We start from the raw sequence: 288358 nt of genomic DNA on the forward strand, positions 1-288358 counted from the left end.
GCTGATGGAATGAGCAAGGTCATCAAGGTTGACCATTGCCCCCATGTTGCTATTAGGTTGTACAGTGTTTTTCTGGTTCTGTTCATCTTACTCAGCATCAGTTCATGAAAATCCCTCCAGGCTTCCCTGAATTTCCATCCCTCCTGGTTTCTATTGCTTTGTTTTGGGTTTTTTTTTAGCTTTTTGCAAGACAAATGGGGTTAAGTGGCTTGCCCAAGGCCACACAGATAGGTAATTATTAAGTGTCTGAGACCCGATTTGAACCCAGGTCCTCCTGACTCCAGGGCCTGTGCTTTATCCACTGCACCACCTAGCCACCCCTACTTCCTGGTTTCTAATAGAACAATAGTGTTCCATGACATACATATACACCATAGTTTGCTAAGCCATTTCCCAATTGAAGGACATTTACTTGATTTCCAATTCTTTGCCACCACAAACAGGGCTGCTGTGAATATTTTTATACAAGTGATGTTTTTACCCTTTTTCATCATACTGATAACTCATATGAACCTTCAGTTAGAAGGAGCATATATAGACAAGGCACAGAAGGGAATTGAATATGAAGGTATAATATATTATAAAGATGGAGTCAGTGAACAAGAAAGGGATGTACTGGGAGAAAGGGATGAGAGAGATAGAACGGGTTAAGATATTTCATGTAAAAGAGGGAAGAAAATGCTTTATCAACAAAGTAGAAGGGGGGAAATGAGGGGGAAATGAGTGACCCTTCTTTCTCATCAGAAGTGGCTCAGAAAGGAAATAACACACACACACTCAATAAGGTATAGAAATCTATCTTACCATAGAGGAAAAAAGGAGAGGAAAGGAATGGGAGAAAGAAGATGGGGAAGGGGGGTAGGTGTAGGTGATGGAACAGAGGGAAGACCATGGGTGAGAGGAGTCAGACACAATATTTTCTTTAAATTTTTTTATTTATTTAAGGCAATGGGGTTAAGAGACTTGCCCAAGGTCACATAGCTGAGCAATTATTAAGTGTCTGAGGCCAGATTTGAACTCAAGTTCTCCTGACTCCAGGGCCAGTGTTCTATCCATTGTGCCACCTAACTGCCCCTGCAATACACTTTTGAAGAAGGACAGGGCGAAAGGAGAGAGCAAATAGCATAAATGGGAGTGGGATAGAATAGGATGGAGGAAAATACAGCAATCAAAAGCAACTGTGGGAAAAACATACTGAGGAAACTTTGATAGACTTATGATAAAGAATGCAATCCATCCCAGACACAGAATTGATGGTATCTGAAAATTGACTGAAGTATACTTTTTTTCTCATATTTTATTTTTCTTGAAGTTTCTCTACCTTTATTGGGGAGGGGAGATTATGTTTACTTTTACAAGACTATTGTAATAATGTGAAAATAAATACATTTTTTTATTTTTAAGGCAATGAGGTTAAGTGACTTACCCAAGGTCATACAGCTAGGTAATTATTAAATATCTGAGGCTGGGTTTGAATTCAGGTCTTCTGACTCCAGGGCCAGAGTGCTATCCATTGTGCCATCTAGCTGCCTCTAAATAAATAATTTTTTTAAAAAAGAAAAAATTTACTGTGCAATCACAGTTAGGATTACATAAGATTTAAGAACTACCCTATTAAAGGAACATTCCAGAAAAAGAAAGAGTTAGGATTACATCCTAGAATAGCCTACCCAACAATATTTAGGTGAAAAAAATGGATATTTAATGAATTAGAAGACTTTTCAGGCATGCCTGATGAAAAGACCAGATCTGAATAAAAAATAATTTTTTTTCAAATATGTCTGAAGAGAAGCATAGAAAGATATCAAATTATTTACCTTACTATATAGAAAATGATTCATAGATCTCTTTAGAATTTTGTCATTACTGTGGAGGTTATAAGGATTTTACAAAGAAACAGGATACAGTAGTGAGTCGATTATGTTGGAATAATGTTTTTAAAAAAAGATAGGTGAAAAAGAACCATGTTTGGAGAAAAGGAATGGGAAAATTTTTGTCACATAAAAGGCATACAAGGAAGAACTTTTACAATTGAGGGGAAAATGGTGGAGTGGCAGTGCTTGAACCTCATTCACATCCAAATTAGTTCAAGAAGGGAAACTATATACATACTCAATTGATAATGGAAATCTATCTTATTTTTTTATTTTTATCTTTTGATTATTTTTTTTTTGCAAGGCAATGGGGTTAAGTGGCTTTCCCAAGGCCACACAGCTAGGTAATTATTAAGTGTCTGAGGCCGGACTTGAACCCAGGTACTCCTGACTCCAGGGCCAGTGCTCTATCCACCCCTAATGGAAATCTATCTTACAGGAAAGTAGGTGGGGAAAGAGATAAGAGAGAGGAGGAGGAGTGATTTTTTAAAAGTGGATAAAGAAAAGAATGCAGTGGTCATAAGGAAAATAGATTTTAAAAGAGAGACTGAAGAAAAAGATAAACAGGACAAAATAGATGAAAGGAAATTCACAGTTAGTAATCATTGCTGTATATGTGAATGGGATAAACTTTCCCATAAAATGGAAGCAGATAGCAGGATGGATTAAAAATCAGAATCCCTCAAGAAACTTTACAAGAAACACATGTAATTGTTATTTTGAGTCTTGCTCTGGTGTTATATTTAAAGACAAAATTATTTCTTGTGCCTCAAAATAGGTGTGGGGGGAGTTATTTATATGAAAAGGGGAGGTTCTGCATAATCAGATCATTGGCAATTGAATGGATGAATTTGGCTTTAGTATCTGCCCAAATTCCATTGGATAAGGCCCACCCTCATGCTTTGTGAAGATCTTTTAGCATAACATAACTGTGATAAATGAGACTCTGAGACTTTGAACATTCTTTTGGAAATTTCATTTTTAGGTCTATGGTGTGAGATTTTAAAATGTGAATAGTATATTGTAATGCCTTTGTGACAAGTCTAATTTTCCTTGTGGAAATGCATTTAAATACCTCATAATAATGGATTTGTTTCAAGTTTAAAGTAATCTTTTTTTATTATTTCACACAAATTGGTAAAGTTTTGCACAAGTTTTGTCAAACTGTTTTACAACTTGTATATTATTAGAGTATGAGTGGAAAGAAAATTGGAGAAAAAGTTATTTAAAAATCACTTGTGCTATTTTGTATCTGTCTTTAGAGAAATGGAGTTTTTCACTTTACCTAAAGTTAAGAGGAAATTAATATCCACAACTATTTGGTTATCATTTATGAAAATGTAAGTTATTTGAACTTATTGCCATAACCTTAAAACCTAAAACTGGTAATTGGTTAATGATTTGGTCTTTAACTTAAACTTGAAATGGAAGACAAGAAAAAAAATTAGTGTAATTTCTTACTGTTTGAATTTTGTTTTGTGCTTCTAGTGATTTCATGAGAAGAAAAATAACTATCTAGTCCTAAGTTGTGATTGGTGAAATTTTGTCATTTGGGGTAAAAGCCTTTGAAATCATAGCTAATTTCTATTTTGAGGGTTGAATTCAGGTCTAGTTGTCTGATGGATCATTAAGTCAGTAATCCATCATTCAAGAGAAATTCCACAAACCATAGAATGTGGTTCTAAACTATTGGGGGGGGGGGGGGCTGTGTCCGGGAAAAGCCAAAAGGGGAGCTTTGGCTTCAACCCAAGTTCTAGTTGTTTCCCTATTCTGAAAAGAAGTGTTTCCCAACTGCTTATTTCTAAGTCTAAGCATGAGTTGGAATTGTCATTACATGATTGGTTGTCATCCGTGACTCTTACCTGAAGTCAAACATAGTGAAAGACTAGTTTGATGTTGCAATAATCAAGCCCTAATATTTTCTCTTTTTAACAAATTCCCACTATCAGCGCAGGTAGTCAATAGAAGAAAAGGGTACAAACATAATATACCATATTGCCACACAGAGTTCCCCTACATACTGCAAAGACTTGAAAAGAAACACACTTGAAACAGAGACAGAGTTAAAATAAGGGATTATAGCAGAATCTATTATGCTTTAACTGAAGTTAAAAAGATAGGAGTAGTAATCACAATCTCAGCAAATCAAAAGCAAAAATAGTTATATAAAAGGTTTCCTGCTGGGGCAGCTAGGTGGTGCTGTAGATAGAGCACGGACCCAGTAATCAGGAGGACCCGAGTTCAAATATGGCCTCAGGCACTTAATAATTACCTAGCTGTGTGACCTTGGGCAAGCCATTTAACCCCATTGCCTTGCAAAAACTTTAAAAAAAAAACCAGTTCCTCCTCCCCTTCAGCCTGCGCGGTGCTGTCTCACCCGGGAGCTGATGGTGAGGAGGAACCGCGGGCATCCCCGGCCGGAGCCGCGACTAGTCCTGTTCCGGTGCCCACTATGGAGTATCTTATGGGCATCCAGGGCCCCGACTACATCCTGGTGGCCTCGGACCGCGTGGCCGCCAGCAACATCGTCCAGATGAAGGACGATCATGACAAGATGTTTAAAATGAGTGAGAAGATCTTACTTCTCTGTGTTGGAGAGGCTGGCAACACTGTGCAGTTTGCTGAATACATTCAGAAAAATGTACAACTTTACAAGATGCGCAATGGGTATGAGTTATCTCCCACAGCAGCAGCTAACTTCACACGTCGAAATCCGGCTGACTACCTCTGGAGTCGGACCCCATACCATGTCAATCTCCTGTTGTCTGGCTCCCATGAGCATGAAGGACCAGCGCTATACTATATGGAGTACCTGGCAGCCCTGGCCAAAGCTCCATTTGCAGCCCACGGATATGGTGCCTTCTTAACCCTTAGCATCCTAGATCGTTATTACAAACCAAGTATCACACGTGAGGAGGCAGTAGAGCTCCTGAAGAAATGTCTGGAAGAGCTCCAGAAGCTCTTCATCCTGAACCTGCCATCCTCAGTGTCCGCGTCATTGACAAAGATGGCATCCATGAGCTGGACACCATCCTCCCTTCCAAGAAGAGCTCCTAACCCACCTCTCCTACAGCCTCAAACTGACTCCACTGACCAGGCTACCTTTTTGTGACTGGCTCCTTTACTATTATTTTCTACACTTCTGAAATTCACTATTCATAGAGAACTAGATGCCAATAAAACTGGATATTGACGCACAAAAAAAGTTCCTGCTAAAAATTATCAGGGAAACTACACTTTGCTAAGAGGTACTATGTTCAATGAAATAATATCAATACTAAACTTAGATACTCTATATGTCATAGAATTCAAATTCTCAAAGGAAAAGTTATATGAATTTTGGGAAGAAATTATAAAACTATATTAGTGGAAGACCTCAACTTTCACCTTTCATAGCTACATAAATCTAACCCCAAAACAAATAAGAAAAAAGTTAAGGAATTGAATAGAATTTTAGAAAAAATTAAATATGATGGACCTCAGAAGAAAACTGAATCAGAATAGAAAGAAATATCCTTTTTTGTATTAACTGTAATATGGCACCTTCTCCAAAAAAAATGATCATGTAGTAGGACATTAAAAACTTCACAAGCAAATGCAGAAAAGCAGAAATATTGAATATATCCTTTTCATACCACAATGCAATAAAGAGCCTTTTAATAAAGAGCCAAGAAATCATAGATTAAGTGCTAATTAGAAACAATCAAATCCTAAAGAATGAGATGGTCAAAGAAGAAAGTCATAGAAACATTCAATAATTTCATTAAAGAGAATGACAAGAATGAGACGTTTCAAAATTTGTGGGATGCAACCAAAGCAGTACTCAGAGGAAATTTCATCTTTAAATGTCTACATCAATTAAAGAGAGAAAAATCAGATCAATGAATTGGGCATAAAATTAAAAAAAAAAAACTAGAAAAAGAACAAATTAAAAATATTCAATTAAACACCAAAATGGAAATTTTGAAAATGAAAGGAGACATTAATAAAATTGAAAGAAAAAAACCAATATACTTATAAATAAAACTAGGAGCTGGTTTTATATACAAAAGATAAATCATTGATTAATTTGATTAAAAGAAAGAAGGGAGCAACCAGGTGGCACAGTGGATGGAGCATAGGCCCTGGAGTCAGGAGGACCTGAGTTCAAATCCAGCCTTAGACACTTAGTAATTATCTAGCTGTGTGACCTTGGGCAAGTCACTTAATCCCATTGCCTTGCAAAAAACCCCCAAGAAAACCAAATTATTAGTATCAAAAATGAAAATAATGACTACACCAATGAAGATGAAATCAAAATAATTCTTAGAATTTATCAAAAGTTTTCTGTCAAGGGATGGGGGAAAGGAAAAGCGGGAAGGAGAAAAATATGAAGTTTAAAACTTTGCCAAAATAAAGATTGTTGAAACTACCACATCATTTAATTGGGGAAATAAATAAAATATTTTTTAATTAACCAATTAAATTGATAAAGTGAAATGGATGAATATTTTCTTTTTTATTATATAAATATTTTGTTTTCTAATTATATGCAATAGTAGTTTCTACATATCATTTTTTGGTAAGGTTTTGAATTTTAAACATTTTCCTCCATCCTCCTTTCCCTACCCCTTCTCTTCCACAGAAGGCAATCTGATAATCTTTACATTGTTTCCATACTAGACATTGATTAAAATTGAATTGTGTTCAGAGAAAACTCATATCTTTGAGGAAAAAAAAATATTAGAGACAGCAAAATTATGTAGTCATAAGACATTTAAAAAAAATGAAGGTTATAGTCTTTGGTCTTTGTTTAAACTACACAGTTCTTTTTCTGGATGCAGATGGTATTCTCTATTGCAGATACCCTAAAATTGTCCCAGATTATTGCACTGATGAAATGAGCAAGTCCATTATGGTTGATCAATGGATGAATATTTTCAAAAAAATATAAACACATATTAACAGAAAAGGAAATAGAATACTTAAATAACCATATCTTAGAGAAAGAAATTGAACCAGCCTAAGAATGCCATGTCCAGAACCAAAAGGATCCATAGGTGAATTCTATCAAACATTTAAGGAACAATTTACCTATTACCATATAAAGTATTTGAAAAAAATAGGTAAAGAAGGAGTACTATCAAATTCCTTGCATGACACAAATATGGTTTTGACACCTAAACTAGGGAGAGCAAAACAGAGCAAGAAATTTATAGACCAGGGCAGCTAGGTGGTGCAGTAGATAGAGCACCGGCCCTGGAATCAGGAGTACCTGAGTTCAAATCTGGCCTCAGACACTTAATAATAACCTAGCTGTATGGCCTTGGACAAGCCACTTAACCCCATTGCCTTGCAAAAAAAAAACTTAAAAAAAAAGAAATTTATAGACCAATTTCCTTTGAATACTTATGCAAAATCTTAAAATAAACTACTCACAAGAAGACTACAGTATTATATCACAAAGATCATATACTATGACTAGGTGGGATTTATACTAAGAATGCAGAATTTGTTCAATATTAGGAAGAATATCAGCAAAATTGATACTGCAATAAAAATAAAGACACAAATGCCTTTGACAAAATACAATACCCATTCCAATTAAAAATACTAGAAGTTATAGGAATTAATGGAGTCTTTTTTTCGAATGATAAGTAAGTAGCATCAATCTAAAACCAAGAGGAATATGATGAGGATAAACTTGAAGCCTTCCCAAAAGATCAGGAACAAAGCATGGATGTCCCATGTCACCACTATTAAATATTGTTGTGGAAATGGTAAAATGGTAACTATAGAAAGAGGATGAGAAAAAGAAATTAAAAAGAATAAAAACAGGCAACATGGAAACAAAACTATCACTCTATGAAAATGATATACTTAGAAAACCCTAGAGAATAAACTAAAAATCTAGTTGAAACAATAAACAACTTCAACAAAGTGGCAGGATATAAAATAATCTCACATAAATCATCAGTGTTTATATATATACTTTGAACAAAACCCAGAAGAAAAAGATAGAAAGAAAAATTCCATTTTAAAAAACTGCAAATCATAAAAAAAATTTGAGATTCGACCTGCCAAAACAAACCCAGAGATTATATGAACACAATTACAAAACACTTTTTGCACAAGCACAATTTCAACAATTGGAGAAATATTAATTGCTAAAGGGTAGATCAAGTCGATATAATAAAAATCATCATTCTATCTAGGTTTATTTTCTTATTTAGAGTCATCCCAATCAAATTATCAAAGAATTGTAGAGCTAGAAAAAAATAGTAACAAGTTCATTTGGAAAAACAAAAAGTCAAGAATATCAAAGGAATCAATGAAAAAGGAAGGTGACTTTGTAGTCCCAGATTTCAAACCACATTTCAAAGTGGTAATCATCAAAACAGTTTGGTACTAGCTAAGAAATAGTGATGGATTAGTGATGGAATAGATTAGATATATAAAATACAATAGTAAATGACTTTAGTAATCAAATGTTTGATAAATTCAAAGGTCCAAGTTTTGAGGGAAAGAACTTTTTTATTGTAACCAATACAAAAATTCCTGGGAAAAGTAGATAGCATTTTGGCAGAACCTAGACTTAGACCAACATCCTACAATAGATACTAAAAATAAGGCCAAAATGGATAAATGATTTAGACATCAAGGGTGATATACATATGATAACATGAAAATATGATGGTATGAAAAAAGTACTTGCCAAATTATGGATAAGAGAAGTTTATTTCCAAATTAGATAGAAGGGATTGCAGGTAGTAAAATAGTTAAGTTGATCACATGAAATTTTTTTTAAAGACTGTAAAACCAATGCAGCCAAAATTAGAAGGAAAACAGAAAACTGAGGAAAATCTTTATAGCAAACTTCCCTAACAAAATCTCATTTCTTAAATATATTGGGGAACTGAGTCAAATTTTTAAAAATAAAAGACATTCCCAGTTGATAAATGGTCAGTTTTTTGATGAAGAAATCAAAACTATTCATAGTTCCATGAAAAATGGTATAAATCACTACTGATTAGAGAAATACAAATGAAAACAACTCTAACTACCACCTCACATGTATTAGACTGGCTAACATGACAGAAAAGGAAAATGACAAATGCTTGAAGGAATGTGGAAAAATTGGGATACTAAAAGTACATAGTTGATTATAATTGTAAACTAGTCCAACCCTTCTGGAGCTCAGTTTGTAACTGCACTCAAAGGATTATCAAAATATACTTTGTCAGAGGTAGTTAGGTGGTGCAGTGGATAGAGTGTTGGCCCTGGAGTGAGGAGGACCTGAGTTCAAATCTGATCTCAGACACTTAATAATTTTGTGTGACCCTGGGCAAATCACTTAACCCCATTGCATTGAAAAAAAAACCCCCAAAAAATGCTTTGACCTAACAATATCCCTACTAGGTGTATCTTCCAAAGAGGTCAAAGAAAAGGGGAAAGGACCAAATTGTGCAAAATTAATTATAGCAGCTTTTTTGTGGTCACAAAGATTAGAATTGAGGGAATGCCTGTCAACTGAGGAATGACTAACCAAATTTTGGTATGTGAAAGTGATGGATTTCAGAAAAACCTGGAAAGATTGAGATAAACTGATGTAAAGTAAAGTGAGATGAAACAGAAGAATATTGTACACAGCAACAACAATACAGTAAGGATGATCAGCTATGAGGAACTTGATTACTCAGATCAAAACACTAATCAAAGACAATTCCAAATGACCCATAATGAAAAAATGTTTTCTACCTCCAGAAAGAGAACTGATGATCTCTGAATACATATTGAGGCATACTCTTTTTTACTTTATTTTTATTGATTTTTTTGTTTTCTTTTGTAACATGACAAATATGGAAATACATTTTGCATCACCTCACATGTATAATAAAAATCAAATTGTCTTCTTAAGAAAGGGGAAGGGCAAAAGGGAGAGAAAAAATTGAGAACCCAAAATATTTTAAATTGTTAAAAAATTTTTGCATGTAATTGGAAAATATGTGATGAAATAAAAATAATATATTTGTTAAAATAAAACTATACTTAACAGAATCCCACCATTTCTTATAAAATCTTTCCTATTATTTTTTTTTCTTGAATTATCTGTGGACTGGATCATAGCTCTAGAGCTGAAAAGGACCTTAGAGGCTAATTGTTTCCTCTGCCTCCAATTTTATAAATGAAAATACTGAAGCTCTCGGAGATAAGAGACATGCTGAGGTTCACACAAGTCACAAGTGTCATAGGCAGGATTTGACTCCTGATCCTCTAACTCCAGATAGAAATTCTTTCCATTCTGTCATAATACTTATATTTATTGATGAGTGTTACATTTCAATAGAGAAACATTTTTAAAGGGGGAAAAAAAAGAAAAAAATCCTATAATTCTACCACTAACTCTGAGCTTCTGGCTAGTTATATAAGGGTGAGTTACTACATGTGCTATGATGACTCTTTGATGAGACACCATGTTTGTTTAAAGTGTTAAAGTGTTATAGAACTGAACAACAATATTGCTCCACCAAGAAGAAGAAAACTTGCTGCCCTTCAAAAGTTTTGAGATCTTACCTCTTTATTCTGTGGATCCTGTGGTTTCTTCTCAAAGGAGAAAATGAGATGCAACAATATGCAATAGCAGTCTGATACTTTTATTTATTCAATCCTTCTAAAGCTATTATTTATAAATTTGTTAATCAATGGTGTAGGTTATAGAATTGAATGACTTAAGGCCTTTAACTTCATGGTATCTACTCAAAATCTGAATGAGAATATAAGAATAGGGAAAAGCAATATATATATATATATATATATATATATATATATATATATATATTTAATCAAATGCAACACAGTGTATCAAATAGTATTCCATCCCTATCTGCCCCCCCCCCCCAAAAGGTGCTAAGGGAGTTCAGAGGATCTGTGAGTTGGATTAAAGGTTGGAAAGTTGAAGGATTATATGATTTTGAATGTGGAGAGGACCTTAGAGAGCATCTAATCCACCTCCCTCATTTTAAATATGAGAAAACCAAAATCCAAAGAAGTGATGATTTGCCTTTATCTACAGTCAGTATTTGAACTCAGGTCTGCCTACTAAAATTTAGAGCTTCTTCCATTACATCATGCTAGTGGGTACAATTTGCATAGTCAGAGAAGAAAGGAAAGATGATCTGAGTGAGATTAGGAGAATGACAGCTGGAGAGAAGTCTGTTTTTTTCAAAACAGTTAATCATTGAATTCCAGATTTACCTTGCTCAATTTATGTAAACTGATCCAGGGTAGACTATAGGTCTCTTAATACTATTGATTAGAAACCTGCTGTCAAATCTTGTGCTTCTGTTCACATTGAGTTGTAGACAGGGTCCCAGAGGCTGTACAGGAAGGGACTTAAAGTGAACTTTGAGTCTTTAGAGTTTTACTTTCACATTCAGAGTTTGTAAGAGCCTTGACTTCCAGTAAATCGAATGATCTGATTTCCAGAAGACAACTTCAAAGCAGTACCCAGCTAGCCAGTTCAGTTATGAAACAGTTTCTTTTTCATTCTTTTCTTTCACGTGTTTGTCCTTTAATAGTGATGCAAATTATAGACAGCTTCATGCCCTATGCCCTTTCCCCCCTCCTTCTAGAAATAAATATAGGAAAGGCTCCTGATTCTTCTCTACAGACATCAGGTAGTTTCAATGTGTATGTCCCACACTTAGTACCCTCCAGTCAGTAGAGAAATCTTGAGATATCAGATAACCCTTGGGAAGGGCAGAGATCCAGATCTTGCCCCTTCTGGCAGTGGAGGAATTAGCCACTAGGTATTTCTCTGGCCTCACCTCCTCACCCCCACGCTTAAAGTCCCTCCCTAACTAGCATGCAAAGCCCCCTGACATTCTCTCTTTGAAGATTTGGTCTAATAGAAAGAAATCTAGGAGAAGAATCTGGACATAGGAGCTCTAGTGCTGATTCTGTCACTCAGTAGCAGTGTGGCAAGTCATCTAACCTCTTTGGATCTCCCTTTCCTTATGAAGGTAAGGTATTATAAAGCTCTCTGGGTGAGGGAGAAGATTATCAAAACTGTTATTCTAAAAGATGAGGAGGAAGGTAAAGCCATTTGGGTCCAGGTCCGGAAAATTAAAAACAAATACTAACACTGATACTGAGCAAAGGAAGCAGAACTAAGAGAACATTGTACACATTAACAACAACATTATGAGTTGACCTACCTTGATGGATGTAACTCTTCTCAGCAGTTCAGAGACCTAGGACATCCCTGGGAGATCTGCTATGGACAGTGCTATCCACATTCAGAGGAAGAAAAGCAAAACAAAACAAAGAAAAACCTACAGAATCGGAATGAACACTACATTCACTTTTTTAAAATTTCTCATATATTTTTCTTTCCTATCTCATGGTTTTCTTTCTTTTCCCTTAGTTCTAATTCCTCATACAGAAAATGACTTATCTGTAACATGTTTAATACAAATGAAAATGTACATTGTTCACTAGACTGTTTACCATTGGGGAGAAGTGGGTGGGAAGGGAGGATTGAAGGAAATTATGTGACTTAAAAATATGCATATACATGTGGATGAATGTGGAAAAACTTTCATAACATGTAATTGGAAAAATAAAATAAAATATCCATTATGAGAGGAAAAAAACCCAAAACTTTGAAAGGCACAAAAGTATTTGTATCTCCTAGACTAAGATCCAGATATCTTTAAAGAGGACTGAGAACAATATAATACATGCAATCACTTCCCATCTTCATTCTAACCCCTTACTTTCTTCTCTCCCAAGCCCAAATGTGAATGGACTTATGAAGACATATTTAGAAGGGAACAAAAGTCAAGTATTAAGATGTCTTTATTCTTTGTATACCAAAAGGACCAGGCATGACCTTACAACTTGAAGTGGCCACTGATTGTATATATTTCGAAGGGAATATCCTCTCCTCCCCTCCCTAAAGAACCTCCCCAACTAGCCTGCAATAGTCCTTGACAATCCATCTTTGGAGATTTGGTCTCATACAAAGAAACCAAGGATGAGCATAAGGACACTAAGGACCTAGTGTTAACTCTGCCCCTGAATAGCTGTGTAGCCATGGATAAGCCACCTAATCTCTGGATCTCCCACTTAGTCATGAAGAGTTATAAAAAAGACTATGGATTGACCAGATGGATAGTATCAAAGACTGGGGAAACTGTGAGACCTAGTACCTTTTTGGTACTCCTTGGAGAAAAAGGGAGTAGAATTGTGGTCCTTATAACATCTTCAACCTTTCAGAGTATTTCCTTATGTAGGAGGAATTGTACATTTAGTATGCTTTAACTGCAGAAATATAGAAAATCCAAATAATAATGTTTGGTATACATATGGATTCCTGGATCCTATGCAGTAATTCTGAAGACACAGTGGAAACATTTTGGTACTATGGCTTAGAAAACTCTATTATACAGATTTTCTTGAGGTGTATTTATAAAGACAATAACAGCATAAAAATAATAGTAAAAATACTCCTCACAGAGCCTAACGAGGAGTTATGAGCTCTTTTGTCTGAATTATTTTCAGATTTTCATTTAAGAGAGGCTGATAAAATTCTTATCAAGACAGAATTGAGTCTCTTGATCAGGAGAAAATGGAGAATAATGTTAATGCAGGATTAGAGGTTGGAGGTGACGAGGTGGCATTTGGACATAGATATAGATGGGGTTCTTATGCTGAAATTTCCCAGCTTGGAGTTGAATGCTTAGTAGCCAGCCACTGTTCCCTTGACCAAATTCAGAGTGATTCCAGGTTCCAGGAATATGCCTGTAAAGAAGCAACAATCTAGAGATTGCTAGTTGCAAACAAGGCAGAAACCTTTCACTAATAAGTTTTGCTGGATCTCTAAAATATCAGCTCTAAGATACTATATCTATTTCATTTTATAGGTGAGGAAGTTGAGATTGAAAGAGGGGAAATGACTTCTTTATCTTTTAATTCCATCTTTTCCTTTTGTTTGCTTTGATGAAAAATAGGTAGTTTTTTATTTCATGACTTTTTTTTAAACTAAAGAGAAACCCTCACTTCATACTTATGGGTCTCAGTGTCCCCTTTATAAAGGGTGAGGGTTGGACTAGATGGCATTCTTGGTCCTTTCTAGTTCTACATCTATGATCCCAAAGTTACACTGTTAATGAGAGCTAGAACTAGAACCCAGGTCTTTTCACTATTGGGGGAAGGAGAAAAAGGAGGGGAGGAATAATAACTATGTGCTACATGCTGTACACTATATCTTATTTGGTCTTCACAATAACCCTCACAAGATAACTTATCCTTATTTTATAGTTTAGGAAAGTGAGGCAAAAAAAAGGTTGACTCTCCCATGTTCACACAGCTAGTATCTTAAGCCAGATTTGAATTCAGATCTTCCTGACAGCATTCTGAACACTGTGCAGAGCTTTGCCTGTAGAGCTTTGTCTATCACATCCCAGGATAGCATTCCAGGGATATCATGAAGTCTTCTTCCCCAACATCCTATCCCCCCAAACCTTTTCCTAACTCTTCTAATTCTTACTAAAATTCTTGAAACAAAGGACAATCTCTTCATTCTAGAGTGAGAGATGGAACTTAAGAGTGCAAATGCCCTTGAGAGAAGAAATAAATTTCATTCATATTGAAGTCTAAATAACTCATTTTTTTATCTCCAGATGAAATATAAATATATTTTATTTTTTTCTATCAGCAAATTCTATCTTCTCTCCCTCCGCCTGCCCCCAAAGGAGAACAAAAGCAAAATACCTGTTACAAATATTTATAGTTAAGCAAAACAAATTTCTACATTGACCATGTCCAAAAGATGTCTTTCTGAGACCTTCATGTCTCTATTATGAAGTATTTTTCTCTTAGGAAAATAATAACTTGTTCAAATAATATTAATTAATATCATTAATAACTTGTTCAAATTTTTTTCTAATAGTTATTTAAATATTCTATTTCTTGCTCTGTTAATTGAGGCAACTTATAGTTTTGTAAATGTCCATATATTTTACTTAGACTGTGAGTTTTGTTGGCATATGGTTGGACAAAATAGTACTAGTAATCTTTTTGTTAATTTTACATTAATTGTGAAATCATATTTTTTCATTTTTGATAATGGTAATTCTAATCAGATTAGCTATTCTCCCTACCACCACCACCAAAAACAAGCTGTTCTAGTTCATTTATTATTAGTTCAATGATTTTTTAATTTTCAATTTTGTTAATATTTTATTTTATTTTCAAAATTTTTAGTTTTCTGTTTAACTAGGAATTTCTAATTTGTTAGTTTTCCAGGGCTTTTTTGTTGAATGCCCAATTTGCTGTTCTGAATTTTCTCTTTTTGACTGATTTTAGAGAAGTAATTTTCCCCCTAAGGGCTACTTTGGTTGCATTACACAAATTTTTGTATGTTATCTCACTGTTTTAACTGTCTTTAATGAAATTATTGGTAATTTCTATGATTTATTCTTAGGCTCACTCATTCTTTAGAGCTAACTTATTTCATTTTGAAATAATTTTATTCTTTGTTTCAAAGGCTCTTTATTGAATGTAATTTCTTGTGCATTATAATCAGTAAAGGATACATTTAATATTTCTGTTTTTCAAGATTTGTGAGATTTTTATGCTCAAATATATGGTTGGTTTTTGTGAAGGTGACATGCACATATATATATACTCCTCTCTATTCCCATTTAATATTCTTCTTAAGTCTATCATTATATAACTTGTCTAAAGTTTTATTCAGATCCTTAAATTCTTTTTTGTTTTCTTTTGTTAGATTTGTCTAAGTCTGAGAGGCATAATTTGAAGTCTCCCATTATTGTAGTTTTCATACCTATTTCTTCTGAGATTCATTTATCTTTTAAAAATTTAAATGCTATGCTGTTTTATTCATATATAAAATGATACCTACTAATGTTAATTCATTGCCTATCATTCCTTCTAGCAAAATGTCATTTCCCTGTTTAATTATTTTAATTAGTTCTATTTTTTCTTTTGCTTTGTCTGAGATCATGATTGCTATCACTGCCTTTACTCCATTCATGAATTCTTCCCTGTTTTGCTCCAGCCCCTTATTTTAAGTCTATGTGTATCTTTTTGTTTCAATTGAGTTTATTGTAAACAACATAATATTGAAGTCTGTTTTTTAATCTATTCTATTTTCTTCCATGTTATGGATGAATTCATCCCTTTCACATTCATTGTTATGTTTGCTAACTATTCATTTTCCTCATTTCTTATTTTTATATACTTCTTTTTTCTTTATTTCACTGACTTTTCTTTAGGAGTCTGTTTTGCTTCTGATCACTGCCTCCTTTAAAATACCCTTTTCTTATTTCCTCCCCTTTCTGTTGGCCCATTTTTCTCCCATTTTCCAATTGGGTAAGATATTTCTCTAACAACTGTGTATGTGTTTACTATTTTCCCCCTTTAACCAGTTCAGATGAAAGTGAGCTTCAAGAGTTGTCTACTCTTCTATCTTTTCACTCCCCTTTTTTATTTATCCCATTTGTGTTAAGATAATTCTCCCCATTATTTTTCTCTCTTATTGCCTCTCTCAGTGTATTCTTCTCCATCCTTTCCATTTTTCTTTAGAGATCATCCAACAACAGAATCATGCCCAGGCTCTTTGCCTAATTAAATTTCCTCTATGAGTATTGAGAAAAATAATGTTCCCTACAAAAATGTAAATAGTTTAATTTGTTTGTTAATACCTTGTGATTTCTCAGTCTTATTTACCTTTTTATGCTTTTCTTGATTCCTGTTTGCATGTCAAAGTTTCTACTCAGTTCTGGTCTTTCCATCAGTAATGCTTAATTTCATTAAAGGTCTATTTCCCCAACCCCCCAAATCTCCAAGGATTATACTCCTTTTTACCAAAATGGTTATCTTTGGTTGTAGGATTATATCCTTTGCTTTCCAGAATATAATATTCCAAGGTCTCTGAATTTCTATAATAATGGCTGCTAAATCACATGTAATCATTATTGTAACTCCTTGATAATTGAATTCTTTTTTTCTTACTATTTGCAACATTTTTGCTTAAATGTACTTAAGTCTTTTAATTTTTTTTTTCTTTTTGGAGGTGACAATGTGAATTTTTCCTATTTCCATTTTACTTCTAGTTCAAAGAGATCTGAACAGTTTTCTTTTAAGATTTCTTGAAATATATCTAAGCTCTTTTGTTGTCATGACATTTAGATAGTATAATGATTCTCCCCATCTGTTTTCCAGATTGTTTTTCTGTGAGATATTTTATATTATCTTCTACATTTTCCTATTTTTGTCTTTTTTATTTCTTGATGTCTCATGAAATTATTAGGTTCCATTTGGCCAATTTTAATTTTTGATCACAAAACTGGGAGTTTTCCTAATCCCATTACAGAAATGGCAAACCACAAATCGGGTTCTCAACCCATCAAGAGTGACCTATAGATCTTGACCTAATGCAACTGAGTTTGCACAATTAGGTAATTGAATATTAATCCACACCCCCCCTGTGTGTTGGTTATCATGTGTCATATGATGTGGGGGATATCATATTACAGTCATGTCATGGAATGGGTGAACCTCTTAGATTGAAACTCAAACTCTGAGAGCCTATGAAAATCCAAGAGGGAGGGGAAAGAGTTTCTGAAGACTATAAATTACCTGATGTCCCAAGGCCACCTCCTGCCTCACGCCAGGTGAGGTACCTGTATCTTGCAAGGTTCGTGAATAAAATCTACAGTTTTCTCTCACTCTAGCATGTTGTTCTTTCACTTATTTATAACAGTAGATGTTTTCAAATCATTCATTTCTTTTGGTTTTTGTCTTGAGCTTCCGTATCCAAAATAACCCTTTATGGTGGAATTCCTTTTTTTTGTTATTGTTTGCTTTTTCTTCCAGTTTATTTTTTGCCTTTGGACTTTATGTTAGTGCTAGGCTTTATCACTTTAGGAAACTCTGGTCTAAGCTTCAATCTTCTTATGAACTTTTGCTGCTTTCATAGTCAGGCTTAGTGCCTGCAAACTTGCAGTACTCCCAAAGGGATATTATCTAGGGCAATGTTTGTTCACTGCCTTCCTGATCTGACCTTTACAATTTCCTGATCGAGATTTGGTTCTGTTGATTTATCCTTAGTTAAGAATTCTAGTAAACTGATGCTGGACTAGGTGGCAGTTAGCCCTCTGGGAGACCGCAGGTTCAGAGTGACTGAACTGTCACTTGTCCTTAGGCCTGGAACTGCTACCCTGATTATTTCATTTTAGGCTTACAAGCTGGACTAAAGGCTAGTAGTACTCAATCATGGCTTCTGGGAACAGAGCCACAAAATTTGTTCCTTGCTCAGTACCAGATATAACCCATGCTCATGACTGCTCCTCACTCTACAATCTATTGTCACTGCGAACAATAGAACTGCCAATTGGCATTCAGTCTTATACCTATTTCCTCTGGGAAATATATTATTTGATTGCTAGAATATAAATTTTGATTTTGAATATAAATTTTGATTGTTGAACAACCTCCCAAGATGATGCAGGGAATTATGAGCATATGTAATTGAAAACAAATTTTGAACTCTATTTGCAGTGTTAAAATCCTGTAATCTTATAAATTGGGTACGGATCCATGCAATCTTCTCTGCATTTGTTAAAACATTTCCTTTTGACTCTCACTTTGACCTTGGCCATACTTCCACTGGTAGGTCAAGCTAGATGCTAGATTTCATTCATCTTAAGTTGCCTCCTACAAAGATCTTGACCACCTTTATCAGAAACAATCTCTCCAATACAAGACCCCACCACCATTCCCCAAAGGCAAACTCTCCAATACAGGACCTGGACCACTCCCAAAACACTGCCTTTCCCTTGGACCCTGAGGGGGCATTTAAGGAGGAGCCTGGTGGGTGGGGGAGAGTATGCTGAACTCTCATTCTTTTGATCTCCAACAGAAAAGTCAATCAGTAGCACCTAAAAGCCAAGTGACCTTTAAAGATCTCTAAACTTTATCTCTTTCTTTGAGTTATAATGACTGTTTTTGTTTTTTGTTTTTGCAAAGCAATGAAGTTAAGTGAATTGTCCAAGGTCACACAGCTAGGTAAATTATTAAGTGTCTGAGGTTGAATTTGAATTCAGGTCTTCCTGACTCCAGGGCCAGTGCTCTATCCACTGCACCACCCAGCCAACCCCATAATGAGGTATTAATAAATCTTTTTTCTTTTTATACCAGCATTCCCATATCCATTAGTGAGTTCATCATGGGAACAACCTAACTCTCCTACATCAAAGATATCTTGATATTGATTTCTTTTTTAAGGGCCTTGCCTTAAATCTAAATCACCCTTACTAATTGATCAACAATAAGTCCTATTTAGGCCATTGTTTGGATTCTGAGGGTTCAGAGTGAGTGTAAGTCTCCCAGATTGATTTTTTTATTTTGACTAGGTAAAGGAGGCCATTCTTTTCCACATTTCTTACCTAGCTTAAGCACTGAATAAGTGTTGCCACTAAGTAAGATCTGGGGAAGAAGCCAAGGTCTCCCACTGCAAGAAGCCATCTTCAGTTATTCTGATCTATATCTTGCCACTGGACTCAGTCAGCAGGAGAGAGTGAAACTGGTAACTTTATACAGCCTTGCCTCACTTAAATCCACTTCATTTGCAAGTCTTGGCATCATTTTCCCCATGTCAAAGTCCTTCACGAATGAAGGACAAAAAAGTTCCAGGAATCCTCTGGAATCTCTTTCTGCCTGGGTATGTCCTACCCTGGTGTCCTGTCTTAGGCCTCTGGGCACTGGCATGCTTCCTGCCTAACACTCCTGGCCAGGCTTTGCCTGCAGATCTCAAATGCTTGTCTCCCTATGTCATCCCTTGATGGAAAAATGATTTACTATGACTTTTCTTGAATTTTCTGATAAGAATTCAGTCTTGTATATTTGTGGAAAAGGTTTTATAGAGACTTAGGTTGTTCTGCTTCCTCTTACTCCTCCATCTTGACTGACTGTCCCTAATTCTTTCAAAATTATTTGACTTTAGCACAGTTATCATTGCATAAATTGTTCTCCAGTTCTATTAATTTCACTCAGCATCAATTCATCAGATCTCTTTGAAACCATCCCCTTCTTCATGAAGAAAAATAAAGTAAAAAAAATTCAGTCACCAGCAGTTCTTTCTCTGGGAGTGGATATCATTTTTCACCATAAGTCCTTCAGGCATGTTTTGTACCTTTCACTGTATTGGTGATAATAGCTAAGTCATTCACAGTTGATCATCTTACAATTTTGTTGTTACTTTGTACACAGTACATCCTGCAACAGCTCATGTTAAATCTCCCAAGGTTTTCCTAAAAGCATCCTGTTCATTATTTCCCATAGCAATATAGTATTCCAACATAATCACATTCTACATGTGTTTAGCCATTTCCCATAAGATGGGGTAGTCTCTCAATTTCTAATTCTTTGACACCATTAAAAGAGGTTCCATAAATATTTTAGCACATATGTGGTTTTTTTTTTTTTAATTTCTTTTGGGATACAGACTTACATGGTTTTATAGTCCCTTGGGTAAAGTTGTAAACTGATCTACAGAATGATTAAATCAGTTCACAATGCTGCCAACAATGTATTAATGACTAATTTTTCCCACATCTCCTTCCACATTTGTTATTTTTACTTTCTATCCTCTTAGCCAGTGTGTTCAAAGAAGACTAGTAGCTTGGTGTGAGGGCTGCTTTCCACCTTTGACATCTGCCTGAACCACCTGTCACCTGTGGCTCCAATACCTCCAATACCTCCACACATACCTGCCACATCCTGACAACCATTTCATCAGGCAGGCTAAATCAGGTTGAGGGTAACCGAGGGAATCTAAAGCTTATCAATGAGTAGTGGGGGGGTGTTGACCCCTAGCATGTGAGGTCTTCTACTGGTGGAATGGTAGGAAGAGAACAATTCATTCCAACAGCCATGGAAACAGTTGAAGCTGGTGCTGTGGAGTGCTTAGAGCTTGGTTAGACTTTGAAGACACTAAGGTCATGGACTGCATCTAGAGCCATTACCAGTGTCTTAACTTTGTCTTGCTATGCTGGATCATGATGACTTTGAAAGAGAGCAAGGCACACAACTTCATGTAGCTTTATCTCATTTTTTTATATAGCAAAAGCTTTGATTACTTTATCTAAATACACTTCATCTCATTTAATGGGAAATGGCTCTTATTTTTATAAATTTTATTCTATTCTCTATATGTTTGAGAAATAAGGCCTTTTTCAGAATAACTTGCTTCAAAAATTTTTTCATGGTTGTTATTGCCAGCTGTATTTCCTTCCATCCTATTCCCACCCCCTGTTAATTGTTTTCTTTCTCCTTTTATTTTCTTCTTTTACTCCTTTACCTCCCTTAAAGATGCTTTGCTTCTGACCTCCCTCATTCTGCCCTCGCATCTATGCCCCACTCTTTCTTCTCTTATCTTCTTTTCCTCCTACTTCTCCTGTAGACAAAGATTTCTATACCCAATTGAGTGTGTATGTTATTACCTCTTCAAGTCAATTCCAATGAGATTAAGATTTACTCATTCCCCTCTCCTCCTCTTCACCTCTACTGTTAAAGCTTTCTCTTGACTCTTTCATGTCGTTGGTGACAAATATCTAACAACCAGCTTATGTTATTTTCAAATAACAGTAATGTTTTCTCCATCACTTTCTTAAAGTCTAGACAATCAGCAAAACAAGAAATCAAGTCCCCAATTTTCAGCATTTGCTGAGATGAAAATGCTCACACTGAAAATTTGTCTAATGACTCTCAAACATGAGCAACCTTCAAAGTAGACACCTCCAGGTATCCCATTCAAAAAGATCAGATTAGGAAGAGGGGGAAATTTAATAGTTTACATCACATTTGATCTTAAAAGGGTAAATTTTCTGCTATTCTATTATAAGAAATGATAAACAGGATACTCTCAGAAAAACCTGGAAAGACTTAGATACAAATTGAAATGGACTGTGTACAAAGTAACAGTCATATTGTAAGATGATCTTCTATGATCCAAGACAACTCTGAAGAACGTATGATAAAGAATGCTATCCATCCCTAGAGAATGAACTGATGGTGGCTGAATATAGATTGAAGCATATGTTTTTTACTTTATTTTTCTCGAGGGTTTTTTTCTGGGGGGGAGGAGTCTATGTACTTTTTCATAACATGACTATTTTGGAATTGTTTTGCATGACTACATATTTATAACATATCAAATGAGGGAGACTGAGGAGGGAAGAAACCTTTGGAACTCAGGGTTTTTTTTTTAAGAGAATAGAATATATTTGGAAAGGAAGGTGGTACCTCTTTAATGGAAATGAATATTTTCCTTGTTAGAGGCTATTCATTTATGGGAACTCATAGTTTTAAAAACAAATGTTAAAAATTACTTTTACATGTAACCTGGGAAAAATAAAATTCTAAGTAAATAATTTTTTAAAGGTAAATTCTCAAGAAATACATGAAGCTCTAGAGGTGAGAAGAATGTCATAGTTTATTATTAGTTTTTTTAGTTTTTTTTTGCAGTTAAGTGACTTGCCCAAGGCCACACAGCTAGGTAATTATGGAGTGTTTGAGGCCAGATTTGAACTCAGGTACTCCTGACTCCAGGGCCAGTGCTCTATCCACTGTGCCACCTAACCACCCCTATAGTTTATTATTAAGTGAAGATTATTAACAAGAGAAATAGAAGCTATATTGTCATTGGAGTATACTATAGACTACCTGAGCAGAAAGAGGAAACAGATGAGGATTTAAGGGAAAAACTTGCCATGGAAGTATGATCTAGCAGTTATGGGGGACTTGTCTAGACATTTGCTGGTGTCCTTTCTGCCAAAAAGCAAAGCAGCCAATATTTCTTGGCTTGTCTTAATAATAATTTCATTCTTCAAAGGTAGGAGGAATAAATGAAGGAACTGCTATTCTGATTCTCCCTGATTCTCACCAAGGAGGAAGAATTGATGGTTGGGGTCGGGGCGGCTAGATGACACAGTGGATAGAGCACTGGTCCTGGAGTCAGGAAGACTTGAGTTCAAATCCGCCCTCAGACACTCAATAATTACCTAGCTGTTTGGTCTTGGGCAAGCCACTTAACCCCATTGCCTTGCAAAAAAATAGAAATATCTCCACAATAGTTGGGATGAAAATAATGGGACTTTGTAGAGAAGAATTCCATCTAAGAGGCTGAGGAATGCTTGGTTCTGTTTCCTTTGTTGTGAGTGACCACATATTGACTTAGAAAACCACAAATTAGCATTATACTGTACTATATTTTTATTTTTGTTAAAACTTTCCCAATTCAATTTAAATCTGATTTTCCTGCAAAATTCCTAAGTGCAGACCTTGAGTTTAATAGCTCCATTAAGAGACCAGTGAGAATTCACCGAGAACTTTTCAGTCTACTTAGATTAAAACTACCCATGTGTAACCCCAGTCCCAAAAACCTTGAGACTGGGGTCACACATGCACAGAAAAGATTGAAATTAAGCCACCAGATTGTATTGCTTGCCACCAACTTGATCTTTTTTTCAATAGGTAGGATCAGAAATTGGTCAAGCTCTACGGTTGCTGTGACGGCTTCAAGTCGTTCTACAGTTGTTCTGACAGCTTCAAGTCATTCTACAGTTGCTCTGACAGTTGTATTGCTCCAATGAGCTGAATGGATTTTCTGGGAAACTGACAAGTTCTCTTATATGACAACTGTACTAGTTTTCTAGTTTAGGGTGGATAATTGTAGAATTGTAGAATTACCCAATAATAATTGGCTTTCAAACTCTAATCCTATTTGCAAAATCCTCACTCTTCCTTGAACTTACTATGTTTCACTGATCCTAGTCATATGATCTCAACAGAAATGGAATCATCCTCCACTGGAACAGACAGAACATTATTAACTATAAAAAGGTTTACTCTTTGCATAGAAACAATAAATTACTCACCAGTTAGTAAAGAAACATTTATAAACACTACTGTTTAAGATCATGAACTGTTCTAAGCCCTTGAGATCCAAAAGTAAAAGACAGTTCTGTTCTCAAGGAATTCACAATCTAACAACTATTTATAAACAAGCTATATATAGGATAGATCAGAAATAAGCAGCAGAGGAAGGTAAGGGACTAGCATTAAGAGGGACTGGGGAAAATATCCTGTAGGGATTTTAGATAACACTTGAAGGAATCCAGAGAAACCTGGAGGCAGAGATAAGGGAGAACATTCCAGGCATAGGATGAAAATGTTCAGTCAGGAGATAGAGTTATCTAGTTTGATGAACTGCAAGGAAGCCAGTATCACTGGGTCAAAGAGTATATGGAGAGAAAGGGGTGGTCAAGGTTATAAAGAGCTTTGAACTCTAAACAGAGGGTTTTATGCTTGATTTTGGAGGTGATAGAGAGCCATTTAAGTTTAAGGGGGTTTGTGTGTGTGTGTGTGTGTGTGTGTGTGTATATGTTAAGGAACACAATCAGAACTGAGCTTTAGAAAGCTCACAACTATGTGGTAGCACACCCATAATTTCTCCTAGGCCCAGGTACCCCCCAGGTAGAACAAAAGTTACTCTAAAGTCCATGGTTATAGAGAAAACATGTTTGGTTTATTCAGTTTTTCATGACCAATCCTCTTACAAACTGGCACCTGGAGGCTGATAATTGGAACAGACCAATCTCTCATACCATACATCATAAATAATGTGCTAACAATGTAAAAATATTAAAGCATAAAACAAATGTAAGAAAGAAAATTATCCACAAATGTGTAAATAAGGTATAAATTCCTAACATGGTTTAACAGAAGAAATAATATAAAAAAGATATTAATTCAATTATATAAGAAACTTAAGTCTCCCATATTAAATACAGATAGACAGATAGATATTATCCTAAAGCTGTTATATATTTATTTCCTTGCATGCAGAGTAAAAACTGTTAGTACCCCTTAATTCTGTCATTTTATTTTGAATACAATAAATAAATAAAATGGTTTGCATATACAAAGTAGGATAGAAAAAAAACTTGCACTTGAAGCTGGAACTCTCTATTATATTAAACACTTTCCTTTTAAGAATATAATAAATTCAACATATAGTTTTCAAAGTTCTTCTGTTTCTGCCCTTCTGCCTCTTCTATGCAGTTTAAGAAAAGTTTGTTAGTCTTTTCTTTCTTTCCTTTTCTTCTAGCAACCCTATTACACTACCCTCATTGAAATTATTAAAAAAAAACAACACTTAAGACATATATATATATATATATATATATATATATATATATATATATATAATCAAGCAAACAAACCCCTGGCTAACTGTGTTCAAAGATGTGAGTCTCTCTGCACATTTTGAGTCCATGACTTCATATAATGGGTACCATATCTCATTATTGGTCATCTGAAATCAGCATTGGTCACTAAACCAATTAATGTACTGCTCACTTGATTCTTTTTTTTTGGTGTTGTTCATTAACATTTTATTTGTTTTCCAATTATATACAATAGTAATATGTACCTATCATTTTTTGTAAGGTTTTGAATTTTACAATTTTTCCTCCCCCCTTCCCTACCCCCAGAAGGCTGTCTGATAGTCTCTACATTGTTTCCATGCTATACATTGATGTAAATTGAATGTATTATAAAAGTAAACATAAGAGTAAATATACCCCCTCCCCCCAAGAAGATGAGAAACCTCAAGAATAGAGAGAGAGAAAAAATGTACTTCAGTCTGTGTTCAGATTCCAATGACTCTGTCTCTAGGGTGAGCTGCTTTCTTTATCATAAGTCCACCAGAGAAGTTGCCTCAATATTTTTCCCCTCAGTTGCTATTACTAGCTGTACCTACACTCTATTTCTCCCCACTCTCATTTATTCTACTCTCTCTCTCTCCTTTCATCCTGGCCCTGTCCAAAAGTGTGTTGAGTACCCTCTCCCTAGATCTTCCCTCTCTTCTATCACCTATTCCCTGCCCCTTCCCCCCCCCCCCATTCCCCCTTATCCCATCTCTTTCTTCTCATTTTTCTCTAGGGTAAGATAGATTTCCTCACCCTATTAAGTATGTGTGTGTGTGTATTTCCTCTCTGAGTCTCTGATGAAAATGAAGGCTCACTCATTCCCCCTTGCCCTCCCCCTTTCCACTCCATTGAAAAAGCTTTTTCTTGACTCTTATGTGAAATTTCTTAACTTCTTCATCTCCTTTCCCTTCCTCCCGGTGTTTTCCTTTATCACCCATTGACTCCATCCCTTTGCCGCATCATACCATTATATTCCGTTCCTTCCTATGTCTTATCTATATATCTATATCTATACCTATACCTACATCTATATCATCTATATCATCTATATCTATATCTATATCTATATCTATATCTATATCTACTCCTTCTAACAGCTCTTTAAATGAGAAAGTTCAAGTGAGTTATCAATATCTTCTTCCCATGCAGGAATACAAACAGTTAAATATCATTAAGTTCCTCATAGTTAGTCCCTCTCTTTCATCCCCTCTATGGTTCACCACAGTCCTGTACTTGGAGATCAAATTTTCTGTTCAGCTCTGGTTGTTTCAACAGGAAAGTTTGAAAGTGCCCTGTTTCATTGAAAGTCCATCTTTTCCCCTGCAAGAGGATGCTCAGTTTTGCTGGATAGTTGATTCTCAGTTGTAAACCAAGATCTTTTGCCTTCTGGAATATCATATTCCAATCCCTATGAGCCCTTAATGTAAATGCTGCCAGATCCTGTGTAATCCTGACTATGGAGCCTCAGTAGTTGAATTGTCTGTTTCTGGCAGCTTTTAGAATTTTCTCTTTGATTTGGGAGTTTTGGAATTTGGCTATAATATTTCTGGAAGTTTTTCTTTTGGGATCTCTTTCAGGTGACCGGTGAATTCTCTTGATTTCTATTTTACCCTTTGCTTCTAGGATCTCAGGGAAATTTTGCTATATCATTTCTTGAAAAATGAAGTCTAGGCCCTTCTGCTGATCATGGCTTTCAGATAGTTCAATAATTTTTAAATTATTTCTTCCTGGATCTGTCTTTGAGGTCAATTGTTTTTCCAATGAGATATTTTGCATTTTCCTCTAATTTTTGGCTTTTTGGGAAGAGTTTTATTTCTTCCTGATTTCTTGCAAAGTCATCAGCTTCCTTTAGCTCCATTCTGCATTTGGAGAAGTTATTTTCTTCAGAGAGCTTTTTTATCTCCTTTTCCAGCTGACCAATTCTGCTTTTTTAAGGGATTCCCCTCATTTGCCTTTTGTTTTTCTTTTTCCATCAGGCCTAAACTGGCTTTTAACATATAATTTTCTTCAGTAATTTTTTTTTTGTATATCTTTCACCAAGCTGTTGATTTGGTTTTCATGATTTTTCTGCACTGCTCTCATTTCTCCTCCCAATTTTTCCTCCACCTCTCTTAATTGCTTTTTCAAAGTCTTTTCTGAGCTCATCCACAGTCTGAGCCCATTTTCTATTTCTCTTGGAGGTTTTGGATGTGGAAGCTTCGATTTTTGTCACCATCTGAGTATGTGTTTTGATCTTCCATGGGACTAAAGTAATTCTCTATGGTTAGATTCTTCTTTTTTTATTGTTTACTCATTTCCTCAGCCCGAGACAGCACTTCCAAGGCTTTGGATTTTTTTTTGGGGGGGGGGACCACTGGGCCCTTTATTCTTCCAAGGTCTTATGCTCTCTAGCCTGTGCTTTGATATGTAGATGGCCACCATACTTCTCTCTGCCCTGGAGTTATAAGGAGGAATCCAGCTTGGCTACTTAGTAGGGAAGCCCAAACTGCAACCTGGATCTGAGTGTAGGCTAGCAGCCAAGTCCTACCCCAAGAGAGAGCAGAGAAATCTCTGCAGACTTCCCTTACCATCTCTGGGATGCAGGCTGCTTTCTCTTGATTCTTGCTGCAGATTCTGCAGTCTGTGCTCTTCACTCCACAATCATTCTGGTGTAACAGAGTTCTCGCACAGCCCCTTCAAGCTGTTGCCAGTGATCCCAGGGCTGGGCTGTGCTGCAGCTGCGGTTTTTTCCAACCCCCGATCCTGGTGAAACACACCTTTCCCGTGGAACTTCTAAGTTATCTTGGACTGGGAAAATGTATCACTCAATCTTTCTGTGGGTTCTGCCCCTCTAAATTTTGGCTAGAGTCATAATTTGTTGGCTTTTGGAGTTTGGGAGGGAAGAAGTTCCTGGGAAATGCTGATTTCACGCAGCTATCTTGGCTCCACCCCTGCTCACTTGATTCTGTAATAGTTCATCCAAGTCTTCCCAAATTTCTCTAAACCTATTCCCTTCACCATCTCTTTGGTGCAATAATGTTCCTGTAATTTTTTTACTATTCCCCATTTCCAGTCCTTTGCTATTACGAAATAAGACCTGCTATAAATGTTTTTGAGCCTGTTTATTGTAGTGATCCCACAGCCCTAGTAATAATATCAGTGAGTCAAAGAGTAGATACATGGTTTAAGGAATTTTTGTGAGTAGTTCTGTTAACTGAATTTTTACTGAACTGGTCTCTAACCTGAATGTGACAGAATAGGCCAGAGACAGAGTGCCAATAATCAAATAGTGGTTTATTAATTACTTACTTTGCAAGGAACCAATTTGCAAATCATTCTATTGTTCCTTTCTTGGAGATAAACCTCGTTTAAATTCAGGCAGAGAATATATATATACATGATCATAACTAAGGAAGGAAAAGGTGGGTCATAGAACAATCAATATTTGGGGCTTGAATTATATTCCCATGACAAATTCACTGTGCGGGACAATACAACAATTGCAGTAACTTGTGACCATCCAAGTAAGACAATATAGGTGTTCTTGAGTCCTGTGGGAATGGCTAAGTTGATTGTACAGTTTAGATTGGGGATATATTATTATTGTACACTATAGTTAAATACTGATTCACTTCACTTATCAAAGAGAAAAAAAGTTCAGGGAAAGAATGAAAGACCTGTCATGGTTAAAACAAATTACACTAGCTACTTTATTTTCACAGTTTTCCCAGACTCAGTCTGCTTGTGAAAAAATCTCTAGAAACTAAATTAATATTAAATTCATTACATTATATCACATTAATCAATACAAATTTAAATTAATAAAATTAAATCAATAATATATAGGATATAATCATAACTTGATAATTCCAAGCTGATATTCTAGAATGTCTAGAACAATTCACAGGTCCAACAACAGTGAGCCCTTTTTTCTTCAGTTTTCACCAAAGACAAGTTTCATTTTTGTCAACTTTATTAATCTGATTGAGTTACCATGAAATCTCAGCATTGACTAAATCTGTATTCCTCTAATTATTAGTAATTTAGAGCATTTTTTTCACATAACTGTTAGTATCTTGAATAGTTTTCTTTGTAATCTGGCTTCCAAACTTGTTACCCAGCTGAAAATGCTCTCTCCGAAGTTGCCAATGATCTTTTTTTAATTAAATGCTTTATTTTTCCTCCCTTCCTTCTCCCCACTTCTGCCACTGAAAGACAGGAAAAACAAAAACAAAATCCTTCTGGCAAATAAGCATAGTCAAGCAAAATGAATTCCCATAATGGCCATGTCCAAAAATGTGTATCTTTTTCAGGAAATGAATAGCATTCTTCTTGATCAATCTCCTAGAATTATGATTGAGCAGTCCTTAGAATTTTCAAATTTTTTACAATATTGATGTTATGGTATAAATTGTTCTGGTTCTAATCACTTCACTCTGCTTCAGTAAATATCCATGCACATATCCATATCTATATCTATATCTATCTATCTATCTTCCCAGGAGTCCTTAAAAAAAAACATTTCCTTCATCATTTCATAGAACATGAAAGTATTCTTTTGTATGTATATATTATAATTTGTTTAACCATTTCCCAATTAACCCCTCAGTTTCTAGTTCTTTTTTTCACATGTGGCTCCTTGTCCTCTTTCTTTGATGTCTTTAAAATACAGTCTTGTCAAGAGCCCAGCAGACATCTTGTTTTTCAGAGCTAGGCTCAGCAAGCAACCTTAGGATAACAACAATCCTTTACACTTACTTTCTGGAACTAATGGTCCCTGAGTTGAGGTAAGTACCAACAGACACTGCTATAAAGACTTTTGGTCACTAGACAACCTTGCCTTACTATTGCTGTTTTGCCTCACTACTGTTGCTATACTATATTGTTTGAGTCTTTGTCTAGATATAAGTATATAAATCAAGGTTCAATCACACCAAAATGGATCCCCCCTCCCCACATGGGTCTTCGGCACATCTGACCTTTCTCACAAGCCATTTCTGTCAAACTTCTCTTTGGCTCCAGTCATCCACAGGTTAGAGGGTAGTTCTACCCAGTTAACAGGCTGAATACTGGGATTGTTGGACCAGATATGTAGAATTTAATAACTTTATGGACATAATTCCCAATTGCTATCTAGTATGTCTATAATGTTCTTAATGATCATATATAATAATCTTTTCTCAATCTTCATCAGCATTTGATACTATTGACCAATAGTCTCATCTCTCTGAACTGACACCAATTTCTCTTGATTCTATTCCTGTTTGATCACTCATTCTGTTTTTGCTCTCTGATCATCCATATGCCAAACTATAAATGGACCCTAAAGCTTTATCCTGGACCATCTTCTATTGTCTTTCTATACTTTCTTATTTAGTAACCAGATCAGTTCCCATGGGTTTAATTATCATCTCTATAAAAAATGACCCAAATCTATACTTATGGTTAATAATATATTTGTGCATACATAATACATATATATATATATATATATATATATGTTATATCTGGCTAAATATTTAGCCCTAACCATATCTCTAGCTGCCAATTGGAAATCTTTTAGGCATCTTGAATTCGGTTATGACAAAAAAATGGAATTAACTCCATTTCTTCTCCAGCACTCCTAAAACCCTGTGGTGAATTATAGCCATTCATTCTTTAAAAACTTGGCCCATAGGGTGGCTAGGCAGTGCAGTGAATAGAGCACCTGGCTTGGAGTCAGGAGTACCTGAGTTCAAATTCGGTATCAGACACTTAATAATTACCTAGCTGTGTGGCCTTGGGCAAGCTACTTAACTCCATTGCCTTGCAAAAAAACCTAAAAAAACAAACAAAAAAAAAACTTGGCCCATCAGTGTGTGATCCTAGAGGAAGTATTGGTTACTCAATGTTAAGAAAAATGAGCTCTTTCCTCCCACTCCACTCCTCTTCCCAATCTTCATTTATTATATTAAGAGGTATGAAGTATGAACTATCAGACAGAGATGAGCAACAAGAGAAATTTAGCTGGGGGCTGCTTGGTGGTGGAGTGGATAGAGCACCTGCCCTGGAGTCAGGAGGACTTAAGCTGAAATCCACCTGACACTTAATAATTACCTAATTGTGTGACCTTGGGCAAATCACTTAATATATTGCCTTGGAGAACCCCTCCCCCCAAAAGAAATTTAATTTAGATCAAAACCAGAAGGTAATTGTGATGAAAACTAAAGAGGGATCTCTACCCTGTGGATTTTAAATAGGTGTGAACCCCTGGGTAAACAGTGGGCCTGACCAACTTATTGTGGACCTGTCAAAACATAGGATTTGAGGATTCTCCATTTATGGTGGGAAATTAACTATGTTTGGGGATCACAGAGATCCTAAATAGTTAGAAACACAGGATTTGGAAGGAAACCTTAAAGATCATTTAATCTAGTCTTTTCACCTCACTTTATATGAAAAAACTGAGCCAGAGAAGGGAAGCTTGAATTCTATAAATGAGCTTTGCAATTTCACAATGTTAAAGCATGGTGCAAACCTTGAAGTGCTATATAAATGTTAGCAGGTATTGCTTCTCAATAAAATAATATTATTGGGAAATAATAATAGCTTAACTTTAATGTTTCACTCCTCACCCTGCTGCTTAAGAGGAAATAAAATATGTAAAGCATTTTACAAACTTTCCCAGGTTTGTTCTGTTTTTAAGTACTACATAAATATTAGCCATTTTTAAATTTCCTATTTACATATTTCTTAATATTATGCAAATCTTAAAGTGATATGACAATATAACACAGTATTGCATTTTTATAATATTTTATATAGTATATATTATTTTCCAATAATATATTGGATCTAACACAATACTTCGCCTATTGCTGAGAAATAGTAAGTTAATAGGTAAATAAGGCTTTCAGGTCTTTATTATAACTTCCTTGGGGATGGGTCTGTCTTTACCTGCTTAGGGCAGTGCCTGGCTACACAGTAAGCGCTTAAGAAATGTTTATTGCATAAAATGGAAATCTCCTTTGAGGTTGGGAAGCAGCTCAATTCTCGGAGGAATCCCGCGATTTTAGCGCTAAATCGGGGGGTCACGGAGGCGACACAGTGATTAGGCGCTTTGGAATTTTCCTCTTTTTTTTAGTTTGGGGGGAGAGGCCGAGGGTTAAGGGGAGGAGAAGCGAGAGGAGCGGAGGGAGGGGGCAGGTGACCTCTGACCCAGGACCCACCACACCTGCCCGCCCTCGGGCCGGCTCTTCCAGTCACTCAAAGATCCCGACGCCCCGCCTTCTCCGCCTAAGACCGCCTCCCGGCCCTTCCCATTGGTGGGCTCCTCCCGCGCGCTCCTGATTGGTGGTCGCCCTCCGCCGGCACCGTCCTTCAAAGCTGGCGGGAGAATGAGTCTTGCGCCATGGCTTCCGAAACTCCCTGTAGCGGCTCGAGCCGCAGCCGAGGTCCCGGCCCGTCGGTGCGGCTCCCCGCGGCTCCCCCGTTCAAGTTGCTGGCGGGGCAGCTGCGGCGCCGCGCCCTAGGAGGCCCCGGGGCCTGGCAGCTGGCCCGGGAGCCGGCGGGCCGGGCTCCGCTGGAGCTAGCGGCCGTGTGGATGCAGGGCCGAGTGCTGGAGGCGGCGGAGCAAGGCGACTGGGCGCGGCTGCGGGACTCGAGCGGCTCCTTCACGGTGCGGGGTCTGGACCGCGTGCCCAAAGGCAAGCCCTGCCTGGCCCCAGGTAACCCGCCCTGGCCCCGCCCCCTAACATCGGCCCCCTCCTGCCATTGGTCGAGACTCTGCCCCGCCCCTGTTAACATTGGTCACGCCTCCTCCCTTTGCGCACGCCCCTCCTCAGTGTCGGTTACACCTCTCTCCCCTGGCCCCGGCCCAGCTTCACCTTCCTCTGGGTCTAGGAAACCTGGCTTCTAGTCGGGCTAGGACCCTTCTTGGGGGGGGAGGGGGCGGGCCCAAGGCAGGTCATTGAACCTTTCCGAACCTCAGGCTCCTCGTTTGCAAAATTAAGGGACTGGGCCCCAAGATCTCTAAGAGAGCCCCAAGTTGATAAACCTTCAAAGGGATCTGTGAGTCCAATCTTGGCCCGACACTTTGTGTGCTCTCGGGTTCTTAGGCTGGTCACCTCGGCCCCTTTGTGTCTTAGTTTCCATGTTGGGAAAACGAGGGTGAAGGGACTCAAAGACCTCTAAGACCCTTTCCTGGGCCAAGTTTATGACCTCTGCATCCAGATGCATGCTTGGGGGAGAGTGCAGCCGCTGGATCGGGGAAGCCTGGACTTTAATGAAGCCCTTGGATAGCTGTGGACGAGATCATCCATGCAAAAACACTTGTCCAACCTGTGAGGTTTTTGTTTTTTAGTTTTTGCAAGACTTGCAATCCTTTGCAAGGGTTTAGTGACTTGCCCAAGATCACACAGCTAAGTAAATGTGAGTTGTTATTACTCTCATCCTGTGGAAGGGACCTTCAGAGTGATGTAGTGGGAAGAATGTTCCACCGAAATCCAAGAGGAACTCAGTTTAGATCCCGGAACTGTCGGTGGGTAACCACTCTAGGCTCCGGTTTTCTCTAAGGTCTTTTTTTCAAATTTTCATCTATGATCCTGTGATTTGTCTGGGCCTCAGTTTTCTTCCAGCTCTAAATCAATGAATCCCTTTATTTTACTGAAAAGAAAGCAGATTCAGAAGGGAAGTAATTTAAAGACTACAGAGATGGAACTAGAACCCTCTTTCTTGAACCTCCCTTCCCTGCCCCAGGCCATTCATAGGATAAAACATTTAAAACCAAAAAAAGATTTTCTTTTTTTCTTTCATGAACAGAGCTACATAAATATGAAACATTTTACTTTCAAAAAGCTAAGGCTACAATGGGTACAAATTATTTTATACAAATTCTATCAGGACATATTGACAATAAACAGATTGTGCATCATTCATTCATTGGACAAGTTCAGTAATAGAATCTAGACCCAACTTTTCAGTCAAGTGATTGGTTTTTAATAGTTAATGCATTGATGATTGTTCTTTATTCTACAGAATAAAAGAAATTTTCTAAGATTTATTTTTGTTTTCTAACTACTTGATTTTTCTCTAATACACTCTTTTTTTCCTTGTTTTTTTTTGCAAGGCATTGGAATTAAGTTACTTGCCCAAAATCACACAGCTGGGTAATTATTAAGTGTCTGAGGCCAGAGTTAACTCAGGTCCTATTAGCTGCCCCTTCTTATATAGCCTTAAAATAATCATGAGAATCAGGATTTCAACAACAAATAGATAAAGTGAAAAACAAACCAAAAATAATCAAAGAAACAATAAAATCATAAAATAACACCTTGCATAAGGCATAGCAAAAAGGGCTTCATTAAAAAAATACAGATATTGACTATCTTCTATTTCCTCAGAAACTTGAACGTTTTTTGCGTTTGCATGTAATCTATTTTAAGAGTTATTGTTCTTGACTGCTTGTAAATAACTAACTCCCCCAGAGACAATCATATTCAGTCCCCAGCAATTCTCCAGGGAACTCCATTTGGACTCTTTCTTATCTAGAAACTTGCTGCTAGCTAATTTTTCAGGTCTCCATCTATTTTTGAGGCAACTAGCTAGATGTCAAAGTGGATAAAGTGCCAGCCATTGAGTCAGGAAGACTCATCTGGCCTCAGACATTTACTTATCTCTGTGACCCTGAGTAAATAACTTAACCCCCTTTGCCTCAGTTTCTTCATCTGTAAAATGAAATGGAGAAGGGATGGCAAATCACTCTAGTATCTTGCAAGAAAACCCCAATAGGGATCACAAATAGGATCACAAAGATTCAGACAAGCCTGAAAAAAAAATGATTGACAACATCCATCCATTTGTATCCCTTTTTCCCTGGAACTACCTGAGTGAGTACATTAGCCTGCTATCAAAACCTCTGCATGATATTGTCAGTTGTCAGTTCTCTTTCTGTCTTCCTGTTTGACTTCTCTCTTCTCTGGGTCATCAGTCATTCTACCTTGCAACTCCAGACCATGCAAAGGATATATAGCAAATGTAGATTTAGAATTCTTGAAGGTCCCTTGGGAGACTAGGGCATTACAATTTAAGTAAGGATCCTACCACCTGTGGTGGGGTCAAGAAAAGAGAACCTAAGACTAAATCTAAGAGCTCCTTTTGCTCATAGTTTTGGGGACAAGACTATAAATCAGTCTTGGAGGATGGAAATAATATGTTTTTTAAAAAAGAACAAAACAGAAGCTCTATGGCATGTATCAAGGCCTGGCAGCTTGCTTGTTCTTCATGCTGTGGGTTTTTTACACAATTGAGTTTTGTGTGGTTTAGACCAGCCAAGTTTTGCTTTCAAGGAGGACCACTTCTCTGAGGAATTGAGAAGAGGGTAGTGGTTAATATGTCATTAGATCATTAATATGGCAGACTGCCCTCTTGTTGATTTATTTTAGTTTGCCCAGTGAGTGGTCTGGGATTAAGTGGAAGGTGGCAGGATATCAGTTTTGTGCAATCTGGACCAGAATGGTGCTGTCTGCCAAGCTTTTTTTGGCTCTGTCAAAGGAAAATTGGATTTGCTCTCTGTGGACCTGTCAGAAAAGTTTACCCTACACCCTGCAAAGATGAAGATTGTCCCATCTGCAGAGACCATGGCTTGTTTCTTCTCTTCTAGGGCTAGTCCATGTCTGTTCATTAAGGGAACTACTTTCATAAGATCCCATCTAATTCTAACATACACCTTAACAGAAGTGTTTTTTTTTAATCACAGCATGTCATTGATTGCATGAAGATTGACTTGTTATGATTTTGTTTTTAGCTTGGAACTAAAGATGCTGACATTGTCCAGCTGTATTTTCTTCTTAGACTCCTTTCCACCCACCTCCTTCCTAATACTTATAATAATAGCCAAGATTTGTATAGTGGTTGTTTACAAAGTACTTTAAACTTCTTATATTATTTCATTCCTTTGATTACACACTGCTTTGGAATTTTGATCTCTAATTTCTTCCTCTCTTTTTTTTTTACATTTGGTGCTAAATATTCCTTTGTTGCCTTAGGGTAGTTATACTATTTGAAGAATCAGAACTTTGCTTCAAAACTTAATTGATTCCAGAAAATTGGGGGGGGGGGATGACTTTCATAGACAATCTCACAGAAAGGATGTGATTGAGTTGAACTATTTTAAAAATATTTTTATTATTTATTTTTCCAATTATTTGTTAATTTTTGGCATTCATTTTTGTAAAGTTTTCTCCCTCCCCTTCCCTCTCTCCACTGTAGGATAGCAGGCAATCTGATATTGGTTATACAAGTACATTCGTGTTATACATTTTTCCATGTTAATCACACTGTGAAGAAGAATCAAAACAAAAAAGGGAAAGGCAAGGAGAAGGAAAAAGCAAAAAAAAAATTCACACATTTAAAAGGGTGAAAATAGTATGCTTCGATCTGTGTTCAGATTCTATAGTTCTTTCTCTGGATTTGGATGGCATTTTCTTTTATAGTTCTTTTGGAAGAATTTTCAGTGATTGCTGTATTGCCAAGAAGAGTTAAGTCTATCACAGCTGGTCATTGCATAATGTTACTATTAAGGTGTACAATGTTGTCTTGATTCTGCTCACTTCATTTAGCATCATGTATGTCTTTCCAGGTTTTTCTGAAATCTGCCTACCTTTCATTTCTTATAGAGCAATGGTATTCCTTTACATTCTTATACTGTAACTTGTTCAGTGATTCTGATGGACTCCCCTCAATTTCCAATTCTTTGCTGCCATAAAAAGAGCTTCTATGAATATTCTTGTATGTTTGGATCTTTCCCTCTTTTTTATGATTTCTTTGGGATACAGACCTGGTAGTGGTATTATTGGATCAAAAGGTATGTAATTTTATTACCCTTTGGACAGAATTCCAAATTGCTATCCAGAGAATGGTTGATCAGTTCACAACTCCACCTATGAGTGCCCCAGTTTTCCCACATCCCCTCTAACATTTATCATTTCCCTTTTCTGTCATATTAGCCAGTCTGATAGATATGAGGTGGTATTTGAAAGCTGTTTTTTTAATCTAGATTTCTCTGATTAATAGAGATTTAGAACATTTTTTTCATATGACTGTAGGTCATTTAAATTTGATTTCTTCATCTGAAAACTGCCTATTCATATTGAAAATTTATCATTTTGGGGATGATTTTTATTATAAATTTGACTCAGTTCTTTATGTATTTTAGAAATGAGGTCTTTATCAGAAACACTGGCTATTTAAAACAACTTTCTGCTTTTCTTTTTAAAAAATATTTATTTTTTTCCAACTACATGCAATGGTAGTTTTCAACAATCATTTTTTGGCAAGGTTTTGAATTTCACATTTTTCTCCCTTCCCATCCCCTCCCCCGACAGAAAGCAGTCTAATATAGATTACACATGTATAACCATGATAAATATAGATCCATATTATTGTTGTGAAAGAAGAATCAAATCAAAACAGGGGGGGAAGCATTAGAGAGAAAAAAAGCATAAAATAAAGACAACTTTTAAAAACTGAAGATAGCAAGCTTTGGTCTGCATTTAAACGCTAATTGCTTCTCTGAATATGGATGGTATTTTCCATCACAAGTTTTTTAGAATTGTCTTTGATTATCATACTATTGAAATGAACAAGGCCATCATTGTTGATCATCACCCAATGTTGCTGTTAGTGTATAATGTTCTTGTTCACTTCACTCAGCATCAATTCGTGAAAGTCTTTCCAGGCTATTCTGAAGTCCCATTTCTCTTGGTTTCTTATAGAACAACAGTATTCCCTTACATCCATATACCACAGTTTGTTCAGCCATTCCTCAATTGTTGGGCATTCCCTTAATTTCCAATTCTTTACCACTACAAAAAAATACTATAAATGTTTTTGTACATGTGGGTTTTTTTACCCTTTTTTTGTGATTTCTTTGGGATACAGTGGTATTCCTGGATCAAAGGATAAGCAATTTTATTGCCCTTTGGACATAATTCCAAATTGCTCTTGAAAAAGGTTGGACTATTTCACAACTTCATTAGTTTCCCAGTTTTCTCAAACCCCCTCCAATATTGATCATTTTCCTTTTTAGTCATATTGGCCAATCTGATAAGTGTGAGGGTCTACTTTTCCTTCTAATCTTGGTTGTAGTGGTTTTGTTTGTGAAAAACTTTTCATTTTAATATATTTAATAAAATTATCCATTTTGCATTTTATAATGTTCTCTAACTCTTCTTTGGTCATAAATTCTTCTCTCCATAGATCTGACAGGTGAATAATGTCTTGCTCTTCTCATTGGTTTATGGTATCATTCTTTATGTGTGTAGATTGAGTTGGAATATTGCTGTGGTATAGGAAATCGTGAGCTTGGTTGATTCAGAAAAACATGGAAAGATTTGGACATGTGAAAGCAGGTGCTATCTACCTTCAGAGAAACAGATGCTAGGAAGAAATAAGCATAGAACAGTCTTATATATGTGCATATTTATTGGTATCTACATATATGTATATGTGTATATGTATATATATATATATATGTATATATGATTATACATTTCCATGCTAAATTATAGTCTTTTTGGGTGAGGAAAAGATAGGAGAAAAAAAAAGTAAAAATGCATAATAGAGAAAAAACAGCAAAGAAAAACTTTAAAAACATTATGTGGTATTTATTATATAGGTTTTTTTGAAATGTTTTCCTAAAAACAATGGATAGTTTTTATTATAATGGTTTTCTCAAAATGGAAATTTGTCTTATATTGAATCATCTCTTATGGTCTGCTGTGTATATGGCAATGTGTTTTTTTTCTTTTCTCATTTTGTATTTAAGTTTTTAAAAATTACCAAAAAAAAGGAATTTGTAGACAATGCTTTTTATAGTCTAAAAAATAAAATAAAATTCAATTAATTTATTCAATAACTATATTTACTATTTTTTTTGTCCTAGGAAATTATGTGATGGTGATGGGAGTCATTCAGACCTGCAACCCTGAACCTTGTCTTCAAGCTGTGAAGATGACAGATCTTTCAGAAAACCCTATACATGAAAGCATGTGGGAACTGGAAGTAGAAGATTTGCACAGGAATATTCCCTAAGTGCATTTTAATATATAATTTAAGGGAAGTGGAATTCCGAGTGTATTTTAGTTGTTTCACCTTTTGGATCTCATGAGCCAATTGTATCTTCTAGTTTGTGTTTCTCGAAAGTTCCCTAGAGCACTTAGGGTGAATTGGCCAGATAATTGGTTTACAGACACAGTGAGAATTTAGGACATTTTCATGCTGTGACTGTTTTAGCATATTCAACTCCAAGAGAAGCATCCATTCCCCCTGCTGAGAATGCTGTGGTTGATGGAAAACAGATGTTTGCTGTGCTTTTTTGTTTTTGTTTTATTTTAAAAAATACACGAAAACCTCACTCTGCATTTCCCAAATATTACAAGTGATGGTATTTTTCCATTACTGCAGCTACCCTGTTTTCGAATGAGGAATTTGAATCCCAGTCATTGGCTATGGTGATTAAAGTGTGGTTATGGTCAGGAAAACAGACTGTGTAAAAGGAATGACATCATGGCTCCGTTTATTCTCCATCAACGACTTCCAGATCCAGTTTGCAAGTCAAATGACATTTTTATAACTGCAGAGCACAAACTGCTGTCTACAAAATACAGCTGTCTTTCCTCTTCAAACACCATTTGACCACTTTCCCTTAGATAGGAACAATTTCTTTCTTCACTGAGAACAATATTGAAATACTTGATGAAAGATGCTATAAAGAAAAGCTAACGTCAAGAGAGATAAGTGTATATATTCAGGACTTAACTATAGTTTCTTTTTCATAACTCTGGACAAAAATTCTTGAGGGAGCAAGCTACTTCCTCTGATTCCTTATTCCATAAAATAAGAACAGTGTGGTTTTATCTTTTAAATGTATTCATTCTCCTACCTCATTTTTTTCTTTCCTTTTTAAAATAAGTTTTTACCAGGTCCTTTTTTTTCACCCGTCTTCCCAGAGAGCCATCCGTATATTTAAATTTTTCTTTAGATTGTAAGCTCCAAGGGGATAGGAAGTGTATTTTATATATAATGTAAAGGAATGAATGACTGAAAAGGCATTTATTAAACTCTTGGATATGTATCAAGTACTGTGATAAATGCTGAAGATATCAATAAAAATGCTGATATAGTCCTTACTCTTAAGGAGCTCATATTCTGATTATAGGAGTAAAATGTAAAAAAAAAGTCTGAAAGTAAAGCATGTGGAAAAATTCAGAAGTCCTAAAAATTAAATGGTAGTTTGAATACATGTTTTAACTTAAAATGAATGGATGAATGAGGATGCAGGTAACAATAATAATGTGAAATATCAGAGTATAGAGGCAGAGCAGCTGGAAGGAAGGTTTGATGGTCCAGGGTCTCATTGAAAAGAATGGAGTTGTTGACTCTCATCCCATCCAAGCCGTAAATAAGAGAAAAGGCAAGGAGGGAAAGTGGCTCTTTGAGAAAGGTTCTGCATGGAGTTAGCCCAGAGAGGGAGGAAGAAGAGAAAACATGGAGGGGAAGGGTACAGTTTTAATGTTTTTTAGTTATAATTGTTGAGACTTATATTTTAAAGCTTTAAGGGTTTTATTTTGTGGGTGAGAAGACTTAAGAGCATCTACATTATACTTTATGGGGGTTTTTTGTTTCAGATTTAAAGACCTTTTAAAATAAAATATTTGTTTACATTTGTCATTTGTCCTTAATCCCATCAGAATCTCTTAATGATGCTGTCTTTGGCATTTGTTCTACGGAACTGTGTTATAAGTGAGACAGTATTATTACAAAATCTTTCTGGTATTTCCAGTAGTAAGCCTCTTGGATAAAGTTCATGTTGGGATCTGCCTTATAGACCGGTCCCTTTCTACAGAGAGTAGTCCTTGGATCCAGCCTATCAATCTAGAAACTGACTTTGGTTCCAGGGAGCAATGCTGCCTGTCCTATTTTGTCACTCAGATGTAGTTCATTTGGGCTAATCTGTTCTTATTTAATTCATGTAAATAATTTATTTGCTTATGCAAAAAGCATTTACCTTAAAAGAATGTTCATTGATCTAATGGGTATTGTCTGGTGGGACAAGTGAGACTGGAATAAATAGAACCTTGTATGTGTGTCTGTTCAGATTTCATTCTGTGCTTGAAGAATGAAGCCTCAGCATAAATTGAACTATTGTGGTTTTCTGTGTATTAATAACTCTCACTGTTTTTGACTGGTGCTTCCTCCTGTTGCAATAGTCAAATGAAAATGCAGTTCCGGTATTTTGGTTTCATAGTGCCAAATCAGAGTCAAGTTAGCATTCACTGCCAGGCAATGGTGGGCTTAGGTGCTAAGAGAAGAGTTTTCCTTTTAAAATTAGCTCTCCTCTAAGAACTGAGAATATGGAACTTAAGCCTTGACTTCACTTTCCTTGGAACTATTTTGCATAAGAAAAATAAATAAAACCCTAATATAGGTTTCTGAAAGGCTGATTTTGGACCACTGAGTTCCTGATGTCTTTCTGCAGCAGTTTTATAAGCTGAGGTTTGACCACAAAAATGCTTATGTATCTGTTGAAGTAGGAGGGGGGGAGAAATGACTACATATATTAGTATTTTTAGGGTGAATATACTGTATTTGTAATGCAGATGTCTTTTCCACCTTCCTCTCTTTTTGACTCCTTAAGTCATATATGAGCAATCCAGGAAAGGCAAACACAGAATGAAGTGTTTCAGATATTGGCTACATGGCTCTGAGATTTATCAGGCCACCAAATGTGTGAGGGCAAGTTATTGCTAAACCTCTAGGCAGTGGTCCAAACATAGGGAACAGATGTTTATTTGTAGGAATATGGAAAAATAGACCACACTTGGAGACATAGATTGCTAGGCTACATTTTATAGCCAGATTGTAGAGTCCTTTGCTTAGACTAGGACACACTAGTTGAAATGCAGTTTAGTTGGAAATATTTAGCCCTAGGACTGTCTTTTTTCATGGTTCTTAAAGTAACTTTTAAGGGACAATACCTCAATCTGTGATTTTATCAGACTCATTTCAGATGACTCCTCAATATCGCAGCTGAGGATTTTGGGGGGTTGGAATAGCTCAGTAAAATCATTGCCACAAGCTAACTTTCTGAGGATGAAACTCTGAACTTAGTTTAGGTGCCAGACATAACGTCTTTCATCGGGACCTATGAGAACCACATTTAACTAATAACAAACTTTTGCAGAGGGCATGCATTGAGCCTGCTAGTTCTGGGCTTGCTTTGTTTTAAGCACTTGGGTGTACAGTTACTGAAATGCTTTGGGCGAGAGAGATGTTAAAAGATGAAGAAGGGAAATAAAAGACAAAAACGACAAAGGATTTATGTGTTTTGGGAAGGATCTGGAATTACATGGCCTTTTGAGAAGACTCACATGTTTTGGATTTACCCTATGAGAACTATTCAAACATTCCTTTTTGAAAAGATGCTAATGTAAAGGAGGGGGATGTTTTGGAAATGAAGGCGATATTTAAAAAGCTATTCATAAAAATTTTTAATTTTAAAAATGTTGCTAATGCTTTTAAAGTTGCTGATTTTTTTTTATATGATAGTGCAATTAATTTGGTTTTGAAATGGAGTCTAGATGCTTTAGGGCTTTCCTGTGGATTAGTGGTTTGAGCATTTAATCTTCTATTGGCCTGGGCGGGAAAACTCGTGAGTTTATTAAGTTATATGTTCATGCCACCTGCTGGTCACTCTCTGGTATATAGCCTGAAGTTATGTGTAATACATAATGGAACGGCATAAAACTAAATTAAAAGAGGCAGAAGATTCTTTAATACAATATATGTGAAGGGTTATAGACTGCTTCTGCAGTTATCCTTGCTTGCAATTGTTTTGCATTTTATAGATAAGCAAGGGTGGGAAGAAGAATTAAGTGTAAGAAATCTCTCTTTCCTATTCATTTCTAGATTCTTTGATAAAATAGAAATAAGGTTTGTGAAATGTAAGAAAGTGAAGAGGAGAAAAGATGTAAGGAAGAAGAAACCATATACTGGTTGATCTTCCTGTCTGGCTTTCACTTACTAGGTTTTTAAACCATTGAGTTCCATAGCAAAATCAAGTAACTTATAGAGAAAACAATAAAAATTATTACAAGTGCTACCTGATTAATTAGTGAGATCAGGAATTGAGAAAAGTTCATCTTATCCTTAAATAACTATTAAATACTCTATTGTCGTTTAGTCATTTTCATTCATAACCTCTTTTTAATTTTTTTTTATTTAAGGCAATGGGGTTAAGTGACTTTCCTAAGGCCACACAGCTAGGTAATTATTAGTGTTTGAGGCCACATTTAAACTCGGGTCCTCCTGACTCCAGGGCCAGCTCTCTATCCACTGTGCCATCTAGCTGCCCTGTCATGACCCCTTTTGTGGGAGTTTTCTTCTCCAGTTCATTTTACAAATGAAGAAACTGAGGCCCAAAGAGTTAAGTGACTAGTCCAGGAGCATGCAACTAGTACATATCTGCAACTGGATTTGAACTCATGCGGATGAATCTTCTTGATTCCAAGACTCTTATTCTCTTATGACAAGACCTTTTCTATAGAGGGTAGAACTTGAGTCAAAATTAGCTATCAAAAAATTCTCTTTAGTTTGAGATAGCAATACAGCCTTAAATGTTTTGCTAAACAAGTAAAGCAAATCCAATAAGATTTTGAATCCAGTGTTTATCCCTTATATGGGAAGATGATGCCCCAGCAAAATTGGTGTATTTGGAATTTATCTCCATTGACTACAGAGATGACCCTCATCCCCATCCTCACAAGGTCAAATGCATCCCTAAAATAGCCCTTTGAATTCTCTGAGAAAATCAGAGTACTACTGGATTGATTCCTTTCCCAGGGATCCCTTAGTGAAAACTAGTTTATCAAATCTACTAATCCCTTATAATAGGAATAATGGGTCCATGGTTTATTACTCTGGGGTGATATTTGCATTTTTAACTTGTCCAATAGCTCCAAGAGAGTGACTAATGGTGGTAATTTTATGTGTGTTGGTTGGCCTGAGGTAAGGAAAATTGGGTACGTATTATTTCTCCAGTGTTTGGAATGGATTTGTATTGCTTTAAACCTAGTCCACCTTAGCATTTGGCTGGTAGACTCTGACTGTGAAACAGAATAGAGGAAGGTGGCCCCTAAATTTTGGCTTCCTCCCCATAACTTAATTAGTCTTGTTGGACTTTTGAATGCAAAGGTAAGTGTCAATGGGCAAATAAAATCTTGGGAAAACATTTTCAGCATCTAACTAAAATTTAATTTAATTTGTTACATATGTATGTGCCTGAAAAGTAGAGTGACTACTTGCTTTGTGTTTGGTAAGTAGAACTTAATTCCTAATTTCAAGTGTCTTATCTTTCTCATTCTGTGTCTATCAGAATAGTCTTAGAAAATATGTTTTGGTATTGACTCTTTCTCCTTAGAGTCATTGGCATCTTAATTATACTATGGTTAAGGGCTTTCAGTACCAAATTTGCTTGAAAATCTTGTGAAATTATTTATGGGGAAAGGGAGGAATGAGGAAAGTTGGGTAATGTGAAGCAACTGGCCAGTTTTGCAAAAGTCCCAATATGGGGTTATAGCTAACTGAAAGAAAAAGAAAAAAAAACCTATCTTGCTTCCCAGCTGGATATAAAATCCCTTTTGTAAATGTATGGCTTTATTGCATTTCCAAAAGATTCATTAGGACAAGATAAGCTTTTCAGGGTGGTCACTGAAGAAGAGCAAAAGAACCCTGTCTGTTTTTGTGTTATATTATTATATGTAGGTTTGTCAATGTTTTCCTAGTCATAGATTTGAGTCAGAGATAAGTCAGAGTTCCTTTTGATTCACTGGATATTTTAACCTTATCAAAGTGGCATTAGTTCTCCTAAAGTCTATTTGTGGACTTTAAGATGCTGAAATACGCAAATACAGTTAATAGCCTGTGTGTGATATTGCTCATTCTGAATATATTGTCTTTAACAGACAAGGCAGAATAGTTGTGGCCTCAGAAAACTAATTTTTTGAGATGAGTTGTGGAAGGCAGGGTGTGGTATTGGAAGAATCAAAACCATGCTGAATATTTCAATTTACTAATGGTAACCAAACAAGTACGTTACCTTTCAAATCATATTAACTCTTTTATATTGTAAGCATAGTACATGTATGGAATCCACCCCTTTCCATATTAACTAAGCTGATCTTGGGAACATAGACTGTTTATTTCTAGGACATAAAGCCTTTTCAAGATGGTAAAGTTTGTGAGATCTTAGGTTCCACTACACAAAACTTTTGAGAACCTAGGGTTATCCCATGTTGAGGCATCAGAATAGGACTTTACAGTCCTAGGCTCTAAGGTATTCCTTTGCTAGCCTTGAGATACCAGGATAAAATCTCTGGCATATTAAATGGACTTACCTCATGGGAGGACATGGACATGAGATGGGGCAGATGTTGAATGGTTTATAAGGACTTGCTAAGTATCAGGCATAATAAAAAAATAATTAAAATAGTTCCTGTCCTCAAGGAGTTTACATTCTTTTTATTTTTAAACTTATACACACACGAAGAACATTTTTTACTACATTTTATGTACATATATAAAAATACTTATGTATTAATTTTTTATTTACATAAAATAATATTTTATATAAAATCATGAATTTCCTATTGTTACTTTGGGGGGGGGGGGTGAGGCACTGGTGTTAAGTGACTTACCTAAGGTCCAACAGCTAGTATCAAGTGTCTGAGGCTGGATTTGTATTCAGGTCATTCTGACTCTACATACATATACATGTGTGTATATATATCTCAATACTTACACATACCAAATAGATGAAATGTAACCTTAGTGGGGAAGACACAGAATCTGAGTTGGGCTTGGAAGATCTTCTGCCAGAGATGTGTTTGAGTCAGGGATTCTAAGAGGGAGAGCATACCAGAGATGAAGGATAAGCCAGTAAGGAGTCATGGAGAAGGAAGAGACAGCATCATGTGTGAGGAATGGCAAGTAGGCAAGGTGTGGCTGAATTGTAGAGTGTGTGGCAAAGAATAACATGCCAGACAGTTGAAATGATTGGAAGAGATCAGGTTATGAAAAAGGTATAAATGCTAGAGAACTTTTCATTTGATCCTAGAAGTAAAGAGTGAATCACTGAAGTTTACTGACTTAGCTTTAGGAAAATCCCTTTGGCAGCTATGTGAAGGAGGGATTGGAATGGGAAGAGACATATTAGGCAAGGAGTCCAAGTATAAGGCAATTAGTATAGTCTAGGTGAGAGGTAATGATGAATTGAACTAGGGTATGAGTATTTTAGAGTGGACAGAAGGTCATGTATGCTGTGGAGATAGAAATGACAAGATCCATTTGACTTCATTCCATCCCCTGCTTAAAAAAAGTAATTCTAGAAAATGATTTAGTAAATTTAGTCACTTTATTTTGTTTCACTGAATTTCCAAGCAAAGTAAAGATATATAAGAGAGAGGTAGGTAGCTTGGTAAGAGATCTGGATGGGCATTGTCCATATCATTTTTCCTGAGAAGGAACTCAGAATCAGGATAGAAGATTATTGCTCTGAAATCTCTGCAGATGTTAGTCTCTTTGCATTTGTTCCTAATCCATTAAAAACAGTATCACCAACGGGGAAATGAGGATACAATGGCCTTGCAGGGTTGTGAAATAGCATCCTGAGGTGATAAAACAATTAGAATATCATGGGTTTGGGGTTTCCTCTTACTGTCTCCACTTCCTTTCTGTGTAGCCCAAAATGAGTTTCACAGGAAAAGATCTTTCAGATCCCCAAATGGTGAATGGAATGGTATAAACGCACTGCCAACATGCTTATTAAGTTAGCAAAATTTGTTGGGTCCCCATTTTTAAGGAGGCTAAAGAGGTAAGCTTGAATTGTGAACAGGCCACAGATGGGGGGGAAAAACTCCATTTTTTAAATTCCTGACCTCAGCCAATGATGCTACAGAAATTTGTTATTGGTCACATCTGAGAGCTCAGGGACAATTGTGACTGATCGTAAAATTCATCACCACTGGAACTAATCAAAGTCTTTGTCCTCTCTTTGCTAACTCTGTCTTGTCCTCTTCATGCACAAAGGACTACTCTGTTACTGCCAAACAATAAAAGAACTCTTTAGTTCCCTGCATTGATCTGAGGATTAACCACAATATAAGGTTAATGACGGAAGGGATGGTAACTATATGGCATTCTTTGTAGTCAAGTAAAATAGAACATGTTTGTAATATGCTATAAATCATTAACTTGAAGGTTAAGCTGTTGCTATCAGAGAAGGGAGAGGGCATGGGGGGGCAGGATACTCAGTTACAAAAATTGAGTTCCAAAAGTTTTTAAAAGGTGAATTTAAGCCTATTATTTTTATCTCTTCTGTCCCCCAGTGCTCAGTATGCTCCAATAACTCACTACAGAACCTGGTTTGATTGCCGCTGTTTGTTCACATTGCCAAAGCCCTAGGGACAGCTCCAAAGGAATTTATCCCAATGTGATGGTAATCTTTTCTAGAGGTCTTATTAGTCTATGGTCCATGTATTTTTGAAAAGACAGAACTTGCATTGGCCCTCTGTTAATTCTTAGCTTCCAGTGTAGTTGGAAGGATGTAGCTGAGCTTTGAGGGAAAAGAGAGAATCAGGATAACTGTTTATCTTCACCCAGGTCTACCTTTATTTAAGCTTCTGTTCCTACCCCAATTTCTTTTAGAGAGAAATGAACTGAACTTAAAATCATTGTAGGAATTAGGAAGAACCTTGTTTAGGAGGAAGGTAAACTGTGCTATGAAGGAAATTAGGAAATGGAGTGTGCTCTGGAGTCTTAGATTCCACACCTAGATATCTAGAACTGATCCTGATCATCAAAGTGTTGGGCAGCTGGGTGGCTTAGTGGACAAGAGCACTGGTCCTGGAGTCAGGAGTACCTGAATTCAAATTCCGCATCAGACACTTAATAATTACCTAGCTGTGTGGCCTTGAGCAAGCCACTTAACCCTGTTTGCCTTGCAAAAACCTAAAAAAAAGGGGGGGGGAAGAGTGTCGAGGAAAGAGAAGAGAGTTCAAACAAAGAACCTTGGGACAAAACCACACTTTTATGAATAGGAGAAGCAAAGAAGCCTAAGTAGGAAAGGTCAAACTGCAGCCCAAGTAGACAGGAAGTTTGGAATAGCCACTAAATATGGACTGGGTTTGAACCATGAATGATCGACCATAAAGGGAGGAAAGGAATGACCCTCTATTTCCTGTTCATAACTTACACCAGCCATCTGGTAAAATAATGCAATCCCCCAAAAATTAAAAAATAAAAATGTAAAAATAAAAATAGGGTATTGGTGGATAGAGTACCAGCCCTGGAATCAGATACTTACTGTGTGTCCCTGGGCAAGTCACTTATCCTCTATTGATTGCCTCCCTAAAAATGCAGTAATATCATAGGAACCAAGGAAGAAAAGAAAATCCAGTTCAGATTGTTGACATAAAAAATTACAGAGGGATTAATAAGGACACTAGAATTAGCATTTGATATTGTCAGAAATCTTAGAAATCTTAGTTTCAATCAAGTGATAAAGATGGGAAATAGACTGCAAAATTCTGAGAAATGATTGGGAGGTAAGGAAGTTTGCTTGTGAAAGGAAAAGGAGATTTAGAATAATGGTTTGAGGTAATGGCAGGAAAAAATGAAAAAGTTTTGTTTATTTTTTTAATGATAGGGGAGAATTAGACATGTTTAGAGATGGTGGGAAAGCAACCAATGGAAAAGAAACTGAGAGGACAGAAAACAATTGGATCAAGAGCAATTAGGCTTGGCAGGGAGAAAGTGCACCTCTTTATCAGACTAGAGCAATGGTGGAGCTAATAGAATGATTAAGGCAAGTTTTGAGGCTCAGAGCAGAGAAGGAGCTAACTAACATAGGTTTTAATTTCTCTGTAAAGCAAGTGCTGCCTAGATCTGTGATGAATCCATTTGGCATGGTTTTGTTTGATTCTCTAAGAGCATTCCACAATTCATGAGATGGAATAGGCAAGGCAGATGGTGGGGATGGTCCACATTTGATTGGGACTTGGCTTTGTATGACTGGTATTTGGACATGGGGCTAAGGGATCTGAGAGAACCCCTTGGGGATGGAAATATAAACAAAAACAATATAGTCACTGATTATATTTCACTGTGATGGTCATAAATCAATGATCCTTAGTCCTAAAATATATCATTTTCATATGGTACAATGAAACCACTTTCTGATTATTAGGAACAGACTTCAAAAAGATACTCTCATTATAGAAGAAAATGATCACTGATTTAAAAAAAAAGTGGATGGGATGGGGGTAGGGTAGAGAAACCACACCCAGAAGTCTTAAACCCATTGTATTTGTCCTGGGAATAGATTTTCACTTTTTAGAAGAAATAAAGGAGCATTGTTAAAGGAATTCTAATCAAGTCTGTATTAAAGATCAGGGATTAAAATAACTTTTTAACATTTAGAAATACCATAGAAAGTACCATAGTTCCTCTGAACCTGTTCTCTCATCTAAAAGGTCTATAAGCAGCAGCAGCAGCTTTAATAGCAGCAACAATAATATAGCAACTCCTTATTTATCTGATTAAAGAGATTCCTCCACATGAGCAATTTTTTCTCAGATAACTTAAGTTTATCTAATATTACTATCATTTGAAAAATGCTTATAAATTTGGTCTTTCTCAGAGGATCTTTTACTGTGTAGACAATGTTAAAAAAATCTATATATAGATTATCCAATGCAACTTGGTGGTACAATAGATAGAATACTGAGCCTGGAAATTGGGAAAACTACTTACTAAGTTCAAATCTGGCCTCAGACACTTTCTTGTCGTATGACCCTGGGCAAGTCACAACCCTCTTTACCTTAATTTCCTCATCTCATTTTAGAGCTGGAGAAGGAAATGGCAAGCCACTCCATTAGCTTTGCCAAGAAATTTCCAAATATGAAAAGGCATACAAAACCGAGCAGCTGAGAACTGCGATTTGCTGTCAAATAGTATAATAGCACCTACCTTTCAGAATAGTGGTAAAAATCAAATGAAATATTTGAAAACTGCTTAACACAGTGCCTAGAATATGGTAGGTGCTATATAAATATTAGCTGTTTTTGTCATCATACCTTTCAGTATCCCAGGCACTGGGACTCTGATATTTTAACTTGTAGGATACCTGCACATTTACATTAATAGTAGCAATTTCCTCATTCATAGAGGGAATTTGACAGAATTGGACTAGAGGCCTCTGAGGTCCTTTTCAGATCCCATGATTCTGCTATGCCAGGGAAATAATGAACAATAATAGGTCATTACCAAATATTTCTTTTTTCCACCTATCTACTTATAGGGAGTTATTGATCTATAGATTTAGTCTATGAAGGAATAGCATGCCAAAATTTCTTAAGAAGGCATCACCTTACTTCCATTTCAATATTCAAATATAAAAATATTTGCGTGAGAGCAGTATAAACATTTCTCAGTGAAGTAATGTAATGCATATTAAATCATAAATTCATCCCTCTTTTCATTTTTCTCTTATGTCCTATATCTAATCTGTTGCCAAGACTGGTCAATTTTACCTTCTCCTCCTCTCTCCTCATACTACCACCATCTTGGTACAAGCCAACATCATCATTTTTAAATGGCAGAACTTTTGCAATAGTCTTCTGGTTAGCCTCCTGGCCTCAAGTCTTTTCTCATTCCAGTCCAGTCTCTTCTCCATTGGGCTATCAAATTGATCTTCCCTGGACACAGATATGATCTATTCAATAAACTCTCCAATGGTTCCCTAATACCTTGAGGATCATATATAAAAACCTTTTATAAAACTGGCAGCCTCCTACCTTTCCAATCTTCTTTTATCTCATGACCCATCGCTCAGGCTTGGAATTTTTTCCTTTCCCACTTCTGCCTCCTGGCTTCTCTGGCTTTTTTCAAGTCTTTCCCAATGCCCCTTAATGCTAGTGCCTTCTCTCTGTAGCTCATTTCCTATTTATCCTATTGATATGTAGTTTGTGTGAAGTTGTTTACATGTTGAATCTCCCAGTAGAATGTACTCTTTGAGAGCAAAGGCTAATCCCCCCCCCCTTTCTTTGTATCCTCAGTTCTTAAGACAATGAGTGGTAGGTGATGTGGGTTTGATAAATGACTTAACTAGTGGAACCTCACATGTTTTTGGAGAGGGACACAGAGCAAATGGCTTTTTACTTTGTGAATTTACTTGGTTCTATTTTGTTAAATGCCAAGGATTTTTTTTTTTAGGTTTTTGCAAGGCAAATAGGGTTATGTGGCTTGCCCAAGGCCACACAGCTAGGTAATTATTAAGTGTCTGAGACCAGATTTGAACCCAGGTACTCCTGGGCTGGTGCTTTATCCACTAGGCCACCTAGCTGCCCCAATGCCAAGGATTTTAATGTAAGATTTTCTTTCTTATTCTACATATTTACTTACTTGAATTGACATTGGTGAGGATAATTAAATTTATTTTTTAAATTTTATTTAAGGAAATGGGGTTAAGAGTGACTTGCCCAAGGTCACATAGCTAGGCAATTATTAAGTTTCTGAGGCTGAATTTGAACCTGACTTCAGGGCAGGTGCTTTATCCACTGCACCACCTAGCTGCCCCTTAAATTTATAATTTCTTCAAAATATTTGAATTAATAGTTTTCTCCTTTCCCTGGTAGCATATATATTCAAATACTCAAGCATCTACTAAATGACATTTTCATTTAATCCAGACCTTAGTAGGTGTGCTTTCTTTAATTCTTAGAGAAAACTATCAAAGAATCATAGGATATAGGTCTAGAAGGAACCATCTAATCCATCCTTCAGATTTAACAGATGAGGAAACATATATAGCACTTTTAAAGTTTGTAAAGCCCTTTAAATCTATTATCTCACCAGAGTCTTAAAATGGTTAACATGATCTTTATCATATAGATGAGGTAACTGACCCAGAGACTTTAACTTGTTCATCACCATAAAGTTAACTAGCAAGCATTATAAGCAAGTATTCTTAACCTCAAGTTCTGATTTCTACCCATTAGGTTTTCTGACCACAAATTTTGTGCTTTTTCCACTAGACTATCTAAACTGAGGTGCCCCTCTTGTGTGAATTATCTTTTTCTTTATTAAGGGATGGAGATGCTGTTAAATTGCATGGTTGAATTAGATTTTGAAATCTCTCTAATTCTGTTATTTTAACTTCCCTATGTGTGCTCTGAATATCATCCCTTCCTGGAGCCCAGTTCCTACCCCTCTTCATTTTAGGAACCTATCTCTCTCCCTATGGACTTGATCTCTTGTGCTTTATAAACATGTGTTTCCTCATATTTTGGGAAGGAGGGAGCAAGGGAAGGAGCACCTTTATTTAATCCCTTCTTAACTACTCCCTCTGTAATTTCAATCACTTTGAAAGGTTTTGACTTTCATTTCTCCCAAAAAGAGAACTCCAAATCCAATAACTCATCCATGTACTAGTCCTGCATCTTCAGCCTCCTCCCAGAAATGTCCTTGAACACTTGAACTTTAACATCTCACCACCACTTACGAGTCAACGTGTCTAAAATTAAACTCATCATCTCCCTACAAAAATTACATTTGTCTTTGAAATCCTAGAAACATTAGGATTTTTTCTCCTTTATCCCTCACATTATCAGTTGTCTTGATTTTCTTTTCAAAATGCATTTAAATCCATTTCTTTCTCCCACTGATAGAGGTCAAGTTTTTTTTTTTACATCGTGAATAATCTAAAATTTCCTAATCCTTGATCTTTCCCTCCTAAAGGGCAGCTAAGATACACAGCACACCAGACCTGGGATCAAGACTTGTCTTCCTGAGTTTAAATCTGACCTCAGACACTAACTATGTGACTCTGAGTAAATCACTTAACCCTATTTGCCTCATTTACCTCATCTATAAAAGCTGATGGAGGAAATGATTTACAAGTCCAAGAAAACCTCAAATGGGATCACAAAGAGTCAGACACAACTGAAACAAAACAATAACAATTAACATCTGAAGAACTTGACATTTTAAACTGTTTAGAAAAACATCCAAACAGTCAATCTGTAATTTTTTTTTATTCCACTCTAATTAAATATCCCCCATCCTCTATATTACTAAGTTATCTTTTCAGGTCATGTGAAAGATGGGAAAGAAATTAGAATCTCAATGGAATAGGGTTCTAATATGATGACTGATGAATTATTGTTGGCATATTCATACCCTTATACTAGGCAAAAGCCTGGTTTGAAGCATTAAAAAGATCTGTATGTATCTATAGACTGAAAAGAGAATTTCCAAATTTCCATTGATTCACTTCTGCTTGTGCCTATGGATCACTTGAGTTGGTAGTACACACCTTATTAGGAATGTCACATGGTGGCTTATACACTAATAAATGGGTAAGCTAATTCCAGCTAATCCTTTTAATGCCATTTTTAAGGCAAGTGCTCCTAAATGACAATTAACTAGTTAATAGCGAAAACAAAGACAATCCCAAGTAGTCCCTTGCCTTTTAGCATCAGAAATGCAACTTGAGAAAATCTTAAACCTATTATTCTCTGTTCTGAAAGCAGGACTTAAATGGGGCTCATTCATAATCAGTTTTACAAAAGTGAAATTTCTCTTCATAACAGTGGAAAGAATGCCAGACAGTCACAGCATCATAGATTTACAGCTGGGAAAACTTCAGAAACCATCGAATTTAATCCTCCCTCCTTCCACCCCTATTTTGCACAAGGAAACTGAAATTCAGAGAGTTTACCTAACTAACCTAAGATAACACAGCTACTAAGTATCTGAGAAGGGATTTGAAACCAGGTCATTTCTTCAAGCCTAGTATCCCAATTTATGCAAGGCTCATAAGTCCGAAATTGGGTTTGAGTCCTAAATCTAACATTTATTAGTCTATGTATTCTTTTAAAAATTTTTTTACTTATTTAAGACAATGGGGTTAAATGACTTGCCCAAGGTCACACAGCTAGGCAAATTAAGTGTCTGAGGCTGGATTTGAACTCAGGTCCTCTTGATTGCAGGCCTGGTGTTCCATCCACTGTGCCACCTAGCTGCCCCTAGCTAAGTATTTTTAAAATGTTTTCCCTCTCTGGGTCAATTTCATCAAATGTTAAAGGGAGATAACACTCTCTATTGTATAGACTGTGAACTTTGAAAATAATACTTTGATAAGCATATTTAGATGAAAATCGCTTCCTTTGTAATCTTATATATTTTAGTTTAGTCATTTAAAAACAAATGAGTAGGTGGCTAGGTGTCAAAGTGGATAGAGCGCTGGCCCTGGAGTCAGGAGTACCTGAGTTCAAATCCAGTCTCAGACACTTAATAATTACCTAGGTGTGTGGCCTTGGGAAAGCCACTTAACTCTATTTGCCTTGCAAAAACCTAAAACCAAACAAACAAACAAATAAAAATAAAGGAGTACATGAGCTTCACCAGACCAAAGGGGACCATGTCACAAAAATGGTTCAGAAATCTGGTTTAATAATATATGTAAAGTGTTCCATAAACCTAAACTAGTTTCACTAATGAATTCCCCAAAGCAAAGAAGTTCTTGGATTCAACCAAATTTATTAATAAGAAGCAAAATTAAGGAAATTACATTAACTCAAGTTCAAAAGTTTGATTACAGTATAAATCAGGACCCTGTTATTCTGAGTTGTGACTACAACAAGTTAGGAAAACCTGTGATTAAGACGCTCATGGAATGCTACTATTCACTTGGGAGCTTCCCCGGAATATTAATTCAGGAGGTTGTTCCCACCAAATCTCAAAATTTAAATTGTTTATTTACAGTATTTAAAAAAAAACAACTTGATAAGAAAATCTGAAGAGATCACCTCTACCTTTTAAAAATACTATGGTTGCCTGAGCCAACAGCAACTGTAGACCTTCCCCAATCCTGGTAGGAAATGGGGAGTTGGAATAACTGAGGTCAAGTGAGGTCAAGTGCCATATGCTGTATAACAGTATCATGTTTTTTTAAACCAGTCACAAAATGGAATTTGATGGTAAAATACAACTGGAAGAAGCCTTATTTGATGAAATTAATTAAGACAGCCCACTTGACACCTCCTCACCTTCCTAAAATTGATTCAGAACAACCACAATTCATAGAACAGGTGTTCAGAAAGTATATAATGAATGTCTTCTTTCTAACAAAACAGATTGTTCTTTTTCTTTCTTTCTCTAGAATAGAACCAACCCTCTGTAGTGCCAGAGAAGAGCTTTTTTGAACAGAGTAGAGCACATTATAATCCCAGTCTTGTAGGCTCTTGAAGTGAAGGAGGAAATCGTTCACTGAAACTTGTTGGGATTGTCTACCACATCCTTGACCATGTTGCTTAGAGTGACAATAAAGGCTCCCCTTCAGCAGGTCACAGGCATGCTCAGTTTTTTTTTTCATTCTCTGGTGGATGTGTTTTCTCTCCTCTCTAGTGATTATTTTCTACAAGGCTGACACTGCTTGTTGAATGTTAGAACTGGATGATGTCAGAAGGTGAGAGTTGCCATCTTTTGTCAACATAGGGCTTCTCTGAGCAGCATCTTAAACTGAAAAAGAAAATAGAAATGAGGTCTTTCTCCAAGGAAGAAGGAATAATGTTAGTCCAAGAGCCTAAGCATCTTGCACCGCTGCCAAAGCCATCACAAAATGATCTGTTGGTCTTCAGGAAATCTCTTTTTGTACTCCTGTGTAAACATTAAGCTATATAGTCTTTGCTCTTAAGAAATCACAGCTTTAGAGTTGGAAGGAGTCTTAGAGGTTACCTAGTCCATCTCATTCCTTTCAAAGCTAAGGAAATTGAGACTCCCTCCCCCCACAATAATAACCCACGAAGTCACTTCTATAAATATAAAGCTAAACAAGATCAGTTAAAATGACATATAATCACAAGAGTCCCAAATCTGGATTCAGAGCAATTGAGTTCAAGTCTCCCCTTCTATAACTTACTACTTGTGTGATCTTGAGTAACCACTTTAACCACTCTGGTCCTAATATTCTTAGAGTAGGATACCCTCTTTTCTATGCTTCTCAGTCCTATGAATCCAGATTGAGGGGGGGTATGCTTAAGGTATCAGGAGCTTAAACTCCTAGAATGAAACTAATAGAATATTAGAAATAAAAGACACCATTTCAACCCCTTCATTTTAAAAATGAGGAAATGTTGAGTGTTTTCTATGTTTAAAATGCTGTTTCATTCTCACTAGGCTGGGAGAGGAAATGAACTCTTAATGAATCTCTTTCTCTTAGGAGTGATCATTTCCCAGAAACACTAGGTAATTCTGTAATATCCTAAAGGAAGTAATGGTATTCATTTTTCACTTATTTTCCTACCCTTCATCATTCTGACAAAAATGATACAAAATTATCACTTTTCTCAGACCATTCTACAGATCATGTCCTAAAAGTAATTGAGGTTCTCTGTCTTTCTACTGTGTTCTTTATTTTGGGGTCAAAGTGATACATACATACAGGACAGTTGTAAATCTGTGTATAGGTTGTGGTTGTTTAGGGTTGGTGCTGGATGAATAAACTTTACCCCCAGTAGCCTTTCTTATATAGTAAAATTTCAAAGGTTCACACTCATAAAGCAACAAGTTTAAATTGTATTACTAATGAGTATTCATATATATGCCTATATGTGTGTGTGTGTGTGTATGTGTATTGTTGCTTGTCTTTTTTGAAGAAAACCAAGCTATCAGAGAGGTGATATAACATGAATATATGTGAACTGGATTTGAGTGAGGGTAAATTACCAGCCTCCCTTTCACACATATAGGCTGTAAATAATTAAGAAGTGTAATTTCCCAACCCCCTTAGCCTCCCCCTCCATCTTGTGATCTCCAAGGAGTTTAATATCATTTTAATTTTATTTTTAATTATCATTCTTTAAAAAAATCAGTCTTTGCCATTGAGTTTTATTGGAATGAGGAAGTGGTATCTTTCTAGTAGCCTTTGTTATACTGAAACTGGGTAGTATGAGGTTTGAAGGAAGGAATACTTCCTTAGTTCAAATCTGGCCTCAGTATCTAGCTGTGTGATTCTGGGAAAGTCACTTAACCTATTTGTCTCAGTTTCCTCATCTGTAAACTGACCTGGGGAAGGAAATGACAAACCACCTCAGTATCTTTGTCAAGAAAATCCTAAATGGGGTCATAAATGGGGTCACTTGACTTGACTGAATACTAAAGTTATTACCTCTTTCTAGAGGCTGATTCAGAAATAAAATTGTTAGGGGAACTGACAAAAGGGTGTCAAATAACAATATTGGTAAAAATGTCAGAACCAGAAATCATCCCAACTCTAGACAGAGAAACTTCCCAGGTAAAGCCTAAGGCTTTTTTTCTTTCTGATAATTTTTCTAGGTGTTAAATTTGCCTTTTGCATGCCCAGTTAAGTCTTAAATAGTTGTACCAATTTCTCCTTTTACCATCTTCTTGGATACAATCAGGAAATATATGCATGGTTTTTTTTTTCTTACAGTTAATTTTTTCCAGGTAAAAAAGTGAGATGACTATGACTTTTAAAATTTTGTTATGATTAACAATAAAAAAAATGAGAAGTAAGAAGAAGTCTGACAATATATACATTTCCTTGATGTATACAAGATGATGGCAAAAGATAGAACTCAAGACAACTGTAGACAACTGTGCATGCAACAGGTAAATTTAGCAATCTAAGTCCAAGTTCTTCATTTCTCAACTTCAGGACCCAGCTCATTGACCACAAATCTGGCAATCACTCAAAACCAATTGTTGTTTTTCTCTGAGAATAGCCAATGTTGATGAAGACCAGGTTGGACATTTCTCTCCTTTCCTTCATGTGAATGTATGTGGTTTGGCAAAGAGTGATTTTTTTAAACATAAATTTCTCCAGGGCAAGTACTAAATCTGTTTTTTTAACTAGGCACAGTGCCCAGAAAAGTGCCACACATGTGTGTGATCACTTAATAAGTGCTGGGTGGCCTAAAAAGGAGCAGCCCTATTTGATTTTTTGCTAAAAATACAGACGTTTCTAAAATATTGACTTTTATTAAACAACCAAGCTGTCCCTCAATGTGTTCAAACTGACTGGTTGGCTATACTTTCCTGTAATTTTCTGAACAGAAACCAATGTAAAACTGGTATTTTCTGTACTTTTTAGTCTTAAAAGACAAAAAACATGTTTGAGAAGTCCAGCCTCTGAAAGATAAAGTTCCAGCTTTGTTTGAAAGACCTAAACTAAACCCAACTCCTGATTTAGATTTCTTGGGCTAAAGATTATTATATATCAGCAAAGTTTCATAAGTCAAAGCCAACTCCCCTTTTTTTTTTTCAACCTGTAAGAAAAAACAAAAATTAAGGAGAGCTTTGACAATGAACAAGTTCCCTAAGATGTTTCTAAGAACTCTGGCCATTCTTAAAGATATTTCAGTCTATTGACCCTTTTTTCCTTCCCAGTCACCTTTACACTCCACCACAAAACCACACACTGCTACAGTAGTTTTGGTCTGCTGTTGGTGATATTATGGAGTATGGACCCCCTATGGGGGATTTTTGGAAAGAGATGTCAGTCAGGGGATAGACAAGCAAGGCTAAGTTGCAATTTATATCTGTGGATAGTGAGTTCTATCGATGTCATGACAGGAAAGAAGAACTACAGTTTGGAAGACTCAGAAGCTTGTATCTTCATATAGTTTCCCTCTTTCTTTTTAATATCTCCTTTTATAATTTATAAGAGAGTATATTATAGGAATATTTTGTTACTTCCTAATGCTTTTGTTTAAATGACTTTAGCTTTGAATAAATAATTCTGGTTGGTCTGATAAGAATAAACACACTAGCTTTTGATTTTAAAAGAATGGATCTTGATATAAAAGGTGTCTTAAACACAAGACCCTCTTCTTAGGGCCCATATGTGAGAGTACAGCATAGCTGCTACAAAAAGTATTATAGAAAATTTCTAATTAGTTCAAATAATACTGAAGTGGTTGTTTTCCAATTTAAACTTTTCAAAGTTATAATTATGTAAAATATTGCAATTGATTCTCACCCAATGAAAATATTTAGTGCTAAAGAATTTGTCCACTTTATTATTTTCACTTCTAGAGATAGATGATCTCTTTTGGTCTTTTCCAGCTTAGAAAATAAACAGTTACAACATAGATTTTCCTTTGGTCATCTTACTAACTTGGATAAAAATCATTCCCTATTGGGATGAAAAGGTGCTGAAAAATTAATCAAAATAAAGTGCAGAAAATATTTGCTAATTGGCTATGCAAAAAATACATATAAACACACTGAAAATTTAATAATTGGCAAGCCAGGTATAAACTGGTTCTAAGACTTTCCTTATATATTGTTTTACAGCTGTCTGTGGTAAATATAGGCTCAGAAAAGACCTTACTGCCATCAAAAAGTTTTCATTTTAAATGTCTATTTCTATCTAATTCCCTGTTATGAAATGAAATACCTCAATCTTGCAAATGATCTTGGATTTCATTAGTGTGCACTAATACTTCCCCATGCCTTTGTAGAAGGCTCAGTGAGTTGCTTTGGTCAAAAAGATTTATCATCTTTTGATCAACCTTGCATTGGAAGTAAGTCTCCCTGAGCTAAGCTAGTTTGGTCCTTTGGCCATCGATTGATGGCCCATTGGCCCCTACTCAAAGCCTTCCCAGTTTTGTAGGCCCTTCCATAGCTTGCATTTCATTGATATCCCTTTTAAGAATGCAGGGTCACCTTCACACTAAAGTGAGCCCTCAGATTGGGCCTTTAGTGGAAGTTAAATGAGGCAATATATGTAGAGTGCTTTGTAACCATAAAGCACTATATAAATGTGAGTTATTATTATTGGACACTATTTAAAGAACACTACATGGAGTCCCTGGCACTTAGATCTGATGAGACAAGTATGTAACCTATGACAATGTAAAACTAAGTGGAGAGGGGGAGCATTAACATCAAATATGTCAGGAGCATATAGTGTCTTTGTAGGAGTAATAAGGATAAGTGCAAACCATTAGCTATCCAATAAAGTACAAATTCTTAGCATTCAATGGCTCCCAAAGTTGGGTCCAGTCTGGGCTTATTTCAAATTACTTTCTGTTTTTGTATCATAACTATAGGAATTAGAACCCCCCACCTCTAGTTTCTATGCTCCCCACTCAGTTTTGCCTGTTTTATGTCTATCTATCTTTCAAGATCCAACTTGAAGATCTTTGCCTCTTTTATCAAATATTTATTGAATACTTACTATGTTTTGTATCTCACTAGAGATTTGAAGATGGCAAGAAATATCTCAAAGAATTCACATTCCCTAGGTAGTACAGTGGATCCAGTTTCAGTCATGAAGATCTGAGTTCAAATATGATCTCAGATACATGGGAGCTGTAGGACCCTGGGCAAGTCATTTAACTGCTGCCTGTCTTAGTTTCCTCAACTGAAAATTAGAGATCATAATAACCCTTATCTCTCACAGTTGTTGTGAGGATCAAATGAGATAACATACTAAAGCACCTGGTATATAGTAGGCACTTAATAAATGCTTGCCTCTGCCCTATACATTTCTAATTTGTATTAAATTCGTTTAAATTCATTCATTCAATAAGTATTATAGTGGGAGGTACTGGGGAATATGAAACCAAGAAATCTCTTAAGGAAGTTATATGCTGAGGGACAAGTGAAGCAGAGAATAATACATGTATATATGTGTGTTTATATGCATATATGAATATATACAGAAAGTTAAATAAAAATGTGTACAAAGTAATTTGTCAAGGAAAGGGACATCTACATTTAATTGTGCTTGTGTCTTATCTCTTTGCTCACTAAAATACTTTTCTGTTTCTGCCACAGACACAATATCTTACACATAGGACCTTGATTTGTTGAATAAATTAATAATTAGGAAAATTAGGAAGGAACATCTGTGGGAATTGCAGAAATAGGCAGGATGGGTCTGGTCAAACTTGAAACCTTCTAATCAATCTGTAGAACAGAAATTCTCAAGAGCTGTGTGAATAACTGGAGTGTGTATGAGGTGAGGCACTATAGCCTCCACCATCAGATAGTGTAAGGGAACAACCACACAAAGACAGATTCAGAGAGTTTTAAGAACTTACCACATGAAGGAGGAGTTGACAGAGGAACAAAGCCTCGACTGCATAGGTGGATGTAGGCAGAAACCATATTACAGGCAGCCTGGAGTTCATTTATCTCACAGGTGTCCTGGATGCACATGCTGTAGAACGGGGCAGGATCTATCTAGAATAGAATGTCCCAAAACCACTCCACCTTGCCCATAGATCAATCAATACATGGCTAATGGGTTGGGGAATAGGGACAAGCAACAGAAGGGAGGGATGTAGATTAGACCTCTTCCCAGTGTGTTAAGGGTTTTCTGGTACCTGGAGGCAATTCAAACAGTGTAGGAGTCCCCTGAAGGTGAGACAGAGGGGGTAAATCTCTCTTTAGTAAATTTGCTTTTCCAACAATGAGATCTGATTGCTACTCAAATTCTCTACTGAACAGATCTTAAAAGGGTTTTAGAACTAAAGAACTCTGATGTTTCATCTGCTTAATATCTCAGCAGAGGGTTAATTAAGAAACTATTTGGAGAATAGGGATATTAAGACCAAGTGGTGGGAGAACTGATGATCTAGTTGGAGACTGTTCCACCCCACTGGTGATCCTATATTCCCAAGTACTAACCTTGTTCATAAGGTTTTTCCTCCTTCTGATTTTTTTTCTTTTTAACCACCAGTCCACTTGTACTCACCACTTGGAAGCAGTTACGGAGCTCAGAGTGGGCATCCAGAAAGAATATTTTGCAGAGCCTGGAGGAAGCAGCACTAAGACAGACCTTTACTTTCCTTCTCTGAGCCTTGCACTCACCATCCACCTAGTGAGGTAAACACAAACATTTTCCAAAAAATAATAAAGGCTCATCTCATTTGGTCCTCATAATACTGTAAGATAAGCACTACTGTTATTATTCCCATTTTATAAATGAAGAAATTAGGGTTCCAAGATGTTAAGTGATTTTCTGCCACCAAGGATCACACAGTTTGTAAATATCAGAGCTTGGATTTGAACCCAAGATTTAGCTTTTGTTTTAGTCTTTTTATTTGTATTCCTAGCAGCATATAGTACTTGGCACATCATTTACTTAATACTTTACTTAATAATTGTTAATTTTTTTTTCCTGGCCAAGATATTTCAGTTTCTGGTCAAAACCAGAATTTAAGAGCCCAGAAAAACTTACAAGATGCCATCTTCTAACACCTCAAGATCTGCTACTTATTCCATGTAACCCTGAACAAATCACCCAAACTTTGGTTTTCTCCACGGTAAATGAAGGTAACCATCAATACTGTTGTAAGAATGAGTATTGAGAAGCCTCAGTAATGAGAGGGCTCGTCTTTGACAGACCAGTCATTAGAACATTTGCAGGCTCTGCAGAGGCAATCCAAATGAAAGGTGCAGATTTATATGTCCAAAAACTGAACCCAGTCTAAAGTTTCATCTCAGGACCATGGATTATTCTTCAAAAACAAAAAATTCATGATTTCACAATTTTCATGAATTTCTTTTGTCTCCAGAATTCACCACCCAGTGATTAGCCTTCTGATTATGAGCCTTGCAGGTTAGTTAGTAGATCTATTCTTTGGATGACAGAACCAAGGTCTCTTACTAGGCTTGTACTTAATCTCACCCTGTCTTTAAAGGAATATGCTCACGGAGCACATATTTGATCTACTGCCATAGCCGTTCTACTGCCATAGTCTTTGAAACTCCAGGGTCACCTCCACCTCACAGTACAGCATTGGAATAAGATTTTAGTAGGAAACACACTCATGTTAATTTGTAAAATTTACTAAATGTATAGAAAAAAATAATACATCCCCCCTCCCAATACCCAGGTTATATAGAGATGAGACTTTATACATTAAACAATTTTTTAAAAAGTCCTCAGATTCCAGTGGGTTAGTTTACTGTTCTTGGTTTCTTGTAAGGAAACTGGGATCAAGAGTTTTCCCATGACTTTTGACAGAGCAGCAAAATCTCCAAGAGTAGAGAAGAAAGATTGATTTCCCCTCAGACAGAATCCACATTTTTCTTATTCCTAATATCACCCTGCCTCACTTTCCCCACTTTTAGTAGTATCAATTATTTAGAACTGGAAGGAACTAGAGACCAAGCAGTTCAAACCCTTTATTTTACAGAGGGAGAAACTGAGGCATTAGATCTTTAGTGAAGAGCTGGAAAGGACCTTAAAGTCTGTCTACTTTAACTCCCTCATCTTGTCAACATGGAAAATAAGAGGAAGAGCTAGGATTTGAGCTGAGGTTTTCCAGTGCCCTTTTCACTGTATATCTCTGCCTCTGATACTAGCTCTTTCTGGGAGTAGTCCTAAAGGTCTGAGCACTGGGCCTGGAGTCAGGAAGACTCAAGTTCAAATTCAGTCTCATATACTAACTGTATTACTCTGAGCAAATCACTTAATCTCTACCTCAGTTTCCTTAATTGTAAAATGAGAGTAATAGCATCGACCTCACAAGATTGCACTACTAGATCAAACAGATAGTATTTGAAAATCACTGAGCAAGAGGCCTCCTACATGGTAAGGGTTTGATACATGCTTGATTCCTTTCTGCATTAAACAACATTAAAGACACGACTGTTGTTCTTGAGCCAAAGTTGACTCTTCATGACACCATTTGGGGTATTCGTGGCAAATCTACTGCAGTGTTTTGCCATTTCCTTCTCCAGTTTTACAGATGAGGAAACTAAGGCAAATAGGGTTAAGTGACTTGCCCAAGGTAACACTAGTAAGTAAATGTCTGAGTCTACTTTGACTCCAGGCTTACCTGGCATTCTATTCACTGTACTACCTACATGCTCCATTAAAGATCAGTCCTGTATCATCAGAGGACAAATCTTATCTAATAGAGACCTGGAGATACCTTCTATTGGGTCAGAAAACTTTCCTGGAGGTCCTGCTCCCTGCATACCTGTCATGAGGAGTATGAGACTGACCTGCCAGGCCTCCATGAACTCATCCAGATTGCCTGCCAGGGATCCATTTGGAAGCAACAGATCATTGCCCACCTCATTGTCATTGGTGCCCAAGATGCCTGCAGATATACCTGTGGAGAGAGGCCAGAGAGTAAGACTGGGTGAGGAAGAGGTGCTGACATGAGACAGGGCAAGAGTAACCCTTGGGACTTTTGTCGAATGGTAGAGAATCTTGGTGCTGAAATGAAATGGTAAAAGCTAGGGAGTCTTGAAACTGAGTCAAATTCTGCCTTAGATGCTTACAATCTGGCCCTGAACAATGATATCAACACCAGGTCTAGAGTCAGGAACACCTGAGTTCAAATCCAACTTCAAACACTCACTAGCTGAATGACCCTGGGTAAGTCACTTAATCTCTGTTTGCTTTAATCCACTGGAGAAAGAAATGGCAAACCACTTCCACTATCTTTGCCATGACCCTAATGGGATCATTCATCAAACACAACTGATGAACTCACTAACAGCAACATTTATATAAGCACCTGCAAGTTTAGGAAACTCTTTACCTATTATGTATTTGTTCCTCACAATAAACTCTGTAAGGTAAATAATATTATTTCATTTTACAGATGAAGCATCATTAAGTTTCTTACCCAGAGACTATAGCTAATAAAATGACTAAAGTAGGATTTGAACTCCTGCTTTCTTGACTCCATATTCTAGTACTCTCCCCACCATGCCACTTCAACCTCAGTTTTGTCATTAATAAAAAGATGGCACTAGACTTGAAGGTCTCAATGACCTCTTCTGACATTTCAATGACTTTTGGTAAAGTGGAAGGAATATGGGCTGTTGACATTCATATACTACTTTTACCTCATTTGATCTTTATGATAATACTGTACTATATTATGACAAGCATCCTTCACTTTTATTTTACAGATGAAGAAACTGAGGTTTAGAAAGGTTGAGTGATTTGTTCAATATCATACAAAGGATTCAAACCCAGGTCTTTTTTTTTTAAATCCAAACCAAGTGTTCTTCCCATTCTATTATGTAGTCATGAAATCAAATTAACTTGACTCTGGACTATATAACTGAGGAGGTAGGGTGTGGGTGGTAGGTCTAACACCTGGATGACATACTGATGGCCCACACCCACCTCTAGAGACTTCTTAAGGAAATAACTCCCACCCGTTGGCCTGTCCCCCTTACCTGGAATGCCTTTTCACCTATGCCCAGTTTCCTTCAGAGCTCTGACCTGTTGGTGGCCTACCTCTATGGGTCACCTGTCCCGGTGGTTCCCCTCTCCTCTGCCAACTACCAAAAACTTCTTTTCTCAGCTTACCTTCCATCTACTCTGTCTGTAATCAGTAGAGGCCTGTCTATATGTTAGAATTTAAATTCTTTAAGGCCTGGGACTAATTTTCCTTTTTTCTTGCCCCCAAGTCCTTACACAACCTGGAACAGAATAGTAAGCACTTAATAAATGCTTGTTGGTTAAATGAACCAGAAAATATCCTTTAGGATAAGACTCCAACCTACCTTTTTAATCTTCACTCTTTACTCACAACCAAAAACATTGTCTTTCCCCATTCTGACTTTTTTGATTTCTTCCTCATAGGAATACAACCCCTTGATTCTATATCTTGCACAGTTCTCTCTCTTGCCCCACATTCCTGAAAAACACTTTTTCCTAAGCATCTCTAGTTTCCTTCAAGGTTCAGTTCAAGTTTTACTTTCTACATAAGGCTTTTCCTGATCCTTCCAACTGCTAGGGCCTTCTCCCTAAATTATTTTTTGATATGTGTACATTATCTTCCTCAGCTAGAATGTGAAGTCCGACAGGGCCCCCTTAGATTGTGAGCCTCACCCTTGTACTTGTTGAAGACCCAGATTGCCCTCTGAAGTTATAGAAGAGAGCAGAGTCATAGAGGAATCCCTAAAAGGAAAGGAGCTAGAGGAAAAACTCATTCTTCATTTGCCAGAACTACATATTTATATCTATTCTTAAGTCAGCTTAAATATATTCTCCCTCCACCCAAAATGCAATTTCTTCTAATGTGCTCATATGATAGAGACACCTGACTCACTTATTCTTTTTTTTTTACATGCTTTTTGCAAGACTCTGGGGTTAAGTGATTTGCCTAAGGTTACACAGCTAGGTAATTATTAAATCGTCTGAGGCTGGATTTGAACCCAGATCCTCCTGACTCTAGGACCAGTGTTCTATCTGCTGTACCACCTAGCTACCCATCACTTTCTTTTAGGGGTTTAATGGGTCAGAGAATATTTTTTTTTTTTTAAAGAAAAGACAACTTGGGACATGATCATTGTCTTCAGATATCTGAAGGGCTGCTATAGAGGAATATTAGACTCATTCTGCAAAGCTGCAGAAGGCAGAACTAGGACACAGTGGAAACAATAAAATCTAGCTATAGGATCATGAGATCATAAGCTAGAGCAGGACTATGCCTTATAAATTATCTTATCTAGATCCCTTATTGTACAAATGAAAAACTGAGGCCCTTGGGATGCAAATAACTTGGCCAGACACATAAATATTATGTCAATGACCACGTCCAAGGCTACAATAGAATCCTAACCCCTCTTTTCCTTTTCATGAACCATAGTTCAGGTCCTTATCTACTGTTTGGATTATTCCAATAGATTCCAAATTGATCTCCCTTCTCCAAGTTATTATCCTTACAGCTCACAAAATGATATTCCTCATGTCTTTATATATACATATATATTATATTTATATATAGTATCTGTTATTTCTCCCATGTAATATGAGTGTGTTGAGAATAGGGACTACTTTGTTTTGTCTTTGTATGACATTGCTTAGTAGATAGTAAATTATTACTAAATACTAGTGGATGAATAAACTGTTGTGAGTTCCTGTCATTAGAATTGCCTACCTGCTGGGGATGTTGTAGAGATTACTGCATTAACAGAAAGGTTGAACTAGAAATCAGAGGCATCAGATGCATAACCCACAGCCCCAAGAACTTCCAAGTATGGCCAAGGAACCAGATTAAAATGGAATTGGAGACAGCCAGGTGGCACAGTGGATAGAGCACCGGCCCTGGAGTCAGAGCACCGGCCCTGGAGTCAGGAGGACCTGAGTTCAAATCTGACCTCAGACACAGCTAGATGCTGTGTCACTTTGGGCAAGTCACTTAATCCTATTGCCTTAAATAAATAAAATAAAAAATAGAATTGGGGAATATTTAACAAAATAAATCAAAATACAATTCAACATAATGTTATTTTGTGGTTATCTAGGTCATTATGCACCTCATTTGATACCATAGAACTGAATGACTTCTAAGATCTCCTCCAGATCCGAGGTTATATGATTTTGTTCAATTATCAATATTTTCCTTGTAGTTTTTTGGTGTTTAGTTATAACAGTTGTATCTGATTCTTTGTGACTCCATTTAGGGATTTCTTAGTAAAGATACTGGAATGGCTTGTCATTTCTTCTCTAGCTTATTTTAAAGTTGAGGAAACTGAGACAAACAGGGTTAAGTGACTTGCCCAGGGCCAAACAGCTAGTACATAATTAAAGTCAGATTTGAACTCAGGAAGATGAATTGACTCTAGTACTATCTACTGTACCATCTAGCTGCTCACTTTATTTATTTATTTAGGTTTTTGCAAGGCCATAGGCTAAGTGACTTGCCCAGGTCACATAGCTAGGTAATTATTCAGTGTCTGATTTGAACTCAGGTCCTCCTGACTCCAGCACCGTTGTTCTATTCACTCAGCTGCCTATCTAATTATTATTAGATAATAATTATAAATTATGTTTTAGATTATAAACTCACAAAGGTAGCTTCCTTTACCTGTAGTATTCTTTCCATATAATTCCCAATGCAATAGATATTTATGATTTTGTGATAATAGTAATGATGGCCACAGTCTATGTTTGCCACAAAATCGTGGAAGGCAGGAACCAGAACTTTGTTTACCCTTAGGAGTCCCGGGGCCCAATTTAAGAAGTCTTAAATCCCTTTTAATAGTAACAACTAGGCTAGAGACAATGATATCTTGGCCCCAGTGATGCTTAAATAAAGACTTACCATGATTCCAGCCATCCAGTGTCATACTACAGAGATCAGAATGAATGTTGCAGGAAATCATAACACCATTCTCATTGGATAATTCTATTTTATGAACTTCTTTCCTCCCATTGGCTCTGACCCTGGCGGGCAATGGATCCAAGTCTAGACAATTTTCTCCCAACAAAGAAGAATCATATATCTTATAAACCTGGGTTTTGGACAAAGGAGCAAAAAAGAATAGCTTTAGAATTTGAATGTCTAATGGAGGATGAAATGGGGAAGGGAACCTACAGCCAAGGGAGGTAGCATTTTAGCCTTATTAGCGAAAGGGAGCTTTCAAATAGTGGCCACACACATTAATGCTATCTTGGCAGATCTGTGAATTGGTTCAGCCCTTCTGGGAAGCAAGTGGGAGAGACTTCCAAAAATTCACTAAACTGTGCATAGCTTCTAACTCTGATATCACATTGTAACCTCAAAGAGTCAGAGAATGAGGGAAAAGACTTATAGCTATAAAAATACTTATAGTTGAATTTTTTTTTGTAATGACAAGTAGCTAGAAACTAAGTGGGGGCATAAATTGGGAAATGTCAGAACAAATTATATTAATGTAATGGAGTACTAAAGGGATTGTTAAACAGATTAAAATAAAGCACAACACAATGTAGATAATCTTGTTTTGTATTTTCTAAGTCAATGTCTTGAACTAAGTGCTTGACATCACTGAATTAAGTGACTTCTAAACTGTCTTCCAACTTTGAGGTAAAATGATCAAAGAAACCTGAGGAAAGTTATATGAACAGAAGCTGAATTAAGTGGACAGAGCCAGGTGAAAAACATAATATAACATTGTGAAGACAATTTTAAAAGACTTAAGATATGTGATCAGTTGCAATGACTATTCATAATTCCAGAGGACCACTACGATGAAACATAATACTTTCTCTCCTGATAAAGTTGATGGGTTCAAGACACAGAATGAAAGATACAGTTTGGCAGATGGATGATGAGGGGATTTGTTTTGCTTGACCATGCATATTTATTATGAGGTTTGTTTTTTTTTTTAAATTGGGGTGGGGAACTTGGAAAGGAAAGAAAATGCTATAAATATTTGTTAATCAAAAATAAGATAAAATAAAAAACAGCAGTCACAATTTCTATCCAGGGAACAGCATATGTCTCTGGGGGTAGGCTGTTGGTATTGTTTGGGGTTCTGCAATTGTGTGGGCAATTATGCTTTTTAGCATCTCCTTTTGAGATGAGAACCAAAGAGATTCACATGGATACATTACAGGAAATGGTCAAGAATAGTTCAGCATTAGCTTGGTTAATGTTCAAAGTTCAATCCATAACAGAAAATCAGAGGTGCAATCACACCTTTGTAAATTTTCTTCAGTGTATGATTACTACTGAATAACAAATATTACCCAGCCTCTGATTCAGACTTTCATTGTTAAATGTTAAGTCAGAACTCTAACTAGTGTGGAACAAACATGTCCTCGTTCCAAGACACTGACATGAAGACAATACTTTTCATCCCCAAAGCAACTATTGTCCCCATAATTAACAGTCCTCCATGATGCCCCCTTGGCCCATTTTGACTGTCTTTTTTGTGCTCAAGCCAGCCCCACCCCCAGACTTTTGTTCCCCAGGTGAAAGAATTCCTAATTATGGCTCTGCATTAGTGGTTACAGATGTATAATGAATAGTCATCCACAAAACATCCTTTGCCTACCCACACTCTGGCAGCTCTTGCCTTAGCCTTCCCACAATAGATTTTATGCTAAGTGATCCCAGCATCTGATGAATGCTTCCCAATAAGTCAAAGGTAAAAAATGATGCTCAGTCCCAGAATATCCCTCCTACATCTGCCACATTCCTTCATAGAACCCTGAGCTCTAGGTAGTGAGGGTGGATACCCATTAAAAGGTTTAGGATGGGAGGAGCTCTCATTCTTTAGGAGTTCTTTTCCAGTTCCCTCAGTTACTAAGGTTGTATGTACCTATTTGTAAACAGGTTCACTCTTGAAGATAGGGGATGGGGTTTGTTTGTTTGTTATCAATATCCCTAAGGTAGTTAGATGATGCTTTGTGACTCTGTGGATTGAGTGCTGGGTCTGAAGTCAGGAGGACCTGAGTTCAAATGTGACTTTAGACACTTACTTTGTGATCCTGGGTAAGTCATTTAACCCTGTTTGTCTCACTTTCCTCATCCATAAAATGAGCTGGAGAAGGAAATGGCAAACCACTCCAGAATCTTTGCCAAGAAAAACCCATATGGGAATGGTAGAGTCAAAACCTCCAGGGTTTAGCATAGTCCCTCCAACATACTAAGCAGTTAATAAATGCTAATTAATTGATTGATAATGGATTTAGAGCTAAAAGGTACCTAAGAGGCCATTTACTCCTACTCTCATAAGTGAGGAAATTGAGACCTAGGGAGATTACAAAGACAAAAGGTAGGTGAGACAGAATTAGGATCCATAATCTCAGCCTCCTATACTGATGTATTTTTCATTGTACTATGAGTCCATTATAAGTTATCCATATCTAATTAGCTGTAGCAATTTTTTTTCTCTTCCAACTGGCTTCCACCCTTACTGTCCAACACAGCCTTGGGCTGTTCTCTCCTCCTCTCCCCTCTCCCCCACAACAGTTGATGTGTGCCAGAGAATGTAAACTGATTTTTATGTTGGCCTCAGCCAAAGAGTAGACAATAAATACTTGTTATGAAGGCAAACTGGCAACATCCCAAAGTCAAATACTCTATAAATTACTTTTGGATTATCTGCTGTTTTGGGGTATGTTGGATCTTTGCCCTCTCTGGGAATGGGGCCCAAGAGGTGTGATCAGAGGCAAATTAACAGGTTCTAAGGGAAGAAACATGCCAGAGGGGGAAGAGGTATATTCAAAGCCATCATCCAAAAAGATAAACAGAACTCACTTTCACACAGGTCACTCAGCCCAACAGGACTGGCTGCTTTAAAAGGACAGGAAGGTCTTTTCAAGGGGGTTGGGAATGATGAGTAGTGTTTCACATTTCACTGAACAGCCTGGCTCCTCTTCACTCCACTGTGCCAACATCACAGTATGGTCAAAATCCATACTCCAGCCTCTACTCCTTGTGCCCCAAATTCCTCAATGGACCTTGAGATTGTAGCTTGGTGGGATTACATTGATGGAGAGTCTCTACCCTAAGGTTCATAGCATTAGAACTAGAAGGAACCTTCAGATTCCAACTCCTTTATTTTACTAATGAGGAAACTGAGACACAAAAAGTTAAATGACTTGCCTTTGTCATACAGCTAAGTGTCTAAGGAGGGAATTTAGCATAGGTCTTACTGATTCTAGGGTTGTAGTCCTATCCACTATACCAAACTGTTTAATTCTCATACATACATGTCTGGCACACCTTGGCTTCCATATCTCTTTGGGCTCAAATCAAAATGAAGGTGGCCCCAATACCTCTTTAAATTTAGAATTTTTCTCCTTCCTGCCCATGATTAGCAAGGAATATAGACCAATATAGGTCAAATATTGTTTGAATGTCAAGGTGGCCCCATCACAAAGGTTGGTAGAAAACAAAGTTGATGCACAGTGAAGGACATTAACCTTATCTCATGGCCATAATAGTTTTTTTTTTTAACCACCTGAGTAATGGGATGGGTTCCTGTCATGTACCAATTTTTCCAAAATCTATCACTACAATGGTTTTGGGGGGGACAGATAGATCCAATACCCTATACCCAAAATCTTGGAGGTAAGATGGTATATGGAAGAGGATGGTTTAGTGGCAATTGAAATAGAATTTGCATGATTGCTTATAGGATATACATCAACCACAGAAAGAGTCCTACAGTTTCAGGGGGTGAGTGCAGGGGAAAATTAGGGACAGAGACCATAATTCATGTAAAAAAGGCATGTCCTGGGTGGATACATAAAATGAATTCTTATATCAAAATTCCGTGGTGGAGTAAGAGTAAGTTTTCCCAGTGATCTTGAGGGAAGAAATCTAAAACTTGGAACTAGTGATGCAGTGCATAAAGCATCAATCCTAGAGTCAGGAGAATCCAAATTCAAATCTATCTTCAAACACTTACTATGTGACCCTGAGCAAATCACTTAATCCCACTTGCTTTGCCAAAAAAATAAAAGTCTAGTATTTGAGATTATGATTATAAGTCTAGTTCATGTGCTTTATCTGCCTACCAGGTTCTGAAAGTTATATTTTGGAAAGGTGAGTCTTTACTTGGAAAACAATGTAGATGGAATCCAGAAACAAAAATATATTGAGAATCCCAATCAACAATCATCTGGAAAGAGAAACTATGAAAATAGAACTTTTCTGGAGGAACTAGAGGATAATACAGTGGCAACAGGAGATCCAACAAATGACAGAAAGTGAGCTATGTTGGTCAAGATGCAGGGTTGTGTGAGAAGACTGAGTATTAAAATTTCAGGTTAAGTATTTACACTTCAAAAATTGCTAAACATTACAATTATAACAATATATTATTTTGCTCTTTGTCTGAACTTAACAAGTGATGGCAGATTACATAATACTGTCACAAAACAGGGGTTCTGAACCTGAGGAAACTTGGATGGGAAAAAATATAACACCTTTATCTCAATATAATTGACTTCCTTGGTAATCCTTGTTGTTGTTCAATCATATCCAACTCTATTTTTTTTGGCAAGGCAAATGGCATTAAGTGACTTGCCCAGGGTCACACAGCTAGGTAATTATTAAGTGTCTGAGGCCAAATTTAAACTCAGGTCCTTCTTACTCCAGGGACAGTGCTCTATCTACTGTGCCACCAAGCTGCAGCTCTGTTTGACTTTTTTTTTTAATTTTTTTTTGTTAAAGATATTGGGTTTTACAATCCCCCCCATCTTACTTCCCTCCCCCTCTGTCTGACTTTTAACGGGATTTTCTTGACAAAAAATACTGAGTTTGCCATTTCCTTCTTTAGATCATTTTATAGATGAGAAAACTGAGGTAAATAGGGTTAAGTAACTTGTGTCACTTATATAGTGTCTGAGGCCAGATTTGAACTCAGATTTTGAAGATAATTCTGATTCCAGGTCCAACATTATTCACCTGCCCCATGTATGCTAATGTAATATGTAGGGTATATTAATCCCATGTATGCTATTTTATGCATTTAAAAATATCAGCACCATAGTAGGTCATTATAGATTGATCATTCCAGGAGGGATCCATAAGCTTCACCAGACTAGCTTACTAGCTGTGGGCTCTAAATAATTTATTTAATTTCCCTCAGCTTTCACTTTCCTCATATATAAAATGAGAATATTGAAGTCAAAAAGTATTTAAATTTTTACCATGTATTAAGCACTGTATTAAATGTGGGGATTTGGTGGGGGGAGAGCAAAAAACGAACAGAATTTTATGATATCTGGAGTTGTTTCCAGCTTGGAATCTGAGATCCTAAGATATTATATTTCTGGGATGGGGACAGGTCTGGTGTTACCATTTAGGGGAGCCAGCAAGGGTTGCAACAAGCTTTTTTGCTTTCCCAGTGGGTCTTTGGCACAGACTGAAGAGAGACCCTAAGTATGGAAGGCTATAAACAGTTTTCATTGAGCCAGAAACACTGGGAGGTCCTCTACCCACCTGGAGAAGGAATCTGGGGGGCTCATTGTGCTTCAGGCAGGGCAGCTGACTCTACCTGTTTCTGGAGCTAATCACTGACTTCTGGCAAGGTTTCAAAAGTTCCAAGAATATAAACCAGTTTTTTTTTTGGGGGGGGGGGGGAGAGGGATGCTAGTCCAACTCTTAGAGCTCATAAGCCACTGACTGGAGGCCTTTTAAGATCCAAAGACTCACACAGAGATGGGGTAGGAAGGGATTTGTTGGAAATGTAATAGGAGGAAAAAACTGTATCTCCTTTCACCCATCTTCAGTAGGAAAATTCATGGGGAAACAGGGTAGGGGTGGGGTCTTAGCCACAATCCAAAAACATTATCAGGATGTTGTTCTGAGGTGGAAAAGAATTCACAGAGGTAAACCAGTTCAGAAAATTAGACTGGAAGCCATGGAAGAAAGGAGTCTTAACTATGAACTTACTTCTAAAAAATATTATGAAAACTGTATTTCAACATAATTGGTTTCTTTTGTAATTCTATATATTTTACCATATGCATTTAAAAGGAGTGGGAAGCATTCAGAATTCGAACATGTATATGTTGGCAGCCCAAAAGACCACGATTCAAGACTAGTAATTCATTAGAGAAGGTGCTATGTTCTCTGAGCAAGGTAGAATTGAAGCAGTTCAAAGGAAATGTGAGATGCCCAAGTTTAGAGAATCCACCCCAGGTGTCCCTATGGCCTATTTATGCCCAGTCTGAGGTAGAGTATTATGAGCTTGTATTGGAGCTGATCAACCATAGTCAGACATACTGTAACTTGTCTTTAACATAGTGTTGTTGTATTGGTCTTCTTCCATAACAAAGGACAATAACCAACCAACTTTGCATTTAAAAATATCATTCTTAGAAGGAGTCCCTAGGTTTCACAGGATTGCCATAGGGGTCTATGACCCCCCAAAAAGTTGAAATCCCCTTTTTTTAAGGGAATGAAAATCAATAGGATCATAGATTCAGAGCCGGAAAAATGCTCGGATACCAACTTACATCATTTTGAGGATAAGGAAAGTGAGGCTAAAGACATGATGTACCTTAGAAGCTAAGGCAGTAAGGGGGAGCTGAGATTTGAACCCAGATCTTCTGGTGCTATATCCCATGCCCTTTCTCTTGTACTACAGAGAAAGAAAAAGAAATGTTGCAAAGGGGAAAAAAAACACTAAATTTTTACTTCTAAAGCCCAATTCTGTCGCTTATTATCCAAGTTGGACCCCAGTTTCCTCATCAATTAAGTAAGGGGGGTGGCCCTGATGGCCCTCTGAAATTTGATCATACATGTTTATATGTTGTCTCTCCAATTAGACTGTGGCTCTTGAGGGGCAAGACTGTTTCTGCCTTACTTTGCATTTAACACAGAGTCTACTATAACATAGATGCTTAATAAATCCTTATTGACTTGATAATTTGACGTAAGTCCATTTCAGCTCTAGATCTATGAATCTATGAGAAGGGGCAGCAGGGCAGGGGAGAAATAGTCAGATAGGATCCTTGGATTCATAAAAAAAAATAACCCTATATTAGGCAACTACATAGCACAGTGTATAGAATGCCAGAGTCAGGAAGTCTCCTCTTCCTGAATTCAAATCTGGTCTCAGACACTTACTAACTGTGGGACCCTGGGCAAGTCACTTAACCCTATTTGCCTCAGTCTCGTGAGTAAAATGAGCTGGAGAAGGAATTTGTAAACCCACTTCAGTGTATTTGTCAAGGAAACTCCAAAACGTGATCAAAAGGGACCATGAAGAATAGGACACGATTGGAAAAAGACTGAGCAAGCTTACATTACACTTTGGTGTAAAATACCACTTTGCCTCTGTCACCTTTCTCCCCCAGCCTCTCTTACCTTTAGCCCTGGAGAGATGATGACAGCTGTGTGATTCAACTCCACATACAAGGATCTAGGTCCTGTGCTCGACTGGTTTAGTAAAAACATGAAGGAGTTATGAGCAAAGTCTTTGGCGAGCAACAGGCTGCATCTGGAGGTAAGATCATAGGCCTGCCCATCAAAGGTCACCACATGTCTGTCCCCAATCATCACTGCATGGTCTGGTGGAGAAGAGGTACAAAGCCAGTGTTACATTATGGGTTCGATCATCTGTTAACACTTGAAATTTTAGGGTGGGCTATCTAAGGAGTCATGCTTGGAATAAGGGGTTGCCCCAGTTATAGGCTCCTTTGGCTACCAACTGAGAGCTTGAGATTTTGTCACTGAATCCACAGCCTCACAGAATAGATGAAAGAAAGCACAGTACTTTAGAGATCAGAAATTTTCACCCAAACTTTTGTTTTTTAATAAAGAAGGAAATAGAGCTCTCTACCTCAGCAGCTGCAGTCTTACACTGGATACACAGGAATCCAACACCTGAGAAAGCATCAAGTCCAATTTGGCAGATGATACAGGTGTCTTCTGACTGCAAGGACACTCTGCCACATCCTGTTGGGTCCCATTCCCAAGTCTCTCACCCAGTCTTCAACCCATGAACCTAATCCTGGATTCTCAAAGTGGAAAACCCAGGAACATTTAGGGCCTGATGATTTGACTATATTTCAAGGATGTTCCCAAATTTGATTCTTGTCCTGGCTTCTCCTCTTCTTGCCTTCCCTGCTGCCTTCCTGGCTTTGGGAATTTTAGTCCCTGTTTTGGGTTTTCTTTTTTTTTTTTAGTTTTTTTTTGGGGGGGAGGTTGAAAGGCAATGGGGTTAAGTGACATGCCCAAGGTCACACAGCTAGGCATTATTAAGTGCCTGAGGTCAAATTTGAACTCAGGTCCTTCTGACTCCAGGGCTGGTGCTCTACCCACTGTGCCACCTAGCTGCCCCTATTCTAGTGCTTCTTGACAATAGTGTAGAGGACAAGGCAAGGAGGAGAAACTGTCTACCCATCAATTAAATTCCATGTCAACAGCTCTGGAGGTTCTGTGATGGAAGGTGGAAAGCTGAGATGATTTGGGGACAATTCAGGTTGCTTTCATTGAAGATCTTTCTCTTTTCCTACTACATTAGCAGACTGACCTGAGTTTGACTGGAGTAGAAAGACCTTGGAAGTCAGCTTTAAGACTATGAACTGTCTTTTCTTGGTCTTTAATCATTTCAAGGATATAATTCTTATCTCCCTAATTAGACCAAGCTTTTCCAGGGAGATGAATAGATACTATCAGAAGTCCTTCATTTAAATTTCACCTCTATGATTTATAATCTACATGATTTTGGGCAAGACTCTTACAAAAGATTGATTTAAAGCTAAAAGGAACTATAGTTGTCCTTCCTTTTATAGAGGAAAAGGTTAAGCAACTTGCCCAGAGTAACACAGCTAGTACCTGAGATTAGATGAAAACCCAGATCTCCCTGACTTCAATACCTTGCCTCTTTCAACCTCTTACTTTAATTTCTTTGGGCCTCAGTTTCCTCTCCTGTAAAATGAGGGAGGTGACTCAATGACCTCTAACATCCCTTCTGGGTAATGATCCTTCTATTTATTAGTTGTGTGACTTTGAACAAGTCAGTTAACTTTAGCAATGCTTCAGTTTTTCACATCTGTACACTAGAGATAATTATACCTAAAGCACCTTCATGTTATGAGTAGTAAAGGAGCTAATGTATGCAAAGTGGTTCCTAGGGGCTAAGTAGCATGGATATATGAGCTACTCTTCCTTCCCTATATCTCCCCCTGCACTGGGTGGTACAATTTTATAGCAAGTTACTTAACTTTTCTGTGCCTCAGTTTCCTCATCTGTATAATAAGCGTGTTAGACAGAAATTCAAATGGGGAGTGCCTCCAAAACTGGTCACACTGCATTGCCCCAACTTTGTGGCTGGCCAACCACAGCTGGGCTATGAAGAGAGAGGCCCTTTGAGGGAGGTGGTGCCCATTCTCATTTCAGAATCAATTGGGGCTCCCACATGATATGGTTACAGTGGTTGAAGTGGAGACAGAGACCATTCATTCTCAAGCTGGAGAATAGAAATCTCAACTCCTCCCTCAAACCAAATCTCCCTGGAGGCACCATTTTGTAAACCTCATTGGTCCTTTCCCAGGAAGGGGTCTGGCTCTGCTCTTGCTTCTCAATCTGCAGCCCCCTGGGCCTGGGGGGAGGTTGGGGGGGGGGTGTTAGTCTGGATTTAATTACCATTCGTTTTGCCTTTCTGACTTCCTGCTATTAAAAAAAGCTCTTCTTGGTTCTGTGTATTATATGAGCCCCACCTCCCACCTCTCCGCTTCCTTTGGAATCCAAGGGGTCCTTGGGGCTTTTGGAACCAGCTCACTCCAAGGCTTGGAAGGAGGTCTGGCTTCCGTTCTCTGCTGCCGCCCACTGCTGAGGACTCTCTTCTCTTTCCCCCTTTCCACTCCCCAACTCTGACCTTTGGGTCTGTGCAAGAGCCCTGTCTGGCATTTAAAGCATTGGTGTCTGTGAGTTTATTATTTAAAGAAATATTTTGGTAACTATATTTCAACATAATTGGTTTCTTTTATAATCCTATGGATTTTATTTTAGGCATTTAAAAACATTATTCTGAGAAAGGGTCCATAGGTTTCACAGAACTGCCAAAGGGACCTTGAAAAAGGTTAAAAACCCTTTAGGAGTTAGCCCAGTTATGAGCTTTTCAAAAAAACAATTGGTCCTATTGAAGACTTCTAATGCCATTTCCCTAGAAATTGGTTTTTCAAAAATGTACTTATCCAATCCCAAATTATACAAAAGTCTGCCTAAACAGGGCAAACCTCTCAAAACTAGAGAGGTTGTATGGCATAGGGAAGACTGTGTAATTATGGAGTAGTAACATTAAGCTTCCTGAGCTTCAGTCTCCTCAGCTGTAAAATAAAGGGGTTGAACTGAATGGTCATTAAGGACCCTTCTGATTCTAAATCCATGGTCACACGAACTTATGAGTTTTGACCTGGGAGTCAGGAGATCTGGGTTCTCTTCAAGAGCAAATTTAATCTCTCTGGGTTCTAAGATTGCCTCTTCTGTAAAATGAGGGGAATTCAGTTTCCTCTCTATAAAATAAAGGGATAGGGCTCTAAGTTCCATTCCTAAAATTCTCAGTTTTAAATCTATGAGTCTTTAAATTTCCTTCTTTGCTGTTGGCCATCAGATCCATTACTTAGCATCTTTTCCCCTCTTGAAGGAACTTGACTTTTCTTAAAGGGCCAGGATAAATGGGATAAAACCCTTGAGTTGTAAGGAAGAGAGGTCTTACGTTCAAAGGGATTTTCCAGCAGCCGATGCTTGATCCGGTAGTACTCTGCCAGGAGGTTGATGCCATATAGCTCATGAAGAGGCTGTAGCAACTTCTTCTCAATGAGGTAGTTAGTCACCTTGGCCAGGTCCACTGGCTGATCATCTCCTGGCAGCACTGGAAGCCTTATCACCACGGAGCAGTTCCTGGAGGGAACACAGATGCTCCTGAGTAGGACTAAGATCTACCTGGGCACTTTCAGATTAACCTATACCTGAATGGGAATTTCCCCCCGACAAAAATCTCTACCATGTAAATCTCCAGTTTCTGCTAGAAGAATTCTTCAGCTTTTTTTTTTTGGCAAGGCAATAGAGGTTAAATGACTTGCCCAAGGTCACATAGGTAATTATTATGTGTCTGAGGTCTCATTTGAACTCGGGTCTTCCCAACTCCAGGATCCATGCTCTATCCACAGTGCCACCTAACTGCCCCTAGAAGATTTCAAACGAAGAAAGAGAGACAGTTAAGTGGCTCAGTGGACAGAGCATTGGATCTGGAGGCAGGGAAACCGGATTCAAATCCAGCCACAGACACTAGCTAGGAAACCCTGGGCAAGTCACTAAACTTCACTTTGTTTCTATTTCTTCAGGATTGTTTTCAGTTTTCTCAGCTGTAAAATGTAAATATAAACAGGGCTTATATTGCAGGGTTGAAATAATATTTGTGCTTATTCCCCTCCCTTATGCTCTGATGGAGAGTGATTCTTCTTATCTCTCTCCAGTTCCCTCTATTCCATTCAATTCAGTAACAGTCAACAAACATTGACCAAGGACCACCAGCTATGTAAGAATGAGAGTGAAGGATCATAACCCAGAAATACTCTATCTTGGTTTTTTGTCTTTTCAATCTGAAAAAAAAAGAATGAAAACCTTGGAGCCTGAAAAAAAATTGATGAAGAAATGATGAGAGGCCAAACACCGCATCAAATTCTGAGGCTGTAAATAAATCCTTCCAGCTCTTAAGGAGCCCACATTCTAATAAGGAAATAATAGTTACAGAATGGATGAGGAAAGTTGAAGGAGATAGGGAAGGAAAGAGGAAAAAGGTCACCAACCTCTGTCCATTTTATTCAATCCAATCAGAATTTACTGAGTGCCTATTATATACCAGAAACTGTACAAAAGCAGTCCCTACCTTCAAAAAGTTTATATTTTATTGCCAGGTAACCAGTGAATCTTCTGCGCCTCCCCCAGAGGGTACTGGATGGACCCAGACATTAAAGTGAGAGCAATGGAAACCTTATTACTGTAGAGGGTACCACAATCTTCTCAGTCTCCCAGGTGTCATCCTCAACTCCTTATTCCTTCTTCCCCCTCTCTCATACCCAATCTGTTGCCAAAGTCTATTGAATTTATTTTTGTTGTATCTCTCCTGTACATTCCCTCCCTTCATCACTGCCACCATCCTGTTATAGGCCCTTATCATCTCACACCTGATCCATAACAAAAGTCTTTTTTTTGGCTGGTTTCCCTGCCTCAACTCTCTCCCCATTCTGGACCATTAACTGCCAAAGTGATCTTTCTAAAGTGCTTGTGTCTGACCTTGAAATCTCCATAATCAAACTCTAACGACTCCCTATTACCACTGGAATATAATATAAAATCCTTTCTGCCTTTAAAGTTCTTCATAAATAGGCGCCTAACAAACTTTCCAGTTTTCCTACATCCTACTCACACAAATTTTATGATCCAATTACATTGGTCTACTTGCTGTTTTTGATACACAACCCATCACCCTAATCTGGGTATTTGAATCTTCTTCCTCATCATGTCTACCTCCTGACTTCCTTCAAGACCCATCTAAAATTCAGCCTTCTACAAGAGTCCTTTCCTGATTCCCTTTCATGAGTGCCTTTCCTCAATTGATTATTTCCTATCTATCTTGTAGTTGTTTCTTCCATTAGACTGGACCTCCTTGAGGGCAGGGACTGTTCTTTGTACTTCTTGTTTCACCTTTTCTTGGATCCCCAATGTCTAGCTTGATATTAGTAAATGCTTGTCACACTGATTTGTGAACTCTTCCCTATCCAGACAACCATCCCTTATAATAGAGAGCAAAAAAGAGAGTAGTAAAATATCATTTAGCAAAACTGACAAACATGTAGCTGAGTCTAACAGTCTATGTACAGTTCCAATTCACAGTCCTCCATTTCTGCAGAAAAAGGGAGAGAATTTCGTGTCTCATCTCTTCTTCAGGATCGTGCTTGATCATTACCGTTACAAAGAGTTCAGCTTCATTTTGATTCTGGTAAGGACCACTTTGACCTGAGTGGTTAGGGAAAACTCTGTGGATAAGGTCGTGATGATCTGAGCCTTGAAAGGTGGAGGTGGGAAATTTATTCCTGTGTAGGCAAAGTCCTAGAGGTAAGGGAGGTCATGGCAAGAAAAGGGAATGAACAGAGGGTTGGCTGGAACATAGACTAAGGGAAGGGGAGTAGCATGAGAAAAAGTTGGAGGCTGATTGGAGAGAGCCTTGAATACTTAGATCAAGAATTCATTCCTTATTGAATAGAAAATAAATGATACATTAAGATGATCATTTGGGCAAAGGTGTGGAGGATGGGTTATTGGTGAGGGGTACCTCTCCAGTTTGTGACTTCGCAGGGCAAATGAGAAAAACCTTGCCTACTCTGCCTAGCAGACAAGAGCACTGTGGTTTTTAAATTAAATAACTGATGAGAGAGGTAGCAAGAGGTTAGTAAAAGATACAGAACTGACCTCAAGGAAGTCCTGGGTCCAGATCCCTCCTTTGACACATATTGGTTGTGTGACTTTGAGCAAATCTTAGGCAGCTGTCTACAACTATTAAGTAGCTAAATAATTATTCCTCTTCAGGGTAGAGGAAATTTCCTCTCCAAGAGCTACTGGTCTGGAACTAGAAAACCAACAAAAGCAAAATGCCTCCTTCATTCCCTGTTACCTTGCAGAAAAGCTGTAAATATTGGACAAAGGTTTCCGAATTCTTCTTATTGCTCTGGAGAATTTGGCTTCTGTCCACTTTAGGATCTGGTGGGCAGCCTGGTGAAGAAGGGGTCAAAGCCACAGTAAGAAATCCCTCTCCCACTCCCTCTAATTATGGTTCTTCTGATAGTCCCCCTCTCTCCCAGTGTGCTCAGCTATAGGCTTAAAAGGGCTACCTGACCACAACCCACTCTCTATCCCTGAAAGGAGGGGAAGGGTGGGAAGAGATATATTCTATCTGGGACTCACCAGATCTAGGGCACCTTTCACAGCTTGTAAAGACAGCAGGATTGGCCTCATGAGCCAGGTGTCCTTCATCTCTGAGGGTATATAGGCCTGCATCCTCCTTATAGCCTCCTCAGTCCTCTCCTGCCATACCTCATCCAAGGGTTTGAGTGTGACTTCGTAGTAGGCATCCTTCAGCGTGGCTAATGGCTCTGCAAGAGTTAGCCATCCCTAATCCTCCAGTTAGAGTCCTCAAGGAGCTCCCATGAGTGGGTGACAGTAAATAAAAGATCCAAACCTTTTCAAGCCTGGCCCTACAGAGGCCCTTCAGAGAACCTGAAGCAGGAGTCCCAAGACCTTAGGCAATGAACAATCACCACCCCGAATACCCAGATCCTTAGAATTAACCTGGGAAGTCAATCTAAAGACAGTTGCTTATATCGTCCCTCTCCTTTCTCTTCTCTGTTTAATTCTTAGGAGACTCTGTAGGGAATACCGGTGGGGGGGGGGGGAGAAATGGGAGATTAAAATGAGCTACAGAGGAGGAGGAGCCAAAGGAATAGTCACTTACTTTGCAGCTCACTCTGTGTCTGTTCCATAATGGTTTGGAGCCTCTCCAGGTGCAGGGGGAGGTGATGTCTCAGCACCTGCCTGGCTGAACTTTGCTTCCATAGTCCTACTGCGGCTCTCCCCGCTGCCTGTAGTGTTCTCACAGTAGCCTGAGATATCTGTAGGACCCAGCCAGCTGCACTGTCCAGAAAGTCAATCTGTTGCACCTGCCAGTCCAGAGAGGAAACCCCCTGCTAACTGTCAGAAGCCCTGAGCTTGAGAGTCTCCTCTAGACCCCTTTACCCTCCTAAGGACTTGTGTTGGGAAAGTTTTGACTCCTTTCCCAGGGTACCAGCTAACCTTAGATATGAAAAAAAATTCCCTTTCTCTTAACAAAAAGCAGAGTTAGTATGGGATAGGGATTTTCCATCCCCAGAGCCATTTCCTCTCAGAGATCTCTGCCCTGGATTATAGAGAAAGGGCATCAGCTTGTAGGAAATAGCAGTCCCCCATATCTTCCTATCACCCCAGAGTCCTGATTCCTTATATCTCACCTTCATTTCCCCCTAATCCCTAATATTTCTCCTTTCATACCTCAAATCCCACTCAAATTCATATGTGCATCAACCCACCCAATTCCCCCACTTATTTCCAAAGCTAGGCAGGGTAACAGGACTAATGTTTTCATGCCCTCCAAGACAATCTCATATTCAATGGAAGGCAGAAGAAAAGTCAGGTCAAGTCAAATGAAAAAGGAAGCATAGTTGAAACAAGTATGCCTTGTTACCAAATCTAGGATTCAACAGAAACCATAGTCTTCCTCAGTGAGTAAGCTCAGCCCCCAGAATCATACAACAATAGAAGCTTGGCCAGCCCAACGCACCAGGTCCTGGAACTTCTGGAGGTAGGTGTCAAACACCTGGAACTTCTCCACGAGTCTGGTTTGTAGGTGAGATCCAATCTCAGCCAGTTTGGACTATGGAAACATGAAAGCAGAACTGGGTGAAGTAGAGAGTTGAACTTGTTATGGGTTATTGATGGAGGAGCTAAGCCTGGGAAAGGCTGAGGAGAACCCAGTAGGTTTAAATGAACGGCCTTTCCTCTTCATCTATTTTATCTACTTCAGGAAATATAGATACAGCTATAATACATATATATTCACAAACACCTACCTATATCTACACATATATGTATATTACATATAGAACATAATAAATGCTGTTTTCTTAAATCTACCTCTTACTTGAGCTGCAGATTGTAAATAGCTCACCCCTCACCATGAGTGTGGCTCCACCAAAGATATCCCTTTGCAAGGAGAGGCTTGGTATACCTCCATTTATCTCCATTTCTATCTGTATTTGTGTGTTTACATAAATTTCCCTAAGAATATCTATATATCTATAATATATGAAAATATATTATTCAATTTATCATATTTTACATTGAATATTTATACATTCATATATATGCATGTGTGTAAACACAGACCCACCCACCTCATATATATATATATATAGATATAGATATATAGATATATGTATATGAATATATAACAAAAATAATGCAGTGTAGGTCACCACCCAGCCATGCCTATCCATGTTGTGTGATTCTTGTCTATGATGTTCCAAAAGTTTGTCCTAGGGGCTTATTCTCAAAGGGAAGTTCTAGATATGAGGGTTTGGAGAAATAGAGGGACACTAAAAATCTGGCTTTGTTTGCTTAAATTTTAATACTGGAAATTAATCTATTATATTAATATAATATTTACTATAATAATAATTAGTCAAATGATTCAATAATGGTACCTTTTATTTCCAGATTTACTTTTATTTCCAGATTTTTATGGCAATAATTACATCCTGTCCTCATACTCTACTTCAGTCTGAGTAGGTTTGAAGGTTGGGGACAATTGAGGAAAAGGGGACCCAAAGAGGTGCATTGATTCACCAATGTATTCTATGATTTAGGAGGTGACAGAGCAGAAAGTTGAGCCCCAATCTACTTCCTCCTAGCCCAGGTCTCTTTTAATTTAGACCATCTATTTCTCAGAAACCAAAAAGGCAGGGGTAAGGAGAAAGGGACTAGAAGGTGCTTGCCTACCCCTAACAAAAAGGGAAAATATGTAAAGACAAACCAAAGATTATGCCTTTGCCATTTCTGAGTCCTGACTCTCCAAACTTTACTTCATTCTCATCTGATGTATTTCCCCTTCCCCAAACCTCTGCCCTAGAGCCTTCCTCTCTTAATTGATGACTCCATCCTCAGGACCACCATTTTACTTCAGCCCGACTTCAACACCACTCTTGTCTCAACACTTCAAGTTTCTTCTTTTCACCTGAGGCATTATCCTCATTCATATACTCTACTCCCTACCCATTTATTAGTACCCTTAATATGGGCTGTTTTCCTACCTTATAATGGAAGTTTCTTGAAGGTAGAGACCATTTTGCTTGATTGTATTTGACCATCTAACACTTATCAGACTGCCTGGCCCATAATAAATCTATTTTCTGAAATCTACTCCTATAAACCACAAACTCAAAATGACCCACTCTCTCTTCTTCATTGGGTCCCACTCAAGGACCCACCTTGATATTAATGCCATATGAATGGACCTACTGAGGTTTACCTCCATGTTCCCAATGGGAGTGATGCAGCCTTGTGCAGCCAGGCTTAGACTTTGGTTGGCAGCCCTGAGGACCAGCTGGCCCAAGTGTTCATTCTGCCCACCACTGACATGATGTATAGCCTCAGCCTTGGCCACCTGCCTTCCATCAGAGCAGGCACTGATCTCCACACCTTCCTTCTCTGTCCCTAGGGCAATAAAAAGACAAATTTATTTTCTAGGATGCTTCTCTGACTCCAACCCCAAGGAAAGATGGGTCATACTTATAATAGGTTGGTGATAAACTATTGAACATGCTATATATGCTTATAGATAGATAGTACATATAGATATATAATATAGATATAGATATATACCAAGTAGATAGAAGATAATTTGGTGGTTATGGGGAAAATATGGGTCTGTGTATGGGTGGGTACAGGAAAGATTTCTTGTAGAATGAGGTCCTTGAACTGAGCCTTGAAGGAAGATTCCAAGAGATGGTGGTGAGGAAGGAAGAGTAAATTCCAAGCATGGAATGGCACACTGTTGGTTCAAAGGGCAGTGAGCACATTTTGGTTTTCTTCACAATTCTTAGCAGTAGAGGACACTTAATAGGAGTTTGGTAAATGTGCTGAATAAAACTGAAACTGAGTTACTGGACAGAGCTGCCAGGGGCTTAAGTCACATTTGTACCCCCAAAAGAGGGTTTTTCTAGGGGTAGAGAAGGGACATCAGCTCTATCTAATCCGGGTAAACACTTCAAAATAAGGGAAGCTTGTTCTTTAAGAAGAGATAGGAAAAGATACCTTTTCTCTCCCCTGGTTCCCCTGTAGATGTTGGGTCCACAAGTGGAGAACCCATTTAACATTAGATGCTTTGATATATTGATCATTTTCCTGAATTATTTTTCTCTTTTCTTCCTTTTTCTTTAAAAAATTCTTTGTTAAAAGAAATAACTCTCTAGGGAGGGGGAAAGGAGACAGGAGGAAATCCAGGCAATATAATAAACAAATGACATTTTAAAAGTCTTTCATAATTTTTAAAGTCAATTTATCCTTTCTAGTTTGAGTTTTCTATTAATTACAATCCCCTACCATTAGGACAGACTAGTAACAATGAACACAAGCAGATTTTGGTTGGATATAAAGAAAATTTCCCTAACAGCTACAACTATTCCTAAGCAGAATAGCTTCATTTGGGGCTTAATGAGTTTTCTGTCACTGGATTTTTAAAGGGTGGCTGGATAACCACTTGTCTGGTATATTTTAGAGGGAATACCTCTTCAGACATGGGTCAGACAACATGACCTTAGAAGGCCCTTTCAACTATGAGACTCTATGGTGCTTTTTTTTCTCTGTATAATATACACATTTCAGTTCAGGTATTTTCAGTCTGTCCAACTCTTTGTGATCCCATTTGGGGTATTTTTGGAATGACTGGCAATTTCCTTCTCCAGCTCATTTTACAGATGAAGAAACTGAGGCAAATAGATTGAGTGCCTTGCTCAGGTTATATAGTTAGTAGGTGCCTGAGGCCAGATTTGAACTCAAAAAAAGGAGCCTTCCTGATTCCTGGCCTGGTACTTTATCTACTGTGCCATCTACCTGCCCAAAAGACACACACAAATTTCTAAAGGTTGCCACTGCCTTCACCTACCTTTCCCATATGCCAGGTAAGCCCGGAGACAATCTGGGGCTCGGGAAGCTGTCAGCTCCAACTTTTCCTCTCCTTCCATGCTCCCCTGTAGCAGGACTACACTTTGAGAGGTCGATTCAGTGACTCTTCCCAGCAGGTTTACTTGCTGATCTCCAGGTGCCTGAAGCTATAATTAAGAGAAAAGCTCAAGTCTATTGCTTATAATCATAACCCTTCTCCTACCCTCCATCATCCAGAAGACCCCAAAAAGAGATATATCTGAGGATATGCTGAGAGAAGGGAAAAGGAGCAATAAGGCTTCTTCTCTGACTACATCTGATTACATCTTCTCTGACTCCCCAGTTTCTCTCCCTCCTGTAGCTCTGTTTGTTTGTTTTAACAAGACAAGGTTTAAGAGACTTGCCATGGTCACATAGCTAGGTAAATATTAAGTGTCTGAGGTTGAATTTGAACTCAAATCTTCCTGACTCCAGGGCTGGTGCTCTATTCTCTGTGCCACTAGCTGCCTCCCTCCTGTAGCTCTGAATCAAAATGATGTGCAAGAAACCTTTAGGTTCTGAAATAAAAATCTTGAAAAATAAAAAGCATCAAAATGGAAGCTCCCTTGCCACCAAAACATCTCTGGCACTGACCTGCCATCCTCTACTTACATAAAGTCATAGAATGGTTCCTCATCTTTAAAATGGGGTCAGTAAGAAGAGATAGTGTATAATGGGGTAAGAGCACTGAATTTGAAGTCCAAAGAGCTAAGTTCTAATCCTTCCTCTTTCAGTACAGAGGTAATCTATCCCTTGTGTAACCTTGAGTTTCCTCTTCTGGAAAATGAGTGGCTTGGACTAGATGACATCTCAGGACCCTTCTAACTTTTGTCCTATGATATGTTATATGGCATAATATATAATGTGATTCATACTCAGCTTATCTCACAGGGCTGTTGAACATTTAGGAGAAAATGTATGCCAAAGCATTTTGAAAACTGTATAGCACCACTATATGCATATAATCCAACTCTTTCTTTTTATCAATAAGGAACTGAGGGCCAAAGCATATTAAGTGATGTGTCCAAAGTCACAATGGTAGGATCAGAGCCAGAATTTGAACCCAGGTCTGTACTTTCCATGGTCCAATGCTGGGGATGCTATTTCTATCATGGGAAGAAGTAATTACGCTTTTCTGCATGAATGGAAGCCCTGGGGCCATGATGATGGAAAAGCAATTATCTGTTTAAGGATAATAGGACCTAAGGGACTGAATATGACCCATGATGCTTGTCCTAGGGAACAGGGACAGGTTTTCCTCCAGGACCTGCCGCTAGATGGTGGTGTGATGCAAGTAGAAGCAGCCTGCCTCTCCTCCCCCACTCATCCCATCCTCCAAAGAAGTGAGCTGGACCTTGACTCTGTAGCCCAAGGCTAGCCCACATTTTACAAGACAGTAGAAAAAGGTAACCTGAGGAATGAGAATTCTGGCCATTGTCCCAGAACCCTGAGGACCTGACCCTTCTACCTAGAGGACCAGAATGCAGTTTCATATCCAAGGTCAGAGTCCCACCAGTTTGATCCTTCTAATTTCATGGCCTTCTAAAACTGGAAGGGACTTCATACATTGTCTAGTTCACTCATTTTTACAGAGGAGGAAAACAGATCCATGAGGTTCTCTCTCCTTTGAAAACTGAAAGCTGGAAGCAAACTCAATTGTGCCTATGACCCAAAAAGACTTGTTTAAGGTCATACAGAAAGCAATCACCAGAAGTAGGATTTGAACTCAGGTCCTTTCCCTTTGGAGTCAGGATTCTTTCCACTGTATGACAAATTCTGACTTTTTGGAATGTCTTTTAGAGACTATGTGGTCTTCACCTCAGGACTCCCTGATAGAGCTCTATTTCTAGAGCTGTGAGGAGGAGTTGGGGGAGCTTGCAGATCTTCCTCAAATTCAGGGAAAAATAACAACTCTAGGTGGAAGCATTAGATGATCTATTCTCTCCACTCCTCCTTCCCACCTGGTTTCACTCCTTTAAGAATAGAAAAATAGAGCAGAGCTCAACTGTGCTCAGAACCCAGAGAGAAGTAATATTAGACAGAATTTGATCATACAGCTGTCATCCTGTTCATGTGGTGTTTTATGCTTGTGAAACCTGTACAATATACCAGTTCTAGGCCAGGAAACAGAATTATTTCCATTTGAATTGTCTTGGGAAGATTCTGAAGCTCACCTGGCAAGATAAGGTACTGGACAATGAGTCCTCCTCAAGGAGTTGAACTGACAAACCTTTCAACATGACTACAGAGAGTATAAACTCCAATATCCCTCAATACTCTTCCTTCCCCAGCAACACCTCCCCCAAAACAAAACAAAAAAAACCCCAACCATCAATTATTCCTCTTTCTGGCCATCCCTACAACGAAGAGAGGGATTTTTTCAATATTCCAGTCAATGGCATCGATAGTGTTCTCCCTTTCTAGACCTGCAGTTAGTTTTCCCCTCTCCAGACCAGATCCCTATTCTTTAGTCCCAATCATAACTTTTCTCTTTAGAGGGGAAGGAGGGACCCCTGCTTCTTTGCAAGAAAGAAGTGCCTAGCACTTCAAAGAATTCCTCTGTGATTAGGAGGCCTGAAATCAACTAATCTACTCCTTTTTGCTGGGTGGGTAAGTCTGTAAATTAAAAAGGCTCTGATGGCTTATCTCCACACTTTGTCCTATTCTGGTCAGACCTCTTTTCTTTGGACTCTTGCCTCTATCCTCTTCTCAGAGGACTGAACACTGCTGAGGCAAACCATTCCAATAATTCCTTATTATCCTCCTTTCTACCTTTTTTTTTAAGGTTTTGGCAAGGAAAATGGGGTTAAGTGGCTTGCCCAAGGCCACATAGGTAATTATTAAGTATCTGAGACCAGATTTGAACCTTCCTGACTCCAGGGCCAGTGCTTTATCCACTGCACCACCTAGCCACCCCTCCTTTCTACCTTCTTGTCCACCTGAGATGAATTTTGAGTTTAAAGGTCCTTCTCACTGGGAATTTCCTTCTCACCTCCATCTTTAAGGCCTCTCAAAACTTTTGGCATAACTGGGTGGCACAGTGGACAAATCACTGGCCCTGGAGTCAGGAAGACCTAAGTTCAAATCCAGCCTCAGACACCTAGCTGTGTGACCTTGGGCAAGTCACTCAACCCCATTGCCTTATAAAAATAAACTTCTGTGTCTCTCAAAGCAGGAAGGATACTGATCATTCCCCTTGAGGTCTCCCTCATGATTCTGATCCAGCATACAATGGTTCTATACAATTTTAAAAATGTTTTGGCATATATTTTATCTTAAAATATCTGCTTTAGAGTTGAGTTCCCATTTTTATTAGGATTAGTTATGAAAATTGCATTAAGACTCTTGGGACATCCTTAGTTCAATATCTAGTCTAACCCTCTCTTTTTTACAGATGAGGAAATTAAGGCCCAGAGAGGGGAAATGACTTGCCCAAAATTAAAGGCAACAAAGAGGAATCATGAGAAAACTCCAAGTGCTAATGTTGAGAAAGAACATTATTGTTCAGATCTTCCATGGATATAGATGTACTTAACATCTGTGAAACCTGGACATTATACCAGTTCCATGGCAAGAAATGGAATAATTTCCATTTGAAATGTCTTAGACATATAATATGTAGGTGGCATAGTAGATAATAAACTAGATCTGGAATCAGAGAGACCTGAGTTCAAATTCTGTCTCAGATACTTACTGTGTGACACTGGGCAAATCATTTAACCTCTGCTTACCTCAGTTTCCTCATCTGGAATATGAATAAATGAAAAAATAATTAAGATGAAATAATATTTATAAAGCTCTTTGCAAACCTTTAAATACCATACAAATGCTATGATGAGGATGATAATGATGGTGATAATGTAACTCAGTTCTCACATTGCAAACACAATGATGGGAGATCTAGTTTGGCTATACCCTAGGGAATCAAGGTTTCTTACTGACCTCTGGTGGCTGTTTCCCTGTTCCTTCCTGCTTGCCTTCCCCTTTCCCATCATGATTCCAAGGATCACTGACAAATAGAATGGATGATCCAGGATTCCGTCTCAAAAAACCAGGTCAAGTCATGCCAACCTACTTTGAGAAGCTTGTCAGGGTCAATCATTGGATCCTATGTTTCCCCTCCCCATAACTTGCCTTGAGTTCTAATCTATTTTGGACACATAAGAAATGCTGTTGGTTGAGTACTTATTCAGCCTGAAAATTGTGACTATTAGACCTTCAAGGGTTGTCTAGATTGGGGGTTCTTATCTTGTTTTGTAAATGCTCCCTTTTGGCATCTGGTGAAGTCTACAGACTCCTGCCAGAATGCTTTTAAATTCATATAACAAAATACATAGGATTACAAAAGAAATCAAAGGTTAATGAAAATAAAGATGCAATTTTTTCCCATCGAACCATAGACTTCTTTGAAATATTTTATCCATAGAGCAGTCCTCAGTTTATGAATCCCTAGTCTAGAATTAGGTAGACTACAAACTGCTCATCCGAGTCTTTCCTAAAATGTTATGCCAAGAAGATACTCTTCTCAGCCCAATTTTTTCCTTCTGTTATCAAAGGTACCATCCAATCAAGTTCAGTCTCCCTTAGTTTCCCAGTCATTAAGGTTATCTTTTTCTAACTGGTTGAATACATGTGTCTCCTAGGTAAAATGACCCTAGGAGAGTGGTTTCCTCTTCCTTCCCTTGAAAAATAGGCAAGGAGATAATTCATAACTCAGTAGGAAAGCATCCTCTCCTACCCCCCCCTTCAACCTCTTTTCCATGGAATGGGGAGAATAATGGACAATCACCAGTACCAGGTTATCTTATTGAGCCAAAATTTTAGCAAAGATCATTTACCCATCCAACAACCCATCCAAGGTGATATACAGTACAAAGGGAGCTGCCTCCATATTATTGTAGAAGTTACTGTTAGATTACTTGGTACCCACCAAACCTGCCTAGAAACCATGAGGCACTCTCCTTTTTAGGAATAGAAACCCAGAGGAAATTTGATCTGGGCTTATTAGCCTAGTAATTCAAATAAGCTGTATAGACTTTTGTGATCTACTATTTGCTTGGTATACACTTCGGCCTCCAAATCATGAGCCCTATACCTGTGTATATCAATTAATTAACTGTCATTTAAGAAATGCCTATTACATGTCAGACACTGTGTTAAGGCTTAAGATACAAATCTCTATCTTGTCTTATTGGGGGGAAATCAAAATATATTCATATATCTATACAAATATAAATAAGGCAATGGGGGTGGAGTTGATAGCATTAGCAATTGAGTGAGATTAAGAAAGTCTAGGGTTATAATAGACAGAACACCAGACTTGAAGCCAGGAAGTTTCATTTTCCTGAGTGCAAATTCAGCCTCAGATACTTACTATGTATGACCCGAGCAAGTCACTTAACCCCATTTGCCTCAGTTTCCCTATCTGTAAAATGAACTCCAGCACCTTTGCCTAGAAAATGGAGTCATGAAGAATCAGGCATGACTGAAAAAAACTGAACATGTAGAAGTGGTATTTGAACAATTTGAAAAAAATTAAAGACTGTCTCAAGAGGCAGAGGTGAGGAGAGAGTATGTGGAACAGCTGAGGCAAAGTTTCAAAGGTGGGAGATGGAATGTAATGGGAGAAGAATGGGAAGGTCAATTTGCTTGGACCAAAGTGTTCATAAAAAAGAGCAAAAGCGGGGGTGGAGCCAAGATGGCGACATGAAGGGATCGAGTCTTAGGAGCTCTCTGATAAAAACTCATAAACTAAGGATTCTAACTAAACTTTCCAGAGACAGAACCCACAAAGGGACCCAGTGAGGCAGTTCTCCTACTCAAGGTAACCTGGAAAAGAGCAGAAAGGCTCTGCTCCCCGGGGTCGGAGGGGCGGCCCGGAGGGGTGGCCCGCCAGAGGGGTTGCCCGCCAGAGCGAAAGAACTTCAGCCTCCCAGAGGCAGCCCCAGGGCGCTGGGAGCTAAGGCTCACAGCAGCGGGGGAGTCTCCTGAGCTGCACCCTGGGGAGCACCAGGCACAAAGTGGGGGAACAGAGGGGGACCTCTGCCAGAGGGAGCACGTGAAGCCCAGCCCTCAGGGCACACAGTGAGCAGCAGAGCCTGTAAGCAGGAGCCCCCAGGGCATGAGCCCATTGAGCTGAGGGAGGGGAGTGAAGAGAGACTGCAGAGCTCTGTCCTCTACCCCTGGAACAGGACTCTGGGGCTCTGACCACATTCAGATCCTGATCCCAGTCTAGGCCCCCCCATAGAACAACAGGGCCCCCCAACCTCGGCCCCATGGCAGAGGGGAGCTCTTATGGTCATTCACAGACCAGGAGGGAGGACAGAGCCTCACACACTGAGACCCTTGTGGGAGTGTCCCAAAAGCTCAGGAAGCACCCCCAAACCAGGCCCAGGCCAAGAAAATGAGCAAAGAAACAAAAGGAAGACTATTGAGAAATATTTTGCAAATGAGCCCAAGAAGGATCAAAATACTCAGTCTTAAGACGAGGAAGCACAAGCTCCTGCATCTAAAGACTCCAAGAAAAACAGAAATTGGGCTCAGGCTATGACAGAGCTCAAAAAAGACTTTGAAAATCAAATGAGGGAGTTGGAAGAAAAACTGGGAAAAGAAAGGAGAGAGATGCAGGAAAAACATGAAAATGAAGTCAGCAGCTTAGTCAAGGAAATCCAAAAAAATGCTGAAGAAAATAGCATGCTAAAAACTAGCTTAGGTCAAATGGATAAAACAGTTCAAAAAGTTATTGAGGAGAAGAATGCTTTAAAAATCAGAATTGGCCAGATGGAAAAAGAGATAAGAAAACTCTCTGAGGAGAACAAATCCTTCAGACAGAGAATAGAATTCAGGGAGATTGATGAATTTACCAGAAATCAGGACTCAATACTTCAAAACCAAAAAAATGAAAAATTAGAAGAAAATGTGAAATATCTCATTGAAAAAAACAACTGATATGAAAAACAGACCTAGAAAAGATAATTTAAAAATTATTGGAATCCCTGAAAGTCATAATCAGGAAAAGAGCCTTGACATCATTTTCAAAGAATTACTACAGGAAAATTGCCCTGATATTCTAGAAGCAGAGGGCAAAATAGAACTGGAGAGAATCCACCGATCCCCAAGAAAGAGATCCCAAAAACCAACCCCCAGGAATATTATAGCCAAGTTCCAGAACTCCCAAGTCAAAGAGAAAATATTACAAGCAACCAGAAGGACACAGTTCAAATATCGTGGAGCTGCAGTCAGGATCTCACAGGACTTAGCAGCAACTACATTGGAAGCTCGTAGGGCTTGGAATACAATATACTGGAAGGCAAAAGAGCTTAGAATGCAGCCAAGAATGAACTACCCAGCAAGGCTGAATGTCCTCTTCCAGGGAAAAAGATGGACTTTCAATGAACCAGGGGAATTTCAAATGTTCCTTTTGGAATGGCCAGAGCTGAACAGAAGGTTTGATCTTCAGATACAGGACTCAGGTGAAGCATGGAGATTGGAGGAGAGGGGGGAAATATGAGGGACTTAATGAGGATGAACTGCATGTATAGAAAAATGATACTGATAATATTCATATGAACCATCTCAGTTAATAGAGCAGGTAGAGGGAGCTTTTATAGTTGAAGCACAGGAGAAAGCTGAATTCGAAGATAAAATATGGTGTAAAAATGGAGTCAATAGAAAAAAAAGGGAAATGGAATGGGAGAAAGAAAAAGGAGAGGGGGAATATTCCAAGATATTTCACATAATAAGATTTTTTTTTTATTACAATGAGTTATTGCAATGATATGGAAGGGGGGAGGCAAGGAGGAATGAGGGAACCTTTGCTCTCATCAGAGATGGCTAGGAGAGGAAACAGCAAATATACTCAATGGGGTATAGACATCTGGAGTAAGAAGGAGGGGGGGAGCAGGGGGAAGGGGTGGGGATGTGAATAAAGGAGGAGAGGATGGATCATGGGGGTAGAGCGGTCAGATATAACATGTTTTCTTTTTTTACTTCTTGCAAGGGGCTGGGATTAGATGGCCTGCCCAGGACCATAGGGCCAGGTGGATTCTGGGCCTAAGGGGTGCTATGGGGGTTCAGGGCTTCTTTGCCCCAGGACCAGGGATCTGTCTGCTGCACCACTCAGCTACCCTACAGCAGAATCAGAGTGAAAGGAGAGAGAAAATATAGTACACGGTAGTGGAGAAATAAGAAAGGAGGGAGTTGCAATCAGCAATGGCAACGTTGGAAAAATATGGAAGTAACTTTTGTTATGGACTTATCATAAAGAATGTGATCCACCCATGACAGAGTTGTTGGTGTTGGAACAAGGACTGAAGCACATTTTTTTGTCATTATTATTTGGGGGAGGGTGCAGGGCAAGTGGGACTGGGCAGCCTGCCTGGGGCCACATAGCAGGGTGATCTTTGGGTGTCTGGGGCCGGATTCGGACCCAGATGCTCCTGGCTCAAGGGCCAATGCTCTGTCTGCCACCCAGCCACCCCTACTATTATTGCTATTTTATTTTATTTTGGGTCTTTTTTTTTCTTCTTTTTGGTTTTTGCAGGGCAGTGGGGATCGGGTGGCTTGCATGTCACATGGCTGGGTGATTATTGGGTTTACGAGGCTGGATATGGACTCGGGTGCTTGTGGCTCCAGGGCTGGTGCTTCATCCATTGTGCCACCTGGCCATACCTATATAATTATTACTATTATTTTTTTAATTTTAATTTTTTTTCTCTCCCCTTTACTTTTTTCGCCCAAGCAAATCTGTCTATATTCATGGGGGAGGGGTATTTTGTTTATTTGTAAACAAGAATATTTTATTAATATAAAAAAACATTTGTACAAAATGAGAATAAAAAATAAATTTAAAAAAAAAGAGCAAAAGCATCTGAAGAGATTGGAAAGGTAGGTGGGAGGATGGTTGTAAAGGCGATTAAATACCAAAGAATTTTTAAAGTAACAGAATCATACAAGAAGTTGATCAGTCAAATCATTGTGCTAAGTTCTGGGGAATACAAAGAAAAGTAAGACAGTCTCTGCTCTTAAGCAAGGAAGAAGCCAACTTGCAAAACAACTAAGTATGGGGAGAAAACTGGTGTTAATCTATTAAAAGAGGACACTAGCATATTCTGAGGACTATATTGGACCATACAGAGGAGAGATCCTAGGTAAATTTCCTGCCTAATCTAAAAATGGCCTTTCATTGTTACCTCTGCCCTTTTTATGCCCGTACTCTGGAACTCTCAACATAGAACTTGCTTCCAACTCCCCCACCCCCCAGCACATACCTCACTTGGCCTGCATCCAGATGTCCCAATGAACAAGACCCTCCTTGTCCCTCTCCCTACCCCAAAACAAGAATTGTAATCAATCACTCCCTCCTTTTAATCTGTCCTTACAAAGAGGCACCCCCTACATCTCTCCCACTCCCAGACTTGCAGCAGCCTAAATCTTTAGACAATAAAGCCCTGATTGAAGCAAATCCCTGTAACCGAGTTCACTTAAAGGGAAACACTATTGGAAAGAATGTGATTCAGTTGCAAATGAGCAAAAATGCCCTTGATGAGACAAGCAGGATTATTCAGGCATTATTCATTCTGGTTAAATTCCAGTTCCTTTTGACTATGTAATAATATCTCACATTTGTACATGATACTTTTAAAATTCTTCCTAATATATTAGCTCATATATATATGACAGGCAGCACAGAACTGACTCCCAGGATCACAAAGGAAGTTACTGACTTAATGTGGACTAGAATAATGTCACCATGAAATCACTGTTACTGGATCTTCCAAGGATAGAGTATGTCTATTCTTTTAAGGTTTAAAGGAACCAGGTCCATGAGATGCATCCCTCCAAAATGAATGACTATATTGGGTTCTCCCATCCTCAGGAAGGAGTTATGAACTCTACTTACCTCTAGCTCTCCAGAGAAGTCTTGGATCTTTGGAGTACTGAGATTCCTGAGAGTCAGGACCAACACCAAGCCATCCCCAGGGTCTGGGGCAAGGTGCAGCAGGCTCCTGGACTGTAGCATGAAGCTACCTTGGCTCAGCAGGTGTTCTCCAGAGATCACAATAGCCTGGAGACAGACATGGAGCAATCTCTCAACTGAAATCTGGACATGAACATGACCCCACCAGGCTGACTACCTCCCCAAAACAAAATCCAAGATCAATTCAAAACTCAAGATCATCAGCTCTGTGTTCAAGGTGTCAAAGGGCACTTCAGTGAGCCATATTTTGCAAGGTTGTCTCTGGAGGTCCATGTTGAATATCGAGGTAGATCAGTCAAAATGAAAATAATAAGATGAATGAGAAAATATCTTTTGAGCATAATTTGGGCTAGTGTATGGTGGAGAATAACTCATGACCTTTGTTTGGATTAAGGGGAAATTAGTCTCATCAACTATCAGATCAATAACCAATAGTATTCACACTACCCTTCACCCCTCAAATCCCCTTCTCCTGTGGAAGTAGATGTGACTTACACTGGAAAGATCACAGAATCCTAGTCTGAGAGAATGGCTGAGATGGCTGAGGTAGTTTGTTTCAATTTCTCCCAGGAAATTTTGCTTGGGACAGGAGGTCAAGAAGATATTCTCTAGAGTCACTTCTGCATGGAGTCTATCTGACTGAAGTGACTGGTGTCTCTGTAGGGAGAAGAATAATCCGGGGAGATTGGTGGCAGCCTTTGCAGTAAGGAAAAAAAGCCAACCTGTATCACAAAGTCAAGGGGATTGGCAGACCCTAGAGAGGCATATTATTGTCCTTAATCTGAGGAAAAGCATACCATCTAGATATGCTCATATGTAGAAATGCCCAGGTATTTTTGGTTTTACAGAGGGAGTAAGGAGAACACTCCAAAATGTTTCTCCTCAAAATCCATTCTGTTACTGATGTCAGAAATTCCACAGTTAGATTTCTTTTGTTTGGCTTAAAGGATTGAGCCTAATTAATAGGAAATTATGATTGAATGAGGACACAACTGTTATTTCCTTAAGGTAAAGATATCAAATCCAAAGCTAGTTTTATAGTGGAGGTAGATCCTGATGGGAGATATCAGCAGAAGCCAGACTGTCAGTCTTCTCCCCTCGCACTTATGTACCCCAACAAAATATTCAACTACATCCCTGTGTTCTGTCTTCATTTCTTCCCTCCCAATGCTACTAACATCCTAGCTACCCACAGTATTTCTCTGCTTGGGGTTTCTTAGAAGAAAAGGCTTGTAGTATGGCCTTTGAGTGGGACTTTCCCCTCTGACACTAGCCACTACATTATGGATCCTTTAAAAGTCAAAGATGTTCAGGGTCAGTAACCACTGCCTTCCCCAGAGAAGAACAAACCAGTTTATCTGTGGAAGGACTGAAAAAAATTCTTCTGCTCTAACCCCAGGGAAACTAGCACTATGAATGTACTGTAGTTGAAAAAAATGAACACTAAAACTAAGAATCAAATCAATTCTCTTGCCTGGGCTATCTCAGATGCCATTTTCTATGAAAGTAATGAGATGGAGTTAATGGTCTTCTTTCTAGGCTCATGAGAGTAAGTAATTCTGAGATGATAGAAAACAGCCCCCCTCTTCCAGACTGTCACAGCATTGCTTTGGCTTTTCTCATGTTACCTCATATTTCAGACTCTGTTTGACTTTCTGGTTGTCCCAGGACAGATCAAGATGCTCACTGAACACCACTGCAGTCTGAATTACAGACCCACAGGCCTTGAGATTGCCCAGGGTCAGGAATTTCTGGAGCTAATCAAGGGAAAAGCATCAGTATTAATGATTCTTGGAAAAGGGATATTATTTCTCTTTGGAATCAAAATTAAGTCATCTTACTTTAGTGCTATTTTCAGAGTTTAATAAAATACAGCCGTACTCAGAGAGAAAGGGATAGACCAGCTGGCTGTCTTCAATTTAACCTGTTTGTATATCTGTACATTGATGCTTGCATAAAACAACAATGACAAAAACAATAATAATAATCAATAGCCAACATTCTTGTGCTTGGCCACTGATCTAAGCACCTTACAATTTTATCTTCCTTGATTCTCAACCCAAGAAAGAGGGGTGGGGGACCTGTATAGACACCCAATTTCCAGATAAGAATATTGAGGCAAATAGAAATTAAATGATTTGACCAGGGTTAAACAGCTAGTAAATGTCAAGAAGACAGGTTCTCGTCTAGACTGTGAGCTCTTTGAGATCAAGTATTGGATTTGAGTTTGGTTTTGCCTTTTTTGATATCTCCAGAGCATGATTCATTTTAGGTGCTTAATAAATTTTTGCTGATTTTAATTTGGTATTTCTTCTTGTCCTAAGAGCCAAGTCTGGTCACAAAACATGAATTCTGATCCAGAAAGCTAGTAAGGTAGAGAAAACACTCATTCTGTTTAATATAAAACAGAATATAAGTATCATAACAACAGTTTAACATAAAAGAAGCATCTTTGTAGTTTGAACCTGACTCAAAATTCACTTCCTCTTTGCCTAGTCTTTAGATCAGGAAGGATTTATAGTTGTGCCAGAGCAACTGGGGAATAATTGCATTTGTTTAGCATCATGGCCAGAGCCTATTCAAGGTATCACATATTGGCCCATGAACCACCAATTCAAAGCATTGACCAAACACTTGTTTTATGTAAGGTCCTGTGCTAGATTTTTTTTTAATGACAAAGTCCACATCCTCAAAGAGCTTACATTTTCCTGGAGCACAGGGGGTTGTGGTAAAAATGAAGGTTTTAGAAGAAGCCACTATAGGGGCGCAAATGCTTATGGCTGTTCAGAACTCTTCCCCCTGACCTGGTAGGGGATTAATTCCTAAAGGGTTGTATATATTTTTCAAGTCTCCCTACTGCAATTGAATAGAAGCTCCTTGAGGGAAAGAGCTGTTTCCTTTTTTCTTTGTATCCTTAGCAGGTGGTAAAATTTATTGACCAATTGAGCATAGAGCCCTTGGAGCTGATGGCCAGTGGTAGTCCATGGTATTGTCCTCTCAATCTTCAGACCCCCTAAGAATGGCATTTTTCCCTCCCCATCATGTACCTGTCCTGAGGTTGCAGTCAGACAGCCTTCCCACCTGGTGATGGTAGCCTTTGACCTGTCTTCCCAGATGAGCAGTAGATTGACAGGCTTCCCCCTATTCCAGACAAGTTGTACCTGTAGCCAGAGGTGAAAATCAGATGTGCTTCAGAATAATAGGACTACATTGATAGCCTCATATTTGCTCTGTTGATGCTCTACACTAGGTCTCTAAACCTAGACATCCCATGGCTGAGATCTGGGTACCAAATGAAGAGACCAAAAGAAACTCATCCAGAAAAAAAAAAAAAACCTTATCTCTCTCTCTCTCTCTCTGTAGACAGAATTCTTCTAAGAATAGATGTCATCTTGAACAGTTTTGATACTGACCTCCCTGGAAACAGAGGGTTCTTACGATCACCTAGGCTAGAAGAGAACTCAGAAGAAATCTAACCTAACCCTTTTATTTTACAGATGAGGAAATTGAGGACCAGGAAGGTTCAGTGTTTTCTTCTAGGACATATAGGTAGTATGATGGGATCTGAACCCAGGTCCTCAGCTTCCAGAGACTCTTTCTACCTCTTAGAAATATTTGTGATTTTTTTTAAATAGTATTTTTTCCAATTATATGTAAAGACAATTTGTAACATGCATTTTTTACAAAATTTTGAACCAAGATTAGAAGGAAGGCTGAAAACTGGGAAACAATTTTCACAGTTACTGTTTCTTCTTTTTTTTTTTTGTAAGACAAATGGGGTTAAGTGGCCTGCCCAAGGCCACACAGCTAGGAAATCATTAAGTGTCTGAGACTGGACTTGAACCCAGGCACTCCCAACTCCAGGGCTAGTGCTGTATCCACTACGCCACTACGCCACCCCCACAGTTAATGTTTCTGATAAAGGACTAATTTCTAAAATTTATATAGAACTGAATCAAATTTGTAAACTTACAAGTCATTCCCCAATTGATAAATTGTCAAAGAATATGAACAGGTAGTTTTCAGATGAAGAAATTAAAGTTATTTATAGTCATATAAAAATGCTCTAAATAATAATTGATTAGAGAAATGCAAATTTAAACCACTCTTGCCTCACACCTATAAGATTGGTTAATATGCAAAAAAAAGAAAATGATCAGTGTTGAATGAGATATGGGAAAATTAATGCACTGTTTGAAGTTGTGAACTGATTTAACCATTTAAAAATTTTTTTTAATTTATTTAAGGCAATGGTGTTAAGAGTGACTTGCCTGAAGTCACACAGCTAGGCAATAATTAAGTGTGTCTGAGGCCAGGTTTGAACTCAGATCCAGCTGCTCTATCTACTGTGCTACCTAGCTGACCCCATGATTTAACCATTTTGGAGAGCAATTTGGAACAATACCCAAAGAGAAATAAAATTCATACCCTTTAATCCAGTAATACCACCAGTAGGTCTAAATTCCAAAAAAGATCATAAAAAATGGGAAAGTCCCACATGTATAAAAATATTTATAGCAATTCTTTTTGTAGAGCTTGGAAATTGTGTTTTTGTCCTTTTGTTCTCAAAGAGGACCCTGACATGAGGGGAAGTGATACCATAACAAACACTTGAATTGAATTTGAGTAAGGGGGTGCTATGCTAAGTTCCCAGTCTCACTTTCTCCTCCAGAGTCATCTGGTCAGATATAAATCAGGATGACTGGAGATGGCTCTGGATGAAGGAAATCAGGGTTAAGTGACTTGCCCAAGATCACACAACTCAGTGTCAAGTGTCTGATCAAGTGTCTTCCTGACTCCTAGGCCAGTGCTCTATCCACTGTACTCCCAGTTGTACTCCCAATCCCAAGGGATTGGCTTAACAAATTATAGTATATGAATGTTATGGAGTACTATTCTTTATAAGAAATCATGAGCAGTCAGACTTTAGAGATGCAGAAAAGACTTTCATGAACTGATGCTGAGTGAAGTGAGCAGAACCAAGAGAACATTGTACACATTAACAATATTGTTAGGGGTGGCTAGGTGGCGCAGTGGATAAAGCACTGGCCCTGGAGTCAGGAGTACCTGGGTCCAAGTCCGGTCTCAGAGACTTAATGATTACCTAGTTGTGTGGCCTTGGGCAAGCCACTTAACCCCATTTGCCTTGCAAAAACCTAAAAAAATAAAACAAAACAAAAAAAACCAATATTGTGAGATAATCAACTATGATGGATACAGCTCCTCTCTCAGAGATCAAGGACAACCCTGAGAAACCTGCCATGGGCAATGCTACCCAGAGAAAAAAATTACAGAGGAAAGCATATTATGTTTTTTTTAATTTCTTTTATATTTTTTTCTTTCTTTCTTATGACTTTTTCTTTCCCTTTAGTTCTAAGTCCTCTTTCACAACATGATTAATATGCAAAATCAGTTAAACACAAACAACCTATTAGATCAGCTATGGTCAATGCTATACCCATTCAGAGGAAGAAAAACAAAACAAAACAAAACAACATTTTTAAAAACCCTTCACAATCTGATGATCACTACATTCATTTAAAAAAATATCTCTTATGTATTTCTTTCCCTTAATCCTAATTCCCCATGTTAAACAGAAATGTGTATGTACAACATTCACCTGAGTATTTGCTGCTGAGGGGATGGGGTGGGAAGGGAGGGTGGAAGGAAATTTTGTAACTTAAAAATATACATATGTATATGAATGAATGTTGAAAAACTTTCATAACATATTTTTTTGAAAAATAAAATATCAATAAAAAAACACAAATGTCCATATAGAACTTTTAATAGACTGTTCACCACCATGAGGAGGGGTGAAAGAAGGGAGAAGGGAGGGTGGTAGAAAAATGTGGAATTCATAAATATGCAAATGATAAATGTTGAAAAACAACCATTGCATGTAATTGGAAAAATAAAATAAAATTGCAACAAAAACATTCATTTTATTTTTTTTATTTTTTATTTATTTATTTATTTTTAGGTTTTTGCAAGGCAAATGGGGTTAAGTGGCTTGCCCAAGGCCACACAACTAGGTAATCATTAAGTGTCTGAGACCGGACTTGGACCCAGGTACTCCTGACTCCAGGGCCAGTGCTTTATCCACTGCGCCACTTAGCCACCCCCAAAACATTCATTTTAAATAAGATTTTGAGTTCCAAATTTTTCTCTCTCTCTTTCCCCTCCCTCCTCCTACAGATAGTAAACAGTGTGATCTAAAACTTTTGTAGTTTTAAGGAATCAAACAACTGCGCAATCCCATTTTTCTCCTTTGAAATTTGACTATTCTCTTATCTCTCTTAAGAATTGCAGGTAGAAAAAGCCAATTGCAGTCCATTTCTTTACCCCTTACCACATCCCTATCTATCTTTTCACCAACTTGGGAATGTTTGCAACTCACCTGTTGGCTGTGCCTGCTCCCTTTCTTCTCAGCCAGGACCCTGGCTTCCATGTGGCTCCAGGACAGGTTGAAGGGATGAGTCAATGCCACCTGGCCATCTACTTGATCCTTTTCCAGTTTTAGAGAGGATGAGAATACCACCTGGTCAGAGTCAGAGGCAAGAAGAGAAATGTCATGAACATCAAAACTTTAATCAGTTCCCCAACATCCACCCCAAATAACCGCCATGGGCCTTAGTTCCCCCATCTGAGAAATAAGGGAATTGGACTAGATGATCCCCAACTCTAAATCAACCATCCCATGATCCTTCTCCAAGTCTGGGATGGCCATTCAGGGGAGAGAGATCTAGGGAGATGGGAGAAATAAGGTAACACAGTGAATATTCTTGGCCCCATTCATCGGTCATTAGCTTGCTAAGGATTAGAAAATTGACTCAGAAAGATGCTCCCAAGAAGTCAATGGGGGAGACAACATGTAAACAACTGTGTACAAACAAGATGTAAACAGCATAGAGAGACAGGGAAAAACCTTGCAGAAGGTGGAACTTTGGCTAAGACTTGAAGCCAGGGAAGCTCCCGAGTTCCAGGTTTCTTATCCATCAAATGAAAGTGTTGAACTAAATAGTCTCCAAGGTCTTTTTCAGTTCTCTGATGTATGAGAATTTTTCCCAGTCTCCTCTTCCTCTCCCTTCTATCCCCAGAGACCTGTGTAGCTGCCAATGAACTTGAACTCCTGGCCACCCCATAGTACCCCAGGTTGTTTTTACCTGCTCTTTGCTGTTCCATTCAATGACTAGATTATCTTGATGGCTGTGAACTGAGTGTAGCAGGGTCATGGTGATCTTGGAATGGTGAGGAAAAGGGATGGAGAGAGGATGGACAAGTTCCACTGTAAGAGAGGGGAGATAGGTAGGGTTGGTTATTAGAGGTTACATTTTTTCCATCACACAATCTTGGCAAGGAAGATAGAACACTGAAGTTGGAGTCAGAAGGACTTGAGTTCAAATCTTAGTAGATGTATAACTCCAGGGAAATCACTTACTGCCTGAGTCAGCTTTGATTTTCTCAGCAGCAAAATTAGGACAACAATAGAACCCACTTCCCAGAGTTGTTATAAGGATCAAATGAGATATTATTTATAAGGTTCTTAGGATAGAAACTGGTGCAGGTTAATACTTAATAAACGCTTTTCCCACTTCCTTCCTTCTCTTCTTCCATTCTGCTTTTTGTTTCTTCTTTCCTTCTCTTCTCTCCCTCTCTCCTTCCTTTCTTCCCCTTCACTTCTTCTCTTCTTCCATCCCTCCCTCCTTTGTTTCCTTCCTTACCTCCCTCTCTTTTCCCTCCCTCCTTCTTTCCTTCATTCCCTGGCCCCCCCTTTCTTCCTAAATTCTTTCCTTTCTCCCTTTCTTCTTGATCACCAAGAAACTTCAAGTGTTTTACTCTTCCAGTTTAATTTTTTTTGTTGGGGAGCCTCTTTTCTTCATTTCTCTATCACCTAATATCAGTGATTGAATGGGCCTTGCCTCAGTTAAACTGTGACTTAAGAAAGATCAAGCATTTAAAAGTCCAAGGCCATCTCCAGTGACCTTGATCCATATCTGATCACTGGGCCCAGATGGCTCTGGAGGAGAAAGTGAAGCTGGTAACTTAGCACAACAGCCCCTCACTCAGATCCCATTCACTTATATGTCATGGCATCACCTCCCTGATTTCATAGTCCTCTTTGAGAATGAAGGACAAACCAATTAAATTGATGATCCTATGATCATTTCCAAAGGTTGTAATCCCCATTGAGGGGCCATTGGAAGAAATAGGGTAATATCAAATATTCCCATCTCAAAAACCTGCCCCTACTCACTGGCTCTTAGCTTGTTAAAGGGGAAGAAAGGGAAAGAAGAAAGGGAGGAAGGAAAGAATTTAGGAAGAAAGGAGGGAGAGAGGGAATGACAGGTATGCAATGTCTGCATTTGAAGAAGTGTTTGTTGACTGATGGATTGGGGGGTTGGAGTCTGGGAAACCTAACAAAAGAAATTAACAGATGGGACTCCATAAGTTTATCCAGACCTTTTCTCTTTTTGCTCTCCAATCACTTACAGCACTCACAATTCAGGGTGGCATAAAAATGCCTTCATGGCACTGAAATCAATAACAGAGGAGCTGTGATTTAGAATTCTTTTCAGGAAAGCTTATTTCCTATAGGACTGTATCTAATTAACTTCAAGGGTTGCCATTTAGAAGTGAATATTTCCTAGGAATGAATTTGGGATTAGAATGCATGGATAGAACCAGGACCAGCTCCCATGAGAAAGTTGTTACAAGCTTTTTAATCTCTATATTTGCTCAGGGACCCCTGGAGTAAAACAGCTAATGCCTTCTCTGACCTCTGGCCCTCATCTTTCTACGAAGGTCTACTAGATGTTACCAGTTCACCAATTTGTTGCCACTGAAAAACTTACCCTGTATTTGCTGACTCCTGGAGAACTTGGGAAAGAGACCTGTGTAGCTGCCAATGAACTTGAACTCCTGGCCACCCCATAGTACCAACTGCTGAATGGTCCTTGTCTCATTGGCTTTCAGATACATAGTTAGAAGCACAATTTCCCAGGGGATCATTTTGAGCTACAAAGGAGAAACAAGAAGGCATCAACCCTGGAGTGGCAATTCAGATGGAAGCTTAAGCTTGGTAGGGATTGAAAAGAGAAGACTTCAGAAAGATGAGAGGTTTAATTAGGGTTTGGGCATCTTGGAACATAGTACTAGACTTAGAGTCAGCATACCTACCTGGGTTGGAGTTCAGTGTCTTGCATCATGTGGACTTTTAATAAATGCTTTAATAGAAGGCAGAGCCAAGATGATAACATGAAGGCAGGAATTCCTAGAAGCTTATTTCCCCCAAAACTTCCAAAGCCATCAAATTATGATGCTAGTCAAAACTTAGAGGGGAAGAATGCACAGAAAGATCAAGTAATACAATTTCCCAGCCCAAGACAACTTAGACGTTCCACAGGAAAGGTCTGTTTCACTGGGACTGATGGTTGGAAAGAGCCACAGCACAGCTGCAGTGCAGTGTAGCGGAGCCAGAGCAAACCAGCTCCTGCACTCCAGGAACAGCCTGTGGGGCGCCTGGGTCCCTGGGGATGCCTGGGTCTGTGGCAGGGGGAGGTTTCCACACCTCTTGGCCCAGGGATCACCCAGGACAGCTTGAAGGGGTGGTAAAAGAACTCTGCCATGCCAGAGTGAGTTTGGAGCAGAGTGCTGACCTCAGAGCAGCCCTGCAGTGAGAATCTGCCACCAGAATTGCTGAAGCCATCCAGCACTTCCAGAGTTCCTGGCCCACCAGGGGGGTCCAGGGTAAGGGGGTTGGGGTACACTGCAGTGATCTCTCTGCTCTCCCTGGGGCAGGACTCTGCTGTTTTCCCATACTCAGATCCAGGTTTCAGTCTGGGCCCCCATACTAGCATAGAGTAGGGACCCTCCTCACAGCTCCAGGGCAGAGGGGAAGGCCTGTGATCATCTACATACCAAAGCACAGGCAAGAGAGCAGTCAGAGCCTCTCATTAGACCTTGGAGGAATTAAGGTCCCTATGGGTTGTCCCAACCCGCCCCCCCGGCCCCGTCCAAAGCCTTGGAAGTGTGGTAAATCATAGGCTGAGGAAATGAGCAAAAAACAGAAAAAGAAGAAGCTAACCATAGAAAATTACTTTGATCCCATGGAGGATCAAAATACACACTCAGAAGATGACAAAATCAAAGCTTCTATATCCAAAACCTCCAAGAGAAATAGAAAATGGCTCAGGCAACAGAAGAGCTCAAAAAAAGACTTCAAAAAGCAATTAAGGGAGGTAGAGGAAAAGTTGGGAGGAAAATTGAGAATGATGCAGATAAATTATGAAAACCAAGTCAGCAGCTTGGTGAAAGAAATACAAAAAATACTGAAGAAAATAACATGTTAAAACTAGTTTAGGTCAAATGGAAAAAAGTATCCCTAAAGGCAAATGAGGAGAATAATGCCTTAAAAATCAGAATTTGCCAGCTGGAAAAGGAGATTTAAAAAGCTTGCTGAAGAAAATAACTCCTTCAAATGTTGAATGAAACTAAAAGAAGCTGACGACTTTGTGAGAAATCAGGAAGCAATAAAACAATACTGAAAGAAAGAAAGAAAAATTAGAAAAAAATGTGAAATACCTCATTGGAAAAACAACTGAGCTAGAAAACAGATCTAGAAGAGATAATTTTAAAATTACTGGGCTGCCTGAAAGTCATGACCAAGAAAAGAGCCTAGACTTCATTTTTTCAAGAAATAATACAGTAGAATTGCCCTGAGATCCTAGAAGCAGAGTATAAAATAGAAATTGAGGGAATTTATCAGTCACCTCCTAAAAGAGATGCCAAAAGAAAAACTTCCAAGAATATTATAGCCAAATTCCCAAACTCCCAAGTCAAAGAGAAAATACTAAAAGCTGCCAGAAACAAACAATTCAACCACCATGGCCCTATAGTCAGGATTATATAGGATTTGGCAGTGTCTACATTAAGGGCTCATAGGGCTTGGAATATGATATTCTAGAATGTAAAAGAACTTGGATTACAACTGAAAATCAACTATCCAGCAAAACTGAACATTCTCTTTCAGGGAAAAGATGGACATTCAATGAATCAGGGGACTTTCAAACTTTCTTATTAAAACAACCTGAACCGGGGCGGCTAGATGGCATAGTGGATAAAGCACCGGCCTTGGAGTCAGGAGTACCTGGATTCAAATCTGGTCTCAGACACTTAATAATTACCTAATTGTGTGGCCTTGGGCAGGCCACTTAACCCCATTTGCCTTGCAAAAAACCTAAAAAAAACAAAACAAAAAAAATCCAACCTGAACTGAACAGAAAGGTGAAAGAGAAAGACTAATTATGAAGAACTTAATGATGTTAAACTGTTGGTATTCCCGCATAGGGAGAAGATACTGACAACTCATATGAATTTCTCATTTATAAGAGCAGTTAGAAGGAGAATAAATAGACAAGCCACAGGAGGGAGTTGAATATAATGATATAATATGGTATAAAGATGGAGTCATTGGGTGATAAAGTACCAGGAAGAAGGGAAAGGAAAGGAAGAAGGGGCTAAGATATTTCATATAAAAGAGTCAATGGAGTGGAACAAGGGAAGGTGAGGGGGAATGAGTGAGCCTTCATTCTCATTAGAATGACTCAAAGAGGAAATTACTTACACATGTAATAGGGTATAGAAATCTATTTTACCCTAGAGAAAAATGAGAGGGAAATGATGGGATAAGGGGGAATGGAGGGGTGGGGCTGGGGAGCAGAAGAGAGGGAAGATTGTGGGAGAGGGTACTCAGATACAACACACTTCTGAGCAAGGACAGGGTAAAAGGAGAGAGAGAGAGAGAGAGAGAGAGAGAGAGAGAGAGAGAGAGAGAGAGAGAGAGAGAGAGAGAGAGAATATAATAAATTAGAGGGGGGAGGAATAGAGTGGAGGGAAATACAGTTAACAATAGCAACTATGGGAAAAGATATTGAAGCAACTTCTCTGGTGGACTTATGATAAAGAAGGCATCCCAGAGATAGAGCCATTGAAATCTGAACACAGACTGAAGTACACTTTTTTCACCTCTCTCACTATTCTTGAGGTTTCCTCTATCTTCTTGGGGAGAGGGGAGTTTGTTTATTTTCACAAGATTATTGTAATAATATAAAATAAACCAAATTGTCAAAAAATAAATGCTTTAATAGAGAAATACAGTTTGGATAATGACATTCTGTTATATGGGAAGAGGATCACATCAGCCAACATCACCATTCACTGTCACCAGTCTGAGAATGGTATCTCCTAAGATGAACTTGGATTCAGGAAGGGTACATTTTAACATTTGTAATCCTACATATTTTATTATATGCATTTAAAAACATGATTTTTGGCAGAGGATTCTGGAAAGATGGTAGGGCATGTCAGAAAACTTTAGACACTCTAAATTTCCTCCACACACACACACACACAAATAAAATGTGATTTTGAGAAATAGTTCATAAGCTTCAACAGACTGCCAAAAGGATCCATGAATCAAAAAAATTAAGAACCCTTCTTTTAATGGGAGCAAAAAGTCGAGTATGAGGTACTACTAATGGAAGTCTCTGGAGTAGTGTGTGCTTCAGATGAAACATGGCACCAAAAGAAGATATATCAGGAATGGTAGAGGGCAGGGAAGGCAAAGACCAATTTTACCCACTTGACAAGTAGCCCTCTGCCTAGGAAACTTAGACTCTGACATTTCTAGAACTTGGCTACAGCACTGGCTCCCACATGGGCACCTAAATGTTGTTTCTTACCTGGGGAATTGTATGCATTAGCTCAATCACTTGAGTAAGGTTGGATGCAGCAAACCCCAGCTTTGTGGCCACGTGGAAATGGTGCTTTTCCAGGTCAATGGCAATCATGCTTTCAGCTTCACTCCTGGAGTAACTTATCTAAGTGGGCAAGAGGACAAAATGAAGTTGCTTCATCAAAAACCCGAGGGAACATTTCACAAATGATCTGGACATAGTTTGTCAACCCCTAATATAATGGATAAGTTGCTCAATTAGAATCAAGAGGACCAGAGTTCAAAAGTTGTCTCTGTAAGTCTTTTTACTGCTTTCAGGACCAGTTGAACAATTTGTGAACAATAATAATAACAACAACAACAACAACAACAATAATAATAATAATTCAAAGGGTAGTTGTGATCTCAACTAAGCTATTTTACGTGCAGGGCTTTGCAAACTTTAAAAAGCAATATGTTCGTTACTTTTGTTTTGTTTCTCATATAGATCTATATCTATATCTATATCTATCTCTATATATATATATATATATATATAACACAGCACTTTCCTATCTCCTTTAAACCTCAGACAAGGTTTTTACCTTGTCTGGCAGGTCATAAGATCATAGATCTGGATATCAAAAAGAAATCAGAGACTATCTAGTATAGGTCCCTTCATTTTACAATTGAGGAAAGAGAAGCACAGGATAGGATGAGTGACTTGCCCAAAATCACAGAATATCAGGAGCAGGATTTGAACCTAAATCCTCTGGCTACAAAGCTAGTACTCTTTCCACTATATTGTTCTGAGTCCCAAAGGTGATACCGTTTACAGACTGGGAAAGTGAAGATCACCCTAAGTCACAAAATTTGGAAGTATCTGAGGTGGAATTCATATGCTTTTCTATTACCATAGGTGAACAGCTCATCATCACTCTCACTGGCTAAGGAATAAGCTTAAGGCTAGTGACAGTCCTAGGACTGGTAGGAAAGATAACTGCTTTTACTTGAATTGCAACTCTTCTAAAGAAGCAAGCTATATCAACAAAACCATTCTTCAGAGCTGCTCTGAGCTCTCTTCTGACGCAGACTCCCCAAGGAGAAGGGGGGAAGTTCCAGAAATCAACACATGTTAGACATGTCCAGTTTGGGACAGGCCCTTTGCTCTGCCAGCAGACGTAAGACATGGGGTGATAAAAGAAATGCTGGGAGATCTCAGCCCAACTATTTGCTTGGAAAAAGAAACCCTTTGAGCTTGGGAGATGAAGTCTGGAATGATGAGAAGCCAGAAAAGCAAACAGAGCATTTAGAGCCATGTCTGAATGAATGGGTTTGGAATGCTCTTTAATCCATCCCAGACTTGGAGCTTGGGCCTCACCAATGGGATGCACTGTAGGAGAATCTCCACTCAACTAGGGATCAGATACACTTGCCAGAGGGGCTTGGAAGGGAAGGTGCCAGGCAAGCCAGCTAAGGAATGTAAACACCAATGGGGTTTTAAAAAGCTTGAGCTCCATTTCTGAAGGGCAGCCTGGGGCAGCCCACCTGGGTTTTTCTTAAGCTCCCTTAAACAGATGGGAACACGTTAACAAATTCTTCTGTGGCACTAATGCTGCCCCCTCCAAATCTCTGTCCTCTCCCTTTCCTTTTCAAGCTGCCTCTCTCTCACTTTGAAGGGCAGCCATGAGAAGAGAAAAAGATGCATGTAGAATGAGTTAGGATCCAGGAGAGCCCAGGGACTGGCCAAGAGAGGAACATAGACCTTGGAGAGTAGTTACCTTAGTGGAAAGCTTGGTTCTTCTAGGGAAGTGGTTGAGGAGGAAGGAGAGATGCTGTTGGCCGGTTACATGTAGTTCTTTGCTGAAAAGGAGAATCAGTTCTCAAAGGAATCTTAAAGTTATTTACTCTAAATCACTCCTTTAAGAGAAGGGAGAAAAGGGAGAACCAGAGAGGTTGAAATCAAGGTCCCATCACACGGGAAATAAAAGGCAGAATTGGGATTAGAACTTGGAACCCTAAATCCAACATTTTTTCTTTTTGTTTTTTTGTAAGGCAAATGGGGTTAAGTGGCTTGCCCAAGGCCACACAGCTAGGTAATTATTAAGTGTCTGAAACCAGATTTGAACCCAGGTACTACTGACTCCAGGGCCTGTGCTTTATCCCACTACACCACCTAGCTGCCCCTAAGATTTTTTTGTAAGGCAGTGGGATTAAGTGATTTCTCCAAGGTGACACAGTTAAGTAATTATTATGTGTCTGAGGTCAGCTTTGAAGTCAGGACCTCCTGACTCTAGGGCTGATGCTCTTTTCACTGTGCCACTTAGCTGCCCCCCAAACACTCTTTTGATTGTATCACATTATCCTCTGAGTGGAAAGCATAGTTTGAAAAACAAAAACACAAGTATTTTCCCAACTAAGACTCCAAAGATGGGAATCAAATATTCAATCAATAATGGTCTCTGATAAGGATATAAGGAACAGTTTCAAAGATTTCCTCTTATTTTAGTAGGGCAGTCCAGACCTACTATAATATTAGTGCAGAGAACATATAATCTAGGAACTCCTTCAGTCATACAGATTGACATTTCATTTGTAATTTATAGACTAGTGAGTTGTCAGAGGAACTTTCAGATTAAGCAACTTGCCTAAGGTTTAATAGCTAATGCAGTAAATAGAGCACCAGCCCTGAAGTCAGGTGGATCTGAATTCAAATCTAGCTTTTGACACTTAATACGTATAAACTGTGTCACCTTGGGCAAGTCACTTAACCCTGATTGCCTCACATCCAAGGCAATCTCCAGTTGTTCTGATTCATATCTGGGCACTGGACCTAGATGTCTCCAGAGGAATAAGTGGGACTGGTGACTTAGCACAGCATCCCCTCACTCAAATTCAATTCACTTGCTTATCACAGCATCATCATCATCATCATCATAGCAATTATGTGGCCAAAGCAGGATTTGTACCTAGGTATTCCTGACTCTAAGGCTGTCCCTCCCCCCATCCACTATGAAGAATCTACTATCACAGTCAATTCAGATAGAAAAAGTCACAAAAATCACAGTTAGAGACTTTAAGTCAACCCTAGCACTTGACAGATGACAAAATTTTCCAAAAGACTGGAAATATCTTGTTGTAAACCTCATTGTAAACTAGAATATAGCTCTCATGATTCCCTGCTTAATATTCTTTTCATTGCACTGTCTTCTAAGAGCTAGGTCAGTACCACTTTTTCCTGAATGGAAATCCATCAAACCTGGAGTATGTGAGGGTAAGATACCTTGGGTCCTGTGCACATCTTAGCAAAGTGTGTTCCCAGTCCCTCCGTCATAGCATCATCAGTTCAGCGCTTAAAGGGACCATGGAAGCAACTCAATCCAACTCCCTCATTTAAACAATAAGGAAAACAAGGCTCAGATAGGTTAAGTGACTAGTGTGTGGTCATTTAGTTAATAAGTGTTTGATCCAGGTCCTCTTCCCTATCCCTCTGCCTTTCAAAATGCAATGAGTTCATGACCAAGGGGTTCTGTGAGTGTCTGGAAACCCAAATCTAAAGACCTTCTCTTCACCTGAATGGTTGATTCTTTCCCTTCACATGGATGAGAAGACATGTTTGAGATTCACAGGTCACTTCCAGGGATGTTTTCATTTCACTGGATGCCAGGATTTCCTGGAATAAAAGCTAGTAGGAGAGGGAGAATATTATTCTAAGATCCTTGAGGGCAGGGTGTGGTTTTTTGTCTTTATCTCTCCAGAATTTAGCACTGTGTCTGTCACATAAAACATATTTAATAAATTCTTGTTGACTTCAATTGAATTTACAAAAGGCAGCTGATAAGGTAAGATGGAAGCATATATTTATCAGGACTCACTAAATCTAAGTTTTCACCAACCTACTGATGTGATCTGTGATGATCATACATTGCAATATTGCAATAATCAGAATTACTAATTACAGGTAATTATATATTTGTATAGTATATATTTATTTATAGCACATATATATATATCCTTTTAAGCTCTCAACTCCCATAGGTCAAGAATTTTATCCCACTTTTTTCCCTACCTCCCAAGAGGTCAATGTTATTACTCTATGGGTTCCCAATATAGGCTTGGTGACTGACAGATTGCTAACTCAGCAAGAAATAAGCAAAATAGAAATTTTTTTCTATCAACCTATTTCCTTTGGAAATATATATATATATATATATATATATATACATATATATATATATATATATATATATATATGTATTTGTGAGGGGGGGGAAGAATTTAATGCCTTACATTAAGAGAAAATAATCCTTCTGGAAACCACTTTAACCAGGGTACAAATTGGCTTTTGAGGGCATTATCCAAGGACTCCAAGTAAAAGCAACTCTTTTTTCTTCTTACTAATAGCAGCCAACACTAATCCAAAATGATAGATAATTTTAAAACTATTTTTAAAATTTTTGGAATGCATGAGATGATTTCTCACAGCAGATTTAGCTAGGAAACCAAGTAAGGCTAATCATATTCCTTGAAAACACACCAACTTGACCTGAGAAAAATATTTCAGATAGTTGAGGTGAAACAACAGTCTGAAACAAAACTTTTTCAAGCCATGGCTCATTCAGAAAGTAGCTAAAGTATGCAGATAACAGTTGGAAGCTGAAGTGACTAACCCCTATGGACTTTCTAGCTGGGGTCCCTTTGGAGGGACAAGAATAATTATGTCCTTCATTACCTGAGTTGTGAAGGGCAGACCCAGCTGCCCGAGAATTGGCACTGTGTGTTGGATGTGTGCCACAAGCTTGAGGGTCCCATTTAATTCCAAGGCTGCCAGAGCTGCCACATCCACACTGACTTTTCTGTTACCTCCCTGGATGTTTAAACTGCCTTGGGTCTGGGTTTCTAGAAAGCAAGGACAAAAAACTGAGTTAATAGCAAGGTAGCAGAGATACATGGAAAGGATACTTACCCTGGGGTCACAAGACCTGGAATCAGGTCCTCCACCTGTTATTTAATACCTGTGTGACCTTGGGCAAGCCAGGAAGACCTGAGTTCAAAACCAGCAACAGACATATGCTAGTTGTGTGACTTTGGACAAGTCACTTACCCTCCATGCTTCAATTTACTCATATATAGAACGAACAAGATAACCTATGAGGTCCCTTTCAATTCTATTGCATGTCACATATATGAAAGAATGTCTCCTTATTGTCTTTAATAGTCATTCTGCTCCACTTTGTTCCCTTTCAAGAGGAGGAAGAAACCTATGACATGGACAAAAGGCCTTTCACCATCTAAGTTGGCTTTCTCCAGATTCTGTCTTATCAATGTCTTTTTTAAACTGTGGTAATCAGGACAGAGCAAATCCACACGGGGGGGGGGGGGGGGTCTGAGGAGGGTAGAGCACAGTGATGTCATGATCTTCCTCTGACTAGTAATGTGCTACTAGATTGCTCCACTCTATATGGGGATACCTGAAAGGGGATTACAATCTCAGACCCTAAACCACACTGATTTCTTCCTCCTTCAAGGATCAATTGTTCTGTCTGCTTGCTGTGAACAGTATTACATGCTAACCATGCCAAAGATATAAGCCATACTTCATTAGATCTAGAAGGGGCTTTAGAGATCATCTAATATGGTAATGATGATGATGATAGCTAATAATTCTACTTTAAGGTTTACAAATCACTTTACATAGATTATCAGAGTTGATTCTCACAACAAAACTGCTATGATTATTTCCATTTTGCAGATGGAGAAACTGAGGTAGGCAGAGGTGAAATGACTTGCCCACAATCACAAAGTAAACATCTGAGAAAGTACTTGAACTCAGACTTTCCTGTCTACTGTCACCTGACTGCCTCAAAATATATCTCATTTTACAGATGCTGGAAATGAAACCAAGAAACAGTTAGGGACTGATTCAAAGTCATATACCTGCTTAGTGGCAGTCCACCTCCACTAAAATATTCTGCTTTTCTGAAACTCAGAGGTTTGGGTTTTTTTTAAGTTTTTGTAGGACAGGAGACTCTGACATCCTTTTCAGCCATCCCTTCCAAAACTTAGGAGTCTTTACTGTCAGGAAATTATTCTCTCTCTTACTTTTAAATCCTTATGCTGTATTTCAAAATACTTTTGGAAAACTAAGACCCATCATGAGCAAATCTGGGATTCTTTATTCGGAAAGCCAAGTCCCTGAAAAACATTTAAGTCTTTGTAGATATGCTGAACCACGTTTCCTACTTCATGGGCCCAATGAGGAAAACTATTTCAAAAGTTCCTTTGATGCTGAAGCAAGGCAGCTCCATGGATTCCTGAGGGGTGTCCACAAAGTCACTTTCTGAGGGTCCATGGCAGATGGTGCTAAAGCCCCGCTTCCTTTCCAGTGAGCCTTCCTTTCTCCCACACAATGAAAATGTCAAGCTGTCATTTCTGTTCTTCCCCTGGCTAAGAAAGCCTGCTTCTCAGAACAGCAGTAAAAGCTCAGAAAATATCAGTTCTCTATGGCTTAGAAATGATTTTCTTGGGCGTCAGGGAATTGATGTTTGGAAGAAGAAAAACATGTTTCTAGATAACCCCAAAAAGGAAGCAGTCATTTCCCCCCTAGACTATAAACCCTTGAGAACAAAAATCTTGTTTTATTGATCTATTTTTTTCATTTTTAAACTCTAGCAAAGTGACTCACAAACAATAGATGTTTAATCTTTTTAGTTCATCATTCAGTCTTTACTCTATATAGACTGTGTAGGCTTTTTTCAAAACAAAGTACTGATTTAAGTTACCATACTTCAATCAGTAATATTTTTGTGATTCCTATGATTATTTGAATAACCCACAAACTCCTAATTATCTGTAGCAGCAAAAGGCACAGGGATCATGTCTTATATAAGATGGAAGGCTAAATTAAATCATATAATCATCTACCTAGAGTAAAAAGGAACCTTAAAATCCATCTAGTCCAATAGAAAGGGATGAGGAAACTAAGGTTGAGACTTGATGATTGTAGTTAGCAATTGTTCAGGGCAGAATTTGAACCCAGGTATTCCTGTCTCCAGATTCAACAGTCTAACCACAATATTATAACATCTCTCTGAGAAGTAATTTAAAACTTTATTTCAGCCATTTGCTTTCATCGGATCTTTTCCCCACATTGGTCACATCCATTCTGTAGAAAAGATTATCAATGAGATGCCCAAGAGAAGAAAGAAAAGGAAGAGGAGCCAGGAAACTGGATAATATACATACCAGAGAAATATCTTCCAAAGAATCAAGACTTGACTACTGTTCAGTCCCTTTTAGTAAAGGTGCTCTTTTATCTTCCACAAGTTTACCAGTCCTCTTAAGTTAGATAGGTGGTACAGTGGATTGAGCCCTGGGCCTGAAGTCAGGAAGACTTGAGTTCAAATCCTACCTCAGACACTTACTAGCTGTGTGACCCTAGGCAAGTCACTTTAGCTCTCTCACCTTCAATTTCCCCATCTCTAAAATGGCACTTACCTCACAAGGTTGTGAAGATCAAATAAAAAGACCAATGCAAAGTACATGCAAGTAGTGTAAGTTATTTAAAAGGAAAAGTGCCTAACATAGAATTAGAACATAGGGGAGGGCGGAGCCAAGATGGCCACAGGAGAGGTTTATCTCTTAGGTGCTCTCACTCAAAACTTATAAACTAAGGACTCTAACTAAGTTTTCAAGAGACAGAATCTACGGAGGGATACAGTGAGGCAGTTCTCCAGCCCAAGGCAACCTGGAAAAGAGAGGAAAGCCTCGGTTCCATGGTGTTGGAGGAATAGCCATCCAGAGCTAAGGAACCTCAGCCTCCTGGAGGCAGCCCCAGGGAGCCGAGAGCTGCAGCTCATGGCAGTGGGGGGGCAGTTTCCTGATCTATACCCCGGGGAGCAGCAGGCACAACTTGGGGGATCAGCAGGGGAACTCTGCCAGACAGAGCACATGAATCCCAGCCCTCAGGGCACACAGTGAGCAGCATGGCTGTGGGAGCCCAGATCCAGAAACTGGAAGCAGGCAGAGCTGGGAAGCAGGAGCCCCCAGGGTATAAGTGCTGAGCCTAGGGGGGGAGGAGAGAGACTGCCAAGCTCTGTTCTCTGTCCCTGGAACAGGACTCTGGGGTTCTGACCACATTCAGATCCTGATTGCAGTCTAGCCCCCCCCCCAATAGAACAGCAGGGTCTCCCCGCCACCTCAGTCCCATGGCAGAGGGGTGCGCTTATGGTCATTCACAGACCAGGAGGGAAGACAGAGCCTCATACACTCAAAAGCTCAGGAAGCACCCCAAAACCAGGCACAGACTAGAGAAATGAGTAAGCAGAGAAAAAAGATGAACACCATTGAGAAATACTTTGCCTGTGATCCCAAGAAGGAACAAAACACTCAATCTGAAGATGAGGAAGTCCAAGCTCCTGCATCTAAAGACTCTAAGAAAAACAGAAATTGGACTCAGGCCATGACAGAGCTCAAAAAAAGACTTTGAAAATCAAGTGAGGGAGATAGAAGAAAAATTGGGAAAAGAAATGAGAGAGATGCAGGAAAAACATGAAAATGAAGTCAGCAGCTTAGTCAAGAAGATCCAAAAAAATGCTGAAGAAAATAACATGCTAAAAACCAGCATAAGTCAAATGGATAAAACAGTTCAAAAAGTTATTGAGGAGAAGAGTGCTTTAAAAACAGAATTGGCCAGATGGAAAAAGAGACAAGAAAGTTCTCTGAGGAAACAAATTCTTCAGACAAAGAATGGAACTGAGGGAGGTTGCCGATTTTACCAGAAATCAGGACACAATACTTCAAAACCAAAAGAATGAAAAATTAGAAGAAAATGTGAAACATCTCATTGAAAAAACAACTGATATGGAAAACAGATTTAGGAAAGATAATTTAAAAATTATTGGAATACCTGAAAGTCATGACCAGGAAAAGAGCCTTGACATCATTTTCAAAGAATTACTACAGGAAAATTGCTCTGATATCCTAGAAGCAGAGGGCAAAATAGAAATTTAGAGAATCCACGGATCTCCCCAAGAAAGAGATCCAAAAAAAAAAACAACCCCCAGGAATATTATAGCCAAGTTCCAGAACTCCCAAGTCAAAGAGAAAATATTACAAGCAGCCAGAAGGACACAATTCAAATATCATGGAGCTGTAGTCAGGATCACACAGGACTTAGCAGAAACTACATTAAAAGCTTGTAGGGCTTGGAATATAATATTCCAGAAGGCAAAAAAGTTTAGAATGCAACCGAGAATCAACTACCCAGCAAAACTGAATGTCCTCTTCCAGGGAAAAAGATGGTCTTTGAATGAACCAGAGGAATTTCAAATGTTCCTGTTGGAATGGCCAGAGCTGAACAGAAGGTTTGATCTTCAAATACAGGACTCAGGTGAAGCATAGAGAGTGGAGGAGAAGGGGAATATATGAGAGACTCAATGATGATGAACTACATATGTTCCTCTATAGAAAAATGATACTGAGAATACTCATATGAACCTTCTCATTTAATAGAGCAAGTAGAAGGAGCTTTTATAGATGAAGCACAGGAGAAAGCTGAATTTAAAGATATATTGTGGTGTAAAAATGGAGTCAAAAGATAAAAGGGAAATGTAATGGGAAAAAGAAAAAGAATAGGAGGAATAGGATAAGATATTTCATATAGTCTATGTTCCATAAGTCAGAGAAAATTTCACTGTTGTCTTTCTTTTTCCAACTCAATTCAGAGTCTGGCAACTGACAGAAATCTAATAAATACTAATTGATTGGTTGGGGGGGGGGGGAAAGAGGAATAAAGGAATTTAACAACAAAAAAAAAAAGAACACACAACCTAGAAATTATTGACTGAGGGAAACTACTTTAAATACACTGTAATACTGACTCCAATAGAGACTTACTGATTGACTGTGTCACAGAGGCTCCAATAGACACTACTGATTGATTGAGCCACAGAAGCAATGGCCTTCACAGGGAGGAGGTAAAAGACCAGTACATTTTACTTACCCTGTGTCTGTAGCTCTACAGCGAGGCCAACTATCTCTGGGTAGCCAGTTCCCTGCCTCAGAGCACTGCTGTTATGTCTACTCCAGCAAGAGAAGACTATTTTCTCTCTGGTGTAAGAACAGTTCATGGCATAGCTGAGAAAGGTCTGCCCCACCAGAATGTTCATAGAGCTGTCAATGTTGGAACCAGTTCCTCGAAGGTCCATCACAACCTGAAATAATGCAAAGATAGGTAGGTATTGAGCCACAGTCTTAAACTCCTCACCTTTCATCCATCTTCTGAGGGACAACAACAAACAATTCAAACCCATCACTTTCTGCACTCCCACAGAATATGCTCACTTTTGCTCCCGGGATGTTTTGGGTTTTATGGACCCTCCATATATTATCTAGTTAGAAACATTTCATTTTTTTTCTATCAGGTTATTTTATGAAAGGAATTAATCTCATATGTAAAACACTCATTTTGTCAAACAAGAAAATAAAACCAAGTCAAACAATCTTGGAATCTATAGGGTTAACTATGCCTTCAGAGATTTTTCTCATCTATCCCTCTTTGGACAGTATGGTATCTAGTCCTTCATGGGAAGCAAACTGCCCAAATGGGGTCATGAAGAGGAGGATACAACTGAAACCGCTCAATAGTAACAAAAATCTGAAAGATCTGAAAAGATGTAGGGAAACAACTAACATTAACCATCTTGCTTCCACTTCTTCATAAGTTAGGGGACTTGACCTCATTGGTAATGGGACTAGGGCCAATAGCCTTGCCTATCCCTGTGATACCAGGATATTACAGAAATTCAAACCATCTTCACCTGGATAAGTAGGTGAAGAAGGCTTTCATGAATTAAGAGAAGCATTTCATGGGTCTATGTAAAAGGAATCTGAAGGTAGGCACCTGGAGTGATTCTGGGATTCCACACTGCAACAGCACAGGCCATTTATGCCACAAGGTAGCAGACCAGGAGTGTCTAGCTGTGGTACTCTGGATTTGACCTCCAAAAATAATGATGCCTGAGCCAAACTGGACCTTGCCACTCAGGTTCTTGGCTGCTTGGTGGTCCAGAAAAAGCTGGGGATACAGGATTTAAGTCAGCTAAAAGTTCTCTTTCTATTAGTATCATCATTGTCAACTCAGGGTAGTGAAAACCAAGTGGAATCTTTGTGGATCCCATGATTGGAGAGGGGCTAGAAAATGGGATTCCCAACCAGAGGTAAGTAATCTTGATTTTTTGCTTATTTCTTTGTTTTATGAGGCATCTGGAATTAAATGACCACTCCAGTTAGTAAGTGTCTGAATACAGATTTGAATTTAGGTCCTCCTGACCTATCTTTTTTTTAAGGTTTTTGCGAGGCAAATGGGGTTAAGTGGCTTGCCCAAGGCCATACAGCTAAGTAATTATTAAGTGTCTGAGACCAGATTTGAACCCAGGTACTCCTGACTCCAGGGCTGGTGCTTTATCCACTGTGCCACCTAGCCACCCTCTCCTGACCTATCTTAATCCAGGGTGTCACCTAGCTACCCCTTGTTTTTTAACATGTATTTTGATGACAAATATTTAAATTTAATTGGTTTCCTTTGTGATTGTGTGTATTTTTTTTATGCATTTAAAAACATTATTCTGAGAAGGGGTCCCTAGGCTTCCTCAGACCTGCAAAGAGGTCAATAGCACAAAAACAGTTTAAAACTCTTGGTTGAAATCAAAGAACACTGAATGTTAGAGTCAGAAAGAATATTTGAGGTCCTCCAGTCCAAATCTGTACCACACAGATATGGAAACTAAAACTAGAGATATCTAAATTACAGCTCTAACCTTAAAATCACCTTGTCCAACCCTACCTCCTCACTTTATAAAGTTCAGAGAGGATAGCTTTTACAAAGTCATAGAGGGACAGTAAAGCCAGGATTCAAACCCAGGCCCTCATATTTTAAAAACCAAGTTATTTTTGTTTTTCGCTTCTACAACCTGTTTCCTCCTCAAGAACCAACCCACCCAAGGTCATAGGACTATCAGTGGAAGCAATTACAAATTGGGTTTTCTGACATTAGTTGAATACACCTTCAATTCAACTAAATTGCTTTCCCAAAGGTATTTCAACCTAACATTGTCTTTGAGGAAGATTAGAGAGAGAGAGAGAGAGAGAGAGAGAGAGGTCTGAGGAATGGGAAGAAGGGTGACCTACCTGCAAATCAATCTTGTCTTCCACCCCCAATGCCCGTAATTTGGGAACATTGTGCCGGATTTTGTAGTCAAGAGAAATATGGTCTGATTGTTGAGTGAAACTGAGTTCTTCAGAAATCTGTTGGCCATTAACAAAGGATACAAGATCAACCAACATGGCAGCCTTCACAGGACTCCTCTCTCAATGCTGTGTTGGAATGTGCCAGGAGAGTCCCTTCCCAGGACTCTCCTTCTCACCTGATTGTTGTCCATGCCAAATCGGATGGTACGCCTGTAACTATGATTACTTCTCACTGTGGTCACATCAAGCAGTGTTTGGGCTGGGAAGCCAAAGTGGAAAGTGTCGGGGAGGTTGTGGGTGAATAGCATGTCTAGTTCTTGATGTGTCTAAGTCAAGTAAAATAGAAACAGGAGCCATATATGTCAAAATAATCATTGGGGCACTTTTTATGGCAGCAAAAAATGGAAATAAAGAAAGTATTCATGGACTGGTTAATAGATTAAACAAACTGTGATGAAGTAATACAGTGAATTTTTACTGTGATATGAGAAATGATGGGTATGAAGAATTCAGAGAAACATGAGAAGACATGAACTGATGCAGAGTAAAATAAACAGAACTAGGTAATCAATATATACAATACCTATAGCAATGTAAAGAGAAAGAACTACAACAAAAACTGTATTTCCTTCAGTATTGAAGAGGACCACACCAACCAACCAAGTGATCAGTGGTATGAGTTGAACAATAATGCTTATTATAGTGAGAGACATACTGTGCAAGGCATCCTTCTTATTTGCCTTTACCTGAATCATTCCACTCCTTAGTCTGATTTGTAGAAAACTCCCTTGGGGTTTCTCTCAATTGGGTGAAGAGCCATAGTATTTCCCAATTTTAAAATTTTAAGTTTTAATTCTCTTCCAGGTAACTTGAATGAGAATTCATGTATAGAGTTTAGCACATAAGGAAGTACTTAATTAATATTTACTGACTGATTTTTTTCTGTCAAAGATTCTTCCCAGGCTCTGGCTCTGCCAGAGAAGACTCAGCATCCTCAATCAGCCTACCATATTCAATATCCAATATTTGGTTGGGCTTCACTCACCTCAGTGGCCTTCAGGATAAGAAGGCCTCGCAGGGTACTGTCATCTACAGTGACTAACATCTGGGCATCCAGATCCATATTGTTCATCACCACATAACCTGAGCCATCAATCTGACCTGGGATACCAAGAGCCTGGAGAGATTAAAAAAAAACTGCTCCAGATCATAGGATCACACTGTTTAGAGTGAAGTTAATTGGTACTTTAGAGACCATCTAATCCAATACCATTATTATTATTATTATTATTACTATTACTATTATTATTATTATTATTATTATTATTATTATTATTAGTGCCAGATTCAGATATTTATATAGTGATTTGCAAATCCAACAGCCACTCATTGGTCCAATCTGATTACTGGACAGCATGAGAGTTTTTGACCTGCTTCATTTTTCTCCCTCGGGCTAGTTCACCCTTCCTCAAGCAATCTGGTGACTCTCTACTCTTAAGAGACTTACTGTATTGGTACTGTACAATTGATTTTAGCCCTACTACATCTCAGAACTCCAGGATTCAGACAATCTACCAGTCTCAGCCTCCCCACAAGTAGGAGCCATAGGCAGGAACCTTCTCAGCTTATTTTCATTATTACATGTGCCTAATGATTATCAACATTGTGATCATTATAAAATACTCATTCTGGCTATGTTATTCTGGCTATGTCTGGTACTGCCAATGATGATCCATTAGTCCTGAACTTGTTTCTTCTAGGCTCTGGTCATGTGGGTCAATGTTTATTTAAGCAGTTTATATCTCTCCCATCCATACACACACACACACACACACACACACACACACACACACACACACACACACACACAGAGCTGTATCTCTAACATCTTTTCTAGCTGCCATCCTTTACCTCTCCTCTCGTTGAAAATGCCTTCTACATTAGAGCCTCCACATCCTCTCTTCTCATCCATTTCTAAATTTTATAGTCGGCTTCCAATCCCACCACTCAATTGAAATTACTCTACCCAAAGCTACCAGGCATCTTATATTTGCTAAAACTGGAGGTATTTTCTCAATCCTCACTTTTCCTGACCTCTCTATGCTCTTCCCAAGTATTCTTCTGAATTTTGTGAAACCACTCTCTAAGTCCTCCCTCTGACCTGTCTGGTCATTTTTTTTCTAGGTCTCTTGCTAGATCTTTATGCTCAATAACTCTGGATATCCCAAAGCTCTCTTGTTTCCCCCTTCTTTTTTTTTTCTGCATACTACCCTGTCATACTGATCTCCCAAGGGTTCAATTATTATCTCCATGCAACTTACTCTCAGAGTTAGCTTCTGTTGAGCTCCAATCCCACATCACCAACTGCCTATATGACATTTCAAACTGGATGTCCCATAGGTATCTCAAACTTGACAGGTCCAAAAGAAAACTCATTATCTTTTTCCTTCTCCTGAGCTTACCTGTTACTGTCAAGGGTACCATCTTCCTAGTCCCCCAGGTTAGAAATTTCAGCATTATTCTCAGTTGCTCACTCTGGCTCATCCCACGCATCCAATCAATTGTTTTATCTTATTGTTTCTGCCTCTGTAATGTTTCTTGCATGTATCTCTTTCTCTATACTCACATAGCCAACAGTCCAAGTTTAGGCCTTCATCACCTTTTATTGGACTTCTGCAGAAAGACTCCTAACTAGACATCTCCCTATATCATGTCACTCTCTATTCCCACACATCCTTCACAAAACTCCCAAAATAATTTCCCTAAAGGGGAACTCACTAAAATCTAATAATGATAATGAATAATATTGTTTATCCTTCATTTTCAAAAAGGACCAAAACTCTGCCTCACTAAAACTGAATTCAAGAATGAGTCAATAATAATAGATCAATTTTATATAGTACCCTATTATTTACCAGACACTGCATGTACAAATATTATGTCATTTGATGCTGGGAGATAGGTGCTATTCTGATTCCGCACTCTACAGTTGAGGAAATTGAGGCAAACTGAGATTTAAGCAACTTGCCCAGGGTCACATTGTTAATATCTCAAGAAGATTTAAATTCAAGTCTTCCTGACTCCAGACCCAGTGCTCTACTCAGCATACCATCTACTTGCCTCTCTATTAGTATCTCCCTATGACTTCTGGGACCAAATATAAAGCTCTTTAATTGGCAAGTAAAGTTTCTCACAATCTAGACCCTTCCTATCTTTTTTCCCTTACAAATCACTTCTCTTCATGACTCTATCATTCATCCAAACTGGCATCCTTGCTATTTCTCACTAACAACTCCCCATCTCCTTTCCCCAAACTTGAACTATACTTTCTCACTTCTACCTCTTAAAATCCCTGACTTTCTTTTTTTTCTTAGATTTTTATTTATTTTGAGTTTTACAATTTTCCCCCCTAATCTTGCTTCCCTCCTCGCTACCCCCCACAGAAGGCAGTCTATTAGTCTTTACATTGTTTCCATGGTATACATTGATCTATGTTGAATTCAATGAGGCCTTGGCTTTCTTTAAGACTCAACAGAAATGTCAATTTTTGCTCCTTCTGGTCCTCCACCCCTGCTAGGTGCCAGCCCTGTCTCCCCTAAAGTTGCTTTATCTCTACTCCACTTTGGAGGCACCTTTTGAGTAAGCTGACATATGTGCATGTTGTCTCACTGTACTATTTCAGGAAGACTTCATTAGAATGTCCCCCCTTGAGAACAGGGACTATTTTCAGTTTTTCCTTGAATTCTCAGCATTTAGCAGACTGCCCAGTCACACAGAGGTTGGAGAGCACTATGTCCCACTGGCTTTGGCTACCTTTCCCCCTCCTGAAGTACCTGCATTGCTTTGCAGGAATTCTCCACCAGGCCTCTCCACTGGAACTTCTTCTCCAGCTGCAGATCCCCATTGGCTTGGAGTTCACAGGTTCCTGATCTTAGCTGCAGGCCCAGCTGGTATTTGGCCTGTTTTCCACTTTGGAAAGACAGTTTGGTTTCCTCTGGTATGGCCCAGAGCACCGGCAAGGTGTGTCTGAATGTGGCCCGCATGGTGAGCTGTGGTTGGCACACTCCCCTGAGTTCCAAGAAGGCTGCCTGGTCACCCATCAGCAAGGTGCTAAGCAGCTTAACCTGACAGTCATCAACCTGAGCCGATCCATTGAGGTGCATCCGGGCAGGGAATCCAAGTTTCTACCACAAATCAGATAAAATATCTTCCATCAACTCCACTTCAAGGATTTCCCACCTCCTGCCCCCACCCCCAGCCCCAGCATAGCTCCTCTTGGCTAATCCCATTTGTTCAACTAGTCCAAGTTTCTACCACAAATCAAATAAAATATCTTCCATCAGCTCCACTTCAAGGATTTCCCACCCCCCCCACCCCCACCCCACCCCCACCCCCACCCCACCCCCACCCCCAGCATAGCTCCTCTAGGCTAATCTCATTTGTTCAACTAGACTAAACACTTTTTGTTTTAGGTTTTTGCAAGGCAAATGGAGTTAAGTGGCTTGCCCAAGGCCACACAGCTAGGTAATTATTAAGTGTCTGAGGTCGGATTTGAACTCAGGTACTCCTGACTCCAGGGCCGGTGCTTTATCCACTGTGCCACCTAGCCGCCCCTAGTCTAAACACTTTAATCGCAGATGTCTTAATTTAGGAGAAAGCATGTTGAATTGGAAGGGAAAAATAATTAATGTACTCATAAAGTCAGGGTGTGGGAGTGTGAGAAGCAGGCAAGGAAATGAAACCATAGGATTGATGATGGTCAGAAGAAAGGCTGGCAAGGAAGTTAGACTAGGCTAGCTAGATGAAAGACAAATCAATCGGAGCCCAAGTGTCCAGATGTCTAGAAGGAGGATTAAGGAGTAAGAGGAGGAATGAGTCAGTGAATACTTAGAAAAGGAGAGATATAAATAATCCCCTCATTTTGCAGAAGTATTTGAGGTTAACAAAGTACTTTTTGAAAGCTATCCCTTCCAGGTTGGTAGTGTTAGAACCATTAGCCCCATTTTATAGATGAGGAAATTGAGACTTGGGGAAGTTAACTCCAATTTGCCAAATCAACTAAGTGTTACAATTGTGATCGAACTTCAAGTGATCCAACTTCAAATTCATCTTTTTTTGCCACCATACCATACTGCCTAAGGCAAAGAGCTCTATAAAAGAATTCCCTTTTATTCCTCTTTTTTCTTCATTTTCCTCTTCCCCTTCTTTCCCCTCTCAATTCCCCAGGTTTATTGGAAATAGAAGCAAAATCAGATTGTCTCAATATGATTTTTCTTTAATCCCAAAATTCCATTTGGAGAATCTAAATTTCCTTTCCCTTCTTTACTCACTGCCCTGAGGGATTTAAAGGTGGTATCCCTACCACTTCACAAACAAATCTCACATTCAATTGCATGGATTCCAAATGACCTTAAAATGATTTTAATCCCCATCTGCTATGTGTTCTAGTGAAAACCTTCTAAACTTCAAAATCAAGAGGGTTGGTTCAAATCCTTGCTCTGATATTAATTACTGAAGAATGCCGAAGTCTCATCCACATAGCTAAAGTCAGTCAGTCAGCCAGTATTTATGAAGAACTCACTATCAAAGGTATCTATAGCTTATTTTCTTTTTCTCATAGATACCAACGTTTTTTTGAGATGTGATTGCAAGCCAGATTTACAAGTACAGCTAATTTCTCAGAATCATCCAGAATATGGGTATATAAAACTCTTAAGCTTTCCTTGCTAGTTGCTATTCTTTGCAGGAAGGGTAATCCATGCTAATCAATAAGCATTTTAGCAATTGCCTCATTAATTAAGCAACCTGCACTTCTAATAGAGATCCCTTAATCTACCTTAGTTTTCTCATCCGTAGAGTGCTTCAAAGAGAGCACTCTGAACTTTCAATGTATTATAGCTGTTAAGTTATGACTATCTAGCATTTCCTACTATTAGTATTATAATAATCACAGTACACTGTTCACTTCTATTTTTCTTTCCCTTTCACCATGCCCAGACCTACCTGCAGTAACTCACAGTCTGTCTCCGTCTCCAGTATCCACTGGGTTTTGTTCCTGGGCTGGAGCTCCATTCTGCCCCTAAACCGACACTGCCCAACTTGGAGAGTCAAGGAACTTTGTGGGACAGGACCTAATCTGGCCTGCAGGTGAATGGCACTATTGGGGGGCAGACCCAGGTGACTCAGGGGTTCAAAGGAATGGTGCAGGTTTCCTTGCACCAAGGGTTTTTGTTGGCAGGAAGTTGCTAAGTGTATGTGAGCATCTCCTCTATCACTCTGTAGAACCATGGTCAGGTCACCATCACAGGGCCCAACCATGAGGAAGCCTCTGGTAGCCAGGTTCTGTGAAAAACCTGCTTTCTGTAATCATGGAGGGAAAAAAAAGGGAGGTTTTTAGAAGACTGGCTATATACTTGATGGAGCAGAGAGGCTGTTGAATACAAAAAGAACTCATATTCCTTAGGTAAATAGGGAAGGGGAGGGAAAATTAGGGGAATCTCAAGGCTGTCAAACATTGGCTCAGAGGCATTCCTTCAGAGATAATGACTCTGATCTAGCACACAATTTCATACCAATAATTATTTCCCTTACTTCTGGCCTCTGTCCATATAGTCACTGGCAGGGATATACTGGAACTAGCTAGCACAGGCTTAGGAGAACACATTGCTAAATTTTCAGTGTGAGCATTAACACCTCAAAAATTGGTAAATGCTATAAATCAGAGCTTGATTTATTATTTTGTTGGTTGTCTAGACTTAGGAAAATGATGGAAAAAATATTAATACTTCAGATTAAACTTAAAAGTATGTCATGATCAGAGATACTGTTATTTAACATTTACCAGCACACTCCGAACTTGAAGAACATGGCTTGGATCACATCACTCCTTTATGAAGAAATCTTCAATAATATACCCTCCTCTCCCTGCTCCCTCCCCCACCCCAGTATCTGTGAAATAAAGCCCAAATATCTTATTTTGGCATTCAAGGCTCTTCACAAAAAGGCCCCAATTGATTAACTTTATCTCAGTGCTTTCCCTCCTGCACTCCATGCTCTGGTTAAACTTCTAAACATGATCTGTATTTTCTCACCTGTGTTTTTGCCCATACTATTCTATCTATCTGGAATATATCATCTCATATCTTAGTCATCTTTCAACATTTAAAATGCTTCCTCCATGAAGCCTTTCTTAAACTTTCCTCTCTTCCCTGACTGCTACCACCACCACCACCATCTAAACTTTCAGAATAGTTTAATCTCCTCTTTCCTGGGCACTTACCAAATTCTTTTTATTTTCCACTTTATTTCCATACCTATCTTATTCCTTTTACTGGTCTGTAAGACCCATGAGGATAGGGACTCTGTCTTTCACATTTTTGAATCTCCCTCATGGAGGTATCAGATAAAATAGATACATAAATATTTGTGAGGAGGAAACTAATTCACTGAACAACTGAGTCAGCAATAATTCACATCCAGGTTAATTTTCAGAATACTTGGGGCATAATTCATCCATTTGTTCTTCTGAATGTCTTCTTGTTCCTGCTTCCAAATGACTTTGCTAACTTCCAGAAAGTAAAGGAAATAGTCTAAGCAATTTACTGCCTTGCCATCTCCTGCAGAGGCACCAAGATGGCAATCACCATGATGCGGCTCTGGGAATAGCTTCTTCTTAACCCTCCCGTTGGTAATGGGATCATTGAGATTGAGGCAAAAGAATAAAAATGACTGAGCAGTAAGCAGGGAAAGGACTGGCAGAACTAGTTATCAGCAGAGTTATGTTGCTATGTTATGACTTAAAGACCTAAAAATCCAATAGTAAGAAAAGGTTGAATAGCAGTCTTCCTTCTCTATCTCTGCCAATCTTATTCATCCATTGAGGTTCAGAAATATTACCGAGTTACTTCAAATCATTCCCTTAGCTGAAATTCATTATTCATTCATTCATTCATTCATTCATATTTCCATTGATTCATTTAACATATTCTACTAAGAAGCTTCTATATGTTACTCCATGCTAGATAGTATAGGGAACTGAAAGATATTCTCCTTAATGCCTAACTCAGGTCTGGATACATAGTAAATGGAATTAAAAACAAAAAAGAGGAAAAAGAAATGTCAAGGGGTCAAGTAATATAGAGCAGCCCTGAAAAATTGAGATTGGACCATACCTCTAATATGGGACAATGGTTTCCCAGAGAAAGGGTCCAGTTGGTTTGAGTTGTGTTGCTTTCCATCCTGAAATCACCATCTGCCATCACAGAACAAGGACCTGTGGTCAATTCAAGCAGTGCCCTTGAGGCATCCCCTCCCGTGGTGGACACCCTGATCCAGTTTTCTCGGGCAATTCCCAGTCCCTTGAGTAGAGGCCATGAATGCTGAAGCTGAGCTTCCAAGTGGTTGTGGAGACCACAGAAGGTGTTGAAGTGGACATGGGTAAAGGCTTCACCAGAAGATAGGTGTCCAATTAGGCTGGCCTTGCAGCCATGTGCCAGCAGGGAGCCATTCAGGTACATCATAGCTGGACTCTGCAACCAAGGAAGACTAAAGATGTTAGGGAAATGGTGATTCTAGGCATGACTCTACAACCAACCCATCCTCTCCTATGGGTGAATATATCATTTCTCCTTCAAGGATTTTTTTTTTAATAGAGTAGTATGCAAACTCTAAAGTAGAGAGTTTGACATCTATTCTTGGCAAAAATTCTAGAACATTTTGTTAGAAAGATTTTTTTTAAAAGGGGAAGCAATGTTCACTGAAAGTCTGTATAGAAAAAGTCATGCATATTTCTTTCTTGACAAGGCAACCAGACTGGTAAAAGACAAGAATGCTATAGCTTTATATACTTATATTTCAAGCAAAGCATTTAACAAAGCCCTCATGCTTTCTTTGTAGACAAAGTCAAGAACAGCAGACTAGATGTTAGTACAATTAAGTATATTCAGGACTACTTAAATGTCTGGATCAAAAGAGCAGTCATGAATGGTCCAGTGCCAAATGAAAGAGAGAAAAGAAATACAGAGAGATTTATGTTTTAAGGAGAGATCTCTGGGACATATTCCATAAATATATTATAAATAATACTATATATATGTATATATGTATAAACATATATAGTGAAATGGGCAGAACTAGAATAATTTAAATGACTACACTGTAAAGACAAACTATTTGTATGTGTGTGTGAATACATTTACATATGTAGTGTATCTGTGCATTTCCACACATATATTGTAGAGACAGAGACAGAATATGTAGACCAGAGATCTCTCTTTGGTTCTAGACTAGTCAAGAATTTCATCAATAATTTGGATGAAGACTTAAATGGACAGATAACAAGAAATTGGGAAGAATATAATATGATTTTACATATATGTATGTATGTATATACGTACAGACTGTATTAGAGTACTTTCTGTCAGGGGGAGGGAAAGGAAGGAGGAAGAAAAATGTGAAACTCAAAACTTGCAAAAAATTGTTGAAAACTATTACATGTACTAGGAAAAATAAGTAAAGAAAATATTTTTTAAAAAAGAAAGAAAGAAATCTTGAGATGGGACTTCAAAATAGCCTGAAAAGACATGAATGAATTGATACTGAGTGAGGTAAACAAAACCTGAATAACATTGCATAGACTAACAACAAAACTGGGTGATGATCAACTATGACAGACTTGTTCATTTCAGTACTCTGTAATGGAAAATACCATCCATACACAGAGTAGGAACTATAGAGTTTAAATGAAGACTAGTGCTTACTATCTTCAATTTTTAAAAGTTGTCTCATGTATTATATTTTTTCCCCATTTCAATTTGATTCTTCTTTCACAACATGATTAATATGGATTGTTTAAATATAGAAATTTAATTTGGATTTTAACAAGGACAAATATATAGAAATATAAAAAATACTTTTTAAAAAAATTCAACTGCATAAGTATAGGATGAGGAGGGATGAGGAGGTAAAATTTCCTTGGTTTAGAAAAAAAAAGATTTTAGGTTTTAGTGGACTGCAAGTTCAATAGGAGTTGACAATGTGTCACAGCAGCCACAAAAACAAAAACCAATCATAGGCCAAAGTCAGAGTAAAGTGATGAGAACCTTCATATTTGAAGGGTTAATTCAATACTGGGTGGCCTTATTTTAGGAACTAGCACTTATGCTTTAACATGTTGGTGAATCCAGAAGATGGTGATAAGGCAGGAGACCAAGTTGAAGAAATTGAGGATATTTTACCTAGAAAGAAGATATACTAACTTCTTACAAGTTTGTGATGAGATTGGGTCTGTTCTGCTCAGCTTCCAAGGCAGTCTCAGGAGCAATGGGTGAAGACACAGTAAGGGAAGATTTATATCTGGGGTAAGGAAAAACTTCCCAACCAAAACATATACAAAAATAGAGATGGATACCTTGGTGAGGTAGTGGGTCCTTGCCCCTCACTGGAGGTTTTCAAGAAGACCAGATAAACATTTGTTGATATCCTTGTAGAGAGGATTCTCAGACAGATATATAACTTCAGCAGGTATTCCTAACTCTGAAATTTAGTGATTCTGTAAATACTTCTATCTCTGGGTAAAAGCACACTCTTAGAGGGTTTTTTAAGACTTATTTCTAGATCATGGAGAGAGGGAAAAACAATCACACACAAGTGTTAAAAAGTCTGGGGAGAGAGATCCTATGAACACCTGTAACAGACTGAGGGATGACTGAATAAATTATGCTATATGATGAATATTATTGTCCTATAAGAAATGATGAAAGGGATGGTGTCAGAGAAATTTCAGAAGAATTGTATGAACTGATACAGAGTGAGATAAATAGAATCAGAACAATTTTTATGACATTGTAAAGACAAACACATTTGAAAGATCTAAAAATTCTAATCAATCTAATGACCAGTCATGATTCCAGAGGACCTATGATGAAGCATCCTGCTGTCCTCTAATAAGGATGATAGGCTCAAATCACAGAAAGAGTCACACAATTTTGGACATGACCAACATAAGAACTGATTTTCTTGACTATGTTGATTTATTCCAAGATTTTTCCTTTTCTCTTTATCAATTTTCTTTATTTATATATGAGGAAGATGGAAAGAATATATATTTGCTAATTGAAAAAACTATTAAAAAAGAAATAAAATTGAGACTGCTTAATGTAGAGAAAAGAAGATTGGTCAAAGGTTCAGAGAAAATAAGGAAATAGAAGAGACCTTTAAATCTATGGATAATAGACATGGCAAGAGTATTTAAGGCCTTAAATATAAATAAACAAACAAACAAACAAACAAATAAATAAAGGGGGTAGCTAGGTGGCTCAGTCCATAGAACACCAGCCCTGGAATCAGAAGGAGCCAAGTTCAAATCCAGTCTGAGACATTTAATAGTTACCTACCTGTGTGACCTTGGGCAAGCCACTTAATCCCATTGCCTTAAATTTAAAAAAAAAAGAGTATTTAAGGCTGCTGCACAACTCAGATTCCCAGATCAGAAGGTGGGAAAATGCTAAGATAAGAAGTGAAAAAGGCTAGGCAAGATGTGCTAATTTCTTTAAAATCTTCTGCCTGACTTCCTTTAAGGATAAACCCATTTTTTTTCTAGTTTTGCTGCAAATCTGCCTGAAGGGGATGAACTAGAAACATAAACTCAGTGTGTCAGTTTTAAAGGGGATTACAGTCACAATATATTTTTAGATAAGGAAGGGGCTTCAAAGGCCATTTAATGCAAATTTCTCATTTTACAGATAATGGAACTAAGGCTCAGAGAGGACAGATGACTCACCCAAGGTCATACAACTAACTAATGGCATAGCTGAAATTCCAATTCAGCTCTCTTTGACTCCCTAACCATAATTCTCTATCTTGGATATTCTTTTTCTCTTGCACAGCTAAGGGTCATGGTGGCTTCAGTGCTAGACTTGGCAACAGGAAACCATGTCTTGGACACTTTCTACCTGCGGAATAGAGAAATGTCAGCTTCATTTCCCTCTTTTTTAAAATGGTATAATAATAGCGCTTACTTTATATGACTGTTGTCAGAATTAAATGAGCTAATATAAATGAAACATTTTACAAATCTTAAAGTATTGTTTAAATGCTAGTTATCTATATTATTTATTATTACTACAAAATGTTATCTTTTCCCTCAGTGGAAAGAGCACTGGTTTTGGCATCAGAGGAGCTCAGTTCCTCTACCAGTTAATACCTGTGTGACCTAAGACAAGACATTAACTCTCTCTGAAATGTTCTCAACTATAAAATTAATGAAATAGGGGACCTCAGAGGTCCTTCTACCCTTAATTCTATGATTCTAAGATCAAAGTCTAAGGAACTATTTCAGAATTAGAAATTACCTGTACAGTTAAAAAGGGAAGAATTCTCCCCTTCCATCCTCAAGGAGAATGGAAATTTCTCAAGGGGAGGTACTATTTCAGAGGTTTGTACACACACACACACACACACACACACACACACACACACACAGCACATGTTCTGAATCATGGTAGGTATTCAATAAAGCCTTGTCAGACTGAAAGAGGATAGAGTCAATTCTAGCTCAAGGCCCTTGTGGCTTAGCCCCCCTTAGAAGTTCCTTGACTCAGTTTCTGTCCTCTCCTTCCTCAGATTGCTCCTTTGTTTGGTTAACTCCATCCCCAGCATCATCAGGGACCTGCCTCCCTGCTCTAAGGTTAGTTCGTCACAGGCATCATTGGACCATGGTCCAGCAGCATGCAAGAGCCAAAGCAGCTTGAAACATGTCCTTCCCTAGGACGAACATGTTCCTTTCTACCTGGAAGTAGGGACAGTGGCCTCGGAGAGCCAGCTCCCATTGCCTGGGCGGCTGCCTCCCTCTTCTCCCCACACCGGAAACCCTGCAGGCTCCGCTCAACACCTCGAGGCTCAGGTCTGCCTGACCCCCAAGCTGAGCTGTTCCATGAAGCCAGTTTCTCTCAGGAATGCCAGCCTGCAGCCATCTCAGGATGGTGTGGTGAAGCAGTACCTTCAGCTCTGTCTTCCTCCCCCAGAAAGTCAGTAGTTCCACCTTCAGGGGCTGGCCTTCCACAGTGACTTGGACCCTGCTGACTAGCAAGGTTGGGCCATAGGTCACCCACCCCATCAGCTGGAGTCTTGAAGGCACAGGGAGGATCCTCAACTGTCTCCACTGGTGCTCCCAAGTCCAGTTCATCCTGGCCCCATGGTTCAGCAGCCAAATAAACCCACTTATGTAGAAGGAATCTTGATTTCTTCGGATTTCCAAGCTTCCCTTAATCCTTTTATTTTTTGCTATTGAATGTAATGTCATTGACCACCTACTGCCTAAACTCTGTAGTTTCTTTTTCTGTGACAGATCCTGGAGGAACTTGACCTTGGCAATGCCCCAGCCCTGCCAGTAAGTCCTTGCTGAGAGTAACATACCTCTCCTGTCAAGGGAAGCATGAATATGCCCTTCAAAACCATGGCCACATGGCTTGGGGAACCTCCTATGGTTGATGAAGAATGTATCAGCTTCTCCCCTCACAGAGGAAACCACTCTGCATTTTTTGAACCCTGATATATTTTGAACATCTAAGTAGGCATGGATCCCCTGTCCCTCTGTGGTCAGGTTTAATCTGGCTTTCAGCCTACCAGGTTGACACTTGAGCAAGGCTCTGACCTTCACATCTTTTGGAATGTGAAGGAAATGTAGTTGGGAGAATGTGTGTACCAGCTCTCCTGTGACCTCATGCCCACGTCCTCTCCTATGGCAGCCACTTGCACTCAGGCTATTCTGGCAGTAGTTGAACCTCACTGCACCACATCTATGGAACCCCATGGTCGAGAAGGAAGTCTGTACCTCAAAGGGATGGCGGGAGACATTTCCACTACAGTGGCCAGACAGCTGGCTGGAGGAAGCTTCACCACTGCAGCTGACCTGTAGGACCCAGGAGTTATAATTAAACATTGGAAGGATAGAGGTACATCTGGGCAATAGCAGAGAATTCTCTCCTTTTATTTGTCCCAGATGGAAGACCCCACTGAAAAGTACCAGCAATTACCCATCCTCTTATTCTTGACAAGTGATCTACAAATACCAAAGAGAGGTCATCAAGCAGGAGTTTTTAACTAGGAACTCACTGAGGGATCATGGATAAATTTCAGGGGGTGGTTAGTTTTGGGCAGAAAAAAAATACATTATATTTTCACTAACCTGCAAGTGAAAACAAGTATGTCCTTTGACTGTTTAAAAAACATCATTCTAAGAATGTGCTATAAAGAGTAGGGCTTTACCTGCCCTTGGCCACTTACCTGGAGCTGGGAGGGCACCACACCAATGAGTCCAGGTACACTGTGCTGTAACCCCAGAACCACCTCCTCTGAACTGCCTCCTTTCTTCTTCCTCCTCTCCAGAGCCATGCTAATGTGCTTGTCATCCAAGCCAGCCTTCATGCCAGCCACCAGCCTGGAGCCTGAATTCTAGACAATGGGGATTAGATATTCTTGAGACCTTGACCTTGGGCCACAGGGGAGCTAAAGGTAAGAAGCTGGTAGGATAGAGAAAACACTGGTGATCTGACTTCCAATCCTGATTCAAACGTACTGACTAGTTGAGTGAGAAGAGTCACTTGCTTCTCCTCTCTGTGACTCAGTTTCCTTGTTTGGAAAATGAGAATAATAATAGTACCTATCTCATAGGATGTTATAAAGATAAATGAGATGGTAAAAATGTTTAGCAAACTTTCAAGTACTATATAAATACTAGCTTTTCTGGAATATATTTAAAACTAAAAGAATTCTTAAAGATTCAATCCCTGATTTTACAGATTAGAAAACTAAGGCACAGGTGAGTCAAATGACTTGCCTAGGATCACCTAGGCAATAAAGTAGGATTTGAACTGAGGTCTTTCTAAAGTCAAGTCCAGCACTATATCAACTTGCCCATTGCCAAAATAAGGAAAAGAATGGAGTAAATACTGCCCCATATAGAAAGGACAAAAGTACAGACCTACTCCTGGTTCCACCATGAACTCACTGGGTAACTTTGACCAAGTCATTTGGTTTCCTGGTATTCTGGTTTGATTTCATCTAAAATATGAGAATGAATATGCCTGCTCTGCCTAATTTATAGAATTGCAAGGGAAAAAAAATGAGATAATATTTGTAAAATTCCATAGTACCTAAAACCTAGTACCTCGCACACGGTAGGTATTATATAAGTGCTCATAACTAGCACACAGTAGGTATTATATACTTATATTTAGTATACAGTAGATACCATATAAATGCCAGTTATCTTCCTTCTCCTCCTCATTATTATTATTAGTGAATTTGTTTTAAAAAGCATAAATACTTCCTACAATGCAAGGGACCATCCAACGAAACCCAGAAAGTCATTCTCTATTTTACAGATGAAGATAATAAAGTCTAAGGAAATTAGGGGACTTGGATGAGTCTTATACTGTTGGTAAGTATCAGAGACAGGATCTGAACTCAGGACTATTTTCTCTAGAGTGGATATTCTTTCCACTGTACCACACTGCCTCAATTCATCTCAATACACATTTCTTAAGCACTTAACACATACCAGGTGCTAACTTCTAGAGACAGAAAAAGAGACAAGAGGCAATTCCTGCCATCAAGGAGTTCATAATCTAATGGGGCCTCTTCAATTTGATGATATCACTGTCGTGTTCCTCTTCTTCTTCATAACTGGCTTAGGTCTTATGGGGAGTAACATTTATCTATAAGCTGCCATTTTTATTGTTGTTTTGGTGATGGTTTGTCCTTTGTTTCTGAAGAGGACCAATGACATCAAAGGGTGATGTCTTGACTTGGGAGTAAATTTGATTTAAGTGAGGCAGAGTTGCACAAAGTCCTCAGCTCCCCTCTTTTCTGAGTCATGGAAGTCTAATGGCAAGACAAAAGTCAAGATGACTGGGAGTTGGGCTGGAAAGCAGGGATGACTTGGCATCTTCAAAGTCTGACCAATTTCAAGGTAAAGCATCCACAACACCTGCTTCAGTCACCTTCATGGTCATTGGAACAAATTATTTTCATCCATTCATTCTTCTAGGGAAGTCTTCACATGCTTGGATAGACATTCCCCTTCCTCACCAATGGATTTTAGACCTGTTTGTTATCCCCACGTTGTCATTTTTAGGGATTGTGGGGAAAAAAATCCCCAAAATGTATTGCTACCCACCAAAATTTCTTTAAAGAGATCTTTGTATCTAAAACAAGAAATCATATTTAACATTCAAATACTCCTATGTGACTTATATTCATACTGAGTTGTCAATAACAAGTACCAGAGTCTGCTGACAGAGTTTCAACAGAGTTGGGATACTGGATATTTGAAAGAATTAGAGGAAAGACAATGCAGAAAAATGAGAGGACACTGAAAGTGAAGATAGACTGTTAGAGCAAGAGACAAACTTTTTCATATTCTAGTGTAAGGTCCATCATTGTACTGGGGTAGAGAGGGAGAAGCCCCACAAGTGCAAGAAACTGGAGAGCCATCAAGACATAGTAGATAAGAGAGCTGAACTTGCAGTAAGGAAGATCTGGGCTTTTAAAATCCTGCCTCAGACACTTAGTTGTAGATCCCTGGACAAGTCACTTAAGCTTTCTGTGCCTCAGTTACCCTGTCTGTAAAGTGAGGAAGGTAGACTCTGTCCAGCTCTAAATCTGTGAGATGGAGATTCTCATTGAGAAGGAATTCTGCCTTCAAATCAATAAGTCATTTTCCAGGTTCTCCTCAGGGGAGGAATCAACCTTTTTCTACCCCCCCCCCCCCCCCCCCCCCCCGTTGCTGGCTGCCTCTTTAACTGAGTTGGATGTAGCATGGGCAGGGGCCACTTCATACACCACCTCTGCAGATAGACCAATCCAGGTTGAGGGTAAATTACATACGTCATTGACTATTTAGGGAGATGTCTACCCCAAGCATGTAAAGACTTTGCTAGTGGAATGGGTGGATGAGAATAATTTGTTTCAACAACCCAAAGGTGGCTGAAGCAGATGCTATGAAGCACTTAGAGCTTGGTAAGACATCTAAGACCAGTCATGGCCAATTGTCTTGACTTTTGTTTAACCACTGAACTATAACAACTGAGGAAGAGAGAGTGAGGTCGATAATATTGCACAACCATCTCACTAAAATCTAATATACACACAAATCAAGACACCACCATTGGTCCACTTCAAAAATGAAAGATGAACAGCAAGAATCAAGTGTACTTTTTCTCAGTAAAGATGCCCTGCCTCATCCCCCACATACACATATACTCTCCAGCCTTGTGTTTCCTTCACCTTGCCCGCTGCCTTCATTCTGAGGGTTAGAAGAAAGTCCTAAGAGAGGGAAAGAATCTTTTTCCCCAGGGGTTCATCCCCTCCCCTCTTCCTATCCAAAATCCATTTAAAGTCCCTTATCGTAACATGTAACTGATAGTCTCCTGTTTCCTTTGGTGCTATGCTCCAAATCTGACAGGAGAGGAAGAAGGTCTGTCCCTGCAGTTTTCAATTCAGGATTTAAAGACCAAATTACAATGATCCAGATTAGGCCTTTGCACAATCTGTCATTGAATTTTAAAAGATGAAGGATCAGGCCCCAGACCTTGGTGTGCCTCTCTCCTACTATCCAGCTGCTGGGTGGTCTCTTAGAAATGTACATACTTCCTCCTCAAAATTTTCCACCTTCTTGGAGGGAAAACAAAACAATAGCTCATATTTATAGATATTACATGGAAAAAGTCTTGAAAACCTTAAAGCTCTATAAAAATACCAACTATTATTGTTTTGAAAAGCCCCCTGCATACATTTGATACTCTCAACATCCCCTCAAAGTAGGGAGGAACTGTATTATTAGCCCCATTTTACAAATGAACAAACTGATATTCAGAGAGACAGCTAATATTTCTCAAACTTATTTTCTCTTCACTACACAGTATTCTTTGCCAAAGGAATCCCAGAGCTCTGAATGTTTAAACTGGCAACACCACAGGAGGGAGAGAGGGGACTTGAGCATTCTTGGTTTTTCTTTTCTAAGGGCAGCTGGTTTTTGTTGAATTTTGAGTTCAAAATCTGACAGAGCTCTAAGGTTTAATGCATGTGGATAATGGCAAGTTTTGTTTATTTTTTTGAATACCATATGAATCATACTACATGTGCTGGGTCAGTAAAATTTATATTAGAATTAATTATGTTTTGTTTTATCTGCAATAAGGCAACCTCCAAAATTCCATAGCAAAGTGTGTTAGTGAGTGACAGGACTGAAACTAAATTCAGATCTGATTTCAAGTCCACTGTTTTTTTCTATATAAGTTCTTGGGTTCATAGAGTTAGAGAGGGAAGGGGCCTTGAAGTCTAATTGGTCTCCTTCCTCTCCCCCTCTCCCTTTTCTCAAATGAGGAAATGGAGACCCAGAGAAGTAATGGGATCATAGAGGTAGAATGGTCCTTAGAGACCACCTCATCCAACATCCTTTGTTTTACAAATATCAAAACTGCAGGTCAAAGAGGTCAGAAAGATTGACAGGTAGTAACAGACAGGATTTGAGCATCCATTCCTTAAATCCAAAGACTAATCTTTCCCCTGTACCCCACAGCAACAAGTACAACCACCATTTTTAATATTGTGTGTTACATATTTTATCTCCTTTGATCCTCAATATAATGCTGTGAGAGTGTCACTCTTCTTATCCTTTTTCTACAGAAAAATAAGAATAAACATTTAAAAAGAGTTTACTATGGGTCAGTCACTTGACAATTATTTTCTCATTTGAATCTCACAACAATTTTTCCATTTTACAGATGAGGAAACTGGATCAAACCAGGGTTAAGGGACCCATCCAATGTCCCAAACTAGTGTCAGAGGCAGAATTTGAACTCAAAATCTTTCTTACTCCAATCCAAAACTCTACCCTTTAAGACATATCACTGCCATGCTGCTTCAAAAGAAAAAAATCAGAAAGAGATGATTCAGTCTAAATGCAGATTGAAGCACACTAATTTTTACTTTAGTTTTTCCTTGTTTTTCCTTTTTCTTTTTTCACAAATTAATATGTTATGGCATGAGTGTACAATTATAACCTATATCAAATTGCTTACCATCTTAGGGAGGGGGAGGATGAAAATTTGGAAACTCAAAATTTTTTTAGAATGAATGTTAAAAATTGTCTTTATCTGTAATTGGGGGAAAAACAAAATACTATTTATTTTTAAAAGTGACTCACCCTGAGGTAGAATTTAAGCTCAGATATTCCTTACTCTAAATCCAATACCTGATTCTCTGTGACACTTCACTGCCATGCTGCCTCACTCATAATCAGTAACAGTTAGAAATATGTCCAGAATACAAATGGGTAATTGGACAAGCTACCACAGTTTGGTGGAAATATCTCTTAAGAATATCTAGACCATAGGTAAGTGACATTTTAGAAATGAAAGGAATTTTAGCCCAATTCCCTAATTTTATAGATGAGCAAACTAACAGAGGAAAACACTTGTCTAAGGTCATTCAAGAAGTAGCCAAACTCCTGGGAAACAAATCAAGTGTTCTTTATGTACATAACTCAAGTCCCTATAATCTAATGTTCTACCTACTTGCCAAATAACTTTTAAATGATCATGCCACAAATCTCCCATGGTCAATTTTTTTGGACAAGACCTGCGATTTTATTTGGAGTGGTAACTTTCAGTGAACAAATTCCATCTACCAAATCAGATTGGTAACCGTTGTGCAGTGGAGGCATTTGGGGCACAGATTCTTTGATTCATTTGGGTAACCAAAGTCACAAAGCCAGTATATTTCAGATGCAAGACTAGAATCCAGGGTCTCCCTGATGCCAAGGTAGGTTCTCTATCTACTAGGTAACAACACTTCTCAGATTCCATGGGAAATTAATAAATTGACCTTCTGGTTTACCAGTTTGATCACTCCAGGGTGAACTGATAAAGCCAAGTTTCTAAATCCATAAGTCAAGGACCTAATCCTGGATCTATGGTTGTTGTCCTTAGAAGCTCACATCCCATGAGGTCTAGCAGGTCTCTTTTCTTTCCTACTCTCTCAAGTATAAGAGGTAGGAAAGACATTGAAAAACTCCACAGTCTGATCTGAGGGTTGCCATATTGTAGTTTACTGTTGGGAAAAATTTTAGGTTTTAAAAGAAATTTGAGATCATCCAAGCATCTTATAGCTGCCCTTATCATCCCTCCTCATCTTCATCTACTCTAAGACAACTCTCAAATAAGACCACATGTTAAGGAATTACTTACTTGGTAATAACAGTCTCCTTCAACTGAAAAAGGAATGCCAAGCTGCCTAAAATCCTCAATATTGTGGCTCAGGTTTGCAGTGATCCAGGTCTCTTGAATTTCCCCAGAAGGACCTTCTACCTTGAAGGCAGCATCAATATGGCTTCCATTGCTCTGCAGTCCCAGGGTCAGCCTGTGGTTAGGAGCCAGGTAGGTATGGGAGAACAGAATCTCTCCATCAGTGGGCAGTCCTGGATGGGAAGAGACACAGACAGGGAAATGGAGATAATGAAACTATTAGGAAAAATTCAACCCAGTCCATTTCCTCAAGAGCTATATCGGAGTTGAAGGGAGAAGAGATAAGAACTAAAATGAGGATTTTAATCTATCTGGAAAGTCTTGTTACCACTGTGACTTCCATAACCTTGGATAGTGAAGGGTTTTTTCTGGATTTTCAGGAGCTTGGGCAAGAGTAGCTGCCATTCTCCCCCACCTTAATCCCAATCCATTCCCAGTATAGGGTCAAGGCTTTGTTTGCCTTCCCTACCTGAATTTCTTAAAGTGCTACTGTTGTGGACCAGATTGGCAGAGAGCTGCCTATGCCCTGGAACCATGATGCAGGCTGTACTCAAGGACAAAATGGTCTCATCAGCATGAAAGGTAGCATGGGCATGATAGGCATCAGGTTGGGTCTGCAGCTGTCCCCTCAGTTTAAGCTCCTCAGGGATGACCTGACTGCCATTCTGAATCATCACACATGTTACACTGTGCATGCTGGTGTTCCCCCAAATGTGTTTATCCCTCAGACGGAGTCCAAACATGACATCATCAATCAGGAGACTGAGGTTTCCTGTGAGAAACAGAAAGAAGGGTTGCTCAATTCAACACAGAGGAATAGGGGAAGAATGTAATTTCCTATATCACTTGCCATGTTCTCTAGGTAAGGAGTTCCTTTTCTCATGGCCCCAAGTTCTAGGTTAGGAGGTGGCAAATTCATTGTCCCCTTATTGTCCCTTGGAGAACACTTCCCTCTTTGCCTATCACTCAGCCATTCACTTGCTTTGAAGTTCTTTTCATCTTCTATATCACCTAATTCAAATCCTTGCTATTGCACCATATCAAGCCTCCAGGTCAATCTTCTTCCTTTCTAAAAAATTTCAGTATTTGGATTACCATCATCCCCAGCCTTCATACTTGGGATCTTTGACATTCAAATGGCTGGTCTCTTGAAAACATTTACACACACACACTCACATACCATACAGCAACTTCTTCAGCTCCTATCACCTATATCTTCACTCTTATCCAGAGTCAGCCACTATCACATGTCAGTTTTCACCATTACTGATAACTGTCTTACCACATCACTCTTCTCTATTTCTCACTTAAAACTTATTTTCATGACAGATCCCCTCCTCTTTTCCTCTCCTAGTCCTCTACGCCTGCTCTCTCTTAACTTCCCTCTCTTTAAAATCTTCATTCTATTATTAGAATTGGAACTGAAACAACTTGAGTTTTGTCCTATGGCACCAAAATTGAAAGAATAAAAAAATTTTAAATAATAATTTTAAAAGATGGCTTATTCTTGCTATCTGCTTTCTTTTCTATTCTGTTAAGCACTGCTACAAGTCAGACAACTGAGCTGACAGAGTCCACCGTGGACATAATTCAGCTGGGCCCTCACCAATAAAGAGGATAACAATCATCTTATCTTTCTCTGAATGATCATCTATTGTACTTCTTGAAAAACCTATCCAATTCTTCCCTCCCTCCCCTCTCTCTCTCTCTCTCCCACCTACCCCCTTGCCTTCACATGACATTCTTCTCTTCTTCTCACAAGAAGACCTTAACACCTAATTTACTAAAATAAAAAAGCATTTTACTAAATTTCACCAAAATAAAATTTAAAAAATCAGTTCCATCTACCGTGAGCTCTCTCTTTTCATCTATGTTAAATCAGTTTCTGTTCATAGTCCTCTTTGCCAAGGCCAATACCTCTATTTGTGGTTTTGATTTTACCTCCTCTTGTCTTCCTCCCTGTTCTTCAGTTTTTCTTTATTTATTAGTTCCTTCCTCATTACCTATAAACATATCCAGGTTTGCTCCTACTTAAAAAAAAACACAACACTTGAACCTGATTTATCTGCAGCTCTTGCAAATATCCCTCCCCTTGCTAGTTCTTTGTCCTTGGTTTCTATGACACTGCTCTCTCCTGGTTTCCTTATCTAGCTGACCACTGCTTTGCAATTTGCTTTGCTGAATCATCATCTCTCTCCATTCCCTAAATAGAGTCTACTAATGCATGGTCCTAAGTCTTTTTCTCATTTCTCTTTGAACCCTATCTTTTCTAACTAGATTACTGATGATCCTATTTATCCAAACTTGTTCTCTCTATGGAATGCCAATCCTATATTGCCCAATATCTGCTAGCTATGTCTAACTAGAAATTCTATCAACACCTCAATTCTAACATGTCCAAAACAGAATTCATGATCATTCCCCCTAAACTTCCCCCTTCTCCAAAGACCCCTACATCTATTGATCATATCATAATCCTAGTAACCTAGATTCCTATCTTCAACTCTTCACTCTTAACCTCCATTCTTTCTAAACTTTCTCTTGTATCATTAGTTGCCAAGTTCTGTTGATTCCATGATGCTCCTATATTCATAAAGTTATTACCCTATTCAATTCAATATCAATTTAAATAATGCCTGCTATGTGCTAGGCATGGTGTTAGGCTCTGCTGTTACAGTGACAAAAAGCAAACAGTCCCTGCCTTCAAGGAATTTGTTTAAATTCTACTAAGGAGGAAAACAGCATGTAAAACAACAGATAAATAAACATTTCTTGTTCAGTTGTTTTTCAGTCATGTCTAACTCTTTGTGACCCCATTTGGGTTTTCTTGAAAAAGGATACTGGAGTGATTTACTATTCCCTTCTCCTGTTCATTTTATGGATGAGGAACTGAGGCCAGTAGGGTTGAGTGATTTGCCCAGGGTCACATCGCTAGTAAGGGTTTGAGGCCAGATTAAAACTCAGGAAGATGAGTCTTTCTGACTTCAAGACAGCTACTATTCAACTTAGCCTTTGGGTTCTCAATATTTGGGGGTCTCGGCTGATGTTTCTTCACTAATTGACTCTCTCAAAGTCCCCCAACCCTCAAATTCTCTCCTTAAATTTTCTATTTGGGATCATTTGTCAGACTTCTCTCCCAGGCTCTTAAGGAAGACACACCCTCGTTGCTGTGGTTCTTCTGTTTGAGGGATCCAGTGAGGTCGAGGAGCTTTGGGACAACTCCCCAATTGTCAATGTTGTGCTGGACTCTTCCCTGCAGGGACAGGATGGGTACCATCTTCTGCTCCTTGAGTCCTGTGAAAAACAACTGGGCACTGTTCTGATCGAGGATCATCTTAGTAAAGAACCAGAACCTAGGAGGGAAAAAGATAAACTAATAAGGTCAGAGTGACCATAGCCAATCCCAAAGGCTTAAGATTCCTGGGCATTTCATTTTAAGTCAGGGGCAGAATATGCTGGGTACAGAACAATGGAGGAGATAAAATTTGTCTCTCCCTTCTTCTTTGGGTTCCTTTTATTCCCTCCTGGCTTCTTCTTAAGCCAATGTACTAACATTACTTCCTGGCATAGGAATCTATTAGGGACTAGAACAGGAAGGGACTTCACTGCACATCTACCTCAATCTCTTAATTTTACAGATTTTTTTGATTTGCAGATTACAGAGAAAACAGAGGTTGTTTTTACTGTGGCTCATTCAGATAGCATTCAACAAAGATGGTATCTAAATCCAGGTCTTATCATTTGAGAGAGTCAGTTCTTCCTCCAGTTGAACCACACTATATACTTAATATAATGACCCAGTCAACTTATAGTGTTTGAATATCCAGCCACCTCTATACTACCAAATCTTTACTTTCTCTTTTTCCCATTAATATTCCTTTTCTCTTGGTAGCTTTTCTCAGATCCCTATCAGAGGCAAACAAAAGCTCCCCTCTCCAGTTCTACAGATCCAATCACTATCTATCCCTCATGATTCAGCCCAAGGACCATCTCCAGCATGAATGAAGTTCTTTCTGACCTCTCTTCTTCAAATAGAAATGACCTCTTTCTCTTCTGAACCTTCAATGCACTTTGCACTTCTCATACTTTCCCATTCTTCCTTGCTTTTTTCTGCATTTATGTCATTTCTTACTTTTCCCAGAAGACTATATGCTCTTTAAATATAGAGAATGAATTTTACTTGACTTTTTTATCTTCCAATATCCTTAATGAACTCTAACTCTGCACTGTGAATGACAGCTTCATTTACTCATGTCTGCATTCAACTGACACCTCTTCCCATGTGCAAAATGGTATATGTAAAGCAATGGGGGAGATAGAAAATTGAGCTAATTCAGTCTCTCCTTGAAACTTACAATTTAATAGGGAAATAAGATACAAATGCTGGTAAGATAGCATAATTTTATATGAAAAGTACATTAGAGGACTGCAAAATCAAGTAATCTGTGATATTCAAGTGGGAATCACTATCATGCCAGAGTTAGGGAAAATATGAGGGAGAAAGTAGAAAAAGAGATGGAGAAAATAGTATTTGAATAGCATTTTAAAGGAGGGATAAGGATTCAAAAGGCAAAGAGCTTAATGTGTTAGCCTTCTCATGGGTAGTTAACATTTTAAAATGGATACTCTAGCTCACTCCACACTAGAGGCAAATTTGTAACCCAGAGGAATGAATTTCAAATAATGGGATTCAGTCCATGGTACCACTTTAACTGTCCCAATCAGAAAGGATATCATTCCTCCACTCTCCAAACCATTTGCTGACTGAGTAATCTCCTGACCAAAAAGAGCTTTTGTAGGCTTTTACCTTGCTGGAGTGACTTTGCTAGATAGTTGAAGCCACATTGCCCTAGGATCGGTGAAGATGGTTTGTCGGAAGAGAGCACTCACATCCCATCCCCGGGAGCTCTTCCTGGTCTCTCTGTTTATGCTGGCTTCTAGTAGAGCCATCTCCTTTCCCGAGGCATGCACAGACAAGGAACCATTGACGCTTCGATCTTTGTACTGCTTACCAGCAACCTGGACCTACAGAGTAGATCAGATGAGGGCAAGAGCGTCACAACGGGAATTTTCCCTATAACAGAAGGGAGCCACAAAGCAGGCATGGTTTGGAGAAGGAGAGAAAGACAAGTCTATCCAAAATCAACTTATCTTTCAAAGTCCAATTCAAGTTTTATCCCCTCCATAAAGTCTTTCCAGCTCACTTAAATCCACAGGGATAACTCTACTCTTTGAACATGAAAATGCATGGTATCTTTGGGCTTTATATCACATTTAGTATATACATTTTGGCATTATTAGCTAGTTTTTCAAATAATTTTTCTACTCAAATAAATTTTATGCTAGGTGGCACAGTGGTGGCAGCTAGGTGGCACAGTGGGCACAGCTAGGTGGAGCAGTGGATAGAGCACCAGCCCTGGAGTTAGGAGAACCTGAGTTCAATCCAGGCTCAGACACTTAATATTAACTTAGCTGTCACTTAACTCTACTGCCTTGCAAGAACAAAAAAAAAAACCTAAAGAAACAAGGATTGGGTCAGTTAAAGTGGTACAGTGGATAGAATACCAGGAAGACTCAGTTTCCTGAGTTCAAATCTGACATCAGACACCTACTAACAGTATGACCCTGGGTAAGTCACTTAACCCTTTTTGATTCAGTTTTCCTCTTCTGGAAAATGAGCTAGAAGGAAAAAGCAAACCACTGTAGTATCTTTGCCAAGAAAACCTCAAATGGATCTAAAAAAAAAAAAAAAGAAAGAAAACCCCAAATGGGATCACAGAGAATCAGATATGACTGAATCAACTGAAAAACAAAGACTATATCAATATAAATGAAACAGTTCTAGTCCTTCTGCTCAGGTATAGTAGACCAAGTAAACCCTAAAACTAATTCTCCCTCCTATCTCAGGGACACCAAACATTTTGCCTGATCTGATCTACTTTATTTTCTTAAAATTAAATCTCTTCCCAGGAGGGAAATACATTTGGCAAAAAATTAGGGGAACTGATGCCTGCCTAGCACTTTAAAGGGTACCAAGTGTATTCCTTTCTCACATTATTTCATCTGGTCTATGAAACAAAGATAGCATAGAATTCACTATTCTGATTTTATTATAGTTGAGTGACTGACCCATGGTCACTCAAGTGACATTCAAGTGAGATTCAAACAGAGGTATTTCCATTTCTAGTACCAGTACTTTATTCACTAGATGGCATTGTGGATATTTAGCTTCTTAATAGCTATATGATCCTGGACATTAAAAGTCTGGCAGCCTCAGTTTCCTCATCTATAAAAATGGGAATAATAATAACACCTATTTTCCATGTTGATGTGAGAATCAAATGAGATAAATGGTTAGTACAGTTATTAGCAACAGTAGCATCCCATAACACCTTTCATTAAAGTATAAATCATTGTCCCTTGGGACATTCTCTTCCTGTATTTCAAAGGGAAAAGAGCTATGAAAAAGTTTGACTACTTCATCCCATAAAGAACCAAAAAACTCTGATTATTTTTGAGTAGCCTAAATAACAGAAAAAGCTTGGTAGGGTCTATTTTTGTTTCAGTTCTACCTTGGGTCCCTCCCAAACCAGCATTTTAAAAATAGAGCCTCCTTGAGTCCATTCTCATCCCCCAGTTCCCCAAATCACATGTGGGAGGCCATTTGGAATTCTACAAATGATACAATACCTGGAAATTTGGAGGAAGTGTTACCCTAGCAGGATGCCTAAGTTGGGAGAAAAATCCAAAGTGAGACTTGGATCCATTCAGCTGAAGCAAGAACTGCAGGGATGAGAAGAAAGAAGAAAAGAAAATCAAAGTCAGAGCTGGGTACTCTCAGGAGCCCAGGGGAGGCCCTTGTGTTGGAGGTTCAGGGTAGAAAATTCATCAAAAACTGAATTCAGGCCAATATCAAAGAATATTTATCAAGTCATATACTGTGTATCAGATACTGAGGATATAGAGATGGCCTCTGTCCTCTGGAACTCATATTTTAATAGGGGATACAACATATACACACAAATGTATATACAAATATAATCAAGGTAAATAGGAAAGCAGGGGTGTGTTAAAGCCAGCTTGTACCAGTTTCTATGAGCTGATTATTAAATTTACCAATATAAGTCTTTACAACTCAGAAACTGGCAAATACTACAGTGACCCACAGCTTGATTTATTGTTTTGTTAATTGTCTAAAGTTGAGAAAGTGGTAAATAAAATGTTAAAAATGCAGATTAAACTTAAAAGTGTGTCCTACTTTTTCAGAGCTGATTGTTAAACATTTACCAGCATACCGCTGTATCAGTTCATGTATGTATGCATGGGTATATACATACCCATGCATACATACATGTTTATTATAAATATACAAATATGTGTGTGTTTATATATACCATGTAGTGATAGAACATTCAACAATAAATGGAAAGTAATTGAGGCAGAGAAGATAATTGTAGCTAGGGGGACACAGTGGGGATCTGGAAAGGTTTTGTGCAAAGGACTTGTTTTGAATCTTGAAGGTAACTAGGGATTCTAAGAGGCAAAAGAGAGGAAAGAATGCATTCCAAGCAAAGAGAACAGTTGGGGCAAAGACAAAGAGACTGGAGATTGGAATAGAAAACAGACTAGTTTGAAAAAGAGGCTAATACAATAAAGCTAGAAAGTAAGTTGGTATAAGATTATGAAAGGCTTTAAATGCCAAATAAAGAGCCCTATATTGAACCCTAAAGGTAATAGGGAAATACTGGAGTTTAACAAACAGGAGAATGACATAGTCAGATTTGTGATTTAGGAAAATCACTTTGGCAGCTCAGTGGAGGAAGGTCTTTGGAAAGGGAGACCAGTTAGAAGCTGTTGTAATATAGTTCAAGCAAGAGGTGATTCAGGCCTGAAATGCAATTGGAGAGATTTCCAAGAGAAGACTCAACAAGATCTGGCAACTGATATATGAGGTGAAGGAAAGTGGGGAATCAAGAATGGTACCGATATTACAAAACTTGGTTAATGGAAGGATGGTGATACTCTTAACAAATAGTAAAATTAGGAGGAGAGCCAGAGAAATGAGTTCTATTTTTTAGATATGGTGAGTTTGAGATGTTTACAAGTAGAAATATCAAATATAAGACCCACAGTACTACTGATTAAAATGTAATTGAGACATATTTAACAAAATAAATAAAAATACAATAAAACATAGTAGTACATTTTAAAATTAAGACTAAATAATGTTCCATTGGGATCCTTTTATATGGATTAATGGCCTCTTTTTTTCAAACTTCTTTGCAAGAATTCGAAATGCCCCAAAGGGTGTTAGTGATTTATAAGTACAGAAGAGAAGAAATTCAAGTGACAACCTCCTTGGTCCTGAGTTATCTCATCAATAAAATGAATTGGTTGATTTTAAGGTCCCTTCCAGGTCTAAATTTATAGTCCAATAATATTAGAATGTAGGATGGAAGCACCAGGGAAAGACCAGAGCTAGATATAGAGATCTGGAAGTCATCCACATAGAGATGATGACTAAACTTACAGGTGTTGATAGGATCATTAAGTGAGAGAGTATAGAGAGAAGAGGGTCCAGGACAGACCTTTGGGAGACATCTACAGTTAGGGAATATAGTAGAAGAGACTGAAAAAAATAACAGTAAGACAGGTAGGAGAACCTGTAGAGTTGACAGTGTCACAAAAACCCAGAACAAAAGAAATTCCAAGCCTTTAAACCATACAACTGACCATTCCCCCAGAGCATACAGAAAAGGGTTCAAATGATGTTTGAAAGACTTGCAAAAGGCTGAAAGAACAAATCTGAGAGTGTCAAATTCTGTCCTTTTCCAATCTTGCCCCCTCCTGCCTATCACAAGCTCCTTTTTCCAATAAGCTTATACATTTCACTAAGACCTGCTTGGAGAGCAGAAAGTCTGATCTTTTAGAGACCTATTTATCAGTGAAAGTGAATTTTTCACCTAAGATCTCTCACTTCAGAAGGGAACTTGGAAACCCAAAATAAAGCAGACCCACCATCTCCTCTGCAACTCCAGAGAGAGAGGGATAGGTCAGCTACCCTACCTGAGATGTGACCTTCTGGCTGACAGCAGCTTGCATAGTTAGACCACAGTCAAACTCTCCCTTGGGGTGCTGTGTGAAGAAGATCTCGCCATTAAGGCCCAGTGCTTGGGGAATTCTCAGCTGAGGAAAAAAAATACAACCAGTGATATGCATTCCTCTGTATATAGAAAGCTAAGAGAATCTTAAGCAAGACTGGAGCCAAGTTGACATCACATAACCTTGGATACCTGAGTAGAATGGGTCAAATCTAAGTTCAGGCCATGACGAAAATCTCTTTCCATAGAGTTATTATGATGTCTTCCCTTCAAATGTAGAATATCTTTCTGGTTAATTTTCAAAACAGCCTCGACCTCCTGGTTACCCTGGAATAAATGTAGGTTGTGGATGCTGTTACAAACCCCCTCCCTTTGATATGGATATTGAACAAGTAGTTACAGATGCTTTGCATGTAAATATATGTTCATGTATGTGCTTAGGCCCAAAGGAGTTAACTTACTTGCCCAAAGTCCAATAGACAGTAAGTGGCAGAACAATTTTTTGAACCCAGATTATCTGACTCCCCCCTCCAAAAAAAAAATCAAAGTACTCTCTCCACTGTACTATAAATTGCCTTACAGACAGGCAGCTAGAGCTCAGGTCCGGAATCAGGAAGATTTGAGTTCAAATTTTACTTTGGACACCTTGGACATCTATTAACTGGGTGACCATGGGTGAGTCACTTAACCCTTTTATGCCTCAGTTTCCTTATCTGTAAAATGAGTTGAAGAAGGAAATGGCAAACCACTCTAGTACCTTTGTCAAGAAAATCCCAAATATAGTGATAAAGATAATTAAACAACTGAACAATAATGGCAGATGAGGAACTAAGTCCCAGGGAAGTGGGAGACAGAGAAGGAAACTGAAGTCTAGAGATCCAAGAACATGCCCAAGGTCATATAGCTAATAATCAATAGGAGCAAGATTCAGATCTGGGTCCCCAGGCCCCTTTCCAACACTACTATAAATTTAGACTTGACTTGGCCAGCAAAGAAAGAGTAGTATGGGTTCTCAAAAGGGATGCAGCATAATGAAATCTGTTTAAGGAATATTAACTGAATTTTTCTCACCAGAAAGTATCCTGTTCTTTGCTTCTTTGAAAAGACAAACATTCCTCACCTTCCCTTCTCAGTGAAAATTCTGGGACAAGCCCAAATGCCGGGAACATTTGAGTCTTGGTTGTCACAGGTTTCATTAATAAAGATCTTCTCTCCCTTACCTGCCCCCATCCCATGGCCTCATCAAGCATCTCACTTACGTTTTGTGGAATCCTTGTCAACATACATGTGTCTATGTTCTTGGGAATGAACTTGCTATTGTATGGATGAGTCAAAGTAACACAAATCTATGAGGAACACAAAAACATGCATGTACTTATAGATTTAAGCAGTTCATTATCTCAGTTATCCTATCCTCCCCTTCTCTAGCCCAGTCTCCTTGGTCCACTCACATAGGGGTAGTCAGCCTGGTAGCCCAGGGTCAGTGTGTGCAGGCATTCTTCCAGTCCATTCACCAAGACTTTGGTCTCCAATATGTACTGCTTCTGGCTTTTGTCCACAGTAAATGTCTCCTGCAGGAGGAGGCTCTGAGGGATGGGCAGTTTTAAGGGATGCCTAGAATTGGGGCACCACGGAGAAAAGCAGTAAGAAACAAATGGGCTGCTCCCACAGAGTAGCTTAGAGTTATCATAGACCCTATCCCCAAGGTCTCTCTTCATATTCAATTCATTTAGGAGCAATTGGAGCTGGAAAGGATCATGGATCATAGTAATACAATAATAGTTTTGAAGTTGAAAGAATTCTTAAAATCATCCAATTCAGTTTACATTTCATTTCACATCTAGTTGGCTTTATAGTTAAGGAAATTGAGGTCTAGAGAAGTGACTTGTCCAACTCACATGGGTAGAGTCAGAAGCAGGATTTGAACCCAGGAGCTTAGTCATCCAGACCAAATTTCTCATTTTACAGCTCATATGTTCATAGATGATAATAATGACATAATAACTAGCATTTATATAATGCCTTCAAGTCTATAAAGTGCTTTGCATACATTATCTCATTTGATCCTAACAACCACCAGGAAGATAAGATACTATTATCCCCATTTTACAACTGAGACCCAAAAAGATTAGGTGACTCATCTAAGGTCTTACAGATATAGAATCAAAAGTAGGATCTGAAGTTAAGGACATTAGCACCATCTATTCTAATCCACTTATTTTATAGATCAAAGGTTCAATAATAGCTAACCCTTAAATAATGCTTTAAGGTCTGGAAAATGCTTTAACATGTTATTTTATTTGATCCCGATATCAGCCTTGGAAAGTGTTACTATCTCCACTTTACATCTGAAGAAACTGTGAAAAGTTAAGCAATGTAAACTCCTTGAGGGAAGAGGCTGTCTTAAAAAAAAAAAAACTTGGGGGGGGCAGTTAGGTGGTAGAGTGGATAGAGTACCAACTCTGGAGTCAGGAGGACCTGAGTTTAAATTCAGCCTCAGACACTTAATAATTACCTAGCTGTGTGACCTTGGGCAAAGTCATTTAACCCCATTGCCTTACAAAAAAAAAAACAAAAAGAATTTACTTTTAGTGTTTAATAAATGTTCATTGATTAACTTACTAGAGTCAGCTATTAAGCTAATGACTTGCTATTAACGTGACTAGATACACATAGTTAAGTTCCTGAATCAGGATTTGAACTCAGTTTTCCTGATTTCAAGTCGAATACTCCCTGACCTGCACTACCTAGCTGGAAGAGACTTCTTAAGCCATCTAATACAATGGCTCTTCTTTCATAAAAAAAAAAAAACTAAGGTGAAGAGAAGTTAATTGACCTACCCAAGATCAATCAGTTAGTAAACAGGATCCTCAAAGAAAGAAAAAATGACTTGCCTCCAGTCCACACAGGTCTAATCAAAACACATCCATACAGTAGAGAAGACATGTTCCAAGCTCCAGGTCAAAGTTATTGAAAAGATTTAGAAACAAGCTCTCAGCCATTTGCTCCAAATCTCAGAGGAGGCCACAGTCCCCAAAAGCAGCCTCTGAGATTAGTTCAAACTGGACTCAGACTCACTGGTGTGAGTAGCAAGCAAGCCTTATGGGTTATATATTCTGTAATCCAACAACAATGATCTTGCTTGTTCCTCATACAAATTACCTCATTTCCAGACTCCATGTCTTTTCATGGACTGTCTCCTTTGCTTAGAATGCTCTCACTTCTGACCTTTGGTTTTCTCTGATTTTCCTTCAGCTCAAATATCACATTCTTCAAGAGTACTTTCCCCATAGCTCTACTGCCTACTACGGGTGCCTTTTCTTAGAAATGATCTGCCATTTTTACTATACAGATATAGACATACACATATACACACATATATGTAGCTATCTGCATCTTGTCTCCATTTAATTGTGGATTGTGAGCTTCTTAAAATTAAGGACTGCTTCTTATTTTCTTTGTATTCTCAGGCTTAATAATACTAGCAAATAGTAAACATTTAATAAATGCATGCTGACTAAATGATAGCCTACAAACATATGCTCAGTGGGTTGGTGTCTGCTCTGTGAGTATCGTCCTAGGTCCCAAGGGAGCTGCTCCCCCTGGACACTCCACACAACTCCATTCTGCACTCATTTTTTTTTTTTGTTTTTGCAAGACAGTGGGGTGTGACTTGCCCAAGGACACACAGTTTGGTAATTATTAAGTGTCTGAGGCTGGATTTGAACTCATTTGAACTTATCTCCAGGGCCATCACTATCCATTGTGCCACCCAGTTGCCCCTCCATTTTGCATTCTTGAAAAAAGCTACTCCCTTAGTGAGAAGAAGACTTCTTCTTAGGAAACTAAGGTAGATTTCCTTGATTTTGTTACTATATATACTTCTTGAGGGAGGGATGAGATGGGAAGGGAAATCGGGGCTAGCTGATAGCCATAATCCTTTGGGAAGGATGTCTGTGGACCTGAGCTGGAGGGTTCCTCGTTTCTGGAACAGTAGCTTCTCCTTCTTCAGCTCCTCCAGCTGGCCCTCCAGGTGCAATCCAGTGGGTTGACTTTTAGAATCAGTCCACAGGGCCATTATTAACACAGTAGTCTTTCTGGGCTGCAGTGGGAAATACAAAGTCAAGGAACTAAGCATGAGGAGAGAAAAGGTCACAAACCCCCTGAAGGGAAACAATGGTTAACAATTCAGGCACTGATTATACTTGGCAACCTTGAGGACCTCACATCGGAAAAACAGCTACTCCCACCCTATGGCTTTCAAATGTTTATACTGCGTATGTATATATGACTCTTATATATGTCTAATTGTTTACATGATGTCTCCACCATTACAAGGCAAGGTCCCCAAAGGAGGGACAATATGTATATGTGTGCACACATGGATGTGTGCTTATATGAATGTGTTTGCATATACACATATATATGCATGACATGTTTATATCTAATTGTCTACATGTTGTCTCCTACATTACAATGAGAGACTATGTATGTATGTGAATATGTGTCTGTATGAATGTATATAGCATATACCTATTTATTTACTTGTTATATCCCTTTTTGTTACAAGTCCCTTTAGGGCCAAGGCTATTGTGTATATGTAAGTTTGTATGTATCTTGCATAGATTTTTTATTTACATATTGTTTCCCCTATTACAGCATAAAGTTTCCGAGAATAGGGACTGTTTCTGCCTTTCTTTGTTTCCCTAACACTTAATATGGACCAGAATAAGCATTTATAAATGCTTGCTTGGTTGATTGATGATGCCAAACTAGAGTCCCTGCACTGGACTGAGTATGGTCTCCCAGAACCACCATGCAGGGCATTTAAAAGGATTAGAGGCCAGCTGAGCAAGAGGGGACTATGCACAATGATCAGAGCAAGGATTCTGGGCATACTAAGCAAAGCGACTGGGTGTCATATATCCAGATGGCAGAATTACTGTACATCAGAAGTGCCTGTGATACTTCTGTTTTCAGGGACTGACGCTACAAAAGACAAAGGACAGGGCCCTCCCAGCCAAACCCCATAAACAGAAATGGGGCTTTGTTCTCACTTGCTCTGTGTGTCTGTAAGCAGAAGTCAGGTTCAGTCCTTGCCTGAGACCCTTCAGCCAACAATGGAAGAGCTTCTTGTCCCGGTGATTCTCCAGATGAACCTTGATCTGAATCATGGGACTCCAAGTGGTCACCAGCTCACCCTGGCTATGGAGAACATTCTGGTCCCAGGTAATTAATGTGGATGCCTATAAATGAATTAGTCTCCTTGTAGAGTCCTCTTCCCTTCCTTCCCCTTTCCCTCCCTGGGGAAAAGCACCAGCTTTCAGAGCCCAACTGGGCAGACTACTTATCTCCTCTAGCATTGGGAGTGATGGGTAAAGAAGGCCAATCCCACTCACACTATCAAGAAGCTGGCAACAAAAGGCCACAGAGAGGAAAGAAAACTCATAGGTACCAAGTCAGCATGAAGCCAAAGCCAGATTTGGGGAAACACTGAACTTCCCATTGAGCTAGGAGAAAAGACAAGGTTCTCTGAGAGAAAATTGTGGAGCAGATGAAGATTAGAACCTATTAAATATTTTCATTTTTATCTCACTTTTCCCTGTGACTAGATCATGTTTTATCCTTATGGACCTTGCTCATAATATTCAAATTAGGTTATTGGACAAAAGTTGAAAGTATTGCACTTTCCAACAGTCTATTGGTTTATATAGAAGACTGGAAGATCAAAAAACTTTATGGAAAGTTCCAAAGAAGGTTCTAATCATGGAAATCTCAGGCATTGGGTAGCAGGTTAAAGTGTTTTAGCTAGTACATGTATAGACCTTTAAGATTTACAAATTTTTTCTCATTCTTCCCCTCACATTAAGCCTGGCAGTTAAGTGGCATTATCATCCTCATTGTACAAATGAAAAAAGTAAGACTGAGAGAAGTGACTTGCCCAGGGTCTCATAGCTAACATGCATCTGAGGAAAGATTTTTCTGGTCTCTAAGACTAACACTTTACCATCTACACCATTTGGAATTCTTCAAACCACACCATATAGGGGCATCCTACTTTCCTTTTGATACAACTGTTACAGGATGTGTAATTTAAAAAAATCTTATAAGTTATAGGAAACTTATAGGTCATTGGGTTTAGAGGACCATGGACCTAGTTTAAAATCTTGGCTCTATGGCTTAAAGAAGAGGGGAAAACCAACAAAGAAACTGGGCAGTCCTAAAGGTTTTCTCATTCTATCACAAAAACTCAAGTGTAGCTTGGGATAAACCTGCAACAGAACAGCTTTTGAGCAAGCCAAGGAAGGGAGAATAAGAGGCCTCTTCAAGGGAGAAACTGGTCAATTAGGGAGATTTACACACACACACAGACACCACAAGGTCACTTAGGATAGCAAGATCCTAGAATTTTAGAGCTAAAGAGCATCATTGGGTAATGGAAAGGGTTACCAGGAATCAGAAGAGCACAGTTTCAAATTCACCTCTGATACTTTCTAATTGGATGACCATGGTTAATTACCATGATTTAACCTCTGTGAGCTTTAGTTTCTGGAGCTGGAAAATGAAAATAATTCTATCTAAACTAGCTTCCTCCACAAATTTTTGAAGAACTTTGCAAATTTCAAAGGGCCACATATAAGTATCAATCATTAATATCTTGAGGTCTAGAAGAATAAAGTAGTATGCCCAAGGTGATTACTCAGCTTATGCTTACATTTATGTATACACACATATTTATTGATGATGCAAGACCAAGTACCCTGAACTATAATGAGTCTGACCTTCCAAGACCAGGTCGCAAGGCATTGATAAGGACTAGAGGCCAGCTGAGTAAGGAGGAGTCTATGTACAGGGACTCCAGCATGCTGAGCAAAACAAATTCCATACACACACACACATATACACACACACACACACACACACGTGTGTGTGTGTGTGTGTGTGTGTGTATATGTGTGTGTGTGTGTTAATCTTCTCTATGTATAGCTTAATTCAATAGGTATTTCTAAACATATAGAATACATAGCTTAATTATATAGGGATATGTTTTCTTGAGTGCTTATGATATATCTAACCAATGAACAGATGCCTCTCTACTCACTCTGAGGTAGGTGGTAGTTGGTGTATAAATGTGGATCTTCCCTTCTTTGTCTCGAATTCTGTCTTTACAGGACAACTCTACCACCAGGTTCTTGATGGACAGGGCCTTCCCTGCTGTCAGCTCCCAGGTGGCCTGGTAAGTAGCACGGTGAGGTTGGTGCAGCCTGTGAGTCAGGGACAACAGCAACCATGGGGTATCCAAGTTGAGTACACCTGTTTGGGGGTGGGGAGAGAGAAAATAGAAGAGGGAGGGAAGGACAAGAAGAATGGAAGTCATGAGACCAGAACCTTCTACTAAGGAAAAAAAAAGACAGAGAAGTTATCCAGACCCCAAACACATCTAAGCTATGCAGTGGATAGAGTACGGAATTAAACAGAAAAGAAGAAGGATATAAGTTCAAATCCTGCCTTAGATTCTTAATGGGTAGATGATCCTGGATAAATCACTTAACTTCTGTCTGCCTCAGTCTCTTGATCTGAACAACGGGGATAATAATAGCATAATAATAGCATCTACTTCAGAGTTATTGTGCATATCAAATGAGATAACATATATAAATCTTTGAAAACCATAAAGCATTACATAAATATTATTTATTATTACTATTGATGTTGTTATTACATTAAAATTCTACTTTCTGCTGAATCTGGAAACCTAAACAAAACAAGAGGCTAGGAAGGAGTCAGGTACATGAGACCATAGATGTTAACTCTTAACATAGGCTGATAATAGTAGCCCAGCGCCAATATTCTGCCAGTGTTGTTTCGTGGTTGTGAGTCAAGGAACACTAGAGTCTCTAATTTGAAAGTGATTATCATCCAGACAGTGATGAATGGGTACAAGTTGGCTGTAACATATTACAAATAAGGAATTACAAAGAGCTGGAGTAAAGAATAACATCAAAGAAATGTATGAGTGGAGAGAAAAAAAAATGGTGAGTTAGTCATATTGAAAGAAAATTATAACTGGTTAATTAAATGAACAAGGGTATTTACTAACCACTTACTATATTCCAACCATTTTACTAAGTGCTGGAGATACAAAAGGAATAAGGCAGTCCTTGTTCTCAAGAAATGTGCATCCTTTTAAAATAAACTTTTTTCAATTCAATTTTTTAATTTAACAAATCTGTTTTCTTTCCTTTCTACTCTTACCCCTCCATCAGAAAAAAAAAAGAAAAGAAAAACCATATTGTAACCAATATGCACAGTCAAGGAAAAACTAATTCCCATATTGGTGATGTCAAACCTTATATTCTAATAAGGGAAACAGTACATATCAGGAAATGAGGGTCAGGGATGATTTTGATTTGGACAAGTTACAAGGATGGTAAGTGGGACCAAAGAGGAGTAGATTGACACCTATCCAGAAACAATGGCAAAGATGATTTAATCATGACTCATGGTTCTAAACCTGGAAGGGGAGAGAGGACAAGGAAGGAAAAGAAAATAATTTTTTTGCTGTAACAGAGTTGGTTAAGAGGTTGCAGAAGAAATAGTTGGGCAGGAGGGAGCAATAGAAAGCCTATGCGCACCAGTGATATCTTTGTAACATCAAGAGAAATTGAGTAAGGCCCTTGAATTGTTGAGCTGACCCACTGTGGCAAATTTATGAAAAATTGTGGACAAGGGTCTCACAGAATGAACAGGAATGGAAAGATTAGGATGTGCATCTTTTTTTTTTCAGGTTTTTGCAAGGCAAACAGGGTTAAGTGGCTTGCCCAAGGCCACACAGCTAAGTAATTATTAAGTGTCTGAGAACTAAGGTACTCCTGACTCCAGGGCCAGTGCTTTATCCACTACCCACCTAGCCGCCCCCTGGATGTGCATCTTTAGAGAGAGGATTCACATCAATGAGATCACTGATCCCCTGCAATATTTGAGTTTTGGCTGCTTTTTAGAGGATTATCTCCAGAATGACAATGGGAATTTGAATAAAAAAAGGGTTCTGCCTCCTCTAACTTGGCCTCTTTTTTTCTAATTTATTCCCATGAGACTTTTCCTACATAGTTTGGCTTACCATGATCAGAACCTATGCTAAATGTTAGAAAGGCAAAGAAAGGCAAAAAAAATATGAAATTCCTGCCTTCAAGGCATTGTCAAGTTCTTGGTTGCTTGCAACGTTGTGACCCCCCATTTGGAACGGTTTGTATTTCCTCGTTTAGCCTATTTCATAGATGAGGAAACTGAGGCAAATAGATAAATGATGTCACACAGCTAGTTAAATATCTGATGCCAGATTTGAACTCAGGAAGATGAGTCTTCCTGACTCTAGATTTAGGGTTCTATCCACTGCTTCACTTAAAAGCACTTAAAGTGCAAGAGACTTATTTGTTTGTGGTTCATAGAGTTAGCATAGGACAAAGGAAGCCACACTGGATATGACATTAATTCATTCTACTCTTCTATGGCTCCTAAACTGGACCCTGTTGAAGTCACTTATGAAAGATATCTCAGCACCAAGGACAGCCACATAAGATTGGAATTGCCCTGCAACTTCTCACCTTCCCATTTCCATTGAAGACCTCGAGACATGTCCTTCCACTGAAGCCCAGCCATGAAGGGCAGGCGACCATTATACTGCACCTTCAGATGAGTGCTGCTCTCCACATGACCTTGCAAAAAGCTCGAGTGTTGGAGTTGTGTTCGGTAATCCACCTGCCTCTCTGGCACCTGCAGCAGGAACTAGGGAAGCAAAGGACCCAGGAGGGACTTATGGCATCCTCAGCACTTCTCCAGAGGATAGCAGTCATAATGGTAATGAAATCATAAGAAATTACTGGATAATTGTTTTAAAGCAGGGGATTATAACCTGGATTTATTAAATTTTTACATATTTAGATAACTACATTTCAAGATAATTGGTTTTCTTTGCAATGCTATTTTATTTTGTACATTTAAAAACCATGATTCTGAGAAGAGGACTATAGGCTTCACCATAGCCAAAGGGGTCCATGACAACAACATAGGTTAACAAAATAAGGGTCCTTCAACCTTGGGAAATCTGTTATGGGCAGCGCCATCCATGTCCATAGGGGAAAAAATCCACAGAATCCGAATGTATACTATGCTCACTTTTTTAAAACTCCTCTTATGTTTTCCTTCCTATCTCATTGTTTTCTTTCTTTTCCCTTAGTTAAATGTAAAAAAAAAAAACCAACCAAATGTATATATACAACTTTACCAGAATGTTACCTGCCAAAGGAGGGGGGGGAAGAAGGTAGGGTAGCAGAAAAATGTATAACCTATAAATTTGCAAATGGATGAATGTTGGAAAACTAAAATTAATTAATTTTTAAAAAGGTCCTTTACCTTTGCATTTAAGAAATACTTAAAAAGGGTTTAAGTGAGAAGTTCATTGTCAAGTTGAACTCCCTCATTTTGTAAATAAGGAAACTGAGGAGCAGAGTTGGGCTCACACAAGCTAGTCACTATTAACTGTTTACTGCTTCTTCATGATAGGATATAAGTGTACCCTGGCCATCAGTTCAATTGGCTTTCACCCAGAATGGCCCTGTCTGGAACAGGGGGCTAAACTAAATAACTGCTTAATTTCACCTTCAATTATAGGTCTCTGTGACCATAGCTTAGACACACCTCAGTTCTCCTCTCCCCCATTTAAAGTCCTTTTCCTTTCAACAGTCTCAGGAAGAGTCCAAAGAACTTACTTACCTCCATGAAGTAGTTGCTCAGGGCTGGACCAGAGTCATTTTTGAAGGTCTGGCTGATGTGGAGCTTCCTTTTGTTGTTGCTCTCATCCCAGTGTTTCCCATAACTCACTTCCAACATGGAATGTAGGCGAGACATGCTCTCCTCATGCTGCAGTTGAACCTAGTGGACACAGGTCCCTCAATATTGAGTCCCAAGGTTACACAGTTCGACTAGATATCATCTCTGTAAGACTATAAGTTTCTTGAGGAGATCGTTGTCTTATTGACACTTTGTATCTTCTCCAGCACCTAGCACCATAGCTAATTGAATTTTCTCCATCTCTATGACTTTATATTCTACAGTCCTTATTCAGACTCTTCTTCCTTTCTTCTTATCTCCCTCTTTCCTTTAGTGGGTCTTTTATTTTTTCAATCAACAAGCATTTCATTTTTCTCCATCATACCTTCCCCAAATAAATTCATGAACTGGTTCAGTCCAGAAATGAACATCTCATTGTGCATCTTGAGATGTTCTCTGCCTCTCTAGCAAGATTCATCTTTTTTTTTTCTTTAAAGGAGACTACTCCTTCAAAGAAATCAAAAACTTGGAAAATGGGGGTAGGGAGTAGTAGAAAAAAAGGAATAGGAATTTAGGTAAAACTATTCCATAAGCATTAGATCACATCTGGAATATTATATTCAATTCTAGGCAACACCATTTAAGAATACTGCAAGTCAAGAAGCTTGGATCCATAACACATGAAGTCTGGTTGAAGGACCCAGGGATTAATCAAGAAAGAGAAGACTAAAGGAGAAAATCTTATCTATGTTCAAGCATTGAAGAACTTTCACATGGAGGAGAGATAGGACCTGTTCTATTTGGCCCCAAACCAGGGGTAGTAGGTTAAAGCTGCAAAATGGCAAATTTAGACTAGATGTCTAAGAAAACCCAAATGAAACTATCCAGAAGAGCAATGGGCTTCCTTGAGAGGTGGTTGGTTCCTTCTCAATGGAGGTATTCAAGCAAAGGCAGAATGATTACTTTTTGAGTACGTAATAATGGAGATTTCTTTTCTCTTAGATTTGATTTAGAATCAAAGTGGTCCTGAAATTCTGTGATTCCATCAAAGCACAAATTTGGGTCAGTTTTGCATTCCTTAGGAAACCTTACTTAAAAAATCAAGTCCAAGATCAGGATGAAGAGGTTGGCACAATTATTCCATAGAATCTCAGAACTGGAAGAGACCCAAAGGTTATCTAATTCAAACTTATTAATTTAGTTTCTGAGGACCTGAGCTCAAATCCTGGTTCTACCACTTGTCATGTCAATGACCTTGGGCAAGTCACTTAAAACTCTCTAGGACTCAGTTTCTTTTTTTTTAGGTTTTTTTTTGCAAGGCAATGGGGTTAAGTAGCTTGCCCAAGGCCACATAGCTAGGTAATTATTAAGTGTCTGAGGCCAGATTTGAACTCAGGTGCTCTACCCACTGTGCACCACCTAGCCACCCCAGGACTCGGTTTCTTTAACTGAAATTAGACCACATTATACTCAAACTTTCTCCATTTCCAAGCCTATGATCTTTTTGAACTTTCCTTCCACAATCTCTCCCTATACACTATTCTTCTGCTAAAATACTTCCAAAGACAGAGAAACTTTTTGCTTTATCATAGGGCCAGTCATTCCATTACTGTCTGCTTCTTATGATGAGCTTGGTAATTAACCTCCCTGGAACTTCCAACCCTTGGGCCTAGTTATGCCTTGTGGAGTTACATTGAAGAAGTCCCCTCTATCTTCCAATTCCTTTCAGTTTTTAGAAGACAACTCTCATCTCTTCCCACTCCCACCCAAGCTTTCTCTTCTTTAAGGTAAATATCCCTAGTTCCTTCCATCAATCTTTTTATGTTATGATTCCTAGAGTTCTCTGTCTCCTGATGGTCCTCTCTCTGGATGTGTTTCAATTTGTCAACATCCTTTCTAAGATGTCTCTCCCTCTCCTGGATATGAATACAAAGGTTCATATATGTTCTGGCCAACTTAGTCTACTATACAGTACAGTCAGTATACAGAAGAGTTCATTTACAAGGAGGGGGAAAAGTGGAGATGAGAATCCAGGCTTTTGGTTTCTCTCAAATGCTAGGTGGGCATCAGCAACTGACCAAATAATCATTGAATGAGTCAGCCAAGGCATAGAAATAATACTTTCTTTGTATCCAATAACTGCTAGGCACACCCAGACCTATTCTACTCTCTTTCAATTTAATCTCTCTGGTGGGATTTGGCCAGGGAGGTCCCTACTTAGGATCCTGGATCACTTAATAAAGGCTCTTGGAATGAGTGAATGAATGTTAATGGGCCCAGAAAATTGTTGCATGTATTTTTGTTCTAAGGAAGTCTAGACTTAAACACTGGATTCACTTGGTTTCCCTCAAAAGCAAATTATTAAAAAAAAGTTACAGCTCTCACTCATAAATGATCATTGCAAAAATTGTGAATTAGGAAAACAGGTCAATAGAATACACTTTACAGTGCCATCTCCAGAGCTACAGTAAGGCAGCTACAGCCAATTAATGCAGATATCTATTCTACTGAGTCACCTACCTTGTGGTTATACGTGGGCACCTGAGTACAATGAAATTCATGCCCAAGGTCCAGCTTGTACACTTCCAGACGCTTCTCCACTTTGAGTTTCTGGCCAACGTTGCATTCCTGCTGGAGGTGCTTGGCCTCTCCTATGCCGGTCAACACAGAAAGACCTGCCCTTCTCTTACCAGGCAAACACACAGCCAAGCTCCTGGGATAGGAGAGCACAGGATGCCCACAGCCCCAGCAAACCATCACTTCTTTAATATTTAATGAATCTCAAGATATAGTAGAGAGGAAAGAATATTGGATTTGGAATCAGAGAAGAGGAGATCAAATCCTGGTTCTACCACTTGGGAGCATATGTGACTTTGAGCAAATCATATCACTTCTCTGGGGTCTCAGTTTTCTCATGTAAAATGAGGGGATTGGACTAGATGTCTTCTAAGATCTGACTCAAAATTTGTGATCCTATCACATTCTCATTAAAGTCTTTCTAAACATGGGGTAGAGGTAACATTCCTACCAATTAAAGGATGGAAATAGATTTTACTTCTCAAAACACATTGCTTGAGGTCACAAAGTAATGGAATCAGATCTCAAAATCAAGCCTAATATCTTTTCCCACTATATCATGCCCTTCCTCATGCAGGCATGCTCACATGCCTTGGGTTTGTGCATTTGTCTGAGTTTCAACTAATTCCTTCATCTCTGAGTTTACATCTCTACTTTCCTTCAAGATTCCTCTACCTTCCTGCTACTGGAAACCAAAACCTAAGGAAGAGTATCTTTGATAGAGGACTACTACCCTCTTTTTTTTCCTTAGTTACTCAAAAAGGAAATTAGGGATATTTTAGAGTCAAGATAGGGTCCCATGCCCTATGCTAACCTTAGCCAATTTTCAGAAAGAAATATAGAAGGTCCTTCTCATTGAGGCATCAGAGAGTGGTGGACAGGGTACTGATCCTGAGTCAGGAAGGCTTAGATTCAAATTCTACCTAAGATATTATCAACTAACTATGTGACCTCAGGCAAATCATTTCATTTCTCTATACCTTAGTTCCCTCATCTGTAAAATGAAAGCATTGAAATCAATGACCTCTAACATCCCATCCAGACCTAAATCTGTGATCTATTTCTTAATTAGAAACTCAAAGGACATTTTCTGCCTGAAAAGATATGATGCTGAACTGGAGTAGATAGGTCCAAGACTCCAGTCCAAATTCCCCAGGAAAATATGACACTCACAAAATGGTACAATACCTAGTAGCCCATATTTTATCTTTAGGGCACTGGTCCAGAGGCTTCCTCTTTGCTGCAACAGGCCAATGGCATGGAAACCCAATATATCTGGCAGGTAGACCTCTCCTTCCAGTGCATACAACTGTAGTCCATCCTCTGCCTTCTTCTCCAAGATTGCTACAGAAAGAAAAGCCTACCAGTGACTGAAAGAAGCAGTATCAGTCAAGGGGACACCTCACCCAGAAGTAAAAAGTAGCTAAGGAAATGATCTCCAAATGGACTTAAGAAAAGGTAGGGAGAAAAGAAGATAGAAGATATATCTGGGGCCAGTCAGAGAAAGAACAGAATTTGAGACTGGGAAGAGGAGGGGAGGAATGAACTCAATAGCCTGACTGTTCTCAGTGAGCATTTAGGATGGTGGCAGCAGTCATCAGGAGTTAGCACAAAGGGTTGTTATTGCAAGCTCTGCCACCAATTAGTTGAGTGACCTTCAACGAATAATTTAATCCCTCTGAATTTCCATTTTCTCATCTATCAAGTAAGGAAATCACACTAGATGATCTCTAGGGTCCTTTTCACTCCAAACATTTTGTACTTCTATAAGACTTGGGGGGCAGGGGAAAGATTAGAGATGGAGAGAGAGGAAGACAAGGAATAACAAGGAAGAAGAGAGAATGGGAAAGAATTCACAGTATGCAAGGACCACAGGGACAGGAGTTGTTATTGGTTTATTCCTTCCTCCTTACCTGACAAGAAGGCTTTGTCCTTCAGCACATTCATCAGGGACATAGAGAATGTCATTTTCCTGCCTGCTTGTTTGGTGATGTTGCCCATGAGAATGACAGGGCTGCCTCGTCTGATCAGCTTTGCTTCCAGCTGAGTCTCATATCTCTGTTCTCCCCTGGAAGTCTGCACATCACTCAGCCCCTGAAATGAGTACCCATGTTCATATCCCTTTTAAGTTAGACTATTAAATTTAATATAAATGAAATAGTAGGAGTTGAAGAGGATTAAATTAACTCTTTTTCTATGTCCTAGTGCCCTTTTTGCTTGAATTTTAAGAGATTCTCTGGAATGATTTTTTTAGAGTTGCTCATATGATTGAGTTTAGGGATGCAGAGAACAATAGAAAGTAGTAGGGGGCAGCTAGGGAGATGACCATTGGTCCTAGGCAGATAAAAATGGATCTGCTAAGTATAACTCTAATAATCCTGTGATTTCTGAAAAATGATAGTGTTGTATCACAGAAAGAACGGAGACTTGAATTTTCATCCCAATCCCATTATCAGCTTGTTAATTGATTTCACTGGACCTCTCTAGTTCAAACATTCTACAAGTACACAATTGGCAAAGATGATCAATTAATTAGGGTCTAATTATTAGGCAGGTCCCCTCTCCCTATTAAGTGAGAGGTTATTGTGTCTTTGAGTCAAACCTTCTTCTCTGTCCAGTCAGCTTTCTACATAAATCAGAAATCATTATTCAACCTTTTACCCCCAGAACTCCTGACCCCTTTTCTGATGGTTGCCTATCATCTAGAAATAGATAGGTATCAAGGCCTAAAGACAGAAAAACCTCAGCTCAAATTCAGCCTGACTAGCTATCTGTGTGACTTTAGGCAAGTCACTTAACCTCAGTTTCTTCAACTGTAAAACAGGATAATACAGCACCTATCTCACAGTGTTACTGTGAGGATCAAATGAGATATTTGTAAAGTATTTAGAAAAGTTCCTAGCAAACAACAGACACTATATAAATGTTTATTTTCTTATTTCCATTCTATCAAAGCCCAGCTCCAGCTATGTTTTGCTTGAATCCATTGAACCATAATCAAGTCAATTCTGTTATTATTCCTGGAAAGGATATGACAGTCTACTCCTTTTTGACTCTACTTACTATAATTTTCCAAACCAAAAGCTTCCCTAGCCACAATTTTCTATCTATTTTTCTTCCTCTATTAGAATGCAAGGGCAAGGCCTTTTTACTTTTGTTTTTGTATTTGTGCCAAGAACGCAATAAGCATTTATTAAATGTTTTTCATAGTTTCATTCATTCATTACTTAGACATCTAATTATCTCCCTTCCCAAAGGAGTAGAAAAGGTAATGTGGTAGATGTGTTTTCCAAAAATATTGTTATCCCAGACTCCCTGGACAGATATTGTAGAGTTTGGTAAATGTCTGTACTAAATAAGGATCTAAAGGAAAGAAAATTGCAGAGTAGTAAGCATTATGAAATAATCTGGGAATAGGGGAAGTGGAAGTGTGTTATCTACCTCCTGCAGCAATAGCCCACCTTATTCAACTTCCAAAATATGCTTTCCATCTGTCTTCTCCTCTACATTCTCACCATTGCCAAACTAGTTCAAGTTCTTACACTTGGTATTATAATACTTCCTAAATAGATTGCATTCCTGCTCCAATCTAGTCTTCTCATGTTGCCAAAAGAATTTTCTTAAAAGTACAACTATGATTACATCACTCCTCTGCTCTACACCCTTCAGTGGTTTCCCATTGACTATTTCTGACATTCACTGTCCGTGTGACCTTGGACAACTCACTTACCTTAACCTTCAGTTTCCTCCTTCTCTGAGCTTTCCCAATTCCATCCCCAGGTAGACATAATCTTTGCCCTCCTTTCAATTATAATACACTCCATGTGGATTCTTCTCACACACTTAACTTATCACATTCTAATTTTTATTAGTTATTTATGTACTTCTCTTATTTCCTAGAGTATGAACTCCTTGAAGTCAAGAACTTCAGCTTATTCATCTCTAACATTACTTTTATTAATTACTTAATAAGTCTCTTGAAGATGCTTTAAAAGACAAATCTCTAGCAATTAAATACATATGTAAAACCTTTTTTGTAAAATCTGTTGAATGGAACTGAATTGACTTTGGAGTCTATGAACAAACCTTGATGTAATAGACATCCTTGTCATCCAAAATTATTTCCAGGTGGCCAAAGCGAGTACTCTGGAGAGAATCAATTTTTCCTATTGGAAAAGAACATGTAGGTGAGTTTCCATCAAAAGAGCTGATGAAGGAAAATGGGGAGCAAAATAGTCAAACTTTCATTTAGGACTTTCAAATTCAAGCTTTTATTTCTGAATGTAAGCTTCAACCGTGGTCCTATGACTATTTAGCCAGGCCCTCCACCAATTGCTCCTCCACACTTTCAGCTGAACCTGTAATTAGATAGTCTGGGACCTCTAAAGATTTTCAATTGAAGTATTTAAGCCTGGGGAAGGTAGAATTAAAATATGTGTTTTAAGGGTTTTAGTTGGCCACATGAGTCAATGGTGTGAAACTATAATTTAAAAAACTAATGCAATTGTGGACTGCATTATGTTATTCATTCTGTAAGCTTTTATTCAGCTCACTACATAGCAGGCACCTGTGCTAGGTGCTTGGAATCACATGGGCTCCAGGTCAGGGAGGAGGATGATTAGAATGGTGAAGAAACTGGAAGGGTGAATGGTGAAGAATGGTGAAGAAACCAAAAGGACTGGTTGAATGAACTAGAGACATTTATCTGGTAAAGAGAAGACTGGGGTCAGGAACATTACCATAGTATAATGTGACTCCTAGTCATTGGATTTGTTTAAATGGTGATCATAAGCTAGGGATGTTGCAGTGAGTATCCCTGCATTTGGAGGGAAGTTAGGTTAGATAATTTCCATTATCATGTTTTTGCCTTTCTTTTTTTTCCTGATTCTTAGAAGAGCCTCACAACAAGTTGTGCTTAATAAATGCTTATTAATGGAGATATCCTTCAAAGTCCTTACCAGGTTTAAGTTTCCATGAAAAATATACACATCATCCTAAGGAACCTCCCCCCAAAAAGATTCATGTATTCGATAAGCACAGGCAAGACATTCTTCTTTTATACACATACCATCCACCTTGATTTTTTTCTTGGGATGAATTAGCTTGATTCGGAGCTTTTTCTGAGGCACACTGAAGCTGAGATCCATACCCACATCCCTGGGTCGTTCTGACTTTGGTGTGCCCATAAAGAAATGAATGGTGATTTCTTCAGGGATCCAACTCTCTTTCTGGAAATACAGAAACTCCCTCACCCCTTCCAAGAACAAGAGTTTGTAACCCCTCACCAAAGATGACCTTCCCTTTTAGGTCCCAGGGTTCTAAATCCCTTACTCCACCCTCAAATTTTTTTGACCTCTTCTCCAAAGAATCCAACTGAGAATCTCATGGAGTAATAACTGAATCTTCTCTAAAATACAAGGCATTCTTGAAAAAGTCATGTTATTTAGCAAAAGGAAAAAAGTTTGGGTACTAATGGTTGTAAGTAAAATTTATACAGAATTCTGCTGTAGAGTATTAAGACTGGAAGGGACCTTTGAGATCACCCCACTATATATTCTCAGAATGTTAGAACTGGAAAGAACCTTAGAAATTGTTTAATAAGATAGCCACAGAATATGAGAATTGAGAAGACCCTTAGATATTTTTGAGTCCAACTCTCTCCTTTGACAGAGTACACTGAAGTTCAAAGAGGTTTTAAAAAAAAAACTTACCCAAGGTCACGCTATAAACTAGGGACAGAGTCGGAATAAGAAGTCAGGTTGCCTAATTCCTGTGTCTGTGTTCTTCCTATTATGCCATGCTGTCTTCAGCAATTCTTATTCAGTCAAGTGGCCCATCTGGGAGGCCAGGTTGGAACACATGTGAGTCACAGGGTGATTTGTGGGAACTGGTCATACTGTGGTAACTGAGACCCAACCAATAGTTTCGTGTTGGAGGTGAAGGGGTGAGGTAGAATTCTGAAATGACCTACCTGAGGAATATAAGCATAGGCAGCTTCTAGCAGGTACTGCTGCAGTCCCTTGTCCTGCTTCTTTAATGTCACTGCTGCAGCTATTGGCACAGCAAGAAAGAATGGCTGGCCCTGAGCTGGGTAAGACACTTTGGAACACATCTGCCAGCCCCAAATGTGAGATGCTGGGGAGATACAAGTGCAGAGATAATAGTATTACCCTGTTGGTAGTAGATTCCAATTTCAGGGTATTAGATAACCCATAGCTACATCCTTGTTTTAGGGGCGGCTAGGTGGTGCAGTGGATAGAGCACCGGCCCTGGAGTCAGGAGTACCTGAGCTCAAATCCCGCCTCAGACACTTAATAATTACCTAGCTGTGTGGCCTTGGGCAAGCCACTTAACCCCATTTGCCTTGCAAAAAAAAAAAACCCAACCAAAGAAAACAAACCTAAATCCTTGTTTTAATACTGTTCCTGGAATGCTGGAAAGATGGGCAAAGTCCTAAATGGGGACATGCACGTGCGCGCGCACACACACACACACACACACACACACACACACTCACTCACACCCTTGCCTCCACTATGCCTCTAGTGTTCTATTTCTAACAAAAGGGGCTAAGAGAATGAAGCCTTACTTCTTTGAAAGAAATGATGACGATAAAACACCTGAATTTATAAGAGAAGACTAGAAAATCTGGAGTTTGGCATTATTCTTCTTGAAATTTGTCATTTCTGTTTTAAATAACATTCTATTTGGATCACTCTGAATCTTATAATTGTACATTTCCGATAATAAATATCTAAGTGGCATTGTATCTACTGTTTCCAAATCCATACTTTTAGGGACCCAGAAACTAATCAAACACATACAGGGCTTTCTGACATTCTCCCCATAACATTCCTCTGAAGATGGAACCACTTTAGAGTCTATGGTCAGTTCCTTCTCTTATGACCCTAGTGAGATTTTCCCTCTCATTATGGAAGAATAATGAGATTAGATGCTTACCTTCCTTTCCAGTGCAGGACTGAATCTCTGAAGGGTTGTTTAATTGGTCAATAATCATCACACCATCCACAGTTGTGAGATACATCTTAGAGCTAAGGGAAAGACATAGCTAGTCCTGGATTCTTCCACTTAACTCACGCAGTTTACTAGGTACATCTGAGATCATGTTGCTTTCTGACCATCTCAGAAGCAAGAGTCTAAGAGATAATTAACACTAAGGATAACCATGTCCAAAGAGAAGATGAGACATGGAACTAAGACCAAGGCCTACTTCAAAAACGTCTGGTAACACATGACCCCTTGCTCCTTGGGCCTACCTGAAATTTACCAATTCCATGGATTCCTCAGGTGTATTCAGGAACATCTTGAGCTCCTGTCCCCTTTTCACCGTGATTCCTCCATCGAGGCTGGTGGAAGTTCGGATGCTAGTCACCCACTTGACCCCTGCTTTCCCATGGAAGCCTGCTACACCCATCTGAGCTGCGATCTGTATTAAGGCACTAAGGTGAAATATACAGACATGATGGATTGGTGGTGAGTCAAGTGTGGTAGAGATTTTTTAGGAGAAGAAGGTAGGAGGAAAGCAGAGAATGGAGTAAGAGCTTAGAATCAGGAAGATCTGAGTTTTTATCTGCCTTAGACATCTACAAGCTGTGTGACTCTAAGAAAGTCACATTAGCCTCAATTTCTTCATCTGCTCAGACCAGGGTTTGTAAATCTATAAAAATGTTAGGGACTATTATTGGTGTCAGGAAAACTATAGCCCCAGAATGATACCCTCTACCCTCTTAGATATCTGTTTTGTTCCCTATTCTACCTACCATGCCTGCTCTAAATGAACAAAGTCCTAGGATAGTTAGATTTTGTTCCCGAAATATAGAAAATGAAAACTTTATTTTACATCAATATTTAAAAATTTGTGATTTCATCCACACGTTGAGTCCTATTGCAATGAACTTGTAACTTACAGAAAATCAGAAATCAGGAAATCAGAAAAGCTAAGTGGACAAATGTCCATGGTCATAGATTAAGTAAATGTGCAAGGCAGGATTTGTACATATAGTAGACACCACAATGTCCATTGCTGTGCCCACTAAGACATTCTACCTCTTTTCATTCTCCATTTTCATATGTCTTGATAGGATCAGAGATCTAAAGGAGAGGCCATCAAGTCTAACCTACCACTTGGTACAATATAAACAGACATACAGTTTATTGACTGATCAATTAAACCTTTCAGTTTGCCAATGAGTAAATTGAGACCCAGAAAGGTGCCCAAAGGCATAAAGTGATAAAGAAGTGATTTGAACCTAGGTTCTCTGACTACTGAGCTAGTGCTCTTCTATTCTCCTATTTTGCCTCCATAAATTTCTTTATGTTGTAGTTATTTCAGTCATGTCCAACTCTTCATGACCACATGCATAGCTTTCTTGGCAAAGATACTGGAGTGGTATGCCATTTCTTTCTCCAATCAATTTACAGATGAGGAAACTGAGGCCAACAGGGTTAAAACTTGCCCAGGATCACACAGCTAATAAGCTTTTGAGGCCAGATTTGAAATCAAGGAGATTAATCCTCCTGATTCCTGGCCAGGCATCCTGTGCACTCTGGCTTCATCAAGCTGTTCCTAAATTTTTTTATATACGTTTTCAAATGTATACACACATATACATAAATATCCATATATATGTACATATACACACGTGTATATTATATAATAAAATATATAAATGGGGAAACAAGTTCAGTTAGGTTGTTTGTATAAAGTTAAATCAATACCCAATTAAATACCAAATTGGAAATTCTGAAAATCAAAGGAGAGATTAATAAAGTTGAAATTAAGAAAACTATTGAACATATAAATAAAAATAACAGTTGGTTCTATGAAAAAAACAATGAAATAGATAAACTTTTGGTTAATTTGTTTATAAAAAAGAAGAAAGAAAGCCAAATTGCCAATATCAAAAATTAAAAAGGATGAATTCACCACCAATGAGTAGAAAAGTAATAATTAGAGTAATAATATATATATATAAAATAAAGTAATAATAAAATAAAGTAATAATTCAGAGCTATTTTCTCCATCAGTATGACAGTATAATCTGACAGTGTAAGTGAAATATAAATTTACAAAAATGTAAATTGCCCAGATTAACAGAAGAGGAAATAAAGTTAAATCAAAAGAACAATGCTAATGAACACTAAGACTAAAAACCAGACTCTCTCCATTCCCATGCAAGTATGGTTTTGAAGAGAAATGACAACAATTTCCTGTAAAGAATTCCAACCTTGGAAACAAAAGACATGAATTTATTTCTTAACTCCATCAATTATTAGCTAGGGACTGACCTTGGACAAGTCACCTCTTAAAGCCTCAGTTTTCCCATCTATAAAATGGTAAGGATAAAAATTACATTTCTGCTTCAAAAATAAAATATAAACTCATCTGTTTATCTTTTAAAGCCCTCTACAACCTACCCTCAACCTAGTTTTCCATTGGACATTACTGTCCCTCCCAGATTCTATGAGACAACTAAATTGATCTTTTCTCTATTTCCTCACTCAAAACAGTCCATCTCTTCTCCATTCCTTTGTGCTGGCTGTCTCCAGGCTTGACACCCCCCACACATACACACACAGCTTACCTTTCTCCCAGAGTTCCTTTCTTCCTTTGGAATGCAGCACAGGTACTATCTTTGCATGGAACTTTTACTGATTCCCCCCCCCCCCCAAATACTACCTGTGTATATGCCCAAAAAAGGGAGCAGGAGGAAAAGGAAAGACAGCACTCCTTATTGTCATTAACAAGAGTAAAGGGAGAAGGTGCTTTGAGATCTTTGTCTGAGAGGCAGGGGCAGGAATGGAAGGGCAGGGGGACTTCTGAGTACAACCCTAATCTGAGCAGAAAATGAGCAGTAGGGGGTAGACAAGACCATGTGTGCAGAGGGTATTTCCTCCCAAACTACATTGTATTTAACTACCTTGAATAGGTTTTATATTTATGAAATATATATGCAATTATCACTTTACATTTAGCAATATACTTAAATATGCATTATTTGTTCTCTCTTAGCATGGAAGCCCCTCCTGAGTGGGGATAGCTTCATGTTGTATTATTCTGCATGGTGCTTAACAGATTGTTTCATATCTACCTCCTGGGGTTGTTATATGAATTGAATGAAATAATATGTATAAGGTATGTAAGAACTATAAAGGCTTACATAATTGTGAGCTGTTTCTATTGTTCTGAAGTCTCCTTGCCCAAATGAATGATTTCCATTGCATTTGGCCTTCTTTAACCTTCTCCTCTGTAGCAGGTGAGAGCCTTGCCAGGGCTATATATCCCTGAAGAATTGGAGCTTCAGTACCTACACTCTGAACAGCTCTGATACCTTGGCTTGATATAGCCCTCTAGTGAGAAATCCGAAAGCTGCTTGAAGTCTACTGTCCCTCGAATTCGGATGTTGATGGCAGCTGAAGCATTCAAGGCTAATTGCACAGGGAGACCGGACACAGCAGGAAAGGAGAGCTCTTCTGTTGCCAAGCTTAGCCTCCTGTTAATCTGCACCTCCTGACCCTGTAGCCAAAGGGAGAGGATTGGCAGCACCTTCTCTCAAGGATCAGCTCCCAAGCCCAGATGCAACTCCACCCAACATATATACCTTGAGGAGCTTGACTGTCAATTCAGCCAGGTTCAGGGAGTACCTCTTCATGTAGCTTCTCACTGCCCCACAGTCTATGAAACTAAGCTCATTCCCAAAAATTTTCAGACTGAGACCACATTGCAGGTCCCTCCTCTTCCCCCACCTCTGAGTCACCTGAACAAACAAGAATCCAAATGTTAGAGATCATCTCTCCCAACCCCCTTACTTTATTTTATTTTATTTTTTACTCTATTTTATTTTCACAGGATCATAGATTTATAGTTGGAAGGGACCTCAGTTCATTGAATTCAACCCCTGTATTTTATTTTTGGATATTGCCTGTTAATTCGTTGGTATAAGGGAAGTCTTAGGGAAGAGGTCCTCTCTATCAATCAACTCAGGACCTCCTCAGGCTCAGAGAGATGCCTACAGTATGTGACACGGATACTATGCCTGAAGCAAGATATGAACCTGGAAATCCCTTCCTCAACTCCTTCATTTTATGAGGGCAAACCAAATTCCTGAGATGGGGAATAACTTACTCAAGGTAATACAAGTAGATAGAATAGATACCAGAATTTGAATCCCAAACTTGACTCTCAGATGGCATTTCATGAGAGATTTAGGGTTAGCAGCAGATCAAAACATCATAGATTTAAGAGCTAGAAGGGACCTTAAAAGTCATCCAATCCACCTACTCCTTTTACAGATGAGTTTTATAGATGAGTTAGCTGAGACTCACAGAGAGTGAATTGATTAAGGTCACATAGCTAGGAAGAGGCTGAGGGAGTATTTGAACCTAGTTCTTCCTGACTCTTAGTTTAGTGCATTCCATCAGGTGAAGAGGTTTGGATATAGAGGAAAAGGGAAAAGATGTGATGGGTCAGGATAGAGGGAATCTAGGTTATGATAGGGTATGATTAGGGGAAGATCATGAACCCAAATATTGTTCATATAAAAAGAGCAGACACAGATTTTCCCTAGAGATTTGTTTTCTGTAAAGTGGGAGAAGGTATACTATCTCAATGATGTACAAATGGTTCTGCCTGCTCTAATAACTTTTAAATGGCATCATTATTTTCAAAAATTTGTCCCAGAGCCCCTGAAGGGATGATATGTGCTATGTGTGAGTGGTAGAAAAGTTTTGGGTCTATAAATTCCCTTACCTTCTCCTGGAGCTCCTTTATCTTACTGTGCCCCCCACCTGGGCACCCTGATCTTGCCAACCCTGACTTCTTCACATTGACTCCATCTGCCAATTCCATGTCAGTATCTGGTTTGGACTCACTTTTCTCATCATCATCCCAGAATGGCTGTCTACCAAACACCTTGTAAGCCAGCTTTTCAGCATTTTCTAACCGGAGCCCAAGCTGAAAAAAGAAGCACATTCAGAACAAGCAATAGATATTTTTGCAGAATTAGAACAGAAGGAATCTTGAAAAACTGATGGGAAAGCTGCAATCATAACCTCCTGGTTCCAATAGGAGTCTAGAGAAGGGAACAGATTTGTAAAATATCCTGAATCCAATGTGAAAGGAGACCTACCAGCTTCAGGGGATAGAGTCAACTGAGGTCTGCTCCTGAAAGAACTGCATGGTTGCTACATCAGGCATATGCATTTGTTAAGCATCTATTACATGCCATGTAATGTGCTAGACACTAGCGAGGGATAAAAAGAATTAAATAAAATAGATAATAAACAATCCTTGCATTTCTGGAGCCCATAATAAATTGAAAATCTACACAAAGTAATTGCAGTGGGCAAATGAATGTCATTAGCAAGAGAAGGAATTAACATAGGTCTCTGACAAGAGACAAAAGTCGAGCTGAATCCTGAAGGAAACTCGGAATTCTAAATGACACAGGTGAGGAAAATAATAATTCTCAGGATCATAGATTTAGAGTTGGAAGGGACCTCTAGAGGTCATCAGATCTAATTCACTCATTTGACAGATGAGGAAACTAAGACACAGAGCTGTAAGTGATGTGTTTTGCCACCCAGCTACCTGGTAAATATCTGAGTGGGTATTTGAATTTATCTTTTTGATTCCAAGGTTAGCTCTATTCTCCAGCTTAGATATATTGGAGAATCTGTGCAAAGATCCATGACTGGAAACAACAAAATGTCTAATTTGGTTAGAATGTAGAGAACATGAAAGGAGTAAGGTAAAAATCATTTGAAAAGGTAGGTTGATGTCAGACTTTAGGGGGTTTTTTTTGGCAAGGCAATGGAGTTAAGTGATATGCCCAAGGTCACACAGCTAGGTAATTAGTAAATGTCTGAGGTTGGATTTGAACTCAGGACCTCCTGACTCCAGGGCCAGTGCTACCGAGCTGCCCTGATGTCAGACTTTAAATGAAAGATTTGGGACAAAAGCTTCCTAGATAACATTTATACCATCCAATACTCATGTTTACTATGAGGAAAACATTTTGTAATTATTAAGTATAATACTTATGGCTAGTATTTAAACATCACTTTAAGATTTAAAAAGCACTTTTATATACATTTTCTCATTTGACACAACAACTCTGTGAAAGGTACTCCAAATATCCTATATCACATAGGTAGCAACTGAGTCTCAAAAAAGTCTAACTCGATATGGGTATAAAAATCTATTCCCTCTATGAGCTATCTGGATCTCATAGGTTCAGGGGATCAAAGTGATCTTAGGAGTCAACTAGTCCAATCCCTTCACTTTAGAGAAAAGGAAACTAAGGTGAAATGACTCATCTAGTATCAGAGTTGAGAGTATAACATTTGACCTTGCTGTACCACTTATATTTTAATATCCAGTCTCTCTCTGGATCTCTCTCTCTCTCTCTCTCTCTCTCTCTCTCTGTTCCTCAAATATGATGCTCCATCTCCTGTCTCCCCACCTTTGAAATGGTGATTGGAATGTACTTCTTCCTTATCTCTCCTTCAAAGAGTAACACTTTTATTTAAAATGAAGTTCAGGAGGGTGGCTAGGTGGCGTAGTGGATAAAGCACCGGTCCTGGAGTCAGGAGTACCTGGGTTCAAATACAGTCTCAGACACTTAATAATTACCTAGCTGTGTGGTCTTGGGCAAGCCACTTAACCCCATTTGCCTTGCAAAAACCTAAAATAAAATAAAATAAAGTGAAGTTCAGGGGAATGGCTAGGTGGTGCAATAGATAGAGCACTGACCCTGGAGTCAAGAGTACCTGAGTTCAAATCCGGCCTCAGACACTTAATAATTATCTGGCTGTGTGGCCTTGGGCAAGCTACTTAACCCCTTTACCTTGCAAAAAAAAACCCCAAAAAATAAAATAAAATGAAATTCAGGCATTTTCCTGCATAAAGTATTTCCTGATTCCCCCAATTATGAGTATTTTCCCTCTTAAACTACATTGATCTAAATATAGATCACTATATACCTAATAGCTATCAATATAAGATATATCTGTAATAAACCTATATCTATATATCTTTGTCAGTCTAAATATAGCTATCCATATCTAGATAACTATAACAGAATATGTATCATTTTAGTCATATTTCTATCTCTATTTTAAATTTTATTGATTTATATTCTGCTATGTTTATATATTTTATTTATACACATACACACACATGCACACACATCTGTTATCTCTCCCTTTCCTAGTAGAATGTAAGTTCCTTCACTTATTGTGTTTAAGAAATGATGAGCAAGATGGTTTCAAAGAAACCTGGGAATGCAAATATAAACTAATGCAAAGTGAAATGAACAGAACCATGAGAACATGTACACAGTGACAGCAATATTGTAATAATGATCAACTGTGAAATACTTAGCTATAGTGATTAATTTGGTGATTCAAGATAATTTCAAAATACTCATGATGAAAAATGCTATCCACCTCCAGAGAGAACTGATGAATTCTAAATGAAGATTGAAAAATAATTTTTTTACAAATTTCATTTTTCTTGCTTTTTTTGGCAACATGGCTAACAAATACTTTTTTTTTAGGTTTTTGCAAGGCAAATGGGGTTAAGTGGCTTGCCCAAGGCCACACAGCTAGGTAATTATTAAGTCTCTGAGACCGGATTTGAACCCAGGTACTCCTGACTCCAAGGCCAGTGCTTTATCCACTACGCCACCTAGCCGCCCTAATAAATACTTTTTACAAGATATCACACATATAAATGATATAATATTGCTTTCTCAATAAAACATGGCAGGAAGGAGGGAAAAAATTTGAAATCAAAAAAATTTTAATGAATTTTTAAAAATAATGATATTAAATTTTTTTTAAAAAAAGAATGTATTCTTGTTAGTAAGGATTGTTTTATTCCTTGTACTTGTAGTTTCCAACATTTCACATATTGTAAATAATTGATAAACACTTGTTAATTAATTGATTGAATGCAGGATCTCTTAACTTTAAATCTAGTATTCTGATGTGCCATACTGTTTCACTGAGACCTTCCTAGATGTCTGTCCTGCTCTCCAGGAATGCTACTATGAAAAGTGAAACAAATACTGGTCTTACCTCCAGGATATTGACAGCACGGCCCATGACATGGATGGTCAGATTGGCCATGATGGAGCGGGGGAGAAAGGAGGCTGGGGAGAAGAGCAGAGTAGCCTCCAGATTGGCACCCATATGGTTGGAAACTGGAAGAGAAGAAATAAAGATCATAGTTCACATTTCCCTTCTACAACAAAGCAGAGTTTTTAAGCAACCAGTTGACTTTGAGACTGAGTTTAATGCAACAAGAGACAGAAACAATCTCCTCTGCTTTTCTCCTACAATAAGGAACAGATATCTAAGAAGGTCACAGAAAAAAAAATTAGTAAAATTATAAAGGGAAAAGAAGGAATTGCAAGTCATTCATTCAGTGCCCATTTGAATATTAGCTCTCCATAGTGATATCAAAAATCATATATAAATGAAAGATTTGGGACAAAAGCTTCCTAGACAAATCATGAAGGCCTGAGCCTTATCATTATCATCACCTGTAGAATGGGGATAACATTTACACCATCCAACACTCAGGTTTACTATGAGGAAAACATTTTGTAATGATATATTTCATATTAAAAATATTGATAATCCCCAATTGCTACAAAAGGTCCCTGGTTCAAATGCAGGTGTGAGTTATGGTTAGTATAAAGAGAATTGCCTTGAAGTCTAGAAGACCTAGTTCAAGTTTTGTTTCCAACATATATTGTACCTTGATGAGGACAAATCATTTAATCTCTCAATGCTTTAGAAAACTCTCTAGGATCAGGTGTTGATCTATATTAATAGAGGGAGTTTTCTCACTAGGAAAATATCCTATACCAATAAATCCACAGGTTGGGTCCAAAAATAAAATGATCCCAAAAAGATATGTTTTCCAGAACAATCCTATTTATTCCTTAGCCAATTTTGTGAATGTATTCATTCCATAAATGTTTATCGAAAGTACCCTACAAACAAGTGCCTATATTGGGTTCTAAGGAAGATAGAGAGATAAATAAAATTCACTAACTTTCCTTGTGAAAGTTGTATTCTTCTGACAGACAAAAGATATAGACAAATGACTATGAGGGAAAATAGAATATAGTAAGTATATCCAAGAGGCATAGAGAAGAGAGAAACTTCAGACTAGAGGGATCAGGGATGGCTGAGTAGAAGAATTAGCATTTATATTGAGCCTTGAAGGGAGGGGGATAAAATTTCAACAGGCAGAAAATAATGAAAGATTCCAAGTATAAGAAAACTCAGGAAAGGATGGAACATATTCAGGATACAATGAATAACAGTACTATTTGGCTGAAGTGTATAGTCTATTAGAAAGAGTAATATATTATAAGACTTATGAAAAAGATGCTGGAGTGAGGTTGAGAGTTCAAAATGGCAGGCCATCAAACCTCTTCCAAAAACTATTAACAAGGGGGAAAAGATGAGTTGATTGGGTTTGATCATACCTGAACGAAAGGTGACATCTGAATAAGATGAATGTTTACAGGTCTCTGCTTCAAATTCCTGGCTGAGGATGTCATCAGGGAGGGAGTCCCGAAAGGAACGTTTGAGGGGGTCATCAGTCTCCAGCAGCTGAGAGAGGTGGCTCCAGACAAAGGCTCCCACTGCAGCCACAAAGAGACAGGGTGAGGAATGGGATAATCAGTGAGGAAGAAAGCAATATTCTTTCAAAGTCAAGTTTGGCCACCATATTTTGGGAAGAACATTGAGAACCTGGAGGTCATCCAGAGGAAGGCAAACAAGATTGCCAATATCCTTGAGATTGTGCCATATGATGATTAGGTAAAAGAACAAGGGATATTTTTGTCTGAAGAAGAAAAGCCTTAAGGGGGACAAAAGGGCTGTTTCAAGTTTTAGAAGAGCTGTCGAGTGCAACAAGAATTTGGGCAGAACCAGAAGCAATAGGTAGAAGGTGCAAAAAAGCAAAGTAAGACTCTACATAAGGAAAACATTTTAATAATTAGAGTGGTCAAACAGTGAAATGGTCTGCTTTGAGAAATAATGAATTCCTTCTTACTAATAGTCATTAAAGCAAGGACTCCATGATGGGTTGGCAGGTTGTTGAGTTCAAATTTATTGGAAACAGTATATAAATTCTTATCCAGGGATGAACTGGAACTCTGGAATTGGTTGGGCTCTGAAATCCCTTCCAACTCTGAAATTCTATGATTGTAACGAGAGATAAAAAGTATTTCAGAACCCTGCATACTAGTGCTTCTCCAGTTACTTATTTCCACAGTCCATGTCCTTTCCTGGGAAAATAGAAGCTAAATGACATTTTTGAAACCTGGAAATTTATCTCAAAATTAGGATCTAGACATGTTAGTCCAGATTTAAGATAAAGAGACTCTTGGTCCCTGAAATATTTTATGAAGACGAATTCTCTTAGTTTTGATAGGAGAGAGAAAAGTAGGAATCTGGGACTCTCTGGTACTTTCTGGCTATGAGGTTCAAATTTAGGGTAAAAGAAGTAAAGTTGGAAGGGACTTCATCTAATCCAATCTAGATGTGGAAACTGAGACCCAGAAAGATTATGCTAAAAGTCTTTTGGGGAAAACAAAACTATTAAGTACTATATAAGTAAAGACAGGATGTTGGGATACCAGTGTTCTAGTCCTATGCCAAGTCCCAACATCTCAGACTTTTAGTTTTCTCATTAACAAAAAAATTAACTTATATGCTATATGTCCTCTCAGATTCTTTCTGCCTGAGTTTGACTTTTACTTACAATTATCATTACTTCAATATTATTTTGCTTCATATCAGCCCCACATGATCCATTTCCATTCTCTGAATACAGTCTTCTCTATAGTGAGCCTGACCCAATAGATTCCAAGACACCATTATGCAATCTAGAAATAATGCTTTCCCATTCCAAATGGCTAGCTCTTCCCCCAACCCCTATGGAGTGGAACCAATTATGACCACTGACCTTGGGTAGAGCGCTCTGTTGCCTGTGTTTCACGCACCAAGGCAAATGCTTCCTCACTGGGACATTTCATAAAGAAGTAGTAGGCGGTCATGCGGATTTCAGCATCTTCATCTGTGGCTTGGTACAGTTGGGCAAGCCCAGAGCGCTGTCACAAGTCAATGGTAAAGAATCAACACAATTTAGATTAATGACAATGATATGAATGTCTCACATTTGTGGAGCACTTGATGATTTATAAATTCAATTCAATAAACTCATTTTAAGGTCTAAGGTCAAATAGCTAAGAGTCAAGACAGAGGCAAACCTCAGACCCAAATCTGGGGCTTCCAGTTCAAGGAATACTGACCCATACACCACACAGGTACCAACCAACTATAAAAGAAGCTCACATTCACAGAGCAAGGAATCCTCCTAAAGGCCTGGATTGCAGCCAGACGAATTTCAGGGGCATTGCTTTTCTTGGCTGCACAAGCACTCAGGATGGGGGTCAAAGGGGCTGCCGCCAAACCTGCATTGCCAATAGCCTTCAACACAAGCTGGAGCTGAAACAAAATGGACAAGAGTGTCAGGAGCAGGGCTAAAAGTTAAGAACATGGACCAGCCCCTGCCCTGTTATACAGAACCATAACTAAGACAGAGTCACTGAGGCCTTTCCCCAGAGGAGTATTTTTCCCCCAAAGCAATCCTCCAACTAGGAAAGGTCAGGGGAGGGAGATTTCAGATCCTTGGAAAGTTGGTCCTAGAATAAGAAGGAGGCAGGGATGGGATATGCTATTCCTCCAGACCAGATGTAATATAATGGTGGTGAAATATCCAAATATCCAAGTAATGAGCAGCACATGGAGCTTGACTTCCCCTGGGCCACTTTTCACCTAAGAAAAGGAGCCCTAGTTTCTGTGGGGAGGGCTGTTCTCCAGACCTCATTTCATTCATGGAGAAGGGTACCAAAGGGACAAATGACAGACTAAGAAGAGGTCCTTTAAACCAATTTCTGCCCAACAAAAGAGAGAATTTTGAGGGATTTTGATTAGGTCCTTAGGAGACAAGAACAAGTTCTGGCTTAAAGGGCTACCTACCCACACTGAGTTCAGGCCAAGGGGAAGAATAACACAGCCCCAGTATAAGCTACAGGCTAGGAAGTCTTCCCAATGCTTTTCCTGCAGATGAACTGTCTCAGTTCAGAATAGTTTGTGAAAGGTCGGTCATCATTGTTGCACTGCCTATTTGTCATATTTCCCCATCCAGTGTTACCTTAATCTTTCTCATCATACTTTTGTGTCATTCCCCCCAGATACCAGATCTACTTACCCGGCTATTGTCCTTGGAGCCCTGAGAGCTACAGTTCTCTCCTAAGGCTTCTTTCAGGATCTTCATTAATGAGTTCACTCCTGGGAGTCTCTCACAGGCCCCACCTGCCATACACAGGTTGTGCACCAGAGCAGAGATGCTGAGGAAGGCACTCAAACTCACTGCTGGGGACTGCAGCAGAGGCTGGAAACAGAAACATACTCTAACTTAAGAAGCCCCTTCCTCATACACAGACCCACCAAGATGCAGATTTCAGACCAACATCAGGTAGGTTTTACAAGGGGTCAATTTAGAACTACTTAGGGGAAAGTCCTGCCTGCTATCTCTATTCCACTTGATGGGGTTATTATTAAGAGAAGACAGCTTATCCTGAGGGAAAACAGTGAAGTTGAAACTCTTCATACTACAAGAGAGATAGGCAGATGGACAGATAGGTAGATAGTAGATAGATAGATAGCTAGACTGATGCTGAAATATATTAAATGATATATACATAAATTATTTATAGATAATATACAAATACATGAGATGTGATATATTTTATATAACATCCTTTTATTATATATCATTACAAGATCATTATAAGATTATATATCATTATAAGATAATATAACATATACTAAAGAATATGTTTTTACATATATAAAGTGGAACTTTGCAAATCTTTAAAAATTTTTCACTTTGCAAATCTTAAAGTGCTATATGGATGTTACCTATTTTATTAATAGTAGTAGTACTTTTCTCATTAATTTATTCATTCAATAAGCATTTGCTGAGCACCAGCTGTGCCTCAGGTATGATAGTAGGGATGAGGATAAAAACAATAGTCCTTGCACTCAAGGACCCTATAGTCTGTTAGGGAAAACAGCACATATATAGAAAATGAATTCTAAAATCTATAGTCATTTCCCAGAGTAGCCACCTGAGGGTGGGCGAGAGGAAGTATTCAGGATAGTATCCTATAGGAGGAGACAGTTGAATTGACCTTGGAAAGAAACTAGAAATTCTAAGGGAGAGAATGGAGGGAAGACATTCCAAGCTAGCTGTACAAAGCTATAGAGATAGGAGCTGGAATGTCCACATCCTGGAAACAGTAAGTAAGCCTTTAGACCAGAATGTTGAGCGTGTGATAGAGAATAATATGCACCAAGTCTAGAAAACTAAATAAGAAAATTGGAAACAGACTGTGAAGTGTTTTTAAGTCTAACAGAAGAGTTGGTATATCATGCTAGAAGTAAGAGGCAATCACTGAAATTTCTTGAGTGACACAGTCAGAACTGAGCTTTGGGAACATCAATTTAACATTTTTTTTGAAAAACAAATAGGAGAAGGAAGATACTAGAGACCATGAGTTCACAGTTCAAGTGAGGGGTGATGAGAACCTAAATGAAGTAAACTTTTCACACTGCAAGATAGATAAATGATAGAAAGATTGATAGAGGTTGTGTATAAATACACATGTAATTAAGCATAACTATATAAGTATATTATAGGTTATAACCATATAACTATATTTAACTGAAAATTCTTATACTTATCATATTCAGCAAGATATATTTCTTGGCTATATAGTAGAGTGAATAAAAGAAAACCCAGATTCAAATTCCAACCCAGATTTACCACTAGCTATTTGACCCTGAGTAAAAAACTTCACTTGTTCCAGAATCAGCTAGCAAGTGTATAAGGTCAGATTTGAACTCAGAAAGAGGAATCTTCCTGACTCCAGACCTGGTACTCTATCCATTACATCACCTAGCTACCCCAATTCTAGATGCAATTCCTTATTTAATATTGTCATGGTTTTTTTGGTTGCAATATTTCACTGCCATTCCATAAAGATATTTAGAAAGAACACCTGCCATTATAGGGAAACATAACATGGCTTGCTTCCTATTCACTTTGAGAGAATCTCATAAACCACTAGCAGTGCAATTTAGTGATTATATTGATGGAATTGCAGTCAGTGTTACCTAGGTTTGAATTGTGCTGCAGAAACTTAGTTAACTTTTTGACTCTGGACGAGTGATTTAATCTCTCTGAGTCTCAGTTTCTTCATCTGTAAAATGAGGGGATTGGCTCAGTGACCTCTAAATCTATGATCCTATGTCTAAAAAGTCGAGGGGGATTCAATGCATGTTGTTGTGAATGATTAAAATGTGAATTATATGCAAACACATGAAGATATTTATGCTGTGAGTTGAAGGATCAGTAATACTGGATAATTTTAGCCTGGGACCCCCAGAATGCTGTTGCATAATTCTCTTCATGCACAGGCTTCAGAAAGAAAAATAGGAAATTACAAGAAATTCATTCTGTCCTTTTCATCATTATAGTCATCATCAAATGTCAGAGTAGTTTTAGTTTTACACACACAATACACACAACACACATAAACTCACACACAAATGAACATTTTTATTTTTTGAATTGACACAAAACCATCACTTATTCACCTCTTGTACCAGATTGTCAAATTTTCTGTTTTCTCATCCTTACTCAGGTAAGCAGCCTCAGACCTACAGTGACCAAATGTTTATGCTTCCTTTCCTATTCATATAACTAACCTCCATCTGATTTATTTCAATTACTTGAACAAAACATTTTAGAAGCTAATTCCACAAGATAGGTCCATATTGAATAATAATTACCCTAAATTTTCTCTTTTATATTATAATTATAATTTTAAAATTATTTTCTCTTATTTTTTTATTTTTGCAAGGCAATGGGGTTGAGTGACTTACTCAAGGTCACATAGCTAGGTCATTATTAAGTGTCTGAGGTTGGATTTGGACTCATGTCCTCCTGACTCCAGGGCCGGTGCTCTATCCACTGTGCCACCTAGCTGCCCCTTCTTCTTCTAATGGATATTCCTTAGGGTAAAGGAATTTCCCTTCCTAGATTCTCACTGGAAAATTTATTTTATCATATAGGCTCTTTCTTTGCCCTGTTCCGGGGGAGCTCTACAATATGATGTTCTAGAAAGAGCTTTGGATAAATGCTTGTATTTGAATCCTGGCTCTTCAGAAATATAAGCTTCTTGAAGGAAGCAACTGTTTTCATTTTTGAACTTGAATCCTCAGCACCTAGCAAAGTACTTGGTATACAGTAAGAGTTCAGCAAGTGCTTGTTGAGTTAAACTGAATTGTTAATTCACTGTCAATTCACTTAATTCATTGCCTTTTTAAGTCTTACAAAATGAGTTCTCTATTATCTCTAACAATCTGGAAAGGTAAATACAGGCTACAAATTGATTAATCAACAGACTTTTATTAAATTCTTCTATGCTCCAGATACTGACAGGACTAAAGAAGGAAAAATAAAAATTAAAGAATCCACAGTTTCAATAAGCCTATATACCATTATCTCAGAAAACATTCTGTGTTGTCCATAACTTAAGATATCTTTTCTTTGCTCCCTACTCTCCTAGGTTAAAATAGTTGCTAATGGGTCCAAAGCTCAAGAGTGAGAGTTTAAACATAATAATGGGAACAGAAATATGATTCGAGCCAGTTCTCTGGAGTAATTTATCTTAGGCATGCTCCTTGGCAACCTGAACACACCCTGACAATGTAGTGGAAACTGAAAAACCTAAATTCGAGTTGCTTGTCCCTAGGCTTCAATTAGAACTCTCTAATGTTCTATCCAAGGTCTTGACCTCTAGAGAGACTCTTGGGGAGCCATGCAAACTTTAGGAAGGAGAGAGAGACAGACTGATGCTTTGGGGGTGGGGATAGAAACAAAAGCAGAAGAGGATTATTGGAAGGAAAGAAATATGAGGGAAAGCTAGATGTATATCATTAAATCAGAAACAGGGAGGAAAATTGGACATCAAAACTATCATTTATGGGAACTCTCTGCCTAGTTTTTAGATATTGTCGAACACAACTAGTATTCTGTCCTGTCAGGATTGTTCTCCATTCCTAATTCCAGAGTTACTAAAAGCTCCCATGCAAATGACAAGGAAAACCTTCTTCCAATACCCAGGTCAGAGAAACAAACCAGAGACCAGTTCCAATTCCATGGGCCCATTCTTCAAGCTGTTACATTTAGCCAGGATATTAGATCTTCTACAACCAAATGATTACTAAAACACATACCAAGAATCATCAATAAGATCCAAATTGATGTAGGTAGGATCTTTTCTCATTTCAGCTAGAGAACAGGATAAATCAGAATCATCACCAACTTCTAAATATAAATGCATAATTGTCAAGATTGTATAGAAGCGGGGTGGCTAGGTGGTACAGTTCACTGGCCTTGGAGTCAGGAGTACCTGAGTTCAAATGCGGCCTCAGATACTTAATAATCACCTAGCTGTGTGACCTTGGGAAAGTCACTTAACCCCATTTGCCTTGCAAACAAAACTAAAAAAAAAAAAAAGATTGTATAGAAGCAGAGATGTTGAATCATTTCCCCAAAGGGCATTTAAAGATTTCACTTTAGTCTAGAGGACTAGGTTCAAATCCCATCTGTTATTTATTATTTGTATGACTTTTGACAAGTCATACGAACTCTCTGGACCTCCTTTACTCATCTGTAATATGAAAGGACTGGTTGAGAAGCAGGATGGTATAGTGGATTGGGTACTGGATTTAGAATTAGGAAAACCTGCCTCATATCTATAAACCATATGATACTCTATAAGTGATTAAACTTTCTGGGTCTTAGTTGCCTCATCTTTAAAATGATGAGATTGGACATGTGATCCTTGAGTTTCTTTCTCAGTATTAAATCTATGATCCTTTGATCTAAATCTAGGATCCTAGATCCTACTGCTTATACTTTTAAATATAGTCTAGACAGAGCAGCCAGATAAGCCTGGGAAGTCTGAATTTCTCTAGTCTATCTTGTGTAGATTATCAAACTCATTGGCAGGGCCACTACAAGCCTTCTTGAATAATCCATAGAGCATCAGGATCATGTTTAGATAAAGGAGAAGGAAACTTACTCACCAGCAGTAAATGAACCATGCCAGCTGTGGGCTGAGGGACAAATGCCAAGGACCAAAGGAATGACTCAGCCTCATCATTTTCCACATCTCCAGACATGATGAGCTCCTTCATGAGGGCAACACAAGCTTCTGTTCCACAAGAGGGCAGAGCATCTACCAAGGGTTGCCTGAAATAGTCATAGGCCAGTAAATAGTCATCACCACCATAAGCAATCTTCCACTAAACTATCTTCCCAAGAATCAGAGTGGCTTCAGGGAAACCTAAGACCCCAGAAATGCACACCTTCGAGTGTGCTTTTCTATACAAGCTGATGGGAACAAGGACTGATCATTAAGTGAACTATGAATATATTTCATTTAAACACCAAATTTTGTAGAAGCACTTCTTTTGGTTTGTGTTGCAGATAGTCATTCACTGCGTCTTCAAAATGCTTAAAAGGAAGCAAATAATTACATTTGGAAAAGTGAGTTCTGATCTCCACAGGGGATTTAGGAAACTTTTATCCTCCCATCCACAAAATCTCAGGTTTATCACCTCATTTCTATTGTTTTGAATTGATGTATCTAATGTGGCATAGTGTGGGAGAGTGGACAGCTAATTGGTTCAGATTATGATTAAAGCCCTGGATTTAGACTTATTTCCTGGTTCAAATATGACCTCAGACACTTACTAATTACTTAATTCTGAACAAGTTACTTAACCATATTTACTTCAGTTTCCTCATCTGTAAAATGAGCTGGAGAAGGAAATGGTAAAACTACTCCAGAAAACCCCAAAAAGGGTCACAGAGTCAAACATTATCATAAAATTTAATGACCACACAACCAAAAAACAGTATAGAGTATTGATCTTTAAGTCATGAGGATCTGAGTTCCAATCCTCTCAGACATTTATTAGCTATATAACTATAGACAAATCACTTAAATTCTCTCTGTCTCAGTTTCCTCACCTATAAAATAGGATCCCCATTACAGATTTAAGTATAAGAACTTATGATCTGTGATTTCATTGGCATAAGAAATATTCCCAGTGTGGGAGCTTCCAATACAAGTGATCTATACTTATAATCTAAAGTTGCCTGAGACATGAGTTATCCAGTGACTCATCAACAGCCATAGAGTTATTATGTGGAGAGGCATATCTTAAATTTAGGTCCTCTTGACCTCTAGGCCTGCTCTTTGTAATTCATCCACACAGTCTCTCAGTTTTCAAAACACTTTCACATACATGACCTTTTTGATTCTCACAAGAATGACAGGGCAGGCATTATTATTCACATGTGTCAGATTGGGGCTCACAGCAAAAAAGTGATTCACTCAAGTTCATATCACTAGTAGATGGTAAAACTGGGCTTTGAACACACCCATATTTTCTGATGAAGCCTCTTTCCAACAAACTACATCTCTTCAAGAGTCTGCAACCAGGCTTGGGGAGTTAGGAAACAAACCTAGAAACATAATGGAAAATGAATGCAGAAGTCTAGGATTTTTGAGGCCACAGCAAAGAAGAAAATGAATCTCTCAGAAATCCCCATTCTCCAAACACAAAGGGCAACAGGGCCTGAGTGTGAGCCTCTTAGACTCATTAGCTCTGGCATGTGTCAATCACAGGTCATTCTTCTAAGAAAGCAAATGAACAGAGATGCTCCATTGTCAGCAACCAGAGAGAGAGAGCCTGTTGACTGTGAAACTTTGGATAATAACAACAAATAGCAACACAATTGTATATTGTTCATACAGTCTTCCAAAGAACTTTGTTATACACAGAATTAGGTCTCTGAAACCCAATTCTGGGTAAGGATTAAGAACTGTGGGAAGAGACAGAAGGCTTTTTGAAGAGGTTATGTACCTTGTAAAACTCTGATTAGATAAAAGCTGAGTAGTAGAGAAAAATGAATGTGCCAAGAGAGGCCACCAACTTCACAAAATGAAGACTACATCATCATCAGTCATGGTACCCAGTAGTAGTCCCAAAAGGCTGCTATGACTGGAATTGGTATCATAGAAAAACCTTTAAGAAGTTTAGAGGAGCCAAAAGAAAAAAGGAACAAGTCCTGAGTCTTTCTTCTATGTAGACCTTAGCCCAGTGGACAGGTTTGTGTCTTAGCAGGTCTGCAAGGTAAACACACCAGGTGGGAGCACCCAGTTTACATATTCCCTCTTAGTTTTCTTGTAATGTTTACACTCTCTCTCCACCCATGCTGGCCAGAGAGTTCCTATGTATAGCAGAGTGATTCCCTTGCCTGGGCATGTTAGACATGTACCCTAACCCTGATATCATCTTCCCCCTTCCTGAATCCTTTCCCCAGAAATGGTACACAAGATGTATTTGAATGCTAATTCCATTTCTGAGCAAGAGGGTCCTCTTCTGTAGGAGAGAACAATTCCAGCTTTATATAGCTTGGCCCTTCAGTTCTCTATTCTGTAGCAGGACAGTGCTGAGGTTCGTGGGAAACTCAGGGTTGCCCTGCCCAGATTGCTGTCCTGGCAGACTTCCCAAGACACACACCAAAGTCTGGTGAGTGAGACTCAGGTCAGTGTCACTCAGAGGAAACAAGAACAGATGGAGAGATGTTATTATCTATCCCTGAGGCATCCAAGTCACATGTGAAGATGGGGGAGTTCCTAAATCACCCAGAAGAATCTTAAAGCTCAGCAAAGTCATGGAGATCTTTCCCTAGGTCCTTCACTCTGGGAAACAGCCTCTTACCAATTGTCTCTGCACTTAAAGGAAGATCTTTGCCAGAGATTCCTCAGTTCATCAATAGACAAGCCCCTCAGCTCGAACACCAGCTCCATGAAAAGTTCTGCAGTCTGGAAATAAAGATGGGAAAAATGTGAGTCATCTGGAATGCCTACTGGGCAGAGACTTTGAAAGATCATCTTATCCATCCCACTGCTTCCAGACCAGTTTAGAAGAATATCCACACAAGTCTCCAAAAATATGTTAAGTCATCTCTCCCCCCGTTCTGGGTCTTAGTTTCCTCACCTATAGAATGAGTCCTAAAAAGAAGTAAAGAAATGAGCATTTAGGAAGCCCCCATGATTCGAACCCAGTATTATCTCATTTCATCATCACAACAACCTCACAAAATATGTCTATTTTATAGCTGAAGAATCGGAGGCAGACAGGAGTAATTAACTTTCCCAGCGTCACTCAGTGTTTAAATAAGGATTCTAACCAAAAGGTCTAATTGTAGGTCCAGTGTTCTATTCCCTAAATCTCCTAGCTCTCCTAGGTCATTTTATTAATCCCCTGCTTCTAAATAGAATCACAGGTAAATTGTAATGAGGGTCAAAAATTGGGCAAGTTATTTCCTCCAGATGGCCTATTCAGTTAGTTGGCATAGCAAACAGAATCAGGCAATCTGAGTTTGATTCCTCCCTCAGATACTTACTAGCTATGTGCCCCTGAGTAAGTTACTTAAACCTCTGTCTACCTCAGTTCTCTCAGTTTCCTGAAAGGGTTGGACTCACTGACTTCTAAGGGGCCTTCTTGCTCTATCTCAATCTATTATCCTATAAAACTTCTTGGACCTCAGTTTATCTGTAAAATAGAGCAGTTAGACTGGGTTGATGTTTAAGATTCTTCAAAATGTCAGTCTCCTTCATTTTAATCCTATTTGTTTTCAATAAAAAAAATCTGAAAAATATACCAACTATTATGAAAAAATAGTTTTATTTCTTATTCTTTTTTCTAGATTGTGTTGCAGGTAGTCATTTATTGTGATTTACAAGGAAGCTAGGAATTACATTTGGAGAGGTGAGCTCTGATCTCCAGAGAGGATTTAGGAAACTTTCATCATATCTTCTTATCCACAGTTTATACCTTTAATCTCAGGTTTAATCACCACAGCCATAGATACAAACAAGATGGTGATCAAGGTCAAATTATAATTCACATTTTATATCACTTTAAGGCTTACAAAGCTATCCTCTGAGGTCAGTAATGAAAATGTCATACATATTTTATTAGATGAGAAAAGCACATCAAAGAAATTGAATGATTTACCAGGATTAACACAATTAGTAAATATTAGAAACTAGGATTTAAACCCTGACCCTTCCTGATTTCAGATTAATGATCTTTCCCTAGTATTCCCAAGTCCTTTCTTGAGATAAACTGCCTAGCATTCCAACATTACTACAAAGAGTGAAATCAGGATGAGATGGGCACATTGTAAGAATGCCAGAAGTATGCTTGCCAAAAAGACTATTTTATGGAGAATTTATACAGGGCAAGCACTCACAAGGGGGTTTCAAGTAGCAATACTGGGACACCCTGAAAATCTCTCTTAAGAACTTTAAAACTGACTGTACAAATGTAAAGCCTATATCAGATTTTTTTCTGTCAGGGATGGCAGGGAAGGAAGGGAGGGAGGGAGAAAAATTGTAAAACTCAGTCTTACAAAAAAAATGACTGGTAAAAACTAACAATGTGTGTAGTTGGAAATAAAAATATTTATTAAATTTTATAAAAAAGAAAAAATAAGAATTGATTATACAGCATGGGAGACACTGGCATAGGACCACCCAGCGCGGCACATCCTCATCAGTGAAGGTACTTCGTTCCATGAGGAAGCAGCTCAAAGGAAACATGGCAAACCTAAGTTTAGAGTAAGCACTCCAGGTGTTTCACATGGTCTATTAGTGCCCAACCTAAGGAAGAGCATTCTGACCTTATGTTGGTCTGATAATTCAGTTGGACCATTGTAATTTATCTCAAACATAGTGATGACATTTTGGTTTCTTCAATAACAATGGAAAAGCCAAGTATTAATATTCACTCCAATCTCCTGATTGCTTTTTTGTCTGATGGTTCTCTGAGTCCCTCATGAGACCAATGTCACAATCTCAGAGTCTACATACCAGAATCCTATAACTTGTCTGATCCTGGAACAAGTTGCTTTCATAATTCCTTAGGCTTGGTTTCTGTGAATGGAGCCCCTATTATAAATCTTGAATATTGACTAAGAAACCAGCCTCCCTCTCTGGACCCATCCAGTCTGCTGCTTCACCCACGTCATGTTTTCTAGACAACAAGAAAAGGTTGTCTTTTCATAATTCCCCTCTGTATCTCTGAACCTGTGGATTTTACTGGCCTACATGCTCCCTTCTAGGATTCTCCGATCTTCCAGATTCCAATCAGCTCAGTTCTGGAACTGCTAAGGGTTTGGGAAAGCTATTCCATGAGTGGCATTTGCATGAAAGGTGATCAGTTATTCTGAGGGATTGGCATTTTCTACAGGAGTTCTTCCTCTTAGACATTGCTCTCCCTTTCCTGAGATTGCTGGGCAGAGAGCCAGGCTCTTGGGAAACTCAGACATGTGTTTCCCTGCTCAGTAGTGATTTCCTTTCCATTAACATCTTTTAATGTTTCCTGAGTTCTGAACAGATTTTTCCTTAAAAATAACTTTTTGTATTCTCTTGTATGCCAAAGTACTCTCTCACCAAGGTGCTTGTTCCATATGCATTCCCATACAACATGTAGGGGCTTATTTAAGGGATCTTGCTAGGTGGTAGAATGGATAAAGAGATGGTCTTGATCTCAGAAAGATTGGTTTAAATTCTTCTCCAGTGTTGCATAACCTTGTATAAATCACCTCATCTCTTTCAATCTTGGTTGACTCATCTACAAAATGGGAATATTAACAGCACCCTCCTAACAAGGTTGTTGTAAGGATAAAATGAAATAACATAAGCAAAGCATTCTACAAATTCTATAAATACTAACCATTATTATTATCATCATTATCAATTGGTCTAACCTACATATCAGGAATTGTGCTAAGCACTGAGGATACAAAGAAAGGCAAAAGACAGTTTAATGGGGGAGGGAACATGCCAACAACTATGGACAGATCAGATCATATATGTGTATATGAACATATACACATACACAGAATAAGTTGAAAATAATTGACAAAGGGAAGACACATGCATTAAGAGGATCTAGAAAGGTTTCTTATACAAAGTGAGACTTTGGTTGGAAGCCCAAGAAGCCAGGGGGAGGAGTATCCCAGGTTTGGGGAAAAACCTGGGAATATGTCTAAAGTCTGGAAAAGGAGTGATTTGCACAAGAAACAACCAAGAAGCCAATATCATTGGATCAATCAGTAAAAATGAAGAAGAGGGACCAGATTATGAAAAGCTCTAAATGAAAAACAGAAGATTTTGTATTTGATCCTTGAAGTGATAAAAAAAACCACTAGAGTGGGGTGTGACATTTTTAGAGGTTTGCTTTAAGAATATAGTTCAGTAGAGTTTAGCTATATTGGGGGAGAGATGGTGGCATGGAGAGCAACTAGCATACTCTCTGGCACAAGTCTTTTCACCCTAAATCATAGTGTGACATTTTCCAAATTTATTCCTCTTCTCTATAACCAAATCCCATGAATTATCAAGAGTTTTACGGAAAGACCAATACTTAATTTCAAATGATATCTCCTTTTCCTCTGCCAATTTTGTTTCTTTCCAAGAATTCATGGCAGCTGAATCCAAAAAACAAATCAGGTATCTATAGGCCATGGAGAATCAAGTACTTAATGTTTGTTGAAGAAAATCAAATTTGTTAATGCTCAAATATTTTCTCTCCTGAAACCCAAAGAAATAGTCGAATAGATTCATTTCCTTCCCCTTCTTTCTCATCTACTTTGCCTACCTTTTATTCCTCTCTCCACTTAACTCATTCAATTTATATCCTCAGGAATTAATCATCCATCTTGTGAATACCAGACCAGAGAAAGTCTCTCTTTTTTAATACAAGTTTTGTTTTCTGATTAAAAAGACAACTCTGAGCTTCCTCTCAGCCAACTATAAGGAATCTAAAGCCAAGAGAACAAAGGGACTGTCCCCTAGGCAACTCAGGCAGCTTCCCAAAACCCTCTAAAAGACAAGGTCATGACAGAGGCTTGTTACTGCTTGAGGTGGTTTCTAAATGTCATTTAAACATGTGCTCTCCTTCCCTTTCTCTCTACCCCTCCTTTTCAATCTAGTTAGCTCAGCATAATAGGAATAATTTTTATTTTATTGCTTAAGTCATTTTTTCAGTCATGTCTTTCTTTTGGTGATACCATTTGGGGTTTTCTCAAATAACATATTGGACTAGTTTGCCATTTCCTTCTCTAATTTATTTTATAGATGAGGAAATTGAGGCAGATTTAAGTGACTTGCCCAGAATCACACAGTCTAGTGTCTGAGGCAGGATTTGAACTCACAAAGATGAGTGTTTCTGATTCCAAGTCCTGGACTCTATCCACTAAACCATCTAGATGTCCTAGAATCATTGACTTCCTTTAAATGCACTGAGTCCCAGGGGAAAGGAAAAAGCTCACCTATTATTTGACTGTTTACAAAGTTAACTGCCTCTATTTGCCCTTAATCTGACTCGGGAGTCAGATGGCCTAGATTCAAATCCCATCCATGACACTATCTGTGATCTTGGGAAAATGACCTTACTCCCTGGGTCTCAGTTTCCTAATCCATAAAATGAGGAGGTTGGGAAAGATGTCCTCTGAGTCTCCTTCAAGGAATCCTCTACTCCTTGGGATCATGGATTTAGAGTTAACCCTTAGAGATGATTGAACCAAATTCCTTCATTTTGCCAAGGAGGAAATTAACTAAAATCAAAGAGGTTAAGGGATTTGTTCAAAGTTACAAACTTAAAAATTATCTGAAACTTAATCTCACTAAGAGTAGATATTGTTTCAGTCCTTATACTTGCAACCTCAGCACTAGGTCCTGTGTCTAGTATAAAGAAGCTACTTCATAAATCCTCATTAATACAGGTAGCATTTGAGTTCAAGACTTCTGGACTCCAAATCTCATGCTCTATCCACTACACCAAGCTGCCTTCTCCTAGCTTGCTATGATCCAGTGATGCTGTGAACTCTGTTGGGACAGAATCTCCACAGAGGCTGCTTGCCAGAAGTTTCCTCCATAATTAAACAACAGAAAGGAAGAGGGGAGAAAGTCATTATTAAGTGCCAACATTGCTATTGGAGGGATTAAAATTGCTTCAAAAGAGGAAAAATAAATAAAACATAGCTTTAGAGTCTGAAAAATTCTTAGAGGTCATCTTGTTTAACTTTTTCATTTTTGTATTGTTGTTATTTAGATGTTTCAGTCATGTCTGATTCCTTATGACCCCATTTGGGGTTTTCCTTCTCCATTTTCCTTCTTCTGAAACCCAGAGATATTAAAGACATTGTGGAGGGGGGCAGTGTTTTAAAGAGCAGAAGTTAAGTGCTGACAAAGATAGTAATTGAAAGGGATATGATGTCAATCCAATCTTTTCCCTGCCCCTCCAAATCCAGTGCTCTCCTGATCATCTCCCAGCAGTGAAGACCCTAAAAGGAGTAAACAAGGAAAAAGTAGGCATTGTCCTCTCCAGAGATCTTTAAGAAGAGTGGATTGTTCTCAGACTCATCCACAGAGGACAGTTGGAACATTCACAGATATAAGTGATTTGCAAGAGTAAGTTTCCAAGAATTTGTGAATATATTTTGAATATTGTGACATAATGAGTGAATGAAACCAGGAGCACCCCAGTGGGCCATGATTTTATCTTTGAGGATCACTGGAATAAATAATTTATAAAGTCCTTCCAGCTCTATGATTTGTGAATGAATGGACAGATAGATATATAAGCAGGTTTTCAAACCTGAGAACATTTGGTAAGGCTCCTAATTGGTGGAGAGAATAATAATTCAATCAGTATGAAGGCAGGAGGAGTAAAGTTAGATGAGAGCTCTGGAGAAGAGAAACATTCTTCATTTCTGCTTTGAAAGAGGATTGTGGATTGGGATTGACTCCAGGGAGGAGACTCTCTTCCAGACATTTTGCAGTGTCCACTTCCCTTAAAAGTCTGCAAGAGACATATCTTCAACATGTCCCTAATTCTAGCTTGCTTCCTTAAAGACTCAGGGAAATTTCCCCTTTGGTGAAATCAGGGTCAGATTACAATGAAAGACAGAGACATGACGAAGAACTGTAGTATTAGTTAAATGCCTACTTTATGTCAGGGCCTGGGCTCTATATAAAGACTCCTTTATAGAATGTAGAGACCTCAGAATTATTTTTGTTTAAACTATACATAACAAAAATTGCTTCTATAATACATCTGACTAATGACTCCTTGGCCTTTGCTCAAAGAACCTCCAATGTAGTTCCAAAACTCTTATTTTATTTCTAATCATTGGTAATTTTCCGAAAGATTTGGATCAATTCTGAACAAGGAGATAGACTTGACTAGAAGACTAGCAAAGGCAATGTTTCTGATATAGGATTCTAAGAAAGCATTTAGTATTAGTTCTCACAGAATTAGCTGCCATATTCTATGCAAATAAAAAAATCCACTAGTTCTTCCCCTTCTGCAGCTAGTCATGATTTGGCTTTGTTCCTAGGATAATTATACTCTACTTGGGAAGACAGCAGTAACTATAGGCTATCGGTAGACAGGGAACATTGCCAGAGCTTCAGACTGGAATTGCTCCAGACTCCAAAGTCATATCATACTCACTTTGGTTCTTTCCACTGACTCCCATGTCCTCATAACACTTACTCTTCTCCTTTCACTACAAAGGAATGAGTTCACTTTGAGCATCTGCCAGTCCATGTCACTAGTTTTCAAAAGTTAATGATATTTGAAAACTATATTCACATTTAATGATGCTGTAGGTCTAGAATTTATATGCATTTATAAATCCAGTTTTGTTTTGTTTTTTAACAAGATGAATGAATACATACTGTTAAACATATGATTTGGTCTCTATGATAGTTCAATATATAAATTTCTGAACTGGAGTCAAAAAGACACCTTCCTAAGTTCAAAACTGGCCTCTGACACTTCCTGGCTGTGTGAGCCAGGACAAATCACTTAACCCTGGTGGCCTTATCTATAAAATGAACTGGAGAAGGAAATGACAAACCACTCCAGTATCTTTGTCAAGAAATCCCCCAAAGGGGTCACAAAGAGTCAGGTATGACTGGAAAATAATTGAAAAACAACCACCATATGATATTACTTTTAGAGGAAAGATGGAGTATTTGTACATAAAGAGCTGACTTGGAGGCTAAAGGATTTAAGTCCTGGTATCCCTAGCAACTCTAGAAAATTATACACTTGATAAGTAGTTGCCAAAATGTATTAGTAGAGAGGGACTCATCACTGGGAGTTTCCAATCAATGAAATGGCCGATTTGAACCTACCACCCCAAAATAAAAAGTTCAGGTTAGAGATCCAAGAAATTACAGAGTCGAAGGACAATTCAATCCCTTCACCTCCCAGATAGGAAAACATAAGGCGCAGAAATTATTATCTTGGTACTAGTTCTTTAGTCAGAGGACTTGGATTTATTTCTCACCTCTGCCAGTCAGTATCTCTATGACCTTAGTCAAGTCACTTACTATCCATAAGCCCCCAATTTCCTCATTTGTAAATGAGGGGTTTAGGATAGGTATTTTCAGATCTGTGTACCTCCAATCACACACTGAGTTAGTGGTAGAGCCAAGACCAACTTTCAGAATGCCTATTTGCTAGTATTTTGCTCTTTTCACTTGGTTTCTTGGAGGACTCAAGAAGTCAAGTTCACTTTCACTGGCCATCAGTTTAACTAGTATAGGCTCAGACATTTTGATCTACAAGCTGGAGAAGGGGCTAGGAACTCTGGGAGGAGGGTCCAAATTGAAGGCCAGATGAGACAGAAAACAAACAGCCCTTCCAAATCCCTCCCATGTTCCTAGGTATAAAATGAGGCTCTTGTCCAGGGAACTGCCAGGAGGAAATAAACACAGCCCTCTGAGCCCCAAATGGGTAGTCCCACAATCCCAAAATACCTCAGCTCATTCCAACTACACTGTACTCTCTGAAATCCATGGCTCCCTGAAAGCAACCAGTGAATCTGGTATTTATTTTGGAAACTGATGTGTCAAGAATAAATAAACAGATGTGTGTTTGAACTCTCTCAAGAAGATGGGTTGGATCAGAGACAGAGTATAGAGACCCTTTCTCTGGCCCACAGGCTCCAAATTTTTCATGGGAATGCAGACACATGAATGACCATTTGTGAAAAAGAATTCATGGAGTAAGTATAAGTGACATGCTTCTAAAGCTGCTTCATATACACATATGTTCTCTCATCCCAATATATATAAGGCTACTATTACATTTAACTCCATTCTACAGGTGAGGAAAGTGAAGATGATAAGAAACTTCAACTGGAACGGTAATGAAATACTTCTAACAACAGGGACATTACTTTATGGTTCACCTTTACTTAGGTCATCATTAGGTATCATTATCCTCATAAGACCTCATTGTACAGATGTAGAAACAGAGGCATATGAACTTGCCCAGTGTCACACAGCTAGTCTGAGGTGGAATTTGCACCCAGGTTTTCTTGATGCCATATCCAGTATGCTATGACTTCATGCTGACTCTCCTTTGCACATGACTAAGCTGAAATTTAGAGAGATAAAGTAATTTTTCCAATTTCAGTTGGTTTTCTGGATTCAAAAAATTTGCATGACACTTTTATAGACAAAGAATAAAATATAACATGGCAGAGTTGCTCTTATGGAATGTAAGCCTAAAACATGGTGGCCCACTTTAGTAGATGATACTGAAGATCAGCAGCTAGGTAACCCAATGGAAAGAGTATTGGACCTGGAGACATGAAGACCCAAGTTCAAATTCAACTTCAGTTACCTTCAAGCTGTATGACCCTGAGCAGATCATTTAACCTCAGTTGGTCTTAATTTCTGCAATTGTAAATTGAGAATAATAATGGTAATGGGATATCAAAGAGTTGGGTAGGACTACCATGATTAGACAACAACAGCATCTGCTTCCCAGGATTGTTGGGAGGATTTAAATGATATATTTATATAATATTTTGAGAATCTTAAAGTTTCACATAAATTATTAATAGCTTTTATTATTATTCATACTTATATGGTATTTTAAGGTACACATTTTTATTATTTAAACTTACAGTTATATATAGCTTCAGTGGCAGCAAGTCAGCACTATGGTTAGAGCACGGGGCTTAAAATTAGGAAGACTCTTCCTTCTAAGTGCAAATACAGTCTCAAACACTTCCTGGCTGTGTGACTTTAGGCAAATCATTTAACCCTGTTTGCCTCACTTTCCTTATCTAGGATGAAGAAAGAAATGGCAAGCCACTGCTTGTATCTTTGCCAAAAAACAAACAAACAAACAAACAAATGGACTCAGAGAGAGTTAGATTTGTCTGAAAACAACTTAACAACAATTACAGCCTCAAGAAAGTGATAGTGAACATATTAATAATGCAGATTAAATTAAATGAAGAAAATTATGTTAAATTTTAAATTAAATAGTGTAGATTGAAATGTCATAATATACTTTTTTTCTGGAGAGCTGATTTTTAAACATTTATCAGCATACTCCACTCCCAGTTGATTCGCAGAAGACTCTAGGAGAAGGTTACAAAAGTCAACTTACCTCAAAACTTGTGGCCTGAGCCAAGCACAACTTTCTCACAGATTCAGCTACAGCAGCTACCTGGGATTGGGTGGCCAGACCCTCCCATTCATACAATAGACTGCTCACATAAAACTTTCCATAATCTATTTCAGAGACAAGAAGCACATAAAGGGGTTAATGCAACAGTTTTGAGGGATAACACATTGCAACTTTCCCCATCATGGTTTGAATAATAGTAAATCAACATGAGAAATTAAATGGTAATTTGGAGTTTTCTGCAGAAGCTAGGCCAAGGCCAACAGATAACACATAAAAAGTTTAGAAACTCAAAAATGCATAATATATGTATTATTGTTTAATATCAACATATTTTATCTTTTAATATCAATTCAGACTACTTCTCTGGTACAAAGGGAGGGTCAAAAAGTCTAAACTCATAGGTTAGGACTTAGTGCTCCCATAATGTGGAAGAAAAAACTGCAATTGACCTATAAGGAGTCCTATTAGTCTGTGATTCTAAACAGAGTGATTCAGGAGGGGAAGCATGGTTTCTGGCCAGATATTTCCTCTATGAGGAAGGGTCAGATGTTAAGGGAAGAGGAGGGGAAGGAAAGGGAAGGAGAGAGGATAAGAAAGAAAGAAAAGTTAGGAGATCTCTTGAGATCACTATAAGTGCTTCATAGCCTACTCTAGGGGCAAATTAGGCACCAAAGCCCAAACTTACAAATTTAGTGTAAAGCTTACACTGTGCAAAACACTGTAATTAAACTAGGGATTTAAATATAGAGGCAAAGGCCTCTTGCCCTCAAGAAGTTTGCCTTCTAATATGGAAGTAGCCTTGGAGGAATATTCTAGTATGTAAAAATTATAGGGATGGTCCACAGAATCATAGAGGTGTGTATTGTCATGTTCTTTTTTGGTAGCAAGGGAAGAACTGATTTGATTAATTCAACAAACATTAATTAAGTGATTATTACTCCAAGATTAGGATACAATGGTAAAAAAATAATTATTTCTTGACTGCAAGGAGTCCATTTTTGTGTGAGATATGATAATAATAATAGCCAGTGTTCAGCAGATAGAGCACTGTACTTAGAGTTAGAGACATCTGAGTTCAAATCCTGACTCAGATATTTACTAGCTGTGTGAACAATCTCTTACCTTCTCTCAATCTGCTTCCTCAACTAAAAAAAAATGAGGACAATAATAGTAACTATCTCTCAAGCTTGTTGGGAGGATCAAATGAGATAACATATGGATAGCATTTTGCCAACCTAAAAGCATTTTATAAATGCTAGCTATTGTAACACTTATGTTTGCAAAGCATTTTACATATATTTTCATTTGATTTCCCAACAACTCTTAGAGGTAGCTGCTAATATTATTCCCAATTCATGAATAAGTAAACTGAGACTGAGATAAATTAAGTGATTTGCCAAGTATTTACAGTTAGTAAATGTCTGTGGCAGGATTTAAACTCAGGTCTCCATGACTCCCACTCTAGTACCTACTTACTATATCATATTCTGACATAAAGGAAAGTTTGCTGGATTAGAAACCAAAGGACATGAGTTCTCTTTCTACTATCTGTGTGACCTTAGTCAAGTCATTTATTCTCTTACTGCCTCAGTTAATTCATCTATGAAAAGGGGAACTGGATTAGTTCACCTCTGATATTCCTTTTAGCTCCAAATCTATGATCTTACACATTCAAATAAGTAGGCACAAAACAATTTCAGGAGGAAGAGATTAATTAATCCCACACTGTTCAATGGGGGTTAAGAAAGGTTTTATATAGGGGATATTTGAGTAGGCTGAGCCTTGATAGAAGTCAAGGAGCCAACTCCTACTCAAAGCCTTTCTTAATCCCTCTAATTATTGGTGTTCCTCCCCCTTCTGCCAAATTCTTTCTTTTAAAACTCTCTTGTGGTGGAATAGAAAGAGTCAGAAGATAGGGTTGGGATCCTGGCCCTAATACTTTCTACTATAGGCTATAGACATATCACTTCTCTCCACATCTGAGAGATAATGTGATATAAATGAAAGGACATGAGACATGGCATCAGTGGACCTGGATGTAAACCTAAGCAAATCACTTTCTTTCGACCTTAGGTTTCTCATCTGAGAAAAAAAAGGGGGATGAGAATAGAGGAGGAACCTCCTAAGAGATTCATTTGACAAGATAAACTCATAAGCACCAAAAATCAGGAATTGTCTCAGGACTACTTCCTTAAGTGCCTTTGGACATAGCATATTTCTGAGCTAATATTCATCCATCATTCTCAAAGAGAATCAATGACATCATGAATGTGATGTCTTTACTTGTGTATGAATTGGATTTGAACAAAGATTGGATTGAATCATCAGTCTCTAGAGCCATAAGAGTCCATTGGTAAGACAAAGGTCAGGATGACTGGCAATGACCCAGCATGCAGTGGGTGGCCTTGGCCTTTCTAAATTAAGATCTTTTCTAGGTTTCACTTTGTCTGAAGCTACACCCATTCAATGACTAAGAAGTAAATAAATAGAAGGAAGTTAAGTAGATATGGCACTAGACTTAGACACAAGAAGACTGAGTTCAAATTGCACCTCAGACACTTACTCCCTGTGTGATCTTGGGCAAGTCATTTAGTCTTTGCCTGCCTCTGTAGAATGAGGACAATAAAAAGTACCTACCATCCAGGGTTGTTGTAAAGATTAATTGAAATAATGTATAAAATATTCTGCAAAGTTTTAAGTTCTCTATAGATGTTCATCATTATCATCATAATTAAATGCTTATTGTATTGAATTGAAATGAAAATGAAAAGTCCAGAATTTTCTCATGTGTCTGATTTTCAATAAAGACCTATGAGAGGCAGCATGACACTGTTGGTAGAAATTCAGCCTTGGAGTGAACAAGACCTATCAAGTCATATATCTGACACATACAAACTCAGTCCCCATAGGCTATTCTCTTAACTTCTTGGTGTGCCAAGCAAATCTCTCAGACTGAATTTTATAGACAAGTTGCATCCATGGAAACAGTTTCCATACCAGGAATTCCCAACACTAAAAAACCATATGAGCAGAAAAAGATGTCTTAAAACCAAGCTCCATTTCTGAATTTATCTCAAGAAACCAATTCAACCCAAATGGTTCCAGCTTGCTCTCTTCTACCACTGCAGAGTAAGAAGCCTTCCTAAGGTGACTCCCTTCTCCCCTGTGGCTGTTATATTTTAACCATTTAAGTTACAGCTCTGCTGTCATTCTTCAGTGGAGTTCATTCAATGAATGGGAGACTCAAAGCCATGTTCCCAAGGCTATAGTGTGCTTCTGTTCACATTCCTTGGGATGAAAAAAAGAAACTGGTTTTTAGAGTCTCCATGGGAAGATTCTTAGCTCTAAAATTGACACCTCTCCAAAACACAGAGTCTAACTGTTGTCTTATTCAGCAGGAATGGAAGAACTCCCAAGCCCCAGTGGACATTCCCCTACAGACATAAGGAAAATATTCTAATTACTGAGGACAGGTTCTAGGAAGATAAACAATCATTTTTTTTTCAAGAAAAGGGAAACCAGAGAGGTTTTCAATTCTCTGAAGGCATCTCATAGAAACATAGTTTTTCCCATAGTAATGAACAAAGAAACATTGAGATCTAAATAGGACCTCAAAGTCCATCTAGTTCTACTCACTCATTTTTATAGGGGAGGAAACTGAGGCCCAAGTGATTTGCCCATATTACACGTATAAGGCATCATGCTAAACACTGGGGATAGATACACAAACACGTTAAAACAAAATCCCTGCTCAACTTAGTCCTAAGGTACTTGGGTCCTTCCTCAGGTATTTTCTACCCCTGTGATCTTGGGCAAATCACAAAAAAGGACAGAAAACATGCCTCCTGTCTGGACATAGCAATTACCTTTGTTGGACAGGGCCTGGGGCCTCACTTGCAGCAGACTCAGGGTGGAATGTGTCCTCGTCTGTACACCATTCCCCTTCTCAGAGAATGGTCCAACTTCGTCAAATTCTGTGCAGGTTGTGTCCTCTAGCAAGCCTTCCTGGAGACTCTGGTAACATTCCAGCTTTGAAGTCAATATTGGCTGTGGGGACTGAGAAGAGGAGAGGAAATACCTAAGAGACCATGACAACAACTCCAACAGAGTGAGGATCCTGATCCAGGACAGTGAATTCTATACCTAGAGACCACTATGGCCAAAAACAGTTTTGATGAAAATGAATTCTCATCATCTATTGTTATCATGTTCCTTGGGTAGTGGAATGAATTCATCTGTTGAATTCAGGGAAAATGAGGTAGAAAAGAAATGTGGAAGGAAAACTCTAAATGGAACAATTAAAAAATTCAAATCTGAAAACAAATTACCTAATAATCAACTAGTTCTAGTGGGACAAATGATTAAACCTGCTACCTACCTCATGACAAGAGCTGATAGACTCAGTGTTCAGAATGAGGCATATAGATTTTGGACATGGTCAATATGGAGATTTGTTTTGCTTGACTATACAAGTTTATTATAAGGGTTTGCTTTTTTCAGTGAGAGTAGGTGGGGAGAGAAAATAGATTTTTTGTTTATTGAAATAAGTTTTAAAAAGAAAATAGGCTGCAGAACCTACAGATGCATATGAATTTCTAATTATAAAGAAAGTATGGTGGGGTAGAAAGAACATGGAACACAAATCAAGAGTGCTGAGTCCTAATCCTGTGGCTTTATTTCTGTGACTTTGGATAAATTGATTTATATCTCTAGATATCTGTACCTTCATGTGGCACTATGGGTCAATAGATAAGAACACAATAATTGATGTTATCTGAGGATATATGTTAAAATCCTAACTCAGTTCTACCTATATAGCTCTGGGAAAGAATTATCACTTCTTTGGACCTCAGTTTCTTCATTTGTAAAATAAGGAGTTTGGACTAGATGACCTTTAAAGTTCCTTCCAACTCTAGATACATAATCCTAAAAAATTAAAGATGTATGAGATTGGATGGACATCTAAGAGTCTTTTAAGCTCAATTGATCAATGGTATTATGGTTCTTCTTCCAACCTTTCTGTGTCATGGTCTTGAATGAGATCCAAGAGAACATTGTGGTTCATCTTATATGAAATACACCAGAACTTCTTCTCCTCAGAAAATTTTCCATGTTATAGTACCATTTATTCTTTGGTAATTTTAGTCACAGAAACAAGAAGCATAACAGTGACTATAGGAATGGGAACTGGGACCAGACAGAGAATGATTAAATAGTTCTGTCCAAATAATGGATTCAATAGATGAACTTCATAGACTTACAGAAAACAACACATCTCTTCTTGAAATGTCCTAGATGTCCAGGATGAGATTACAATGTAAATCAATAATACTTACTGGCATTCCTGGAAGAACCTCCGACCTAAGAAAAGTAAATCCATGGTGTCGGAGAGAACACTGGTTTAAATCTTTTGTCTTCAGGAGTAGGGAACCTTTTCGCTCATATGTAGTAGGACATTTTCCCAAGATATCAACCTAGAACCAAATTTCTATGAGTGATATCAGAATTTCTCTGACTTTTTCCTCATCTCCCACTCTCTTTATTTTTCTCTCCCCATCTCCTTTTGTCCTTACCATCTCCCACCTCTAAAACACACACATACACACACACACACATTCTCTCTCTCTCTCTCTCTCTCTCTCTCTCTCTCTCTCTCTCTCTCTCTCTCTCTCTCTCTCTCCCTCCCTCCCTCCCTCCCTCTTCCTCCTCTCTCTCCCATGTCTTACCTGAAGCTCTCAGCTAAATCTAGCCCCTCTGAGAAAAAATGTGTGACTTGTCTTCCTCAGACAGAGAATCCAGACTAAAAATGGTGCTTCGTTTCTCTCATTTCAACTAAACATACCCAGGCTACCACTGCAATTAGCAGTTGGGAAGTCAATATATGCCATATTATATCCTGGCCAAGAAGCAGCCAGACTCACCTCATCAATGGTTTCTGGGATGGTGGTTTCAGGGCTGGTCTGAAGGAGACTCAAGACCCCACGTTTGATGTTCACGACCCAGCTCGGATCTCCTTGTTGGGGGCACACCTTTGGAATCTTTCCATCACGAAATACAAAGGAAAGTGGGAACTTTTCCAAAATCACCCTAAGTGGAACCAAGCAGGATTGAGCTAACTCTCCCAACCACAATGAAGCTGGGGATCATAGAATTATAAATTTAGACAAGGAAGGGCTCTCAGAGATGAAGGGTCCAGCAGACAGCTAGGAGTTGAGATTTTGATGCCAATTCTTTTATAACATCTGAATTTCATACTTCCTCTTTCCAGTCTTCTTCCCTACAGTGGCCCTTCCTCTCCTGCCCTTCTGTCAGGGTTTCTTCCCATCATTCTGTCTCCCTTCAGTAGCTTCTGGGTCTATTTTGAGGAAGTGTGGTATCACAGAAAAAGTAATGAATTTAGAAACGAGCGAACTTGGTTTCAAATTCCACCTTCAAATTCCACTTACTTGTATGCCCTCGGGCAAATCAATGAATCTTTAGGGGTCTCAGTTTCTTTTTCTATAAAATGAGGATGCTTTACTGGATGTCCACAAAGGTTCCATCTGGCTCTGAATCTATGACTGCCTTCTATAATCTGTGATCTGTCTCTCCTCTTCTCATATATTCAATGTCTCCCTCCCTGAAACACATTTTCCCCCTTCATTTTTCTACAGTCTACATCCTCTTGTACCGCAATGGCCACTGGGCCTCAGGTCACACATCTTTGCCTGTACTGGGGAAATGCTAATGGAGTCTGACCACCCAGAATAGTGAGTGTCACTCTCTCGGCTTCAGAGAGCCCAATGTCTTCCACTCCGTAACTTAGCATTTCTGATGAGAAGCTGCAGACAATAGATATCACCGCCCCATTTGAGTCGTTGCTCCCCAACCAAGCCTTTGAGCAGAGGATCCATCTGCCCCCTCAACGTTCCCATATCCTCAGACAAAAGCTCTAACAAATGAATTTAAAATAAAAGAAAAAGAGGGAAAGCTGGAAAGATGAGGAGAGCTGGGGTTGGGCCAGCTCTGACTCTCAGCTTTGAAGCAACTGTCTCCCAGAGAGTCCCAGTCTTGGGGGAGGGTGAGAAGCTGGACAGTAGGACAATACCAAGAGATTACTAGGCTTGACCAAGTCAAACAATAGATTGACTTTTCTGGATGATGAGAGAGAACCAGTTCTCTAGAAAACTCTCATCTTTGGTAAGTTAAGAGATAAGAGAAAATGCAGAATTTTGGAATATTGGCTGCTCCGTCTCCATGCTGGTTCTGGGACTCCCCAGATGTGAGTCTGACATAAATGAGATTGTAAAGGTAAGAAACTAAGGGGTGTGTGTGTGTGTGTGTGTGTGTGTGTGTGTGTGTGTGTGTAATCATATATAATACATATATATATATTATATATGAAACTGAGTCAGGCAGTCAATAATTACTATAACTCTGTGCTAAACACTGATATATGTAAAAAAGCAGAAGAGTCTCAACTCTCCAGTTTCTCACAGTCTCAAAGATATGAGCAGTTTAGTAGATAGAAAAATGGCCTTGGGATCAAGAGGACTTGAACTCAAATCCTGCCTCTGACACACATCCTAGCCATATGATCCTGGGAAAGTCATTTAAGTAATTCTCTTAAGTTCTAGATAGCTGCCAATCTGCATCAGCAGAGGGAGTTTCCACACTGGAAATTCTCTCCAATACTAAAAATCACAGATTTAGAGGTATATAAAGAGCTGTCTAAGACCTGATCTACACTACTACATGAAGTACCTTTGTACTCTTCCTTTAGAGAGGACTGGAAACAGGAACCCAATCTAAGCTTTATATGATTCAGCCTAGGTCTCTGCAATGGGAGTATAGAGAGTAAGAATTTGAGAAAAAATAAGAGACTTCTCACTTAGGGACCAGGCTGTTCCTTAATTCATGTGAGTAGGAATCCAGACCTAGAGGCAGCTTTAGAGGGGGAAAGGTGAGCACTTCCTGGGCCCCAAACTGGTTCTGTATTATTGTAGATATTTACAACACATACATATATACAACACACATGGTTTCAACAATCAAGAAAAGAAAGAGAACACATTTCTTCCACTAGAATAGATGCAACTCCATTTCTCATCACCCAACTCCTTCTTGACTCCAACCATATTCATCAACCTTCATTAAATATTTTTGTTTGGATTACAAGATAGAACCCTCACTCATGTTTCAGGAGTTTACAAGATTCTTAGGTAGCACCGGGGGCCTCTCTACTGGTCTAGAACCTAGAGAGGAGTTTTCAAACCACTCAAAAGCAATAGTAATTCACAGAATCCATTTGGTAAAGAGCCAAAAGCTTTAGCCACTTCAACCCAGATAAAAACAACCACAGAACTTGGCATTATGTTACCTCAAATTCTTCGATTTCTTCACAGTCTCTTCCTTGGATTCCAGTGAAGACTTAACCTGGATGTCTTGGAGCTAAGATGAAAATGTTTCATTGAGAGATATTATATTATTCAATTATCGGAGATTTTATCTTTGTTACCATGCTTAAAAGAGTCAGCATGGTAGAATAAAGTCAGAAAGACTAGGATTCAAGCCCCACCTCTAATTGATCTTGGTCATGTGACCCTGGGAAAGTCATTTTCACCTTTCAGGGTTAGAGGCAACTCTCTTAGGATTGCAAACCGTAGGTGTCTATCTGCATTAGCAGAGAAAGTTTTATCTTCTGGGAGTCCCAGTATTCTGGGAGTCCCCGTATACCAGTGAAATCACAGGTCTGTTGTCTATGATGTTATGAACTATGCAAAGAAAGAGGTTTGTTTCTCCCTTTATCTTTACAACCATCTGTTTTGGGTAGGATGCTGCTTGGAAGAAAAGAACTGATTTGGTGATCATAAGAGCATAAAAATGCCTTGTTTGTCTTGGCCACAGCTTTTAAGAATATATGGCCATAGGGGCGGCTATGTGGATAAAGTACCAGCCCTGGAGTCAGGAGTACATGGGTTCAAATCTGGTCTCAGACACTTAATAATTACCTAGCTGTGTGGCCTTGGGCAAGCCACTTTACCCCGTTTGCCTTGCAAAAACCTAAAAAAAAAATATGGCCATGTCAGACTGCTCACTGTCCAGGGAAGGGAGAAGGGAAAAAATGTGAAACTCAAAAATCTTAGGAAAAGGTAAATGTTGAAAATTAGCTTTGCATGTAGCTAGAATAGTAAATAAATAAATTTAAATTTAGGAGTCAACTTGGGAAGGCTTTTAAAAAGTAATTCATATGAACATATTCCCAAGGGCCAAAGACCTAAAGGAAATTAGAATGCTTTCAAGAATAAAGATAGGGCAGCTAGGTGGTGCAGTGGATAGAGCATCGGCCTTGGAGTCAGGAGTACCTGGGTTCAAATCCGACCTCAGACACTTAATAATTACCTAGCCGTGTAGCCTTGGGCAAGCCACTTAACCCCATTGCCTTGAAAAATCTAAAAAAAAAAAAAAGAGAGAAGAATAAAGATAGAAAATGCAGCCCACCACCCCAGAAGCTAGTTATCTTCTAGTTATCAAAGTTTGTCACAGTCCAGTCACAACCAGGTTTCTCAAATCAGCAGATAGGTAACTACCAAATGGATGATATTTGAGTAGCAGAAGAAAGCACCTTCTCCCCACAAGGCAGAAAGCACCAGATTAGAAATCGGGAGACCTAGATACTAGTGTCAGCTAGGAATAGGGATTTGATCTGTGATTTCACTGTTATAAGGAACTTTCAGAAGATAGAGGTCATGACACAAATGTACCTCCAAGAAATAGAATTACCGAGTTTTCTAGGGTATTGATAAGTTTAAGTGACTCACTAAGGGTGACATAGCCAGTAATTGGGGCAAATCACTTAATCTTTTTTAAATTTCAGCTTCTTCATTTGTAGAAAGAGAAACTCTAAGTTTCCTTTCATTCTAATGTTTTGTGATTCTAAGTTTTTCCGACTAAACCTCTTTTTTCTCACTCCTTTGAGTTTGAAGGCAACATGAAGTCATCAGTTTCTTTAGATCTAAGGTGTCTATCAAAAGAATTTTTCCACAGAGGAAATGTGTAGAAAAGAGATGGAAGATTGTTAAGATTTGATCAGGAGCACAGGGGATATCGGGATATCCTGGTTAGGAAAGCATGACTTGGGGGGGGGGGGGCGCTCTGAGCAGTCCACAGAAAGTATAATAGCCCCGGTTAGCTAATGTGGGGGAAGGGGGTGGAAAGTGTATGTACACGTACATACACGTACATACACACACACACACACACACACACACACACACACAAACACAAATAGGAACATGAGAAAAAAGGAGGGGAAATAGGGGATTTTACTATTCTCTTCTTTGTGGGCAACTCAAATGAAACATTAGTCTGACCTCTCTCTTTCAACTCTAGTCTTACCTCTTTCTCTAATTTCCTGTGAAGCATTTTCACCTGGACAGGACCCAGAGATCCTTCAAATCTCATCTTCCAACCAAAACCCAATATTTTCTTTCTATCTGAGGAGGCAGTTATAGTACAGAAGAAAGTACATTCACTGGTCCTGAAGTTGCAAAATCTGGGTTCAAATACCTGTCTTTCTAGCACTTACTGGCTGTATGACTCAGGGTCCTGGGTCTTGGTTTCCTCATCTGTAAAATGCAGGGATTGGATTGAAGACCCCCATACACACTTTATATCTCTGATCTGGCAGTTCACATATAGTCCATTTCACATAGTAAACACTCAATAAATGTTTGTTGATTTTCTGTGGTTTTCCCCAGTCTTACTACCTGTTTGGGTGTGGACAAGTCACTTAACTTTCCTGAGTCTCAGTTTCCTCATCTATAAAATGAAGGAGTTGGAATTAATGGATTATGAGATCCTTAGTAGTTACAGATCTATAATCCTATTCTGGCATTGTTCCTGTTATTCCGGTCTGACTCAATACTTCCTGGACCACATTGGTCCTGAGGGATCTTACCTTTCTTTGAACCCTTCTGATACATCCTTTTTGTTTGACATGTTTACCATAAACCCTTCCTTGAACTTTGAATCTTTATTACTCTCTTTTTTTTGCTACAGGACTCATCATCTCAAAAAAGAAGTGACCTCTTAAAGGTAAATATCATAGCTTATTTCTCTATATTCCCCAAAAGATCTTAGACTGGGCTCTGCACATAGCAGGCACCCAAAAATATTACTAATAAAATAAGTCTTTTCCCACTTCACAATCTGATTTAAAGTTGAACCTGGGTATGTCTTACTGAGGATAAAAGAGAGCAGGAGAAGTGTAGGGTCTGAGTGTTCTTTTGAACCTATAAAACAGGCATACTGTCATTATTTTATAATTCTTCCTTTCAATAGAACTTCTCTGAGTACATTTGGAAACTGAGGGTAATCAACATAGTATAATGCCTCTGAATCTGGGTTCAAGTCCTATCTTGGATAATTACTAAGGCAACTCATTTAACTTCCCCTATGCCTCAGTTTCTTCATCTCTAAATGAAGGCAATGGAATAGAGAACCTCTTGGGTCTCCTCCAGTCCTAGAGCTATGATCTTCCAATGTCAAGAATTTTGTTGATTTATTGTTAGCTTTACATAGCTGAGCCATGCCTAACATTCTCTAACAGAAAAAGAACAAGCCACAGGAATAACTGCTTCTGCCTGCTCCTGAGAGGAAGTCCCAAAGATACTCACCCATAGTACCATGTGGCATCTACTGATAACATCCAGGATCACCAGTCCCTCAAGTCCAAGACTGCTCTTCTGGATCCCACTGCCCTGTAGAGAGGTACTGCTGCTGGTGGAATATCGATAGCTATAGCGGGTACCTTTGGAAAAGTAGAGCACACCAGGACCTGGGGAACAGGAGAGGGCAGGCTGAATAGCATAGAACCCTAAGTAGAGATGTTCATAGCCTCAGCAAACTCCCACACAATAAATAAATCATGGAACATGGCATAGGTCAGAAAGGACTTTAGATAGTCATTTAATCTAATTCTCTCATTTTTACAAGCAAGGAAACTGAGGAAAAGAGATTAAATGAAGTGCTCAATGTCAGCATCTGAATTTGGGTCCTTTAATTCCAAGTTCAAACCCCAGAGACTATTCCTCTCTGGACTGCCATATGTCCAATCCCAATTCAACAAACATGGTCAATTTTGCTTAAGGACAACCTTGGTGTAGTCTCTGGTCCAAAATCAAGAACACTTCTAAGACATACGGGCTGGATGACTATTAGCAAATCACTTAACCTCTCCAAGCTCCAACTCTCCAAAGACTATTGTTTGCAGAGTAATTGCTAATCAGCAATGGAGAAAGTTGACTCTTAGACAATAGCTACCCACATGGATCAAATTACAAAGTAAAGTATATATATTAAAGAAACTATCCTAGCTATTATAAAGGCAAGTGTCTGCCCTCAAGGAGTTTATAGTCTTGTTTGTCCTTCATTGTCAAAGAATGATATTAGGGATATGATACCATGATATGCAAGTAAATTGGATTGTATGAGGGAGGGCTGTACAAAATCACCAGCCTCATTTTCTCTTCCAGATCCTCCTGAGTCCAGTAGCCAATTATAGATCAGGATGCCTGGAAATGGTCTTAGATACAGTGGAAGACCTTGACCTTTTTAAACTAAAGTCCTTAATAGGTCTCAGCTTGACCAAGGCAACATCAATTCAATGATTAGGCTAGGTAAGAAAGAAATGAAATAAAGAATGGCCTCTTTTAAATTGGGGGTTGGAGGGTAGAAATGATGGGACATAGCAATAGACTGATCAACAAACATTATTAAGGATTTGCTATGTACTGGGTGAGGCAGCTAGGCAGCTAGAGGATAGATCTCTGGGTCTGAGGTCAGGAAGACCCAAGTTCAAATTCAACCTCAGACACTTACTGTGTGATTCTAATCAAGTCACTTAACTTCTTCCTTGTCCTACTGGAGAAGGAAATGTCAAACCATGCTAGTATCTTTGTCAGGAAATCCTCAAGGACAGTGTGGTCTATAGGGTCACAAAGATTTGAACACAACTGAACAGTAACAACAATATATGATTAGAAAAATAATTTGAGAGGGGGTATGGGGAAAAGGCAAGCTAGATTGCATAGTGGATAGAGAGTTGGACTTGAGTTCAAATTTAGCTTCAGAAATTTAGTTGCATAATCTTGGGCAAGTCATTTACTCTCTATTTGCCTCAGTTTCTTATCTGTAAAATGAGCTGGAGTAGAAATGACAGATTCTTTGCTAAAAATCCTCAAATGGAGTCAGGAAGAATCAGACATAACTGAAAAAACAACAACAAAGGAGAAACAAAAAAAAAAGGAAACTTAAAGAATAAGGTGACAACAAGGAAGCTAAGTCCCAAACAGTTGGAAAGCCTCAAGTGCCAGAGTGAAGGGTTTATATCTTATCCCATGGTCAATGAGAAAAGACAGAAAGTTTTTGAGGAGGGTATTGGACACAATCAGACTTGTACATTAGGTGGCTTATTTTTTTTTTAGGTTTTTGCAATGCGATGGGGGCCACACAGCTAGGTAATTATTAAGTGTCTGAGGCCAGATCTGAACTCAGGTCCTCCTGACTCCAGGGCCGGTGCTCTATCCATTCTGCAGCCTAGCCACCTAGGTGGCTTATTTTAGCAATTAAAAATTGGAGGCAAGAAGACTCATACAGCAAAGAGATGGTCAACCAAAATGTCTTAGCATAGCAACACCCCTCAGATCACTGATCCTTGGTCCCAAAAGTCCTTAACACTGTGAAATGGTTCAAAATCAGCTAGAACTGTTATGATTTACCAGTGGAGATGACAATAAATATAGAGCATTAACATGTACTTTGCTTCACCATCCCAAGGATCATGAGACCTTTCTAACTTACTACATGCATTGTCTTCCCATATATTCCCATAAGTTCCCCGAGAACAAAAATTATCTTGTTTTTTTCACACAGTAAGCACTTAATTTGTACCTTTTTATTCATTCATTTTGAATGATCCAGGCAATAGAAAAGGTAAGATCAGTATGAGTGAGGAAGAAAAGATTTAGAGATGACAGAATATCTAGCATTCAGCAATTGATTGCTTGTGGAATTTGAGGAAGAATGAAGTTTCAAAGAGAATTGTGAAATTTAGTAACAACAATAGAAATAAGTAATAGAGCTAGAAAGTTGGGTAGGTCCCAGGAAAATATGACAAATTCGGTTTTGGTCAGGTTGAGTATGAAGTGCTGGCAGGCCCTCTTGGTGAAGATATCTGGTGAGATTAGCACTCAGAAGGGGAGTTTTGAACTGGACGTTTATAGATTTAGGGAGTCATCTGAGGAGAGTCAATGATCGAAATCATGCATGAGGATGAAAGAGGAGTGGTGTTCCTGTTAATAGAGCTGCAGTTAGAAGGATGTGAGTTCAAATCCAGCCTCAGACACTTACTAGCTGAATGACCTTGGCTATGGCATCGAATGTTCTTAGTCGCAATTCCTTATGTATAAAATGAGCTGGAGAAGGAATTGGCAAACCAATTCAGTATCTCTGTCCAAAAAAAAATCCTGAACTGACTCAACAACAACAAAAAACCTATCTGGTCCCAGGGCAATCTTGAGCTAATGAGACTCATACCCATCAGTTGAGTAGATAACTAGATAAAGCAATGTATGAAGCACTTACTTTCAATATTCACAAAGCCTATCATATCTTTCAGCCTCAGGTTTTTCCTCTTTAAAGTAGGTATTATAATAATACCTACTTCACAGTGTTATTATAAAGATCCAGCAAGATAATATATTGCAAGCCTTTTGAAAACCTAAAAGCACTATAAAAATGCTAATTATTATTGACTATTATTATAAACAATAGGGTGCTGGACTTAGCTACAATATTGAAGACATAATTTGGGGAGCCAAAGACTCTGGGACTTTCAGTTTGTTAGAAAAATAAGACAGAATGATGGTGATCACTTCCATTTCATTACATAGAATAAACTCCATAATATATTTTTCAACAAGATCAACCATTTGTATTAGGATTTCAGTTTTTCAAAGCACATTCCCAACAGTTATTTTATCTGTTTCCTAATAAACAGTCACTTTTCCCCCAGAGCCTCAACTGCTTATTTGTAAGATGAAGAAGTCAAATTATTTTAAGATGACCTGTTAGACTCAGACACAGACAGATTGACCTTCTCCTCCAGCCTCAGTCATATACTAGTTATTTTGGTTCTTATCCTTCATTATCGAAGATGACCAAAATGACATCACTATATCTGAGACAAATTACAGAGTGTCCTAGTGTGGCTAATCAGACCAATATGAGGTTGGAATGCTCTACCACAAGTTGGGTACAAATAGTCCCTGGAAACACCTGGGGTGGGCTCTCTAAACTTACAGGTGTCACATTTCCTTTGAGCTGCTTCAATTCTGCCTTCCTCATTCAATTCTGCACCCTCACTAATGAGGACATGCCATGTTGGGCAGTCCTGTGCCAGTATCTCCCATATAAATTCTAAAGTTCTTTAATGAAACTTTCTTGGTATCACTTCTTCTGACCTCCTTGTGAGCACTTGCCCTGTATGAGTTCTTCATAAAAGTTTTTTTTTTTTTTTGGCAAGCAAACATCTGGCATCTTAACATGTCCAGTTCATCATAGTTGCATTCTCTGTAGCAATGTTGGAATGTTAGGCAGTTTAGCTTGAGAAAGGACCTCAGTATCTGGTATCTTCTCCTGCTGAATGATCTATAGAATCTTCCTAAGACAGTTTAAATGAAGTGATTCTGTTTCCTGATATGACAGTGGTAGGCTGTCTAGGTTTCACAAGCATGTAGCAATGAAGTCAGTACAATGGATCTGTAGACCTTCAGTTTGGTAGTCAATCTAATAACTCTTCTCTCCCACACATTCTTTTGTAGACTCTAAAATACTGAGCCAGCTCTGGAAATGTGAGTGTCAACTTCATTGTCAAACGTGTACCTCCTTGGAAAGGACAATGCCAAAGTAAGTGAATTTGTCCACAGTACTGAAAACTCCACTGTAATGAATGGTTCCACATATGGATGGTGTGGTGCTGGTTGATGGAGCATCTGTGTTTTCTTGGTATTAATTGTAGACCAAAATTAGCACCAGTCTCAGAGAATCAATCCATACTTTGTTGCATCTCAGCTGCATATAGTGCACCATCATTTGCAAACAGAAGATCATGCACCAAAACTCCCTCTACTTTGGTCTTGACTTGTAGCCTTTTCAGGTTAAAGAATTTGCCATCAGTGCAGTAGTTGACCTTGAGGTCATGCTCATCCTCATCGAAGATGTTTGATAGCATGGCTAAAAACATAATGCTAAAAGTATGGGAGCAAGGACACATCCCTAGTTTACTCCATTAGTGACTGGGAAATCTGAAGAGTATCACCCACTATCCAGAACCTGGGAATGCATGCCATCATGAAATTGATGAAAAATACTGATAAACTTCTCTAGGCAACCAAATTTTGACATAATTTGCCATAAACTGTCACAACTGATGGTATCTAAGGCTTTGGTCAAATCTACAAATGTTGTATACAGACTTCTCTTCTGTCCCTGGCATTTTTCCTGCAGCAAACACCATATTGACTGTTCCTCTACCCTTCATGAAGCCACACTGGCTCTCAGGAAGGTGACCAATTTCCAGGTGAAGGATCAGCCTATTGAGAAGGAGTCTGACAAGAGTCTTACCAGAAATGACTAAAAGAGAAATATAGGAGACAGAATGTGAGAGTGACAAAGGCAATGTGTGGTTCAGAGTGCTGGACTGATCACAGATTCATCCTCTCTAAGCTAAATAATCATTTTCAACCAAGTTGTGACCCCAAGACAAAATGAATACTAGAAGAATTAATGTCAAGAGATTAGAATATCTCTCTGAGTGGGAAGAGTTTGTTACTTGGAGGGAAAACTGAGCCAATACACAGTTGGCAACAAGGGAACAGAAGAGGAGTGGGCAACTTTTCAGAGTGTACAGTACTGCATTTGCCCATCTGGACCAGAACACTTACTAACACCAAGCTCAGAGAGATGCAGGACTCTTGCATCAGTAAGAAGGCAGATGAAATTCAATTTTATGAAGATAGTAATAAACCAAAATGCTTTTATGATACCCTTAAGGTTATTTATGGGCCAAAGACATATGGTGCATCTCAGTGCTGATGGATCCATATTGATTAATGATAGGAACTTGATCTTAGAGAGAACGGCTGAACACTTCCATATTGTTCTTAACACACCATCATCAATCAATGCAGAAGCCATTGACCATTTACCTCAAGTTGAAGTCAATCAGTTTCTAGCTGAAGTTCCAACTGAAGAAGAGGTTTTGAATGCCATTAGGCTCCTTTCAAGTGGCAAAGCATCTGGTACTGATTCTATTCCAGCTGAGGTCTAAAAGGTGGGGGGTTCATAGCTCATTCAAAAACTGACTAAAATTTTCCAAGTTATATGGCATGAAGAGGTTATTATGGCAAGAATTCAAAGATGCCTCCAACATCCATCTCTATAAAGGTAAAAGGAATAGATTGTCCTGTGACAATCACAGGGGAATTTCTCTTTCTCTTTTGACAAGTTATGTCATGCTAGGTTAACTGGCCCCTTCTTTCTTTTCCAGTCTTCTCATAATTTTCTCCCCACCATATATTCTATGGTCCAGTCATATTGACCTATTTCCTATTTCCTCTAACACAGCACTCATTTCCCATCTATGCCTTTGCCCTAGTTATGTCCTCTGCTTTAAATGGTCTCCTTCATCACCTGTGCTTCTTGACATCTACTGCTTCATGCAGCAATCAATTAATTTCCATCTTCTTTAGGAAGCTTCAATCTCCCCAACCACTTATGCCCTCCCCTCTAAGACTACCTTCTACTAGTATGTATGTATGTGTGTCTATATATACACAATTATACCTTATATTCATCTTGAATTATTCCCTTGAGATTTCAATATAAGCCTCAATGGTCAGCATAAGAAATTACATGGGAATTTGGGGGGTTTTACAGAAGCAAGAGACAACACTTGAAGGCTAGAAATGACAGAAAAACTTTAGAAACTCAGAAATGCATAATACATATATATTATTGTATAATATCAACATATTTTACCTTTTGATACTGTAAACATCCCATAAAGGAAAAAAGAAAAAATTCAGATTTTTCTGAATTTTGTGTGAAGGGAGGGCTAAAAAATTTTACTATTTTCCAGGTGGAGGGGATATTACACAGGGTATGTTTATACATGTGAATATACACACATAAACATATATACATATTTATTAACACATTCCTTCTGAGGGCAGGGAACATTTCTGTAATTTTACCTCTCTTAATATCCCCAATGAAATTGTGGTATGGTATAATGGAGTATCCTTGAGCAGTAAAAAGGGATGAATATGAGAAATTCAAAGAAACAAAGGAAAGATTTATATGAATTGGTACAGATTAAAACAACAGATCCAAAGGAACATTACATACAACTGCAACAAAGAAAATGAAAAGATTACATAAAAGAAGTCAATCTTAAACTAATTGAAAACCAAATCACAGTTCTAAAGAACAGAGAATGAAACATACTTCTCCCTTCTCAACAGAGGGATCAAGGACTACTGGGGTAGAACATTGAATACAATATAAGATGATCTTTCTACCAGATTTTGTTGTTGTTCAATAGTTTAAGTTGTATCTGATTCGTTATGACCCTATCTGGGGTTTTCTTGGCAAATATACTGCAGTGGTTTGCCATTTCCTTCTCCAATTCATTTTTTGGATAAGGAAACTGAGGCAAACAGGGTTAAGTCACTCAGAGTGACATAACTAGTAAGTGTCTGAAGCTGAATTTGAAGGAAGATGAGTCTTCTAGTTGCCCCAATTTTAATCAGGATTTTTGTTTAATTGTTTTTTCTCTAGTGCAAAGAAGGATTCAAAGTGGGAGGTGGAGTTGGAGGTAAGATGAAGAAGAAGGTACTGGGTTTTTTCCTTCAAAAATGATCACAATTCCAGGAGACCAATGTTCATTCATAGAACCCATCTCATGAAACATACATTGAACAGAATGGACAAGGTTAATGCAGGAATTTGTCCTGTCTGACTATGCATATTGGTTATAAAAGTTTTTTGTGTTTTGTTTTGTTTTATGATGGAGGAAAGGGAAAGAAAATAAATACTTGTTCATTGCAAAAAAAATGATTGTTAAAAATATGCATACCCTTTGATCTAGCAATACCACTAATGCATCTATACCCTGAAGAGAAGATGAAAAAGGGTAAAAACATCATTTGTACAAAAATATTCATAGCAGCCCTGTTTGTGGTGGCAAAGAATTGGAAATCAAGTAAATGACCTTCAATCAGATAATGGCTTAGCAAACTGTGGTATATGCATGTCACGGAACACTATTGTTCTATTAGAAACCAGGAGGGATGGGAATTCAGGGAAGCCTGGAGGGATTTGCATGAACTGATGCTGAGATGAGCAGAACCAAAAAGACATTGTACACCCTAACAGCAACATGGGGGTGATTATCAACCTTGAGGGACTTGCTCATTCCACCAGTGCAACAATCAGGGACGATTTTGGGCTGTCTGCAATGGAGAATATCATCTGTATCCAGATAAAGAGCTGTGGAGTTTGGACAAAGACCAAGAACTATTTCTTTTAATTTAGGAAAAAACTGATATCTTATTGTCTGATCTTGTTATCTCTTATACTTCATGTTTCTTCCTTAAGGATGTGATTTCTCTCTCATCACACTCAGTTTGGATCAATGTACAACATGGAAACAATGTAAAGACTGATAAATTGCTTTCTGTGAGGGTGGGGGAGGGAAGTAAGATTAGGAGAAAATTGTAAAACTCAAAAAAAAAATCTTTTTTTTTTTAGGTTCTTGCAAGACAAACAGGGTTAAGTGGCTTGCCCAAGGCCACACAGCTAGGTAATTATTAAGTGTCTGAGACTGTATTTGAACCCAGGTACTCCTGACTCCAAGGCCAGTGCTTTATCTACTATGCCACCTAGCCGCCCCCCCCAAAAATAAAATCTTTAAAAAAGTGAACATATTAAGAAAAAAAATGATTGTTAAACTTTTTTTTTTTTTAGATTTTGCAAGGCAATGGGGTTAAGTGGCTTGCCCAAGGCCACACAGCTAGGTAATTATTAAGTGTCTAAGGCTGGATTTGAACTCAGGTACTCCTAACTCCAGGGCCAGTGCTCTATCCACTGCACCACCTAGCCGCCCCTAAATAAACTTTTAAAAGAAATAACTGATATAAAGATCCAAATAAAATATATTTTAAACAGAAAAAGTTAGAGGGTCAGAATGAAACATATATTGAACAGAATAGACAAAACCAATGATGGAATTTCATTTGCTTTTTTTTGTTTTAAAGGGTTTTTTTCCTTTTTAACAGTGGGAAAGAAAGAAAATAAATGCCTATTAATTGCAAAAAATAAAATAAAGTTATTAAAATGATTATTAATTTTTTAAAGAAATAAATGTTATATAAAGACATCAATAAAATATACTTTGAAAAGAAACAGTCAGAAGATCTGGATGGGTGTCACCAGTCTGTCATTTATTCTTTAAATACTTTATGAATAGAAGGGATACAGAATGGAGCCTGCTATTCCTCAAGCTCAGACAACCATGGCCACTCTCAGGTTTATCTCTGAGTCACCATCTAGCAGAATCCCAGGTAAGTACCCCTCCCAGATCTTAATGCAATCCTGCAAACTATAGAGTAGATGTTAAATGAGATGGAATTTTTAAAGCCCTTAGCCCAGAGCTTGGGACACAGTAAGTGCTTTATAAATTTTAGTGATCATTGTCATCATCATCATCACTCTTATTAAACTGAGAGAGAGAGAGAGAGAGAGAGAGAGAGAGAGAGAGAGAGAGAGAGAGAGAGAGAGAGAGAGAGAGAAAGAAGAGGTAAGGACCAGGAGGAATCGCAAACTGCCAAGTTAATTTCACCATTCGGTGTATACCTACTCACCACCACACTCTGTCATACAGGAGGCTTCCTGCCCTGGATTCTCTGGAGTATCTGGAATAATAAATGAAATTTGCAGGAGTTGTAACCTGACTACAAAGCATTCTTATAAAGCTTCAGGTAACCCTCATGCTTTTGATTTATAGAGAGCTTGAAATATTACCTTCAATTGCTGTAAGGCTTCAAAGTGCTGTTGCCCAGAGCTCTGTCATCCCACTTTTCCACCACCCATTTATGGCAGAACTAGAGCCCTCCCTGTCTCAAGCAACAACAACAGTGCTTGATTCTCCCTCATTACCTGCCATCTTGAGACATCTGCCCTTGTGCTCTATCCTTCAATATGGCACCATACTGTATAGCACATAGTAGAGGACCACAGTTACTAATTATGTGCTTTTGCCCATGTCTCTGACTTCTGCTTATCTATAAAATAAGAGGAGTTGGGATGGGTGGTTTTTAAGATCCTTTTCATCTCTAATCTATGGTCCTATGATGGTAATCCTTTAGGCAAGGAAAGAATGTAAAGACAGTGTTTTTCTAGCCTTATCCCTCTAAATGGGAGTAAAGCAAACTAAAAATAAGGAGATCTGTAGACTCTTTACCCTCAAATGAGCCAGAATTCTAGGGTTCTCTATCATATTGATGACTTACATTTTTCTCTTCTGTCTGTCTTGTAGGAATGGACCCAAGAGGGTTGTGAAGGAGCCAACTGGAACCAATTCTGGAGATTGTTTAATTTTCAGTGTGACCATTTACATCTCAGAAACTAACAAATGCTACAAATAAGAGTTTGATTTATTATTCTGTTGATGGTCTAGACTTAAGAAATCAATAGAGAAAATATGAATAATGCAGACAAACTCAACTTAAAAAATGTGCTCTGCCTTTTCTGGGAGCAGGCATGTTAAGCAAGTATTAAACAGGAATCACCTGGGACTTGGAGCACAGGCTTTTCTCCCCTTTTTAAACTAGCTAAACCCAAGCTGCATAGATACTTGTGAAACATATTCCATTCTCTAAGAATAGAGATACCACTAGAGATTTTTGTTTTTGTTTTTGTTTTGTTTTGTTTTGCCAGAATGGAAAGTGAAAAGAATACTAACAATATGATCACTTTGTATACTCCCTTCTCTGTCCAGTTAGATGCTACAGGCTCATGCATCTAGTACCCACACACCCAGGTGAACCTACTCAAATCTCTGCAACTTGATCTAGGTGTAAAAAAAAATTGCTCTTTTTAGTTATGATGGGGAATAACAAAAATTTCACAAAAAAGGACAATAATTGCACATAGTAACTGAATTTTACAGAAATTTTAGTGCTTTCTGGAGTTCACTTTCACTTGCAAGAAGAAATTAACTGTCTATAATATTTAAAAATACAAAACTGAGTTCCTAAAAAGTTATCTTTGCATGTTAAATGGGGAAAAGGGAAAAGAAAAGGCATTTTACAAGGGAGATCCCTTTCCTTAAATATATCATAAAAAGTCTTTTTTAAAAAAATCAAGACTTACAGGGCTTCTGATATTGATCCTAAATGTTTTGAGCATCTTTGATCCAAAGTAATTTTCTTTTATTAAAACAGATCCAATGTTTAAATGTCAGAAGGGCAAAGTCACATTTCAACCCCACAGAGTTTTAGCCCATCTGACTTTCCTTTGAAATAATATCTTCCCTCCCCAGGACACCTTGGATGGAGACCATGTGCCAAATTAAACAGCTTTATGAAAGAACTAGCTTTTTAGCTTTCAGTTGCATAAAAGTTAAGCGTTTATCCTTCCCCTCCCCACATTTGATCTACTCTGTTACCCAGCATCACTGATGAGAAGATCGTATAAGAACTGTCCTGTGAATTTTGAAAAAAACAAAAATCTTCATCCCTAAAGGTAGTGAAAACTAACAAGCCACCAGAATTCTAAAAGTAATCCCATTGTTCTTCCATTCTGAAGAACTTTTTAAAAAATCTAAAACAAGGAAAACAATTACAGATCAATCCTTCAGTAATTATATTGAGCAAATCAAAACTAACCAATATAAGGTTTTTTGGGGGGGGTTTCATTCCTTCCCAAAGGGTTAAATATTCCAGTCATATCTTACTCTTTCACTCAAACTTCTAAAATAGACATCACCTGTTTGCACAGTTCCAAGAAATCAAATCTAATTACACAGTTCAACTCTTTCAAATGCAATTTCTGCACTAGACTGCCACTGAGGTGGCCTGAACAAATAATTGACTTCTTTCAAAGCTTGACACATATCAGAGGGACAACTTGATATCTTCAAAAACCCAGTTTCCAAACACAGTCAGGAATCATTTCATTGCCCTAGATCTGAGTGACTGGCATTGGGAGATATTTTGCCTAAAGTCCTCCAAACTCCACCTCATTTCCCTGCTATCCCAAATAATGCTGCTGGCTGAAGATGAAACAATTTGGTTCTCTGACATTACCCATAAAGGGTTCTCCCCTTAGCAGCCCTCTCTCCCCTCATTTCAAAAGCCTTTGATGTGAATCAATAAGACAGAGTTGCCTGAGAAGGAGAAAGGGAAAGAGACACCTATGGAAAATCCTACTGTTCTTCAGAATGTACTTTCCCAGACAAAGGTAGAACCATGGAAGCAATATCATTCTGGAAGCAAAGGGCAGGAGCAATGGGGGTTGGGAGGGAAGGGGAGGAACATCCAGAATTGCAGTTCCTCTAACTGATGGTTTACTTACTCCCTGTAGCTGCTGTCACCATAGTCCAGAGTAGGATGAAAGCCGTGAGCTCCATGACCATCAGGATCGCCTCCTTAGCCCAAAGTTAACCAAACAACATCAGCTCCAACTCTGAAAGGGAGCTCTGAGCTGGGCAGCACTGAAAGGATACTTTCTTTACAGGCTAGCAATGCAGAGCTTCATTTCTTAGCCAGAGGGGTGTGGGAAGGGGAGGGGAAGGGAAGGGGTTTCAAGAGGAAACTTGCCAGCCAATCAGAGGCCTGTGATAAAGTTATAAGCTCCCCATCTGAAAGGAAAGGGGGAAAAAAGGTACTGACCAATGAGAAAATCCTCCTTTGCCTCCTCATATCTGGCAAAACTTACAGTCCCTAATGGAACTGCTAACCCACTGGGAATGAAAGTTAATCATTTCCCCTTTCCCAGGTCTCATTTGGGGAAGGGGTAAAGCAGAAGAAAAAAGGAGGCAGCTATGCAAAGGGAATCACAGCAACATTGGAGTTAGAAGGGATCTTAGAGAACAGTGAATTCAACCCCCTCATTTTACAGATAAGGAAACTGAGGCCTGGAGAGCTTAACCAATTTGCCCAGAGTTACACTAAGCTGAGAAACTACAAAACAGTTGAGACAAGATCTGAAGTGCTTACCATTGATTCAAAGTAAGGGCCAATGGGAAGGGAGCATGTATTTGTGGGTGCTCAGTCATTTTTCAGTTGGGTCTGACTCTTCCCCTACCCGCTTTGGGTTTTTCTTGGCAAAATTACTAAAATATGTCATTTCTTTCTCCAGCTCATTTTACAGATGAGAAAACTTAGCCAAATAGGGTAAGGGTCTTGCTCAGGGTCTCACAGCGGGTTAGTGTAGGTGACAGGATTTTGACTCAAGTCTTCCTGACTCTAGCAACTTGGCACAGTGGATAGAACATTGGACTTGGAATCAGGAAGACTCATCTATATCTTGTCCATTATACTACACTATCTTTCCTAGCTAGATGAGAATAAAAGAGTTCTTCACATCAGTCTCAGGACACAGCCAACAAATCTGCCACCTCCAATAAAATTTACCTCCAACTCAAAAGTCTGATCTCAAACTAAGATCTGTTCTGTTTGGGAAGGATGCCTTTGGGGGAGCCCTGTACTTTAAAAAACAAAAACAAACAAAAAAGCTAGTCTTGGTTATATCCTTAGTTCCTCACATAAAGACTCATTTCCCTGCAGCTCACTTCCCCTTCCTCTCTGCCCTGGTTCACAACATTCTGATTTTCAGAATCATGTCTAAGAATGCAAAATATCCCCAGAATTCAAAAATGGCTTTTGACTTCAATCTGAAGCAAATCAACTCAGCAAGTATTTGAGAAATTGGTTCTTTTCCTTCCCTACTGAAGAAGATCAAAATAACATCACTCTATTAGAGCTAAGTTACATTATGTCCAACTGTGACTGATAAGACCAGTTCAAACTTAGAAGACTCTACCACAAATTGGCACAAATGGTCCATATAAATTCTTGGGATAGATACTCTAAATTCAAGCATCTTACATCATTGAGAAATAAATTTGATCAGCACTGTGCTTTAGGTGAATGACCAAACTGAATTTCAAAGAAGTGGCAATAAATCATTCCTCCCTTCCTCCCAGAAGAGCGGTGGTAAATTGTAGATACAAAATGATGTATGCATTGATCAATACAGTCAATCCATTGATTTGTTTTGCTTTGTGTGTATAGGTGTGTTTGTGCACATGTGTGTGTTATGTTTTAATTGTCACTGAAAACTTATAAGATAAAAACTATATTTAATATACATAAAATCTGATTATAAATTATCCCTACATAATACATACATGTATGTATTTATGGGGGGAGACAGAGGGAGAGAGAGAAGGAGAATATAATTGACCTTCCCACAGAAGTCTGGGCATTTTATGGGTGGCTAGTACCTAGAAGGAGGAAAGAATCCTAATTAGGGGAGAGAATGCTAAGGCAACTGTTTAGTTTACAGAGACAGGATTGGTACCAGAGTTCCTGTTTACGGACAGGATTTGTACCAGAGTTTCTTAGAAGGGAGACATCACTCATTCTAGAGATTCTTTAGGAAAAACATGAGGGAGAAAGACATACTTTAGTACATGTAGAAATGTAAGGGAAGCTGGCTTTGCAACAGGTCTTCAGCAGGTTTTTGACTTTCATTCTCTCTCCATTTTGTTTTAAAGTCTGGCATCACTGTTAGTGGAGTTGTGAACTGATCCAAACCATCCTGAAGAGAAATTTGGAACTATGCCCAAAGGACAATAAACAATAAATAATGAGTGCATACTCATTGATCCAACAATACTACTACCCGGCAAAAAAATCATTAAAAAGAGAAAAAGAACCACAAGTACAAAAATATTTAAAGCAGCTCTTTTCATAATGGTAAAGAATTGGAAATTGAGGGATGCCCATCACTGGGGAAATGATTGAATAAGCTGTGGCATATGAATGTTATGAAGTACTATTGTTCTATAAGAAATCATTAGTGGTCAGACTTTAGAAAAACCAGGAGCACATTGTATACATTAACAGCAACAATGGGGGATGATCTAGTTTGATGAACACAGCTCCTCTCAGTAGTTCAGTGATCAAAGACAATCCTGAAAGACCTGTTATGAAAATGTCAACCATACCCAAAGAAAAAATTATAGAGTCTGAATGCAGAGCAAAACATACTATTTCAATTTTTAAAATGTGTTTTATGCTGTATATTTTTTCCTGTCATGGCTGCTTTTTCCTTTTATTCTGATTCTTCTTTCACAACATAACTAATATGGAAATATATTAAAAATAACTGTACAAGTACAACCTATATCAGATTGGACACTACCATAGGGAGAGGGGAGGATGGTAGAAAAATGTGGAACTCAAAAAGTTGCAACCTCTCTTTTCATGTAATTGGAAAAAAAAATAAAAATTTTTTAAAAGTCTGGCACCAACTGTTGCCAGGTGCTCAGAACCAACTCAGCATTCTCCCCCTCACTTAAGAGTCACTTCTTCTAGGTACCAAGAGACCCCAAACTTGGTTGGAAGCTTATTTATATGTCTTGTTGTAGATGTGAAAATAGATACAGGAGAATTAGACAGCTCCTGCTCTCAAGAAATAAATAATATATATTATATAAGTATACATATATATTTAATATATAATATATAATATATATAATACTTATAATGCAGTTACAGAGATGGAATATATTCATCTGAAAGTCAGTGTAAGAATAAGAATAATAGGAATTAGTTTATTATATCTTTTACTGAAAGCCCATCCCAACCCCTCTTAATTTTAATGTCTTTCCTCTGTTATTTCCTACTTAATATGTACATATCTTTCTTTGTATATAGTTATTCCTTCCATATCTCAACTTTCTCTATTTCAATGGTGATATGGCTTGGGTTGGCATAAGTAATTAAATGGAAAATTTGGGGGAATTTTGCTGAAGCCACAGACAACATATGACACCAAACAGATGACACAGAAAAAGTTTAGAAACTCAAAAATACATAAAATATATTATAGTATTACATAATATAAACATTTTTATCTTTTCATATCATAACAATTCAGACTTCTTTACTATGAAATGAGAGTCAGAAAATTTTATGAAGACTTTCCAAATCTCAAGGGTGCATTGCCCCTAATCTCTGTGATCTGGAAGAGAAAATTGTATTTGTTTGCAACAAGTTGTCTCTCCCATTAGATTGTGAACAACTTGAAGGCAGACTATCTTTTGCCTCCTTTTGCAATCCCAGCACTTATCACAGTGCCTGACTCATAATGGGCAGTTTATAAGTGTTTCTGATTGATTCATTGATTGATTTCAGAGCAGTCAAGCCCACTCAGCAGGGGGATGGAGCAGTCAAGGAAGAATTACAGACAAGGAAAGATTTAAAATAGGTCTTGAAGATCAGTAGTGGATGGAGTTGTTAATTTGCCTTCAGAGACCATGGCTGACTAGCCAGCAGCAGTGGTATCAGATCCTACCTTTGAAGTCTACTATTTCTGTGAATGGGGAAAAGTCACTTATCTTTCTGGGTCTCTGTTTCTTCATGAATGAAATATTGCCTGTGGCATCCCTTCCAATTCTTGGTCCTATGATCATTTAGTCTAGACTTCACTTAGGGCAAAGGCCCTGCATTTCCTTGTTCTTTGTTTTTTTATCTCTAGTCACCATGGTCATTGATGAATGTAGAGGGAAAGGTTTTCATTCATGGTTGTTGGCATAGTGATTTCTCCTATAAGATAACTGCTATCTGTGAGGCCTTCCATTGAAGCATGCAGAGGACCAGTATCATTTTGAGTACTTTTAATCTTAGCAGATTAAAAAAAAATCAGATATTCCCTTGAAACTGCTTTTATTAGATTGGAGGCCAATATACCCAGACAGACCTCAAGGGCTTAGGCCTTAAAAAATACTCAGAACCATAAAATAGATTTTCAACTAAAATATTTTTCCATAGTTTATATACTTATTTCATTCCTAAAATTCCATTTTCTCCAAATTAATTGGTATTCTGAAAGTGGTGAGCATCTGGCAGGATCATCTTAAAACAGAACTGGTCTATTAAGTCCTATACATACATGCATGGAGGTTTCTGTAATGCTAATGTACCATCAAACTGAGGCTCAAAGCTTTGGGTAGAAAAATATCCTCCTCATTATCAAAGGCAGTCATTTCTTTGTGTACAACCAAGAACAGAAAAAATATTAATTTTCACCCAAGAAAAAGAACTGACCAGTAGGGGGTACTGTAAGCCTCTGTAGATAGTGCATGAGATACGGGCCAGTACAGTAAGCACTGTACCAGTCTTTCATAAGCCTAGCTACCTATTGCTGATCTCTACAGATTGAAAAAAACTCATATTTTTAGGGGGGAGGGGAGGACATTTTGTGTTCATCTTACTCAGATGTACAAAATTGGAATTGTTCCCTTAGCAAATAAATCCAAACTTAGTTTCACAACGAAAGACCACACACTGATGTGTTTGCATAGCTCTGGGGAGAAATGTTTTGATTAGAATATATTGGCTTGCCTTTGGAAAATGCTAGTCAACATGTAAGAGAGTGGAAGTTCATTAATGTGCTTTATTTTCTCTCAAATCACTCATCTTACTCACCAGGAGGGGTTTGAAGGAATTGATGGGCATTTTCTCCCTCCCTCTTCCCCAGAGCAGAAAGATCCAGTTTATTTTTGTCTTCAGTTTCTGCCAAGTTACCATTCCAAAACAAATGAGATCTTTCTTTCTCTTTCTTCATCCCTTCCATCTTTCCTTCATTTTATTCTTTCTTCCTTCCTTCCTTTCTTTTTTTTTCATCACCTGGGATTTTGTTTTTTCTGAAATGAAGGATGAACAATAATTTTCTGAAACTGTCTATGCTTTGCTAAGGAGAAGAATTAAAATAAAACCTTCAGGAAAGGAAGTTTCCGGTTTATTTTGCACATGATTAATCAGAATCCTTTGGTTTATGTTACTCGTTAACTCTCTAGGTTGCCAAAGAACCATGGTTCACGTGAGGTTTACTTAATATCCCTTCGTGTTACAATCACTTATTTTTTTATTCCCTTCAATAAATCCTCTGAATGGAGTTGAATGAAAGAATTGTGAGCAAGCTGGCAGAGAGGAAAGAGGGATAGGAATCAGAGTTGGGAGACGTTATTCAAATTCTGACTCACTAACTGTGTAACTTTTTGTAAGTCACTTGTCCAAGAACTTCAGTTTCTTCATCTCTAAAATGAAGACAGAACTAATTGCAATACTTCTAAAATAGTGATGAAGTAAAAATTATGCAATTTTTAGAGGAAGCTTTCTGATAACAGTGAGTTGAATGTTGGAAATTAGGTACAAGAAATCAATTTTGATCCTGACTACAAAACTTAATATCCATAACCTCTCTTAGCTTCCTAGTCTGTTAAGGGGAAAAAAGGGGGGGGGGGAAGGGAATGCTAATTCCAACTTCATTTCTATGAGAATAAAATAATAATGTACATAAAGTACTTCATAAACCTTAACATGTTGCATAAATGCCATTATTATTTTTATTATCAGATAAATGATAGTGTTTATAATTAGAATTGCTTCACTTTCTATTCATCCAAGATACAAGTATACCTACTATTAGTTGGTTTCTTCATATCCTTCCTTACCCCACCTCCCAAAATATCATTTCTGCCCTTTCATGTATGTTTAAGGAAAGACAATGCCATTTCAAGTCTTTTAAGGAATAGAGTTGTTAAAATTATAACATGGAGATCACATCCTACTGTCTTCACATGTAGCCAATCCTTCTAATAAAAACCCCTTGATACTAATCCTTCCTCAGGTAAGGCAGGGTTAGCACCTTAAGCTGGTACAAATAACTTGGTTTCATGGCATTATATAATTATATTGTCTGATTTTTATTCTATGTATCAAAATTCACCTTAACCAGCTACCAAATATTTATTCAATGTATATAAATATCAATTTGTTTTCAAATGTATTCATTGATTTTGTTGATTTCCCCCACCCTAAAAATCATTAGCATAAGGAACAGCTATCTGGGAGAGAATATAAGGGGAAATGTAGCTGACATAAAAACAAAAGATATTCATTAAAGTATTTGAAAAAAACATTTTAATAGATCTATTTTAATGCCAGAGAATTCCATTCTTCTTGGAACACAGGTATTTATTTTGTGATCTTCATTAATCAAGTTGCATGTATTTCTTCAAAGACAGTAGTAACATCTGTGTGGGCATACAACAAAACAGGCTTTGTTGAGAATTCTTTGGCATTGAAAAACTTCAGAACACTGATCAATGTAAAGACCAATAATGGATACAGAGCTTTGATGGTGATGCCTCATGTAAAACAGCTAGAATATCATAAACCAGAATGTTACCTACAATAACTTTTCATGGATCATAATGTGGTAGATTATATCACTATAAGTGCAGAATGAGATGTATATTTTCAATCCATGACCAATGTGCTGGGTTTTAGGGGTTTTTTTTTTAAATATTTAGTTCTTAGAAGGGACGGCTCTGTTGGGTGTAGTCTTTGGGAAGTGACAGCAATATAAAAGAAGCATGAATAAAACATTTTAAAAGGAAAGAGTCTTTAGCCATTGAATACCACCCAATACAAATGAGGCATTGCAAATGCTTCTATGTAGTATACTTTGTCAAGTTGCATTTTGTGTGTAGAAAAAGAGGGGAAAGATCCTGCAGAGAAAAATGAAACATAGCAAATGACTAGTGATCTTCCAAGGAATTGCTATTATAAAAGGAGTAAGCTATTTATCATTTTCATCTAAACAAAAGCTGTTCATTTTTTTCCTTTATGTTCAATCACTAAACAACAGATACATAACAGATAATTAAGAAAAGAAGCACCCATTTTAATATAGTAAAGGAATGATTCAGTCAACAAACAGTAAATGCTGACTCTGTATTGGTAACCATGCTAATCAAATAAAAAATAACCATTAAGAATTGGGGAGAAAAGAAATGCAAAAAAAACCCTCTGCCTTCAAGAAGCTAGCATTCTATGGTGACAAACATGAAGATAAATAAGTATAAACAAGATATACAGAGGGTAGATCAAAGACAATCTCTGAGAGGAAAGCATCAGCGGTTGAAAGGACCAAGAAAAGTTTCTGAGAGAAGGTAAAATTTGAGTCAGTCCTGAAGACAGTGAAACAAAAGAGTAATGGTTGGGGAAAGACAAAGATAAGGAGTGCAAAAATTAAGAGATATAGAGTTAAGTGGGAGAAAAAGGTATCACCAGACCTGTTATATAGCATGTGACTACTAATAACTGACAGTAAAATGCAAGGTGTCCATGGTGTTGAGATGGTTAAACATGAGATTTTTTTTTAATCAAATACTGCAGCATTTTTGACCACAAACTTCTGTGAGAACTGAGAACTTTGGATAGTGTCTTCCTGTGAAGTTGTTGAACTAAATTATTGATATATCTGAAAATGAAAGAAACAATACCAACCTCATCACAAATATAATTATTTGTACAAGATTTAAAATAGTATCAGTGACTACTAGGTATCAAACTAGGAGTTAGGGAATGTTTGGAACACTAAAAAAATTCTGATCAAGGCAATGACCAGCCTGGATTCCAGAGAATGACACTTTCTGACACAGAAAGTAATGGTCTCAAGGTGTAGAATGAGAGTTTTTGAAAATCAATATGAAAATTTGTTTAGTTATATGAGCATACATATGTATATATGTGTATATGTGTGTGCATTATGTTTAGCTATGACTATATTTTCACTATTTTCACAAGATTTTTTTTCTTTTTAAATGGGGAGGGGAGAATAAAAATCTATTTTTATTCATTGGAAAAATGTTTGATTTTTTTAAATAAAGAAGTGACATTCAACTTTTCACTGAAATAGGCAATTATTAATGTGAAAATCATCAAGTCAAAGAAAAGTACAATTAAGTAGTCAGTGTAATTAAATAGTTAAACCTAAGGGAATTGCTATTGTCTGTCATCTTAGAATAACATAGGTGGTTAAGAACTTTCCCCTTTTATATGCACTTGCACACTGCAAAAGCTTGGATATAGAAAGTTGAGTTGAATTGTTACAGATAGTAGGATGGAAGCAAAACAAAGAGGGGAAAGAACAAAACTCTTCTGTATTCTTAAAAGCACAGCTTCAGAGCTGAAGGGAGGTAAATGGGCACTTATTAACCTGTCATCTTACTCCAGTTCTCAGAAGTAATTGAAATTGGAAAAATTAGGACTAGTTATAGCAAGAAATATCACAGAATACATCAGAGGGAAGTGAGATGGTCCAGTGGATAGAGTCAGCTCTGGAGTCAGGAGAGTTGGAATCTGACCTCTTACTATGGGAAGTCATTTAAACCTTGTTTGCTTCATTTTCCTCATCTGGAAAATAATCTGAAGAAGAAATGGAAAACCACTCTAGTAAATTTGCCAAAAAAACCTCAAAAGGGGTCACTGAAATAGATATGACTGAATAAGGACAATAGCTAGAAAAATAAAAACCTCTTGGGATTCAGTGGCATAAAATAAATGACAAGATAAATGTTCCCTACAGGCAGTTAGGTAGCAGAGTAGATAGTGTTGTATCTGCAGTCAGGAAGTCCTGAGTTCAAATCCAGCCTCAGACATTTAACAACTGTGTCACTTTGGGAAAGTGTTAACTTCTATTTGCCCCAACATGGAAATGGGAAATAAAACTTTCTCCCCAAGGTTACTCTGAGGCTCAAATGAGAAATTTGCAATTGTAAAACATTTAGCACACATAAGTACTGGCGTGTATACAGTAGATATTTAATAAGCATTTCCTTTCTTCTATAAGCTGCTTTAATTTTCTCAACATCTATACTATGCAATATTAAGTACTTAGTTCATGAAAACAAAACACAGAATTTCAATTTTAGACATCAATAATGCTGATAAAAAAACTGATATTTTACAGAAACACATTTGTACATAACACAAAACATTCTATTGTGGTATTAGATGTTGGCCAAGAAACATTGCTGTTCTAAGTTTGCAAGTTATCACCTAAGCCTGGGAATATGACTGGTATCTGACACTGGTTAGTCAAAACCAGTTGGACTTTGCTTATGATCCTTTCCCCAGAAACCTCATTTAAGTTTTTTCTCTTTCCTTCCCAACCCCTTACCTTAGGAGTTTTAACCTTTTTGGTCAGAGGCCTTTGACAGTCTGGAGAAACCTAAAGAACTCTTCTCAGAATATAAATAAAATACATAGCATTAGAAAGGGAATTAATTATATCAAAAATTATTTTTAAATTGTATAAAAAATTTTTAACAAATTTACAGACCCCCAACTTAATAATTTCAGATCTACTGGACAGCTATCCAGACAACTAACTTCTCAATAGCTTTCACAAAGGCCCCTGCCAACAGCACCATGGGTACACTTCATTCTTTCAGGACACTGAAATCCTTTGAACTCTAGCCCATAAAACTCCAGTTCTCTGAGTTTTTCTGTGTACACAGTGCTGACACAGATAGAACTTGCCAACACAATGTAGAACTTCCATTCCAAACTAGTTACCTATTACTTACATAATCTTAGGCAAGTTGTTTAACATCCCTGGGTTTCAGTTTCAATGAATATTTAAGCACTTATACTTGTGATGGGTGCTGTGCAGAACTGTATATACAAATATAGAGACAGTCCCTGCCCTCAAAGACTTTAAATTCTAATAGAAGACAACACAAAAGCATTAGTAGGGATGGTAAAGTGAAACCTTTGGGCCATTGCTTAACTTATCATTTTTCTCATCTGCAAAAGTAAGGGGATAGGGTTAGATAACCCCTAAGTTCCTTCACCCTCTAGATCTTTTTATTGCTCTATTTTCTAATTTTTCCTCTTGCCCAAAGTCCTTATTGAAGGTGATGTTTCCTATAATGATCCTGGATCCAAACAAGGATCATGCAAACACTCCATAAATACCAGGGAATGAAAATGCCAGAGTAGAATACATTTTTGTCATTTTCATCCCTGAGATACATAATTTGATAATACCATAGATTTAGAGCTGGAATGAATCTAGATTTACAACTCCAACAGCAATGGGGTGAGGATAGATGATAAGTCTTCTCGGCACATTTGCCAACCCTTTTGGCTAACCATCAAGGTGTTCGTTTCAAAAGCAGATGGCCAATCCCTTGGATCTGGGTCCAAACTTGTTAAGAATAAAATTGGAAACCAAGTCATTCTTGATAACTCCCTCCCAGTATAATACACAAAAAAGTCAACATTCCTTAAATTTAGGAAAGAAGCCAAACTGGGATTATAAAATGATATCATTCAAGTGCTTCCATTTTATGTCATTTCAATTCAACAACTAATTACCATCAGCAACAGTCAGATACTGACTATTCTAGGAATGGCACTAAGATTCAGTCTATAAATTGGGTGTTCAGGCTATCATTCATGTCCAACTCTACATGATCTCATAAACCACAGGACAACAGACCCTTCTATCTTCCCTATCTCCCAATCTATCCAAGCTCATGCTTGTTGCTTCCATGACACCATCTCATATTCTGCTGTCCACTTCTTTTACCTTCAGTCTTTCCCATTATCACACTTCTGCATTTGTTTTCCCATTATGTGAACTAAGTTTTTCAGCTTCAGCTTCAGCGTCTGTCCTAATGAATAGTCTGAATTTAAGTATAGACTGGTTTAATCTCCTTGCTGTCCAAGGGATTTTTAAAATTCTCTACAATTCAAAAGTATCATTTCTGCACTCTCTTTATGGCCCAATTCTCAAAGTCATATATTACTACTGGAAAAACCATAACTTTGATTTTTGTGGACCTTCATCAGCAAGGTGATGTCATTACATTTTTAAGCATACTATCCAGATTTACCTTAGCTTTCCTTTCAAGGAACAAGCATTTTTTTTAATTTCATGACTGTAGTCAACACCTGCAGTGTTTTTTGAGCCCCAAAATATAAAATCTGACACTACTGCTGTGTCTTCTCCCTCTATCTGCCAAGAATAAGATTAATGCTATGATGATTATTATAAATAAAATACAATATACAAATATATATATATTACACAAATAATAAAATTTTAAATTACATAAAAATGATAGCATTTATATAGCAGTTTCTAAATATTGTCATTTGATCTTCACAACAATCCTGAAAGGTGGGTACAATTATTACTGACATTTTATAGAGATGTTAACTGAAACAGACAGAATAAGTGACTTGCCCAGCTAATTTGAACTCTGGACTTTCTGTTTCCAGCTCCAAGGATGTACGTCCTATGTCACTTACCTGAGAGAGAGGTCCTTGACTTCAAAGAGCTTACAATCTAACAGAGAAGCAAAGTTTTTACAAACTAAAGACTGCAGAAGAATCAATTCTGGCCAAGGAGAGTCAAGAATGGTCATGGGTGAGGCAATTATTCAAATGAAGGACATTGGAAGATGGAAGACTTTCCAGACAAAAGAAACAGGATCAACAAAAGGATTGGAGGCTGGGATCCCCAAGATTTACATAAGTTATAAAATTGGAAAACCAGTTTGGTTGGGTGAAAGGGCATATGATAATTAGTACAAGCCATAATGATTTGGAACTAGAATGTAAACAAAGTTCTCGTTAAGGAGTCTAAATTCTTGTTAAGGATATTGGCTTTTGTTCCATAAGCAATGAGGAGTCATAAAACTGGATGTTATGGAATAGAATAAGTGGAAGAAGCAAATGAAATCATAAAAGAATAGTGCAGGTACAAAATATAGACTGAATCAAAATGGAATCTTCCCAGAAATACCAATCATAAAAATTCATTTATTCCTTGAAGAGAAAAAAAAATCAAGGAATCCCTAAATTATTTGTAGGCATTTTATAATCACCATTTGAAGGAACGAGAACATATGCTTAGCAGCAGAACACATGGGAAATATAATCAGGTTCTTAAGACACACAGAACTCCACAAGGCAGAATCAATGCATATTTATGAAGAAGGCAGTTTTCAATTTCGCACAAGGAATTCCAAAAATAAAATTCATGATCTGTTAGTCACTGTTACATAGTGAAAAGGTACATTTCTTTAATAAGTCAATTGGGCCCCAACATCTGGATGTCTAGAAGTGTTCTCTTTATTCCTATCTTTGTACCTCTATGATAGGACCCAAACATGAGCTTCAAGCATATCCTGATCCTTGCCTGCAGTTTGAGTGTTTGATGCTTAACAAAATTTCTAAAGCAATTTTTCTAAGAACTTTACATAAACATAAGGGAGCAAACGTCTTCTCCTAAGGGCACAAAGTGGTTGGTCAATGAATAAACCAAGAGCAATATGCCAGTATCAGGAGGACATTTTTAAATTCTCCAAAGGCTTTGATTTTTCTTTTTTTCTTTTTAGGTTTTTGCAAGGCAAATGGAGTTAAGTGGCTTGCCCAAGGCCACACAGCTAGGTAATTATTAAGTGTCTGAGACCGGGTTTGAACTCAGGTACTCCTGACTCCACGGCTGGTGCTCTATCCACTACAGCACCTAGCTACCCCAAGTGATTTTTCTCTAAAAATATTTTGTAATAATCTCCTTCATATGTAAGTCTTAGGTGACTTTCAATTCATTTATCATTTTCCTGACAAAAACAAAATCCCAACTAAAAATGATTACTTTTAGACATTTTTATTAACACAAACAGGGGGATAACTTTAGTGAAATTCAAAATGCAGACTTCTTTGCAAGGAATAAGACCAAATGTCATGATGATAGTCATTATAAATAATTTGTTGAGGTTCATTTGTAATATCCACACAGTAAGGAAGATTTCAGTTCACTAAATTGTAACTATATGTTAACCTCCAGGCAACAAGTTCCCCATGAAAAGAAAACTGTAGTGTACCAAGAAAATAGCTTTTCTAAATGGTTCATAACAAACTGAAGAGAGTACATGTTCAGGATGTTAACTCAAAAAAGATTCCTGATGCTATGGAATTGATTTTCCATTAGCAAATGCCTTTAGACTATACAGATATGAGTGGTTACAGTGAAAATTGAACACTTTCCATGGAAAATGACTAACATGCAAATAGATACTTTGTCATAAAAATTTTCCAAAATAAAACTATGTAGCTTGGTATAGGCACACTAGTACTTTTGGTCCCAAAAGAACTAATATCCTTTTTAAGGACACAAGTATATTTAAAACTCTTTATACTGTTAAATAACTGCTTGCAAATTACTTTACCAGAGTACTTCTGAACATATCAAAAATAAATATGAACTTTGCACAAGATAATGAATGTTCCAAAATGCGCCTGATTTTATTTTTTTAATTACGTACATTTTACATTTTGCCATCTGCAAAGTGCCTGCATTACAGAATTTGCATATATTAATTTCAACAATAGCCTGAGACCATTTTACATACCATTTGAACAAAACAGCTAGAAACACACCATCTTGAGATCTATACAACAAAGGAAGAATTCTAAACACACCTGCTATTAGTAAGTGATTTTGAAGACTAAAAATTATAAATGTTTCAATGACAACATAAGCGGCATCGAGATGATATTCCTTAAATTCCTGAACCCTTCCACACACTTAAAGTAAAAGCAAATGATTGATTAGAGGATGTATGGGTATACCAGACAGATATGCTATCTTCCTCCTGGCAACAACAAAGACCCCAGTTAATCATCAAATAAAACATGTTTTGATGGAAGCATAATTATACCTTTCTTCCATTTTCTGTACATTTTGTTTATAAGAGCTCCAGGGTTTTGCTACCATTAAGATAAAATAAGGGTTCAAATAAGCTATAACCAGATTTGTGTGTTTGCTCATCTCATACTCATTAAAGGGTACACTGTCAGAGATTGGGTTAGTCTGCACTCTATATTCTATCACCATGTGGCTAAATAAAAGAGGGTTTTTTTAATGTTCTTTCTTGGGTTTTAGGGGTTTTTAACAGCTGCAATATTAATATGAAACCTTTCCTAAACCCGCAAGGAGCCTTTTATAAAATGCTCACCAAGTAAATCAAAGACTTAATAAAAGGCGAAAGCACTGTTTCTAAAGTACAACTCTCAAAGTACTTTAGAAACAAAATGGGGTTTTACTCACACTTGAAGAGAATAAGCCATCCTAATTACCAGTATAACTATTACAAATTTTAATCGATAACTTTCAGCCAACATTTTGGGGCTGATTTGAATATTGAACAAGGAAATCTTAAAATCAGTCCCGTTTATGTGTTGATTTCAAACACAATACAAGTTCTTAACCAAGAGGGTTTTCAGTTGGATAATTGAGTCTTAACTGTCATGTCTTACAATGTATTGAAACCAATTTGATTTGTGAAAATAAGAGTAAAGTCTATATTTCTCTGAAGGTCAGGTTTCTCAAGTTTTCTTACAATAGGCAGGCTTCTGGTAAAGAAATTCCAAAAATAAGATCTACCTACAAATCAAAGCCATATTTTCATATATCTAAAAAAAAACAGAATCCAGAAGTTTTAATTTTTAAAATTATTATTGTGGAGGCTATTGAGAGCTGAAGTGAGCCAAATTAAAGGCAGGAGGGTTGTGTTTTTGATTTGTGTATTTATTTTTAATAAAAAGGGATGCAACACTGGAATATATAAGGATGATGTCATTCACAGTCAAGATAGACTGATAGGCATTTCCTTTGACGTCATTTACAAAGATGAATCAATCTAAAATTAAGTTTGTTATTTTAAAAAAACTCCATAGCTAAGAAATTTAATTGATCAGACAGACCCATCTCCTTCATGTACTAAAGGTCTAACCACTCAGCTATAATAAAGGAAATAGAAAAGTATATAGAAGAAATTCTAATTCTGACAAGCTCTCATGAACTCATAGAAATGTGTCTGGTAGCAAGCACCTTGTGTCAAGAATTACTAGATTTCCCCCCCTCCCTTTAAAAAAATAATAAAAAAGTTAAAGTGAATTTTTGTGCTCATTAAAAGTCCCTAACTGAATGGTATCTGAGACTAGCATTTCCCTAAGGTCTCTAAACCAAGATTCTGCCCCAAAGAGGGGCAAATTATAGGCACTATGGATTGGTTCAGTCTCTTTTTGGCCAGTTCCTCAAAACCAAAGTAGCCCATGATTCTATGTAAAGACCATCAGCAAAGGTGCTAACAGAGGAGGCAGAAGGGACCTGCCAATCAATAATCACCAAATGAAATCTTAAATAAGCCAGCAAACAGTCAAAGACGGGGATGACTTTGGTTCGTACATAGGAGACTACAATTAAACCAATGTTCTAGAGGTGGATGTCTCTGTATTTCCTTTCAATTCCTCCAAGCAATATGTTCATAGTTTTGAAGGTTCTTGGGGTCTTGGTTGGTTTTTATTCCATCACCAGTAGTGGAATTGGTGAAGTTTCTGAAGGACTTGAAAAGCCATCAAATCTTTTTAGAAAAATTCTTCACATTTGCCTTGGTCCTACAAACGCTTATAGGTACCAAGAAGAGCTTTGCAATTTGGGCAATAATGATCAACATCCTGAAGGGCATCCACACAAAATGGAATGAAACAGCAGCCAGCTATACATCTGGAAGAAAAGAAAAAGAAAAAAGTTTTGATTTACCAATCCAATGATTTTTCTTAGAAGCTCTCTTAGGCATAAATGAGACTGCCTCTATTTCAATTTTTTATGGAGACTTAGAATTATCTTACTTGTAAAACAAATGTTCTTAACTTTGTGTCATGGAACCCTTTAATAGTTTAGTGAAGTCTACTAACTCCTTGAGAAAGATGATTTTGAGAGAATAATGCTTTTAAAATGTATCAATTGTGTTAAATTTTACACACACACACACACACACACACACACACACACACGTAAGTTCATAGCCCTCAGGTTAAGAATGCCCAGGTAAGGGGCAGCTAGGTGGCACAATGGATAGAGCACTGGCCCTGAAGTCAGGAGTACCTGAGTTCAAATCTGGTAAAAGACACTTAATTACCTAGCTGTGTGGTCTTGGGAAAGCTACAAGGTGCCCGGGTAAAGAAGAATTCAATGTTTTATGACATTGACACTATCTGTAACAACAAAACAAATCTACAAACAATCCTGAAAGAGGGCAGACTTTTCTCTTCTAATGTATATCTGCACATTCTATGCAATTTATATAATCTCAGAGAATAGTTTGACCAAGGTCAAAAAAGCTAGTAAAAATGTTAGAAGTGGGTCTTAAATCTAGTTTTTCCTAACATTTGAAACCATCTCTATCCATTATACCAAACTGCCTCTCAAAATCCCTTTTTAAAATCTTATAACCTATAGACTCTTAGTAAAAAGAGATAAGACCTATAAGCCAATTCAACCCAACATTATTATTAAATGTTCTCAAGAGAACTTACAGTCCTTATCAAAAACACCAAGCAAAATCTTGCTAACAAAAGTATTTTAAAAGGAGATGGTAAGTTGGACTAGAAAGAACTTTCTTAATATTTTCAAGAAGTTCTCTTGGGTTGGTGGGAGAACAGTCAAAAGACTGGGTTGATTTCATGCTCCCCTACTTTGACATCTACTTATTATATGAGCAAATTATTGAGTCTCAGTTTCTTCATTTATAAAATGGAAAGAATGCTTGCACTTCTCACCTGAAAGGGCTGTCAAGAGACTTAAAAGAGAAAAATAGCAAAATACTTTGTAACATTAAGAAACTATAAATATAAGCTATTATTCTCCATTATAGCAACTATCAATTAGGAATAATATTTCTGATTTACCGTAATCATCTAGAAAGAATCTGATCCCTCAAAAAATTTCTCAATTAAGTTTAGTATTCATGTGCATTTATCATTTTTCTTATGTGGATAATTTAGCTAATAAACTCTTCAAAATTAAAACTAAATATGTGGGTTCATTGTTTTACATTTTCCTACTTTCTGAGATTAAAACAGTCTTTGATGCTGAGACTCAAAAAGGATGTTTAGTATTTTCTTCCAAAAGAATTCAAAACATGCAATCAACTGTATAGTGTGAGTGGGTGGAAGGAATAGTGGACCAGGGGCCAGAAAATTCAAGGCATGTGTGTCTGTGTGTGTGTGTGTGTGTGTGTGTGTGTGTGTGTGTGACAGAGACAGAGACAAAGACAAAAAGACAGACAGACAGACATATAGACAGACAAGCCAAAGATAGAGATTAAGACTGATAAACAAAGCCAGAGAAACAGATATTGATAGAGACAGAAAGAACAGCGAGATACTGAGAAACAAAGATAGAGAAACAAAAAACCTTCTAAACATTACTGAGGCCCCATTTGGAGGCAAGAATAGAAATATTATTCATATCCTTTTACCTACCTCAAAAATAGTGAAGAAAAATGAGCCAGTACATATCAGATTATTTAGGGGTCTTTGAAGGAAAGGTGTAAGGATTATTTACAGAAAGAAAAACTGAAACATGAGTAGTTAAATATATGAATAACCTAAGGCCACTTGACACTACTTTTCCCCTGCATTTGGGAGTGGGCCTTTTCAAAACATTCTCACAAATCAGTAACGACTATGTCTTTAAACACTATCCTAAGTCCAAACAGATTTACTGCATCCAAGTTGACAAGAGAAAAAAAAAATTTGAATTCATAATAAGGCAAGACATTTTAAAGAGATTTTATAAAAGCATTTTTAACATAAAATCTATAAACCAAAACTTCCAGTATATTGAAAGGTAGTGTGACATAATAGATAACAAGTTGGCCTCAAAGTCAGAAAGACCTGGGTTCAAATTCAGCCTAGGATACTAATTACTTTGGATAAGTAAGTGGTATAGCAAACTCTATTTTGAGTCAATAGCTTCTCCACACCAATGAAATCAGAGATTCAGACATATACAGTGTGTCTCAAAAGTTTTTTAAAAAACCCTATATAACTATATTAAATTTGCATTTAAGATTTTTTAGACACCCTTAAAGTTAGTGAATCTTGTCATTCAGATCACAAAAAAATTTCCAAAATTCCATGGGAAAAAAATTTTTTATCCAGGACAAGAGTTAAGTTTTTTGTGTGTGCATTATGGTCCCTTTGGAAGTCTCATGATGAACTCTTCTCAAAATAATGTTTTTAAAAGCCTAAGATTTAATATATAGGACTTCAATTATTTTTGAAAGTTGTTAACATATCAAATATAGTTTATTTTTTAATGTCACAGAACTTGTTCTAGGGATAACACTCAGCATAACAGAAAACTACTATAATACTTGTTTGTACATGTAGCTGAGTAATTTTACCAGAGAACAAAAGAAATTATGAAATCTAGACATTTTGGTGATTTGACATCCAAAGAGGAAGAAATGTGATATGAGTACATGTAGCAAAGTGAACAGGAGAACCCCAGTTAAGAATATCCCAGAACAAAGGGCAAAAAACTCCTCCCTGTTGAGTTGCATGGTAATACCACATTTGAGTATCTCCAGGTTCTCCTGGTCACCCCTGCCAGAATGACCACTTCTTGGGTTAAGATACTATTAGTTTATCAACTCACCCCAGTAAGCAAAGGCTGCCACAGGAAAGCCAAGTTAGGGCTCCTGCATTATAGGAGAGACTGGTCACTATCATCTTGTTACACGAGGGACAGCACATCTGGATAGGACGGTCAAAAAAGGAGACAGGCTGTTGCACATACACAGTCTGAACCGCAACTGATTAAGAAAAGAGGGGGAAACTTTTAAAATGATTATTATTAATATTCATAGCTTAATTTGTTTGCCATTCATGTTAAAAAGCAGTGAGTCACACCACCACCTCATTTAATTCTCAGCAAGTTCTAAGAGACAATTAGGACAAAAGTATTATTTCTATTTGGGGATAAGGATACTTGGGCTGAGAAAGATAAAGTTGCTTGCCCTGTGATCAGGTTCTCAAATCCAGGTCCTTTGACTCCTTACAATTGTTCATAAAGAGGCAATGAATACAATAGATCCTGAAAAAATGAATGAATAATCAAAATAATAATAATCACAGCATCATAGACAAAGGGTTGAAAAGAATCTCAGAGATCATTACTCTAATTCACATTTTCCTGTTAAGTATGAGATACAAAGAAGTTAAATGAGTTGCTCATGGTCAAGTTGTCAATAAGCATTAATCAAGGGGCGGCTAGGTGGCGCAGTGGATAAAGCAACGGCCCTGGAGTCAGGAGTACCTGGGTTCAAATCCGGTCTCAGACACTTAATAATTACCTAGCTGTGTGGCCTTGGGCAAGCCACTTAACCCCATTGCCTTGTAAAAACCTAAAAAAAAAAAAAGCATTAATCAATCAGTATTAAGGTTTAAGGTTGCTGGTCCCAGGGAACTATTCTGGATATTTAGGTGTGCATATGTGATAAAATAGCAGGTATGTTATAAAATATTGTGTTATATGATAAAATAAAACATTTTTAAAAAGAAGCTTCATAGGAATATAATTAATTCTTTCATTTTTTGCTTCTCCTTTATACTCAACTAGTAATTACTAAAAGGCTAAGAAACTAAGACTAAGGCTAAGAAACTAGACTAAGAAACCCCACTTATCAAAATTTATTTAATTGATCAAGTCAGATCAAATACCACCAAAAGAAAAAAAATCCCACTTGTAGAGACCTCATTAGCTCAGGGCACTCTGGATCTGAGCTGGGGAAAGGTGGGATAGGAAATGTTAAAATACTGTCAGTTTTTTCCTAAACTGGGAAGTAGGCATAAAAGAAAAATGTATATACTCTAGGTTTGGGTTCTAACTTTTAATCAAATAAAAATCCCTGAAGAAGAATAAACTTCTCCCTTCTCTGACCCACTTGCAAGAGACACAAGCTTCTCATTGTTTTGTTTTTTATTTAAGTGTCACAGTAAGTGCTTCACATTTAACATCAATCACTGCCAGGAAATTCTTTCTTATGATATTAAATTAACTAGCATTTCAATATCCAATGAATGTAGTAGGGACATAGGATCAGAGAATAAAATTGGAAGAGAGTTCAGTAACTCCTAAAACTAAGGGGTCAAAATAATAACGGAATTAAATCTCCCTGCAAGAAAAAGGAATTATTAAAAAAACTTTTTAGTTTTATTGATATTTAGGATATGACAACAAAGAACAGGAAGAGATCTCAGGTGATCTAGGCATCAATTTTTTTTTTAAAAATTAATAAAAAACTTATTTAGGAATAAAATGGGATTTTCATAATTTTTAAAAGTTAACAGAAGAAAAAAGTACATATAAGTAACAGTCATGTCCTAAAATATCCTAAAATTATTCTCCTGTTCCTTTCAAGGACGGAGTGTGGTATAGTGGTTTGGAGGACCAGCCTGGAATCCGGAAGATCTAGGTTTAGCTCATCCCTCTAAATACATACTAGCTGTCAGATGAGTCACTGAAACCTCTCAGTGCATCCAGGCAATTCTCAAAAAAATTATAAATTGCCAGTCTATTATCTGTGGAGGGAGTTTCCATACTGGACATTCTGCTCCCCAACTCACCCCTGCCCCCCAAGAATTCATTTTAACCTCAAGAGATAAGAGGGACTAGAAGGTAAGGGAAGTTAAAAATAACTCACCTGAAGAACTGTTACTGAATTGGTTTTAATTATTAACTAATTATATACCTAGGACAGCCCAGATGGGATGGCAGGTGTGTAGAATTAAAAGGGGGTGGGACAAAGCAAATTTTGTCTGAATATACAGCAATGCAAGCTGGTGCCAAGGCCTCCAGTTCCTATCCCTGTCTTATCTTCAGTCTCCATGGTCACATATAAACACAATTCAAAGTGGCCCCTCCAATTGTCATCCCTACCCTGAAAATTATCCTGGCCATATCAACAGCGGGTTGGACCCGGTAATAGACTGTGAAATCATCCTTATTTACAGTACAAAGAGAGATAATCTATTCTACTTCATATACTTTAGCACTATATAAAAATAGTCAAGAGGACCCTAATGTTGAACAACTACTGTTTCCCTGAAAATAAGACCAAGATTTTTTTTCCAAGATGCTCATAATATAAGCCCTACCCCCCCAAATAAACCCCAATTAAGATTAAGATTGTCAACTAGGCCATTGCAACATACAACATATAGAATTATAAAATAATATTAATATATAATTGAATATAAATATTGACATTCAAATTTAAAATAAATGATAATATAAATTATAATTATGTATTTGTGAATACCCAAGCAGGTGCCTTTGGACTATGTAAATAGATGAACTCAAAACTTATTCCTGTAGACATAAGGCACAAATAACATGACTGGAAAGAAAGCCCCACCTCTAATCATCACTAAAGGTAAGAAAGATAAGATTAAATGTGTTTCAGGCTTTATGTTTTTGAAACCAAAAAAGACTGGTGCCCCCAAGCAGTTATAAGAAAGATTAAACCTGCCACTTATTTTGCGAGTTGGCCAGAGAGGTCTGCTAGTCTGGGATTCAGCAGGTGCTCACTGCACTAAAGACGTGAAGAAGGTCTTTGCAGAGAGAAAAATAGCTCAAATGATTCCTGCAGGAATGACCATCTCCTGACTCTTGATATTGCAATAAACAAGCCATTCAAGGGCCATCTGCACACGGAAATCAATTGAAAATAGAATGGAGGGGCGGCTAAGTGGCACAGTGGATAGAGCACCGGCCCTGGAGTCAGGAGCACCTGAATTCAAATGAGGCCTCAGACACTTAATAATTACCTGGCTGTGTGGCTTTGGACAAGCCACTTAACCCCACTGCCTTGCAAAAACTAAAAAAAAAAAAAAAAAAAAAAAAAAAAAAAAAAAAAAAATGGAGAGACATCAGCTGGAAACTTGGTGAAATCAAGCCTGCAAGAGATGGTAACTTGGGTGAAGAATTCAGGTGATAAAATCACTGACAGCCATGTTGCCAATGCTGGCTACATTGGCAAAAAAGTGCTCATTTAAGGACAGATCTATTACCAGACATGTGAGATTGGGACTAATGGTTCTCCAGGGAAAAAAGCTTTAAGAAATTCAGGCTGGAATTTGGGACTGGGAGAGAGTTATGATGATGTTCCAGAAGAAAATGGCATGACTACATTTGAATAAATGTAGGGTTTTGCACAGAATAAATGAATATAGATTGTTGTACATGAAAAATTAAAAATTAAAAATATATATAAATTAAAATAAATAAGACAATCCCTGAAAATAAGCCCTAATGCAATTTTGGATACCATAGTTAAGATCTGATTGTATTTTCAGGGAACTACCGGGAAAGTGACAGAAGCAAAGACATTAAATTCTTTAATTAGTTGTTTGTTTAGTTGTTTCTAACATTCCAGGATAAATTATCTCTCCGCCCAAACTTTGAATATTTATTTTGTATAAATCTTATATTTACTTTTCAATGAATTATAATACAATCTCCCCCACTGAAGAGGAGCTTGTTGGGGGCAGAGAATAGTCTTACTTTTGTTAAGTGTCTGGCACGTTTTGTTGTTAGCTGTGTCTGATGCTTCTCACTCTCCATTTGGAGTTTGTTTTTTTGGCAAAGATACTGAAGTGGCTTGCCATTCTCCTCTCTTACACATGAGGAAACTGAGGTAAACAGGGTAAAGTGACTTGTACTGGGTCACACAGCTAGTGTCTGAGATCAGATTTGAACTCAGGAAGATAAGTCACTATCCAAAGCACACTACCTAAGATGCCTTATGGACCTGTCTGGAACATTAAAAAATGCTTAGCAAAGGGACTGATTGACAGATTGGTTGATTGATCTAGATTCTGGGTCTGAGCAAGTTACTTAACCCTACTTGCCTCAGTTTCCTCATCTATAAAATGGACTAGAGAAGGAAATAGCCAACCATTCTATTGTCTTTGCCAAGACAACCTCAAATGGGGTCATGAAGAGTCAAATACAACTGAAAATGACTAAACAAGATTGTTGTAAAGAAATAGGTTAGGGGTGGCTAGGTGGGGCAGTGGATAGAGCACCTGCCCTGGAATCAGGAGAACCTGAGTTCAAATCCGACCTCGGGCCACTTAATAATTACCCAGCTGTGTGGCCTTGGGCAAGCCACTTAACCTCATTTGCCTTGCAAAAAAACCCTTAAAAAAAAAAAGAAAGAAATAGGTTGAGTCAATCACTTACTTGCATTAGGATTAGGGACTGGCAAAGGCTGAGAATAGTATGCTGGAGGATTCATGCCTTTCCCATCTGCTCCTGAAACTGCTCCTGGTATGGGACCAGGGGGAGGAGTAGGAAAATGACTATTGATACCCATTGTCTCTTCATAGGAAGGAGGTGCAGATGGAGCAACCGATGCTCCTGGAACAACATTATGTGGTCCTGGAGCAGACATTTTATCTAAAATAAAATTAGAAAAAATTATTTCTTTTATTCAGCATACATTTATTTCATGCTTAGAAGGTATGAGGTTGCATGCTGAGCATTAATTAGCCTATTGTGACAAATTCAAGGTCTTTCCTCTTGTTTTGACACTTCTCTATCTTGATATATCATCCTCTTCCTTCTCCTCCTCCTCCACCTCCACCACCACCACCACCACCACCACCCTGTTGTTTGTCTACAATTACTGCCCAATTTCTCTCTTCTCTACTCACTTCTTAATTCCTCCTTTGTAGTCTGGTTTCTGAGCTTAACCCTCAACTGAAACTGCTACTTCCTGAGTAACTAATAGTCTTTTAATCACTGGATCCTTTTCTTAGTTCTAATGTCTCTGCTGCATCTTAGTCAAGACTGACCACCCTCTAAAGAAAAGGTTCTTTACCTGCTATAGGTAAGAGATTGATGGGTGAGGAAAAAAATTATACTATGATTTTTATTAACCTCTAACTGAAATCTAGCATTTCCTTCATTATGAATATAGGCAACAATCAGCAATATCTTTGACTTTATGATCAAAAGAAATAACATTTTCATGTCACATTATAGCTGAAAACAGATTGGATATCCAAACCGACATTCATGTTGCTGTGCTCAAGACTACCTTATATTTTAATGTACTGATTCAAGCTACAACTATCTTTAAAAAATAAGATTTAACTTTAATTTGACCATATTTAAATATAGGGTCTTGCCATTTAATGTATTAATAAAGAACCACTTATTACTGTACTATAATTTTAAAAATATTTTTAAAACTGTATTTCAATATAATTCAGCTACCTACATAGTGCAGTTGATGATAAGGCAGTTGATACCTAACTGGACCTGCCAGGTGCTTAGAAAGACCTGAGTTCAAATTCTGACCTCAGATGTATATTAGCTTTGTGACTCTGGACAAGTCACTTAATCCCTGTTTTCCTCAGTTTCCTCAATTGTAAAATGTAGATAATAATAGAACCTATCTCCTAATGTTGTTGTGAGGATCAAATGAGATAATAGCTAAAGTTCTTAGCAGTGTTTACCCTATAATAGGCACTATATAGAAGTTAGCTATTTGTAATGCCCTGAATTTCATTTTAGGTATTTAAAACCACTATTCTGAGAAGAGGTCCATGAGACCTCTTCTACAATATATCAGCCTCCCCAGGGGGATATTTTCTCCTCATTGAATTTTTGTTACATGACTTATGTTATATGACAATTCCTTTCAGCCTCCTACTCTTATCTTACCATAGATAAAACCCCAAGGCTTTATCCTGGGGCATCCTCTTTTATCTCCCTACACAGTCAGTGACTTCTCCAACTCCAGTTCAGTTGTGATCTAAGCAGATAATTCACTGATCTTGAGATGTAGCCCAGGTGAGTTTCCCAGGCACATCTCCCTCATCATCACTAGAAGATAAAGAGGACAACAACAAAATTGGACATTACTAAGTTCTATGTCCTAGGGGCATCTCAGACTCATTACATCAACAACTGAATTTATTATCTCTTCCATCCAAACTCACCCCCTGCTTTGGGCTGTCCTTATTTCCTGTCAAGGAGGTTTCTTTTCCTTCCTTAAACTAGGTTTGTAACCTTGAAGTCATTCATGACTCCTCACTATCCATCACCTCAAATATCCACCAACTGAGCTGCCTAGTCTTCTGAATTCTACCCTCTTAACATTTCTTGCATCCCTTTCTATTCATACTGTTGTCTCCCCACCTTTTGATTGGATTATTGCAACAGACTCCTAAAAGGTCTCCTTCCTCTCAAATCCTACCCTACCCTCCAATACTGAAACTAAGTGATTTTGTTAAATCAGAGATCTTACCAACTCATTCTCCTGCTCTACAGGGAATAGGAAAAAGGATTAAACCTGTGATTTCAATGATTCAGGGGAAATTCCTTGAGGCAAAAACTCCCTTTTATCAATGTAAGTTAGCACATTGCCTGCAATTCACAGGCTTAGAGCACTCTTGTTCATCCTTCATTCTCCAAGAGGGTCAAAGCCATCAGGGGGGTGATGTCTTAACTTGCAAGTGAATTGGATTTAAGTGAGGCAGGGCTGTGTGGAGTCCTCAGAGTCCAGTGGAGTGCTAAGACATAGTCAAGACAACTATCAAAGGCACTGGATGGGAGAGCCTTGGTCTTTTTAAGCAAAAGTCTTTTCTAGGTCCCAGTTTGTTTGAGGCAAAGCTCATTCAGTCAAAGGTTAGGTAAGAATGGAGGCCAAAGATGGCCTGGTTTGCCTTTATTATAAAAGATTCCATCTGGGAGAGAAGACTCAGGAGCACTGAAAGATTAAATGATTGTCTCCGGGTGATACAACCAGGATGTCAGAAGTAGGACTTGAAATTAGGTCTTCTGGGCTCTACCCACTACACCTTAATTAAAAAGCATTTATTAATTTACCCACTCTTTGTCACTCACTGCTCTAAACAAAAAGCAACAGTTCCTTCAAAGATGAAACTCCAGTGGCTCCATATAGAGATAAATGTATATAGATATAGATATAGATATACAGATATTGCCTTTAGGGTTAAATACAAGCTCCTCTGTTTGGCATTCTTTACAAGTCAGTTCCTGTCAGTCTATCTTTCCAAACTTAGAATATATTATTTCTCTTTGCTCTTCTTACTGTTTCTTACACATGACACCCACAACTGTGTAACCTTTACACATTCTGTCTGCACTTCTTAGAATCCCCATTTTCCATCAAAGTTAAGTTCTGATACCACCCACAAGACCTCTCTTGATCCCTACCATTGTATTTTACTTTGCATATATTTGTAAGTATTCAAGTTGTCATTTAATATATATAAAAGTTGTCAATTCACAATATAATGCAAATACTCTGAGGGCAAAGACTAATTGATTTTTGTGTCATTGTCCCCCCCCCAGGATAAACACCGTAAATCCTAAGTATTTAATTAATACATGGTTGCTGAGTAACAGACAAGCAATTTTTGAGAATAGCTTGAATTCAGTCTTGCCTTAAATGGCTCAAATGATTATTTATTGTCTACCTCCAGGCCTGTTGTTATCGCTACCGTGCATTTTGCTCAATGTATATGAGAAAACTAGATGAAGAAAACGATCCAAATTAACCAACATCTTACACAACGGGCTAAGGGGAAATACCAAAGTTTTATATAAATATCTTTTTCTTTGCTTCAGTGATAACCCAATATTTAAGCTGTAAAATATTTAGAAACGTTTAGCTCCACTGAATTTCCCATTTGCCCTACTGACATTTTTAGTAAACAAAATGAAAAGGATATCATTTTTAAAAATCGACTTATAAAACTTTCTCAGTTTTTAAAAGTAAATACAAATTCATCCAAGCACACTCTTTTTTGAGGAGGGGGAAGGGAAGTATTTCATTTTTTCAAACAAACCAGGTGGCTAGAATTACAATTTGTAAACAGGGTGTGTTCCTGTCCAAGACTTTGTTAGCTGAACCATAAAGTAGCTAGATTAGTAGACAGTACCATCCTTTGTATGCTTGTAAAAAAATTGGGTAGGGCATACCTGGTTAGAAGAAATATTCAGTATCTGCCCTCAAGTCAATAAAAGAATGTGTGGGAGAGGGAGTCCATGATCATGGGGCCCTGTTCCACTTTATATTGACAGTTATTTTATTCTGTCTTTTCTTTCATTTTCTAATATCCCACTACAACCTTCTTGTGCCCACTAGCTCCTGCATGGGACAAAGGGTAACATCAGATAACCACAGCTACAAGAAAGCCTTTTTAACATTGAACCATTATCAACTTCCTACGAAATGTGAATGAAACAGAGGCTAGATGGGGGGAAAAATGCAAAAAAGGTTAGATGTTAGTCACACAGGCCATAGGTCCTTAAATGAAAGACTCAAAGAATTCGTTGCATAAAAGTTAACTAAAGTCATTACACAGATGGCACTAATAATTCCTGCCCATTTGCTTCTATCACTTCCTTTGTGGTGCCTATAGGATATTTTCAACAAAGAGAACAATGTCATCACTGTGATTCTTTGAAATAATTTACATTCTTGCTGAATTTCAAGAACTCAATGCCTGCCCCCACTTTTTCAATTAAATTGTGTGTAAGAGAGATTTGCTGAAGAGATTTATTACTAACATTCAATGTTTAAAATTTTAAGATTGGATGATCAGATGCCAAAGGAACAGACTAAAGGGAATAAAAAAACTACCTTCTACAAATGAACCTACTTTGCAATGGGGGAATGTATAAACAAATTGTGACACATGAATATAGTAAAATTCTATTGTGCTGCTAGAAATGACAGAAAGCCTTATATAAAGTAATGCAGTATAGCAGGAAAAGGAAATTATAGATAGTGAAAACAACAATGTAATATAGAAATAATCAGGAAGACCTGAGCTAGAATACCACCTCAGTACTAACTGTGATCCTGGAGAAAGACATTTAACTTCTGTGGGCCTCAGTTTCCTCGACTGCAAAATCAGGACTAAAGATCCATTAATGTCACTTCCAGCTTTAAATCTATGATCTTATGATAAACGGGGGAAGGGGGGAATCAATAACAGCTAAACACTGTCATTATAATGATACGCTTTGTTTTTGTTGAGAAATACCTCACCCCTTTTATAAAAAAGGTGAAGGACAATGGGTGAGAAATGTTGTATATACATATAGTCAAGGTATTAATTGGTTTTACTAAACTGCTTTCTGTCCCTTTTAAAATTGATTGCTACAAGGAATGACGTGTGTGTGTGTGTGTGTGCGCGCGCGCGCTCACTGCCAGCAAAGGCTCTATTTGGAAATGATTATTATCACGTTATCAAGAAAAATAAGATTTTTAAATGTGCCCCTCATTTTATTACAAATAGATGCATGGGGTGGGGGAAAACCCCCTATATGCCAAAATTTGTGAAAATATGATTTTTCAAAACCTGATATCTTATTGTCTGATCTTGCTATCTCTTATACTTTATGTTTCTTCCTTAAGGATATGATTTCTCTCTCATCACATTCAATTTGATTAATGTATACCATGGAAACAATGTAAAGACTGGCAAATTGCCTTCTGTGGGGGGTGGACTCAAAATAAATAAAATCTTTAAAAAAAAAAAGAAAAATATGATTTTTCAATTTTCCAGCACTCTAAATGACAATGATTTAATATTGTCCTTATTTACATGATTAATTGAAACATGAAGAGTTGAAGGAGGAAAAGACTCTCTAGCTCAATTTTCAAAATCTTTACTTTTTGTTACATAAATTAAAAATATCATCACATTCTACTGACCAAAGAAATAAGACCCCACATGCTGTAATTTTAAGATATGGCTTCTAAAGATTTTAAGGCTAATAGTTTAGTATTTGTGTTTTTGTCATTATTATGGGAAAGCTGAGTTCAGAATGATCCACACATCCTTCTAGTAACTGAAATTTTTGTTTTTGTAAAAAATCTACAACTTTCCCTTTGCCATCAGAAAAAAAAAATTGCTTCTACTTGCACTAAAGGTCTTTATTCTGGTCCATACAAACCGGTCTTTGTCCAGGAAGCCTTATAACCAGACCCCTTTCTCATTCCACCTGAAACCAAGTATAATAATAACATCTAAGGCTCTGCCTGTATTCTAGAACTTCTATCTAAAGCTTCAAGAAAAGCAGGTAATACAGTACCATCAATACAACCTACCACAAGAATTGTAACAGAATACATGTTTAATACTTTATCCAGCTAAAATTTGTACAAGGTTTTCAGAGTAGAAAAGAAATAGCAATGCAAAATCAAGCTTAAACTTATTACTAGCCTTTTGTTAGGATGGAAATAACTTTAGATGGAAGACTTTTTTTAATTAAAATACTTTATGTCCCCCTCCCCCATTATATGTAAATAAATAAGATATTTCTAAAGAAGGAATTGGATAATCTGGTCACAGACTACAGACAGTAGGGTCACAGTCACCATAGAAACAAGAAGCTTTAAAGGTCAGGGAGATGTCTCATTCTCAAGTTGTTTGATTTAGTTATTAAGTTGGGCTGCCCAGAATGGCATCAGGAATGAATTGTCCATTTTAAGTAATGCTTTTGGTCAATTTCCCACCCTCTTTTCACCTTTCTGCCAAAGTATGCTAAAAGCAGGAAGTTTTATTTTTGTCATCGTGATATTATTTGATTAGCTATTTCCTATATATTTTAAAAAGCAGCTAAGGAATCTTTGACCAAATTTAAATTAGTATTTCTAAAATCTAACCCTTAGCAACAGAAAGTCATGGTAAATAGTGCAGCATCATGGATCACAGGAAAATGGGAAGGATTTTTATTAAATTTTAAACTGACTGAACAGAAAGGCAGTCACAGAACCTGGTTTCTAATCTTAACTCATCTTATCCAACTCAACTTATCATGTAACTTGGAGCAAAATTCCCTCATTTGGGCCTTGTTTTCCACTTTTGCAGCATAATTGGTCAAATGATTTTTTTAAAGATCCCTTTTAGCTATAAAATTATGATTCTAAATGCCTCAACATTTAGCCCAGTGAATATTTTCCCAAATTTCAACTCTTTAGGGCAAGCAACACATAGCCCCTTACCTACATTTTATAGTTATAATAATAGTAAAAGCTATAATAATATTTCTTTCATCTAGGGAATAAGGTTCTCTAGGAGACTATTTCCCTTTCAATAACTGAAGCTACCCATTTTAACTTTTTTGAAAGTCTATTCTTCCCTTTCCTTGTTAAATAAAAGTATATTAAAAATAATTTAACCTTTTCTTGACTTTTGTTTTTTGTTAATCAATACAAACTAATCATTATACTGTACTATATTAAAACAGTGATGCCCTTAGAAAGGAGGGGTGGGGGGGTAGCAGCCTAGTAGCTTAGTTCCTGCACTGTAATTTCCCCGGTTATAGTTTTTCTTAGTGATTCTTTGTCCCTTTAATGACATACTTTGTACTCAAATTTAAGTAGACATATTCGTCAATGGAAACAGAAATTCAACATTCTACAATTACTTTTCATTGTGTTAACTTCAGCAGCTATCCCTTCCCATCATGCCCACATTGAACTGCTTCTAATCTGTTTGCTACTATAACCTAGAAAAAAATTGAAGATGCCTAATTGAAAACAAATTTATAAATCAATAACTTTAAACGACTTACTCCCTTATTAGGGAGTCAACTATATGTGCTTTCTGACAGCAATGGTCCTCCTTTCAAAAATTTTTGGAGAACAAAAGAAAGGATAGTTAACAAGCCTTATTTCTTTGTTCAGTTACATTTTAAAGGATAGAAATGCCAAAAAAGTCTAATTTCTGAACTTAAAGTATCTAGACCCTTTTTTCAAGACCAGTGATTCTTCTCACATGCCACACACAAAAATCAAATGTATCCTCTGATTAATGTCTATAACTAAAATGTAAAAAATAAAATAAAAATACTGCTATTTGTATTGTTGTCTCACATTATTAAAGCATGACAAATTTTACAATAGAGAATCTTTTTTTTAAAAAATTGTGTTTGCTAATGACTACTAAATTTATAATATATATTTTAAAGGTATAAAAAGCACACAAATCAACCTGACTTTTTATGCACAGATAAGAAATCTCATCATCACTATGTTCTCACTAATATCTCAAGTGTTATATCTGTATTTTCTGCCTTGTAGGAACACATCTGAGAAATTGCTGAGAGACAACACAGCATAGAACAACAGACTTAAAATCAGAAGACTTGGTTCAAATGCCAACTCAGGCCCAGTTTCCTGATCAGTAAAATAGATAATGAGTTACTATCTATCCTCAAAGGCTGTTTTGAGAAAAGTACAAAGTGTCACCAAAGTCTTAGTTTTAAGACGTTAATAACTTAATAATAAAACTACACTAGGACTTCAGAAACATCTTGTACTTTGTAAATTTTAAAGTATTCTACAAATGGACATTATTATTACATTTGAGATGTCACATCACACTGACAAACAAATTAGAATATTCTCTGAGGAAGGCAATAGGATAACAGGTGGATTTTAAAACCTTGCCAAATGAAAACTGAATTAGGAATTCTTTCCAGGTTAACATTGGTCTATTAGTTTCCATTCTTCTTACAACTTAGCCCACCCAGTAGTTACTCTTCCCTTCCTACATACTCTGCAATCCAATGATAATGACCTTGCTACTCCAGGAACAAGCCATTCCATCTTTCAACTCTGGGTATTTTAAGTAGCTGTTCCCTATGCTGGGAATTCTCTCCCTCCTGGTCTTTTCTGGATTCCTTCAAGTTGTAGCTAAATTCCTACTTCCTTCATGAAGTTTCCTTTCTCAGTCCTCTATAATCTTAGTGCTTTCCCCTCTGAAATAATCTCCAATTTAGCCTGCATATATCTCACATATATAATTATTTGCATGTGGTTTCCCCATTAGATTATGAGTTCCTTGATTACAAGGGCTATTTTGACCTACCTTTGAATCCCTCAGGGCTTAGCAGAGTGTGTGTGTGTGTGTGTGTGTGTGTGTGTGTGTGTGTGTGTGTGTGTGTGTGTGTGTGTGTGTGTGTGTGACTTAATAAATTCTTGTTGACTTGATTCAACTCAGTTAACCCTATTCTGATGTCCAATCAGTCCTAAATCTATTAGTCTGAGGTACAAAACAATTTCCATAAACCCTCCATCACTCCATAATATTCCATATAGAACCATTTACAACCTCTATCTTGCCAAAGGGATCACCATCAAAATTTTTTTTTCTGGAATCCACTTATATATTTGGGAATAATTTCTATGATATACCAATCTATGAACTCTGCAATGATACATTAAGTTCTGGAATTAGTGTTAAGGTTAGATTTGATGACTTCTAAGATTATAGCCTATACTAAAATTCTATTGAGTTCATGACTACTGTGCTTATTCATGAATTTTCCCTTGTGTCATGAAAAGTATTACCTGTATATCCAATAATTCCATTGTTTAGAATATACCCTGGAAGCATATAAAAAATTACAAAGGGTTATCTATTCAAATATTTTTGCAGTGCCATTGTGTCTAATTATAAAAAATAGAATACAAATGTCCACCAGTGGGGAATATTAATGTAATAGAATGCCATAAAGCAATTAAATTATGAAGAATACAAAGAAATCTGGAAAGACCTTTATGAAATACCGAAAAGTTAAAAAAACTGAAAAACAAAGTAGAAGCTAACTATAAGCATAACAAAGTAGGGTCTTAATTTTATGTGTCACAGGTTTCTCTGCTAGTCAGGTGAAGAATATATACCTTTTCAGAATTATATTTTAAAATGTATGAAATAAAGCACATAGGATTTCGAAATAAACCAATTATTTTGGAATATTTATCAAAAAAAACTCTCAGAACAAGACAGAATTACAAACAGTAAATTTTTTTGTACCTTAATTAATATCTATGACTACATATTTTATGTGGGGGGGGCAGCACAAGAGAAGAGCCATTGGTTTTGAAAAAGAGGAGTTATTTATGCTAAGGCCACAAATTAGATGAAGAACTACTGATATAAAAGAAAATGAGAATAAGTGAACAAAGAATTTTGGCTACTCCTTCCAGGGTCTAAATGAAAAGCTGTTCAGATATTTTATATCCAGCAATTAATTTAAACATAAATATCTACTATGAAAGTTTAAGTAGTTTCATTTCTAGAACTGAATTAAAACTTCAGAGACTTGTAATTTAAAACTCTCAACCAAAAGTAAGGTAGTCAGGAACCCCATAGTAAGTGACAGAAAGGGGGATCTAAATCCTAGTTCTCTAATGATCAATCCAGCAATCTTCCCAATACCCAATTAGACATGTATTCAATATTGTTTTTAATGAATTCTTTAATTAAAAATCAAAACCTGCTCTTTCAAACATCATTCCAGTCAGAATTATCTTCTCTGTGACAACACATTTGTCCTTGCCAGGGTAGACAAAGATTTAAAAATCCACAGAGGGTGACTGGCCACGGACTAGAGGAGGGGTTAAAGAGAGCTAGCTCATATCTGCTTTCCCAACCTCACTCACCAGAGTTGTTTTTTACCTTACTCCTTTTCTAGATAGCTCTTTATTTTCCCTAAAGAAGAAAGATGCTCTTGACTTCTCAATGCATCTCCAAAGCAGATGGAGAACTCTAGCAATGAAGTGGAAACTCCATTTTTTTTGCCCTTGCCTTCAAAATGAAAGATGAACAAATACTGCTCGAAGTAAACTCCTCCTTTAAACATTTCACAACTTTTTCTTCCTCTTCCTAAAAAAATGTTCAGAGAGCCTCCCTCAAAGGCACCTTTCAACTTTCTACTGAAGACAGACAGATGCATTTAATCTCTATTACAAATAACTTTGTCATTGAAGGCTAGGCAATTTGAGGTGACTCGCTCCTCTCTAGTAAATGGAAATCAAACTTTCAGATCACAGAGGGTGGCCATGTGCCAGGATCCAGATGTTCACAAGTTTAGAACAAAACACAGACAATGGAAAGGGGAAGCAAAGAGAAGTTGACAATGGGTGACTAATTGGTCATGAGGCAGCTGATGGTGAAATGAAAAATGCTAGACCCTGAGTCAGCTAGACCCTGAGCTCAAATTGAGCCTGAGACAATTAGTAAATATGTCTGTCACTCAACCTCAGTTTCCTCATCTGTAAACACAGAGATTAATTATAGCACCTACCACTCAGTTTCTGTGAAGAATAAATGAGATACCATTTGTATAATGACACTACATAAATGTTTATTCCTTTATACTCTTCTGGAGGAAGAAATTCTATTTCATGGCACAGTGATTGTAGATGACTATTAGCATATGTTCATGCCAACATTCAATAAAAGATTGATTGTAGAATGTAGTTAGCATAAAGAGAAAAATTTGAAAACCTGGAGAAAATCCATCTGGTTAGTAATCTCTAATGCCTTCTAAACTCGCCACTTGCAAGGGAGAAGTCAATGGGAAAACACATAAACCTTAAAAATATCAGTGGTCTGACTCATTCTCAAATTTCCAGGCTCTCCTATTTATTTTTGTGACCTCAGGGAAGTCACGTAAACTCCCAGGGACTTAATTCTTTATCTATAAAAAGAGGAAAAGCTAGACTAGACAGTCCCTAATGGTGTCTCCAGGTTCTAAAACTATGATCTTAAAGCTCTAAGGATCTTAAAGCTCCAAGCTTCAGGATAAAGTAAAAATAATCAGGAAGCATTAAGGAGCAATAGAGTAATTACAGAGGAACCAGATTGAGTCCCCTCCCTTAGCAGCCAGTCTCCCCAAGATTGAACCTGTGGGTCTTGCCCTTAGCTGAAGGAGGCAACCCAGTTAGTCTCCTTGACTATGAGTCTTCACAAACAGAAGGGTGATCTTAACAATTTACGCACACTTCACAAAAAAAAAGAAATGATGCTAAAAGTTGTATGTAAAGAGAATTGTTATAAATATGCAAATAGGGGGAATCAGGAGACCAGACCTCCCTTCCTTCCTCCCCCACTCCCAATCTTTGCTGCTGCTATTAGGCTCTATGGGTTGTGCAGAGAATACAAATCTGAAGAGATCATAAACTGCTTCTATGAGTCCTTTGAATTCTTCAAGTGTTTTCTGTATCTGTTTATGTTTTCTATGAGTTCTCTGTGATGGATTACAGTTCATTTTAAATATTTCTCCATGTGTATGTATAACTTCTATTTTTTTAAGCATTTCTTTTATGGTGGAAGAAATAACTATTTGTTCTACTTTGTAAACTGATTACCTTCCTAGATGGGACCCTGTAAATCTCCTTTAGAAAGACATTAGACATACTTAAACCAAAGCTATGAGATTTTCCCAGGGATTCCATCCAGCTTGGGGCAAAAGAAAGCAGAGTATAAGGAACCTTATTAAGTGGAACCTCCCCTTTCCCCTTTATATATCAGACTCCCTAGGACTGAACCTGTTGGGTGCCTGTCCCTTAGTGGAAGACAGCAGCCCAGTTAGTCCCCTTGGCCTTTGAGTCTTGAAAAGTAGAATGGTTATTTAAAATACCCTTAGGAGTGGATACTGCTGTATATCCCTTTGTGAAGAAAAAGGAAATAGTTATTTACTCCCTAATTCAATTATTTTATAAGTTTTTATGTTTCATAAATTAGGGTGTGCCAACATTTCCCTTAGGTCTGACATGAAAAGAAGCAAATTCTTGAGTTTACAGAAAATGTCATTTTTTCCTGGGATTAGAAATAATAATGGCTGTATCATTAATAAAATTCTATACTAAGGGAAATCAAATAGGGAAGAGGTGTCGAGATGACTGTCATAATGCAGAAATCAAAGGAAGTAAAAGAGAGAACTAATCTAGCTTAAAACTTAAGGGAATGAGGCAAGTTTTTTTTATTCAAACTTTTTAAAACAAGAAACTAAATCCATTAAATGTGTTTATCGTTGTATGGTGTTTAGTTGTTTTCAGTCATGTCCAATTCTTCATGACCCCATTTGAGATTTTCTTAAAGATATTAGAGTAGTTTGATTACCTTTTCCAGTTCATTTTACAGATAAAAAACTGAGGCAAAAAACTAATAAGTGTCTGAGGTCAGATTTCAACTCAGAAAGTTGAGTCTTCCTGATTCCAGGTCTGGCATGCTATCCACTGAGCCACTTGACGGTTTTTGTATTTTTGCTTGTATTTGAGCACACATAGTATGTCTATTTGTACATATGCATCTATATACATTATATATGTATTCAACCACATATTCAGGTGTTAGATTGATGTATGAAATCTTCCCAAATCATCCCAGGTGCTAGAGACACAGTTAACAGATCCCAGGGTCAGGAATCAGTAAGACCTGAATTCAAATCCAATTTCTCACACTTAATATCTGGTCCTGGGAAAGTTACTTAAATGATGTCTGCCTCAGTTTACACAGCCATAAAAATGGGGATAAAAGAAAAAATGCACCAAGCTTGCAGGAGTGTTGTGAGGATCAATCAGATAATATCTGTCAAATGCTCAACAATGCCTGGCACATTGTAGATACTTATTTCCTTCTTAATGTCTCCTCCTATCACCTAGAATTACCTTGTATTTACTTTGTTTTTATTTTCTTACATGTGTAACTGTTGCTTCACTTGATAGAATATAGGCTTCTTGAGGAAAGGACTAGTACATTTTTGAATTTATTATCCACAGTGACTGACCCATTATATGAGCTTAATAAATGTTGGTTGATTGATAATGAAAAGTATTTTGCAAACCGTCAGCTATGTTTATTCCCCTACAGGGTCTTGGTCAGCTCATGGAAATATTTCAACTATAAAGATTTATATGTTCAATGCCAGAACATCACTAAATTAACTCCAAAATTTCAAAAGGCCCAAGTCTCTCCACCCCCAGAACTGGCTTCATTCATTTTCTACAAGATTCCATGGCAAGAATGATCTCTTAATGGTTCATTCTAGGCTATCCCAGCTGGAGATAAAAAGTCTAGACTATGTTAGGGAGGAAACAAATTAAAAAAAAAAAGTCAGGAAATGCAGAGGCGTTCAAAAAATGAAGAGTAAAAAAAGATGCAAATCACAGTCTCCTAGAACCTCAAGAGCTGGTCATTTCTGGTTTTTGCTGAAAGGTTTGGGTAGTATCTATTAAATTTATTTTATCCTTTTTTTTGGTGACAGAACATATTGGGAAGAAAACTCAACTTTATTGCTTTGAAAAAATAATAAAATTGCTAACTGATTTGGTCTCAGAAATCATGTCTCCTTCTATATGATCCATTGTAGATAGGGATACTGAGTTCCAAAGAAATTAAATGACTTGACCAAGGTCTTATTGACACTAGGTAGGAGAGGACAGGTTTTTCAATTCAGGTCCTCTGATATGATCACTTTTCCCTAATATGAAATAAGTCCTCACTCACCTCTTCCTCATGTCAGAATCCCTGGTTTTTGTCAAAACTTGTCACCTTTATTTGAAATTTTCCCTAATTCCCCCAAATTCCAGGCCTCCCCTCCTTAAACTACTCTCACTGATTTTATTTGGAGTCTCAATATATTTATATATACATGATGTCTCATCCATTACAATTTAAACATCTCTAGGATAAGGACTGCTTCACTTTTGATTTTGTATTTGTGCCAATGCTTAGCACTTAATAAATGCTTGTTTGATTGATGGTGTACAAAACAATGAATATTAAGCCCTGCTAAATCAAAACAGAAAAGTTGAAACTTTGGGTTCAGTTTGCCAAAAAAGAAAATGTCATTTTCATTTTAAGAAGTTTTCACTCTATAAAATACTAATTTCCATTCACTCCCCTCCCCCACCAGAGGCAAACACACATTATTCCCCACCACCACCACTACCCACTTTTAAACATATTTTGGTGAAATTACAGGCAAAATCATGAGGTCAGGAGATACAAAAAGTCTGGTCAGTTTACAAAGTACCAAAACATAGCCTTTAAAAAAGATTCAGGAGAACCTCAATTCCAAATAGGCAGCAAGCAGATTACTTAGGGATGATACCTTTCTTATACTTAGAACCTTGGAAAGAAAATTTATTTTTGTACTATCAACAATAGTTTAAAATTTTAACTTTCAAGGAAAACAAATATGGCTAAAATGAACACAGATGGGGGCCTATGGATAGTAAATATTGCTTAAACTATCAGCCTCAACTGACCATAGGACCATAGAGTTACAAGTGGAAAGGATCTCAGAAAAATCTAATCCTTGAGCCCCAGCTGCCTCATTTCACATATTAGGAAAATGCAAACTTGGACCTTTGACTTGGTTAGTTTTACTAAACTGAATTTTTTTCCCTCATTTATATTTTTTGTTATGAAGCACAGGCTTGCTAGGCTGAGATAGAGGAAAGGCTACATTCTGAAACAAAGATATAGAAATGAAATATAATAAAAAATGAAAATTTCAAATTCATTTCTTTTCTGTCACACTGAAAAGTATTTTATAATGATGATGATGATGATGATGATAACAATAACAATAGCAACTAGCATCAAGGTTTGCAAAATGTTTTCTAAATATCTCAATTGATCCTCACAACAATCCGGAAATATGGGTACTATTATGAGCTTTATTTTATGGAAGAGGAAACTGGAGTCCAGAGCTACACAGGTAATAAATGTCTGGGGTCAAATCTAAACACGGTGTTCCTGACTCCAGGGGCAGTGCTCTGGTCTTGCCATTCCTAAATAAGAGATAAAGGTTAAAAAAATGATAGAACATAAAATATCCTAAAAAAACAAGAAGAGAGATTACAAAAAACAGAATAGACGTTAGAGAGTTGAGACAAATAAGGTTGACTGGATTGGGTAAAGTCACATTATGGAGATAGGAAAAGGAAATGGAAGGAGAGTCATTCAAATATTTGGGACTCTCCTCAAGTCTTCCACTTAAGTAACCAGGAGTCAAAGAACACCTTAATATATACCACTAAAATTGTTAACTGCTCTTGCCAAGAATGCCAGTGCAGCCTCTGAAAATAAGGTGGAGATCTTAAGACTCCAGAGCACCAGGGAGATACCACCCACATGAGAAAACCACACCAACAGTTCGAAGTCAATGTAAACACTTATCAAAGTTAGTACAGGCTGGAATCCAAAGGCTTCTTCCTCAGATGGTTCAAAACAAACAAACAAAAAAAAAAAACACAGAAAAGTTGGCTGATCTAGAAATCTCTGGAATGGTTGTTCTAGATAACTGAGATTTCCTGAGAACTGGATATTTACCCTCTTTAAGATCCATCAATCAAAATAAAAAAAACCTTATTTCACATATGAAATATCAGGACAAAAAAAGAAATACACAGTAATTTAGAAGGTAATAACAACTGCTTCAAGAGGCAGCCTGGAATAATAAATAAGAGAGCCAGTCTGAAAGTTAGAAAAATATGGGTACATGTCCTGCTTCCCACCTTCTACCCATATATACTGCCTCTCTGACCACAAGAGTTTGGAGTGCAGGAACATAGTAACTGCTAAAAAAGACTAGTTGACTGACATTCTCTCACAGCCCAAGGCAACTCTTTAAATTTGTAAATTAAATAGAACTACTACATAAGTAGGAACTTACACCAGGAGAGCTTAAGAAAAAACAAATCAAGGATCTACCCTTGCCACCAAATTTAAGTAAAGTATTTGATGAACTTTAACTTGGTACTTTAGCTGGGTAGAAGAAATATTTTCTACAAAATTCCTGACAGAGACACAATAAAGTAGTGATGGAATATTTTAGTAATCTAATTATGGGTGAGAGAGCTCCTGCCTACCCAAAGCAGAGCAGTTAATAATTTATGGACTTGCCTTATTAATGATTTCCTTTCAAAATGTGTCAGAACTAATATAGGGTAATTCTACTTTGCATCACTTGCTAGAGTAAAAATTATGAGAAGCTTAGGGAAGGATTGCTCATTTTTTCAGTCAACATTAAGCAAAGTCTGAAACCCAAGTTCAAATACCTGCTCTGAGACTACTAATTTGACCTTTGACTCGTCGCTTAAAACTTTTGATCCTTCTCTTAAAATCTTTGATCATTAATAAAATTAGGAAGTAGATTAAATAACCTCAAGCTCTACCCCCTATTTTCCTATGAAATGAAAGAGAGGCTCCACCTTCAGATAGTGAAAGGATAACCAGAAGAGTAGAGATTGAAGTTTATGTTCTTTCTTTTCCTGGATAATATTTTGCATTGGCCATACATATTTGTAATGGGTTTTGTTTTTCATGACTTCTCTTTTCATGACCTCTTGGTGATGAAGAAGAGAATTTGAAACTGAAAATAAAGATTGTTTTTAAGTGAAGGGGGAAGCCAGGAACATTTTCACAGACACTCTAAGTTTAAGAAAAATAAATTTCAAAGGATTCAGAGGGATACAGTGGACCCCAGGAGCTAACTATAGAAGAAGTCAGTCCAAGAGAGATAAGCTCTCAAGAATTAAATTTGAAAGAAAAAAAAAGAAATAATTCTGATGAGGGGAAAAGGAGTTATCTAAAAAGTCTCAAACTCAACACATCCATGATATAGTTCATCTTCCTCCTTTCTAAACTCACCTCCAACCCAACATTCTTATTCTGTAGAGGGTAGTCTTACAATAACCAAAGTTGAATAGTCAGTCAATAAAAATATACTAATGTTTTCTATTATGTGTTATTTACTGGTGAGCTCTTGAAGACTCTTGAAGATACAAAAACAAGTCAAAGAGACACTCATTCTTGCTCTCAAGCTGCTCACAGGCTTAGAGGGGAAAACAAGATACAAACAACTTGGTACAAACCAGTTAAATGTAGGATAAATTGGAATGTACAGAAGGAAGATACTAAAGTATTCAGCATTTGTATAATCAGGTTTTAAACCTGGAATACAATTCTTCATTGTTTACCAATCCATAAAATTCTATCAGTTGTCAACTTTTGTGAATTCCAACTTTCCCAGATCTCTAGCATTTATTGTCCTAGACTCCAACCACCCTATTCCAGATCCTTATCACCACTTGTCTTGGCTTCCATGAAGCTTTCAGCATGATCTCTCCCTACCCCCTCTCCAATTCATCTTCACCTGGCTGCCAAACTGATATTGTGAAACAGTAACTAAGACACTCTCCCAACTCAAAAACCTTTGGTGGTTCACAATATCTAGAATAAAATACAAACTCCTATGTTTGGCATTTAAAGTCTTTCTCAATCTGATTCTAGTCTCTCTTTTCTGAATGATTATACATTACTCATCTCACCCACTCCACTACTCTTCAGTGAAATTAGTCCTAGTTGCTATTTCCTATACATTTCATTGACCATCCACTTCCCCCATTTTTGCCTTTGCACAGACAATTCCCTTCTATGTCTGGAATGCTTTCCCCCTTTTCTATACCTCTTGAAAAGCTTTAATCCCCTTTCAAAACACAACTGTGGCTATTCCTTCAAGACTTCAAATTCTCCTAGATATTAATACCATCTAACAGTATTTATCTGACTTATGCTTAATCTGACAAGGACTTATCTGTGAATATGCTGTATCCTCATCTTGGGCAAAGATAGTCTCATTTTTATATCTGTATCCCCAGCTCTTAGCACAGTGTCTGATAATAGGCAATAACAATTTTGTTGATTAGTTGAAGTCTTGTTAAAATACTTTACTGACTTTCTAAACAGAGCAAAAAAAAAAATCAACATTATTTAAACCTTTTTTATATTAGTCCTCATTCTTAATGTCTTATTATACTAGCTATACTTCAGAAATGACCAAATGAAAGTCTCCCTATTGTAATATTTTGAAATTCTTTTTTTCTTTTTTTTTTAAAGCATTCTTTTTTCTCCTCTGTATGATCCTCCCTCTAATGCAATCACAGCTTTCCTTCTCTTATCTGCTATGGACTTTGGAGATCAGATAATCAGGGTTTTAAAAATAAAAAATAATTTTAAAAGAGGAAATACATTGGTCATGGAAGCCTTAGGGGCTATCCAAACACTGAAATATGGGAGTTTTTAAGTCTTTGAACTTTATTACCATCTGCTTAGTAGTTCAGTACTCTTTTTTTTAAAAAATCACTTCCTTTCTATCCATCATGTTCTCCATAGGTTCATAGGCCAGTAACTAAGAAGTAAATATTACTGCATCATCAATTATCAATCAGTTATTATGGACTTCACATCTTTAAAACTGGAAGAGCATATCAGAGGCCTTCTGGTCCAAAATTTTATAGATGAGTATGCCTAGACCTAACATATTCAAGTGACAACCAGAGGCTTTTTCCATTGCCCCAGGCTGATTCCTTGGACTTTTGTGAATGGCAGTTTTATAAACAAATTACTGCTAAAGCATAATGGGGGGGGGGGGGGAGAAAGTAAGTTAGCTTTTAAGTTTAAAAGACAATCTGCTTTTCCCTCCTCCCCTCAAAAACTTACAAGTCAGGAATTCCTGGAGTTACCTATTTTTTTTAAGTTTATGGTAACTATATATATATATATATATATATATATATATATATATATATATATTTTAATTAAATCATTCAAAATATTTATGCATATATTTGTTCTCTAGACTAACCAATGTACATGGAATCATATGACATAGGAGCATATGAAGTAAATTTTTAACCATTAACCTAAACCTTAAAGATCAATGTTGAGAAACTAAAAAGGAAACCACTAATTATCACATGCCTGACCAATGAGGCCCATAAGAACAAAAACCTATAGTTTGCCAGTAAATGCTACATCACAGAAAATTTACTTCAGAAATTTCCTTATCTCTAAAATGGAAGGTTTGTAAAGGAAGTCAAAGACAAGGAAAAGTCTTACACATATGAAAATATAATCCATAGCAGCATTCTTTGTGATAAGGGAAAAAATGAAACAGTGAGTTGCCATAGTTTTGGGAATTGTCTGTGCTTCATTCTTAATGAAAACCATGACATCAGGAAGCTGATGACATGAAAAGTGAATTAATTGGATTTAAGTGAAGTCTAGCCTCACTCCCCCCCCCAGTCATCTCAGCCCAGTGGCAAAATATATATATATATATATATATATATATATATATATATATATATATATATATATATATATATATATATTACAACAACTGGAAATGACCCCATAAAGGGAGAAACTTGGCCTTTTTTTAACAAAAGTCTTTAAGGAGTCTCAATTTGACTGAAGCAACAACCATGTAGTGATTAAGGCTAGGTAAAAAAATCTGCAAAGAATGGCCTCTTTTCATTGTCAAACAACAACAACAAAACAAAAGCACCCAGAGAGGGGAAGACCTTCAGGATTTCAGACCAAAGTTTGTCCTTCATTCTCAAAGAAGACCAAGACATCAGGAAGATGCCATGACAAGTACATGAATTGAATTTGAGTGAGGGGATACTGTACTAAGTCACCAGCCTCATTTTCTTCTCCAGAGTCATCCGAGTCCAGCGGCCAGATATGAATCAGGACAACTGGAGATGGTTCTAGATGTGAGGTAATCAGGGTTAAGTGACTTGTCCAGGGTCACATGGCTAGTTAGTGTGTGTTTCTGAGGCTAGATTCCAACTCCTGTACTCCTAAGTCCAAGGCCAGAGTTCTATCCACTTCACCACTTAGCTGCCCACAACATTTACATTCATTCTGAGCCACTTTAGCTCAAATAATGCCCAAGTAATATTTGGGCAAGAATCTGTAGTTGGCTAGTCAATGAGGGTGATTTGGATTTTAGGACAGGTCCTTAGAAAATACAACTAAGCCCATTTATCCCCAAGATATCTAGAGAGATTTCAGTGATCAAAATTTATATTATTTTGAGCAGATTCCAAGCATGAACAGAGGGAGAAAGGGAAGGTCAATCAAGCTGGATTATGAATGTAATGATACATTATTTGCCCTGTTAGAAATGATGAATATTCAGAGAAACTTGGGAGGACTTGTATGAACTGATGTAGAATGAAATATGCCAAGACAAAATAGTTTTAAAATAACCATAAGAAATGCAAAGAAAAAATACCAAAATACATCAGAACTCTGAGCAATTCAGTCATCAATTTTGACTTCAAAGAACTGAAGGTGAAGCATTTCTCACTCCTGTTCATAGAGGTAGAATGAGGCACATATTGTCAGACATAGCAAGCAGTTGATTCTATTTAGCTACCACTTTCTAGTTATGGAAATTTAATGTGGAAGACAGGGTAGAATCATTGAGAAGTGACAGCAATATTTTTCTTAAGGTTTTTTGTTTGTTTATTTTGTTTTTTTTAGTTTTTGCAAGGCAATGGGGTTAAGTGATTTGCCCAAGATAACACAGCTAGGTAATTATTAAGCGTCTTGAGGCCACATTTGAACTCAGCTCCTCCTGACTCCAGAGCCTGTACTCTATCCACTTCATCACATAGCTGCCCCAACAGCAATGCTTTTTAAAACCATCAGTAAGACATTTAAAATTTATTTTTTAATTAAAGAGGATGAAGTAAATGATCTCTTGGGTTCTTAAGTCCTATAAGATATACTTTAATTCCTTAAGGAAATGGAGTCATTATAATAGAAAGTCCATTAAAGTCTAGAAAACCAAACTGGCAAAATGAGGTGACACTCTCCTTCACTCCCCCCCCCCAAATTTACTACTTAGCCCTACTCTTCAAAAATGTGGGAGTTTTTTTAGGCTTTATTTCCAGATTATCAGACTTCTTCAATACTGCATGTATTATAAGTCATATCCTATATTCAAGGAATTCAAAAATTATTCACATTCTCTGGTTGAAATGAGATGTTAAATTGACTACATTCTGAAACAGGGAGTACTGCCTAGAAATTTTAGTCATACAGAAATTTTGTAATGGTGGCTCATTGTAATGGAATTTGACTTATGTATGATACTAGTGTCTTGATTAGGAAAAAGGATTTACTGGATATGGAATCAAAGAACCTTTGTTCAAACCCTTGCTTCCAGCACTCAGTGTGACTTTAAGCAAATCATTTAACCTCTGTTCCATATGTATAAAGTCAAAGAGTTGGGGGGTGTTAGTATAGATGACCTCTGAGATACATTCCAATTCTATATCTATTACATGTAGTTTTCTAAACAAGAATCCTTAGGAAGGAAATTAGAACCAAAGGAGAAATGCCTGAAGTATCCATCTCTATAGGGAAAAAGCATCTGTAATAATTTAACTGACTTCCATCTCTTAAAAATGCTATTTACTCTACTACCTCTTAAATTATAACCATGCAAAAGTAGAGATTAAGGGTCCTTTCTAAGTCTGATACCACAAAATCAGAGATCAAGTTAAAACAATCTGAATGTTAATTTTAATACATAGTAATTATAATTTAGAATAATTTGTGTAATGGAAAAATACCTCCATTGAGTATCTAAAGATATCCTGTATAAATCAGAGTGGGCAATTTCTCATCAAACCACATTACCACAAATCACTATTGCCATATGAAATAATAGCTTTTGACAGAAAATGTATCATGAACCAAATTAATAGCACACCACCTACCAACAATATTACCAATACTTGTGTCAGATCAGTCTTCTTGACAATTAAAAACTACCTACATGAATACTTTTCTATCTATAAACAATGATTTTTATCTGCATTAAACTTTATTGTATGTTTTAACTATACAAGATTGCTCCTATAAAAGCATCTTTAGCTTTCTTCAGGTTAGGTAGGTGGTACAGTGAATAGACTCTCAAGTCAGAAAACCCCAAGTTCAAATATGACCTAAGACATATGCAACTGACCTTGAGCAAATCACTTAACCACTGGCAATCTCAGTTTCCCCAATCATAAAATGGAGATGGCAATTTATAAAAGACCTTAGCACAGTGGGTGCTTAATAAAAGCTAATTTCCTCCCTGAGCTCCCTCTCCAAAAGGGATTATTTCATTTAATTAATACAGACAGCAACATTATCAGTGCTTTTCCCATACTATATAGGTCTTATCCTGGCCTCTCCATACCTTTTCTACAAGGTATTCAACAGGTTCAAAGGTTTTCCTCCTAAGTGGTTTTCTTTTAAACACTTGAGGTATATCATTTTAATATTCAGTATATGGATTTCTTATTCTCACTCTATGACCCAGATTACCTCTTTTTCTATCACTACAGGCTACTCATACCCCACCTATCATTCCCAAAGTACTTTGAAATTTGTGTTAAGGAGCTAGTAATATACCACTCAAGGTCTATATAAATTCTATTGCTGTTCTATTTATAATTCTCAAATATTCAATTTTTTTCAATGGGGAACCTCATTCACAGACATCTCCACCATTCAACTTGCTGGCTGGAGCTTATTTCTGGGAGCTCACTCAAATGAGTGATAAGGATATTTCATGAGCAGGGTAAGAACTATGTCAACAAATGAGTAGAACCCATTTGAAAAAAATAATTTGGTTCATGGTAACTTTGAAGAAGATTATAAGAATTCAGCTCCACAACAATCCAATGTTCATTCAGTCAGGACTTCCTTTGATGTTCAGTTGTTTTCAGTCATATCTGACTCTTCAGGATACCATTTGGGGTTTTCTTGGCAAAGGTACTGGCGTGGTTCACTCTTTCCTTCTCTAGCACAGAAACTGAGGCAAACAGGGATAACTGACTTGCCCAGGGTAACAGAGCTAGCAAGGGTCTGCAAGTCTTCCTGACTCCAAGCCCCCAGGAGACCCTATTCATCTTCAACATGGGGGCCTCAGTCTCAATTCAGTCTAACTTTATCTTTATTTCTTTAAGTCAAGACCATTGAATATACATACATACATACATATATATATATATATATATATATGCTATATACAATGTATGTGAAAAACAGACATTACAAAACCCTCATAATGTTAATACTACTCATGATAGAAATATAAATGTAAAGTCAATGAGGGAAAGAATTGTTTGATTTTTTTTTCCTTTATATTCTTAGAGCCCAGAACAGGGCAAATGGGTTTATGGATTGCATATGTACATACACAAACATATATCTTTTAAATTCTCTAATAAGGGGGCGGCTAGGTGGCGCAGTGGATAAAGCACTAGCCCTGGAGTCAGGAGTACCTGGGTTTGGATCCGGTCTCAGACACTTAATGATTACCTAGCCGTGTGGCCTTGGGCAAGCCACTTAACCCCATTGTCTTGCAAAAAAACCACCTTAAATTCTCTAATAAATGATTTATGGATTCTGTAATTCCATTTGTTAATTACTCTCAATGAGTCTTAACTAACCCACAATTTTTAGTTTTCACAGACTATGATTCCTTTAAGACACCCAAGCAATGGTATTAAATAATTTATGGCCCTATTAAACGACCAGGGGAATACTTAGTGCTAAAAAGATGGGATTTGGTGGCAGGCAGCAACTCAGGAAATTTTTTTCTTTTTAAAAAACCCAGCAACCATTCAATTTTTCAAATGGAATTTAGCTAGCTTTCCTCCTACTCCCTCTCCAACTCTTGCTTGCCCAGGATGTATATAGCTCAATAATTGAGGTAAGGAAACCAAAATACTGAACCTATACTCATTTAGAATACAAGTTCTTTGGGATTTTGCAAAATAATTATCTTGTATATAAATCAAAAGAAATAAAAATATTTCCACGATTGTTCCTACTTGAGAAGTCACAAGGAAATTTTCTTTCCTTAAAAGAGTATCTATAAACAAAACTCAAGAAAACAATAGGGTAGCCTATAAAATTGATATTACATTTATAATGCTTAAGGAGTTAACTTCATCTGCCTGACATTGAAGGAGGAAATTGTCATAAAATTTCTGCCAAAAACAAATCCATAAATACCTTTGTTTCCATGAAATCTAAATCATTCCACTTAAACAATCTTCAGTCTTATCACCCTTTCCAAAAATAGTAAAATATGTTTATCTTAGACCTCATCACATCAAAAAGATACCATACAAAATAAACCACCCAGTAATTCAAAATCAAAACTAGATACTGCCAATGCAAGTCTTAAGATTAGTCCTGGGAAGATCCTTGGAATTCAACATCTTCATTTTAAAATGAAGAAACTGAAGCTGAAAAAAGTTTAGTGACTTGCCCAGGGTCACATAGCCTAGTTAGTATCATAGATTAGATTTGTACTGAGGTTTTTCTCAAGCCAAATCTATTTGCTCTGTATACGGAGTCACCTCATTATCCAGATTCAAATATATATATTTAGCCTCTCTAGTGGACAAAGCACTGTGCTCTTTTCTAGGTGTCTCCAAACAACTAAGTACACAGTTTCAAATCAGAAAGATGACTTCTCACCAAGAGAGCTTGTCCTATTTTTGCCATTTGTATTACACAGAAGTCAGAATGTTACTAGAGAAATTTGGGTTGCCAGTAAAGATTGAGAGCTACTGAAAGTGAAGGAATTCACCACTAGCCCTAGAGTTGAAATAACTCAGGATTTCATAAGCCTCCAAAGTTTACAGATTATGCTAGTAAATGGTGTGAGGAAAGGGCAAAAAACAAAGTTTTAGGTGAGGTTGCCTAAGAGTAAGGGAAGAAGGAAAGAAGGCCATAGTTCTTCAGTGTCCTAGGCCAAGAGCACATGGTTCTAGCCTTCCCATCTTGAAATGGGAAGGAAGGAAATAGAGTTTCTCTTCCAGTGTGCACTTAAATGCATTTCCATAGTGGATTTGACAAGGGTGGCGCTTGGTGTGTAGTTTAGACCTGGCTTCAGGTACTCTCCAATAAGTGATCCTCCAAGGAAGGGCCAGGCCAAAATTCATTGGGCATGGGCAATGCAATGATGCATCAATTCTTTCTGTCCCAAAGGGTATGAACTTCAAGTCCAACATTTCATTTCCCATGGCCAAGGTCAGAGTGAAAATCAAAAGGAAATGTTTTAAAGGATTTTAACTGCAAAAGATTGCAAGATTTGTTCCCAATTAAAATATTTCCTATGTTCATAATTCCCTGCATCAACAATACAAATTCTCTATTTGTTATTATAGGGGCAAGTATAGAAATCGTCTTTTCAATAATATTTTATATTCTTAGAATCAAATGAAGAAAAACTCCAGCTTCTAAGCAGTTAATATATTATATAGAAGTATTAGTTTGTACTAATTTCAAGATAAAAGGAAAAGGATAAGAATTTAAGAAGCACTTTGAATTACTTGAAAATAAACTTAAAAGGAAACCATGCTTTCTGTTTCATTTCAACCAGATTGGTCTTCACTCTATTAGGTTCTATAATCTTACTTGTTTCTAACTTTTGCTAATGTTGTTCCCCTCATTTTCAAAACATTTTTTCACTGTGACTTTTTCTTGGTTTTCTTCATCAAAATTTGGTGTAGTACATATTCTGGGGTTGTGGAGGAGGTGTGCTAGTTAAAAAATGCTTCTCACTCCACCATCTTGATTCTGGCCCTAAATATCTCACCTCTAAAATATCTCACCAAAAAAATCTTACTAGATAGACTCCTACCTCAAGGAAAATATTTCCTTAATTTTTGCTCTCAATTTTCCATTTAATTTGAACCACTATATCATTCTCTATCTCTTATTCTATTTAAGCTATAACTTCTGTTTTCTCCAACTATACTGCAAATTCCCCAAGGGCAGGAATATGGCTTTTATGTCTGTCATGTCTCAGTAGAGAAGTATAGCTCATTCAATTGTTGTTGTTTGATATCAGAAAGGTGATGCCATGATATTAAAGTTAATTGGATTTAAGTGAGGAGAGTGCGAAGTCACCAGTCTCACTCTCTCTTCCAAAGCCATCTGGGTCCAGTGGAAAGACACAGATCAAGACAATTGGAAATGAATCCAAAGCACAGCCAGACCTGGATCTTTCTATGCAAAGGTTTTTTAAGAAATCAGTTTCTTTGTTCAGTGATTAAAGCTATGTAAGAAAAACTACAAAGAACGGTCTCTTTTTTCCGGTCAAAAAAACAAAAACAAAAACAAAAGCAAGGAGGGAAGGAAAGACCCTCAATATTTCCAGCCAAAGCAGAAACAAACAATAGCTACTTACATTTACTCCAAATCACTTTAGCCCAAACAATACCCAAAGTGAGACTCTCAAAGGCACCTTTTGTTGATCAAACAATCAGTGTTATTTGGAGTATAAAGCTTGGCCTTTAGAAAAGAAATCTAGCCCATAATCCCCAAGAAGTCTTAAAGAGTTTTCATCAAAATTGATATTTTTTTGGTCAGAGTACCTTCAGGTAAGGGTATGATTCCCTTTGTAGACAAGTTCTGGAACAGGACTCTGACTTTAGGAAAGTGATATCATAACTTCCAAATAAATTGGATTGCAGGGCTGAACCAAGTCTACAGCCTCACTTTCTCCTCCAGAGTCATCTGAAACCAGTGGCAAGACATAGATCAAGGTTAACTGGAAATGTCCCCTTCTACCCACCAAGCCAACCCTGGACCCGACTGCCATCTGTAGTTCAAGATAACACATTTTAGGAAGGTCACTGTGAGGGCAGATAGAGAAGTAGATTTGAGGTTTAAATACTACCTCAGACACTAGTTCTATGATCCTGGACAAGTTACTTTACCCTTCTCAGCCTCAGTTTCTTCATCTGTTTTATGTTTATTACCAATTCTCCAGCTTTCCCCTTGTTACAGGATTGGCAGCTACTGAACTGCCATTATTACTGGATGGAATTTGTTGGATCTCTACCCTTAACTCTCACATCCCCACTCACCATTCTAGTAACTTCCCAGATCACACGATAGAAGGTCAAGAAATGTCTAATAAATGAAGTCATCTAGGACTTGGAGTTGGGAAGTAAATGCATTTGAATTTCAACTTCAATATTAACCAGAAATATTATTAAATGCTTACTGCATGTAATGCAACTAGGATAGAAAGGAAAAAAAAAACTAGTCCTTGTCCTTAGGGAAGCTTATTTTCTCTTTCTACTATGGGGAAATATACAAATAAATACAATATAGTTTAAGTGGGAAGGAAAGAGCATTGAAATCAGGATGACAAAAACCACAAGTGAAGAGGAAGATTGTTCCAGGCATGGAGGATAGCCCATACAAAGATAAGGAGACAAAAAGGAGACTGGTTTGGTTATCAAGTAATTTGTGAAGGGGAATCAATCTCCCTGTCTTGAGGAAAGAGAAAATTCATCTAACTATCCATATTCTTCTTACAGGCTTCCTTCCTCAATCTCCAGACCAGCAGGAGATTTCTCCATATCCCTTTTCAGATTTCTTATATGATACCACCCTCCATTCGAATATAAAGCCCTTGAGAGTAGGAACTATCAGTCTGTCTACGCATTCTCATATTTGAGTATAGTGTCTTGTTTAGTGTTTAACTCCTATAGTCTCCTATAGGAAAACTGAATTAGTATTCTTAGGAAGTAATTGCCCCACCCTCCCATAGGTCTTTTAAGTAAGGATTGAATGACTACTTGGGGCAATTTAAGAAATTCTTGCTTCTTCCTCTTAGGAAGGTCCAACTTCCTCTTTAGGATGGGTCCAATAATCCAGCCTATAATTCTATCTGTATCCTGGCCAACTAAGATGGCATTTCAAATATTCTGTTAATCATATCTCTGCTTAACTATTATATAGCAGTACTATGCAACTTTGGGCCTAAACAATCTAAACCTCCATTGGATAGTGTGAAAACTAGGATCTGAATTCAAGTCTTCTGATTCCCAAGTTCAACTCAAACACTGCCAATCTTCTTAAACTCGATCTCACCTCTTAAACTCAGTAGGTCATATCCTAGATTCTCAAAGTAGGAAACTCAAGAGTACTCAGGGCCTGAAGATGGCTTCTTCATCTTCAGGATGTTCATGGGTTAGTGATTCTAGTGTTCTCATTGGTTATTGATTCTAGTGGTATACAAGAACCCAACTTAGGGAAATTTTAGCTCTCTGACACCAGGAAGAAGAGAGAACAAAAAAAGTAAGGTAAGAGGGCCAGTAAGCCATGACTTGCCTCATTTTATAGTGAAGGAAATTGAATCCCACAACAGTTTAGTGATTTACCCAACTATTGCTGGACTAGAAAATTTAAGTCATATGATAAAATGAAAACTTAGTATTTATCTTAAATGGTTGGATAAAGTTATTAATTGTACTCTATGCTGCCATCTTCCATCCCAATGGAGTTATTTTTTTTTTTTACTAATTATGCAAACCTAGGAAATACTAAATTTAAAACTGTCAACTCTCAAGAAAAGCAACTTGGCACAAAAGATGGGGAAGGCTATGGAGTAGAAACTAGGAAAGATGAAATAGTCTTACCAAAACCTGAAGCAAGCCTTTACTTTTGAGTAACATGTCTCTGGGGATTTTTACAGTTGATATAATTCAGGCAAGACTTTAGTTTCAAGTTTCAAGTGAAAGAACATAAACTCAACTGACCTGAATGAAATCTATCTACTTATGAAGGTTAACAGCTGAATCTTCCTGACAACATTTTTGCAAAGAAATCACCAATTTTAGAAGACCTAGATGAATTCAAGGAACTTTGACTTTCCCAATAATAATTTTAAAAGGTAAATGGGACTCAATCCCATTTAAAAAAAATGCAGTGGCAAAGTATAAATAACCCTATAGCCTAAAAAGGAAACCAGCTTCAGCACAGGCTTAATGAAAAATAGTTATAGCTTTAAACTAAGACCAAACCCCACATATTTGCACAACTATTTTTACAATGAACCTGGATCTCTTTTGCTTAAATTTCCCTGATGTCTAATTCTTATGAATTCCATTTGACCAGACATGCTACACTTTTTAAGTGTATGTCATAGACACCTTTGGCAATCTGGTCAAGGCAAAAGTATGGCACCCTTCTCAGAATTCATTTAAATGTATAAAATGAAAATATACAGAAGTAAAAAGGAAATCAATTATACTGAAAACTGTTATCAGAAAATAAGCTCTTGAACACCAGAACAAAAATCCCAGATCTAAAAGAATCAGTGTTATAATGGAATAATATTTTGTAAAGTGTTTAGTACAATCCCAAGCAAATAATAGGTGCCTAATAAATACTTGTCTCCTTTCCCCGTTTCCTTATAAAAGTTTAAGAACTGGACCTGTGGTTGTATTGTTTGTTGGTTGTAAAGAGGTGTCCAGAGAGCACAGAGATGATTTACCCAGGATCACACAGGCCTAGAGACAAGGGTATCCCACTTCCTCTGGATTATAAGAGAACAAAGTTAAATACTTTAGTCTCCATGGGGAAACAGGAAGTTTGTTAAGGGGCTTAAATTAGTCAATTATTAAGATGAATGTACAGTAAACAGATCTTCAATATGCTTTTATTTAAGGGATATGAGTACTTTCAACTTCTCACTTAGGGAGTTAAAAATTACATATTAGAAAATGTAAAAGTAAGATTTTTATAGCGTTTTTGGCATTTTTATAGCATCTTAAGATTTGCAAAGAACTTTACAAATATTTCATTTGATCCTCACAAAAACCCTGGGAAATAGGTGCTATTATTAGCCCCATTTTACAGATGAGGAAACTGAGGCAGAGTGGTGATTTGCTCAAGGATACCATAGGTAATGTCTGTAAGGCTCTATTTGAATTCAGGTCTTCCTGGCTCGAGATTCAAAGGAAGTGAGGTAGAAAGGTATTCCTCACAGGAAAAAATGATGTCTTATTCCACCTCATATTTGAATGATTGAGTGAGGAAGGAACAGTGCAGCAAATGGCTGCATAAAAGTTTTTACACAAAGTGTTTTCTAACAAAGTCATACGTCTTTCTTTCGGATCTATAGGCTGCCACAGAATTTTTTTTCTGACTTTAAACACTTATTTTGAGTTTTCCTTCTGGCTCTGCCTCAAAGTCTGACCTCACTCAACTCACTGGACTCCCCTGGGAAATAAAAATAGAAACCTCCTCCAGTTATTGAGAACTAAACCAGTGACTTTACATGCCTTTGCAAATCGTCTGTCCCAATCACTCAGGAAACTGTAATAGTGCTACCAATCTTGTCCACAACATTCATCCTGCCGCGACTGTGGACATCAGCTGCACCCCAACTTCAACTCCTAACTCTTTCCTCAGTTACTCAGAGTACTTCCCCATCTTTGAGCAGTTCAAAGTGCTAGACCCTTTCCTTTCCGTTCCCCAGACAGAATCTCACAAGCAGCGGGCCGGGGTGGGGGGTGGGGGGCATACTCTAGAAAACTTAGGCTATTCTCCACCAGATCCAAAACGGGGTGGTCCAATGCGGTGCCAACTTATTGAAATTTAAGTTTGTCCGAACTTCCTCTTTGGACAGTACAACCAAAAAGTCTACCGAATCCCAGGGTCCCACACCAGCTGAAACTGCCCCTTGACAGGTCACTAGAAATCCCCCCAAAGAACCGGAAGGGAGCTATGGATGGTGTTTTCTTCTCGCCTTTAACTGACCCAGAAGGACTGCCCTGGGAGGAGACAAGGTGCCGGCCCTCTTTAACTGAGCCAGCGTGGGAGGAAGGACTCGCCTCAAATTCTACCCACCTGGGGACTTACAGTTCTTGGACCCGATCACATCGGAGACCAGAACATCAGGGAGGGAGAAATCATCCTGGTACGCCCCGAGGTCTCCCAGATTTAAAAAAAAAATAAATAAACAAACAAAAAAATAAAACGAAACCCGGCCCCATCACAGAGTCAACTTCGGATAAGCAATCCCTGGAGAAGTAGGCAACCCGGGAGAAGGTGCCGAGGAAAGAAAGGCGGCGGCGGCGGGGCCCCGGCCCAGTCGGGGCCCCGCAGGAGTCCGCCCCCTCCTCACGGTCCCAGTTCCCATCCAGGTCCAGCCTGAAGGTGGTCACTCCCCCTCTCTGCCCCCTCCCTGAATATCCATCTGGTGCCCTGAAACCCCCTAAGAAGAGTTCCTCGGTCCTCCTTGCCCCAGCCCCCCAGCCCCCCAGCCCCTGGGACCTTGGTTCGAGGAGCCCGGCACTTACCACCGCCTGCCGAGCCGAGCCGGGAGGTCTGAGCTGGCCCGGGCAGGCGAGGGGGCGGGCCTGAGCTGACCGGGGCGGGCAGAGCAGTCAGAGCGGCTTCCGGCTTCTCCCCGCCTCCTGGCCGAGCTCCTGGGGCACGGCAGCCCCGTCCCGTCCTTTCCCGTCCTGTCCCGTCCCGCCTAGTCTCGCTCTCCACCCCTTTCCCTTCCCAGCCCAGCCCAGCCCCTTCCTCTTGTGGCTGAAGCACTTGGCTTCCCTCGGTCCCTCCTAGGCACTTCGCTCCATCCTCGGATCCATAAACTCTCAGAACTGGAAGGAACCTTAGAAATCGTCTAGTTCTTAAAGCTTTTAAGTCTTGGCTCCCTTTCCAATCTGATCAAGCCCTTTTCAGAATCATAAATGTATAAAAATCCACAGGATTACAACAAAAAAAATTCAAAGTTAGTGAAAATAAAGTTGCAATTCTTTTGAATAAGTTCATGGTCCCTTGGAAATCCATCGACATCCCACCCCTCAAGTACGGGGACTCCAAGTTAAGAGCCCTGGATCTGATCTAACTTCCTTATTTTACAGAGGACCAAACTGGGACCCAAAGAGAATTAGTCACTTTTCCAGGCTAACGGTTATTTAGTGATACAACTAAATATTACATTTACTAGTACATTTGTTACAATGCAACAAATAGTACTTTACATTGCGACTCTTTTCTCTCTTTTCCCTCTATTCCCGCCCCTCCATCCCACTTTGGTCCAATTTTACCTTCTTTCCCCTAGTTCAGTTATACACTTCTCATCCCTGTCTGACTGCCCCAGATTTCTGTCCTCTCCATTATTTATCCCTTCTCAAAAGTTTTGGTGTGATCTTTCCACAGAGTCCAACTCCTCTCCGTTGGTTCTCTCAGAGGTTCCAATGACCACTTCCCTTTAGAGGAATTCACTGATTTGATTATACTCAGTTTTCTCTTCTGTGCTCTTTGCCCTTTCTAGAATGATCTATTAGTTTACTTGCTGCTGTTCAGTAGTTTCCAACTCTTTGTAACCCTATTTGGGGTTTTCTCGGCAAAAACACTGGAGAAGATTACTATTTCTTTCTTCAGTTCATTTTATAGCTGAGGAAACTAGTCACAAAGCTAATAATTGTTTAGGCTGGATTTGAATTTAGGTCCTCCTAACTCCAGGCAGGGCATTCTCCCCACAGAACCTATAGGATCTAGCTGTCTCATAAAATGACTTACCTCAGCTCCCAATTTCCACGAATTCTGAGTCATGGATGTTAGGGGAAAGCAATAACTCAAAATTCTGTCTCCTCCACTAGACTGTTGTATGCAATCCTCCAAAACTTACTCAACATTACGGTAAAACTTTAGGTCAACATCAGGGATAGCCATTTTAGAGTTGGGGAAACTGAAGTCAATTGTGGCAAAAATGACTTGTCCAAGGTCTCAGAACAAGTTAATGCCAAAGCTAAGACTAGAACCTAGGTCTCTCCACTCCTAATCTAGTATTCCTTCTATCAAAATCACCATTATGACCCAACTCAGTGCAGCAAAAATTAAAAACTTTAGAAAGGAATATATGACAGTCTGGCAAAATTTGTGAAATCTGTGATTTCCTCAGAATGATTGCAACACACTGAATACTTTTTATCTTCTTATGCTTCTCCATTTCTTTCTATTACTCCTCCATAAAGGATCTACCCAACAATGCTAGAGGTCTTCCTCTGAGGAGTTAAAAGATGTGTGTATTTACAAAATGATTAAACATTGAACTTGTGATTTTATAACAATAGAGAATGTCTGCTCAACATCTAAGTATATGTATGTGTGTATTGTACAAAAATACATATGATTGTACTAAATCTATGGTTTCATCAAAATAGGGGTTGTTTGCTCAGCATCTCTCTGTATGTATATGTATATATACATATATATATATATATATATATGAATAGGAACTAAATCTATGATTTCATTATTATAAGGAATTCCCAAGTGAGGAAATTCCCTCTACCAATGCAGATTGATGCCTTCTCTGCAATTTATAGTGTTTGCAAGTTGTCTATATTATACTAGAGCATTGGGATTAAATTATTTGCCCATGCTCACAAATCTGTATGTGTCAGAGGCAGAACATGAACCTGGGTCTTCTTCACTCCAAGGTCAACTTTTCTATGCCTTATACCCCATGCTACTCATCCTGTCCTATCTAGGCTTTCAATAATTGCAGCACTTTAGCACTGCATTATTGCTTATAGCCAGACCATATATTTCCTCCATGACTCCTAGTTCACTATCATCTTTCAACTGAAAGGCTCTTGAGCAAGACAAAAAGACAGCATATTATTAAACTATCCCTGAATAGAGCCCTGTGCCAGTAAGAAAGAAACTTGGAGGTGGGGATAGGAAAGAAACCAAAACAGTTAAGAAAAACCAACTGGTTCAATTTTTGAACATGATGTAGTAAAAATATATTACATGTCTGATTTTCCATTGGTCTTTAAAAATGAGTTTTCTCACATTTTTTTCTTTATTTCCTTTCTCCTGGTTCCTAGAACACAATAGATATTTAACACCAGTGTTTAAACAATAGCTTTTTTTTTTCAAATGCTCAAAGTTACTTATAGGACCTTAAGGTTATTTATTAGAAGAGTTTTAAACTCAATCTTCCTTATTTTTTAAATTTTCTTCTTTCTTTTTTCCTTCTTTCCCTCTTCCCTGCCTTCGTTCTCTCTTTCTCAATTCCTTCCTTCCTTTCTTAATTCTTTCTTTCTTCCTTTCTTTTTTAAAAATTCCCAGGAAAAACACATTTGGATTTCCAACCTGTAGTTTCCTAGCAGGACACAGAAAAAAAAAATAATGCCACTTGTTTCATATGCTGCCCTGCTATAACCCAGCAGGAGGAAAAACATACTGGCTAACTCCTAGTACACAGGAAACTGAACTCTTGCTGCTGCCAAATCTAGGGAGATTCCAACTCTTTTTTGACTTCACAGGGGATTTGAAGGTGTATTCTCTATCCCTGGATACATATGATATCACATGAATCAGTCTTGAAAGAGGAGCACTGACTTCAGTTGATTTTTTTTCCTTTCCTCTGGGCATATATAATCAGAGATTTTTAGCCAGTACAAGAAGTTGCCAGAGCCAGCCTCTGTAAGTGAACCCTTCCTCTTCACCAAGGCAACTTCGTGCTGCATATATTTATCACTAAACAGTGTTCCCTTTTTTCCATGGTTGCTGAGATCATGCCCTGAAATGGAGATGTAATTGTTTGTAGAGAAAGACATACAAACAGAGTGCTTCTGTACTAAGCCAGAGAGTCTTGCCTGCAAGCAGAAAATTACCTACAGCTAATTTAATTGTCTGAAGATGGTGACCCTATGTAATCACAATAACAGTCCCTGCCTGGCAGGCAAAGTCAAATCATGGGTACTTTTCCAGAGTGCCTTCTAAGTTGTAGGGTTGTTTTGTTGTTGTTGTTTGTTTTTGTTTTTGTTTTTTCATATAAAAGCATGAAAGTGCATCAACTCTTCTATACATGTCCAGTTCCCACCATGGTCCCCAGCTTCCCAAGAAAATAAAGTACATCCACCAAAAGAGAATTTAGTCTTTAGCTTGCCTCTCCAAAGTTAGAGTGCAACTCTTCCTTTTAGCAGCCAAAAGAGCAGCAACGAAAAATGAGCTTCCAGAAGAAGACAACTTTGTCTTCTTTCAGACTTCTCGGAACTATACACAGGCATCCCTGGCCTCTGGTGTCATGGTTTCCAGTTCTAAGAATACACTAAGGCCAATGTAATCTGGGTTAGGAATTCAGAATTAGCATTCAGGTCCACAAACAGGTTTGCCACCATTGCTTGGCTAATCTTAGCAATTCACTGTCCCTTTCCACACCCAGCTAAAGGAGAAACATCTGACCCCAAAGCTCTCTCAACACAACTTTGGTTGGCATGAGGTTCTAAACTCCTTGAGTTCTATTTCTATTCATTGGAATCCTTGACAGGTTTTTGACTCTCTCTGGTCTCTGTAGCTCTCACATCCACCTCCTCACCTCCACTTCTATCTAGCAAGGACCAGTACCTTGCTAATCCTTCATCAATCAAAGGGACTTCCTTGTCTCTGTCTCCCAGGGCTTTTCTCAATCCCCATGCTGCCTCCCTGAATTGTTAAATTTCCTGGAATTTGAACCTGAACAATAATGTTTATCCATCAGCAAGCTCTGTCCACAACACTTGGCACCAGCTGTTTCAATTAAGATTTCCCAATCCTTGCCAAGAAGGAGAAGGACTTGGGAGGAGCAGGGGGTGGACATGGGAAGGAGGGAAAGAGAATATGGTGCAGAAGCCCTGGATTGCACAATATAAAGAAGAAACCATATGTCAATCAAATCTATCTTTGTAGGCGAGTCCCCCACAAATAACCATTTGATATGCAGACATAACAGGCCAGGTTGCAATTGTTCCATGAATAGTTTTCATTCTGATTGTAGTGACCTCATTAGAACAATACATAATGGCCAAGATGAAATAGAGGTGTTCCTTCGTGGACATAGGCCCTGTGCACTTGCTTTTTTCCATTTGCTTTGTTTTTGTTCAGTCGATTCAGGCATGTTACCCTATTTAGCATTTCTTGGCAAAGATTAGGAGTGGTTTGCTATTGGAAACTGAGACAAAAAAGAATAATGGACTTGCCCAGGGTGATACAATTAGTAAGCATCTGAGGCTTGAATTTGAACTCAGGAAAATGAGTTCCTGACTCCAAATTGGCATTCTATTCACCATAACACCTAGCTGTCCTACATTTGCTTAATACATTAGTTTTCAAAACATTGTCACATCCATTCTCTCAGTTGATCTGCCTGACTACACTGGGAGGTAATAAGTGGTCATTGGTGCCTAATGCAAAAAAAAAAAAAAAAAAAGCAGCTTTTGCCTGTGAGAATGGAGCTAGGGGTCATGGGTGGGGATACAAATAAGCAGATTTATATTTCATGCCGGGGGACTTCCTAGTACCTGCAGCTATCCAAAAGTCTTTGCAATTTTCCTGGAATGTGTTCCCCTCCTTAAGCCAGTCACTCAGAAGCCCTAGTTCCTATCAAAACTAAAGTCAAATAGTACTTCCCATCTGAGGTCTTTCCTGGTAGAACCAAAGGCTTACTCTCTTTTCCCAAAAAGCTCACTTTACATGAATTTTGTACTATTATATTTCCATATATATATATATCATCTTCTCCAATAGAATTTAAGTTGCTGAAGGATAGGAATTTTTTCATTTTTGTTTTTGTAGCCTCAGCTCTAAATCAGAACTTTACAAGTATGGGAGATAAAGGCTTGCTTCTGGTCAAAATTCAACTTCAGAAACCTATTTGCTTTAGTGAAGCAGTATGATCAGTGACAAACCTCTGTCTCCCTAAAAATGTCTTTAACTAAAACTTAAAATGATTCAGTGCTTAATTTAGGTACAAGCTGGAATAGCCCAGATCACTTGAGGAGCACCTCTATGTGGTTTCTTTTTTTTCTTATTCAATTTTGTTTATTTTCAGTTCCAAATTCTCTCTTTCCCACTTCCCCACTGCCACCCAAGAGAAATAATACTGATACCAATATGTATGATCCACAAAATAAGTTCCCACATTAATTATGTCCAAATTAAAAGAAAATATGCTTCAATCTGTAGTCTGAAACAGCTCTCTATCTAGAGGTTAATAATGCATTTCATCTTGAGTCTTTCGGATTTGTAACTGCAGTTGTCTTTATATAGTTTCAATGACTTTCCATGTCTCCAGGACCTGGTACATAGCAGGAACGTAATGAAACAAATCATATTATTAAAATAATTATATATTTTACTTTAATAACCAAATTTAATTTAATAATTTAATAATAACTAAATTAATAATTTGACATTTTACTTCATAATTTTCAAAACACCTTATATTACATTTAATTCTTATTTGACCCTCACAACAATCCCTTAAGACCTCATTGTATAGATAGCAAAGCTAGCAGCTTGCCAAGGGTCACACAGATGATAAGGATGTAAATGGGATTTGAAGCAAATCTCCCTGACTCTACAATGCTAAGAGATGAAACACTGGGCATTTTCACTGGCTATTTATCCCCATGTCTTGGAATGATCTCCCTCCTCATCTTTGTCTCCTGGCTTCCCTGGCTTCCTTCAAGTCCCAACTAAAATCTCACCTTGTGCAAGAAGTCTTTCCTGATTCCCATTCATGTTAATGTGTTCCCTTGGTGATTATCTCCTATTTATCCTGTATACATCTTGTTTGTTCATAGTTACTTGCATGTAATCTTCCCCATCAGACTGAGCTTTGTGAGAGCAGAAACTGGCTTTTCCCTTTCTAAACTTCATGGCTGGCACTCATTAATCACTTGATAAATTTTGTTGACTGACTGTCTGGAAGATGACTTATCATTTACAAATTGGACTAGATGAATTCTGAGGTCTCTTCTAACTCTGATCTTCTCTGATTCTGCAGTCCAGGGTAAAAGGATTCTCATTCTCTGGATAGGAATACTGAGACACAGAAAAGTTAATTTATTTTCCTGCAGTTACATGGGGGTGAAGATGAAATGGGTTGGAGCCCTAACCGCTAGTGTGATTCTCTTTCCACCTACCTGATGATGATTGGTGACAGATCTGAGATTTGTATCCAGGTCCTCTTGTTCCAATTTTTCCATTGCATCTATGTATAGTTGACTTTTAAATAGAAGCACAGGAAAGAAAGGGATCTTGAGAGATCATTGGGCTGATTTTCATTCTTCACCTTCAAAAAGGGACTCTTTCCATATTGGTAAGTTAAATGTATTAGCTTTCTTAATAATTCCATGTTTAGAATATATCCACAAAATATTTTGTCAAAATCAAAGACAACTGAAAAGGAGCCATCTGTTCAAAGATTTTCCTAGCAGCATTCTTGCTAAATGCAAAAAACTGGAAGCAATTTAAACACCCAACAATAGAAGAATGGTTACACAAATTGCGGTTCATTAATGTAATAGAATCCTATGGTGCCATTAAAACTAAAAATTATGAGGCAGACAAAGAAATTTGGAAAGACCTTTATGCAAAAGAGGGGGGGAAAGCAGAACTAGAAAAATGGAGTCTATACTATATATGATCAAATAAGAGCAAAATTGAATGAAAATTTATTAAAATATAGATACTAAGCAATTTGAAATGGAGATATTTGGGTAGTGACATTAGTTATTAGTTAATCCTACAAACTTCTCTGACTATCAAATTTTCCTTCACCCTCACATGGATAGTTCCAGATTCTAGGAAATCAAAAACAGCAAATAGTCCCACATATATGGAAAATACAATTTTTAGCAGCACTTAAAAGTAGAAAGAACAGAAATGTTTATAGTTGATGGACAAATCTTGACAAAGAATGAAAAATATCAATTTGCTGATCTTGGAGAGACTTTTCACTCAACATCTATGCCACCTTTCATATGTTCTTTTGTTCACCTCTAAAAATTAATAGAGTCTTTACCTTTACATACTTAAAAATTATTCTGGTTCTAAAAAAATATTTAGTTATTGCTTTTTTATTTAATGTAGAGAAGTTGTTTCTAAAAATGTGAACTATTGATAAGATTATAAGATTAGAGTCAGAGATGGAAAGTGACTTAAAAGTTATCTAGATTCTAATCCAAAACTCTCATTTTATAGATGAGGAAACTGAGACTGGAGGAGTGAAATAATTT

The 288358-nt window shown here is 38.0% G+C and overlaps 3 protein-coding genes and 1 pseudogene across 3 annotated transcripts; 2 read left to right on the plus strand and 2 right to left on the minus strand.

Moving 5' to 3' along the window:
• The first annotated feature begins 4308 nt into the window (after positions 1-4308).
• LOC141494710 (proteasome subunit beta type-2 pseudogene) lies at positions 4309-5062 on the plus strand (annotated as a pseudogene).
• A 27432-nt stretch (positions 5063-32494) lies between these two features.
• Positions 32495-41238, plus strand: RMI2 (RecQ mediated genome instability 2). The gene is made up of 2 exons (XM_074195929.1): positions 32495-32841; positions 39057-41238. Exons 1-2 carry the CDS (start codon positions 32526-32528, stop codon positions 39203-39205), a joined length of 465 nt encoding a protein of 154 aa, XP_074052030.1. The 5' UTR covers positions 32495-32525; the 3' UTR covers positions 39206-41238.
• Positions 41239-54761: 13523 nt separating this feature from the next.
• Positions 54762-225478, minus strand: LOC141495122 (uncharacterized). The gene is made up of 72 exons (XM_074196114.1): positions 225424-225478; positions 213425-213562; positions 207666-207880; positions 207081-207218; positions 205611-205800; positions 201724-201848; positions 191950-192053; positions 189241-189406; positions 184289-184471; positions 183370-183522; positions 182981-183125; positions 181494-181652; positions 180070-180194; positions 176738-176941; positions 175590-175745; positions 175320-175504; positions 172245-172427; positions 171928-172019; positions 170939-171102; positions 170036-170195; positions 169054-169133; positions 166881-167061; positions 166156-166311; positions 164911-165041; positions 162334-162492; positions 161166-161346; positions 158663-158874; positions 156618-156806; positions 155523-155662; positions 153012-153174; positions 152820-152906; positions 151753-151887; positions 151526-151645; positions 149150-149242; positions 147267-147484; positions 145619-145812; positions 142929-143231; positions 142403-142632; positions 136437-136604; positions 135985-136062; positions 130325-130681; positions 128157-128513; positions 125987-126337; positions 123199-123330; positions 122330-122479; positions 122094-122210; positions 120808-120981; positions 119908-120118; positions 114637-114803; positions 113477-113589; positions 111686-111767; positions 109933-110070; positions 106045-106207; positions 104356-104477; positions 103590-103730; positions 100237-100350; positions 98818-98946; positions 97685-97846; positions 97112-97276; positions 87173-87338; positions 85538-85722; positions 83792-83884; positions 82931-83135; positions 82384-82571; positions 82094-82191; positions 79136-79320; positions 75781-75983; positions 68290-68479; positions 64220-64329; positions 61959-62081; positions 61303-61444; positions 54762-55750 (listed from the first exon to the last, which is right to left on the minus strand). The coding sequence occupies exons 1-72, from the start codon at positions 225476-225478 to the stop codon at positions 55746-55748; spliced, it is 11496 nt and encodes a 3831-aa protein (XP_074052215.1). The 3' UTR covers positions 54762-55745.
• Positions 225479-239227: 13749 nt separating this feature from the next.
• On the minus strand, positions 239228-280689 carry LITAF (lipopolysaccharide induced TNF factor). The gene is made up of 4 exons (XM_074196413.1): positions 280631-280689; positions 249046-249261; positions 244456-244612; positions 239228-241515 (listed from the first exon to the last, which is right to left on the minus strand). Exons 2-4 carry the CDS (start codon positions 249254-249256, stop codon positions 241407-241409), a joined length of 477 nt encoding a protein of 158 aa, XP_074052514.1. The 5' UTR covers positions 249257-249261; positions 280631-280689; the 3' UTR covers positions 239228-241406.
• Positions 280690-288358: the final 7669 nt, after the last annotated feature.

The sequence above is a fragment of the Macrotis lagotis genome, chromosome 8 (assembly GCF_037893015.1).
Source record: "Macrotis lagotis isolate mMagLag1 chromosome 8, bilby.v1.9.chrom.fasta, whole genome shotgun sequence".
Lineage (NCBI taxonomy): Eukaryota > Metazoa > Chordata > Mammalia > Peramelemorphia > Peramelidae > Macrotis > Macrotis lagotis.

Bases quoted from the DNA above. Each gene is read 5' to 3' on its own strand.
- RMI2 (XM_074195929.1), top strand. From the start codon at position 32,526: ATGGCTTCCGAAACTCCCTGTAGCGGCTCGAGCCGCAGCCGAGGTCCC. The intron at 32,842-39,056 runs GTAACCCGCCCT...TTTTTGTCCTAG, and splicing joins CAAGCCCTGCCTGGCCCCAG to GAAATTATGTGATGGTGATG.
- LOC141495122 (XM_074196114.1), bottom strand. From the start codon at position 225,478: ATGGAGCTCACGGCTTTCATCCTACTCTGGACTATGGTGACAGCAGCT. The intron at 136,605-142,402 runs GTAAGTAATTCC...CCCATTGTCTAG, and splicing joins AAGGAGACTGTTATTACCAA to AATTCAGGCTCCAGGCTGGT. The intron at 104,478-106,044 runs GTAAGTTTTTCA...CCTCTCTTACAG, and splicing joins CAGGAGTCAGCAAATACAGG to TGGAACTTGTCCATCCTCTC.
- LITAF (XM_074196413.1), bottom strand. From the start codon at position 249,256: ATGTCTGCTCCAGGACCACATAATGTTGTTCCAGGAGCATCGGTTGCT. The intron at 244,613-249,045 runs GTAAGTGATTGA...TTTCTTAATCAG, and splicing joins AGTCCCTAATCCTAATGCAA to TTGCGGTTCAGACTGTGTAT. The intron at 241,516-244,455 runs GTGAGTTGATAA...CTTTTCTTCCAG, and splicing joins GGCAGCCTTTGCTTACTGGG to ATGTATAGCTGGCTGCTGTT.